Source organism: Capricornis sumatraensis, chromosome 13 (genome assembly GCF_032405125.1).
Source record: "Capricornis sumatraensis isolate serow.1 chromosome 13, serow.2, whole genome shotgun sequence".
NCBI lineage: Eukaryota > Metazoa > Chordata > Mammalia > Artiodactyla > Bovidae > Capricornis > Capricornis sumatraensis.
The window spans coordinates 10,585,235-10,829,894 of record NC_091081.1 but is presented as its reverse complement, the minus strand read 5'-3'; the positions used below and the strand labels follow the sequence as shown (position 1 = coordinate 10,829,894).

The 244,660-nt window shown below is 40.3% G+C and overlaps 1 protein-coding gene and 1 pseudogene across 2 annotated transcripts; both read left to right on the top strand.

Annotated features, from left to right (window-relative positions):
- Positions 1–3,089: 3,089 nt before the first annotated feature.
- On the top strand, positions 3,090–163,297 carry UBE3D (ubiquitin protein ligase E3D). Of its 2 annotated transcripts, XM_068985326.1 has the most exons (10): positions 3,090–3,166; positions 15,913–16,109; positions 19,558–19,648; positions 31,179–31,410; positions 36,621–36,690; positions 44,916–44,985; positions 46,295–46,403; positions 51,035–51,198; positions 96,421–96,559; positions 162,841–163,297. In XM_068985326.1, the coding sequence occupies exons 1-10, from the start codon at positions 3,090–3,092 to the stop codon at positions 162,859–162,861; spliced, it is 1,170 nt and encodes a 389-aa protein (XP_068841427.1). In that variant the 3' UTR covers positions 162,862–163,297. The 2 variants fall into 2 exon arrangements, with proteins under 2 accessions (XP_068841427.1, XP_068841428.1); XM_068985327.1 differs by lacking the exons at positions 96,421–96,559; positions 162,841–163,297 and having other exon boundaries at positions 46,295–46,377; positions 51,035–51,186.
- A 76,705-nt stretch (positions 163,298–240,002) lies between these two features.
- Positions 240,003–240,117, top strand: LOC138089999 (U2 spliceosomal RNA; annotated as a pseudogene).
- Positions 240,118–244,660: the final 4,543 nt, after the last annotated feature.

Below are 244,660 nucleotides of genomic sequence, written 5' to 3'. Positions count from 1 at the left end.
TACCTTGGCCTCACATTTTAATATTTTCCCATGATGAGTACTTATGTTTGGAGAAGGAAATGGCAACCCACTCCAGTGTTCTTGCCTGGAGAATCCCAGGGACGGGGGAGCCTGGTGGGCTTCTGTCTATGGGGTCGCACAGAGTTGGACAGGACTGAAGCCACTTAGCAGCAGCAAGTACTTCCATAGATCATTTACTGGGTCAAACGTTCCAAAATCACCTTCCAGTAGTGAGGCAGGCCTGGGACCTGGGATCCTTTGCTGCAGTGATGCAGTGTTTGCACCTGGGCATACCTCTCCTCCAGCAACAAAATACAAACAAGCTATATGGGACTAAAAGTAGCTGTGTGCATGTGCAGTTAGGGCAAATTCTGGACAAAAGATACAAAGAGACCAAAAAGTGGGAGACCACTCTCTCTTCCTGCAACAGGGGGCCCAGTACAGCCTTGCCTGTATTTCTTGTCTGGCCTCAGGTCAATTCCTATTCAGTAAGGAGGCCAAGAACCCTGGCCAGTAACAGTAACAATGAGATTACAGATTTCTCTGAGTCAGTTTTTACTTTTGCAAAAGTCAAGAGTAGGAATGTACATATAGAGTCATTCTCATCTTCCTCTTTTCAAAAGTTACAGGAATGCTTATGGAGAGAGTGTAGAGAAAAGAGAACTCTTGCATTCTTGGAGGGAATACAAATTGATACAATCACCACGGAGAACAGTATGAAAGTTCCTTAAAAAACTAAAAACCACCAAATGACCTAGCAATCCCACTACTGGGCATATATCCTAAGAAAACCATGTATCCTAATGTTCACTGCATCACTATTTACAAAAGCCAGAACACAGAAGCAATCTAAAAGTCCATCTACAGATGAATGGATAAAGAAGATGTACATGGCCCCCCACTCCAGTGCTCTTGCCTGGAAAATCCCATGGATGGAGGAGCCTGGTGGGCTGCCATCTATGGGGTCGCACAGAGTCGGACACGACTGAAGCAACTTAGCAGCAGCAGCAGTATACATATATGACGGAATATTGCTCAACCATACACAGGAATGAAAGTGGGTCATTTGTAGTGATCTGGATGAACCTAAAGTCTGTCAAATAGCATGGAGTCAGAAAGAGAAAAATACTGTGTATTAACGCATACATATGAAATCTAGAAAAATAGTTCTGATTAACCTATTTGTAGGGCAGGATAGAGAGGCAGACATAAGGAACAAACTTGTGGATATATACATATATATATATGTATGTATATATTATGTAAGGGCTTCCCTGGTAGCTCAGCTGGTAAAGAATCTGCCTGCAATGCAGGAGACCCTGGTTTGATTCCTGGGTTGGGAAGATCCCCTGGAGAAAGGATAGGCTACCTAACTCCAGTATTCTTGGGTTTCCCTGGTGGCTCAGATGGTAAAGAATCTGCCTGCAATGCGGGAGACCTGGGTTCGATCCCTGGGTTGGGAAGATCCCCTGGAGGAAGGCATGGCAACCTACTCCAGTGTTCTTGCCTGGAGAATCCCCATGGACAGTAGAGCCTAGTGGGCTACAGTCGATGGGGTCACAAAGAGTCGGACACGACTGAGCGACTAAGCACAGCACAGCATATATTATGTAAATGTGGCTCTCTCTCTATATATGTGTGTGTGTGTGTATATGTGTGTGTGTGTGTGTGTGTGTGTGTGTGTATGGGGCTTCCTGGATGGCTTAGTAATAAAGAATCCTCCTGCAATACAGAAGATGCAGGAGACACCACGGGTTTGATCCCTGGTTCAGGAAGATCCTTTGGAGGAGGGCACGGCAACCCACTCCAGTATTTTTGCCTGGAGAATCCCATGGACAGAGGAGCCTGGAGGGCTGCAGTCCATGGGGTTGCACAGAGTGGGACATGCCTGAAGCCACTGAGCGCGCATGCACACATGCATATATATTTCGTGGGGTTGCAAAGAGTTGGACACAACTGAGCGACTAACATACACACACACATATGCTATCTTGTTTTTGATGATACAGCAGATAACTAGTGGGAAGCAGCTGTATAACTGTATAGCTAGTGGGAGCTTGGCTCAGTTCTCTGTTATGACCTAGAGGGGTAGGATTGGGGGGAGACTCAAGAGGGAGGTGATATATATATATATATATATATATATATATATATATATATACACATTATATATATATATATACACATTATATATATATATATACACATTATATATATATATACACATTATATATATATATATATACACACACACACACATACACACATATAGCTGATTCAGGTTGTTGTTCAGCAGAAACGAACACAACATTATAAACCAATTATACTCCAATCAAGAAAATAAAACAGCAGAAACAAAAGAACACAGGTTATGGGAATGCTTAATCCTGAGCTTCATGACACTGGGCTTAACCACACTCTCTCTCTCTCGTGCATAGACAACAGAGAACTTCTCACAGTTTTGCAACCCTTTCCATTCTGGAGCCTTTTGGTCTAAATTGAGAAGCTGCAGCTAAGTCAGTCCTGGACATTTGTTGCCTCAAGACAGAGGAGAACTATCAAACACAGACCAGGACTTAGAAAAACAAAACCAAAAACCAAAGAGACTTTAGTTCATTAAAACAAAACCAAAATCAAGATAAAGTGCGCTCGGGGTGGGGAATTGGGCTCTAGACTGCTGCGGATAAACGCTTGCCTATACAGACCCCTTTCGTCCAGTCTCATCTCTCCCCAAGCTACCCAAAGCAGTGTTCTGGGGTCCGACTTTGAAGGTTATTTCCAGGGAGCCTGGTGCATCAGGTCGCGCCCTTTAGAAGCGGAGTGGGAGAACCGTTTGGCTTCCCCTTGCCCACCTTTCTCTGAGCTCTGACCCAAAGGCCGGCCTTGAAAGCGCTCACGCTCGCTGATGGAATCCTCGCGGCGGCGCGCTCTCCGCCCGGCAGGTGGCGCTGTGGGCGGGCGGGCACCCGAGCTCCGGCTCCTTGAGGCCCGCCGCCGCCGCCGCGGCCGCGGTTCCTGCTCGAGCCGCATGTGCAGCCGCTTTCCGGCCCCGGTGGCCGGGTCTCCAGAGCTCCCGGCTGAGCGACCGCATGGCGACGGTTGCAGCGGAGGCGCGCGTGTTCCTGGAGGTGCGGAGACGGCTGCAGAGCGCGCTGCTGATCCTGGGGTAAGGCGGGCGGTGGAGTCTGGCCTCCCAGGCGCAGCCGAGCTCGCTTTTCCGCCGCCCCGGCCGGCTCCGCCTCCCTCGGAAGGATAGGGTTTTGAATTTTCTTTTTTCCTTTTGCTTAGAGCGAGCCTCTGGGTTCCTCAAAGTGGAGTAGCCTCTCCACACCTGCACACCGCGCGCCCCCGGTTCCCCACCCCGCCTCACCGTCTTCCCGGCTAGCAATCTCGGCATCACCCGAGGGCTTTCTAGAAATGCGTGGTCTCAACCCCATAGCAGACCTGCTGAATAGGAACTTCACGATTCCCGGGATTCAGATGCACATTAAAGTTTGAGGATCCCTAATGTGCAACACTTTTGACAGTGCCCCATGCTTCCAACAAAACAGTGCAAAAAATACGTTGCCCCTTTGGGATCCTGGTTATCTGTTCTAATATGAGAATTTCCTGTTTTGTAAATACACTCCTTCTGTTGTTGTTGTTTTGGTTTCTGCACAAGCTGTTCTGTATGCAGAGGAACGCACGCACCCGTTCAATGAATGTATGTTCAGTGAACAGCTAGCAAAGGTTGCAGGCTTCTTATTGGAGCTCTTGGTTTCTTTCATATCTGTAGTTCCTCGGAGAAATCTGCAAAGGTTTAACTTGGTGTTCAATACACAGACAAAAAACTTTCAGGAAAAGTGTTCTCCTTTTTATGGTACCTCGACTGTTCCCTTGTAACCACTGTTTCAAGTAGAGGGAGTTAGATGTTAAAATCCTGAGAAGCTGATTACACAGAACCACTCTGAAGGTAGGCTTCACTCTGGTGTTTAGCCTTCTCTTTCCCTGAAACCAGCCAGGTACCCGGTGTAGTGGTTTTGGATTTGGCGTGAGAACTGGTTTCAATCCTAGCTTTACTTCACCAGAGTAGAATCCTTTAATTTGATTTTTTTCCGTTGTAAAATAGGGATTCTTTCTTTCTCTTTTTCTGCTGTGTCCTGCCTTTCCCTTTCTCAAATCATGAGTTCAAATAAGTGCTTCATATCCAATTCAAATTCACCTTGTAAAGTTATTCTGAGCCCAAAACCTTATTCAAAAGGAAACAAGACAACTTCCTTACTTCCCCTCATCAAAGGGACCCTTCCTGGTTCCCCTGGATAACTCTTCCTTCTTTAAGCTAGTTAAGAAACCTAACGTTGCTGGACTCCTGCATCGTCCCTAGTGTTCTCTGGCTGTTGAGATTTATCAGCAGACGATTGCCCCAACCCAAAAAGTAACTACTATTCTAATTTCATTCAGCAAAGATCAGTTTGCCATTTCTTGACTCATGCATAAATGGATTCATATAGTATGTACTTGTTTGTTTCTGCTTTCTCCTACTGTGTTTCTGAGATTCATACTCTGTTAATATGTTATCACATGGATCAATAGTCCGTTCATTTTTTTTCCCATGCCAAGTGGTTTTCCACTGTATGAATATATGACAGTTCATTATTCATTCTTCTTTTGCTGGATATTTTGTGTGATTCTCAAGCCAGCTTATTATGAATAAAACTTGTACATTGTTGTATTTGTGCTGGGTCATAGGGTATGTGCTCAGCCGTGTCTGACTTTGCAGCCCCATTGACTGTAGCCCACCAGCCCCCTCTGCCCGTGGAGCTTTCCAGGCAGAAATACTGGAGCGGGTTGCCACTTCCTACTCCAGGAGATCTTCTTGACCCAGGGGTCAAATCCATACCTCTTGTGTCTGCTGCATTGGCAGGCAGATTCTTTGTAACTGGTGCCATCTAGATGACTTGACTTAATGGGAAACTGCTGAAGGAAGTGTTCTCCAAAGCTGTTTATACCAGGTCATACTCTAGCCAGGAAAAAAAAGAGAAGAATTCCAACAAACTGACTTTCTTGTCTGCATTTAGTGTTGTCAGTTTGGGATTTTAGCTCTTCTAGTGGATTAAAGTAGTATCTCGTTGTCATTTCAATTTGTATTTCCTTGATTAATAATGTTGGGCACCTCTTCATTTGCCTTGTGGTCATTCATATATGTTCCTTTCTTAAGTGTCTTCTACTATCAGGTTGTCTTATTGTTGAATTTTAAAGAGTTCTTCGTATAGTCTGGAAATAAAATCTTTTTTGTTTGTGCCTGTGAGTATGAGAATATTCTCTCCTTATCTGTAGCTTACCTTTTAATTTTCTTAATAGTGCCTTTTGATGAACAGAAAGTCTTAAGTATAGTGAAGTCCAGTGTACTGCACCTTTTTTTCTTTAACAATTGGTGTTTTTTGTGTCTTAAGAAATCTTTGCCTACCTCCAAGTCATAAGACTTTTTCCTATGTCTATTTTCTAGGAATTGCATTGTTTCACTGTTTACATTTAGGTCTGTGATCATGTCAAATTACCTTTTGCATTTGGCATCAGGTAGGTGTCAAAGTTTTCTTTTTTTTTTTCTAGAATATCTCCATTTGTTCCATCACCATTAATTAAATGGCTGTCATTTCTTTCATTGAAATAACTCAGTATATTTGTCAGAAATCAGCTGACTACACTGTTTTCATGTTATGTCTTTTTTACCCTTTTACTCTCAACCTGTGTCTTTATGTGCAAAATTTTAAAAGCTTGTACTAAGTGGAGTTTAAAAAAAAATCCATTCTGACAATCTCTTTATTTTAATTGGAATTTTTAGTCTATTTACAGTTAGTGTAAATGATATGATTTTTATTATTTTCCTAAGCCTAAAAGAAATACCTAGTATCTCATCATTAAGTGTGATAATTTTGACTTTTTGGAAAAAGTCTGTTTGGTACATTGCATAGTCCCTTTCTGTTCCTAGCTTACTAAAGGTTTTTTATCCTGAATAGATACTGTATTTTCTGTAATGATTTCTGCACATATTGTGATGGTCCTGTTTTTTTCCCTTTATTCTTTACATTTGTGAATTGCATTAGGAAAATCTATTTATGTTAAACCATCTTATCATTCCTGGGATAGACCTTGGCCATTCATTCATTAAATCCACAGATGTTTACAGAGTTCCTGTTCTAGGGCCCAAACTAAGATTCTAGGTGCTAGGTATATAGCTAGATGAAAATAACAGCAAAGATGAAAGTATTTGCTCTCAATGAGCTTACAGTCTAATGGCGGCAAGAGGTGGGCCGAAAACACACAAATATAAACACACAAGGCTTTAGGAAAAGTAAAACAGAAAAAGGGATGGGGAAAAAAACTTCCATCCCTTTATTCCAAACGAAAAACTAACATTGGAGCAATAAACTGAAAGGAGTGATGTTTGGAAATGTGTGATACCCAGTGAAAGACTGTCATCCTCCGAGAGAACAGAAATAGGAAGGGGTGCATGGTTCAGAGAGATGTGGGTGGGCCAGTGGAGCACGCAGGAAAGGCTATTACAGGGATGTGCTCTCCAGGAAATGGAAATGACCACCAGGAAGTGACCTACTCCAGGAAAACCAATGACCTTCCTCCAGGAAAACCAACCAACCAAACAAAAATCCTTTCTGATCTGCAGCGTTTATTGATTCCTGAGGTGTGAATACTTTCACTGTAGATGATATCAAACCACCAAAGTGAGGTCAGTTGGTTTGCATAATACCTGGAATTTTAACAACTGGCTCTAGTATATCACTGGGTCTTAGAGACCATTGAAAGGACCCTAGCTTGGACTCAGTGAGAGGTGAAGTCATTAGATAGTTTCAAGCAGTTTCTGAAAAAATACAAGAGAATAGTGACAGAAGCCTCACAGGTAAAAAGTGTGGGCAATTAGGGTCTCAAGGACTTTGTTTTGAAACAGTCGTGAACTTGAGGGTAAGTTGCTGTCACTCTTGAATTTTTTTTTTTACTCTGAATTTTCCTACAAACGAGAACATTCTCCTACACAACCAGCATGCAACTCTCAAAACTGGGAAATGTGTTACTGCTGTCTTACAGTCTGACCTTATTCAGGTGTTTCCAGTTGTCTGCTTAATACCTGTAATAGCAAAGGAATCCAGTTCAGAGTGACGCCTGCATCCTCATGTTTTCTTCACCTCTTGCAGTCTAGAAGAGGTCCTCGGTTTCCCTTGACTTTAATGATATAACGTTGAAGATTCCCGCCCAATTATTTTGTAGAATATCCCTCCATTTGGTTTTGTCTTATGTTTCCTCAAGATTCAGTTCAGTTCAGTTGCTCAGTCGTGTCCAACTCTTTGCAACCCCATGAATGGCAACACGCCAGGCCTCCCTGTCCATCACCAACTCCCGGAGTTCACTCAGATTCACGTCCATCAAGTCAGTGATGCCGTCGAGCCATCTCATCTCCTGTTGTCCCCTTCTCCTCCTGCACCCAATCCCTCCCAGCATCAAAGTCTTTTCCAATGAGTCAACTCTTCGCATGAGAGATTCAGGTTATACATCTTTGGCAGGAATATCACAAAATCAATGCTATGTTCTCATTGCATCCTGTTAGGGGGCACATGATTTTGATTTGTTCAATTACAGTTCATGTTAACTTTGAAAACTTAAATAAGGTGGTATCTGCCAGGCTTGTTCACCATAAATTACCCTTTTTCTTTTCATTATCAGTAAGTGTTAATTGGAGAGCTTCTTTGAGAGTATGGAAATGCTCTATTCCTCCTCATACTTTTATTTTATTCCCTGATTCATTTATTACTGTTTTTAGTTGAGGTACAGTCACTCATTTATTTATACCCACATCACTATGTACCCATAGTTGTGTTTCATTCAGTGGGTTACTTTTTTTTTTTCTCAGATTACAACCAGATGTGGCCAGGGAAGTCCCTTCAAGATGATGTCTGTTTCTTTGCTTGCGTTTTGTTAATATTCTTTGATTTCCTCTTTACTTAGTTGCACAGTAAGATATTCCAGACTCAGGCTCATCTCATTCTTTTCTCGTCCCAACCCTGGATGTAGTTATTTTTTCCAAGAAACTGTTTTGTTTCATTTTTTTTTTCATTTGTTTTTAAGTAGAAAATGACCTTTAGAAACCAAGATCTGGGTATAGAGTGTGCTCATTATTATTGGAGTGTCACTTCTCCCAGTCCCTCTACTAGACAGAACTAGTCTGTGTATGACATTGTATTATGCTTATGTATTCATGTATAGGTGTATTTGTAAATATATCAGGTCCATGAATCAAGGCAAATTGAAAGTGGTCAAACAGGAGATGGCAAGAGTGAACGTCGACATTCTAGGAATCGGCGAACTAAAATGGACTGGAATGGGTGAATTTAACTCAGATGACCATTATATCTACTACTGCGGGCAGGAATCCCTTAGAAGAAATGGAGTAGCCATCATGGTCAACAAAAGAGTCCGAAATGCAGTACTTGGATGCAATCTCAAAACTGTTCATTTCCAAGGCAAACCATTCAATATCACAGTAATCCAAGTCTATGCCCCAACCAGTAACACTGAAGAAGCTGAAGTTGAACGGTTCTATGAAGACCTCCAAGACCTTTTAGAACTAACACCCAAAAAAGATGTCCTTTTCATTATAGGGGACTGGAATGCAAAAGTAGGAAGTCAAGAAACACCTGGAGTAACAGGCAAATTTGGCCTTGGAATACGGAATGAAGCAGGACAAAGACTAATAGAGTTTTGCCAAGAAAATGCACTGGTCATAGCAAACACCCTCTTCCAACAACACAAGAGAAGACTCTACACATGGACATCACCAGATGGTCAACACTGAAATCAGATTGATTATATTCTTTGCAGCCAAAGATGGAGAAGCTCTATACAGTCAACAAAAACAAGGAGCTGACTGTGGCTCAGATCATGAACTCCTTATTGCCAAATTCAGACTTAAATTGAAGAAAATAGGGAAAACCACTAGACCATTCAGGGATGACCTAACTCAAATCCCTTATGACTATACAGTGGAAGTGAGAAATAGATTTAAAGGACTAGATCTGATAGATAGAGTGCCTGATGATGGAGGTTAGTGACATTGTATAGGAGACAGGGATCAAGACCATCCCCATGGAAAAGAAATGCAAAATAGCAAAATGGCTGTCCAGATAGCTATGAAAACAAGAAGCGAAAAGCAAAGGAGAAAAGGAAAGATATAAGCATCTGAATGCAGAGTTTCAAAGAATAGCAAGAAGAGATAAGAAAGCCTTCCTCAGCGATCAGTGCAAAGAAATAGAGGAAAACAACAGAATGGGAAAGACTAGAGATTTCTTCAAGAACATTAGAGACACCAAGGGAACATTTCATGCAAAGATAGGCTTGATAAAGGACAGAAATGGTTTGGACCTAACAGAAGCAGAAGATATTAAGAAGAGGTGGCAAGAATACACAGAAGAACTGTACAAAAAAGATCTTCATGACCAAGATAATCACGATGGTGTGATCACTGACCTAGAGCCAGACATCCTGGAATGTGAAGTTAAATGGGCCTTAGAAAGCATCACTACGAACAAAGCTAGTGGAGGTGATGGAATTCCAGTGGAGCTATTCCAAATCCTGAAAGATGATGCTGTGAAAGTGCTGCACTCAATATGCCAACAAATGTGGAAAACTCAGCAGTGGCCACAGGACTGGGAAAGGTCAGTTTTCATTCCAATCCCAAAGGCAATGGAAAAGAATGCTCAAACTACTGCACAATTGCGCTTATCTCACATGCTAGTAAAATAATGCTCAAAATTCTCCAAGCTAGGCTTCAGCAATACGTGAACCATGAACTTCCAGATGTTCAAACTGGTTTTTGGAAAGGCAAAGGAACCAGAGATCAAATTGCCAACATCTGCTGGATCATGGAAAAATCAAAAGAGTTCCAGAAAAACATCTATTTCTGCTTTATTGACTATGCCAAAGCCTTTGACTGTGTGGATCACAAGAAACTGTGGAAAATTCTGAGAGAGATGGGAATACCAGACCACCTGACCTGCCTCTTGAGAAACCTGTATGCAGGTCAGAAAGCAACAGTTAGAACTGGACATGGAACAACAGACTGGTTCCAAATAGGAAAAGGAGTATTGTCACCCTGCTTATTTAACTTCTATGCAGAGTACATCATGAGAAACTCTGGGCTGGAAGAAGCACAAGCTGGAATCAAGATTGCAGGGAGAAATAATAACTTCAGATATGCAGATGACACCACCCTTATGGCAGAAAGTGAAGAGGAACTAAAAAGCCTCTTGATGAAAGTGAAAGTGGAGAGTGAGAAAGTTGGCTTAAAGCTCAACATTGAGAAAACAAAGATCATGGCATCTGGTCCCATCACTTCCTGGGAAATAAATTGGGAAACAGTGGAAATACTGTCAGACTTTATTTTGGGGGGCTCCAAAATCACTGTAGATGGTGACTGCAGCCATGAAATTAAAGGATGCTTACTCCTTGGAAGAAAAATTATGACAAACCTAGATAGCATATTGAAAAGCAGAGACATTACTTTGCCAACTAAGGTCCGTCTAGTCAAGGCTATGGTTTTTCCAGTGGTCATGTATGGATGTGAGAGTTGGACTGTGAAGAAAGCTGAGTGCTGAAGAATTGATGGTTTTGAACTGTGGTGTTGGAGAAGACTCTTGAGAGTCCCTTGGACTGCAAGGAGATCCAACCAGTCCATTCTGAAGGAGATCCGCCCTGGGATTTCTTTGGAAGGACTGATGCTGAAGCTGAAACTCCAGTACTTTGGCCACCTCATGCGAAGAGTTGACTCATTGGAAAAGACTCTGATGCTGGGAGGGATTGGGGGCAGGAGGAGAAGGGGATGACAGAGGATGAGATGGCTGGATGGCATCACTGACTCGATGGACATGAGTCTGAGTGAACTCCAGGAGTTGGTGATGGACAGGGAGGCCTGGTGTGCTGGGATTCATGGGCTAGTGAAGAGTCGGACACGACTTCGCGATTGAATTGAATTCAAATATAACACACCTATATTTATTAACTTTATTTATTACTTTGATGCAAACATAATTATGGTTTTAGATTATGAATTTTATATCAAGTTGCTCAATAGTGTCTGACTTTGTGACCCCATGTACTATACAGTCCATGGAATTCTCCAGGCTAGAATACTGGAGTGGTTGGCCTTTCCCTACTCCAGGGGATCTTCTCAACCAAGGGATCAATGCCAGGTCTCCTGCCTTGCAGGTGGATTCTTTACCACCTGAGCCACCAGGGAAGTCCTAAGAATACTGGGGTGGGTAGCCTATCCCTTCTCCAGCGGATTTTCCCAACCCAGGAATCAAACCAGGGTCTCCTGCCTTGCAGGTGAAATCTTACCAGCGGAGATACCAGGGAAGCCCTAGGAACCATTACAATCAATACATTTTTGCCAATGAGAAATAAGTTTGTTTATATCTATAGCATAACAGTCTGTGCTTAGGGATTGGACAAACTCTTGGAAAGCATTTTCTGCCTCCTGCTGGTTGTGGAAGCATTTTCCCTGCAAAAAGCTTGTTGGCAAGAGTTTGTGGGAATATGGCAGATGAGGCAAAACTTCGAAGACCAGTCTGTTCAACTTTTGAAGCATTGATTGTGTGATGGGCAGTCAGGCCTGTTGTGGAGAAGAATAGTGCCCTTTCTGCTGACTGCTCCCTTTTGCAGGCATTACATCAGTTTGCTAAGCATAGTTCTCAGATGTAGTGGTTTCACCAGGATTCAGAAAGCTGTAGTGGATCAAATGGGCAGCAGACCACCAAACAGTGGTGCCCACTACCTTTTTTTTAGTGCAAGTTTGGCTTCGGGAAGTGCTTTGTAGCTTCTTCTCTGTCCACCCATTGCTGGTCGTCACCAGTTGTCACATAAAATCCATTTTTTGTTGCATGTCACAGTCCGATAAAGAGATGGTTCATTGCTGCGTAGAATAAGAGAAGACGGCACTTCAAAACAATGATTTCTTTGATGTTCAGTCAGCTTGTGAGACACTCACCGAGCTTTTTTTTCACCTTTCCACTTTGCTTCAAATGCTGAACGACTGTAGAATGGTTGATGTCGAGTTGTTCAGCAACTTCTCCTGAGGTTGTAAGAGGATCAGTTTGGATGACGCTCTCAGTTGGTTGTTGTAAACTTCTGATGCCCAGCCACTGCGCTGCTCATCTTCAAGGCTCGTCTCCTTTGCAAAATTTCCTGAACCACCAGTACACGGCACGATCATGAGCCGTTCCTGGGCCAAATGTGTTGTTGGTGTTGCAACTTGTTTCCACTGCTTTACAACCCATTTTGAATTCAAATAAGAAAATCGCTGGAATTTGCTTTTTCTGTAGCATCATTTCCATAGTATAAAATAAATATAAAATAAATAGCAAGTAATAAATCATTGACAAAACATTGGGAATGTACATTAAAATGATATATAATGTAATCACATTTATTTAGAATATAATCCAATATCAAATAGCAAATTTCAGCACTGCGAAAGTGCAGGTACTTTTGTGCTAACCTAAATGGCATCCCACTCCAGTACTCTTGCCTGGAAAATCCCATGGATGGAGGAGCTTGGTGGGCTACAGTCCATGGAGTCCTGAAGAGTCGGACACAACTGAGCGACTTCACTTTCACTTTTCACTTTCATGCACTGGAGAAGGGAATGGCAACCCACTCCGGTGTTCTTGCCTGGAGAATCCAAAGGATGAGGGAGCCTGGTGGGCTGCCGTCTATGAGGTCGCACAGAGTCGGACACGACTGAAGTAACTTAGCAATATATGCGCTGGAAATTGTGATTTCACCCAAGTATTTCAGATTCTGGTCTACTACCACAGGAGCCGTTGTGGTTTTCTCCCTTGCCCTCTTTGTAACTGTTCTCCCACCGTGCGAATCCTGGCTTCCACTGTCCTCATGCCATGTATTAGCATGCTTGGTAAGTTTCACTCTGCACAGTGCGTTTTCCACTGGCATTCTTTCCTGCTTCCCTTCCCTCCACTCTTTGTTGACACCCACCTCATCTGCTTGGCTCTGTTACGGACTGAATGTTTCGCTTCCCTGAGAATTCATATGCTGAAGCCCTAAATCCCAGTGCCAGGGTATTAGGAGATGGGGCCTGTGGGAGATAATTAGTTTTCAATGAGGTCATGAGGGTGGAGCCACTATGAGGGGGTTCCTACCCTTAGAGGAAGACACACCAGAGCTTCCTATCCCTGCCAGATGAGGAGACAGAAGGCCAAGACGGAGGCCCTGTCCAAGAGCGGAGTCTGTCAGCTTCTTGATCTTGAACTTCCCAGACTCTGGAACTGTAAGAAATCAATGTTGTTTAAGCCATCCATTCTGTGGTGTGTTGTTATGGCCACTTGAGCAGACCAAGGCGGGCCCAGAAACTCCATGGTGAGACAGGGCATCCTCGCTGGGCGGCCCCCCTGGCCGCCGCTCTCCTCCCCCTGAGGGGTTTCTTACGTCTACCCCAGGCCGCGGTGGTGCTCCCGCCCTTGGGAAGGTGCCTACCTTTCTCTTCCCTGTGTAACTGAGTTTTTCAGGAAGGGGATGGCGGGGAAAGAGTGGTAAGCCAGGGATGGGGGTGCCGGAGACCTGGGAACCTGGTGGTTTCCTTTGAGACACTTCCAAGTGCCAACTGCACGGCTCAGCTTGAAAGTCACTGAAGTAGCCAGCTGGACAAATTGTGCCTGTAGAGCGATGGTTGGCAAACATAGCCCATGAGCCAGATCTAATCGTGGCCTGTTTTGGAACAGCCTGTGAGCTAAGAATGGATTTTATATTTTTTAAAGGGTTGTTAAGAAAAAAAAAAGTAGACTGTGCCTTGGAGACCATATATGATCTATAAAACCTAAATATTCACCATCTGGCCTTTAATATAGAAAGTTTTCTGACATCTGCTTTAGAGGATTATTTCTTCAACATCATTTCTGAAGACTAGACTTGTGACTAAGTTTGATATTGTCTTCCTTGGAAACGACTCAGGTTTTTTTTGCTGTTGTTTTTTGTTTCTTAAATAATTTCTGTTTTATTTTTAAAATTCTTGACCTCGCTGAGCACTGTGCGGGATCTGACTAGGGAACAGACCCTTGCCCTTGGCAGCAAAAGCTCAGAGTCCTAACCACTGGACTGCCAGGGAATTCCCAAGACTCTGGTTCTTGACTCTGCGTTGCCAGTTAAGTGCAGGTCCGCATGCTTCAAAAAGGAACTAGCCATAAAAAACCTTACACTTTCCTAAGGTAAACAGGAAGCCTGGCCAAGATTCACACCTGAACGCAGAGTGTGACCCCTCTACTTGGATGACGTTCAGGCGGGTGGCCCACCTTCTGCACATCAGTGACACTGAGCAGATGGCCTGCTGCTGTGCTTTGCTCCTCTGGTGCAATGCTAAGCATGTTCCAGCTTCACAGGGGGATCATTTCTAGATGTCTTCATCCCCTTGTACACTTTTGGTGCCTGGTAGACAGCAGCTGTGTTTTACTCTGTTACTGCACCAAGCGATCTGTGTTTGTGGTGGATTGGATCCTCTCTTGCCTGGTATTCATACATCACTAGATTGTTCTCTTCTTTTTTTTTAATTCTTAAAATTGACAGAGTTTTTTTCTCCTATGCCTTTTGTTTTACGTACTCCTGTCCTCCTTATCGGAGAAGGCAATGGCACCCCACTCCAGTACTCTTGCCTGGAAAATCCCATGGACGGAGGAGCCTGGTAGGCTGCAGTCCATGGGGTCGCTAAGAGTCAGACACGACTGAGCGACTTCGCTTTCACTTTTCACTTTCATGCACTGAAGAAGGAAATGGCAACCCACTCCAGTGTTCTTGCCTGGAGAATCCCAGGGGCGGGGGAGCCTGATGGGCTGCCGTCTATGGGGTCTCACAGAGTCGGACACGACTGAAGCGACTTAGCAGCAGCAGCAGGCCTCCTTATCAAAATCCTGTATATCAAATACCAACGCTTTACCCTAATGTACTATAAATAACATAAAACATCATTGAAATGCTGGTCTCAGAAACAATAAGCCACTGACTCATCCGTTCATTATTCACATAACCTTTATTTAGTGCTTAGGCCTGGGATAGTCCCAGCCCCTCTCCGCTGCTTCCATAGTCCCCTGTGTTTGTCATGAATAAGTGCAACATCATTTTAATGCTGTCTTGATCATTCCTGTTTTTCTTGCCTGTCCCCTACTTGGGGTGGGGGCAGGGTTCAGAGAAAATGCCCTGTTAGTCGTTGTCCTGTTCCCAGTACCTAGCACATTGTAGAACCAAAAAAAGGGGTGTTGAGTGAGTGAATAAATGTCCAAACCACACTAGGGTCAAGGGAAGCAAAGGTGAATAAGCCAGTGTCTTAGGCAGCCTTGTTGAGTTTTCTGGCCAGAAGTACTTTGATGAACTAGGGAGTGATGTCTGACCGACCAGCATTCCCTTGTGCTGGTTCACAGAGTGGTGAGACAGAAGAGGGGGTGTCAGGAAAGGAAGTGGCCTGCTGTGCAACAGAATGGCTGGGGGCGGCGAGGAGGTGTTGTCCTGGCTTCAGTTCCGGGAGGAAGCCCAGGACTAGAGGAGAGATTGGCACTCAGGATCATTAGCAAGGGGAAAAAAGTGCACGCTTTAAATGCATGGTTAACATTAAAAAAAAAAAAGAAGCGAAAAGAATGAAAAATATGTCTGTGAACTTTAATGTTACATTGACAGAAGAAAGTACTCTGACCTCATTTAACAGATCCGTTTCTTTTATGACAGCTTCACTGCTGTTTTTTTATCCTGGGACAGTGACTAGACTCAGGGCCCTGATTGAAGAACAGAGGGCTCCTTGGCCATTTTAGTTTCTTTCATCATCTGGTTTTCATCCATGTGAAATCATCTCTCGCCTCTTCTAATTCCCAGGGATTCCAAGGAAGGAGGTCTGCCCATGGCTGTTTCGGTAACGCCATCCTCGCTCCGGATGCAGAGCCCCGGCGGCTGCACGGAGCTCCGGCTGCCGGCAGGGGTCAGGCTCGCGCCGTCCTCCTGCCGCGGGCTGCAGCACGTGCCCGGGGACGGGCTGCACCTGCGGCTGCACGCGCGGGCCGAGTGCCTCCCAGGTGAGTAGCGCTGGCCTTTCTGTCTCTGCATTTGCTTTTTCATTATAAATGAAAGGTGATTTTTTTTTTTTTAAGTTGAACTTTTCCCAAGGGATCAGACTCATCACCTGCAGGAAAGAGCTGAGGGTCCAAAAGATCTGTTTTTTTTTTTTTTTTTTTTGCCAACACTGCTCATTATTAAGTGCATGCAGTTGAACAGGTCATTTTGTTTCTTTCAGGCTTTTTAAAGAGTCTTTTGTTTTTTTCTTTTCTTTTTCCTAAGAAACTGCATTTTTAAAAGAGCAATTTCAGGTTCACAGCACAATGGAGCAGAACGTACAGAGGTTTTTCCATGCCCTCCCTGCTTTGTTTCTTTAACTGTAAAATAACCTGGCTCACAGAATTGATGGGAAGATGAAATCAGAGGGCGAGTGTGCCAGACCTGGTTGATTTTAAAGCCTTATACAAAGGCATTCAGACCAGAGAACGCAATGATGGAAAGGATCCCATTCATGTAGGGACATTTCTAACTAGAGCGAGTAGGACATTGGGTTGGCCAAAGAGTTCTTTTGGATTTTTCCAGAAGATGTTAAAACCCAAGTGAAATTTTTGGCCAGCCCAATAGAAAGATTCAGAAATGAAGTTTGATGTGTCATTTGACTTTGATTGTTGTTATGCCTGTTAGACTTCCGTATGGCGTATGGATTCAGTAAGACCATAGAATCGTTTCTGAAAATAATTAAATGACCTTATTGGTACATTTCCTTTCTTGCCATGTGAGTGTTGTGCTTCGGAGGATTGAAAATGCTGTTAAAGGGGGAAACAGAGGCTGTAGTAAATAGCTGTGATGTTCATTCTCTGAGAAGGATTAAAGTTCTTAACAGCTGCATTTGGGATTTCTCTGTTGCTGCATGGATATGAAGCCTTTTATCTGAGCTGCAAGGAGCCCTGAGGTGGAGTCAGCAAGATTGTAACCAAGAGCTCTTGGGGAGATGTCAGGCTTTCCTAGAGCCTCTGTCCTGGCGATTGAAAGGAAAGAGAAGTAGAGGGAGTTTCACTTCTTTTTTGCTGGAGAGTGATTTTTGCTCAAGTACTGGATGAGTGAAAAATCAGTCTGAGTTGAGCAGGGTTGGTTATAGGACAGAAATGTCCTGGAGCTGAAGTGGCATAGGATAACCGTGGAAGGAGGGATGGGCCTTTGAGATGGGACATAGACTAACAGACGCTCTGAGAGTACCTGATGATGGGCGGGGGGCGGGTGGTTTCAGAAAAGAGGCCTTGGGAGCCTGAGAGGCCTTGGAAGTCTGACTCCTGTGGCATCCTTGCCTTTCTTTAGCGATGATGAACAGTAACCACTGCAGGAATTGGGGGTCACATCTGGAAACTGGGGACAAGCAGGCGTGAAAGCCACAGTGGAATGTTTTCAAATCTGCTGCTGGTTTTCTGGGACAATGATTTTAGGTCCCATAGCGAGTAGGCATGGAAACCTTCCAGAGACAGAATTAGTTTGTTGCCTACGCATATTCTGTAACAGTTATTAGACAAATAGCAAAACTTCAACTATTTTTTAAAATTTAAATAAACAAACATTATTGTTTGATTTTAACTGTCAGACACAATAAACTGACTGCTGTGTGTGGGTGTGCATATTGTTTGGATCTCCAGTTTCTTTACATTTTTCACACATATTTTGCTTAACCATCTGAAAAGGAAAACCATTCAGAGTCCTGTTCTGCAGTGCATGAAGGGGTATGCAAAATAGATTCCTCAGTGGTTAATTGCTTTAGTGCTTTCCACATAATAGTGGTGAATAAACCTTTGCTGAAGGGATAAATATCAGATAGGTACAAAATATCAGATAGGCGCATACTATTGTAAACGTAAATCAAAATCTGTGGTAGGAAGCAAACAGTTTTAGCATTCAATCTTATGTTTCGAAATTTTTGCAAAGTAAACTTTTCAACTATAAAAATACCCTTTTAAGGACTACAGTAGACATATTGTTACACTGTTCTGAACACATAGGTCAGATGTGACCCTTGATCCAGAACTGGCTGCAGTAGAATTTGATGTAGCATCAGCATTGAATTCATCCCCAGGCAGCAGTACTTCCCAGGATGCCTCTATCAAAAGGTTCTGACTTGAACCTGAGCCTGCATCCTGCTGGGTGAGCAGCAGAGGGCAGTGTGTCATTGAAAATGTGTTTATCCGTCCTGAAAAGAAAATCAGGGTTGTCTTATTTTCTGCTCAGAGTTAAAGAATACTGTTGGCTTCACCTTAGTGCTACAGGGCAGTCTTAGAAATTAAACAGAAGAATTTTTAACTCTCAAGGCTTAAACTTTCTAGCATGGTTGTTTTTAAAAAGATCTTAAGATACAAAGTAACATAACAAAGTTCAAATGGCTTGATTCTAATGGATATAACCTCATTTCTTCAGACTTTTTTGTATCTAATTTTTTTTAATTTATTTTTTATTTTATTTATTCTTGGCTGCGCAGAGTCTTCGTTGCTGCATGCAGACTTTCTCTAGTTGCAGTGAGCTGGGTCTCCTCTCTAGTTGTGGTGTGTGGGTTTCGCACTGTGGTGTTGCACAGCACGGGATCTAGGCACATGAGCGCAGTTGCCCCGTGGCATGTGGAATCTTCCCAGACTAGGGATTGAACCCGTGTCCCCTGCGATGGCAGGGGGATTCTTAACCATTGGACTACCAGGGATGCCTCAGACTTTTTTAATAGATATTTTTGTGGATTGGGTTTTTTGTTCTTTGGGGTTTTTTGTAAATTAAAGTTTCTTTTCTTTGTGAATGAAATAACAGAAACTAAGGGAACATTCTATCTTACATTGCTCTTTCATATACTATGGGAAACATTTGTTTTCCCACAGCTTTAATCAGAAATTGAGTTTTGCTCTTGCAAGATGGAACTGTTCTTAGGAGCTATTTCATTCCCAGAGACCTGCCCAATAAAGACCAATTTCAAGATTGATATTGTTTGTACAGACTGATACGATCCAGACCGGACATCAGCTTTGTTTAAATCGAATTAAATTTAAGAACTCTGTTTACCAGCAGTCTCAGTGATGAAAAACTGTCCCTAAGTCTAGCAGAAGAAAGCTGAGGAAGGAGAAGCTGTGTGTAGGTAGCTCGATGTGGAAGAAATAGTTCTTTCTCTCTCATCTTTAGTGTTGGTATTTCTAGAATGAGGGAGATAACTCGGTGGTATGTTACATACATAATTTTTAGGGCAATACCTAGCTGTGAAACATGTAGCAGAATCTGGTGTTTTTTAAAAAACATTCCCAATATTTGCTTGGTGTTGAGTCATCAGATAATACTAATTAAGTGTGTACTTCTGGGTAGAACATAAACAGTTTATTGGTGATAATTTATTGCAGCTATTAAACTCTCTAAGTGTGTCAATATATTTACCCCAAACCTCTTAAGATGTGCTGTTTCCTTGATTTCCTCTAGAACTGATTTCAGTGTTTAATCAAAGCTCACAAGCCCAAGAACGTTGCACGTTTTATTGCCAGTCCTGTGGTGAAGTCGTCATAAGGGACAGGTAAGGAGCACGTTTAGCACTGACTCATTCTGCGCCTGGCAGTGGCTGTTCTCTTTTTCCATCAGAATTTTTGAAGGAACTGCCAAGAGGGCAGTCTGCAGCCTTCAGATGAGAGCCAGCTCAATGTCACTTTTTTGAACCCGAGCAGCCCACAGACTCCAGCAGTCACGGGGCAGCTAGGTCTCCTGCAGCTGACAAAGGCTGCTGGCTTTGAGGGAGGGGGGCTTGTCTTGGGCGCAGGAGCCGGTGTAGACCAGCCCCTCTCCTCTGAAATCAGACACGACAGCTATCACACGTTATAGGCATCATCCTGGTGAATGAGCTTTCCCACATGAAGTGCGTTTTCTAAATAACAGAAGCTTTTTCAGCCTGTTTTTTTTTTTTACTTGAGCTATTTCTATTAGTGCCTTTCTAAAATCTGTTTCCTATTTCCCTGCTTATTAAAACAGCGTGTAGAGCACAAATTAACCTTTTCTTGCTGCTTAGGTTAATCTTGTAGCCTGTTCTCGCGGTGTGCAGTGATTTCCCCATTGTGATGGGGAGGGCCCTTTGCTGTACTCTTTGGATTCCCCCGTTGTCTCTTTTAATTATTTTTCCTTCTTCTCCTCCTCCTGTCGGCCTCCTTGTTGCCTGGGCATGAACCATTCTCCCTGAATTTTCTAGTCACTCATAGCCTAGAAAGATGGAGCAACCCTTATTACTGTTAACAGTAATATGAAGGAAAAGTTCAGAGCTCTTTGTTAGTGTTTCCTTAGAAACTTAGATGGAAGTGGACACTTGTCCATACCTGAGACCCGCTCCGGCTTTCGGGGTCTTGGTGGAGGGAAGACACCACTTCTCTCTCTCCCTGGGTCCCGGGAGGTAGCCAGTCACTGGGTACTGATATTCCTTCATTCTCCATACCCCTCCATTTCTTCCACCTCTTAGTCGAGGCCACAGTCCTCTCACCAAAGAGCACTTCCCAAAGGCAGCTGGGTTCCCCATTCAGGGCCTCCCCAAGCCTCCCATTTCTTCCAGGATAGATTCTGCCAGCCCTCAGCATGCCACGCTGGGTGCTGGAGGAGCTGAACTGTGTTCACTGCCACACCCTCCTGTTTCAGTCTCCTTCCTGCACCCCCTTCCTCCCTCACCCCCAAAACCACACACCGTTATTTCCATATGTTCTGTGCACAGCTCTGGTGATGGGCTTGCAGTCCCACAGTCTTTTCACAGGCAGCCCCACCGCAGTCCTTAGTGAAATGTATCTCCTCTCTGGGAACATGCCCATCTTCCTCTGGTTAGCTTCTCTCTAGAGTCAGCATATTCATTAGATTGAATATTCATTGGAAGGACTGATGCTGAAGCTGAAACTCCAATACTTTGGGCCACCTGATGCGAAGAACTGACTCTTTTGAAAAGACTCTGAAGCTGGGAAAGATTGAAGGTGGAGGAGAAGGGGACGACAGAGGATGAGATGGTTGGATGGCATCACCGACTCAATGGACATGAGTTTGAGTGAACTCCGGGAGTTGGTGATGGACAGGGAGGCCTGGCATGCTGCAGTCCATAGGGTCGCAAAGAGTCAGACACCACTGAGCGACTGAACGGAACTGAACTCAGCAGACTCAGCGTCTCCTGCCGGGAGCCTCCCCTGAACCCTAGGTTGGTTTGTGTACCCCTTGGAGGTTTGTCTGTTGTCTTCCCAATTAAGCTGTAGGCTTTGGGTGCAGGGACAGTCTTACTCACATCCCTCCCCACTCCTGTTGAGAGTGCAGTGTGGTGTAGCAGAGATGCGGAAGCCAGACCAACTGGGTTTGTGCCCACTGTTTACTAGCTCTGACCCTGGGGAAATTACTTGACCACTCTGTGCGTTCATATTTTTTTTTTTTGGTATTATTATTACAAAAATGTAGATAACAATAAGAGCTACCTCTTTAGGGTTTTGGGGAGGATCGAGTGAGTTTAACTGGGAAGCTTTCAGGATGTGACAGCTACTGCTGTGATTCTTACCCTCACCACCGTCTTCATCGTCATCACTGGCGGCAGCCGGCTCAGTGCATTCTCTGTAAATTCTTACCGGTTTGATTGAGATAAATGTAGGGTGCTTATCCTGGCCTTCCATCAGTCTCTCTCACTTGCTCTCTGATTCCTTGGTAGATTAGATCGCAGAAGGTCATGCTCCTGTAAGTACCGGGTCCTGAGCAGAGCACAGTCCGAGTGTTGATCATAGGGAAGCCAGGGGCTTGCTCTGAATCTGCAGAGGAGGGAGATGTCCTCACTCAGATTTTCCAAAGCTGAGGTGGCTGTGGAGCGTGCTGTTGAGGACAGGCCCGCTTGGCCCTGGAACGTTCAGAGGATTCCAGGTTGCCCTGGTATTTAACCAGGAAAGTTTTCCTCCTCTCAGTCTTTCTCAGGCTTCGGTTTAACTATCATTCAGTCTCTGACACACGCACGCCTCTACAATGAGAGACCTGGGAGTTACAGAGGAGCTTCCCTGGTGGCTTAGAGGGTAAAGCATCTGCCTGCAATGCAGGAGACCTGGGTTCGATCCCTGGGTCAGGAAGATCCCCTGGAGAAGGAAATGCTAACCCACTCCAGTATTCTTGCCTGGAGAATCCCATGGACAGAGGAGCCTGGTAGGCTGTAGTCTGTGGGGTCTCAAAGAGTCGGACACGACTGAGCAGCTTCAGAAAAGTTCACTGGAGGATTAGCGTTTCCTGGTGTGCCCGTCTTACAGAACTAAGCTTGCTCGTTGTCGGCTGATACCGCATCTTGTCTTGTGTCAGTCCTGTTCACGACCTTGAGACCGTGGAACTGGGTGCAAGGGCTGAGGGGCTGATGCTGTGAACCATACTCACTGCCCCAGTCCTGACCTTTGGAAGCTGTGGGCTGAGGAGCAGAGGGGAGAACGGGACCTGGGCTTGAACTCCAGCTCTACCCTCAGAGGCTGGGGAACCGTGTCCACATTGCCTCACCTCAGCTCATGTAGTTGTAAGATGGCCTATTTTCCTAACTGGTGAAGAGCGTTTAAGGCCGTAACATGAATTTTAGTGAATATTTGACAAGCTCTTTTGAATCGTCTTTACAGACTCATTCTACCCCCTTTTCCATAATTGGCCTTATCAAAACCAGCAAATTAACCTAGTATAGTGTTTCAAACCTTTTTGATTCAGGACTCCAGATTTTTTAGGCATGCCAGGGAAATGACCCCCTCTTTCCCCTTTTCTCTCTGAGAAGACCCACAGCGGATGTGACTTGCCCTTGCTTAACAGCAAGGCTTCCCTGGATGCCTTTGAGTGTCACAACTGTGGGTCTGACATGTGGAGGCCTCTTGAGCAATGTGGAGAGACCCTCAATAGGCAACTGAAAGCTTTGCTTCCATCTCAGTTGTAGGCAGCCGGCTCTTTGATGGAAAACCACACTTCCTCCTGTGTCTGCACAAGAACATCATGCCGACCAATTGCATTAAGCCCCGTGGTCTTCTCATTTCTCCCTCAGTTATCTGTTCTATGCAGGTGGTAAAGACAGCTGTGCTTGTTAAGTAGAAAGTGAAGCCAAAGGTATTTCAAAGCAGGCTTGTAATCACAGTCAACTCATTGTTGGCATCCTTTTCAGGAAGGCATCTTGGAATATGGTGGTTTATCTTGACAGGAGCTCTCATGTTGGGAGCAGTGGAGCCGAGTTAAAGATCTGCTTGCTGGCTAATCTTTCTGTCTGGGAACAAGTCACTTTGATTCCCAGTTTCCTCATCTGAAACATTGGGAGGTTCAGTTAGATAGACAGGGAAGAATCCTGCCAGCATGAAAATTCTGTGGTTAGTGAACCTCAAAAAAATTGCACCTTGGCTTCTGTGAATTATGATTATTTGGCTAGTACAAAACTAATGCTTGTTCTTTTTTTTAATGTAAAAGATTCTCATCAAGCAAATTATAGATGCAGAAGACTGTTTAACCTATTAAGACTCATTATGGCTTTTAATCTTATTAGCACCGGGGTGCACAAAATCTGCTAATTACAGCCATCTTTTTTTCTTCATTCAGAGTCACACATTCCTAGCTGTTTGTTTTGGTTATTTACAAACAAAGAATGTCTTGTTTCTTTACAGTGAAATTCTCCAATTTGCATTCTTATCAGTTCAGCAGAGTTGTTTTGTAAAAATGATCCAACATACACAATTTTTGATTACACTCTTGTTGAGAGTGAAAGTCCCTAATACCAGGCAAGAGAAATAATAAAATTTACTTCATTGTGATTAGTCTCAGAACCAGCTAAATGATCATTGTGTTTGGAATTTGGTATGTCTTTTAGAAATAAATGCATGTCAGACTTGAGTTATGTTGGTTGGCTAAGCAGACTTTGAAACCTAAGCCTGCTTTTCAGTCATTTCTGAGGTCTCCTGAGGTCTCTGGAAAGGCCTCCCTGTTCTATCTGCACCACCAGAGCTGGATGTCAGCCCAGCAGCTCTGAGGGCATGGAAACTCTAGCAGGTAACAAGCAGAATAGACTTAGTGCAACATAAGAGATGTCAGAATATGCACCTAGTTGATTGGTCACCTTGACAGACAAGCTATTATTGCAGTCTGAAAATAACTACTCCTATGAATAGTCACATTTCAATGAAGGAGAACAAAGAAGTGAAAAGAGAGTACAGGCACACACTGAATTATTGGTTCAGTTCAGTTCAGTTCAGTCATTCAGTCACGTCTGACTCTTTGTGACCCCATGGACTGCAGCACGCCAGGCTTCCCTGTCCATCACCAACTCCTGGAGCTTACTCAACTCATGTCCATCGAGTCGGTGATGCCATCCAACCATCTCATCCTCTATCCTTCTCTTCTCTTCCTGCCTTAATCTTTCCCAGCATCAGAGTCTTTTCCAGGGGCAGTTCTTCACATCAGATGGCCGAAGTATTGGAGTTTCAGCTTCAGCATCAGTCCTTCCAATGAATATTCAGGACTGAGAATACATTAAGTATGTACATAATGATAATAAAATGCAAAGCTAGTTTCATAGTATTTGTAGGCCATCAGTTAGATAATGCCAGCCAAATTTATCTAAATTCCAGCAGCTATGTTTCGAGCTTTAGATACTTGATGGCTTCCTTAAAATTTTTATCATCCACTTGATTCTAATCCAGTGTGAAAGCTCTGTATTATTACCGTTGTTATTATCAGTGATTAATGGTCACTTTTAAAGCTAAGGCATTTCATTTTCTTCTTTAAGTTTTAAATAAGTACCATCAGTCAATAACATTTATTAAAATTGTGCATTTTAAGTTCTTTTTCCCAAAAGCTTATGCTTAAGATGCATTAAAAATAACTAGCACATTTATTTTTATTTTTAATGGGAGGAAAATTGCTTTATAATGTTGCATTGGTTTCTATCATACAACATTGTGAATGAGCCATAAGTATACATATGTCCCCTCCCTCTTGAACCTTCCTCCCACCGCTCACTCCCCCCATCCCACCCCTCTAGGTCATCACAGAGCGCTGGGTTGAGCTTCCTGTGTTATACAGTAACTTCCCACCAGCTATCTGTTTTATATATGGTAATGTATATATTTCAATATAACAAGCACATTTTAATTAATTATAATTATGTGTTGCTGTTCATCCTAGAATCTTAAACTGAGAGAAAGTTTAAGAAATTATTTCACTCTTTTTCTGAGCTTCAGCAGGTTTTTACCTAAAAAGTACCTTGAAAAAAAATACGATATCTATTTTCTTCAGAAAGTTCTCTTGGGAAGTAAATCCTATCAAAGTTTCAGGGGTTTTGGTAGATATACTTTCAGGAGAGCTGTGATTTAAATATATCTTTTGTTCTTAAAGGATTTATGATTTTTCCAAACATCAGAAAATTTGCTTCTGCTGTAAAAACACTTTTATCTTTGCCATGACTTGTGAATTAGGTGTTTTCTTGCTCTATGTCTTACATAGGTAGCTATGGGATTATGTAGAGCTTTTATTCCCTGTGATTCCGGGTCAAGTTAAGTTAGAAATACCACGTTTTGGGTGAATGTGCGTGAAGTCCCCCAGATCTCTGTAAATCTCAGTGCAGTTTCATTTCTGATGACTTGTGAGGTTTTGACATCGTTGCCTTGAACACTGTACTGAGGATCTTGTTTATGGGCACTGTGTGCAGAATGTCTGGGGACAGAGAATCTTAGCGAGCTTGTCCAGAGCTAGGAGCCTGTCTAGGACCCCCTGTTATTCTAAGCGGGCACCTTTGTTTGTCTTCCTCCTCATCTTTGTTAAAATTCAAATCTGACCTGTCACTTCCCCACCTTAAATTCTGTGATGCTCCCCAACTGTCTGGAGAAGCAGGTCCCCAACCCTTAGACTGTTGTGTCACACCCCATGTGGTCTGTGCCATCCCACCTTCCCTGTCCCCTTTACTGAAATGTGTGACCAGGAGAGGGAGTATATTCCAAGGGAAAGAGTTTGGTGCCTGGAAAAAAAGTGAAAGTGTTAGTCACTCAGTCCTGTCCAACTCTTTGCGACCCCATGGACTGTAGCCCGCCAGGCTCCTGTGTCCTAGGGATTGGTGCCTGGAAGACCTGGGGTAAGATCTGGCCTTCATTTATCATCTTTGACTCTGTGAACTTGTACAGATTAGTTAACGTTTCTGAGCCTCCCTTTCCTTCTTTATAACAAGGAAATGGAAGTGTTATCTCACGAAGTTGTGGTGGGCATCACATGCAGTAAAGTGTGAGCAGTGCCTACCTGAGGTTTTCTTGAGTTCAGCTGACCTTGTGGACTCACAACACTACCATGGACCGTGTTTCTTGCCTGCAGACCGGGCAGTTGTCTGCAGCAGTTCAAGCAAATGGCAAGTCATGTACCTTCCGGGGACCCTTGTCTCCCCATACGACACAGTTCCAGGTATGAAGTATAAGATTTATATCAGCAGGTGCAGGAGCTATCCTGAGAAGAAGCCTCATACCCTAAGCAAGGATCTTAGGATTCAAAGGGATCTTACAACGATTCTTTTCCATTGTTTTTAATTTTTAAAATTTATTTATTTTTATTTGACTGCACTGGGTCTTAGTTGTGGCATGCAGGGTCTAGTTCCCTGACCAGGAATTGAACCTGGACTCCTTGCATTGGGAATGCAGAGTCTTAGCCACTGAACCCCCAGGGAAGTTGCACCTTATGACAGTTCTTTGGCATAGTTTCTAGGGTTCTCTACGAAGGCCTGCATTCAGAGAAGTCCAAAGCATGACATCCTCATTGGATATTTACAGATCATTCAGACTTGCTCCTGGTCCAGATGCGATATGCCAAGCAATGATCGTTTTTATTGCAGTTGGTCTTGACTAGCAATATAATCAATGCCTACCATCTACCTGGTTTCCAAGGTGACAGGTCTAGGTGATTAAACCAAAGGTCACATTCTCAAGCAAGGAAAAGGTTTGGTAACGCTTTCATTTGAGTATGCTGCAGACTGCCTCACATGTTATAGTTATCAACATGTGCTATTAATATGTTTGCACCAACCTCCTAGTTCATTCCTTTGACAAGTGAGAGCTTACACAGTGAGTCAACCACTGTGCCCGGCGCTAGGACTACAGTGGCAAGTTAAGCATACATGGTACCTCTCTTCATATTGTGTCCTGTGCCTGTTATGTGCTTGCTTAGTTCCTTTCATTGTCTAGAGAACTCCTATTCAAAGGTCAGCTCACATCTTACTTCTTCTGTGAAGCCTGTGTGTACTCGACTCCCCTAACACTTGGTACATATTTCCCTGAGTTCATTGATTGGTTTTGCGAATGCGCAGATCCCCTAAAGTAGTATACACATTTTATGTGCAGGTGGGAATGTACGATTGAAGAAAGAGGTGAAAAAAGGGATCTGAGCCATCCCCTACCTTTCTCCCCTCAACTCCTGAGAATTTAGAACTACGACTCTGTTATGAGCACTTATTATATTCTGGCTCTGTTATTCCTTTCTAGATATATATTTGCTACTAGAATGTGAATACCTTGACAATGGGACTATATGTATTGCTGCTGATATTTTGTGTCAGCAGAATGTCTGACTCCTAGTAGGCTTTTAGAAAGTATATGTTGAAAGAATTGCTTCTTAATCTCCTTAACAGACTTGGCAATTTGAATGATGCTAGTGCTGAAGTATTGCTTAATTTGAAAGGGAATGTTCTTGCTTCTGTTAAACTAAAATCAGCCTTTCTTGTTCCTACTTCTGTCCTCTGGAATTATAAGTTAAATGTCTGCCCTTCTCCACGGTATGATTGCCCTTTTATGAGACTCAGAATTGATTGGGAAAATCAAAGAAAAAGAATTCACACAAGGGAATCATTTAAAAATGATGCATTTTAAATATTTTCATTTAACACATGCAAATGTACTTTAACTTAACTAGTCTTTAATTATGAAACTAATATCATTATGTTGAATGTGAGTCTGCTGCTGTGGACTCTTTTAGCTTTTTTCACTTACGCTATCCTAAATTCATTATCCAGAGTTTCCAGTTTAGGTTCTTTAAAGTCGAATGAGAAGTTATACACTGAAGCAGTCTGACTGCAGAATTCTAGGTTTTTACTCTTCTTCCCTCACCTCAGTTTTTTATAGTTGTGTTTCCCACATTTCACCAGTGATGTTGTTTTTTAATAACTGACTTTCCTTTACTCTGAAATGTGTCGTTTTTAGAGGAATAGCAACTCATAGTTGGTGTATGTGTTTGATTAAATTATGTAAGTAAAATAACATATATAAGTGGCATAAAAAGGTCTGTGATCAAATACAGTTGATCCTTAGCGGGTGAATGGTCTAGCTGATTGGAGCAGAAGTGAGCAAGTATTCAGGGTGCTTTAAGCTTTCACAGTATTCAAAAGCATTAGGAAGACCGGGAGCATGTTTGTTTTCTCTTTTTTTCAGGATAAGTTATTTTGAAATGTCCTCATTATCTTGCCACATTTCTTCTCCCCTTAGACTCTTCCCAATTTAGATTAGAATAGAGGTAAACCAGGCAAAAGTCTCATATGTCTATATTTGTACAAGAAAAAAAATAAAACAAAAATAGTAGCAAATATAAGGGGCTTCTTAACTGTAAGGATGTTCTAAGTGTAAAAATAATGCCAGAGTGGAGCTTTGTTTCTCTCCCCTTGAGAGGGGCCTAGACTTCATGACTCACTTCCAAACAACAGAGTGTGCCAAGGCAGAAATAGGAGCTTTCCTAGTGGAGGAGCCTAGCAGATGCCACCTTAACCCAGTGATGGAGGTTGACATCCCCAGGGATAAATCGTATTGATAGAGGGTCCCCTCTCGTGTGGTGTGATAAGAGTGCTTTACCTCAGGGGTAGACTTCCCCCAAACCTGTAGTCCCAGTCTAATCTCGAGAAAATATCAGACAAACTCAAATGAGGGGTATTCTGTAAAATACCCAATGGGTACTGGTGCTAGTGGTGAAGAGCCCACCTGCCAGTGCAGATAGAGATAAGAGACACAGCTTCCATCTCTGGATTGGGAAGATCCCCTGGAGGAGGGCACAGCAACCCACTCCAGTGTTTTTGCCTGGAGAATCCCATGGACAGGGGAGCCCGGCAGGCTGTAGTCCATAGGGTTGCACAGAGTTGGACATGACTGAAGTGACTTAGCAGGCATTACTCTTCAGAAATCTCAAGGTCCTGAAAATCAAGGAAGAGGAGATGAGAGCAACATGATGTTTCAATACAATGGGTTAGAGACTTCCCTGGCAGTCCAGTGGTTAAAACTTTGCCTTCCAGTGCAGGGAGCACAGGTTTGATCCCTGGTTGGGGAACTAAGATCCCACATGCCATGTGGCACTGTCAAAAAAATTTTTTTTTAATTTGTTTAAATAAATACAAATGAATCGGATTCTGAAACAGAAAAAGGCGACATTAGTAGAAAAACTGGGGAAATCCAGATAAAAATAGTAGTTTTGGCAAATCTTCCCTAGTTAGTGAAGTCGCTCAGTTGTGTCCGTCTCTTTGCGACCCTGTGGACTAAAGCCTACCAGGCTCCTCCGTCCATGGGATTTTCCAGGCAAGAGTACTGGAGTGGGTTGCCATTTCCTTCTCCAGGGGATCTTCCTGACCCAGGGATTGAACCTGGGTCCCCGGCATTATAGGTAGACGCTTTTACCATCTGAGCCACCAGGGAAGTCCTCCCTAGTTAAGTAAGCTGTTAACATTAGAGAAAGCTGGGTGAGGTATATGAGAACTATGTGTACTGTCTTTGTAACTTTTTTGTAAATTATGCTAAAATAGAAAGTTTATTAAAAAATAGTAATGAGAGAACTCACAGAAGAAAGCGTTGGGTGATTTGAAATTTAAGGCATGATGACGAAATAAAAGTCAACAACCCTGAAACAATATTTGTCACAGAATTTAGACCAAGGACTTATATTCTTAATGCAGAATATACTTGTACAGATTATTAAGAACATAGTAATACCTCACCGGAAAACAGCCATTGATCGTAATTTACAGAAAAGACACAGTGGTGAATAAATATAAAAAAGCTGGTTCAATCTCACCAGTAATTAAAGAATTGCCGATTATAGCAGTTTCGAAAATATTTTTATTTTCACCCATTACATAGAAAAATGATAATATTCAATTCTGGAAAAGGTAAGTGGAAGAATTATAAATTGGTATAGCCTTTCTCGGAGAAGGCAATGGCACCCCATTCCAGTACTTTTGCCTGGAAAATCCCATGGATGGAGGAGCCTGGTAGGCTGTAGTCCATGGGGTCGCTAAGAGTCGGACATGCCTGAGCAACTTCCCTTTCACTTTTCACTTTCATGCATTGGAGAAGGAAATGGCAACCCAGTCCAGTGTTCTTGCCTGGAGGATCCCAGGGACCAGGGAGCCTGGTGGGCTTCTGTCTATGGGGTCGCACAGAGTTGGACATGACTGAAGCGACTTAGCAGCAGCAGCAGCAGCACCATAGCCTTTCTGGAGAGCAGTTTGTCCGTAGAGCAATTGGATTTAAAAATATGTGTATCATTTTGCTTATACTCTCCCACTTAAAAGATTTCTTTCCCAAGGAAGTAATCAGATGTGTATACAGATTTTCTAAAAAGACTGTTCATTATAAGGTTGTTAATAATGCAACACTCAAAACCCAAATATCTTAACAGTGAGGGAATGACCTAAAAAATTTTGGCATACCTGTGGAATAGAATAGAGTCATTAGGTAGCCTGATATAGTTTAAAAAAAAAAAAAGCAATGCAAGCAAGATACAATTTGTGTATTTCCTTTGATCTCAGACGGTGTGCATATATGTACAGCTGTCTCTCTTGAAAGGCTGGCAAGGAGATAAACAATCATGTAAAAAAGCAGTTACCTGTCCTTGAGTGGTAAGGAAAAGATGGATTTTATTTGCTTTCTACCTCTCTGTATTTTCACAATTGTCTATATTGAGTATATATTACTGTTGTCATCAGGGGAAAAATAACACTGCAAGCAATATGGTTAATGAGTTTCTTTCATCGTTTATGCTGATTTAATTTTGAGATCACAGTTCTGTTTTGTTCTATAAACCATCATTTTTCCTCTTTCCATTAGGATGCTCCTGAGAGTGCTCCCCCTGCCAGGCGATAACTGGGGTGCTCTGGTTGACGAGTGGTGTTGTCATCCTAACCCCTTTGCTAATAAGCCACTTCATCCACAAGAGAATGACTGTTTCACCGGAGACTGTTTTTACCTGGTGAATTTAAAGAGTGATTTGTGGCAGCCAAGACCTGAAGGAGCCCCAGTGGAGACACACCATCCTTCTTCTGAGAACCATCTAAAATTGGTAAAATACCTTTTAAAATAAATGCTTATTTAGAGGAGGGTTTAGAAGCTGGTTTCTCCAGTCTTTTCTTCATTCAGGGCATGTGAAACTGGCAGTCCTAAAGGCCAAAATCTTTGATTTTTCAACTGCTTCTGTCATCAAGCCCTGCTCTTTTGATACAGAAAGGGCTTGTACAGGCCTTAAACCAAAATAGTCACAGGGGCTGGAGGAGGAAGGGAAAGAGGCTTCTTTGTGCATAGATTTGGGAATGTTAGTGTTTTACGCCCTATTTCCTTGCTTTTAGGACAGTATTCCATAATCCATGTGCATTTTATCCTCAGAGTCTGATTTAAATGGAAATTGTTCTTTGGCTGTAGGATACCTACTGTCCTGTGAGGTCCAGGTCTTTCCCTGTGTCTTTCCGTAGTCTAGACTTCTGCGGGTGTCGTACGAGCGAATGCCATCAAGCAACAGACGAGGTGGAGGAGCCCAAGCGTGGAAAGTAAGCTCAGGCCACAGGCTCCATGTTGGTGCCTGACAAGTGAGATCAGGCACTCCTGCTCTCAAAGGTGCTTGAGGGAGAAGGCTATTTCCTCTCACTGCAGAGAGCAAGTGGTTTACCTTATTTTAAAAGAAAATCAATGACATTGACTCCGTCCTTGTGAGAAATCGTTCCCTGGATGGCAGGTCAATACAGATGTGATTTAAAACGTTAAGAAAATCATTGCCAGAGAACCTTCCTTTTAACATCTGATTATTGGTGGGAACCAAGGCTTTGTGTGTTAAATTTTATTTAGAGCTCCTGTAAGTTTTGTCGTAAGAACTGGACCACTCTAGAATATATGCAGTAGTCCAGAAGATCTTAGTTTGTCAGCTAGTTTATAGAACTGTTTCATAATTCGAGGGAGATTAAGGAAGTTTGACAAATGTCGAGGTTATCAGTTTAAATTATGTAAGTGTTTCAACTTTCACCATAAACACAACTCCGTTTAACTTTAGGTTCCATTTAAAATTATAATACTTGACTCTCTCCTCTCTTACCCCAACTCTCTGTAACTATCTTGAGCTTTTATAAAGTCATAACCACTCATATTTCCTTTGATCTCCACTGCTTTTCAGTGTATGTATGTGTGTCTATTATACAATATATATTAGATGAAGTATATGTATACTAATACATCCATATATTAGAATACCTCCATAATTATAGTGCTTTAGCCATCTATAGTTTTCAAAGATAAATGGTAAGCACTTAATGTAAATCTGTTATATTTAATATGGTTGCAGTAAAATTATATTTTAATCTAAATATACTAATGCTTTACTCTTTTACATATTTTGACTTTCATCTTTATGATTAAGCTATACATTTTAAAAAAATATTTGGAAGATGTGAGTAGAAGATAATTGGGGAAAGATTAAATAAACAAAACCATGAGTTTCCCTTTTTAGATGAATTCTGTATTCCATATGAAAACAAGTTCCTCACATTTGCGTCTTTATCCGTTATGATGCCACTTGCAAGAATTTCTCTTAATGGTGAACAGCCATCCTATGTGTTGTGTCATAGTCAGATATTACGTTTTTTAAGTAACAAGGAGAGGATGGCAAATTACTGTCATGACAAGCTACTGTTGACAAGACTGTTTTCAAGTCAGCCTCGATGGAAGTTCCACTTTAGTTGCATATTGCAGCAGTTGAAAGAATATGCCTGTGACCAAAATAGTAACATAAATTTGGAGGGACCACTTCCACCGTGTTCTCATGGCTCCTGTGGGAACAGGCTTCTCTGTGCTGTTGAAAGCCTATTTCTCACATCACCCAGTCTAGCCATCTAGCAGGGTTTTGAAATGTCGCATGGTGACGCAGCATCCTAATGGTGTCTCTTGGGAAACATTTTTTTGGTGAGACAATATCAGGGGTCCTTAGAATGGAAGCCACACAAAGGAACATAAAAACGAGGACAGAAGGCTAATCCACCTCTCGTAGCAGCAGTGCCACTGTGCAGATATATTGATTTAATTAGTCCACAACAATGTCTGTCCTTGATGTTTGCTCTGTAGAGTTCCTACACTGCTAGGCTGCTTTTCTGCACAACTCGCTTGATTATTTCCATGAAGCATAGGTCAAGAAAAATGCAGTGCAAGGCAGAGTTTCTCTTTCAAAAAAATGAAAGCATTATAATATGTTAATTTCAAAGATCAAGACTAGTTGAGCTTATCAGACATGAATGATGCATTCTGCGTGTTTTCTGAGTATTTGGTAGAAGTAATTTTTTTTTATCTCTACTTGTAGGAGATTATAAAAACGTATTTTATGAGGAGCCCACGTGGAATAGGAACTTTTATTTTTAAAATAAATGCTACTGGGACTGGGAACAAGTGAACCTTTATTTTTAAAAAATGTACTTTAACTGTGGAAAAAAATTTTAAGAGATAACTCACCTCAGCGTGAGGAATGTATATTTTAATTCTGTTTAAGGCAGCCTCGACAATGAATTACTCCAAAGCATATCTCTTGAATTATAATATTCATAAATGGCCGAAAAAAGAGCATAAACAAATGTAATGTTCAACTCTTATTCCTTTCCTTCAATACCCCTGTGTGTGTACATCATGTTTTTTGTGCCTCTGTGAATGTGGCAGTATACCTTTTCTTTTCAAAAGACATCTACTGATGATTTCCCTATTCTTAGATCTATTATCTCTTGTGATATTTTTTATGCCTGCCAATGAAATGAAAATTTTGCATCTGATAAGCAGATTGATAAAGGTGGCATCTCAACTTTCGATAAGATTCATAATATTGTTCTAGACTTAGAAAGTAGCCACACGTATGACTTCATCCTGTATTTTAAAGAACAAATGAAATCGAACATTGCTGTTTTTGTCAGTAAGCATGGCTAACAATTTTACCTTGTTGTTGTTGTTGTTGTTGTTTGTTTTGTTAAGTTCATGAGGATTTCTTTTTTCTTAAAATGGGTTGAACTTTGTAAACATTTGCAAATGTAAAAAAATAGAATTATGAACTTCATCAGTCATCTTGATTCATACAGTATGCTTCATCTACCCCTTTTTTTTTAGTTTTTTGCTCAAGTGCTTTAAAGCAAATTCTAAACATTATGTCGATTCACTCCTATATAGGCTTCTTATTTGCATGACCACAGTGTCATTTTCACACCAGACAAAATAAACAATTATTACCCAGTGACACAATAGCAGGCCTTTAGCATCTGGTGGACATACGGTCCCATCACTTTGTGGCAAATAAAAGGGAAAGAAGGGGAAACAGTGACAGATTTTATTTTCTTGGGCTCCAAGATCACTGAGGACAGTGACTGCAACCGTGAAATTAAAAAACACTTGCTCCTTGAAAGGAAAGCTATGACAAACCTATACAGTGCATTAAAAAGCAGAGACATCACTTTGCTGGCAAAGGTCCATATAGTCAAAGCTTGGTTTTTCCAGTAGTCATGTACAGATGTGAGAGTTAGATCATAAAGAAGGCTGAGCACCAAAGAATTGATGTTTTTGAACTGTGGTGCTGGAGAAGACTCTTGAGAGTCTCTTGGACAGCACAGAGATCCAACTAGTCAATTCTATAGAGAATCAACCCTGAATATTTATTGGAGGGACTGTTGCTGAAGCTGAAGGTCCAATATTTTGGCCACCAGATGTGAAGAGCCAACTGATTAGAAAAGGCCCTAATGCTGGGGAACATTGAAGGCAAAAGGAGAAGCGGGCAGCAGAGGATAAGATGGTTAGGTAGCAAAATTGACTCAATGAACACGAACTTGAGCAAACTCAGGGAGATAGTGAAGGACAGGGAAGCCTGGCATGTTGCAGTTTGGGGGGTTGCAGAGTCGGACACGACTTAGCAGCTGAACAACAACAACCAGAATTCCCTGGCGGTCCAGTGGTTAAGAATCCACCTGGCAATGCAGGGGACACAGGTTCAGTCCCTGGTCCAGGCAGATTCCAGATGCTGTGAGGTGGCTAAGCCTGTCCACCTAGAGCCTGTGCTCTACCAAGAGAAGCCACCACAATGAGAAGCTCACACACCACAAGCAGAGAAAGCCCATGCGTAGCCGCAAAGATTCAGCACAGCCAAAATAAACAGATAAATGAGTTTTAAACAAACTATTAAAAAAAACAGTACCTCATACAATCAAATGTGTGAATTTTGATTCAAAAAAAATAACACTAGATGACGCTTCTAACAGAATTGGTAAAATCTGTAGAATGGAGGACGAAGGAGCCTGGTGTGCTGCCGTCCATGGGGTCGCAAAGACTCGGACATGAGTCAGCAACTGAGCAACAACACCTTTTGACCACCTTCACCCATTTTTGCCCATCCCTGCAACCTCTAATAACCAGAGATCTGTTCTCTGTGTTTAAAAGTTTAGTCTTTTGTTTTCTTAATAATTAGAAAAGAATTATTCTAGAACAACTGCTAGCTGTTTTAATCTGTATCCCTATGGATAAAGTTGGATTTTTTAAGTATAACAATGTTCCAGGAATTTTTCTAGAACACTGTCTCTGTCTTTTCAGGTATAGTACATATATTAAATGGAAAAATAGAATTATATGAGTGGGTTAAGTATTTTTAATTTCTGATGATGATTATGAATTATAGATTACTTTTACATAAATTGCCCTGGACTGGGAGTCAGAATAATATGAGTTCAAGTTCTCATTCTTCTGTTTTCTAAACATATGAGTTCGGGCAAGCCACCTACCTTTCTACCTTTGTTGCCTGCCTATTTTATTCTAAATCCCCTGGAGGAGGGCACAGCAACCCACTCCAGTTTTCTTGCCTGGAGATTCCCTTGGACAGAGGAGCCTGACAGGCTATAGTTCATAGGGTCACAAAGAGTCGGACACAACTGAAGTGACTTAGCACACACCCATGCACATTCTAATCAAGAATGTTGGGAGGTGCTTTTTAGAATTTTTAAGATGCTTCTTGTTCAAATTACTTGGCACATGTAGATTATAAGGAAGTGACTTGGTTTGGAATAATCGTTCTGTTCCTTGTTTTGTCTTTAGACTTGAAAAAGAAAGATCTCTGTGCATATGGTTTATGCATACAAGCTAAGTGTATTCCCAGTATTTAGTAGCTGGCAAAATAAAATGTAAAGTTCAGTGCATACTCGAGAGATCATGTTAAAATTATATATTCCTTTTAAGAAAAGCTGAATGACATTTAAATGACATTTTTCTATTCTACAGACACCAAAGGCAAATACCAAAGTAATTTGTAAGCGTTGCAAGGTAATGTTGGGAGAGACTGTGTCATCAGGTAAGAATTTCGTAATACAAAAAAAGCCCAAATGACTGCCTTCTTGTTATATGTTAAAAAAAAACAACAACAGGAGATTTTATGGGACATATATAAAAGAGAGATGACTAATGCATGTTATAGAATTGAGAATTGATGCTTTTAAAAATAGAAATCAACTACTATATCATCCAATATGCAAGAAGTTTGTGTATTTTGACCTTTATAAGTACATCGTATCAAGTCTTAAGCATTCAGAATTTGGGTCGTTTCGGCATTGTATATCTTCTTTGTAGATATAAACTAGTATAAAGTTTGTTTCTTAAAGAAGATGGAAGCCTTTTTTTAAATACAGCTCCTCAGTCAGAGGAATTGGTTACCAGGAACGGTGGAGGAGATGCTGTTCTTGGTTGTTGTCTGCCTTAGGGCTGTGTTTTGAGGCTTGGGAATTGGGGGCGGGGGGCGGGGGGCGCAGTACACAGAAGTTGTTGAAATGGAAGAAAACACATTCTGAGTTGTATACTCTGTTCCTTGTTCTTTTTCCCAGTAGTGTTAATTATATTTTGTGTAAAATCTGTGTTATGCCACTATAAAGTTTAATAATGAAAATCCTGATAATTAAAATTCATCACTCTTTATAGAAGTGGTTTAAAAATGTCTAGAGAGCTCCAGAACATGTTAGCTTCATGGATGAAGAATAATTGTTTTTAATATAATTAATTAGAAGATGTGATTTAAGTGAAACTGCCATCCTCAAGGGAAAGCAGATGGTGGCATTTTTTGTTTGTTTTTTAAGATCATCAGACTCTCATAAGTAGTTACTTGCTCAGAGTGAACAGAAAAGGAATCATGAGTAGCAGTATAGCATGCCACCCTCAATGTCATTTTTGGAGAATGAAAGCAAGTCCCTTAGCAACAGTTTAGAAAATCTTAAGGCTTCCAGCTAAATAAGGTGAACTGACTTTTTTCATGCCTTTCTCTCCTCCCTGAAGCCCAGTTAAAAAGTCAGTTAAGGAATTAAAAAAAAAAAAAAAAAAGACATCCACGGAGACAAACGAGAAGTGGAGAGGAGATAACAGTGAAGTGAACCGGAGGTGTAGGCAGACTGCTTTGGAAGCTGTAAAGCTGAGAGAGGGGTGGGAACACACTTGGCTGTGTGGAGGAGGCTGCAGCCGTGATTTCTGCAGAAGATTGATCATCTTATCACAAGGGAGCCAGAACTCAGCTGTGGAATCCCAGAAATGGACAGAATTGAGAGGTAGCAGTTATCAAGGACAGGGGGCTGAAAGCAGGAAGTTTTAATGCAAAGTTTGTATAGGAGCCGTAAGATTCCTGAGACTCTTTCTCTCCTTGCAACTTGCTTGTACATTCAAGGTAGGAGATTGGAGCAGCCCTTCTTGGAATAATGGAAGTGGACTAACCAGAGAAAAGATCTGTAGACACTGATTCTTAGGGGTCATTCAGCAACAACCAAAAAAATGAGCTTATATTCAGCCATTCTACTGTCAACAAGCCTTATAACTATACTCAAGAGCTTTCTCTTAGCATTTTATTACTTTACATTTAAATATGAACAGATTGCTGAGAATCAATAGGTGTTAAAGAGAGTCCAAAGCAAGTAAATAATCAAGTTGCACAGGGCAGGGGCATTGAAAAGAAACAAATTATGTATAAAACAGAAAAAAATCTCTTAAAAAACCATAATAAATGTCCTTGGAGAAATGAAATAATACTGCCTCTACAATTCAAAGAGTGTCACACTAAAGATGTAATAGCTTAAAAAAAAAAAAACTAACCAAAAGAAGATAAAATTAAGGAATTATTTTAGAAATCAGGATCAAAAGACAGAGATTGAAAATTGGAACGGAAATTAAAAAAAAAAAAGATCGTGTAAGTTTCCTAAGGATAGGAATATTGTCTATCTCATTTATCACAATGAGTTTAGCCCTTAGAACGATATTTGACATCTAGTGGGTACCCAGTAAATATTTGTTGAATGAGTAAATGAAATGAGCCTTTTAGGACATCCAGCATCTAGCTTAAAATTCTAGAAAGAGAATAGAGACAACAGGGTGTGGGAAATCCATCAAAGAACAAAAATACTAAAAACACACTAAAAAGATATTTCCTAGAACGAGGACTTATGGGCCCCAGCTGAAAACTGAAAGGGTTCACTAACTGTCTTAAACAATTAATGAAAGATGATGAGGAAGCTGCTCAAAGTCACATTGCAGAGTAATCTCCGAACACCAAGGACGAAGTTCTAGAGAGCAAAAAGCAGGGAATGTACAAAGGATTAGGAATTAGAATGGCACTGAACTTCTTAACAGCGACATTGAAAGCTAGACGATGATGAAAAATGCCCTCATAATTTAGAAGGAAAAAGATTTTCAACCCAAAATTCAACAGAGAGTCAAGTGTGAAGATTATAAATACATTTTTGGAGCTACAGGGTCTCCAAACATGGACCTCAAAGTTATATTTTCCTTAGGGACTCTACCATAGTGTTACGCATCAGCAAAAGTAGGTACTGAACCTCAAAAGAAAAAAATGTGGGTTTTGGGAGGCAGATTATACAACACAGGAGAATGAGATAAGGAATCCCATGGGGAGGGGTGTACAGCAGGCCCAGAGAAGAACAGTCTGGATTGAAGCAAGCACAGAGAAGATTGTAATAGAAAGACTTTTTTAGTTATACACCGAAACAGATAGTCATTGAATTGTTTGACCACATATAACAAATAATCTGGAGATAAGCCATTTTGTCATATGGGCAAAATTAGCTAAATGTGTTTGGAAAACTAAACACGTGAAAAAGCAAGCAATTATGCACTGTGGGAAACAGAAGATGGAACAAAAATGGAGCAATCCCATGGTATGATTACGGTTACAATCATGTGAACACTGAATATCAATTTAACCAAAAATCTTTATGATGTGATACCTAAGTATATTAGGAGGTCATTGTAGGTGAGCGTGTGTGTGTGTGTGTGTGGGGGGGGGGTAATGTAAGAGAACGTTATCCACACCTACTCTAAAAGCAAATTAGTGGATCCCCAGTGGGGTTTCCCAGGTGGCACAGTGGTAAAGAACCTGCCTGCCAATGCAGGAGACACAAGAGACTCGAGTTTGATCCCTGGGTCAGGAAGATCCCCTGGAGTAAGAAATGGCAACCTGCTCCAGTGTTCTTGCCTGGAAAATTCCATTGATGGAGGAGCCTGGCAGACTACAGTCCATGGGGTCCCAAAGAGTTGGACATGACTGAGAGACTGAGCACACACAGTTTCAAAAATGGTGGCATAAAGAGAATGCCTAGTTCTCCTCTGAAGGAATCAAGTGCAGAACTGTACAAGTTCAGAAGAACAGCTAGTAGAAAATAACTGAAATGAAGCAACGATTTGAGAGATGTTCAGTTACCAAAAACTGCTACTGCTTTGGGCTAAAATGGCAAATTTGTGGCTTTTTTGCTTGAGGTCATTGCCATATTCCCCCTAGCCCCCGAACTTGGGTAGGAAAAAAACCCCACAGCTTTATTATTTATAGGTGGTTAAAGACTTGGTTCAGGGTAGGCAAAGCAGAAAGTAGAAATTTAAGAGGGGATATTTTGAAAGCAAGAGTGTCCTGGAAGGGCTGAGCTAATAACTTCTTAGCATAGCTCTGACTGATTGCTAAACTCTACATACATACAATAGATGACAGGGAGTCCGTTAGGAACTGAAAGCTTGGAGAGACCTGAAAATTTGTTGTGCCTTTGGTTCATTCCTCAGCCCATATACAATTTGGGTAGCAGAAGGTGGAAGCCTTAGTGGTTTGAAGTATTTGAGAAGAACCTTGCCCTAGATTTGCTGATAGCCAAACTATGCAGAGATAGCAAATATTCTCTAGGGAGTCAGGCTAAGCAAAAGATGACTGCGCATAGATACAGTGACTGCATACTGTGGGAAGGCATATTTCCTGTGTTTTTTAGTCCAAGCTTATTAATTGACCTATAAACCAACAACCCTTCAAAGAATAAAAGAAAATCCAGAATTACTAGAGTGTATTACAATAATATCCTACTTCCTTCTAGAAATTATTAGCCATGCAAAGAAAGAGACAGGAGTGGTTCATACTCAAAGGAAAAAGCAGGACTCAGCGGATGCTGAGGAAGCACAAATATTAAATTAGCAGACAAAGATGTCGAAGTGATTAATTATAAATATGGCGAAGAATTAAAAAGACAAATTAATAGCAAATCTCAACAAATTAGAAACTTCAGAGAAACACCCAGTTGGTAATTACAGAGCTGAAAAGTATAGTAACTAAAGAAAAATTCACTGGATTAACTAAAACCTCATATTTGAGATGATAGAAACAAACAAACAAAAATTGTTGAAGATAGTGAAAGTGTTAGTCGCTCAGTTGCGTCCGACTCTTTGTGAACCCATGAACTGTAGCCCGCCAGGCTCCTCTGTACATGGAATTCCCCAGCTAAGAATACTGGAGTGGGGTGCCATTCCCTTTTCCAGCGGATCTTCCCGACCCAGGGATCGAACCCAGGTCTCCTGCACTGCAGGCAGACTCTTTACTATCTGAGCTACCAGGGAAGATAGGTGAATAGAAATTAATCAATCCAAAGAACAGACAGGAATAAAGTCTCAAAATGAAGAGAATGTCAGATTTATGGAACGATGTTAAGTGTCTGAGTAAATGTGTAAGCGGAACTTTAGAAGGTGGGGAGAAAAAACATCAGGGAAAGAATGGGTGAACTGTTGTCAAATCTGGTGAAATATTTTAACTTTTGGATCCAACAACTGCAGTGAATCTCAAGTAGGATAAACATGAAGAACATTTCACCCAGGCGTATTGTAGTCAAACTGATAAAAGCAAGAGATGAAGAGAGAATCTTGAAAGGAACAAGAGAAAACAAAACATCACACTGTAGGGATTTCATTAAGAATTAAGGCCAACTTCTTCAAGAAGTAATGATAGCCAAAAAGACACTAGAAGACAGCCAAAGGACCCTGTGAGATATTCAAAATACTGGGGGAGAAAATAGTAACACCTCTCAATTAGTAATTCTATATCCAGTAAAACACTACCTCAAAACTGAAGGCAAAACAAGGACATTTTTTATGAATAGGTGGAAATAATGCATTACTAGCAGACAAGTAAGGAAGGTTCTTCAGGCTGAAGTGAAAGATAAGCGGATACTAATTGGAATCCACAGGAAGGAATGAAGAGCAAGATAAATGGAAAAGATGTAGGTTAATTACCAAAGAAGCATACTCAACAGGGGTTAGCATAAAATTAAAAACCATCTTTTCCTTGCATTTGCCAGTGCCCTAAAATTAGAACTTTTGATATCGAAGACTACACAAGGTGAGAATCTAACAGGGGACTGCACAAAAATAGGAGACCCTGAATGACTATATGGCACAATGGAGGCAAATCACAAGTGAATACAAGCCTGTGAAATTACCCACAAATATCAATCCTTTGAAACTTTAGGAATTTCAGACCTTGAACGTGGTTAGTCTGCTTTGAACTAGACATAATGCCATGGGCCTGGGAAAATCAATTGCAAGTCATCTCTGGAGGAAAATACCTCATTGTGAAACTTATATTATTCCCACAAAGAATTTGTCAAGTACAGTGTTTACCATACAACCAAACATAAATAGGCACGTAAGTAAACGAGACTTGTATCAGTGAGAACTAACAAAAACAGCCAACAATAGAAACAGACACCTGTTACTGGAATTATCAGATATAAACTGTAAAACGACCATGCTTCCTGTATTTAACAGCATAAAAGACAGGTTTGAAATCATCAAAGGGTAAAGGCAGCTAAAACAGTAAGCATATTTGGAGAAGATCTGCAACAGAATTTCTTAAAAATATAATTGAAACTTAAAACTCAGCGGGTAGCTTAACAGCAGAATAGGCATAGCATGGAGGAAGAATTAATGAACAGAAGATGGATGAGAAGAATAATCTGTAATTCAGCATAGAGAGACAAGAAGGTAAAAAATACAGAAAAAAAGGGTAAGAGATAAAACGCAGAGGAGATCTAATGCATGTTTGATCGTGCTTCTAGAAGGAAGAAATAGACTAGAGCATAGTATCTGCAGAGAGAATTGCTGAAAATTTTGCAAAAGTGACTAACTACAATTTGTAGTCTGAAGTCCAGTGAATTCTAAGTGTATGAGGCCCAAGTGAGAGAAATACATAGAAGCATGTGGTTAGATACATCACAGTGATACTGAGGGAAAATTAAAAAAAAAAAAAAGGAAAATGAAAAATTTCAAAGTAACCAGGGAAAAAGACATTATCTTCAAAGGAACAGCAGAAATAGAGATCTGAAGACAGGCGAATGATAGTGTGCACAAAGGTTAAAAACTGTTAACCTGGGATTTTATATCAGGAGAACATGTCCTGATACGGAAGAGTCCAGACAAAGATAAATATATTCTCTGTCAAGCAAAAACTAGGATAATTCAATTCTAGTGATTTGGTTTCTTATGAAAAGAAATTTTACCAGTATATTAAGTAAAAGAAATGATTCCAGAAAGAGGGTCTAAGTTCATGAAGGGTTGGTAAAGAAGGTGGTCGATATGTTGGTGACACTAAGTGAATGTTAATTGTGTAAATTAGTACTACCTTGTGGGATTAAAATTGTGGAATTAAACTATAGTTTTAACAACAACTGGGATAAAAAGATCACTTTAGAATGTTAAAAAGTTCAATTCTGCATCTAATAGCATGATTTTAAATAGTAAAGTGAAAAATTGAACTTCAAGGGGAAATACATAAAGTCATCATAATGATTCAAAAACAATACTTTTTCTTTTGCCTTTTTTCTGTGTGTTGCATTGAGCAGTTGTAAATGTTTACAGAAGATCTACAAGGAACAGTTTTTCATCTTATTAAAACAATTAAAAATTTGTTGGCACACCACTTTTAATGACTATAAAATTCTCTTACTGAAATACATAGATGTCTATTTAATTCAACCATCCTCAATTTTTAGAAATTTAATTTTGCAATATTTTCTATTAATATTATAGTAAGCACCTTAATCAGAGAAGGCAATGGCACCCCACTCCAGTACTCTTGCCTGGAAAATCCCATGGATGGAGGAGCCTAGAAGGCTGCAGTCCATGGGGTTGGGAAGAGTCGGATACGACTGAGCGACTTCACTTTCACTTTTCACTTGCATGCACTGGAGAAGGAAATGGCAACTTACTCCAGCATTCTTGCCTGGAGAATCCCAGGGACGGGGGAGCCTAGTGTGCTGCCATCTATGGGGTCGCACAGAGTCGGACACGACTGAAGCAACTTAGCAGCAGCAGCAGCAAGCACCTTAATAGATAAACATTTACAGATATCTATGAGTATTTCTTTGAGATAAGGCATTTAATTATGGTGTCAAAATGTATGTATATTTTTTTTTCACTTTGATTTTCTCAACCAATTCTCAGCCAAAATGTATATATATTTTTAATGCCTTCACCAAGTGGCTTTCCAAAAATCTGTTATTTGCAATCCTGACAGCAGAAGGAGAATAAGTGTAACCGTTTCTCCATATCATCATTGCTGCTACAATTTACCTTTCAAAAATATTTTTTATTGATACTAAAAATATTTCATTTTAATTTCCATTTCATTACTAGTGAGTGAACATTTTTCATGGATTTTTTTAAAAAAATCAAAAATGGTTATGTTTATGTTCATTTCTGTTAAACATTTAGTTTAAATTTTTCTGTAAACGAAGTAATCCGATAACCAGATTTGGTAAAAATTGGGTATTAATACACTCATTGAGATTCTGGGTAAGTATTAACGTGAGGTTCACAGCTTCTGTGCTTGGGCTTTAGAATACTATGATTAAAGAGGCTTTTTCAGTGGCTACTCTACAGAAATGAGGAAATCAAAAGACTGAGTTTCAGATGAGTGGGCTGTGGTTGTGATGTGCCTAGTTTTCATAACCATGCATATTTGTGAACAGTCTGGCTGCACCAGACTCATCCAGGGTGTGCTCTTCTGAAACAACACTGAGCTATCTGAAGTCTCAGCGCTGTCATTTTATAGTTTCATCAGTCTTTGTCTTCCGAAGCTAAGTAGCTTTTAGAAAAGTTTTACTGAATACTCGTTGTACCAGTATATCAGATATTTAGTTTGAAATGTCATAATTTGAGACCAACATGCCCACAATAGAAATACTAATTGTGGAGCTTTTTAATATTCTTCTTTTTTGTTTCTAGAAACCACTAAGTTTTATATGACGGAGATAATTATTCTGCCATCTGAAAGAAAATTTCCCATCATACCAAGGTACAAATAGCAAATTGTTTGTTCTGTAATTTCACATGTAAAGAAAGATGGGAACGATTGATTATTTAGGAATTCATTTTTATTTATACGCCTGTTTGCTTGGAAAGGAAAATTGAAAGCCTTTGGAAGGGCTTTTAGGTAGGAGAATGAAACCACAGATATGAAAGATTTGAAGATTTATTTATGGTTTGCTTACAAAATGATTTAAGCAACTGTGCTCTTATAAATCTAGTTCTGAAATTTTTTTGTGCTTTTTTTCTATGTGCTAGATCTCCAAGGTCTTATAATCATCCATTGGTTTTTGAGTAATTATTTCTGGTTTTAATTTAACTTATTTGCAACGTGAGTTAGTTTTCAAATGACTTATGTGTTTTTAAAAAGAATATTGCCTATCCACTGAATTCATTAGTATTTCTTTTCTTTGAATCTTTTTAGTTTTGCAAACAAAAGTTAACTGTAGTGTGTCTTTCAGCTCATTTATTGATGTCTAAAAATTATGGCCCTCTGACTATAACCTTGAACTGCATCTTCTTATAAATACTTTGATTATGCGTCTCAGATCTGACACTCTGAGGGGAAGCAAGTAGAAAACATTGGAGATAATACTGTCTAATGTTTGGAAGGAAATTTCTCGTCTTCTTTTTATAACTTAGTTATTCACTGTTTAATTTACCACAGCTCAAATGGAATATTGACTAAACTAACAGTGTATTTTTTTAATTTCATGGAGGAAATACTTAGGTTAGGCTTCCCTGGCAACTCAGATGGTAAGGAATCTGCCTGCAATGCAGGAGACCTGGGTTCAATCCTTGGGTCAGGAAGATCCCCTGGAAAAGGGAATGGCTATCCACTCCAGTATTCTTGCCTAGAGAATCCCATGGACAGAGTAGCCTGGCAGGCTACAGTCCATGGGGTCACAAAGAGTCAGACACGACTGAGCAAGTAATACTTTTTACTTTTCACGTAGATAGGTTGGGGTGGAAAATGTATTAATGATTGAAGAATAGGTTATAGAAAGACTGGCTCAGGAACTTCGCTGGTAGTTCAGTGATTAGGACTCCATGCTTCTACTGCAGGGAACATGGGTTCAATCCCTGTTTGGGGAACTAAGATCTCACCAAGACTGGCACAAACACCAAATACATTAAAAATAGACTAAAATTAGCACAGGTTGTGAGGGAATGGGCAGCATACAGAAAAATCTGGTATGCAGCCACCTCTGCCTCTTGGGTACCCTGTGGGTATTTGGGGGTCTTCTTGTTAGTTATTATGAGAGCCTCATTGTGAAAACTGGTTTCTCTTCAAACAGGTCTCAGTTTGTACAGAGCATTATCGCCCAGTGTATGGTGGAACTGTCCTCTGCTAGAAGCACTTTTAGATTCACTATTCAAGGTCACGATGACAAAGTATACATTCTGGTAAGAAGTGATTTTAGCCCAGTTTGTTGTAGCCTAGCAGTTCAGGGTCTCAGAAATTCTTTGGTTTTTGTTATTCTTAATTCCCAGGTTTAGAAAGTAAGTGCTCAAAAATTAAAATTTTAATGTCAGCTTAATTCACAAATCAAGCGCCTTTAACCCGCCACTGTGTAGAAATCCCATGGACAGAGGAGCCTGGTGGGCTGTGGTCATGGGGTCGCAAAAAAAGTTGGACATAACTTAGCGACTAAACAACAGTAATGTGCTAGTACTAGGAATTCACAGAGAAATAAAACCTAATTCCTGTTCTGGAGAAGCTCATGCCACAAAGTAAAGTTTTTCTGCTTTCAGGTTTTAATGGCTTTGTCAGTGTAATACCATTCTCATTTTCACTTTTTACCTCTTTATTTGATGCTGTAATGTTTAAAATATGTTCTATTGATCCTGCTTTTGTTTTATCATTTCGTGTGTGTGTGTGTGTGTGTGTGTGTGTGGTAAGAACACCTAACATAATCTACCCTCTTTACAGATTTTTATATTATAAAAATATTATTTGATATGTTGATTATAGGCACAATGTTGTACAGCAAGTCTCTGGAACTTAGTCATCTTTCCCAACTAAAACCTTATACCCTTTGATTAGCCACTTCCTGTTTCTCCCTCCCTCCAGCACCTGGCCACCAGCATTCTACTCTCTACCTCTGTGAGTTAGGCTGTTTTAAATTCTTCATGTAAATGGAATCATGCAGTATTATCCTGCTGTGTCTTATTTTATTTATCATGACGTCCTCAAGCTTCATCTGTACTGTCACATATTACAAGATTTCCTTCTTGTTAAAGGCTAATATTCCGTTGGGTGTGCATACCGCATTTTCTCAATCCATACACTGTTGGTGGGCATTTACACTGCTTCTGCATCTTGGCTGTTCTCAACAGTGCTGCAGTGAAGATGGATGTGCAGAGGTCTCTTCACGATCCTGATTGCAACACTCTGATGTTTCAGAAGTAGTGGCAAATTTTGGAGAAGAAGCTCCACAGATAGCAGAATCATCCTCTACATAAACCACAGGCGTCTAATACTAAACTGCAGAAAAGAGGTTAGGACATTATGTAAAAATCCAAGTCCGAGGGCCCAAGTCTCTTGTCTGCCTCCACATCAGATTTATTCAACCAGTAAACATATACTGAGCACTTCTTCTTTGAAAGACATTGTCCTAGGTGCTCAGGATAGAACAAAAATGCCTTCAAGGACCTCACACGCTAATACGGGAGCATGGTAGCTAAAAGGAGGAAGGGAATTGAAGTTGTTACTTGATACTGCTTTGTGACTGACGGTCCATCACAGGGACTTCACGCTTCTCTAATTCCAGATAATTTTTATTCAAAGTTAAAGTATTTTCTAAGTAAGAGTGACACTAAGTGTACCTCTTAGTCATAGTCTGAAATCACCTTTAATTTTCTTTTTTTTTTTTTTTTCCACCATTTTTTTTCCTTTGGCCTCACCTCGAGTCTTGCAGGATCTTAGTCCCCCAACCAGGGATCGTGCCCCTGCAGTGGAAGCACAGAGTCCTAAGCACTGGACCGCCAGGGAATTCCCTCAATTTTCTTTTCATCTTTTCAAGTTGAAAATCAGGAGTCGAATTTTTTTTTAACTTACTACTAGTGTATATTTAAGTTAAAATTTTTTTCACTCTTATAAAAGTAATACATTCTTGAAATACATTCTCACAACATGAAGAACATAAAAGAAGCGCTCCTTCCTTCCATTTTGTCCCCTCTTCTGCCCTGCTGTGTCATACCATCCAGAGGTAATCATTAACAGTCCATTTCCCCATGTTTATATGTAATACACCCACAAGTATTTATAAAAATAACACAGTGGTGTGATTAGCATCATTCTTCAACGTGTGTACTTCACTCAACCATGTATCATGAGTTTTGTTTCTTGTTAGTGTAAATATGGACTCTTATTAATGATTAGAATTCCACTGTATGGCTGGTAAAGACAGTGCTTCAGGGAAAATCATCTTTGCATGTGTAGTTTAGTCCATTAGAAACAGATTTTTCTCATCACTCTTGGAACTTGTGTATTTTAAACTCTGATAATTATGGCCTCCAAAAAGTTGGACTAATTTATCTTTTACAAACCTCCTTTACCTGCCTCTTGAGAAATCTGTATGCAGGTCAGGAAGCAACAGTTAGAACTGGACATGGAACAACAGACTGGTTCCAAATAGGAAAAGGAGTACCTCAAGACTGTATATTGTCACCCTGCTTATTTAACTTATATGCAGAGTACATCGTGAGAAACGCTGGGATGGAAGAAACACAAGCTGGAATCAAGATTGCCGGGAGAAAGATCAATAACCTCAGATATGCAGATGACACCACCCTTATGCCAGAAAGTGAAGAGGAACTCAAAAGCCTCTTGATGAAAGTGAAAGAGGAGAGTCAGAAAGTTGGCTTAAAGCTCAACATTCAGAAAACGAAGATCATGGCATCTGGTCCCATCACTTCATGGGAAATAGATGGGGAAACAGTGTCAGACTTTATTTTGGGGGGCTCCAAAATCACTGTAGATGGTGACTGCAGCCATGATATTAAAAGACACTTACTCCTTGGAAGAAAAGTTATGATTAACCTAGATAGCATATTGAAAAGCAGAGACATTACTTTGGCAACAAAGGTCCGTCTAGTGAAGGCTATGGTTTTTCCAGTGGTCATGTATGGGATGTGAGAGTTGGACTGTGAAGAAAGCCGAGTGCCATAGAATTGATGCTTTTGAACTGTGGTGCTGGAGAAGACTCTTGAGAGTCCCTTGGACTGCAAGGAGATCCAACCAGTCCATTCTGAAGGAGATCCGCCCAGTCCATTCTGAAGGAGATCCGCCCTGGGATTTCTTTGGAGGGAATGATGCTAAAGCTGAAACTCCAGTACTTTGGCTACCTCATGTGAAGAGTTGACTCATTGAAAAAGACTGATGCTGGGAGGGATTGGGGGCAGGAGGAGAAGGGGATGACAGAGGATGAGATGGCTGGATGGCATCACTGACTCGATGGACATGAGTCTGAGTGAACTCCGGGAGTTGGTGATGGATAGGGAGGCCTAGAGTGCTGCGATTCATGGAGTCACGAAGAGTTGGACACGACTGAGTGACTGAACTGAACTTACCCTCTATAGACACTCTTGATACCCCACCCAGGTCCCCTCTCTTTGGCTGGTCCCCCATTTCCCAGGGATGAGAGTTGCCTGCTCACAGCTCACAGCCGCCCTCGTTCAGAGACATGTCCTGTCTGGACAGATGTAGCCTGGCCTGGGGAGTTTCTTGTCCTCTCTCAGCACCACCCCTGCCCTGCTCAGCCTACTGCCTATGACTTGAACCTGGGCTACAAAACCTGCCATCTCCTGTCTCAAAATGGGACTGATTCTGTAGGTGGGATTCAGGTTCCAGGGGCTCCCTGTGAGATTAGGTTGAGTCCACATTACTGGCCAACTCCTTCCCTTGCCTTCTCTTTCCCTCCGACCCTTTTTCCTGAGAGTAAATCCTCAACTAATCAACTGAATCCAAATCCAGAAGCATTCTCCCACAAGCAGTGTGTGGGAAGACCTGCTCCAAACCCTTCTTCTGAGCTCAGTGCTATCAGTCTTTTTGTATTTGCCAATCTGATAAGTGCAAAGGAGTGGCACAAATTTTTGTATTTCCTTACTACTAGTTAGAGTGACATTTTAATATATTTATCACTTATTTCTTACTTTTGATTCTTTTCTTATTCCTCACCTATATCTCTCTTGGTCTGTTTTTCCCACTTACTGATTGCTGCTGCTGCTGCTGCTAAGTTGCTTCAGTCGTGTCCGATTCTGTGCGACCCCATAGACGGCAGCCCACCAGGCTCCCCCGTCCCTGGGATTCTCCAGGCAAGAACGCTGGAGTGGGTTGCCATGCCCTTCTCCAATGCCGGAAAGTGAAAAGTGAAAGTGAAGTTGCTCAGTCGTGTCCGACTCTTAGCGACCCTATGGACTGCAGCCTTACCAGGCTCTTCCATCCATGGGATTTTCCAGGCAAGAGTACTGGAGTGGGGTGCCATTGCCTTCTGATTGCTAGGAGCTCTGTAAATTGTGGATAAGAACTTTGTGTTACATATTTTCTCCTAATCAATTGTCTTTAGAAACTATGTTATCAGCAACTCTATAAACATTGTACTTTGAAAGACTTACCCTACTTCAAAGTTGCATACATGATTTTTCAATTTTTTTTTGGTGTTTTGTAGTTTTATCTTCTTTTAAAATAGTTTTTTGCTTTTTTCTCTTTTGAGTGGTGATATGAGATACGGATAGGATTTCCCTGGTGGCTCAGACAGTAAAGCATCTGCCTACGATGTGGGAGACCCAGGTTTGATCCCTGGGTCGAGAAGGTCCTCTGGTGAAGGAAATGGCAACCTACTCCAGTATTCTTGCCTGGAAAATCCCATGGACAAAGGAGCCTGGTAGGCTACAGTCCATGGGGTCGCAAAGAGTCGGACACGACTAAGCGACTTCACTTACTCACGAGATATGGATGGGGTGGGGATAATTCTTTCTTTCTTTTTTTTTTTTTAATACGCTTATGCTTAAGACTTTTCTCTTCGTTTCTTTAGCTATGGCTTTTAAACTCAGACAGTTTGGTGATTGAATCTTTGGGACAGTCCACAAGTATCCAGAAATTCCCTGTGTTGGAAGATGTATTGAAGGCCGATGCCAGTTCCGCCTGGAATGCAGTCAAGGTCCTCTACCAGCCATGCATCAAAAGCCAGAACGCAGAGTAAGTGATGCTTTTGCATGCTCCCTCCATATTGTGTTTTCCTTTCTGCTGCCACGTTCGTATTAAGAAATTAAGGAATTCAGTGGGACTGTGCCACTTCCCTACTGGATGCTGCTAGCAATCATATTGCTACATATTGTGCTTTCAAAATAGATTGAATCATTATAGATTATTTATGCTAATGTGCAGAAAGCTTACTTTTACTGAAAATAATTGGCCCCCCTTTTTTTGGTAATCTCAGCTGTCTGTGCATATGGCTGCGGCACTCAATCAGGCTTCGACAGCTATGAATATTTCCTGATAAACGCTTTCCAGGCATTTGGGATACAGTCGTGAGCAAAACGCAGTGCCTGTTTCCTAAGGTTGTCATTCTCACAGGGGGAAGGCAGACCGTAAACAAAACAGACAAAACATCAAAGACTGATACAGCTCTTACTGTAAGTCAGGTGCTCATCTGAGGGCTCCTAGCTCATTCGAAGCCTAACAGTAATCCTGTGGGGTAGGTGCATGTATCAGTTCAGTCCAGTCGCTCAGTCATGTCCGACTCTTTGTGGCTCAGTGGACTGCAGCACGCCAGGCTTCCTTGTCCATCACTAACTCCTGGAGCTTGCTCAAACTCAGGTCCATTGAGTCGGTGATGCCATCCAACCATCTCATCCTCTGCTGTCCCCTTCTCCTCCTGCCTTCATCTTCCCCAGCATCCGGGTCTTTGCCAGTGAGTACACGTATCACCCCGTGTTAAAGACAAGGACACTGAGACACAGGCATTAAGTTACTCTAGTGAACCATAAAGCAAGTTAAGATAGATGGGGAGAGGAGGTGTGGGTGTAGGAGGTTGGCATTTTATACTGAAAAGTCTTCCTCAGATAAAATGACATTTAAGTGGAAAACGTGAAGGCAGTGAGGGGAGTGAACCATCTCTGAGGAAGAGCATTCCTGGCAGAGGGAACAGAAAAGGTTCTTATTTGAACAGATTGGAAGCTTATACTTGTCCTGTACTCGCTGATGGGTTTGATCAAATTTGTACCAAGAACAGAAAGATCCCAGTCTTCTGGGAAGTAAGTAAGAAATTCTTAAAAATTATTGCTTGTCTGTTCTTTGAATTATACAAGCAGTACAAGTCATAAAATATTCAAACAGTAGAGGCTTACATAAAGTGAAATATGAAGGTTCCCCATCATGTCCCTCTTTAGAAGAAGAAAGTATGTTCTGTATTTTTCCACTTTGTTTTTCCTTTTTTGCATCTTGAATGATACATGTGTATTTTTTCACACTTACAACAACACTGGGTCTTGGAGATTCTTTCCGTGTCAATGCTTGCCACTTTATGAAATGAATGTACTGTAAGTATTTAACCATATTTCTGTTGATAATATAACATTTTTCCTGCTTTACGTAGTATTGCACTGGGTGTGGTGTACATTTGTTTCGTGATTATGTATAGTTTTTGTGAGGTATTTCTAAAAGTAGAATTACCAAGTCAAAGAGTATGACTTTTAAAATTTTGATGGTAATATCAAATTATTTTGCAAAAAGACATTGCAAGCTTGTCCTCCCACATAAAGTTTCTATAAATATCCTTTTCTCTATACCCACACCCAAGCTGCCACATAGATTTTATTTTTGCCCATCTGATGCCAGTCTAACTGGAACAGACAGTTGACTATCCTTGTGTTTTATTGAGGCATGATCAGAGAATATGGCTAATGTATTTGATGCCTTGGGGACGTTGTTGAGGAATGTGTGTGTGTGTATTTTTGTTGTTATTTAGTACTTCAGTTGTGTCCGACTCTTTTGCGACCCCATGGATTGTAGTGGGCTCCTCTGTCCATAGGATTTCCCAGGCAGGAATACTGGAGTGGGTTGTCATTTCGTTTTCCAGAGGACTTTCCTGCCCCAGGGATGGAACCAGAGTTTCCTGCATTGCAAGCGGATTCTTTACCACTGAGCTAGCAGGGGAGCCGCACGCATGTGTGGGCGCCCATGTGTGTGTGTACCTTTCTATGTTTAGGTTTATATAGTCAAGTGTATTACAACTTTTTAACTCACCCTTTTTATTTATTTGAAACATGGCTCTTTTGAGAAGGGCATGTTAAATCTCACTATGGTTATGGAAAAGTCATTTTCTTCTGGCTTTGATGCCTTTTTCTGCGTTACATGTTTTGAAGCTACGTAATTATGTACATAAAAGGTTTGTGCCGTAACAACTTGACTGATTGCATGTTTTATCAGTAAGGTTTTTCTCTCCTTTCACTTCATACTCTTTTTCTTTAATTCTGGTTTGCCTGATGTTATTGTCGCTATATTTACTTTCTTTTTTAAAAAATTATTGATTTGTTATCTTGTTTTTCATTTCTTTTCAGCTGTCCCATGTTATCTTAGGTCTATATCTTCTTAACATATACCTGGTAAGCAGCATGTAGCTGGATATTTCAAAACTGCAGCGTGACAATCTGTTTATTTTAATAGTGAACTTAATTCTTGTTTATTGTGATCACTGATGTAGTTGAACTTAGTCTGCTTTTACATTGGTGGCCTTCTCTGTGCCATTGCTTTCCTTTGATGATTTGAAAGTAAAAAAATGTCTATTTACAAATGTTTTTTAGTGGTTAACATTAAATTTTTATTACATATCCTTAAACTTATTTTTAACATTGGCTATCAATACCTATATCTATTTAGTATTCACTCTCTTTACCAAAATAAGAAACTACTCATAAAAAAAAAGTTTTTTTGTATATTCTTATCCATTAGGTTTATCACAGTGTATTGAATATAGTTCTCTGTGCTGTACAGTAGGACTTTGTTACCTGCTAATTACAAGCTCCCAGTTCTCCCCTCCCCCACTCTCTTTCTTAACAAGGCTTCCCGTTCAGTCTCTCCCTCCTAAGACACTTTCTCTCCTTTGTTGAGATCATTTATGATTCTGGATTCTGATGATGAAGGTTTCTGCTTCTTTTTTTAAAAAATATTTAATTAATTAATTAATTAATTTGGCTGCATCAGGTCTTCATCGTGGTGCTTAATTGCTCCATGCCATGTGGGATCTTAGTTCCTCAACCAGGGATGGAACCCATGTCCCTAGGGCAAGGCAGACTCTTAAGCACTGGACCGCCAGGGAAGTGCCATGGTTGTTTCTTCTTAGGGAAGTTTCAAGCCAAAGCTCTACACCATTTGCTTACTTCTTACTTGTACTCCTGCATAATGACTATAAATGGCTTAATATTTTTATTGTATAAGTTTGTTACCATAAAGGAGAAGGCAATGGCACCCCACTCTAGTACTCTTGCCTGGAAAATCCCATGGACAGAGGAGCTTGGTAGGCTGCAGTCCATGGGGTCACTAAGAGTCGGACATGAAACGTGCAGGATTGTTTGATGGTTTTAAAAATACTTATAAATAGTACTATATTGTATGTATATTTTTGCAGTGTTTTTAAAGTCATGCTTCTTTGTTCCAGTTGTTTGATTGGATAAGTCTAATAGTTCTTTTAAACTTGGAATATTGTCAGTCCTTGAATATCTGAAAATGGCTTATACCTCTTTTTGTCTCTTGGAAAACCTTAGGATTTTTCTCTGTATCTTTGGTTTCTAAGATTTCATTCAAAGGTCTAAGTGTAAGCGTTTATTCAGAATTTTCTCTAATGTCATAAACTATTCTTGCCTTACGGATGCAGTGTTCCCTCAGTCTCTGTGCGAATAATAATTAAAGTCTTATGTTTTTTTATTAACTCTTTTTCCTTGAATATTATTAACTTTTCTCTTTTTCAAAAGAGACCTTGTGTTTGGTAGGGGCTTCCCTGATAGCTCAGTTGGTAAAGAATCTGCCTGCAATGCAGGAGACCCCGGTTTGATTCCTGGGTCGAGAAGATCCACTGGAGAAGGGATAGGCTACCCACTGCAGTATTCTTGGGTTTCCCTTGTGGCTCAGCTGGTAAAGAATCCACCTGCAATGTGGGAGACCTGAGTTCGATCCCTGGGTTGTGACAATCCCCTGGAGAAGGAAAAGGCTACCCACTCCAGTATTCTGGCCTGGAGAATTCCATGGACTGTATACGTATAGTCCATGGGGTCGAAAAGAGTAGGACACAACTGAGCGACTTTCGATTGTGTTTGGTACTACCTTTCAGGGTGTTGCTTTTCCCAAATGTTTGATAATTTTACTGAAATTCCTGCAGTAGGATGTAAACTCCAGGAGAGCCAGGACCTTGATTGTCTCACTCTTCACCCCATCTAGATGAGTGCTCACAAAAGTGCTCCAAACATGCAGTCTATGTTTACATCTAATGCAACCCATGTGAAGTGAATCACACGTGGTTTTCTGTTCACCCTCGTGTTTCATAATCACTCTTTAGCTATTGATGACTGTCGGTTTTCGTTACCTTAGCCTGCCTTTTTGGACTAGGGAATGAGAACTCAAAGGAGATCCTAGTCCAGATATGCCCATTTTTGGACAACTTTTGACTATTACGAAGAAGGAAGCAGTTCAGATTTGTGTTATGGTGGTACACCTTGACTTCATCATGATGAAGGCTTTTTGTGCTGCCTTTCTTCGGGATGGTTAACAAGGACTCAGTGCACCTGTCTCATCATTTCATGTATTCTAACTGGAAATATAGTGACTGTAGTCCATTGTATTCTGTGTATTTATTAGTGGACTTAAAACTTCAATCTTGGGGATAAGTTGATATCCAGTAAATGAGCTTATTCCTTTAGTTTGCCTATTCCGTAGAAGTATGTTTGTTGTGCTTTTCCTCTGGCCAGTTTGCCTCAATGCTAAAGGTGGGGAGGAAATTTTGCAGGTTGTAAGCATCCTGTGAATTATTTACTTTTATCTTTTAAGGATATTAGTATCTCTGTTGGGGCATGACTGAGTAAATTGTAGACTCCCTGGCATATTTTTGGCACTTGGGGTGGTATATTAACTATTTTAGTCAAATTGGCTAGAAGTTTTTTCTAGTGGAAGTGTGGATTGCCAGATGGCAGTCTAAAAGAGGAAAATAGCAAATGTAACTATGGTTTTATTTCCTTGAGTACATATAAAAAAGTAGCATGTAATATTTTTAGAATGTTCTTTCTAGCAATAGACACACATGTCTCTTAACATTTTGAAATCTATTTTTTTTTTTTAATCTCTTTCCCCCTGCCCACTCTCAGCCAGAGTTATCTTACAACTCACACTCCTTAGTTTGCATGTCAAAGTTTAGGTCTGCAATACTAACTTTTTAGCTTTGGACTCTGAAGTTCACTTCTGCAGTTTAATTTTGTTAATTCATTATTTCACCTGTTACCCCTGTTCTCTAGATTGGGGGTAATTTTGTCCCTCAAGGGACATTTGGTAATGTCTGGGGATATTTTTGGTTGTCACAACTGGAAGGACTAATGGCATCTAGAAGTATGTGGCAGTAGGGTTGCTCTTAAATGTTCTGGAGCCCTTAAAGAATTATTTGGTCCCAAAATGCCAGTTGTGCCAAATTGAGAAATCTTGTTCTTGATGATTCCTGAAACCAGGCTGTGTCTACCTTTCCACTCTGGGTGTCAGAGCCAGAACTTTTCTTGAAATGGTGTTTAGTCCAGTGAATACAAGAAATTTTACTGTGGCGTTCTAATAGAGCCAGGCGAGAGAAGAAGCCCTTAGCATGTGATTGTTGCTGTTACTGTGGGCCATTACCCTGGAGCACGTTACTAGGTAACAGTTACCACGGGGACCATTAGTGGTCCTGTTCAGCCATTGGTTGGTGCCATAGTGGGCCCCTCCCCAAAATAAGCCACTGTCAGTGAGTGACCATTAGTGGTCCTGCTCAGCCATTGGTTGGTGCTACAGTTGGCCCCTCCCCAAAGCAACCGATGGTCACTGATTGACCCTTAGTGGGGCTTTTAGCCAATGGCTGGCGGAATGGTGTTCCTCAGGTGGAAAGTGAGGTAAGAGGTGGATCCTGGCTTTCTCCACAGGGCCCTCTTGCTTACCCGGCCTCTGGGCAGTCGGTGAGCTGGCGTGCCCAGGGAACAGGCTGGGAGCTGTGTCTTGCAGGACTCCAGAGCCCTCGCCAAGGCCGCCCAGTGGCCTTGGCCCAGCAGTGAACCTTTCCCCCGTCCCTGTCTCTGCAGCATAACGGCGGCGGCCGTCTGCATGGAACACAGTCTTTCTCCTTCTCCCCTCCCCAGTTTGGGCAACCTGAGGGCCAGCTGGGTTGGGCCAGGCCAGTTGGCCTGGCTCCCTCAGCCATGAAAATGGGCGAGGTCTAGGGCCCTGGCCCTGAGGGAGCCGCCCGCCACTGAGATCTCCGTCCCCTTAGCCAGGCCTGGACCTCCAAGGGTGAGTTATTCCCTTGGTATAGATTTACAGGAACATTGTTACCTGACTGTGATCTGACCACAAGAACAAAGGACCTGACAAGAACTTTGCAACAACTAACCACACCCCTCCCTCACCTTTCCTCGAAAAGGGCTTTGCTGAAAGCTTTTGGGGAGTTTAGATATTTTAAGGTAGAAGCCACCCATCTCGTTGCATGGCCCTCAATAAACCCTTCCGTTTGCTCTAAACTCTGACGTTTTGTTGTTGTTTGGCCTCACTGTGCAAAGGGCACACAGACTTGCATTTCAGTAACATCATGAGTCCAAAATCTCTGTAATCCCACGTTTATTTTATTTTTCCGCAGGTTAACTTTGTTAGAATAAATAGGCTAAATGGTAAAATAGTGTAACTATTGTTATACTGCCTTCTGTTTCTTTGGGGCAGACATAAAGAATAGATATATTTTTGTTAAACAGTAAGGAAGGATTTCATAGGTATCAGGTTCTTTGTTCTCATATTTGTAAGAGAAGAGATCTTAGGGGAATGTAATCATTAAGAGAAAATAAAGACTGTTTTTAAAGCTAAATTGGATTCTCTTTTGTATAAGTTATATGAGTCCTACTGTTGGTAGTGGTTCTTTCCACCTTTTCAAAAGATACAATGTCTGACTTAGGCATCTGGAAAATTTGAACTGAGAACTGTTCTATTTTCTCCTGTTAATAGCATTTTCTTGCAAAAGATATTGAGGGTTGAAATGTTGATGTGTTATATTCACCCCTAATGTTAGTAGAGTTTAGAGATTAAATTTTACAGACTAAGATTTCTCTCTGTTGGCTAAATTGGTAAATATTGGTTCTAAATTAGAAGTGTTATTTTTACCTTAAGATAGTTATCGTTATAGGTTTTCCTAATGAAATAAAGACACATATAAATCACACCCATATACATTTCATATACATAAAATAGTATTACTAGTTGTTTCTATTCGTGAAGTGTGTTTTTCTTCTCGTTTTCTCCTTTATTTCAGAAGGAAATTTGAAATTATGCTTAATTTTTCTTTCTTGAGGTAAAAATCACATAACATAAAATTTACCATCTTAATCCCTTTTAATTGTACAGTTTAGAAATGTTAAGTGCAGTTGCCCTTTGAACAACATAGGGGTTTAGGGACACAAACTGTGCAGTCAAAAATCCACTTGTAATTTATCATCAGGTATCTGTGTTTTAGGTTCCTCTGTATCTGCAGTCATGAATTCAACCAACCACGGATTGCATAGTACTGTAGTACTTAACTATTGAAAAAATCTGCATGTGGGTGGACCCACACAGTTCAAACTCTCATTGTTCAGGGGTCAGCTGTATATTCACATCATTGTAAAACCCATCTCCAGGACTTTATTGTCTTACAAATCTGAAACTATAATATTTTTCTGCTTCCCCTAGCCTGTAGTAATCACCATTCAATTTTCTGTTTTTATGGGTTTGACTGCATTAGTGTCCTAGGGCTGGCATAACAAAATGCCACAGACTGTACGGTTTAAACAACAGAAATGGCTTTCCTCATAATTCTGGAGGCTAGACGTCCAAGATCAAAGTGCCATTAGGATCAGTTTCTCTTCCTGGTTTCCAAGTGAATGGTCATCATCTTGCCTGTGTCCTCATATGTAGAGAGAGAGATGGAGAGAGGGAGAGGGAAGGATGGATCTTGTGTCACTTCCTTCTCTGATGAGTCCTCATTCTTTTGACCTCCTTTAATTTTAAGTACTTCCTTAAAGGCCCTATCTCCAGACACAGTCACATTGAGGGTTAGAGTTCTAACTGTTCATGTTCAGCATACCAATTTGGGGGAAGCCACAGTTCAGTTGATCACACTGGCTACTTCAGATGCTTCATGTAAGTGGAATCATAATAGTATTTATCTTTTTGTAACTGGCTTAATTCACTTAGCGTTCCTCAAGCTTCATCCATGTTGTAGCATATAACAAGATTGCTCTTCTTTGTAAGGCTCAATACTATTCCCTTGTATGCATAGACTACTTTTTGTTTATCTATTCATTCCTTAATGGACATTTGGGTTGCTTCCACCTCTTGGATATTATGAATAGTTCTGCTTTGAACTTGGGTGTGTAAATAACTGAGACCCTGCTTTCAGTTTTACCCAGAAATGAGATTGTTGGATCATATAGTAGTTCTAATTCTTTGAGGAACCTCCGTGGTATTTTCCATGATAGTTGCAGCGTTTTATGCTCCCACCGGCAGTGTACAAGGGTTTCGATGTCTCCATATCCTCATCAGTATTGTCAATCTTGTTATCTTTTTTTTTTTTTAAATAGTAGCCTTTCTAGTGGATATGAGGTATTATCTTATTGTGGTTTTGATTTTCATGCCTCTGATGGTTGACCTTCTTTTTATATACTTGTTGGCCATTTGTATATCTTTTTTGGAGAAATGTTCAAGTTCTTTGCCCATTTTTTTTTAATATTTTGGTGTTGAATTGTAGAGTTCTTCATATATTTTGATATTAACCCCTCTTCAGACATATGACCTGAAAATATTTTTTTTATTCTGTAGGTTGCCTTTTTACTCTATTGATTGTATCTTCTGATGTGCAAAAATTTTAAGTTTGATATAGTTTCATTTATCTAATTTTGGTTTTGGTGTCGTATCTGACAAATCATTGCCAAATTCTTCTTAACTTTGAAGCTCTGTACCTAATGTGGTAGAGACTATCATTGCCTGAAATACTTTCGAGTTAAAATTAAGTGATTTAGTGATTTAACTGAATTTGTCGTTTATACTGATAAAAACAGATATTAGTTTTTGCTAATTTTATGTTCAACAGAACATCCAAGTTTGTTACTTATTAATTGTATAGCTTGCTAAAACACTACACATGAACTTATTTGGATAGTATGTGAATACAGTGCTGGAATGAATAAATAAATGAGCAAGTGAATGAATGAGTTGATATGTGTCACCAGCCCCTTAAGAGCACTTTATCATACCATCTCAAGTGGGCATCTTCTGCTTCCCCACATAGGAGTCATGTGATCATGTCACTGCACCCCAGTTAGGGACAGACTCTGCAGAGTAGGTGAAGCTTACACTTCAGAAATGAATGTCAAGTCTTACCTTTTATAAGTAAGGAAATTGAGGAGCAGTAAGAGAAAGGAGTACAATTAGTTTGTTAGGCAGTGAGAAACCCATAGTTAGAGCCACATTATGATTCCAAATTCAGTGCTTTGTCATTACATTCTATAGTCCATCACCATAACATTTTAGGAGATGCGAAAATGTCACTCTGAATGTGTTCTCTTTCTCAAGAACTGTTTTGTCCTTTGGTAGTTTAGAATAATTCAGCATTTTGATTACTCCTCAAAATACGCTGCTTTCCCTACTATACTCAGTGAATATTTATGCATGTTAATATATAACTTCGGTAGCAAAAACTTCTGATTTATAACGTGTTCATATCTGATCTTATAGGTCAAAATTTAAAGTTACGGATATAACTTTTTCAGATGTCCCTTTCCTTACCTTCTTAGGACAGGAAATCAATGGAAAGAAAGTTAATCCAAAAATATAGAAATATAATCAGGTACCTCCAGGAAACATAAATGCTTCTCTGGAAAGGACTTTTCACACATTTTATCTTACCGTATTATCACCAGGGCTTACCCATCTAGAGACCACTCTTCATTATGAAGCAAATTAAACACTCACTTTTTTGATCTATAATTGGAAAAATTCCTCTTCTGAGTGGACAGTGTTTTGTAAGGCGGCCTAAATTCAGGCTTGTTTTATTTGGAATTCCTGTACTATCCATGAATTCATTTATAATCATTAAAGAAGATACAGGAATACAGGAAATAAGATAATAATTTATAATAAAAATGAACTTTTTTTCCCCTGGAGATTCTAACCAAGCAGGTTTCCTATGAAAAGTAGTTCATCTCTTGGGATTTCTTTCTTAGGGGAAAATCTGGTTTCCTTCTTCTGGTATAAGAACATGAGCCAGGTATTGTTCTGACCTGTGGAGCTAAGCAGGGGGCGGGGGGTGACTGGGACTGGATAAAGGAAGGAAGGGGAATGTGTATATGAAATTGTTTCTTAGCTTTTCTGTATTTTCTCATCATGTGTTGGGTATTTTTGGGGGGCAGGATCAAATCCGAGATAGTTATCTTAAACTTTCACATCTGAAGAGTTTTGAGTTTTTCTTTTTCCTCTTTTTTATTACCTCCTACTCTGTGTTCCACGGTAAGAACACAGTGATTTCTGCCATCGAGGAACTTGCAGTAAAGATATGGCAACATGGTGGATGTATCCCATGCCTCAAATTCTTAAAAAAAAAACATAAAACAAAACTGCATATATGTTGAGGAACAGGAAACAGTATTCACTAGCTGTATTAAAGAAAAATGGGGAGAAGTTAGGAAATGTTTTCCTCCATTCCACCCCATCCCAGTAAAAGCTGAAAAGGGCTGGCTGGCAACTGTGGTGAGTCCTCAGGAGCTCAGTGGCTACTGCTGCTGGGGGTCCTTTGCTCACAGAGGGGCTGGGGTGGAGGGGTGGTCATCTACCCCCAGAGATGCTCCCATTTCCTTGCTTAGCCTGTTAGAGTCTCCTCAGAAGTTCTCACTTGAAGAAAAGATTCCACAGCTGATACAGAAACGTTTGAGAACAGCTGTTCTTCGGGCTATGCATTTCTCCAGACCCTGCTTCACTAGATTGTGCCTTAGAAAAGGGACCCCATTTTAATCGTTAGAATGGCCTTCCTTTTTGGGGACTGAAACCTCCTTCCCAGAAACTCTCATCCAGAACTACCAAAAATTAACCTGCTAATTTTTGAACACCACAGCCGTTCTAATATTTTAGATCGTCTGACCCTCATTCCTACCTTTTCTCTCCTCCAAGCTAGACCTGCTCAGATGGAATGGTTTGAAGCTTTCCTTTCCTCTTGCAGTCTCTCTTTTCACTTGGTCCCATTTCCTGTTACCATCTTGATTGCCCCTGAGATGTTGCCACAGCATCTTATCAGATTTACATAGACTGGGTGAAATGGGGAAAAGCTAGAGCTGGGCGTTTATCCTCTGTGGCTGTTTTAGGTAATTTTAGGTACAAAGAGAAACTAGACAGGAAAGACTGAATTTCAAGAATCCATTTGGATTTGGACATTAAAAGTTTCCAACGCGAGGTATTGAAAATGGTCATTTATTCAAGAAATACTACTGTGTTATGTACTGAGAGGGCAATATTGAGCTAAAAGAGATCTGATGCCTTGCATAGTAGGCTTATTAGAGTCTAGTGGAAAATGCAAAGGTATAACCTGATCAGTGCTATGAAAAAGATAAATGGTGCTCTAAGAGCAAACTATAGGGAGACCATCCAGGTTCAGATTCCATGAAGAATTCCATGAAGAATTGATGCTTACCTGCTGTCTTTGTGAAGAGTCTCTGGGCAGTGGGGAAAAGTCCATGAAAAAGGACCTGTGATGGGAAAGAGCCCAGTGAGTCCAGGGGATGGGAAGAAGGCAGAGGTGGCTCTGCTGAAGAGAGTGAGAAACAGGGACAGGTAGGGAGGAGCCAGATCAACCCAGGATCCTGAAGGGCATTGTATAGAGTTTTATCTTTGTGTTAATCCTGATATCAATAAGAATTTTATCCACAGAGAAAGTGGTTTTAAGTTACCCTTTGGAGAGTTTTCTGACAACCATCTAGAGAACAGTTGGATATGATAGATCAGATAGAAAGCTATGGCAGAAACTCAAAAGATATGATGATAGTGGGTGGTAGTAGGTAAGATAGAGTTGAGATAGTAATGCTGCAGCACCTGGTGATTGATTGAATGTGGGAGATGAAATTTACTGAGATAGGTAACACTGGGAGAAGATTGTGACATTCAGTTTTACACATGTTGAATTTGAGGTACACTTGGTATTGGAGAAGACTCTTGAGAGTCCCTTGGACTGCAAGGAGATCCAACCAGTCCATTCTGAAGGAGATCAGTCATGGGTGTTCTTTGGAAGGAATGATGCTAAAGCTGAAACTCCAGTACTTTGGCCATCTCATGTGAAGAGTTGACTAATTGAAAAAGACTCTGATGCTGGGAGGGATTGGGGGCAGGAGGAGAAGGGGACAACAGAGGATGAGATGGCTGGATGGCATCACGGACTCGATGGACATGAGTTTGAGTGAACTCCGGGAGTTGGTGATGGACAGGGAGGCCTGGCGTGCTGCAATTCATGGGGTCACAAAGAGTCAGACGCGACTGAGCGACTGAACTGAACTGAACTGAACTGAGTCACCATAGAGGAAATAGTTAATATATAGTTAATATACAGACCTGGAGTTCAGATGAAAGGTTTGAGCTGGATTTGTAAATGGGTGAGTCATCTGCATATTGGTCATAATTGAAGCCAAGGGCATGGATGAGAATGTTTAGGAAGAGAAAATAGAAGGACTGAGCTATGAAAGACTACTGCGTTTCTGGGCCAGATAAAGGAGAATGAGCCTGGAAAGGAGACAGAGGAGTGGCCAGAGAAGGAGAAAAGCTGGAAAGTGTTGTTTCATAGACACTTAGGGTGGAAAGGACTTTAAGAAGCTGAGTGGTCAGATGCTGTTCAGACACCAGGTAAGATGCTGAATCGTAGATACACATCTGGGAGCTGGGTTGGAATGTGTGAGCAGTGAGTGCGAGGTGATGAAACAAAGACTACACGTGTGAGCAACCATTTCAAGGAGTGGGCTTTGAAGGGAAGGAGGAATAAGAAGGGGATAGGAAGCTGACTGAAAGCAGGCAGAGTGAGGTCAGGCCCTCTTGAGCCTGTTTAAAAGCCAACAGATAGGATCCTGTTGAGAAGAAGAAATTGACTAGATAAGAGAAAGACGTTATGCCTGCTGTGCTAAAATTCTGACAAGATGGGGATGGTGCCCCAGGCTCAGATGTAGCCACCAGCCTTAGAGGCAGGAATGGTTCTCTTTCTGTGATAGGAAGGAAGATGAAAACTGTGGAGGGTAGAACAGATTTGCATATTGGGCTTTGGAAAAATGAGAGAGACTCTTCTTCTGATGGCCTCTGTTTTATTTGTAACATAGGAGTGATGCGGAATGGGCATGAGGGAAAGAGGTGGGGTCACAGACAGTGTAGGTAGGAGGAGAATGTTGTCGTTTAGTCACTAAGTCATATCCGACTCTTTGTGACCCTTTGGACTGTTGCCCACCAGGCTCTTCTGTCCATAGGATTTCCCAGACAAGAATGCTGGAGTGGGTTGCCATTTCCTTCTCCAACGGAGGAGAACGGAGAAGATTAAAAATGGTCCTTTGGAGCAGATGAGGGTTTGGTAGGCATTGTTCATTGCCCATTTGAATTTTGGGACCATGAATTCCTGGTGATATGAATCTTCCCCTCTGTGTGACTTTCTTCAACTTATCTACTCGAGAGTAAATTCCAAACACAGAGTTAGGTTCATCAGCATTAAAGTCTATGCTAAGAGTATTGTGTTATTAGCAAAATATTAATATGATGGACCACAGAATCTACATGACCTGTTTTAACAAAAATCAAGTGTTGGAAGGTGGCTGTAGTTTCCAATCATTTACAGAGACTTAGTTGTTGTAAAGAAAAAATTTACTTTAAATTATATATTTAAAGCTTCTAAATTTTTATGTTAAAGACCACCAGATTATTGATGGGAAAAGAACTCTTAAAATATATTAAGGAAAACTGTATACTTTTAAATAGAGCTCTCACACTATTTAAGTATGTACTCTGAGTTAAATTGTCCTCAAGATTTTCCATAGGATTTTTGTAATCCTACTTTGTGAGGAAATGTATTGGCCTTAGGATGAGAATAAGGGAAGAGGTATAGTCTTTCGGATCTGCCAAAGTTTTAGTTTGACATTTGTCATGTAAAGTGACAGCAGTGGTCCTGGTTGGTTCTGCTCTTATTCTAGGCATCTGGGGTGAAAAATGAACCTTGGATTCTAAAATCATCTGGAGTAGAGGCTAAATGTCAGTTTCAGGATCACTTGGGGCCTTTTTTTTTTTTTTTCTAATCCAGATGGCTGCAGGAGCCCTCTGGGTGCTTGCACCTATGTTGAAAACCAAGATAAATTGCACATTCCATTGTTGGCCTCCCTGTTGTTAAGGCCTGCTGCTTCTGTGACATCCACCTGACAGTGAGTGCTTGTCTCAGGACCCAGGCAGGGTTTCAGGCCGCGGGCCTCAGGCAGTACTGCTGGTCATGGGATGCCTTCCCACCACTGCACCAGGTTAACTGCCAGAACCCTCTAGCCATTTTCTGTCCTGTCTTCGCACCTTATAGATCATTACTGATTCCCCAGGTAAATGATGGAGAAGGCAATGGCACCCATTCCAGTACTCTTGCCTGGAAACTCCCATGGACGGAGGAGCCTGGTGGGCTGAAGTCCTTGGGGTCGCTAAGAGTTGGACACTAATGAGGGACTTCACTTTCACTTTTTACTTTCATGCATTGGAGAAGGAAATGGCAACCCACTGTAGTGTTTTTGCCTGGAGAATCCCAGGAACGGGGGAGCCTGGTGGGCTGCCATCTATGGGGTTGCACAGAGTCAGGCGCGACTGAAGCCACTTAGCAGCAGCAGCAGCAGGTAAATGAGGAAACCATCATCCTTGTGAAATAAATTTCAACATCGTAGAATAAAACTCACATCTCCTCCACCACCATCTCCAATTCCAGCCCCCTGACCCCACAATGAGTCACCAGTGTAACCAGGTTGCTGTGTATCTTGCCAGACTTTATCTAAACATAGACATGTATGTATGTATGCCCTAGAAATACACGTGGAAATATTTTGTCTTCTCTTTTTTCTTATCATATATTATCCTTCTGCAATTTATTTTTTCTCCTGACAGTATATATTCTCAGTGCATGTAGATACATATCATTTTTTTAGACTGCAGTCTGATATTCCATCTTGCAGATATTTTATGATTTCTTAAGCATTTATTACAATTATTTAAAATCTTTCCCTGATACTAACAGTTCTGTAGTGAAGACTGTATTCATGCATCCTTATGTACTTCTGTAAGGACTTCTTTTAAGTGAATAGAAAGAACTGCAGTTGCTGCTCCTGGAATATATTTATTTTACATTTTTAAAAATAAACTTTTTATTGGAGTAGCCTTAGATTTATATGAAAGTTGCAAAGATAGTACAGATGGTTCTTGTGTACATAGCTTTCACCCATTTTCAGTTTCCCCTGATGTTATCTTACGTTTCCATGGCACCTTTGTCAAAACTAGGAAACCAACATTGGTACATTGCTGTTAACTAAACTTTAGGCTTTATTTGGATTTCACCAGGTCTTCTACTAACATCTTCTTTCTATTCCAGGATCCAGTCCATGCTATCACATTGCATTGATTTGTTGCATTTCCTTTGCCTCCTCTGGTCTGTAGCAGCTCTGCAGACTTTCCCTGTCTTTCATGACCATGACTGTTTAAAGAAGTACTGGTTAAGCATTTTCTAGAATGTCTCTTAGTTTGGGTTGTCTGGTTTTTTTTTTCTCTTGCTTAGATTGAGGTTATAGGTTTTAAAAAGAATACAGTTGTATCACATCATATCAGGGGATACATGGAATCCACAGGCATCACTGACAGTGTTCACCTTGGTTGCCTGGCTAAGGTAAGGCTGCCCAGTCTTCCTCACTGTGAATTGACTGTTTTTCCTTTTCTATGTTCTTTTCTTTGGGATTGAGTCACTAAATCCAGCCCACACTGAAAGAGGAGGGGGGATGATAAGCTTCATCCCCAGGAAGGGTGTACTATCTACATATATTATTTGAAATTTTCACTTAAGGGAGATTTGGGGTTTTTTCTTCTGTTTATTTATTCAGTTATTTTTATCTGGTGGACTCATAATTTTATTTCATACCTTAGGTTATAAACCAACATTATGTTGTTTCTTTATTTGTATTTTAATATTCATAGCAGTTTTATTTTTAATAGCCCCAAACTGGGAATAACCCAAATATCAATAGATAAGTGAACAAACATATTGTAGTGCCACACAGTGGAATACTACTGAGCAATTAAAAATGAATGACTTCCCAGTCTGTACAACAACATGAATACTTCTTTTTCCTTGTGAATTATTTGTTTTTAATTGAATTAAAGTTGATTTATAATGTTGTTAGTTTCAGGTGTACAACATATTGATTCAGTATTTTCACGTATTATACTCCATTTAAAGTTATTATAAAATTGGTTCCATTCCCTGTGTTATATAGTACGGTATTTATTTATTTGCTGTTTATTTATTTTGTTGCTGAGGTTGTTCCAGCTTTGGCCACTGGGAGTCCTTTTCAGCTGGCTCCCGTGTACTTTGACATGTCCTCATACTTTTTCTACTCCAGCACTCTTGCCTGGAGAATCCCATGGACAGAGGAGCCTGGTGGGCTGCAGTCCATGGGGTCGCTAGGAGTTGGACACAACTGAGCGACTTCACTTTGACTTTTTACTTTCATGCATTGGAGAAGGAAATGGCAACCCACTCCAGTATTCTTGCCTGGAGAATCCCAGGGACGGGGAGAGCCTGGTGGGCTACCATCTATGGGGTCACACAGAGTCGGACACAACTGAAGCGACTTAGCAGCAGCAGCAGCATACTTTTTAATTTTTGATCACTTTCTTACTTTATGATACTGCAAAGTGCTGCAGACTCATCTCATATTTTCCCTGCTGCAACCCTTGGATTAGCTGTAAAAGAAGCCCTGGTTCTTTTTATTGGAAAATGGAATTGATCCTTACTGCTGGTATTTTACATTTTAATAGCTAGTGCTCAATTGTTCTCCCAGGGACTATTCTTTTTGTCACTTTTACTTCTCATACCTGTTCCAATACTTTATAATATCAGGTTTATTAGTTTTGGCCAATCTGATAGAATTGTATCTTTTTTAAGTGAATGTTTCCCTGATTCTGTGGTTGAACATGTTTATGTTTAAACAGTATGTTTAGCCATTTGAGTTTTTTCCATCAATAGCCTGTTCATCTTCCTTTGCCTGCCTAAGCTGATGTCTATGAGTCTGGGTGGTTTTGTGTGTGTCTTTGGTATTAGGAGTTCTTATAGATTGTGGATATTAATTATTTATCTGTTGAAAATATTTTTCCACCCTGTAACTTAATTTTAAACTTGATTTATGATGCCTTGTGAAACAGAAGTTTACATTTTGATCATATCTAAATTAAATTATAATTGGAAGTCTTTCAGTATCACCCTTAAGGGGATCTTCTTTTGTGTAACATAGCCAATCATGCTTTTACTCAAATCATCTACTGAAACTGCTGATCTAAAGATCTCAAGTGGTCACCTGCGGAGCAAAAATCATTTGCTTTTTCTCAATCCTTAGCACTGAACAGTGTTCACCATTTCTTATCGGAAATGGTTGCCTTGGCATCCTCTTGTTTTCATTCTGACCTCTTTGACCTCTTCCCTGTACTCCTTTGACCTCTTCTCATCTTCTCCTGCCACATCTGCTTTGTCTTATACTTTACTGACAGTGATCTCCCTAACTCCATCTTCCCCTTTGCGGAGCTCATCTGCTCTCATGGTAGAAGCTAATTTCAGCGGAGTAGAACCTTTCATGTCTACATTCTCAGTCCTCCCTTTCATTTAAGTTCAGTGCTTACATCTCCTCTTGTCTAGGTTGTCTCTGCCAGAGATCCCTCTGATCTCATATCTCAGATTGAATATGGCCAAGGTTAACTCATTAGCACTAGCGTTCCTGGGGAATATATGCTCCCTCTTGTTTGTGCCTCTGTCAGTGGCCACATGACTGTCCTAGTCAGCCAGGCTCAAATCCTAAAGTTGGCCTTTGATAGTGTCCTGCTCCCCCAACACCCAACCAGTTATGAAGTCACATCCATTCTACCTTCAAAACCTCCTTCATATCTGTCCTTTCTTTTCTCTTTATAGTTACTATCAACCTGATTCAAGACCGTCACTCTTCATGTGAAGTTTACAAATGTTTCTTCAACCTATTTAAACTCTCTATATCAGTCTATATGCTGCAGCCAGAGCTGGTCATGCCAATCACACCACTCCCTTGTTCTCTTTCATGTACCCAGTCTTCATCTCTTTGGATTAGTGTATGAGGTCTGCTACAGCCATCTCTTCTCTCAAACTAAATGGCTCAGATGGTAAAGTGTCTGTCTGCAATGCAAGAAACCTGGGTTCAATCCCTGGGTGGGGAAGATCCCCTGGAGAAAGAAATGGCAGCCTACTCCAGTACTGTTGCCTGGAAAATCCCATGGACGGAGAAGCCTGGTAGTCTACCGCGTATGGGGTCGCAAAGAGTCAGACACGACTGAGCGACTTCACTTCCACAGCCAACTCTAACCACCTCAGCCCTGGCTTCTCCTTGCCTGTTACATGTTCTGTTATGTCCAGTTATAATGGAATCTACGGCTTCTCCAATATTTATTCATCTGTGCAGATCGTATAAAGCTCAGTGTGTTTTTTGTTGTGTAGTCACTAAGTTGTATGTGGGCTCAGTCACTCAGTCGGGTCTGACTCTCTTGCGACCCCATGGACTGTAGTCCTCCAGGCTCCTCTGTCTATGGGATTCTCCAGGCAAGAATAGTGGAGTGGGTTGCCATTTCCTTCTTCAGGGGATCTTCCCGACCCAGGGATGGAACCTGTATTTCCTGCATTGGCAGGCAAATTCTTTACCAGTGAGCCACTTGGGAAGCCAAGTATGTTTGTTAAGATATGTAATTACCCATAGGACTCTAAGCTTTCCATTTCAACCAATATACATATTATTTTTGTAATATTCCTATAAGAAAGACATTTATAAGGAAATTGATATCTTATTTATAAGTATCATTGCATGGGTAAGGTCTTCATTTACAAACCTGTAAATATTGTTTCTCTTAGTATCCATGGCTCATAAACTATTTTTTACATCTTAGGAAATTATATAAAGAATAAATAGAAACTTGTTCTAGGTCCTGTGAATTTGGGGATTTTTTAAAAAGTTTTATTTCCTTAGATTCTTTTTTTTTTCCCCATCCTTTTTTCTCATTTTAGTAGCATACAGTCATAATTCCTTGACTGGTGAAGTGGCTTAACCTTACTAATTTTATCACAGAGTTTGTTTCTAAATCAATAAGGCCAAAAGGGGAAGATTGGGAGGTATAGCTGACATTTTATAGGCTATGTTGTTCCAGTTAACTCTGAAAAGGGTTTTGGGTATAGTTAAGTTTTCCGAATAGAATGCCTCTAAGTTCAAGTAAGATTTATATAGATTCTGTACATTACATTCCGACTTTTCCTTGGGGTTAATATTTTTGTGGTTTCTGTGCATTAGGTACTCTTATTTTTTGCAAACTTGATATAAATCCCTTCCTATTTAAAGTGTTTAAGGATAAATGTAGTTTTAATGATCTAATAATACTCTCACTGATTGAAATTTTATTTTTTTAAATATAAATTTATTTATTTTAATTGGAGGTTAATTACTTTACAATATTGTATTGGTTTTGCCATACATCAACATGAATCCACCACAAGTATACACGTGTTCCCCATCTTGAACTCCCCTCCCTCCTCCCTCCCCGTACCATCCCTCTGGGTCATCCCAGTGCACCAGCCCCTGGTCCTAAGTTTTTCAATACATTGTATCATTGAATCTTCATATCATCTCTGTATAGAAGTGCTATGCGTGCATGCTAAGTTGCTTCAGTTGTGACCAACTCTTTATCAGTCTGTGGACTGGAGCCCGCCAGGCTCCTCCCTCCATGGGATTCTCCAGGCAGGAATACTGGAGTGGGTTGCCATTTCCTCCTCCAGGAGATCTTTCTTTCCAACCCAGGGATTGAACCCATGTCTCTTATCTCTTATGTCTCCTGCATTGGCAGGCAGGTTCTTTACCTCTGGCGCCACCTGGGAAGTCCTGAAGTACTATGGATATCATTATTTATAGAAACCAAGGTTACTTGCCCAATGAGGCACAGCCAAGATGTATTAGACTTAAGATTCAAAAACAGGGCTGTCTTCAAAACCTCTGACTGTGCCTGCCATGTATCCTTCTTGTATCAGTATTAACAGACCAGCATCTAAAAAAAAAAAAAAAAATAGTGGTGGAAATGGATTTATTTACTTAGCACTGCTTTTGGATTCTTTAGATTTATACCCTCAAGCCTTGTTTAAGCCCATATGTAAGAGTAACTAATCCACTCTTTTTATCTACCTAATAAAGCCTAAACCTGGCTACTGTCTTTAAACCTGATTTCAATACATACTCTTTTTTTTCCCTCCTGGTTCCAAAGAGCAGCTTTAATTGGCTGCCCCTGAGCCCATCCAAGTTTTTTTCTGCATTACCGTTGACTCACTAATGGCTTCAGACTGTCTTGGTGATTTGGGGGCTGACCTCCTTCCTGTTCCTTTCCATATTTTGACTCACAGGCAGGACTTCTCAGCAGATACTTTGTTTTTCCAGTATTCTCCACAGTGAGTCCTCACAATGGCACCCCACTCCAGTACTCTTGCCTGGAAAATCCCATGGACGGAGGAGCCTGGTAGGCCGCAGTCCATGGGGTCACTAAGAGTCGGACACGACTGAGCGACTTCACTCTCACTTTTCACTTTCCTGCATTGGAGAAGGCAATGGCAACCCACTCCAGTGTTCTTGCCTGGAGAATCCTAGGGACAGGGGAGCCTGGTGGGCTGCCGTCTATGGGATCGCACAGGGTCGGACACGACTGAAGCGACTTAGCAGCGGCAGCAGCAGCAGCTATATTTCCTTACCCTGGCCTTTGAACCTAATTCCAATAGCTACTTGTATATTCACCGCACTCTTTTCTCATCAAGGTAACTGACTTATTAGGCACTGTAACACCTGTAGATCCACCTTGGTCTACCAGCTACTTTTTACCTCTTTGATGAAACCATTCAGTCTGTGTTTAAAAACAACTGCAACAAAAGCAGAACTTTAGGGTAGGAGATAGTTTAGAAATGCTTTGTTTTTATCAAAACTCTTACCTAAATAATTCTTTAGATGCTTATGGATATATTCAGGTAATTAGTTAAACTTACATATAACCCTGCCAATGTGTTCTTAAAGAGTAGTATGAACAGAGTAAAGTAGTGATCAGTTCAGTTCAGTCGCTCAGTCATGTCCGACTCTTTGCGACCCCATGGACTGCAGCATGCCAGGCCTCCCTGTCCATCACCAACTCCCGCCAACTCAAATTTATGTCCATCGAGTCAGTGATGCCATCCAACCATCTCATCCTCTGTCATCCTCTTCTCCTCCTGCCTTCAATCTTTCCCAGCATCAGGGTCTTTTCCAGTGAGTCAGTTCTTTGAGTCAGGTGGCTAACGTATTATAGTTTCAGCTTCAGCATCAGTCCTTTCAGTGAATATTCAGGACTGATTTCCTGTTCTAATTTAAAAAGTCGGGCCTGGGGCTTCCTGATGCAGTTGTAGACATGTGTTTCTTTCTTCTTTTTAGGTTTGTAGATATTGTAGATTTTACTTAAAATTTTTAGCCGTGTGTCAAGTGCAGTAATACAAAACTCAAAAGATTATAGCTGATTCAAAATTGTGGTGCTAGGAGACAGACTAAGTTAATGTTACTTGTTTAGATGGCTAAAGCTTTCTGTTAAGTTTTTTTCCACTTAAAAATTCTTTTAATGAAGCTATTTTTGGAATCATTTTGTCTTTTAGAAGCTTCTGCATGCAAATTAAACAATGAATTCTGCTGCCTCCAGAGTTTCTGGAATTCTCTGTTTTTCTGGGCATTTTTCAGTTTAATCTTATCTGGTATGAGACTTCAGCATTCTGAAGTAGGACAGCCTACTTCACAGGAGTGATTCCCCCACCTATAGTTGGGGATGCTTGTTAGCATGTTTGATATTGAGATGACCTGAAACATTTGGGGTACTCAGGAGTTGTAGGAGGAGGCATTTGACATTTTACAATGCGAAAAATATGGGATTGTAGTCAGACATGAAATCTAGTCCCAGATTTTCCAGTGACTAGCTACAGTGACAGGACAAGTGACAGTCTCCTCCATAGCCCTTTGTTTCCTCATCTTTTGGGGTGGGTATACTTTAACATTCTGCAATACCACGACTTTTGGACACACACAAACACTTTAATGAGTGTGATCTCAAACTCTTTATTGTGTGTCCTTTTTTTAATAAACTGAACACTTAGTTTTTTTCCCTTGCTTATGAATGCAGTGTGTAGTCTCAGATTCATTTCAATAGGCATTCATTTAGGTTTCCTGTGTGTAAAACTTTCTGCTTAGAGGCATAGAAAATAAACATATAAATAAGACAATTTTAACTTCCAGAGTCTCAGTGTTTAATCTCGGAAAGTAACAAATTTCATAGAAGATACACATGCTATGTCCTATGATAGGCAAACAAGGGGCTTTCCGATTGCTTCTAATTAAGGAAAATTTCATGGAGAAGGTAGCATCCGATCTGAAAATGAAGAAATAGAAGGATAATGGGAACAAGAGGTTGAAGAGGAAAGAGCCTGAGCAAAATTGGGAAATGACAGGATGTATTTCTCAAAATATATTTCAAAAGATATTAATAGGTATTTTGGGGAGAGAAAATGATGCCAAAGTCCAATAATAACACTAAATGAGAGTGTTTCTGTGCAGTCATTGTTACCTATTAAACAAATTTGTTAATCAGTGACTAAGTGAAACTGTGTATATAGATAGTTTTAACTGCTATCCTGCTCAGCACCTTAATATTCTAAAGGTAAATATGAGTTACTAAGAGTAACTTAGAGTACTTACTATTTATGAATCTTATATGTTCCATGGGAACACTGGGTCCAAAGAATATATTTTTGAGATACTGTGTAAGAAGATCCTATATATCAATGGAGCAAAGTAAATATAGAAAGCAAGATTTCCTGATATAAACTGAACCAAAGTTTGAAAATAGGAGTTTAAGGAATTAAGAGATTAAAACTGAAGAATGTATATATGCACACTGATGCCATTTTCTTGTCAGCCAGTTGGTGTCAGTGTGTGCCAAGGATAGCTTGGTTACAGGGGAAGAGATGGGAGGGCAGTCACAGGTCTGTAATTTCCAGCAATGCCTGTTTACCAAAGGGAGACAATTCATAAAAGAATTTATATCTGTTTACACTTTTAAAATGAGTATATTTTAAACCACTTAAATAATGAGTTGTACTTTGCTAACACACACTTGCAAGAACCCTCCCCCCTCTGTACACACAGGAAAGATGTTTGTTTATTCATGAATTCATCTAATAGAGGGTATGTCAGGTGATAGGTACACAGTAGCAAATAAAAACTACAAAACTGTTGCTCCTGTACAATATGCAGTCTAGGAGTGGAACTAACCTGTATCTAGTTTTATGTATTTTGAAGAGTATCGCTACTTATCTCTTGACTGCATGGAAGAGACCCAGAAGACTAAGTTAGTTCTTAGTAAAGGACTCAAATAGAAGTAATCTCAAGAATGGTTTACAAGACAAAATAGGTCCAATGGTACCTCTGTGCCCACTAACCTCTTGAATTGGACTCTGCCCAGTGTGCTGGGTTCCCAGGATTATAGCTACAGGTAAACTAGCCTGTGCAGAATTAAAACCACTGGGTTTGTTATGCAGGTATACACACACAGCTAGTGTTATTCACTCTAGTGCCCATGGCCCACAGAATGGACAGATAACCAGCTGGCCCAAAACTGTCATCCCACTTCCAGCTCTCACTTCCGTTGGAAAACCTAGTTTCTCCCACTTTATCTTCTCTTCCCTGAAGAATGCAGGTGTTTTTACAGAGACAAACTACAGATCCCATTTCTTTACCTTGGGGACACGACCTATAAATGTCAGAGGGCTTATTTGACATCTTAGCATATTTATATAGACTCTCTGTGTGTGTTTGCACTGAAATCTATGGCAACAAAAGAAAATTTAATAAAATTTTTTAATTTACTTGTTTTTTAGCATCTTGACTTCTTTTTAATTGATGCACTTAAAACTTTTGCAGGTGACACTAATTAATGCTACTGTGACTTGTATATTTAATTCTCTGGAACCATAGTGATTGTGCCTGGTAGCTCTGTTTCCTGAGGCTGTGCGCTTGGCAGATTTATGGCTAATCACAACTTTAATAGTTTTTTTAAAAAAAAAAAAAACCTTAAGAGAAAATTCCAAAAGTTGGGAATTCAGGAAATACTCAGGGGAAGATAGTTTTTGTTCAGCTGGTTTAGCAGGTAAATGTTAATCGATTATGGATTGCTCTGCTTGTATTTTTAATCTTTAATTTTAATCTTTAATTTTAATCTTTAAAATGACAACTCTTTTTATGAGTAGAATTTATCCTTTTTACTGTCTTACATAAGATCATCCTCAGCAAAAATTTGGGGGAAGGCAGATTCACTTGTAAGCACTGAGGGCATAGTTTAGAACCATCATCCATTTTTCACTATATACTTTAACTCATTGTGAAAGCTAAGTAACTAAAGGGTCTGTTTAGATACTTGTAGAAATGGCTTGTTATCCAGTTCACAAGATTGTTATGAAAAAACTACCTAATCCTTACCTAACTCAATATATTAATAAACCAGTGCCATGTATTCATTTAATAACCATGGTGCTAGGAAAAATGAGTTATTGCTGACAAGTTAAATATAAAACACTACCTTCTTGGTATCATTTGGATTACTTGATGGTGTGTGATTATTTAAAAATATGTCTACCAGTTCTTTATCCCTCCTTTTAAGAGATGGAGCTTAATTTTCTTGTCTCTTGGATGTAAGCTGGTCCTAGGGACTCATTTCTAATAAGGAGAACAAAGTGGATGTGCCCGAGGACCTCCCTGGTGGTCCAGTGGTTGAGAATCTGCCTGCCAGTGCAGAGGACTCAGGTTTGATCCCTGGTCCGGGAAGATCTCGCATGCTCAGAGCAGCTAAGCCTCTGCACCACAACCGCTGAGCCCACATGCCGCAGTGCCCTAATGGCTGGAGCCTAGGCCTCACAAGAGAAGCCACCTCAATGAGAAACCTGCCCACCGTGAGAAAAGAGTAGCCCCTGCTACTAGAAAGCCTGCACTCCCCAATGAAGACCCAGCTTAGCCAGAGTAAATAAGTAAATAAGTGAAATAAAAAGAAATAAAGAAACTGAGTTGCAGGGAGACCAAATTCCATTAAAAAAATTAAAAAAAAAAAAAGTGGATGTACCCAAGAGTGGATTCTGAGAGTAGTTTATAAAAGGCACAGAGGATTCCTCCTTGCTCTGGGTCTCAAATGACTGGCTCTGGGGGAATCCAGCTGCCGGCCGTCAGATGACTGTCTCCCCTGCTGGTATCTTGGCTACCAGCTCGTGAGAGATCCTGAATCGGAGCCACTCAGCTCAGCCCTTCCCAGACTGCTGTCCCACAGAAACCATCAGATATTCGTTTTAGCTGCCAAGTTTTGGAGTGGTTATCATGCAGCAACAGATGACTAACTGCAGGGATAAGACAGAAACCTGGAGTCCCAGGACATCCTGCCCTCACCTCCAGCAAATTTCAGGGTCTATGAATCCCATGAAATTGGAAAAAAAAAAAGTGTGTGTATTATGCATGGGTATTTCTCTTGGCAAGTATTCAAAGCTTTCATCCGTTTCTAAGAGGAGACTTTAATCTCCGAAAGGCTCCAAGTCTGTTTTCATTCAGAGGAAATAGAGCAGTGGGACCCAGAGAAAGATAGAAAGATTTCCTTGTGGGAAACATCTCTTACATGTAAGTAATTGATTCGTATTTGCTGACGAAAACTGGACTGAATCAGGCTTTAAAAAAATGAAAAGAGCTTACACAGCCACGTGGGATGGTTCTCTTTCAAAATGTGCTTGGTTTTTAGATCAGGGTGGGCAGCCTCCAGCTAGCAGGAGAAGTTCAAGATCCCCCCAACTCTCTTGCTTTGGTAAATAAAATTTTATTGATACACAGCCATGTGCATCTGTATAAACATTGTCCATGGCTTCTTTTGCCATATAAGTTGTGACATATCCCACAAGCTTAATATATTTATGATCTGACCCTTTTCGATAACGTTTATTGACCTTTACTTTTTAATGCTGCGATGAGACTGCCATTCCTGGCATAAAAGAAACTAAGATGCATGTTTCCAGTTGGTGAGTGAGTACACTCCTTGCCATGAAGCAGACTGCTACAGATAAATAATCTATTAACAGTTATTCTCCAGGCCCCAGAGGAGTAATTACCATCCTGATGTAAGGAAGAAGTGGCTGTCCGGACAGCCTCCTGGAGAAATGAGGTTTGTAGAACAGAGGGCTGGGGTTAATGATGCTGGATCAGAGGTGAGTACCCCAGAGGCCTTGACTGCTCACAATGGCTCTTTCGCCCTGAGGGATATAAATAGGAGAGCTTGCCGTAACTTGTTACCCATAAAGGAACTCTTGTTTCCTCTGTGTGTGTGTCAATAACTTGACATCGTTTTTTTTCCCCCCTCAAAGAATTTTCATAAACCTTACCTGTGTATGATGCGTTCTTTTGAAATAAGAGGCTTGAGGGCTAGATTCTAGTCAATTTCCATTTTAGTTCTGTTTTGTATAGTATTGTGAACTCATCACTAAGTTATTGATTGATTCTTTCATATAAAAGTGATATTCAGGATACTGGATTTCATTCTGGAACTTAAGGTTAGAGTCTGTTTCCTTGAAGTTAACCTTTTGGAAACAGCTGGTTTTGCTTTGTACTTTTGGTTTCACTGTGCAAAATGTTTATTTTTTAACGTCTACGACACTTCTCAAGCTTTAACAGTAATCCAGTTTGGGATAAGTCTCAAAAGGAAGTGGTGCATAGTCCGTGGGAGTGTCTTGTACAGTCTTGTCTCCTTACTTCTGCTGTTACTGCCCAGATGCTCTACCTCCAGCTTCATACCTGCTATACTGTTACATGTGCTCACATCAGCCTCATGTGAACACTGTCTAATGTCCTCAGCAGAGAAGAGCAAAGACTCATGCATCTGTATTCAAGCCAACTGTTTAAAGGTTCTGTCTTTGTGGCTGGTTAGGTCAGTGAAAGAGTATTTGTTTTCTCACATCTTATATTTAATGAGGGCTTCTCTGGTGGCTCAGCAGTTAAGAGGATGGGTGCAGTTAAGGAGATGGGAGAGATGCAGGTTCAATCCCTGGATCAGGAAGATCCCCTGGAGGAGGAAACGCCAACCTGCTCCAGTATTCTTGCCTGGAAAATCTGATGGACAGAGGAGCTTGGCGGGCTACAGTCCATGGGATCACAAAGAGTCGGACACGACTGTGCGATAACTTTCACTTTCTTTCAGTTTTTAATAAACCTTATCATTTGCCATATTTGTTATAGTTATATAGACTCTACATCTGCAACAAGATCTAGAATCTACCCTACTACTTTATTCCTCTTATAAAATTAGAATACAACAATATTTTAAAATAATTCTAACATGGCTTAGAAAATCTTTAATGGGCTTTAGCCAAAAAAAAAAAGTGAAGACAGACTCTTCTCACCTATAAATGGGTATATACCAAAAGTTTCTTTCTGAGGCAGTTCCTTAGAACTAGAAGGATATTTCTCATAGAATTAATATTATAAATATCGAATAGATTTCCAGTCAAGTCCACAAAAATCTATTAATCTATAATATAGTGTAGTCTACAAACTGACAAGATATCAAGGGTCAGTACAGGCAAAACTAACATAATTTTTCTGGGAAAACTCTTTTTCTTCTCATGTTTGAAGTATGTTGATTTATAATATATATTGCTTTCAAGTGTACAGCACACTGATCCAGTATTTTTGTAGATTGTATTCTAAGTTATTATAAGATAATGGCTATAATTCCCTGTGCTGTACAATAAATCCTTGTTGCTCATCGGCTTTAGGCATAGTAGTCGTATCTGTTGATCCCTGCCCCTAACTTGCTCCTTCTTCTACCTTCTGCCCTTTGGTAGGCACAAGTTTGTTTTCTATATCTGTGAGTCTGCTTCTGTTTTGCATATACGCTCACTTGTATTATTTTTTAGATTGCACATGTAAGTGATGTCATACAGTATTTGTCTTTCTCTGACTTATTTCACTAAGGATAATATTCCCTAAGTCCATCCATGTTGCTGCAAATGGTAGAATTTCCTTCTTTTATTATGGCTGAGTAATACTCTACTGTGCACATAGATATACACACAAACACACATATACATACACATATACCATATCCTGGAGCTTCCCCGGTAGCTCAGTGGTAAAGAATCCACCTGCAGTGCAGGAGGCATAAGAGATGTGGGTTCGATCCCTAGATCAGGAAAATCCCCTGGATTAGGGCATGGCAACTCACTCCAGTATTCTTGCCTGGAGAATCCCATGGACAGAGGAGTCTGGCATGCTATGATCCATAGGATTGCAAAGAGTTGGACATGACTGAAGTGACTTAGCATGCATGCATGCATACAACATCTTTATCCATTTAGCTGTTGAGGGGCTCTTGAGTTGCTTCCATGTCCTTGTTATTGTAAATAGTGCTGTTGTGAACATTGGGGTGCCTGTATCTTTTTGAATTAATATTTTTGGTTTTTTTCCAGATATATACCCAGGAGTAGAATTGCTGGATCATTATGATAGTTCTATTTTTGGTTTCTTTGGGAAACCAACTACACTGTTTTCCATTGTGTCTGGACCAAGTTGCATTCCCACCAATAGTGTAGGAAGATTCCCTTTTCTCTGCATCCTCTCCAACATTTGTTACTTGTAGAGTTTTTGATAATAGCCTTTCTGACAGGTGTGAGGTCATATCTCTTTGTTTTTTTGATTTGCATTTCTCTAATAATTAGCAATCTTGAGGATCTTTTCATCTGTATGTCTTTTGGAGAAATATCTTGGGTCTTCTGCTCATTTTTTGATTGGGTTGTTTTTTGTTTTGATATTTAATGGTCAGGAAAATGCTTTCTTTTTGAATTCAGAACTCCAAAAGATGAGTGACTTTCCTACATCTTTACAGGACTGAGTCTCATAATACTCCTGGATCATTTAGTTGCCATATGCTTCAAATTCTGAAAACAAAAGCAGTAACGTTTATATCATTAGTGACTTGAACTTTTCTTACTCATAAATTAAGTACTTGAAAGAGTGGAGTTTATCTACATATGAATGATTTCAGTGATAAAAGCCTACCTTTTATGCTTTTTTTCATATATTATCTTATTTGATATTTACAAGAAACCTTTGATGTTTAAAGGCCAAAGATTATTACCCCTATTTTATAGCTGAGAAGACTGAGGTTCAAAAGAGTAATGGAAACACTCAGGGACTGGAGGAACTGGAGATGAGTCTTGGTTGTTTTGTGAGGTCATGTGCATGTCATTTAAACTCTTGAACTTCAGCCTACTTGTCTGTAAAGCGCATGTAATGAAACCAATTTTGGAACGTTATTATGAAGATTGAATGAACTGATATACATGAAATATTTTGATAACATAAGATATATTATGCAGACTTTCATTCTGCTCTGAAGATGAAGATCATGGTGGTGATATATTAATAAATGGTCACCAAGTTGAAAAACTAGAATGGTAATGAGACTCATCTGTATGATACAAGGAAATGGGGAATGTTTAGCTTAGAGAAAAATCAGGAGAAAGAGGGCTCTGGTTGTTAAGCATAGATTTCACTCAATTTAAAGAATTGGGGAGATATTCAAGCCCAGACCATACAGTCACATGTTAGGAATATTGCAGGGGGGTTTAATCTTCTCAGGTTTCTAATTTTGAGGTTCTGTTGTTGAAATCTAACAAACATTTAGAGTTAGGCTGAAATTCTTGATCACTGATTCCAAGGTCTGAGAAGTATCAGTACTAGTGAGGATAGTCCTATGATGGAATAAAAATGGCAAAAAATGATTTTTAAAATTGGTTTAGCAAATATTTATTAAGCATTTACCATGTTGCAGGATGATGAGCTGAGCTAGGTGCCAGGGCATTACTAAACAGCCATTTCTGGTGTTTCATTGTTTGAACATATGAGATTCTGTTCTGTTTCCAATCATTCTCTCACCTTTTAAATATATCCCATGTCAGTCTTGATCATTCTAGGTCTTGGAAGGGAGGTGATAAAATGTTAACATTGCCCACTGCTTATGTTCTTGTTATTCCAACTGATTTATTTTCCAGTTTGATAGGAACTTTCTTGCCTAGATTTTAATTCTCCAGGGTAGAGTCAGAATGTGTTGAGATGACCTCCTAAAGAAAAAGGGAAAATAGATCACCTCATACAAAATGTGTTTTTGCATCATAGGCTCTGAGGATAAAATATGTGGTTGGATGAGTACCGTACCAGAACCCTAATGCTATTTAAATACATGGATGAGTGCATTGTGTGTATTTTATGTATTTAAAATTGAGATTTTTGTTTGAACAGTGTCTTTCATTTGGTGTATTTCATGGTGATTTATCGTAATAGACTGCTTTAAATCATCTGAAATAGCAAGACATATGAATTTCAACAATAACTTCCCCAAGGCTAGAGAAGTCAGCAGGAGCTCAAACCGCTAGGTAGACAGGTTTTTTTTCCCCCCAAACTCATATGCAAGTGTAAAACTTTTATGAGGCTGCTTTAACGAGGCCCTTTGGGATTTAGGGTTATTTATCTAAGCTCTTATTAAAAATGAAAACTTTTCTATGTTTAGCCCTGGAAAGCAAAACTGATCCTAACAATACTGTGAGTTGGGAGAATGAATCCTGTTCTGCAGACTGATTCAAAAATAAAGTACAGAAACTTTGGGGCTAATGTCTTCAGCACTGATATGATAGGAAGGGGATAATAACATCAGAGCCAGTGTTTCAAGGTCTCCTTTAATTAAAACAAAAATTTAACTCTATTATGCTGGTAACTTAGGGTGTGCATGACTTACTGAAAGGACTTTCAGCCCGAGAGTCCTGTTTCCCAGAGCACTCTGGTGCCTCGTTGGAGTTGAGTTGCCCCAGGACAGTATCACCTGATACAAGGTCTGTGGGCACTTTTTCACTTATGGCTTCTGTACATGTTGAAGTCTTTGACTTCCCTCTTCCCTGCTGAGAAGAGGGCCATGAAAAGGAGACTGTAAGATTAATGTGCCCAAATCGCTCTGTACATAACCCAGCAGAAGAGCTGAAGCTGCCGCAGGAAAAATTTTGCAGTCTTAAAAACATGTTCAGCTTCTTTGTAGGTATGTTCTGGTTTGATGAGTCTGGGTCCTGCAGTGAATCTATTTTTAGACCCTGAGAGTTAAGATTTTAAATTATCTGTGATGCGGTACAATTATGGGGAGTAAGGACCTTGTGAGGGTAGAGAGCAAATGTTAACAAAATCAGGGACAAGATCTTTTGCAGCCTTTAAGAACTTAGCACAGTCAGTTTAGCTTGGGTGTGTTCAGCCCAGCTGGCAGAAATTTTAAGAGGAGAAGGTGAGCGGATAAATGGATGAATGTGTGGATAAAAAGGTGAAGTTGAGAGATGGATCGACAGATAAAACTAATTGTTGATAATGATCGTTGGTGAATAGGTTTCAGTGTTACAAGGTGAGAATAAAGAATTGGACAAACAGACACGTCTAAGTGAAATCATGGCGACAAATGTGGAGTTTTAAAGACATATGAGATAAAAAATGAGAACTTCTTGCCAGTGAGCATTTGTGGATTGTTTCTTAAGGGTCTTACCTCAACAATTAACCTTAAGAGTACCAATGTAAGTCATTGGAAGTAGTATTTCACTTAGTGGAATCTGGGAACTTCTGAGTTTCCACCTCTGATTCTGAGACAGTGCAGAGATAAGGGTGTGAAGCACACAGATAATATTTCTAATGAGGAAAGCGCCAAACTACCAGCTGGTAATTATGATGCAGAGCATAGAGGAGACAGAGGGCAAACACTAAGAGAGATGCCGATGGCAGGAATGTTGGCTGAAGGCCAAAGGTAGATACAGTACAAGCATAAAACTTTAAACAGGTTGGGAAAATGTCAAAATCGACTTCAGTTTAGAAACTTCTATTCTGGAAGAATCTCAAAGCAGTTGCAAATGGGAAGAAGACTGTATGTACACTTGGTTTTAACTCTTCAATTTGAGCAGCTGTTGTAACAGTTGAGTTGCTAGGCACTGTCAGGAATAGAATATTTTAATTTTGGAGAAATCCAACTGTTAAAACAGCTGTTTGGTCTGATTAGACTTAGGCTGGCTCTACTTTGGTTACATGACCTAATGGGATCATAGCACCAGGCAGATTGGCTGTTAATATAATTGGATTGGAAGTAACTAAAAGACGAATGGATGGTGGGTTGAACACTGACTTTCCAAAGAAACCACACTCCCTTGTTTATTCTGGCAAAGTACAAAAGCAAATAAATACAGACGTTTACCTTATTCTGAAATAATTTTGCCTTATATTCCTTGCATACAACCTTTTTTCCTGTGGTACTTAAAAGAAGTCTCCCTAGTTTTATTAACATCTCTTTATTGTCTCCTAATAATATATCTATTCAGGTCACCTCAAGTAGTATCACTTGTTTGCTGTTGTTGTTGTTGTTGTTGTTGTTATCTAAACAAAGTGCTATTGACAGCAACCACTAAATATGTCAGTTGGTAAACATCACAATTTTTTATATCTAGGATAACTTGAGTGACGCTGACAATGACGAACATCTTGGATTCGAAATTTACCATCTCAGGTCCTTTTTTTCACGGAAAAGACCACTGATTAAGTTAGTTTCAGTAAATTTTTAAAGATTTAAAGTAGTTGTAAGATGATTTGATTGATTTCTTGCATGAAAAACTAATCTTACTTCATATAATGCTTACGTCTATTGTAAACATTCAAAGATAAGTTTCATATATTTTCAAAGTGAAAATAGCTTTAACTTTTTATAAGATCATCAAAATAGTCATTTTCATTGTAAACATTTAAAACAATATAGGAAAATACAGTTTAAAAAAGCAAGCAGAATTATAATTTCAGTCTGCATAGGAAACTAATAACATTTTTGGCACCTTCCTTGTATATATCTCTTTATGTATATATACACAAAAAGATATGGTTAAAAGGTTTTATTTTACATAAATTAATTTTAACTATATGAATTTTTCTCTATTTTACTCTGTGTGTGTGTGTGTGTGTTTTAACTTGTGAAAATATTGTGACTATCTTTCCATGTCAGTGTAGATTAGCAGTCATCACTTAGGTCCTGATTTTGGAGGGTTTCATATTTTGAAGTAGTGACTTATTTCTGCTAGTTTCTAAAACTGAGTGTTATAAATATTAGAAAGCAGAATTGAAGATGATGCCTGGGATGTTAATAGGAGATGAACTTAGGTATCAAAAGTATACTTCCACTGAAAATACATGTTTCTTTCACTAACTAAAGCAAGTTTATAGGTTTTGAATGTTTATATCAATAACTTAACCAAGAAACCCAACAATAAACAAATGGGACCTAATTAAACCTAAAAGCTTTTGCACAATAAAGGAAGCCATAAACAAAATGAAAAGATGGCCCACAAAATGAGAGAAAATGTTTGCAAACAAAGCAATTGACAAGGGATTATAATGTCTTCAAAATGTACAAGAGCTCATGCAGCTCAATATCCAAAAAACAACCCAATCAAAAAATGGGCTGAAGACCTAAATAGCCACTTCTCCAGAGAAGACATACAGATGGTCAAAAAGCACGTGAAGAGATGTTCAGCATTGCTCATTATTCACTTCAGTTCAGTTACTCAGTCATGTCCAACTTTGTGACCCCATGGACTGCAGCACGCCAGGCTTCCCTGTCCATCACAAACTCCCAGAGGCTACTCAAACTCATGTCCATTGAGTCGTGATGCCATCCACCCATCTCATCCTCTGTCATCCCCTTCTCCTCCTGCCTTCAGTCTTTCCCAGCATCAGGGTCTTTCCCAGTGCTCATTATTAGAGAAAGGTAAATCAAAACTACAAGGAAGTATCACCTCACACCAGTCAAAGTGACCATCATCAAAAAGTCTGCAAGCAATAAATGCTGAGAATGGTGTGGAGAAGAGGGAGCCCTACTACTCTGCTGATGGGAATGTAAATTGGTACAGCAATTATGGAGAACAGTATGGAGGTTCCTTAAAAAACTAAAAATAGAACTACTTTATGACCCAGCCATCCTACTTCTGGGCATATATCCAGAGAAGACCTTAATTTGAAAGGATACATGCACCCCAGTGTTCATTGCAACACTGACATGGAAGCAATCTACATGGCCATTGACAGGGAATTGGATAGAGAAGATGTGATACATATGTATTAATACAATGGAATATTACTCAGACATAAAAAATAAGGAAATAATGCTACTTGCAGCAAAATGGATGGACTTAGAGATTATCATACTAAGCGAAGTCAGAAAAAGTCACATCATATAATATCACATGTATATGGAATCTAAAAAGATGATAGAAATGAATTTATTTACAAAATAAAAACAGATTCACAGACTTTGAAAACAACTTATGGTCACCAAAGGGGAAAGGTGTGGGGTAGGGGGGATAAATATGAGTTTGAATTTAACATTAACAAACTACAATTTGAAACAGAGAATCAACAAGGACCTACTGTGTAGCACAGGGCACTCTACTCAATATTCTATAATAATCTAAGTAGGAAGAGAATTTGAAAAAGAATGAATATATGTATATGTATAATTGAACCACTTTGCTGTACACCTGAAACTAATACATTATCAATAAACTATACCCCAATAGAAAATAAAAATTAAATTAAAAACTATAATAAAAAATACTTTAGTTATAAATGAAATATTTTTGTTATTTTAAAACAAAGAATTAAATATAAGCTTTTTTGGTTTGACTGTTAAGAAACATTGTATTGCTATCTTTCTACTTTCTAGGCTTAAAAATGCAATCTTCCCTCATTTTAACATTCACAAATAATTTCTCATTATAATATAAATTTGTTCAGAGGATGGCAATATTTTTATATTCACCATATATTTGTATTGCTATTAAAATTTTTTTCTAAATGGTTATACTCATTAAGATATGCTAACACAAATATTATGATATATAATTACTTCAAGTGAAACTTTTAAAGTATTTTATCAAAAATGGTAAATTAGAAATCAGACTTTAACCTAAAAAAATGGTGATTCTTAGTCTCAGGTCCATGAATCTTAAAAACATGCTAAGTGAAAGAAGCCAGGAAAAAAAAAAAAAAAAGGCCATCATGTGTTGTATGATTTCGTGATTATGAAAGGAGGTCATTGGACTTGGGAAATTAGGTGGTCTGAGAAACATTCAAAATTCTGTGCAATGTTCTCTTTGTATAAGTGAACACTGTTGTAGAAAGAGAGTCCGTAGTTTTAATCATATTGTGTAGACCTGTGACTTTAAATGGTTTAGAAATCACTACTTGAAAGCATTTTAAAAAATGAGTTTGCATTTTTTGTTCTCCTTTTATAAATATATAATAGGGTTCTATCACAACAGTTTAAGCCTTCTGCCTGTTAACTTTTAAAGATTTTTTTTTGTTCATTAACAATACCACTTTAAAAAATATAAATCCCTATGGTTTATGAGTTTGGTTTAATTTCTTTAGATTTTTCTGGAAAGATTCTTTTTTATTGATTTGTTTTTTACTCCTACGCCGTTAGTATATCTTGACTTTAATTTTGAGTATGGCATAAGATTTTTTAATTTGTTTTCTTACAGATATCCTTTTGTATACTTGACATTTTCTACAACAGAAAGTTTAAAAAAAATAAAAACAGAAGAAAGAGCTGGCCTCTTTAGATGAACTTCTTCAAATTAAGACATCTTTAATGATATTACTTTTAATTATGACATTTCTGGCAGGCATGTTTATAGAGTCAGTTCTCTTCTTCAGTGATAAGGATAAAGCCAGTTCTGTGTTCTCAACAACTGGTATCTTGCAGTATTCCAGGCATTTATAAAAAAGCAAAATCTCTTGACATGAATTAATACACTTAATTTTGAGATTGCTTTGTTGGTATCTTGTTTAAGCAGGACCATTTCTCCACATGTAAGAAGTCTGTATCTCTCTCTTGACAAGGTTGTAGGTCTTAGGAGCAAAGTTTGAAAGCCATAGCTTTTAGGAATTGTGTACCAAAACCTCTTCTCTCTGGAGCCCTTTAATTAAAAGAAAATTGAAGAATTGTGTTGACATTTGTGACTTTTAAAAGCTCATTTTTTTCCTGTGATTTTTGAAGAAAACACTGTAATTTTGAAGAAATACTGTTCATTACTTAATGAAACTTATTTTAAAATTTGTAAGCAGTTGTTGGTATGTGCATTTTTCAGGTTCTATTTTTAGAAATTAGTACTTTTAAAATATTTAAATATGGTGGAGCTAATATATGACATCATAAATATGCCAGCATATTTCATTGTTTCAGAATTTTGTGTTCTTGATAATATATAAGAATTTTTAAAATTTTTATTTTTTGTTCAAATCATGTTTTAAATGGTAGCATTTTTTTTGATGATTCTAGCACCAAGGTTTTATCATTTGCCTGATTTAATATCTTGAGTGCTTAAATTAATGAGACTATCATTGTTATAGCTTTGAAATTGAACTTAATCTACAGATATAAACAATGTTATATTTCAACTTCATTAATTGTCTGTTGTTAAATCTTTTTTAGGACTGAAGTGTCCAAATCAACTACTAAAATATGAGAAAAATGAGTTTAAATATTTTCAAGTTGAGCTCTTTTATACCATACAGTATGTTGGGCTCTTGAGATAATGGTAATTTTTGGTAGAGGTGTTCAGTTCAGTTCAGCCGCTCAGTTGTGTCTGACTCTTTGCGACCCCATGAATCACAGCACGCCAGGCCTCCCTGTCCATCACCAACTCCTGGATCTCACTCAAACTCATGTCCATCGAGTCAGTGATGCCATCCAGCCATCTCATCCTCTGTCATCCCCTTCTCCTCCTGCCCCCAATCCCTCCCAGCATCAGGGTCTTTTATAATGAGTCAACTCTTTGCAGGAGGTAGCCAAAGTATTGGAGTTTCAGCTTCACCATCATTCCTTCCAATGAACACCCAGGACTGATCTCCTTTAGGATGGACTGGTTGGATAACCTTGCAGTCCAAGAGACTCGCAAGAGTCTTCTCCAACAGCACAGTTCAAAAGCATCAATTCTTCGGTGCTCAGCTTTCTTCACAGTCTAACTCTCACATCCATACATGACCACTAGAAAACCCATACCCTTGACTAGACAGACCTTTGTTGGCAAAGTAATATCTCTGCTTTTCAATATGCTATCTAGGTTCGTCATAACTTTCCTTCCAAGGAGTAAGGGTCTTTTAATTTCATGGCTGCAATCACTATCTGCAGTGATTTTGGAGCCCCCAAAAATAAAGTGTGACACTGTTTCCACTATATCATCTCTATTTTGTCGTTTTTGCCTTTGTTACATTAAATGACCTATGTTTCCTAGAAGACTATATATCACCTTTCTATTTTCTCAGGTTCTTTACTTAATATTGATTGGTGTCTGATTCAGTCTCAATTTCACCATTTTTATTAGAGGTGACTTTTTTCTCCCTTCTCATTGCCTCTTTAAAAATAGATAGGCCACCATTGCTTCTCTGGGGAATTTTGGCAAGGCGAAAGTTCGGAAATAAGGATGGTGTGTCCTCTGCTTGCATTTGATCTCTTAGACTAAGGTCACCTGGTTGACAGCTCTGGTCTCCTAGGAAAACTCGTTCTCTCCCAGTACTTTAAAAATCACAAGAAGTATCTTGTTGATTTTATAGGTCTAACGTGATTGAGGTTTATGATATCTTTGTAGGAAATACCAGAAATAATTCTGGATTATTATAATCCTGTTTCTTAAATGTTGCTATCATTAAGAGAATTTGTATTGCTGTTTGAGCTCAAGTATCACCTTTGGCTTAATCAATGCATACCCTAAATAACACATAATGAATTTGATAGTTAGTTTAAGACAAACTGAATTTTCTTCCTCTTTCCTTCTTGCTCTCTTTTCTTCCTAAATTTAAAAAAAAAAAAAGTGAAAACATTAACTCAAGTTTTGGAGAAAAGTTACCTGTAGTTCTAACTTTCCAAAACAACTATTTTCATTTTTCATGTAGTACTTTCTCTCTTTATCCACGGATGTAATGTTTCATGTGATTAAAGGAATAGTTTATGCAATTAAAATTATGAAGAAAATATGTAAATTTTGACATTAAAAAAATAAGTCCTGGGCCAATAAAGTGTATAATGCAGAGTGGAGGTAGGAGGAGAAGGACAGGATGAATATTAGGAATTTGAGCCATATTAGTTCCAGCTGGATTGTCTGATTAAAAAAATAAGACGGTTGAAATTATTAAAAAATGACATGTTCTAAGATATCTAAAATTTATCCTGTTATATGCCTTTGGATTTCTCAGTTTTGTGTGTGTGTGTAGAATTTTTTAAAAAATCTAGTATGCTTTTGACTTGTTTAAGATATAAAAGAAGAATGAGATTTAGACAGAGAGAAATATGCTTGAGTTTCTTTTCCATCACTGACTGTGTCATCAGGACAACATTCTTCACCTTTCTGAGCTTCAGTAGGGATAAAAATTGTTGAATCACAGAATAATTTAAGATCAGACTCAAAAGGTAAATTTTGGATTTACATACCACACAAATATTTGTAATTGTGTAGAAACATGAATAACTATGAAGTTGGTACAAAAGTATTTGAGGTTTCTGACTGTGAATTTTAAATCATTGTAACTTGCCTCAAACACATCTTTATTAATCAAAAGAGGAACCATTGCAGTCAACACATTTTTGCCATTGAGAAATAAGTTTATTTTTGTAGCATAAAAATTCGTGCTTCAGGATTCAGCAAACTCTAGGAAAGCGTTTCTTTTGCCTCCTGGTTGTGGAAGCATTTTCTCTGCAAAAAGTTGTTGAGTTGCTTGAAGGAAGTAGTAGTCAGTTGGCAAGAAGTCAGGTGAATATGGCAGATGAGGCAAAACTTCATAGCCCAATTCATTTAACCTTTGAAGTGTTGATTGTGCAACCTGAGGTCAAGTATCGTCATGCAGAAGAATTGGTCCCATTCTTGATCAATAACAGCTGCAGACATTGCAGTTTTTGACGCATCTCATCGATCTGTTGACCATACTTTTCAGATGTAATGGTTTTGGCAGGATTCAGAAAGCTGTAGTGGATCAGACAGGCAGCAGACCACCAGTGGCCGTGACCTTTTTTCGGTGCAAGTTTGGCTTTGGAAAGTGGTTTGGAGCTTCTTCTTGGTCCAATCACTGAGCTGGTCGTTGCTGGTTGTTGTATAAAATCCACTTTTCTCCACATCTCACAATCTGATTGAGAAATGGTTCGTTATTATTGCATAGGATAAGAGAAGACGATACTTAAAAACTTTTTTTTTTTGATTTGCACTCAGCTCATGCGGCACCTACTTATCAAGCTTTTTCACCTGTCCAATTTGTTTCAAATGCTAAACGACCATAGAATGATCAACGTTGAGTTTTTCAGCAACTTCTCATGTATTTGTAAGAGGATCAGCTTCAGTGATAGCTCTCAAGTGGTCATTGTCAACTTCCAATGACTGGCCACTATACTTCTTATCTTCAAGGCTCTCATTTCCTTTGCAAAACTTCTTGAACCACTGTATGTTCATTAGCAGTTCATGGGCCAAATGTATTGTTGATGTTGCGAGTTGTCTCTGCTGCTTTATGACCCATTTTGAACTGGATTAAAAAAAAAAATCACTCGTGTCTGCTTTTTGTCTAACACCATTTCTATAGTCTAAAATAAATATAAAATAAACAATGGCAAACAATGCCATTAGCAAAAAAAAAACCATAAAGCAAGAAATGTTCATTAAAATGATGTATAACATAGCCACATTTATTTAAGAATGTATTCCAATATCAAATGGCAAAATTCAACAATACAAAACCACAATGACTTTCTGTTGGTATTCAGTCGTTTAGCCATGTCCAGGTCTTCAAGTCCAGACTGCAACACGCCAGGCTTCCCTGTCCTTCAGCATCTCCCAGAGCTTACTCAAACTTGTGTCTGTTGAGTCAGTGATGCCATCTAACCATCTCATCCTCTGTTGTCCCCTTCTCCTCCTGCCTTCAGTCTTTCCCAGCATCAGCCTCTTTTTTCTAATGAGTCAGCTCTTCCCATCAGGTGGCCAAAGTATTGGAGCTTTAGGTTCAGCATCAGTCCCTCCTATGAATATTCAGAATTGATTTCCTTTAGACTTGACTGGTTTGATCTCCTTGTAGTCCAAGGGACTCTCAAAAGTCTTCTCCAGCACCACAGTTCAAAAGCATCAGTCCTTTCATGCTCAGCCATCTTTATGGTCCAACTCTCACATCCATACATGATTGTTGCTGTTTAGTGGCTCAGTCGTGTCCAACTCTTCGCAGCTTCATGGACTGTAGCCTGCCAGGCTCCCCCATCCATGGGACTCCCCAGGCAAGAACACTGGAGTGGGTTACCATTATATCCATACATGACTGCTAGAAAAACCATAGCTTTGACTAGATGGACCTTTGTCAGCAAAGTAATTTCTCTGCTTTTCAATATGCTGTCTATGTTTGTCATAGCTTTTCTTCCAAGGAGCAAGCCTCTTTTAATTTCATGGCTGCAATCACCATCTGCAGTGATTTTGGAGCCCCCCAAAATAAAGTCTCTCACTGTTTCCATTGTTTCCCCATCTATTTGCCATGAAGTGATGGGACTGGATGCATGATCTTCATTTCTTGAATGTTGAGTTTTAAGCCAGCTTTTTCATGCTCCTCTTTCACTTTCTTCAAGAGGCTCTTTAGTTCCTCTTTGCTTTCTGCCATAAGGGTGATGTTATCTGCATATCTGAGGTTGTTAATATTTCTTCTGTCAGTCTTGATTCCAGCTTGTGCTTCATCCAGTACAGCATTTTGCATGTTGTACTCTGCATATAAGTTAAATAAGCAGGGTGACAGCATATAGCCTTGACGTTCTCCTTTACCAATTTGGAACCAGTCTGTTGTTCCATGTCCAGTTCTAACTGTTGCTTCTTGTCCTGCATACAGATTTCTCAGGAAGAAGGAAGGTAATCTGGTACTCCCATCTCATGAAGAAGTTTCCACAGTTTGTTATGATCCATACAAATCAAAGACTTTAGCATAGTCAATGAAACAGAAGTAGACGTTTTTCTGGAATTCTTTTGCTTTTTCTGTGTTCCAACAAATGTTGGCAATTTGATCTTTGTTTCTGTGTTTTGCATCAGCCTAACAACATGTATAACTTACTGTCTTTTTCCACTATGATTATCATTTGTGAGATTGAATGTGTCCTTTTGTATAAATTTTGATGACTGGATACATTGGATAGATTATGTGTAAACTCTAAGATCTCATGAGGAAACTTGGCTTGTCCAAGGTCACATGCTACTGGGTAACAAGGTAGTACTAATGTATTTTGTTTTCTGTTTGAGTGTCCTCTTTGATAGATCACAGCATAGCCATCTGTCAGTATGTTGACACCTTAACAGCATTAATACATATCTTTTTCCTGTACCACAGATCACATCAACATCATAACATAACTTGTTTCTGATTATAAAAAATAACACTTGGAAAATAAGAAAGAAGAAAATGTAAAACACAGGTTATTATATTCCTCTCATGGAAATAACCACTTATATTTATTGTGTTACCTCTTAATTTCTTTTTTCTCACCGTAGAACTCTTTTCACTTACCATGGGGTGCAGCTATTTTCCCTGTGCCCATCTTACCACTTTTCTTATGTTTTAGAATATATGTATAATAAAGCAGCAGCTTAAGAATGATAAACTAACTTCCTACAGAAAAATGAAGTTGCTTTTAACTGTATATTTTACAACTAAAGAGTTCACATACAAAAGAAACAGGCGTTGATCCTACTCCTGATTTTCTTAGAGAGGATACAATGCTTATGGTGTCCTCAGTGTAACAAGCGGGGAGAGAGCAGGCTCTGAACTCAGGCCTGCATGAGTGAATCCTGGTCCCATCACCCACTAGCTGTGTGACGTTGGACCATCACTTAAACTCTCTGACCTTTGGTTTCCTCAACTTTAATCGGTCTGCCTTTCAGGGCTGTTATAGGTTAGAGACCGGAGAAGGCAATGGCACCCCACTCCAGTACTCTTGCCTGGAAAATCCCATGGACGGAGGAGCCTGGTAGGCTGTAGTCCATGGGGTTGCTAAGGGTCGGGCACAACTGAGCAACTTCACTTTCGCTTTTCACTTTCATGCATTGGAGAAGGAAATGGCAACCCACTCCAGTATTTTTGCCTAGAGAATCCCAGAGACAGAGGAGCCTAGTGGGCTGCCGTCTATGGGGTCGCACAGAGTCAGACACGACTGAGCGACTTAGCAGCAGCAGCATAGGTTAGAGACAGCCAACAAGAGAGTGCCTGGCCCTCTGAATGGGTAGCACAGGTGAGACGGCACTCAGAAGCAATCTAAGGCTTAAAACCTGTCCAAATTAAGCATAAATATAGAGAGCATGCTCTCACCATAAGCTAACTCTGTTCTGTTCTAAAACAATTTATTTGTGTAATTCACCATTTCCCTTTACTCCTGCAAATATAATTACTGGCAAAAGAGGAGTGGAAAATGATGAAAAGTGAAAGTGGCGTGAAGATGTTCTCTGATTGGCAGGAGCCTTAACTCTGAGCTACAGCAGCCCCGGTCCATGTGGCGGTGTTCCCTTCATCTTGGGACACCCTTACAGGATGAGCCGGGTTAAGTTTTGCAGATTAGTCCCCAAGGGACATTCCTGCTCCAAGGCAGTTACTTGTTGAGGCAAGAGATCCAATTTAGAAAAAGCAAAGACCCTTTCAAGAAACTTAAAAAAATTTCAGGATAAAAATAGCTGTAGTAACGACCTATTGTGGGTGATGGGCCAGGGGGTATAGATTCTGAAAACTTAAGTTGTTTATTGAAGATACAATAAAAGTGAAAAATTGCTATTGCTTTTAGCCAGCAAAAAGTCAATACCTGGGTGTGTCTGAGGAAAAATAACACTAATCTTTATTTCCACACTAGCTGCAGAATTAGAGAAATCCACAGGCCGTGGTTTCCGTGTCTGATTTAGGATCAATCCAAGATGTAGACACATCCCAGATAAGAATGCAAGGAAGGTGCTGGTGAAGTGTTGTAATAGGTACAAGTATGGAGTGAAGCAAGTAGTTAATTCTCATAAGGGAAAAAGGAGGACGTCCCCAAGGAAGTGATACCTAAGTGGATCTTGCAGGATGGACAGAAGTTCACCAGGAAAGATAGCAACCTTCCAGGTTCAGAAGACTGTATGAGCAAGACACGGGGTGTGTAGTATAAATCAGTTCAGGGAATGAAAAGGAACAGTGTGGTCTGTGGGCCTAAGGAGGGTGGAGGAGAGGTTGAGCTGCAAGCCACTGCACTAGTATGACATCGGGCTTTTACCTGAGACAGCAAGATTTTTATTTCCCGTGAAATATTGGGAATGTTATATGATTAGTAAAAGTGGAAAGAATAACACAGCCGTTAAATATAAAACAGTAATTTTTAAAACACAGAAAAGGCACTCAGCTTGCTGAAACTAAGCCATTTTTTAGGAAAGTGGACAGTGTCATATTCCAGTCCTGCTAGTAGACAGATGCTTCAGAGAAGAGTTAACTCCCCACCACACATCAACAATGCATCAGCCTAATAACCTGTGGACTGTATAGCTAAACCATCTGCTGTGACTTGTCACATAGAGCATTAAACGCTGTATGCCCTCAGCCACGGATGCTCTTTCAAGTTCCAGAATTCACCATTGATTTCGTTAAAGGTACCATTACAGAGAGAGGTTCAGAGAAAGGCAATACGTAAAGAGTGTGTGTGTGTGTGTGTGTGTGTGTGTGTGTGTGTAAAGAGAAATATATTTATTTAATATACACATATGTTTCTCTTTAAAAATTAAGACAGTGGTAAGAGACACTTTGGTTAGGGGCTCAGGCAGGAAATACTTGAGTAAATAGAAGAGTTGATAAGAGTAAGACTCACACCGTTGTTGCTGTGTTTCTCCTAATGCTTTCCTGATTTTCCCTTTGCTTAAGCACTAGATGGGGGTCCCAGATTCAAGGACCATAGAGAACACCTTCTGATTCTGAAGTTAGGAAACCAGGATCCAGAGCCAGCCATAGCATTTTCTAAACATCTGCCTCATTTCAGACAAGTCTCTTTGCTTTTCTAGCCCTCAGTTCCCTCATGTCACGGTGGGAGGAATTTTGAGTAGGTTCCGAAGGAAGTGGCAAAGCTGCTCCATGGGCCTCTGTGGCAGATGAAGTGAGGCCTCCTGCCGACCTTTCCCCTTCCAACAGAGCAGCTTTGCTCTTGTTTGCATTACGAACAGGGCTTTTACAAGCTTTTTCAATAAAAGGATTCTGTCATGTTTTAAGTGTTTGAAAAAAGCAGAGCTAGATATTTCATAAGGCATATCCAGGTCAGAAACAATTTCTGCATCTGGAAGATGGGATAACAATTGTTCCACGTCATAGCATCTGGGGGTTGAACAAGATACTGCATGTGAGACAGGACATAGAACAAAGGAAGCATTCAGTGTGTTATCTATTAGCACCCCCTGCATAGATCCCTCACAAATAAGACTGCATTTCATATGACTCTTCACCTTTGAGTATGAGATGTTGACCTGAAAAATAATTGCCTTATTCATTTGTTTTATATCAGAAGCACTATAAGAATGCCTTGTACATCTTCTCTGAATTTTTAGTATAACCATTTTATTTCTGTTTCTTGTACATTGCTCTTTCTCTCCCACAGCAGAAAGTTTTCTCCTTATATCAGATTTTTGAAATACTTCTGGCCGAATGGAATGATGAAGTTGCACAAATCTGTGTGTTTCAGGCTCTCCAGCTTGTGGGAAAATGACATCAGTGTACACTCCCTCACCCTGCCCTCTACAACCTGCCTGGAGCTGCTGTTGATACTGTCGAAGAGTAATGCCACACTGCCTCCTTCCCTCCGCTGTATGAATTCTTTCCAGGTAAGGACTGCTTCCTTGAGGGTGTCATTTCTCAGTTTGACTTGTCATTGTGTTTTAAGGATCCTGACTTTCCTAAGGAGCAGCCCATGGAAAGCTATGTTTTCACATGATCTTAAACATAATGCAAGTATTGCCTTCTCTGACTCATTATAAGTAAATGGACAAATGGAGCCTCAAAACTGATAAGGTGATTGTCAAGTAGTGGCCTAACCCATATCTCCCAAACCCCAGGATTGGTTCTCTTTATCTCCATCTTTCCTGCCTCCAAGAGAAAAGGCAAGAACATTCAGCAAAGACACTTGTGAATGCTACTTCCCTTTTCCTAGCTTTGCCCTGAAAGTGAAAGTGAAAGTGAAGTCGCTCAGTCATGTCCGACTCTTTGCAACCCGTGGACTGTAGCCCACCAAGCTCCTCCGTCCATGGGATTCTCCAGGCAAGAATACTGGAGTGGGTTGCCATTTCCTTCTCCAGGGGATCTTCCCGACCCAGGGATCGAACCCAGGTCTCCCACATTGCAGGCAGACGCTTTAACCTCTGCACCCCCAGGGAAGCCCTAGAACAAGGATTTTCAGCCATCATTAGTGTCGTCTGCTTTTAGCTTGCAGTCACGTTGCTGAATGGAGGATTAGCAGTGATCGTGTTCTACCCACTCTCTTTCCCTCTGTCCCCAGTCCTTCCCTCCTCTGAGATTTATCTGTGCTCCTGGTATTGGATGTGGTCAAACAGAACATCACATGTAGACTGACCACTAGGAAGAACCCCTCCCTGGTAGGCAGCTAGTTGTCACCAAGGTGGCATATGAGAATTCAGATGTTGACTAGTCCCTTCAGGTGTGACCCTATAGCTACCAAATATTATCGAGCTTATCTCTAACTCTCAGCAATGGAAAAATATTCCCAAGCCCTCTGATGCTGGTGAGCAGGCCACATGCATTGCTGAGAAATGAGTGAATCTGGGTGGTTGTTTCTACTTGTGAAGAGTCGCTGATTGCCTAAGGTAACTTCCGAATCAGAGGATATTACTTGGTGCATCTCTGTGTTAAAACAAGATGTGGATGTTCCTGTGAATTACAGCTCAGGAATTTAGTTAAAAATAATAATAACTGTTCCATAATAATTTGCAACTGTATTCTCCTGGAATTGTTACATTGATTGTCCTTGTGATTGTCTTCCTGATAACACATTTCGGACTTTGGCTCTGGCATACCTGTTTGTATTTATCATTACCCAACTGTTAATTCCAAGTTTTTGGATTCAAGGACCATAGAGAACAGATTCCGATTTTGTAGGAGAGGGAACTGAGATATAGAGAGATGGAGTCAGTTGGTCAGAGAACAGCCAGCATGTTAGAGACAGAGCTGGACTTGCCAGGCTTGTGCTGTGATAACGGAGTGGTCTCATCTACCTTGGAATGTCCACTACACCCCTTGAAGTGTTAGTCACTCGGTCGTGTTCGACTCTTTGTGACCCCATGGACTGTAGCTGTGGACTGTAGCCAGGCTCCTCTGTCCGTGGGAATCTCCAGGCAAGAATACTGGAGTGGGTTGCTGTTCCCTTCTCTAGGGGATCTTCCCGACCCAGGGATCAAACTGGGGTTTCCCACATTGCAGGCAAATTCTTTACCGACTGAGCCACCAGGGAAGACCTAATTATGTACTCATTTATGTATAATTTATGTACACCCCTTTTATGTACTGATGTACTAATTTATAATTAATTAGTACTAATTTATAATTATTTATTAGTATACTTCCCTGCGGGGCTTCCCAGGTGGTGCTAGCAGTAAAGAATCTGCCTGCCAATGCAGGAGACTGAAGAGATATGGGTCCGATCCCTGGGTTGGGAAGATCCCCTGGAGAAGAAAATGACAACCCACACCAATATTCTCGCATAGAGAATCCCATGGACAGAGGAGCCTGGTGGGCTACAGTCCATGGGGTCACAGAGTCAGACATGACTGAAGCAGCTTAGCACACGTGCACATATACTGCCCTGAACCAGAACTGATTTGAAATTGTATGTATCAATCCATATTTCTTCTAAGTTTTGCTCCTTGGATTGAACACTGAATAACACAGAAGTTTGCCCACAAACTTTTATGGGAGATGCAGGGAACTTAATAGTGGTTATCTTTGGGGAGCGAGGCTGGAAGACAGTTATGTTTTATTTCACTCCCTCCTACACTGTTGGTTGTTTTTATATGACAGGTGAGTGGGGAGCAAAAGAGATGACTTGGACTTGAAGGATTTTACAGCCTATTGGGGAGATAGAACAGTCATCCATGGGTGATATAAATTGAGAATCGTTTTATTACAAAGTATACTCCACACAAGTCTTAAAGAGAATAAAGGTAAAAGAGTAATCTAAGCCAGGCATGGGGGTTTTGAGAGGAGGCCCAATTGTATATCTTCTGCAGGAGATGGAGGAAACCCAGCTCCCTTCGAGGATCTCACCTTGAGCACACATACACACACAGGCACAAAAGCCTAGCCCACCCTAGGTACCATCAGCGTTTGCTCCTGGCACCTTTCATCACGGGAGCTCTCGCCGTCAGGATGTTAATTACCGACTGTCCCCCTTGTTAGTGACTGATTTCAGGCCATTTGCCGAATACGATTGTCAGGGGCACACACGCTTTCCCAGTTTCAGTGGTACAGAGAAGCTGGGCACAGGTTCATGAACAGTGTCTGCTAAAGAGATGTTGTCCCTGCTGCTACCCCTGGAAAGACACACCAGGAACACTGCAGGAATCAACTTCCCCACGCAGGTCTTCACTCCAAGATACAGGATCAGTGAACAGGGTACGATGTCTGTCAAGATTACAAAGGGATGCTCTGCTTTTTCATCTTCAAAACACCTACCTCATCATTTATTACAATGGCAAGGAACAGGGCTGCTAATGTTGCCTGCACTGAGAGTTTATCTTTTCAATTGGAAACTCACTTTAGTACACTTTTTTTAGAGACCTGTGTTGGCAAGAGTGATAAAGTAGTAGGATGACTCTTGTTAAAGATACCATCACTACATTTTCAGTTCTCTATAACTTTCCAGGCCAAGTAAGTTACCGTGAGCAATCCTGCTTTTTCTGTAAAAATGTTATTCATTCAGTCTGCATTGCTGCCTGAGCTCTTATCGCTAGCAAATCCCAGAAGGACTGACTTATTAATTAGAGCTAATAATGTATCTGAAATTCTGACTTTTAAGTTCTTAAATTACAGTGTAATTCCCAGCCTTACAGGGATATCATTGGGTAGTTTTGTTATAATTTTCACTTCAGCCCTGGTCCAGTATCTTAATATCCCTGGTATGATGATGAGCAAACAGAATGTAGGATTTGGTTGAGAATCACTGATGTATTGCTAAGCACATATTACAGTTGTATTGTTTGGGAACACATGCCCCAAGAAGAAGGATAGATTTACCATGTCAGTCCTTGCTTACAGTTGATTCCTATCACAATGAGAACAAAATCCAGACCTCCATGGGCTGGCAACATCTGTCCTGGGTCTCATCTACTCACTCCCTCTTGCTCTGTTCTAGCCACACTGGCCTTATTTCCTACTCCCTTTCCTGATCTGGTCCTGGCCTCTCGGTCTGTGCACTGGCTGTTCTCTGTGCTTGCAGGAGAACACTCTGGACCAGACCTTTGCAACGCTGGGTCCCCTTGCTTTTCAGATCTCACTTCATCTGTCAGTCTCTCCCAACAGGAAGCTTCCATAAGCCTCTTTTCCTTCTCTGTCACAGGGCAGACAGAATGAAAACCACAATCACAGAAAACCATCCAAACTGATCACATGGACCACAGCCTTGTCTAACTCAGTGAAACTATGAGCCATGCCGTGTATGGCCACCCAAGACAGACAGGTAATGATGGAGAGTTCTCACAAAATGTGGTCCACTGGAGAAGGGAATGGCAAACCACTTCAGTATTCTTGCCTTGAGAACCCCATGAACAGTAAGAAAAGGCAAAAAGATAGAACACTGAAAGATGACCTCCCTAGGTCAGTAGGTACCCAATATGCTACTGGAAATCAGTGGAGAAATAACTCCAGAAAAAGAGACGGAGCCAAAGCAGAAACAACAACCAGTTGTGGATGTGACTGGTGATGGAAGTAAAGTCCGATGCTGTAAAGAGCAATATTGCTTAGGAACCTAGAATATTAGGTCCATGAATCAAGGTAAATTGGAAGTGGTCAAACAGGAGATGGCAAGAGTGAACATAGACATTTAAGGAATCAGTGAACTAAAATGGATTGGAATGGGAGAATTTAACTCAGGTGACCATTGTATCTACTACTGTGAGCAACAGTCCCTTAGAAGAAATGGAGTAGCCATCATGGTCAACAAGAGAGTCTGAAATGCAGTAGTTGAATGCAGTCTCAAAAACGACAGAATGATCTCTGTTCGTTTCCAAAGCAAACCATTCAATGTCACAATAATCCAAGTCTATGCCCCGACCAGTAATGTTGAAGAAGCTGAAGTTGAAGAGTTCTATGAAGACCTATGAACCTTCTAGAACTAACACCCCCAAAAGATGTCCTTTTCATTATAGGGGACTGGAATGCAAAAGTAGGAAGTCAAGAGCTACCTGGAGTAACAGGCAACTTTGGCCTTGGATTACAAAACAAAGCAGGGCAAAGGTTAACAGAGTTTTACCAAGAGAATGCACTGGTCACAGCAAACACCCTGTTCCAACAACACAAGAGAAGACTCTACACATGGACATCACCAGATGGTCAACACCAAAATCAGATTGATTATATTCTTTGCAGCCAAAGATGGAGAAACACTATATAGTCAGCAAAAACAAGACCAGGAGCAGACTTAGATCATGTGTGGCTCAGATCATGAACTCCTTGTTGCCAAATATTGGCAACAAGTCAATATAAGTCAAATATTGACTTAAATTGAAGAAAGTCAATAAATTGAAAGAACAAGTCAATTTAAGTCAAATATTGACTTAAATTGAAGAAAGTAAGGAAAACCACCAGATCATTCAGGTATGACCTAAATCAAATCCCTTATGATTATATGGTAGAAGTGACAAATAGATTCTAGAGATTAGATCTGATAGAGTGCTTGAAGAACTGTGGACAGAGGTTCATGACATTGTACAGGAGGCAGTGATCAAGGCCATCCCAAAGAAAAAAGAAATGCAAAAAGCAAAATGGTTGTCTGAGGAGGCCTTACAAATAGCTGAGAAGAGAAGAGAAACTAAAGACAAAGGAGAAAAGGAAAGATATACCCAACTGAATGCAGAGTTCCAAAGAATAGCAAGGAGAGATAAGAAAGCCTTCCTCAGATATCAGTGCAAAGAAATAGAGGAAAACAATAGAATGGGAAAGACTAGAGATCTCTTCAAGAAATTAGAGATACCAAGGGAACATTTCATGCAAAGATGGGCACAATAAAGGAGAGAAATGCTATGGACCTAACAGAAGCAGAGGATATTAAGATAGAGGTGGCAAGAATACACAGAAGAACTATACAAAATAGTGATTCATGACCAAGATAATCACAATGGTGTGATCACTGACCTAGAGCCACACATCCTGGAATGAGAAGTCCAGTGAGTCTTAGGAAATATCACTACGAACAAAGCTGGTGGAGGTTATGGAATTCCAGTTGAGCTATTTCAAGTCCTAAAAGACGATGCTGTGAAAGTGCTGCACTCAATATGCCAGCAAATTTGGGAAACTCAGCAGTGGCCACAGGACTGGAAAAGGTCAGTTTTCATTCTAATCCCAAAGAAAAGCAATGCTAAAGAATGCTCAAACTACCATACAGTTGCACTCATCTCACATGCTAGCAAAGTAATGCTCAGAGTTCTCCAAGCCAGACTTTAACAGTACATGAACCGTGACCTTCCAGAAGTTCAAACTGGATTTAGAAAAGGCAGAGGAACCAGAGATCAAATTGCCAACATCCGCTGGATCATGGAAAAAGCAAGATAGTTCCAGAAAAACATCCAGTCTGCTCTATTGACTATGCTAAAGCCTTTGACTGTGTGGATCACAAGAAACTGGGGGAAATTTTTCAAGAGATGGGAATACCAGACCACCTTACCTGCCTCCTGAGAAATCTGTGTGCAGGTGAAGAAGCAACAGGTAGAACTGGACATGAAACAACAGACTGCTTTAAAATCGGGAAAGGAGTAAGTCAAGGCTGCATTTTGTCACCCTACTTATTTAACTTATATGCAGAGTACATCATGCAAAATGCCGGGCTGGATGAAGCACAAGCTGGAATCGAGATTGCTGGGAAAAATATCAATAACCTCAGATTTGCAGGTGACAACACTCTTATGGCAGAATGTGAAGAAGAACTAAAGAACCTCTTGATGAAAGGCAAAGAGGAGAGTGAAAAAGTTGACTTAAAAGTCAACATTAAGAAAACAAAGAACATGACATCCGGTCCCATCACTTCAAAAAGATGAGGCAAATAGATGAGGAAACAATGGAAACAGTGGCTGACTTTATTTTTGGGGGCTCCAAAATCACTGCAGATGGTGACAGCACCCATGAAATTAAAAGATGCTAGCTCCTTGGAAGAAAAGCTATGATCCACCTAGATAGCATATTAAAAAGCAGAGACATTACTTTGTTGACAAAGGTCTATCTAGTCACTGCTATGCTATACCAGTAGTCATATATGGATGTGAGAGTTGGACCATAAGGAAAGCTGAGCGCCAAAGAATTAATGCTTTTGAATTGTGGTGTTGGAGAAGACTCTTGAGAGTCCCTTGGACTGCAAGGAGATCCAACCAGTCCATCCTAAAGGAAATCGGTCCTAAAGCTTCAGCATCAGTCCTTCCAATGAATATTAGGACCAATTTCCTTCAGGATGGACTGGTTGGATCTCATTCATTGGAAGGACTGATGCTGAAGCTGAAACTGTAATCCTTTGGCCAGCTAATATGAAGAACTGACTCACTGGAAAAGACCCTGATGCTGGGAAAGGTTGAAGGTGGGAGCAGAATGGGACAATGGACGGTGAGATGGTTGGATGGCATCACTGACTCAATGGGCATGAGTTTGAGTAAACTCTGGGAGTTGGTGATGAGCAGGAAAATCTGACATGCTGCAGTCCATGGGTTCGCAGAGTCGGACACAACTGAGTGACTGAACTGAACTGAACTCATCTGTCTCCTCCCACAAGAGACCCAACCTAACCCCACCCCATCCGCCCACTGAACTCCCATCTCCTCGTCACTTTTATTGTATAACCTCACTTTGTTTTATTTTCTTCATGGCCCTTTTCACTGTTTGGTGTGCTTTTTCAGTTTGTTTGCTTGTCTTTTCTCCTCTACTAAAATACGTGTCGAATGGGAATAGGGAGAATGTTTCGGCTCATTGTTCCATCAACAGAACTTAGAAGTTTGCTTGCATGTAGGAAGCATTCAATAAATTTTGGTTGGCTTGCTAGAGATGGGTGGATGGATTCACAAGCAAAATTCAAAGCGGTGTAGCCATCTGACATTCTAGAAAATTCCAAAAGACTGAACTAGGAGAAAGCAGAGGTGTGGACAGGACACCCTCGGGGCAGAAGCAGCAGCTTTTGCCCTGCTGGGACAGGGTGGACTCCAGAGGTAAGGTCCAAATTTGAGATAGGTCAACAAGATTGAGCACAGATGGGTATCTGAAATTACAGCCTGGAGCTCTGTACAAATGAGGAAGATGCGAAGAAAAGTTCAGCCCTTAGGAAGAGCATGCAATATCCGAGATAAGCAGAGTAGATGAGCAGTGGACAGGTCCAGGTGCCTCCTGGGCCCTGGAGACCACAAGAGGGGGAAAATTGGAGCAATACTTTGGTACAGAAACCGAGGCTAAGGGGGCTGAAGCGACTGTGGAGCAGGTAGGTGGCAGCTGCTGCTGCCACTGTAACTGCTGTCAGTTTGACTCCCTGCGGAGCGTTTCAGAGCTCTGGGGGGAGGTGACAAAATGCAGTTTCCACATTCATCTTGCAGAGCTGCAACTGGTTCGTTAACCTGAAGTCTTGCCATGGCAACTTAAAATCTGAACAAGGTCTCTGGAAGATAGAACCATAGAGTACCCAGGTTGGATCCAGGACTGGGTAGGGGCCTTTGGGTTTAATGATTCTGTGTCTCTGTTTTAGAATCTTGGACTACTGTAGCTGGAAGGATCAACTAGTCCAATGACCTTATTTTTATAAATAAAAAACAAGAAGGGGAAGTTGACATTGGAGACTGAAACTCTGATTCCTCTGCTAGACTTTTTGTGCTACAAGTGATTTTACCTAGTCTGTTTCCCTGTCCCATGGGACACAAGTTGCTTAGGATATAAGTAAGTGTCATAGAAAATGGATAGTTAATCATCAGATAATAAGCATGCAAATTATAATAGCTAATATTTATTCAGTGCTTTCTGTATTCTAGACCCTGTTCTCAGCGATCTGTACTTTTTAGCTCATTTCATTTTCATGAAAAACACCATGAGGGAGATATATTATTATTCCCATTTCACAGGCACAGAAACTGAGCCAGAGAGATTAACTTGCCCACGCTCATACAGCTGGTGAGTGGAAGAACATATGGTTCAAAGCCTGGCTGTAGACACCCATACCTCCCATTCTTAACTGCCAGATAATGTTGCGTGTTAAAAGAAGTTTGCTTAAATAAAGTTAGATTTTTTTTTTAACTTCAAGATTTTTCAGGACCTTTTCATATGTATAAGGGGCAATATGACCCTTCTAGCTGAAGAATGTAGTAAATATTTTTGAAATGTGATACCAGGAAGACTGTCCAGAGCATTTCATAGGATTAATGCTCTGAAAACACAAATGAGGAAACAGTGTCCTGCCCGATCTTGAAAGATTTGGATGACCATGACCCACACAGCACTCACATGCGCGTCATAGCCTTGTTTATCTCTGAAAGAAGTAGTGCTGCAGATTTAGCAATGGGTTGTAATAAGGCCAATGTCTCTCCCTTTAGTGACTAGGTGGCTCTCCTCCTGATCAGGGCCACCTTGCTCAGAAAGACAGAAATAAGATGTTCCTTCAGCACCTGACGGGGCACACAGGACCAGTCCAGAGCCCCAGCAGGCCCCTGGCTGAGCATTGCTTTCTGAGTCTGCACCTGCTGCCCACTCTATTCAGCATTGCTGGGTATTGACAGTAATGTGGCAAAGACTCCCAGTAATAGAGGGAGCCATCTGGCGGAAGCTTCCCAAGTAATTTGGTGGTGAAAGAACCTGCCTGCCAATGCAGGAGATGTGGGTTCAATCCTTGGGTCGGGAAGATCCCTTGGAGGAGGAAATGGCAACCCACTCCAGTATTCTTGCCTAAAAAGCCCCATGGAGAGAGGAGCCTGGCAGGCTACAGTCCGGGGGGTCACAAAGAGTCAGACATGACTGAGAGACTGAGCACACACATCTGGCTAAACTGCCTCTCTCCTAACTGATGGGTTGACTCTCACTGAGAATTCCCAAGGGAAGTCTATTGAAAGCTTATACCCAACTGAGAGGGTAGGAATGTTCCATGGCCTTGAGGACCAAGTTGAAGAAACCCCTTCTCTTAACTGTAGCACCTGACCTCTAACTCCAGCTCCACCCACTGCTCCAGACCATCTAATCTGTGTGAATGAGGTTTTCAAGGGTTTAGCTCTCCAGAATTGAGGCTTCTTTTTCTTCCTCAGATGAATTGCTATATTCTACAATCATGAAGTCACTCAGTCATGTCCGACTCTTTGTGAACCCATGGACTGTAGCCCACCAGGCTCTCCATCCATGAAATTTTCTAGGCAAGAGTACTGGAATAGGTTGCCATTGATTTCAAATATTTTCACAGACATTATCCTTTTTAAAATCCTCACAACAACTCCCATATCAAGGAGGCAGAAGGTAAGCAGGATAGGCAAGATCATGACAGCATGTAAATGCAGGGCTGTGTTTCACACCTAGGTCTTCTGGTTCTGAAGCTATTATGTATTCCATCCCATGGCAGTTACATCAGAGAAAGTAGCAAATGGTCCCGTTTAATGGTCCTGGGTCTCATACATCTTATTTTTACCATATGGCAGCAACAGTATCTTTTATTAATATCATCCTTTAGAGAACCACAGCCTTCAGCTATGGGAGTATTCTGAGCTGTATAGATCCTGGCAAATATGTTGAAATTCATCAAACTCTAATTTTATGTATATACTATGTGGTTGCATAAGGCGATGAAATTATGTAGAAGAGAAGAAACAAAATAGCTTTTAATAGAGTGTGTGTGTTACCACCTGATAGGCTTGGTCAAGGGTGTTTCCTCAGCTCTTGATGGGTTTGAAATCATACACTCTTCACTGGGGAAAGGTGAAGGTTATGAAGCACCTTAACCAAGGGTCTCCTATACTATTCCAGAGCAGGAAATTCTCAGTTCATTATATTACTTGCATGTAGTTTGGTTTTAACTTTAAGAAACCCAATGATACTTAAATGTCACCCTTTCCATAATATAAAAACCATATACAGTTGACCCTTGAAAAATGTGGGATTGATCCACACAATTTCTCTTATACACAGTATATTTCAGTGGTAAATACCACAGGACTGTGCAATCTGAGGTTGGTCAAATGCGCTGATGGGAGAGGAGCTGTGGATTCAGAGGGCCAGCTGTAAGTTATACACAAATTAACCCCCACATTGTTCAAGGGTCGACTTTATTCAGCTTCTCAACTGTTCAGAAATTAATAATTTTACATTACCATCCAGCTACTTTTTCAGTACCTGTTTTAATATCTATATCAGAACAGAGGATGAAAACAAAATAACACATAAAAATTTGGTTTAGTATGGACATTTGAAGTTGTGGTTTAAACTTAGGAACTTTTTTTTAGACATATGCAGTCTCCAAGGACTCCAACAAATGGGTAGGCAGAGGCTTGAGAACTTTACAGATGAGTTGCAACAAAGGGGCTACCAAGAAGAGAAAGAGAAGTTTCTGACTCTATAACGCTTTCTTCTTGTCTGCTTTAGACACCGCGCAGCATAAATGGCCTTGTCTGTCATATGCCATGTTCACATCTAGGTAAATTATAGCTATTAATGTCTTTTAAGGTAATGTTTTATTAAATGATTATAAAAAGATAATCACCTTGATGATTAAAAAAGAAATTGGAAAACGCCAAAAAATGTAAATGGAATTAAAATCACCAGGCATCACCAGTACTGATAAGGTAATTCTTGTTCATGTCTCTCTCTCTATATATATATCTTTATATACACAGAGAAAATATATTTTAGCATAAAGTTGCCCTCACTGGAGATGCTTGGACTCTGTTACTGGCAGTATCCTGCCTTTTCCTCTGTCATCACTGGCATGAAGACAGTCAAGGACTCTCAGGGGCTTTATAAACAAGGGTCCTGTCATTAGGTAGGAATGGAGGGGAGGGAGGCTGGAAGTCACCCCAGATATCCAAACGTTGCTGCAGATGGAGCCCAGGAGGCAGGCAGACCCTCATCAAGATAGCAGCCACTTGTTGGATGAAAAGTTCCTCTGGGGGTCCACGTGCATCTCCTAGAAATTCGAGAGGGTACAGCTTGAGACCCTCAGGTTCCGAGGTGTGACCATCTTTCTTTCCTGCTGACATTTTTCTCCTCAGTGGGCAGAGATAATCCCGAGTTGAGTGTCATTCGTTATATTTAGGGAATCCAGGCTCAAAGGTAGTGATTACTGCTCTGGCTATTTTCAATCTGTCTCCTTAAAACAGTCTTCTGAGAAGTGCCTCAGCAATTTGGATGTGGAAAGGATGTTGCCTTAGCCTTCCTTTATGCCCCTCAGGGCATGCTGTGGTTTGGGGAAATAAGCAGGAATCCTTAGACTGATACAGTTCTCTAATTTAAATGCTGCCTCCTCTGTCTCCTCTCATACTGGCTGTTTGGCCACATTCTAGGGAAAATGGACGGGCCCAGCAGCAGCCTGGAGGCTTCCCAGGGGTTCGGCCAGCCCACTGGTCTTCCAGCTGCTACAGTGAGTCTTTCAGGCAGCTGCTGCCTGCACCAGTATTTCCTACCATACACCCTGCTCCCTCCCTTCCAAAGATCTGGACTTGTAGGCAAAGTGGGACAGTGTTTGGTCCTCCCATAGTCTCACCTCATGGCCTTTACTCCAATTAACTGCCACTTGGTAGGGAAGCCTGGTGGGGCCGGGTACCCTGACTTGGGCCTTATTGAGAGAAGTGTATCCCAGAAAGTCAGTCACTCTGTCTCTTGTTTGCTTATTTTTAATAACTTTCCCCCATCCCTTGACTTTGATGGGAAAACTACATCCTGATGATAGAAATATTTGGTATGTTTTTCATTAGCAAAGCAATACTTGTTTGCAATTTTAGCATAAAAATATAGAAATTTCAAATTAAATCAGTTCAGTCCTTCAGGGCCTGGCTGGGGGATAAGACCTGGAAGGGCCTGGGAATCTCTGTGATTGGAGGGCACTCACTGTTTTGGGCTGAGTCTCTCTGAAGTGGGCCTGGGGAGTCCTGGAGGGCAGATGGAATTCAACTAATTCTCCAATGAAGGGATTATGAATGGTTTTTGTTCTAAAGAAGCTGGTTCCAGCTAAAGAAGCTGAAGTCGAATGCCTCTATGAAGACCTACATGACCTTCTAGAACGAACACCCCAAAAAGATGTCCTTTTCATTATAGGGGACTGGAATGCAAAAGTAGAAAGTCAAGAAATACCTGGAGTAACAGGCAGATTTGGCCTTGGAATACAGAATGAAGCAAGGCAAAGGCTAACAGTTTTGCCAAGAGAACACATGGGTCATAGCAAAAACCCTTTTCCAACAAGACAAGACTCTGCATATGAACATCACCAGATGGTCAAGACCGAAATCAGATTGATTATATTATTTGCAGCCAAAGATGGAGAAGCTCTATACAGTCAGCAAAAACAAGACTGGGAACTGACTGTGGCTCAGATCATGAACTCCTTATTGTCAAATTCAGACTTAAATTGAAGAAAGTAGGGAAAACCACCAGACCATTCAGGTATGACCTAAATCAAATCCCTTACGATTATATAGTGGAAGTGAGAAACAGATTTAAGAGACTACATCTGATAGAGTGCCTGATGAACTATGGATGAAGGTTCATGACATTGTACAGGAGGCGATGATCAAGACAATCTCCAAGAAAAAGAAATGCAAAAAGGCAAAATGGTTGTCTGAGGAGGCCTTACAAATAGCTGAGAAAAAAAGCTAAATGCAAAGGAGAAAAGGAAAGATATAGCCATTTGAATGCAGAGTTCCAAAAAATAGCAAGGAGAGATAAGAGAGCCTTCCTCAGAGATCAATGCAAAGAAGTAGAGGAAAACAATAAAATGGGAAAGACTAAAGATCTCTTCAAGATAATTAAAGATATCAAGAGAACATTTCATGCAAAGATTGGCCAAAAAAGGACAAAAATGGTATGGACCTAACAGAAGCAGAAGATATTAAGAAGAGGTGGCAAGAATACACAGAAGAACTATACAGAAAAGATCTTCATGATGGTGTGATCACTCACCTAGAGTCAGACATTCTGGAATGCAAAGTCAAGTGGGCCTTAGGAAGCATCACTATGAACAAAGCTAGTGGAGGTGATGGAATTCCAGTTGAGCTATTTCAAATCCTAAAAGGTGATGCTGTGAAAATGCTGCACTCAATATGCCAGCAAATGTGGAAAACTCAGCAGTGGCCACAGGACTGGCAAAGGTCAGTTTTCATTCCAGTCCCAAAGAAAGCCAGTGCCAAAGACTCATCTCACATGCTAGAAAAGTAATACTCAATATTCTCCAAGCCAGGCATCAACAGTACTTGAACTGTGAACTTCCAGATGTTCAAGCTGGATATAAAAAAGGTAAAGGAACCAGAGATCAAATTGCCAACATCCGTTGGATCATTGAAAAAACAAGAGAGTTCCAGAGAAATATCTACTTCTGCTTTATTGACTATGCCAAAGCCTTTCATTGTGTGGATCACAGTAAACTGTGGAAAATTCTTCAAGAGATGGGAATACCAGACCACCTGACCTGCCTCCTGAGAAATCTGTATGCAGGTCAAGAAGCAACAATTAGAACTGGACATGGAAAAACAGACTGGTTCCAAATCAGGAAAGGGGTACGTCAAGGCTGCATATTGTCACCCTGTTTATTTAACTTATATGCAGAGTACATCATGAGAAATGCTGGACTGGATGAAGCACAAGCTGAAATCAAGATTGCCAGGAGAAAGATCAATAACCTCAGATATGCAATGACACCACCCTTATGGCAGAAAGTGAAGAAGTAGTAAAGAGGCTCTTGATGAAAGTGAAAGAGGAGTGTGAAAAAGCTGGCTTAAAACTCAACGTTCAGAAAACTAACATCGTGGCATCTGGTCCCATCACTTCATGGCAAATAGATGGGAAAACAATGGAAACAGTGACAGACTATTTTGGGGGGCTCCAAAATCACTGGATGGTGACTGCAGCCATGAAATTAAAAGGCACTAGCTCTTTGGAAGAAAAGCTATGATCAACCTAGACAGCATATTAAAAAGCAGAGACATTACTTTGCCAACAAAGGTCTGTCTAGTCAAAGTCATGGTTTTTCCAGTAGTCATGTATGGGTGTGAGAGTCTGACTATAAAGAAAGCTGAGTGCCAAAGAACTGATGCTTTTGACCTGTGGTCTTGGAGAAGACTCTTGAGAGTCCCTTAGACATCAAGGAGATCCAACCAGTCCATACTAAAGGAAATCAACCCTGAATATTCATTGGAAGGACTGATGCTAAATCTCTAATACTTTGGCCACCTGATGTGAAGAACTGATTCATTTGAAAAGACCTTGATACTGGGAAAGATTGAAGGTGGGAGGAGAAGGGAACGACAGAGGATGAGATGGTTGGATGGCATCACCGAATCAATGGCCATGTGTTTGAGTAGACTCCACGAGTTGGTGATGGACAAGGAAGCCTGGTGTGCTGCAGTCCATGGGGTCGCAAAGAGTCAGACATGACTGAGTGACTGAACTGTACTGAAGTGAACTGGTTCTAAAATGTCAGTGTCCATAGGAAGCTTGTTCACAATTCAGATTTCTTAGTGAGAGCCTCAGAGGTTCTGGTTCAGTAACTTGAAGGAGATCCCGGCATCTGCATTGTAACAAACATCCAAAATATCTCTGAAAAAGGCTTTCAAGAACCAAGGTGAGAAACACTTGAGTATAGTGGAATATATTCCCACTGAAGTGAGAAATGTACCGGAAGAAAACCTTTCTTTTTGATGAACACCTAGCTCAAATAGCTTATTTTACTCTTTTCTTCACTGTTTCTTGTTAATCTGCACAAGCCCCTAATGAATGAAGTAAACTGAATCGTTGTCATACAATTTGTAGTTTTTTTCTTTTTCTGTCTTTTTCTTCTGCTTTGATAGTTCCCTTCTGCACTGAGATGCTTGGTAGAATCCAGGTTGTCAGTTATCTCTGTGAGTCCTTCTCTGCCGTTTGTAAACCTGGAATCTTCCCTCCGTCCGGGCCATGCAACCCTGGTAGCCTCTCCTGCTCATGGCAAGGCTGACTTCCTAGGACCCTGATGTTGGACACTCAGGGTCTAGTCTGAGATCTGCCACCACCTGGGTTTTGTGACCCTGACCTAGCCAGGTAACCTGATTTCTGGGTTTTGGTTCTTTGTACTGTGAGGGTGTTGGGTTAAAAGACTAAGCTCGATTGAAAGTAGATGCACATAGAGTCATTTTGTCTGTTCCCTGCTGTTCCTAATGTATCCACCCAGACTGAACAATATAACTTATTGTTTTATATATATATGTTATATATATATATGTGTGTGTTATATATATACATATGTTGTTCCTTAAAGGGACTAGGTTCTTATTTCTTTTGAACATATTGGAAATGTTTAACTGAAGGAAAGCACAGAGAAAGCCACATAATGTAGTTTTTTTTTTTTTCCCCTCCTCTCCAAGAGAATGGGATCTCTTGTCACAGGACCTTCCTACCAACCACAACGAAAGGTAAACAGTGGGGCTAGGGTGCTGTCTGGCCCCCAGTCTTCCTGCCTGAGACACCCCGACTTACCCCTTCATCTGAAGGTGGGCAAATGCAAAACCCCATCCGGTAGACTGAGCGTCAGAGAAGAGAAAGAGAGAGAAGCCTGCGATGTTCTCTGCACAGCCTTTGATCTCTCTGCCTCTCTCCTCTTTACCCTCCTTCAGGCGACTCCTCCTTTTGGTTTCAGCTTCCGTTTCTGACTCTGGATCCTGGTCCACACTGAAATGTTTGTGGCTTAGGAATTTTCCAGCGGTTTCGCCTTTGCATTATTTTACTTGTAAGTATGGTTACTCCAAGAAAATTTTCTGAAATGTGAGCTTCTCCCCTTGCCCAGAGCTATAAACAAAGGGTCTTGGTTCTTTGCCACCAAGCATGGCTGTGTTTAATCAGATGACTTCCTGGTCTTACTTCCTTGAAGAGAGGGCTAAAAGTGTGTGTCAGCTTTCAGAAGCAGAGTGATATCAAGAGGTAAATGAATACACTTGTTTCTTCTGTGGAGGAAGCCACTGTGTTGTTTGAAGGAGCTTTTCAGGCTTTAGGAGAAAACAGTAGTCTGGGAGGAAACCATGAATCTGAAGGGAAAGTCTTCTGAGCCTCTGTTGAGAACCTACCTAGTAACCACTGGTTGCTCAGTAGAGAGAAAATGGAGAACCACAGCGGGTGTAGGGGGCCAGGCCGGAGGAATTGTGAGGAAAAACAATGAAGTGACTTTAGGATTCTTCTGGTTCTCGCTCTTGATGACCTTACCTATGATGTAATGAGGATAATTTCTGATACAGAGGTGGAAGATGGGTCTAAGTTCTGTTCTTGTGTGCTGTACCTGCAACCGGTTACTTCCCTCTGAGACTCCAGGTTTCTCATCCCATCAGCTCAAAAATCCACTGATTCTAAGTGTCAGGAGTGGAAGGATTCACAGAAGTGTGAGAGCTTGTGGATGAAGTTGCTCTAAAGAACAGAGGCTACATCCAGCCCGAGACTGGCATCCCTCTAGAGATCAGGGCGTTGCTTCCTTCTAGTGACAAGTTGAGAATGACAGTCCCAGAGCAGTAATGACGCTGGGACAGCAGAGAGACTTTCTGTAGCATCAGCCTGGGCTTCACGCAGTGAGCATTAGCAGTTAGTCTGCGATAATTTAAGGCAGTTTGGTTAACATGTAACATACCAGAAGATGGCTGGTGTGTTGTCAGAAGCTGTAATAAGAGAACACAAAGTAAATTAAAGAATTAGCCAAGTAGTGTTTAAATGCTGCTGCCTCTTCTTGTCTCTTTAGAGCTGAATGAAGTTCTTTATAAGCAACTACATTTGTCTACAGTCCCAATATTTCTGACGCTGCCCCTATTGGTCTTATTGTCTCCTTCTCATTTACCTTCAATTTGACAACCATTTTCAAACTGGTTGTCATAAACATTTCAGAGATTGTCCATCTGAACCATCAGCTGCTTTTCAACACTTCAAATTCCCCCAAATATACTGATAATTTTAGCAGAAATCAGAGCACTGCAAACAGAAGACATGGTTCTCGGTGTTTTATTTTAAATAGAGTAGTTAAACCAACTTGCGTTACTGTGATTAATAATGCAGTTGGATGCACATCCACTGTCTTCGTGGAGGAAGTGTGGAGGGCGTGTTTTATGGCTGTCGCGCTTGATCGTTTCTTCTTTTTTTTGTTTCTTGATCTTTGTTGTCTTAAAAGTTTTCTCATCCATTTCTAAAAAATTTCCTTTGCTGGCCTGGAAGCAATAGCTTGCAGCTTTCCTCTTGTAGTGGTTGCTCTTAGAATTTTTAAACATATGAAGTGTTGTAGAGTAAAAACAAAGCTCTTCAGTATCTTTACCTTTTTCAAACAGGCAAGCACCTTATCATATGCTAACTACCTGTTAAGCACATTTCTTCCCCTTACCCCACATCTGCCCCATTGTTATTATCTACTGTTTCACTTAAAAACAAGTTAGTCATCAGTTTTAATTATTTTAATATTCATTGCATATATACACCTTAGTGACATTTTGTTTTTTCTTTCCCTGACATTCCATATCCTTCGGCATTCCTTTCACAGACCTGCTCTCTGAAATGTTTTCATTCTGTTCTTGAATGATGGTACAGAATTCTGTACACCTTTTCAGTGTGAAGGTCTGTCACTCCTTGCCTTCTGCCATCTCTTTCTGTTGATAAGACAGCCTTTGTAACATTATTGTCTGTTGCTCTGCGGATGGGGTCCATCTGTTTTCTCCTGCTTGGTCTGTAAGATTCTATCTTTATGCTTGATGTACTGTAACTTTACAGTGGTGTCTTGGTGTGCATTTTTAAGAAAGTATTCTACTCAGTATTCTGAGACTACTCCAAGTGAGGATTCCTGTCTTTACTTCTGGAAAATCACTAGCCATTATATAAAATCTCTATGGTCTCCCCCAGCCTATTTCCTTCTATTGACATCTTATTAGACCTATGTTAGAGTCTTTCAGTCTATGCTGCTTATCTCTTAAATGTTATTTCTTGTGTGTGCATTCAGGATAAATTCCTTCCTACTAGATTGTCCGGTTTACTCATTCTGGTGTCTTCCCAACTAGAGTTTCAGTTCAGTTGATATTTTTTTCATTTCCAGGCTGTCAAGGTTTTTAGAACTGAGGTATAACTGAATATGACATTATGTTTCAGGTATACAATATAGTGATTCAATATTTACATATACTGCAAAATGATCACCACAGTAAGTCTAGTTAACATCCATCACCATACATGGTTAACAAATTTCTTTTTTCTTGAGACAAAGACTTTTAAGGTCCACTCTCTAAGCAAGTCTCAAATATATAATACAGCATTGTTAGCTATAGTAACCATGCTGTACCTTATATCCTTGCTGTTGTTTAGTTGCTGAGTTGTATCCAACTCTTTTGTGACCCCATGGACTGTAACCCACTACTTTGGCCCACCTCATCCAGCATCGAGTCCAGAACGGTAGAGCTCTCTGCTGATCCTGGGTGCACATCCACCCGCTGACCCAGTAGGCAGCCTGGCCTCTCGCCGTTGCCGCAGAGGCAGAGTCCCTGTGAATCGTAACCACCGGCAGGTGACAGCAGCAGCTTTCTTGGGTCTCCTTTCGTGAACATCACTCCACCCTGGAGCCTGACCTTGACTTCTGCCTCATAAGGCCCCTCGCTTTGGCGCTGACTCCCCACTTTGTGCTTCTGGTCCAAGAAGATGCATAGCTTGTTGAGTGTAGCTATGATTTGGAACTTTCTCTTATATTTTATCCATCACTGCCACATATTTGAAGAATTCAAGACAAGGACTTTCAATGTCATCTTTGGCTCTCTGTGATATAACCTTGGTGTTTTACATCCGTGGTAGGAGAATAACAGTTACCCTTCCTGTGTGAAAGCTCTTTGTAAATAATAAAGGCAAGGTGTGGCCATTTTATAATTAATATAATTGGTATCACATTTTACCACTACTCTATTTCTGGAGTCCAATTTTCCTTTTTGTGGGTGAGCAGCATGGTGAGGAAATGAAGTACCTTAGGTCATAATAGAATTAAATATCCCCACTTTTTTAGTTTTCTACTAAATGTTGTCAGCAGTTCAGGTCACAAATTACACAGTGGTTTCTAGAGGCAAATGGATTGTGGCTTTGTTTTTACTTTTAGACTTGGGTGAAATGGAAAGGAAATTGTGTTTAAATACAGTAGAACTAGCTCAACCATTCACTGGATTTTCCATTTTTTCTCAACTTTACTATTTCTTTTTTAACCCAGTGATAGTATCCGAAACACAACTTGCAGTCATATTTAGGTGCTTTAAAAATTTGTGTCAACTAATCTTGCCCTGGTATTTAAGAGTTTTTAAATTTCATCTTTCAGTTGATGATTAGTTTCATCTCATCATGTAGAAGGCTTGGAGAGTCTCACTGTAAAGATGATGCTTTTAATCAGTTTTGTAAATTATTTTGTTTGTGTCTTTCCCTCCCCCCACCAAGAAAAAAACGAAACAAAACTCAAAATTGTGCACTGGCAGGTATTGAGAACCTGCCAGCGAAGTGCCAGCCTGAGTTTGACCCTGGATACAAAACTTAAAGGTTTCCTTCTCTCCTGTTGCCGTAGTCTTGGCAACAGTAAGCTAGAGCCCTGCTCTTCTCCTTTAACGGGACTTTCTTTTTAATCTTGTCTCCCTCTCTTTCTCCATTCTCTGATCATCCTGGGTCTAAAAATGCTCCCTGCACATTTCCATATCGTAGAAAACAGTGACAGCCACATAGTAATCAGTCTCCCAAAGTGAAAACAATAGGAAACAACTTCCAACCATGAAAATTCTACACAGAACCACACTTTTAGCATTAGCATTATTCTGGAGACAGAGAACGCCAGAACTGCAAAGTGACTGTGAGTAAATAGGGAAAAATAAATAAATAAATAAACAGGTTCCAGCACTTAGTTTCTTATACTTCTGCCCCATCTCCACTCTGCCACAAAGCTTTTGGTGAACCAACGCAGACTTAAAAATACTGCAGAGGAGATGGGAAAGACTAGCAAAGGTACCTACGAACTGTTTTAGAATGGCCACTATAAAGATTAAATGCAGCCTAAGTTTTAAAATACTAGAAAAATGTGCAAGAAATGTACAAGCAGATCAGAGCATGGAACTTAGCGGAGGGATTTAAAGGGCCAGATGCAATACAGGTGCAACATTTAGAGGCAGACACATTATAAAGGAGCAGGCATGATTTAAAAGAGACATCACTTAATGGACCAGTGTTCTAAAAGTATAGCTTCTGGAGGAGAAAAAGCAAAAACAAAATAAGTACTTTTTCGAAATTAGAGTAGAAGGAGAGTATTAAAGTATGAAGGAGAAAAAGGAAATTTAGGGTTGTGTAAAAACAAGAGAATCACACCTCTTTCCTACCACTGAAACACTGACAGAAAACCCCAGTAAAGCTCTGGGCCTTTCCTGGACTGACAGGAAAGGGCATCTTTTAAGGTGGGAACTTTATAAAACTTTCCAGTATCATAAAAATGAACAAAAGGAAATTCAGTAGAAGGAATTTTATAAAATCAGACAATGAAAAAATCCTAAGTATCATCTCAGGAAAATTATTCTCATAAAGCAAAACAAAAGTGTTCACACTCCACACAGAATTAAGAATTCTCAAACAAGCATTTGAGGATATGAAAAGCCACTCTAAATCAGAAATGCAAAATGGACAAAACCCTGGATAAATAAAGAAGAAGTTCATTGACCTCAGGAAAGAAACGAAAGAAAAATATAGCATTACTTCAGAAATGAAAAATTAATTTAAAAGTGCCCAAGTGAAAGTACTCTAATGAAAATTTAATAAGAGGTTTGAAGAAAGATAGGAAAATAACCAAAGAAAGGAAAAATGACGTAAAGAAGGGAGTTTAAAAGTACCTGAAGGAGGTAGATTTTTATCCCTACCGTCTTAGGTTTTTTTGGCTGTCTTTGAGAATTAAATGTGGATGGTAACTGCAGCCATGAAATTAAAAGACACTTGCTCCTTGAAAGAAAAACTATGACAAACCTAGACAGCATATTAAAAAGCAGAGACATGACTTTGCCAACAAAAGTCCATCTAGTCAAAACTATGGTAGTCATATCTGGATGTGAGAGTTGGACCATAAAGAAGGCTGAGTGCTGAAGAATTGATGCTTTTAAATTGTGGTGTTGGAGAAGACTCTTGAGAGTCCCCTGGACTGCAAGGAGACCAAACCAGTCGATCCTAAAGGAAATCAGTCCTGAATATTCATTGAAAGGACTGATGCTGAAACTGAAGCTCCAATACTTTGGCCACTTGATGTGAAGAGCTGACTCATTAGAAATGACCCTGATGCTGGGAAAGATAGAGGGCAGAAGGAGAAGGGGATGACAGAGGACGAGATGACTAGATGGCATCACTGACTCGATGGACATGAGTTTGAGCAAGGTCTGGGAGATGGTGAAGGACAGGGAAGCCTGGTGTGTTGCAGTCTGTGGGGTTGCAAAGAGTCAGACCGGACTGAGCGACTGAACAGCAACAACAAAGACAGATTGAGGGGAAATGTATACAAATTTATATACATTTTCCATGGCGTAAGAGCCCTCATAAGTAATGAAGAATAAAGAAATTGCAAACTCACATGCTTTAATAATCAATTGAACAGAGAGAAGCATTTGTGGAAAAGTAACTACTGAATATGTGGAAAAGCTATAGGAAAGTAATTATTTTAACTGGGTCTGTTGGCATATAGTTCTTTCAGTCTCAACTTTCCTTGATGATATGTCCCAAGTTGAATGCTGTAGAGTGATCCAATATGCCCCTAACTAGCTTCCCCTAATATTAGCATCTTTTCTCTAACTCTAAAATTATTTGAAGATAAAAAGTTTTAAAATAATGGGTGTCATATCAAAAAATGAAAATAAAGATATTCTATGCAAAGTGGGAGGCTAAACCAGGGCTTATCTTTTGAGCCCTAAGAAAGGGAATGTCTTGGTACCACCTCAGGAAGAGAGGTGTTAGAGGGCAGCCAGACTCCCATCTGAGGGTTCAGGCCAAGAAGTTTCAGGGATGCAATTCAGGAAGTCCTCACATATTGACATGGGCTTAGTTTCCCAAAAAAATGAGCACTCATATAACTCATGACGACAACAACAACAAAACCCAATCAAGAATATGAGCAGAAGATCTAAATAGACATTTCCCCAAAGAAGACATACAGATAGCCAATAAGCACATGAAAAGATGATTGACATCTCTACTTATTCAGTTCAGTTCAGTTCAGTCGCTCAGTCATGTCTGACTCTTTGCAACCCCATGAATCACAACACACCAGGCCTCCCTGTCCATCACCAACTCCCAGATCTCACTCAAACTCATGTCCATCGAGTTGGTGATGCCATCCAGCCATCTCATCCTTTGTCGTCCCCTTCTCCTCCTGCCCCTAGTCCCTCCCAGCATCAGGGTCTTTTCCAGTGAGTCAACTCTTTGCATGAGGTGGCCAAAGTACTGGAGTTTCAGCTTTAACATCAGTCCTTCCAATGAACACCTAGGACTGATCTCCTTCAGAATGGACTGGTCAGATCTTCTTGCAGTCCAAGGGACTCTCAAGAGTCTTCCCCAACACCACAATTCAAAAGCATCAATTCTTTGGCGCTCAGCCTTCTTCACAGTCCAACTCTCATGACCACTGGAAAAACCATAGCCTTGACTAGACGGACCTTAGTCAGCAAAGTAATGTCTCTGCTTTTGAATATGCTATCTAGGTTGGTCATAACTTTTCTTCCAAGGAGTAAGCGTCTTTTAATTTCATGGCTGCAATCACCATCTTCAGTGATTTTGGAGCCCCCCAAAATAAAGTCTGACACTGTTTCCACTGTTTCCCCATCTATTTCCCATGAAGTGATGGGACCAGATGCCATGTTCTTTGTTTTCTGAATGTTGAGCTTTAAGCCAACTTTCTCACTCTCCACTTTCACTTTCATCAAGAGGCTTTTGAGTTCCTCTTCACTTTCTGCCATAAGGGTGATGTCATCTGTATATCTGAGGTTATTGATATTTCTCCCGGCAATCTTGATTCCAGCTTGTGTTTCTTCCAGTCCAGCGTTTCTCATGATGTACTCTTCATAGAAGTTAAATAAGCAGGGTGACAATATACAGCCTTGACGTACTCCTTTTCCTATTTGGAACCAGTCTGTTGTTCCATGTCCAGTTCTAACTCTTGCTTCCTGACCTGCATACAGATTTCTCAAGAGGCAAGTCAGGTGGTCTGATATTCCCATCTCTTTCAGAATTTTCCACCTGAATCCCTTGCTATGAACCAGAAATTAACGTCACATTGTAAATTCACTATACATCTATGAAAAATAAAAAAATCACACTGATAGTAGGTTACTTTATTACTATGATATGTAAGATAATATATAAGACTTGAGGTTAAGATGGAAAGTTTTAATATATACGCAATAATTAATTGTTTTTAGTGTGGCCACTATTTATTTCAAAGATTTGAAGTTTGTTGATGGTATCAATTCACAGCTTGAGTGATTGGAGGATGGAGAGAAAATGCTAAAGAAGTAAATGTTGGTTATCTTCATCTTAAAGATATCTATTCATTAACAATAGGGCTCATAGTGTAGATGGTGGTGTTAAGGAACTGGGATCTTAAGAAAATCAGAAATCTTTTTTTTATAGTTACAGAAAGCCCTTTTATAGTCCTTTAATTATAAAAGAAGTTTAGCAAAAAATGGTGTTTTCTCAAAAAGCATAAAGGTGATCCTTTCCTCCAAAAAGTCTTAATTCCGTGATGCAGCAGACAATTCTAGTTGGTCAGAATTTATTCCATTGGATGGGATCAAGGCCCAGGGTTATGCAGGACAAACATGATTATTAAACAGCCATGCCTAAGAACTAAGAAAGTCGTTAAGAAAGGGTTCATGGGCTTGTGGGCTAAATGGATATCTTACCTTTACACAAAGAGAGATTTATTTCTTTGAGCTCTGATTTTTGTCACAAACCCAAGCAAGAATCATACTCGACATAGCTTTATTATTTTGGTTGCCATATTGGTTTTTTGGAATCATGTTTGAAATAATGCAGAAGAGTTGATTAAATAAGATGTTTGTAGTCATATATTTAAAGTTGGAATAGATTTAGTTACTCAAGCCTTTGTTATAATAGTATTTCCACAAGAAAATCAAATTCATATTACATCACCTAACATACAGCTTCCCCCACCCCAAGAACATAATTTACCATATGTACAAAGACTGCTGCTATTTGGATTCCCTTGGATATCTTTATCCAGCATTTGTCTGAGAGGAAATTGCCTTATGCATAATCTAAAATAATTGAAATAATTGGAAGTATAATGAGAGCCAACATTTAGAAGCTCCCTTGTGCTTCTTTCTGCTCCGCAAAATAAAATTATCACTGAATGTGTTCATGTTTTAAAATTTAAGCAGACTTGGTAGATTAATCTTGTTTCCTAAATGTGCAGAGGTAGTTATATACTGTGGTTGGTGTCCCTAAAACAGGTGTTAAAAGAGCTTTTTAAGCTTCCCGATATATTTGCATATTTACTATGATGAAGTGGTAATTTGCATTATAGAGCTGATTACAGAAATCAGTATATCATTGAGTATTTTTAAAAATTCATATTATTTCTTGTTTCTCTGCTTTTTATGATACATGTAGCACCATTAATAATGTTTTCAGACATCCCTGAGAGATTTGTAGGCTTGTTTTAGTTTTCGTGGTTGATAGCTATTGGCTTAAAAAAGAAGTCATTCCTGTGCGTGGCTCCCAGGATCCATTTTAGCATCTGGCCAAATGTTGCACTTTTTGCATGGATTCCACTCCATTTCTACATTCATGTTTAGAAGTCACAGTGAAATTAAATGAAAAGTCTGAGAAAGAGATTGGGTAAATACTTTGGCCACCTGATGGGAAGAGCCGACTCACTTGAAAAGACTGATGCTGGGAAGGATTGACAGCAAGAGGAGAAAGGGGCAACAGAGGATGAGATGGTTAGATAACATCACTGACTGAAGGGACATGAGTTTGAGCAAACTCAGGAAGGTAGTGAAGGACAGGAAAGCCTGGCGAGCTGCAGTCCATGGATTCACAGAGTCAGACACGACGTAGCTACTGAAGAACGAAAGCAAGCTGAGATTTCCTTCTTTAGGCTTCATAAAAGGCTGGGAAAGTGTTCTGTCTTCTGAACTAGGGAAGAAGGACCAATAAAGAAAGAATTTCCGTAAACATTGCAAGGATGTTCAAAAGGTGCTGGGCAGGCAGAAAATATGATAGCACTCCAGGGACATTTTTGTTAAAGTAGATTGATTCATAAAAAAGATATATCCAGATTAAAAGAAAGGTGAGTTCGATTTATTATTCTTTCTTCAAGTCATATATTTTATTTTTTGAAGGAGGCTTTGTTTTCAGACATACCTGTGTCACTTAACCTTATCATTCAAATTTCTGCCCAGATGTGCATAGCAAATCTTGACTTGGTAGGCCATAAACACAAAGCCTAAGCAAATTAAATCTGGGGGAGAAACTCATTTTCCTTATCCCCAACCTTGTGCTGACTTTTATCGTGAGTGTCTTCACTAGCTGACCCATTTCTCTACATGGAAAAATGGAAATTACTTTTCTCCTCCATGGTGTGGGAACCTGCCAATTTTTCCTGTCTTATACAGTCTCCTTTAGACATTGTTCTGATATTTCTGATATGTTTTTCTTTAGTCATCATTCTTTTATCTTACCAATAACCTGAAAATCATGTCCCTAAATTGGATCTCTTTGAAGGAGAAAAAAAAAAAAAAAATGAGAATGTAAGCTCTGAGGCAGTGTGCCATGGTTCAACTGAAAGAAACAAGAATCCTTTAAAAAAAAAAAAAAAGCATTTCTCTCTAATTTTAAAAGAAATATATAGTAACTGTTGGATATTTAAAAACAAAAATACCTAAAAAGGAAAAATAAAACTTCCAGAATCGTATCCTTCAGTATTAGCATTTAAGTGTATTTCCTTCTGAAGTTTTCTCTACGTGCATGGAGGGCAGAGCTCATGGTGCATGGCGGGAGCTCAAGAGAGAAGGTAGTTGGTTTTATAAAACTAGTATATTGTTCATAATGTTAAATCCTGCTTTCTGCTTTTGTGGCATTAAGTTTCTTGTATCACTTAATAATAACAATAGCTAATATTTATTGAGTGTTTACAATATAGTAGTCACTCCTGTAAGCACTTTATACATATTAACTCATTGAATCTTTTCTAGAGTCCCTAATATAATACTGTCATTGTCTACTTTTGTCACATGAGGAAACAGAATTACAGAAAGATTTTAAAAGTCACCCAGGTTCACAAAGCTTGTAAATGATAGAGGTGAGATTCAAACTCAGATCTCACTCTAGAGTCTGTCTGTGGCTTTTCACTTTAGCTGTTGATTTCACTTTAAAACATGATTTGCAATATCTATATGATATTCCGTCATGAATACTATTGATTTTTCTTCTTTTCCTTTAATGTTATATTTTTGTGAACAGTTTCTCTGGCCATTACTGTGATTTTCAAACATAATATGTAGTGACTGCATAATGTTCATTTGTATGAGTATTTGCATCAAGCCTGAGTCTGTTTCCAGTTTTTTTTTGATGTGTGTGTGATACCATTCACTTGAATATCTTTTTTTTTAATATAGATTTATTTTTTTAATTGGAGGCTGATTACTTTACTTTTTTTTTTTTTTTTTTTTTTAGCTATCTAATCATTTTATTCTGGCATTTCTGTGAGCAAAATAATATTTGCCATACATCAACATGAATCCACCACGGATAAACAGAGTCCCTCTCTGGGCCTGGGCATAAAGCATCTTTGGGGTTATGGTCTCCCCACCGTAGCCTTGACAAAGGGCCTTGTCTGAGGAGTCTGTGCCAAGGGAACAAAAGATGCTCCACAGTTTACACAGACAAGAGATAATTGTGATAAACCAATTTCTGGAACATCAAGAGAAATTTGATCATTCTGAACCACCTCCAAAAGCAGGCAAAACAAACCTTTTATGGCCTGTGTCCTGGCTTCCCTACCATCCTGTTATCGTAGGCAAAAAGGCAAATGGAACAAATGACCAGGAAAATCTGAATGTAGGCAAAGAAAATATCAGCGTTGCTTTCCCAGCAGAGTGCAGGCAGCTTCGTGACAAAGATAACTCATCTACAGAGGAGGGTCATGGCAATGCCTAGCAGTGGAAGGGGCGTGTCTTGATATTTATAAATGTGAAAAGCTGAAGCAGAAAGAGAAGACTCTTATTTGCCCAGATAAATGGAAGCAGGGATCAGGAGGCCTGGCAGAAAACAGTCCTGTTTGCTTCTGGGCAGAACTTGGCCTCCTGTTTGATGGGGACTCCAGCTTACCATATTTACAGAAATAATTGGAAAGAATCTCTGAAGTTCTAAAAATAAAGTTCAGGTCCAGATCACACTGAAGTCTTGGACTGAAGACTAAGGAATTGGGTCTTTTTAAAGCATGGCCAAAGGATATAATAAATCTCTGGTCATCTTATAAACTCACTGTAGGGCCAGTCTCAATGTAAGTAAAGCACCGCTCGTATTTTTGGGAAGGTGATGTCCTTTAACCCTAGTGGTAACCTTATCAGGATGTCCACGTTGTCTTCTTGAGGGCTAAGAAGGGAGACGGTGCTATACTTTTAGCCATTGTCACTGCCTCGAGCTTACATTGTGCTAAGTTGCTTCAGCTGTGTTCAACTCTTTGCGACCCTATGTACTGTAGCCCACCAGGCCCCTCTGTCCATGGGATTCTCCAAGCAAGAATACTGGGCTGGACAAGGAATTGTTTTTTTCCACAGTTGGTCCTTGTTGGTTATATGTGTGTGTGTCTGTGTGTGTGTATATATATATATATATTTTTTTTTTTTTTCCTTGTTTTAATTTTGGCCATACCCAGCAGTATGTGGGACCTTAGTTCCCATCCAGGGATCAAACCCAGGCTCTCTGTATTAGAAGGTAGAGTCTTAACCACTGGACCGTTGAGGAAGTCCTTGGGCAAGGATTTTTTTTAAACATACTCTATAACCAGTAATTAATTGTTTACAAATTGCCTAGTCACTTTTCAGGTTATATAATAGAATTGAGAAGCAAAATACAGTGTTTAGAATTTGTGCTACTAGAGACTGAACAAACTAAAGTTACTCAGCAGTTTTCAGAAACAAATTCAGCTTTTTGGAAAAAAAGTTAAGATTGCACTATAGGAATGTTTGTTAGATTATCTGTAAGCCTTAGCTGAATGTCTAATCATTTTTGAAGCCAAGGGTTATGAATATTTTTAGTGTTTTTTATTTTGCTACATTTTGCCAAATTACTCTCCAGAAAGTTAATATCAATTTACTTTTCCAACAAAGTATGTTGTTTTATCAGTTAGTAGTTGTAAGCTCTTGAAAGAAAAAGGCTGTACCTTTTTTGCTTTTATTACTGTGCATCTTGTCAGGTACAATGTCTCACTTTATAATAGAAACTCAGTAAATGTTTTTGAATAAAGAAAGAAATGTGCTTAACAATGGCTGTTTTAAGACTTTAAGTAGTTTTTTACCCCTCTGGCTTTTCTTTATATGCTGTTTTGCATATGCATGTTTCTACTTAAGAAAGAAATTACCCTCTTTTCATTGCTTTACCTATTTTGAATTACCAGGTATGCAGGGGAGGTATAATTAACCTACAAAGAGTATTACAGAGCTTAGTTTAAGGGGTTACAAAGAATCCGACATGACTAAGCAACTAGGCACAGTGTGGTACAGTACAACCATTGTGGTGTTTGGTTGCTCAGTTGTGTCCTACTCTTTGCAACCCCATGGACTGCAGCACAGCAGGCTTCCCTGTCCTTCACCATCTCCCAGAGCTTGCTCAAACTCATGTCCATCAAGTCGGTGATGCCATACAACCATCTCATCCTCTGTCGTCCCCTTCTCCTCCCGCCTTAAATCTTTCCCAGCATCAGGGTCTTATCTAATGAATCAGCTCTTTATATTAGGTGGCCATAGTATTGGAGTTTCAGCTTCAGCATATGCCTTCCAATGAATATTCAGGATTGATTTCCTTTAGGATTGACTAGTTGGATCTCCTTGCAGTCCAAGGGACTCTAAAGAATCATCTCCAACACCACAAATCGAAAGCAGCATTTCTTTGGTGCTCAGCCTTCTTTATGGTCCAGCTCTCACATCCGTACATGACTAATGGAAAAACCATAGCTTTGACTATATGGACCTTTGTCAGCAAAATGATGTTTCTGCTTTTTAATACGTTGTCTAGGTTTGTCATAGCTCTTCTTCCAAGGAGCAAGTGTCTTTGAATTTCATGGCTGCAGTCACCATCTGGAGTGATTTTGGAGCCCAAGAAAAATAAAGTTCGTCACTGTTTCCATTGTTTTCTCATCTGTATGCCATGAAATGATGGGACTGGATGCCTTGATCTTAGTTTTTTAAATGCTGAGTTTTAAGCCAGCTTTTTCACTCTCTTCTTTCACCTTCATCAAGAGGCTCTTTAGTTCCTCTCCACTTTCTGCCATAAGGGTGGTGTCATCTGCATATCTGAGGTTATTGGTATTTCTCCCATCAGTCTTGGGCTTCATCCAGCCCTGCATTTCACATAATGTACTCTGCATATAAGTTAAATAAATGTGAACTGAAAGTCACTCAGTCATGTCTGACTCTTTGCGACCCCATGGACTGTACAATCCTTGGAATTCTCTAGGCCAGAATACTGGAGTGGGTAGCCAAGGGATCCAGGGCATTGTCCCACCCCAGGGGTCAAACCCTGATCTCCTGCGCTGCAGACAGATTCTTTACCATCTGAGCCACCAGGGAAGCCCAAGTTAAAGAAACAGGGTGACAGTATACAACCTTGACGCACTCCTTTCCCAGGTTTGAACCATTCTATTGTTCCATGTTCAGTTCTGTTTTCTTGACTTGCATACAGGTTTCTCAGGAGGCAGGTAAGCTGGTCTGGTATTCCCATCTCTAAGAATTTTCCACAGTTTGTTGTGATCCACATAGTCAGTGTCTTTAACATAGTCAGTGAAGCAGAAGTAAATTTTTTTTTAAGTCTCTTGCTTTTTCTATGCAGGAACAAGGCATAGAATCAGACCTACAGAGTGGAAGGGATTTTAATTATGGACAAATAGATAATAAGTATGTATAAAGAAATAAAACAAGTATCAAATGTATGCCCAGGGAACATGAGACTTTCAAAACTTATAGGTAGATCTGAAGATGAACCTAATGGTATTTCTGAAAATGAAAAATATAAAAATTGACATCAGAAATATAATGGAGAAGGTTGTATACTATCACCCTGTTTCTTTAACTTGGGCTTCCCTGGTGGCTCAGATGGTAAAGAATCTGTCTGCAGCGCAGGAGATCAGGGTTTGACCCCTGGGGTGGGACAATGCCCTGGATCCCTTGGCTACCCACTCTAGTATTCTGGCCTAGAGAATTCCAAGGACTGTACAGTCCATGGGGTTGCAAAGAGTCAGACATGACTGAGTGACTTTCAGTTCACTTTCAGTTCCACTGCATGTTGGCAGCTTGATTTCTGGTTCCTCTGCCTTTTCTAAGTCCAGCTTATACACCTGGCAGTTCTCGGTTCATGTACTGTTGAAGCTTAGCTTGGAGGATTTTGAGCATGAACTTGCTAGCTAGTACAACTATTATTTCTTCTTAATCACTTCAGCGATGTCCCATCTTGTGTTTTGCCTTCTCCATTATATTTCTGATGTCAATTTTTATATTTTTCGTTTTCAGAAATACCATTAAGTTCTTCTTCAGATCTTCCTATAAGTTTTGAAAGTCTCATGTTCCCTGGGCATACGTTTGATACTTGTTTTATTTCTTTATACATACTTATTATCTATTTGTCCATAATTAAAATCCCTTCCGCTCTGTAGGTCTGATTCTATGCCTTGTTCCTGCTGAGCTGCTCATGTATTGGGTAACCATGCCAGCAAGCTCATGCCCTCCTTGAAACTTCATCTGTGGGAGTTCTTCGAGGCCTGAGTGGAAGGTATGATCCTGCAGAGAGGATTATTTGTGAGGCTCCATAAACATGGTGAATTCTAATTCCAAATGTGCACTAGTGTTGACCTGGGATTAGGAATTGTCAGGGGTGCCTTTCCCCTGCTCCCCATGCCAGGCTCTGAGTCAAGACCAAGGCAGGCAAGCAGGTTCACCCACCGTCTGCTTCTAGAACATGGGTTTTTTGTTTCCCCAAGTCGTTCATTGCAAGGGAGAGGCAGGGATTCTGATCCAACATCCTATTTTGCAGGGCCCCAGGCTTGTCCTCTGACTACCAAAATCCCACAGGTTAAAGTTCATACTCTAGACCTTCAAAATGGGTAGAGGCCTTAGGGAAACTCTTTCTTCAGCCCTGGCTTACTAGGAGGCACCAGATTCTTTTCCCGCCAGAGGATTCAGTTCTTCTTCTAACAGTTAAAATATGGGCTTTAAATTTTTTTTTAATGTTTATTCAGCATATTTAGTCTTTTATACTGAGAGGACTTCTTCTGACATCACGTCTACAGTATTGGAGTTAGACCTTTTGTTTTCTTAAAAGAGAGATCTTTCTAAGGTCTTTATGACCTACACTCATAGGTCAGTTTAATTTTCTAGGTCACAACCAAGAGCAGAGAAATATGTTAAATGTAGCAGTAGATACCATTTTGAGTATGTAAAAGTGCAGTGAGCTCTATGCCAAGTGTTATACAGGATTGATTTTATTTAATCAGCTATTACCATCACTACTCCATGGGGTCGCAAAGAGTCAGACACGACTGAGTGACCTCACTTTCACTTTCACTCTGTGAGAGAAGTACTGTCATTCATGTGGTAAAGATGACACCTAAGCTTAGCAAGTTTCTTATGAATTGCCCGGGACCACAGAACTAATTGAAGGCAGGAGGAGAAGGGGATGACTGAGGATGAGATGGTGATGGCATCACTGACTCAATGCACATGAGCTTGAGCAAGCTTCGGGAACTGGTGATGGACAGGGAAGCTTGGCGTGCTGCAGTCCGTGGGGTCGCAAAGAGTCGGACACAACTGAGCGACTGAACTGAACAGGACTAATGGGCTTCCCCAGTGGCTCCGTGGTAAAGAATCTGCCTGCAATGCAGAAGATTCAGAAACCCAAGTTTGATCCCTGGGTTAGGAAGGTCCCCTGGAGGAGGAAATGGCAACCCACTCCAGTATTCTTGCCCAGAAAATCCCATGGACAGAGGAGCTTGGCGGGCTACAGACCATGGGGTCACAAATGAGTCGGACAACAACAAACATAACTAATAAGAAATTTATAGTCTTGACCTTGGATCCTCATGAAAAGGTTAAATTATGCCTGATGAAATCTTTTTAGACTTGGTGCATTGCTATTTTTAAAGGCATCAAAATGTGTAATATATCTTAAATTTCCATTTAAATTGTGTTATTGCAGATCAGCATGCTGTTACCCTATTAAAAAGATAAGCATATCAAAGGAGTAGTGAAGGCAATTTAACTTCCTTTCTTTACTACTTTGCCTCCTCAGAGAAAAATTACTCCTAGAATACTTCCCAAGGATTTTCTGAATATCAAATCCCAAAGCGCGTTTATCAGCCTGGATGGTCCGGGAAACTTTGGTCAAGGATTTTAGAGATTAATTGCTAGCTGTGGATCCTTTTTGGTCCATAATTCATCCCAAAACACTTTCCTCCCACACCTTTAGCCAACTGTGTGGTATTTGGTTATAGTGTTAATATATAGTAGTTCTCTTTATGAACATGTGTTCTTTTAATTTATATACTTTTTTTTTTTCCCAGTTGAGCCTTAATGTTAGGAATCAGACTTGGAAACTGAGACTTTTCTTAGTAATTTCATATGGTGTTGTTTGAAGTACTGTCTTCTCAGGTAGTGAATGTTTATGTTGAACCTTTTTGTGTGTGTGTGACATTGTTTCTTGTTTGGCAGTTTGGGGGTAGATGTTGAAACTGCCATGTCTGTGTTTTTCTCAAGCAAGTTTTCTCTTTCCTAGTCAGTCAATTGTTTCTCCTAAAGTAACCGCTCTTTATCAGTCCAGGAAAATGAAGAAAAAGATTTCTGGGACGACACTCTGCCCAAATTCAGAAGAATGGTTTCCCTAGGGTTTTGATTTCCTCTGTGCCAGGCTAGTCATTGAGATCCATGCTGCTGCCTCTGGGACCTCCACTGATGACCTTGACCTTGTAGTCATCTGCCCTCCCAGATCTGGTTACTTTTATGGCCAGAAACTATAAAAAGAGCAGGAGTTGCCACCACTTTGGAACTTAACCGACCCCTCCCCTGACTTTCATCTCAGGAATTCTGTTTTTCCCTTGTGAGGCCGTCAACTTCCCTAGCCTTGCAAGCTCTCACCTCAAGAGTAAGGAAGGCCAGGAGTTATGCTCATTAAGGTCTTTTCTGCACCTTCTATGCATGAGGTAAGGCCAGGACAGCAAAAGCCATCTTATAAGTTCTTTTGTGAATGAAGCCATAGTAGCAAATAGAGACAGTGCACTGGTTTATATCTCATTATACCATAGTCCAGGAGACAATGGAGGACAAAGGAGCCTGGCGTGCTGCAGTCCGTGGAGTTGCAGAGAGTAGGGCATGACTTAGCAACTGAATAACAATACCAAACCTTATTCTTCTGTGGTACTTTATCTAAGCTAAACTTGGAATCTGTTATAGAAAATGCTTTGGTCTTCTTTTGAACTTTTTCATCAAGTAAACTCAGGTGTGTTTCTTAATGCTTGATACCGTCGTTTTCTCATTTGTAAAGTGACTTTTAAAAACCTCATAATAGTTACATCATGCATGTAAACAGCAGAAAAAGCTCAGATTTGTGAAGGGCTTGTGTGACAGTAAGCTTCAGTAGAAAAAAGATTTTGGCTTACCCTTTATTTCCCTGATAGAAGGGTAAATTTGTCTTGTCCCTTCAGAAACTAAAAGATGACTTGCAGAGAGATATAAAACTGTGGCAGAAACTAAGTCATTACCTTAGTTTTCTTCCTGGCATTCACTGCTGTCTGTACGCTGGTCCCACCTCCTCACTTTCTCCTCTTTTCCTTTTTCTTTCTTCCCGTTAGAGCCTCTGTGATCGATCAGGAGAAAGTGGACATTCATTTTCTTATAAGAATGCATTTCTTTCAATGCTAGGAAAAAGCATTATAAAAAAAAATTCTCATTTTGTACTGTCATGTTGTTCCACGTCCTTTAGAAAAGGAGGAGAAAGCAGGATCTTTGAGGCAGAATCTTAGCTTTTCTCTTGGTCTCTAAGCACCCCCTGTATCACTTCTCTACAGTCATCAGTGTTAGTTTTCAGGATCAGTGGGTAGAAGCCACTTCCGTGTCTGAAGTTGGTATGGAGGTGGGATAGCTGGACATGCACAGGTGTTACCTGTAACTCCCCCTAATTGATTGTCGCAACCAGATGTGCGCATTCCTTCAGCTCACTTTCTGCAAGCAGCAGATGGTGCCTGTGTAAGTGCCCTCTCCATATGCTGGCGGTAGATCCCATTGCATTTGTTTTCCCTGTTCTAAGGTTATAACTGGCAGTGTGTGCAGATGATACGTGTTTACAGTCATTTTCTTTTTTTTTTTTCTATTAATTTTACTTTACAATACTGTATCGGTTTTGCCATACATCGACATGAATCCGCCGCGGGTTAAAACGGTACCATTAAATCTTTATCAGATTTATATATTCTTTTACTCGTCAACATCATTTTATCCACCCCAATACTTATATAGCTCCCATTCATGTCAGCGTTCCATACATGGGAGCTAAGTAAAATACTAAGTAGTTTACCAGTTATTAATATATTCTGAATGTGCCAGCATTCTGTATGAGTTTATGGAAACGAAATGTATGCCCATGGTCTTCTCTGCTGTCATCTGAAGGATGCTCTAATAATGTTCTTTAAGGTATATTAATGTGAGGAGTAGAAAATTACTACATACTTAGATATTAGTAAACTTTCTACAGAAATGTCTGAATACTTTATGAACTTTGCTATACTTCATAATTTAATAAGACATCAAATACTGGATATTTAACACACAGCGTCTCAGAAATGATAGGTTCAGGAATCGGTCCTTTTTTAAGCATGGACTCAGAAATCAGACAGGTATGGTATGAAAGCTAAACCCTTCTCCATGTTGACTGTGAGACCCCTCTCTGAGCTTCTGTTTGTTCATCTGTATATTAATAGTATTAGTTACTTTATGAGAACTGTAATTATAAAGTCAGTGAGTATATGACAGGTGCTTAGAGAAAGATAAATGCTAAGTAAGTGGTTCTTTTCTTTTATCCTTGTGACTATTCCCTCTATTTCTGATTTTGATCATCAACTTCTATTACTCTTGGAGACCTAGTCTCTCATCTCTGCTGTCTATATACTATTCTAGTTCAACAAGCTATGTTATAAACCTGATATTAGGTTCTATAAAGGATCCCAAAAAAGACTAAAATTAATTCCTGTGTTTTATCACTTCCTGCTCAGGCTGCCATTGCCTGCTATGACTGTAACTGCCTAAGTGTAGTTCCAAAGTTTCCAATGAGGTCATAAATTCCTTGAAAACAGGAACATCAGCTTATACTTATATAATTCACAGTGTCCAGAACATTGCTGCATGTCGGCCCAACTATTCAAGGAGAGAATAGCTTTAAAAATTCTAATTCCAGGGGACAGACCATATGGACAAGTAGAAATGGTTAGACTTGTGGAGAACTGGAGAGAGAGAGAGAATGAGCCAGCTGATAGCTGAGTACCTCTTCAGCCGTGGGCTCTGTCAGCCTTCATTATGTGAAGTCAGAAGGTAAAAGCAGAGAAGAGAGATAGCAAGCTTCAAATATAAAAACATCTTTTGGGGTGGTCATTTTTCAGTACAGTGCTTATTTTTGAAATGATACATTTGCACTTGTGTGTGCGTGTATGTGTGTGAGCATGTGCTCGCACTCAGTTGTGTCTGACTCTGCAGCCCCATGGACTGTATCTCACCAGGTACTTGTTTTTGAAATCATCTAATTGTACTTGAATTTCGTGCAAACCCACGCAGGCCCAGACCGTGATCCTGATGTTTATAACTGAATCTGTAAGAGTGATTGCTTGCCAAAAATATTCCTGCTAGCTGCTGCTAAGGTTTTAGCTTTTTGTGTGTGATCTCTTATAATCTACTTTTGTCATATTATAGCTTTAGGTTAATGCAACAGAAACCACATTATTTAGGCTTGTATCTTAGGGGCACAAAGTTCTAATTTGGGGTGAAAATGACCAAATATATTGCTTTCTGAGCTTTATTGCTTTTTGCTAGTTCTCATTTTTTTCTCCATCTCAAGTTATCAAACATTATAAAAACTTTAAATGTCTTATTTGTAAATATATGCCCTCGACTCTTTATTGCCTGAGAAAAATGGAGGGGAGAGTATTTTGGGGGTGATTTTTAAAAAAAGAAAAAAATGTGGGCAACCCCTGGGGGTTTCTGATACATCAGTAAGCAGCACCTAGACCTTTGGGACGAAGATGAGCCTATGAGATGCCAGGCAAACAGAAAAGGTAATTTCCATTTCCTCTCAGAATGAGAAAGAATGGGCTCGGGCTGTTTTTTCCATGGCCACCTCCAAGGCCTGCTCCTTATTTTCTTGCCACCAGCAAGCAAACATGAAGATGTTGAGAAGGCACGATGTATCTGTCATTTTGATTGTTAAACATGAAAGTAATAGAATGGCAACAGAGACAGTGAGGCACAAGAGGGCTCTTGGCAGAATGCTATACATTATTATTATTTTTTTTAATGAACAGTTTCACACCTTTGTTGAGATTTTACAGGGTATATTCCAATGGTAGTTTCGGCCTCACTACTCTCAGCAGCGGAAGCCTTTCCTTCAGCAAAGTAAGCAAACCACAGACTGCAAAAGCAGGTAGAAAGTAAAGCCCACTGCTTGAGGCCAAGTTAGAAGGCAAAGCCCACTCTGCCGGCCAGCTTCTCCCGCACCCTCCTCGTCTGCCCTGGTGGTTCCTACCTGCAGCCCTACCTGCAGAGCGTGGAAACCCTGGGCTCGCCGCGCCTATCTCTGGCCCAGTTCTACTCGCTTCACTTGGTTTTGCTCACTGGCACCTTTGGGAGTATGTTAAAGTTTTGGAGCCTATCCCTAAAAAAATGTCTATCCACTTAGAATTCTGTCTGCAATGTCAGGGCATAAACCACTCCACCACCACCGTGGAACACATAAAGTAAAGCCCACCAGTCCAGACCCATTTATTCAGACGGCATCTTTCTCACGGTACACGAAGACCATGGCTGCAAACAAATGGAGACAAATATGATAACCTCAACCACCTAAACATACTACAGCCAAATCGTTTGAAATTCTTTTTGGAATGAAACTGTAAGGAACGTGAAGCCTGGTTGTAGGTCTGCAGCCATGAGCCGGGTTGCATCTAAGACTTCTCTGGGCCTCAGTTTCTCTAAAAAGATGGGATTAGTCCGAATGATTTTTGAGATCTTTCCCAGCTCTACAATACTCTCCAGTATTCTGCGATTCAGTGAGCCAGATTGAGATGAACAATGAAATCAGTAGTCCCCTCTGCAGCCAAGCATCAGCTCCTTTTGTTAAGTTTGGATTATTAAGTCTCTTTTTTTTTAGTCCACTTATCTCTGTGTCCTCCTTTTCCTCTTCCATCATCTCCATCCACAAACAAGAAGAAAATTGATTTTTATTTTCTTCCTTTTCTTTGACTCATTTAAAGTGGTCAGCTATTTCCCCGAGTTAAGCTATCTCTAAATAAGTTTGGGCTCGATAGAAGGAAATATCACTGTGACAGGGAAGGATCACTGACAGGGTGCTGATGTAGAAGGTCATTCATGGAGGTAATGAACAATTGGGGTACATAAGCGAAGGAAGTAGGCACACAACTCATAGAAGAGGAGGGAAGGCTAGGACCGAGGGATGCACTACAATTTTCAACCCAGGTCTCCTCTACCTCCTTGAAATTAGTCCTGCCATTCTCTGAGAAAAAAAAAAAAAAAAGAATGCCTGATTTGGATCCGTCCTATCTCCCAGGCTGTAAACTCCAGTCATGATAATGATGCTGCTAAAATTATAATTTATGGCGCATTGACTTGGCATCAGGCGTGGTAAAAGAAAGCCTGTCAATTGGATCTCATTCAGTCCTAAGAACCACTCTCTGGGAAATGCTAGTCCTTCTTTTTACAGGAGGAAACTGAGGCTCAGAGAGGCCAAGTGAAAGCCAAATGAGCAGCATACCACAGAGCAAGAATCCCAGCCTGGGCTGTTTTTTTTCCCCCCAGTGTAGTCCAAGCCCACTGGGGTGCCAGTTAATAACTAGCAAACAGTCGCGGATTTTACAGAGTGCTGTAAAACCACATCTGCCTTAGTGAATCTGCCTGCAGGCAGGTTTATTATTACTGCACCACCTCATTTTCTGCAAGTAAATACAATTTGTGAGATAATTTTTGAAGTGAGAGCCTCGCCTAGAATAGAGGATAATTATTGATGTGTTTTTCAGGATAAAAAGGGTTGCTTTCTCTTTTTTTTTCTTTTGGTTTTCTTTTAATTCATCACCCTGCCTGACATATTGGAGGAACCCAGTGAATGTAGGGAGTAGAGACTAAGTGGATGCATGCATGGAGGAAAAGGAGGTCATTCTCCAAAGTTTAAATGAGCTGATTTTGCAATAGCAAAACCAGAAGGCAAAACTTTGGCATTCCACACCAATATGGCTTTATTGTCTGTATTGCAGGAACAAAATATCACATAACTTTGCACATAACTCTCTAAAGCTCTTGATAGGTTTTTTTTATATTCCATTTCCTAAATCCCTTTGTGCAGTTACAAGTAAAGTATTGTGCCACTTTCGCTGGAAAAAGGACTAATTTCACATTGTAATGATTGCACCTGCTCTGTGACAAAACCTTGATGTTTTTTTAAAAAGCCATTTTCCAACTTAATAGCTCAAGGAAGAAGATTGTCCCTAGGGGAACTGGGACACAACTTTACAATTTACTCATTGTACAACTGTCCTTCAGTGCTGAAATGGGGGTGGGGGGTGGGAATAAGGATGAATGTGGAAGGAAAAAGCATAAAATAACTGACTAAGCTCGAAGGTCATTAATGACACTGAGAGGGGTAAAAATGATAAAGCGGACACAGAAAATCGTGTTCTGTGAAAAATCAAATAGGATTGCTCTGAGCTGAAAGAAAAGTAAGGGAGAAAAAAAGGACACTGGAAAGCTTTTAATGCGTTGGGGCTGGGGGGAGAGGGAGGACGGACTGCACTAAATGAGTATCTCTGAATTGGAGCCAGGGGACGGGTTCTAGCCCTTACCAGAACTTCAGAGCACATCCCTTTAAAAGTAGGTAGAAAACTAGTGAATATAACAAAAACAAATGGACTCACAGATACAGGGAACAAACTAGTGGTTACCAGTGGAGAGAGGGAAGAGGGGAGGGGCATTTAGAGGTCGGGGATTAAGCATGCATGCTCAGTCACATCCGTCTCTTTGCGACCCCATGGACTGTAGCCTGCCAGGCTCCCCTGTTCATGGGATTCTCTAGGCAAGAACACTGGAGTGGGTTGCCATTTTCTTCTCCAAGGGGATTAAGAGGTTCAAACTATTCCATATAAAATTAGCTACAAGGATATGTTATACAACCCAAGGAATATAGCTAGTATTTTATATTACCTGTATATGGGGTATAACCTTTAAAAATTGTGAATCACTGTATTGTGTACCTACAGCTTACATCCTATTGTACATCATCTATACTTTAATTAAAGAAATAAAAGTAGGTCTGAAAGGGCACAAATTAGGAGAGAAGCCGGGTGTCCTGGAGACAATTTGTCTGTTCCCTAGAAAGACAGTCCAGCATCAGTTGGTCTGAACACAAGTGCCTGACGGTCAGGAGACATAGCATTAGCCAGAGAAAGCTACAGGCATAGGATGTGGGTTGAGCCTTTCTGAGGAATAACAGGATAAAGCTCTTGGGCAGGTGGATTTCAGCCCCTCTGATCACACAATGAGATCACACAATGAGTGTGAAGTGTCAACAGTTCCACTTCTCGCTCCTGTCCACCTCTTGTCTCTGTCTTCTTCATCCTCATTGGGAAAAGCAGCCATTGTTTAGAAGGCAGTGGTGCTAGGGAAGACGGACGTCACTCATGTTGCAGAGTCTGACTGGTTGAGTTTAAATACTAAATGTCCCACATGGGGGCCGTATGCTGAGTTTAAAAGGCCGCCGTGAGAAATGCAGTAACCTTTAGCCTCTTTGCCTCTGTACTGCCTAGCTCAGATTCCTGATCAGTGTGCTTGTTTATGATGGTCGTTTTTATTTTCATATCACTGGAAATAAAATCAAAACCCAGTGGCTGCCTGAAGTGTTTGAGCCCTGATAATTCAGTGTAGCTGCAGTATTCTGGCAGTGGGGCTTTTTGCTTTGTCCCCTAATACGGTATTTCCAAGCCTCATTCTGGTCCTGTTACCAAGGAGGGAGATGATTAGCAAGTACAGTGACCCAGCGATTGTCTTGCATTGAGCTGAGAAATGAAAAGACTGTGTCACAAAACCCATTCATGTCCACTCTGGTTTTTCTTTGCCAGATGTTCTTGCTGTGACCTACTTCTGCAGGTAAGAAAAATGATTTTGCCAGCCTTCTGTGACACGACGATGGTTGAACTGTTCCCAAGTGCCTTGGTGTAGGTGGCCTTGTGAGGATAAGCATTAATTATTTTCAGACTGCTGATGCATCACCTCTGGTGTCTATATTTGTCTTCTAAGAATGCATCATCACTCTCTAATTATAGGTGATCTTGTGGGATTAGATCTTTTGAGTTAGACCAGGATGACACAAAATGTGCATGGAAAGCAAAGCCTGGAAAACTTGCTGAGCTGTGGTCGCTGTGTTTTGTGTGTGTGTGTGTGTGTGTGTTTATTGGAGTATAGTTGACTTACAATATTATGTTAGTTTCTGCTGTACAGCAAAGTGAGTCAGTTAAACATATACATATATCTGTTCTTCAGATTCTTTGCCCATGTAGGTTATGATGGAGCATTGAGAACAGTTCCCTGTGCTCGTGGTCATTGTTAAGACCCCAGATGATGCCTCGGTGTTCAGAATAACATTTGGATGATCTTCACACTGTCATTGTCACCACCCACCTAAATTTCTACGTGTTAGATCACTTGATGATTGTGCCTGTCTTTAAGTGTGCGTTTTCGTCATGAAAATGGTTATTACCCGATTCTTATTCTTGGACCCTTACATTACCCCAACTGGTAACCTTTGTAAAAAATCAAGATAACCATGGAATCCCCAGGACCCCACTTTGTCATAGTTACCTCCTCACAGGGCTGTGAAGGGCAGTGAGGGTCTCTGCCCCTCAGTCTCCGTTTTGAGGCCTGTGAAGCAGTGCTGGGCAAAGCTGTAAGCAGTATAGTCTAAACCAAGTTCCTTTTCTGCCTGGGTGCTTTGCCCAGTAGGATGGAAGTATTAGCAGTACTGGAGTTGAAAATATAAAAATTCCCAGTCTGTTTTTACCTCCATCCTATTAAACATTTTCTTTTTTTGATACCTACATAGAAAACTACTAAGCCTGGGTTCTAGTTTTACTCGTTAATTTAATCATTTTTTCATTCCAGCTCACAAATATTTATGGAAAGGCTGCTGTGTGCAAGACCCCATGAAGGGATAGACAGAAATTTAGATAAGACATTACCATCCCACAAGCAAGTTTGCTTTTTGTGGGGGTGGACAAGAATGCTTTTTTTCACTGAGAAAATGAAAACACCAAGTGTCAGCAGGAAGAGGCATGTTGAGGCAAGGGCTGTTGAACATTCCATGGGGCTGTTTTTGCAAAGTTTGGGAAATAAAAATCACTGGTGCTTTGTCTTTCTTGAATCCCACCCTACGAAGTATAGCTCCCTGGAATCAGCAGTTCAAGTGTTGAATGGATGATGAACAATGTTGAAGATGGTGGCCAAAGCATAACAGTGCTTTTCTTGCCTACCACCTACCACATCTAAAACTCTGTGCCGTTTAAACAGTAGAGTTGGGAAGGGGGGAAAGGACTGCATCCAATTTCACTCCCCTACTGGGCCTCAGGTGTGCCCACAGGAACCAGGGTGCAGTGTGAGACTGTCAGATTTCCAAAAGAATTTAGCTAATGGTCTTCATTGCTCAGAGAGCTTGCCTCCCAGAGAATCAACACTAAGGTTAGAGACAAGCATGGAACTTCAGGCTTCTGAGAGCCTGTGAGGGATGCGGGTTTTTGAAGGCAGTTTTTCTAACTTGGAGAGTTCTCATTTGTCCCTCCCAAAAGTTGAAGCAGCTACTTATTCCTGCACAAAGGGAGAGAAAACAGACATGCATGCTTGTGCTAAAAGTCGGCTAGTTCAAACCTCAGGGAGAAGTTCTTGGTTGGGGAGAAGGCCAGAATATTGAAGAAGCTCAGCAGCATCTCCTCCAGAGGCATTTCTGAATAATCTGTCTCTCGGATGGCTTAGGTGTACAGGTAATGGGAAAAGCTGACTCAGGGCTGCCTCCAGGCTTCGCATAAAATGTATTCTGGGTGCCACTGTAAGCATTAGGGAATGAAACTCACTGGCAGGAAGGCTAATAGTATACAGTTCAGATTCCCCCAAGGGAAAAATGTTTATGAAATTCAGCTTTAGTAACCTGAGTCATGAACTTGCTTTCTGCAAACATCAGAGTTAACAGCCCCTGTACCATAAACTAGTTCACGCCATTGCATTTCCAGATCCATTTTTCTTTCCACTTAACAGCTTTTTACTTTGTACCAGAAATTCTGAGATGCAGAGGGAACCATGGAAATCAGCTGCCAGCTTGTTATTGTGACCTATGAGACATAGGGAAATCCTCACCCAGCTGCATGCCCACCCCACCCCTTGGCTGCCTCGCATGAGACATTTTTGAGCTCAGAGTGATAGGCTGGAAAAAGGATGGTGTCCGGGGTGGGTGAGCAGATGCTTGGACTCCTGGGCCAGGCAGGCTCCCTGCCACCACAGCTTCTTCACCCAGTCTGTCTGTGCACTGACGGCTTCGACATTTCCCCGAGGCCAAAATATAATTCGTTCAAGAAATTTTAAGTAGAGTAGCCCATGGCTTAAATTATACCAGTAGAAGAAGTGGGAGATGGAAGGGTATGTTTGAAGGAAGAATAGTAAAGATGACTTCTGATACCCCATCCATCTTTCCCCAGTACAATTTTTTTGGACATTTTTATGACAAGTTTTAATTTGTCTCTCCCTTCATTCAGTGAGACACAACAGCTAGATTGGGCTGGAGTTGGTCATTTCCCTTTCCTCAGGTCAGTTCTGCTCAAATAATACCCAGCAGGTTAGATTCTAGTTACAGGCTTCCCTGATGGCTCAGATGGTAAAGAATCTGCCTGCAATGCAGGAGACTCAGGTTCAATCCCTGGGTTGGGAAGATGCCCTGGAGAAGAGAATGGTAACCCTCTCCAGTATTCTTCCTGGATAATTCCATGGACAGAAGAGCCTGGTGGGCTATAGTCCATGGGGTTGGAAAGAGTCAGACACGACTGAGTGACAAACACTTTTACGTTCACTAGATTCTGGTTAACTAGTGTTTCCTGAGTGGTCAGTTCATTTCAGTTGCTTCAGTTCAGTTCAGTTTAGTCACTCAGTCGTGTCCGACTCTTTGTGACCCCATGAATCACCGCACGCCAGGCCTCCCTGTCCATCACCAACTCCCGGAGTTCACTCAAACTCACATCCATCGAGTTGGTGATGCCATCCAGCATCTCATCCTCTGTCGTCCCCTTCTCCTCCTGCCCCTAGTCCCTCCCAGCATCAGAGTCTTTTCCAATGAGTCAACTCTTCCCATGAAGTGGCCAAAGTACTGGAGTTTCAGCTTTAGCATCATTCCTTCCAAAGAACACCCAGGGCTGATCTTCAGAATGGACTGGTTGGATCTCCTTGCAGTCCAAGGGACTCTCAGGAGTCTTCTCCAGCACCACAGTTCAAAAGCATCAATTCTTCGGTGCTCAGCTTTCTTCACAGTCCAACTCTTACATCCATACATGACCACTGGAAAAACCATAGCCTTGACTAGATGCACCTTTGTTGGCAAAGTAATGTCTCTGCTTTTCAATATGCTGTCTAGGTTAGTCATAACTTTTCTTCCAAGGAGTAAGCGTCTTTTAATTTCATGGCTGCAGTCACCATCTGCAGTGATCAGTCGCTTAGTCGTGTCCAACGCTTTGCGACCTCATGGACTGCAGCACGCCAGGCCTCCCTGTCCATCATAAAATCCTGGAATATACTCAAACTCATGTCCATTGAGTCAGTGATAACATCCAACCATCTGATCCTCTGTCGTCCCCTTCTCCTGCCTTCAAATTTCCCAGCATCAGGGTCTTTTCCAATGAGTCAGTTCTTCGCCTCAGGTGAGCGAAGTATTGGAACTTCAGCTTCAGGATCATCCTTCCAGTGAATGTTCAGGACTGATTTCCTTTAGGATTGACTGGTTTGATCTCCTTGAAGTCCAAGGGACTCTCAAGAATCTCCCAACACCACAGTTCAAAAGCCTCAATTCTTCGGCACTCAGCTTTCTTCACAGTCCAACGCTCACATCCATACATGACTACTGGAAAAACCATAGCCTTGACTAGACAGACCTTTGCCGGCAAAGTAGTGTCTCTGCTTTTTAATATGCTTTCTAGGTAGATCATACCTTTTCTTCCAAGCAGCAAGCGTCTTTTAATTTCATGGCTGCAGTCATCATCTGCAGTGATTTTGGAGCCCCCCAAAATAAAATCTCTCACTGTTTCCATTGTTTCCACATCTATTTGCCAGGAAGTGATGGGACTGTATGCCGTGATTTTAGTTTTTCGGATGTTGGGTTTTAAGTTAGCTTTTTCACTCTTCTCTTTCACTTTCATCAAGAGGCTCTTCAGTTCCTCTTTGCTTTCTGGCACAAGGGTGGTGTCATCTGCATATCTGAGGTTATTGATATTTCTCCCGGCAATCTTGATTCATCCAGCCTGGCATTGTGCATGATGTACTCTGCATGTAAGTTAAATAAACAGGGTGACAATATACAGCCTTGACATACTCCTTTCCCAATTTGGAACCAGTCTGTTGTTTCACATCCAGTTCTGACTGTTGCTTCTTGACCTGCATACAGGTTTCTTAGTAGGCAGGTAAGGTGGTCTGGTATTCCCATCTCTTTTCAGAATTTTCCACAGTTTGTTGTGATCCACACAGTCAAAGGCTTTGGCGTAGTCAGTAAAGCAGAAGTAGATGTTTTTCTGGAACTCTCTTGCTTTTTCGATGATCCAGTGGATGTTGACAGTTTGATCTCTGGTTCCTCTACCTTTTCTAAATCCAGCTTGAACATCTGGAAGTTCTCAGTTCAAGTACTGTTGAAGTCTGGCTTGGAGAATTTTGAGCATTACCTTGCTAGCGTGTGAGATGAGTACAGTTGTGTGATAGTTTGAACATTCTTTGGCATTGGCTTTCTTTGGGATTGGAATGAAAACTGACCTTTTCCAGTCCTGTGGCCACTGCTGAGTTTTCCAAATTTGCTGGCATATTGAGTGCAGCACTTTCACAGCATCATCTTTTAGTACTTGAAGTAGTTCAGCTGGAATTCGATCACGTCCACTAGCTTTGTTCATAGTAATGCTTCCTAAGGCCCACTTGACTTTGGACTCCAGGATGTTTGGCTCTAGGTGAGTGATCACACCATCATGGTCATCTGGATCATGAAGATCTTTTCCTATAGTTCTTCTGTGTATTCGTGCTACCTCTTCTTAATATTTTCTGCTTCTGTTAGGTTCATACTGCTTCTGTCCTTTATTGTGCCCATCGTGGCATGAAATGTTCCCTTGGTATCTCTAATTTTCTTGAAGAGATCTCTAGTCTTTCCTATTCTGTTATTTTCCTCTATTTCTTTGCATTGATCACTGAGGAAGGCTTGCTATTCTTTGGAGCTCTGCATTCACATGGGTATATCTTTCCTTTTTTCCTTTGCCTTTAGCTTCCCTGAGCGCAGACCTTGTTAAGAATAGAGTGCTCTGGTGTATTTCTGAATGGTTACAATTCCCCTTTCTTCTCTGGAGGTTCAAGGGGATTTTTTCCCATTTTTACTGTGAGAACATGGGTGGAGCCTCAGGAGGTAAATCTCATAAACCTGTGGGAATCATTATGACTGGATCTTTCCAGTCCTTAACTCTGAGACTTTTCCACACTCAGCCTCCAACCATTCCTCAATTGTGGCACAGGTTTCCTACCCCGGCTCTGGTTCCCTCTGGTGAACCTCTCCTCCAGTAAGCTGTGACTCCCTGCATTGTCCTGTCTCTCCAGCCTCAGTTTGCCCTGTTTCCTCTTCTTCCTTATGGATAGAAGAAAAGTTGCCAATTTTTCATTCTGTTCACTTTTTTGCTTGTTAGGATGGAGTAGTGACTTCCAAGCAGCTTATATGTACAACTGGAACTTCCCCCAAGATTTTAAAATGTTAGTCAACATTAACTGAGCATGATTTGGATATGAAATGTGTTTATTGAACAGTTTAACTCATAGAATTGAAATATGAACATTTTCCCCCAATCTTGCCCTTTAGCTCTCCTTTGGGGTAAGGAGAGAGATTATTGAGTTCTTTTTCTTTGTTTCTTTTGGTAATAATGAACATTCAGTAAGATGTTCAAATTTTATAATAGCTGTTATGTTTGAGTTTTGACAACTGTGTATACACTAGGTTTCTCAGCCTTGGCACTGTTGACGTTTTGGAATAGGGAGCTGTCCTATTAATCCATGACCTCTTGTCACTAGATGCCAATACCATCCCCTTCTGAGGGGTGACAATAGAAAGTGTCTCCTGGCATTACTACATGTTCCCTGGGCACCAAAGCTATCCCTGGATGAGAACCCCTGATGTACAAACACCCATTTAACTACCATCCAAAAAGAAGATAGAAATCATATCCATTCCTCCAAAAAGTTCCCTTCAGGCCTTTTCATTAATCCTCCTTCCCCTGAAACCACTGTCTCTCATTTCTATCATCACAGATTCATTTTGCCTATATTTGGACTTTTTAAATTAAATCATACAGTGTATACTCTTTTTTTGGGGGGGGGTCTAGTCTCTTTCAATTAACATAATGGGTTTGCAGTTATTCACATTATTGTGTTTATCAGTGGTTCACTCATTTCTTATTTTAGAATAGTGGTCCATTGTATGAATAAACCACGTTTTGTTAATACAGTCTGTTCTTGATGGACACTTGGGTTGTTTATAGTTAGGGGCTGTTTTGATAAAGTTGCTATGGCTCGTCTGGAAAAGTCTCTTTGTGGACATGTTTTCATTTTTCTCAGTAAATATCTAGGAATGGAATTGTTGGGTTGTAGGGTAAATGTATCTTTAACTTTTAATAAATTGCCAGACACTGCTGCAAAGTGGTTGTACCATTTTACACTCCCAGCAACTGTGTGTGAGCATTGCTGTTCCCTATTGTTACCCACACGATCATCATGTGTTGCCTGTTGGTGTTGCCAGTTGCTTTTTATTGTTGTTGTTTGCTTTTTTTAAAAGTGGAGTATAGTTGATTTACAATGTTGTGTTATTTTCAGGTGTACAGCAGAGTTAATCAGTTACACATATACATATATCATCCATATTCTTTTTTTTTTAGATTCTTTTCCATATAGGCTATTACAGAATATTGAGTAGCGTTCCCTGTGATATACAGTAGGTCTTTATTAATTATCTATTATATATATAGTAGTGTATATATGTCAATCTCAATCTCCTAATTTATCCCTCTTCCCTTTTCCCCTGGTAACCATGAGTTTGTTTTCTACGTCTGTGACTCTACTTCTGTTTTGTAGATAAGTTCATTTGTACCCTTTTTTAAAATATTCCACATAAAAACATCCTATGATATTTATCTAACTTACTTCACTCAGCATGACAATCTCTAGACCCATTCATGTTGCTGCAGATGGCATTTGTTCTTTTTTATGGCTGAGGAGTATTCCGTTGTATACGTATGTAACACATCTTTATCTGTTCTTCTACTGATGGACAGTTTTTAGGTTGCTTCCATGTCCTGGTTATTGTAAACAGTGCTGCAGTGGGGCGGGGGTGGGGCATGTGTCTTTTCAAATGGTGGTTTTCTCCGGGTATAAGCCCAGGAGTGGAATTGCTGGGTCATGTAGTTCCAGGTAGCATTAGTGGTAAAGAACCCACCTGCCAGTGCAGGAGGTGTAAGAGATGTGGGTTCGATCCCTGGGTCAGGAAAATCCCCTGGAGAAGGGTATGACAACCCACTGCAGTATTCTTACCTGGGGAAGCCCGTGGAGAGGGGAACCTGGGGGGCTACCGTCCATAGGGTCGCACAGAGTCAGACGCAACTGAAGCAAGTTCGCATGCAAACACACGGTAGTTCTGTTTTCAGTTTTCTAAGGCGCCTCCAAACTGTTCTCCATAGTAGCTGCACCAATTTACATTTCCGCCAACATTTCCCACCCTCTCCAGCATACTTGTAGATTTTTTTTATAATGGCCATTCTGACCAGTGTGAGGTCATTGTAGTTGTGCTTTACATTTCTCTAATAAGTAGTGATGTTGAGCATCTTTTCCCATGGTTTTTGGCTATCTGTATGTCTTCTTTGGAAAAATGTCTATTTAAATCCCTTGCCCATATTTTTGATTGGGTTGTTCTTTTAATTTTGAACTGCGTGAGCTATTTGTATATTTTGGAGATTAATCCCTCGTCAGTTACTTCATTTGCAGATATTTTCTCCCATTCTGAAGTCTTTATGTTCTATTTATGATTCAGTTGCTTTCGTTTTAGCTCTTCTGGTGGGTATTTCATTAGGATTTTTATTTGCATCTCCCTGATGACCAGTGATCTAAAGGAGATCAGCCCTGGGTGTTCTTTGGAAGGACTGATGCTGAAGCTGAAACTCCAGTACTTTGGCCACCTCATGCAGAAAGAGTTGACTCATTGGAAAAGACTCTGATGCTGGGAGGGGTTGGGGGCAGGAGGAAAAGGGGACGACAGAGGATGAGATGGCTGGATGGCATCACGGACTTGATGGATGTGAGTTTGAGTGAACTCTGGGAGTTGGTGATGGACAGGTGATGGACAGGGAGGTGCTGTGATTCATGGGGTTGCAGAGTCGGACACGACTGAGTGACTGAACTGAACTGAACTGATGATGACCATTGATACTGAACACCTTTTCATTTCTTTTTTGGTTACTTACGTGCTTTTGTGAAGTAAGACTTTTTATGGTTTGATTTGGAGGAGTCCCCGTTACACCTAGACTCCACTCCTGATAATACATTCAGGTTTTACAAGAACCTGCTGCTGCTCCTCAGTGGCTGGGAAAGGTTTTACATCTGAATAAGATTGCTCTAAATTACCATAAAACATGCCCTTCCATTTTTTGTTTTCTTTTCTCCAAAGATACTGTGAGGTTATAGGGTATTTTCCTTTAGTGATGTCAGAAATACTCCTCCTAATTAGCCAAACAAGTAACAAAACTACTTTTATTTTCTTTGATAGACTTCCAGTACCCACCTTTGCAACAACTGTCTCAACCTCATCCTTCCACAGCTGTGACAAAGAAGTTAATGCAGGGACCTGTCCCCACTCAAGGCAGTGAGTCACCTCTATCATTCCATGCCCAAGGGGGTTTCTTGGTGAGCCTTTTTCAGGAAGCATTTTTCTTTTACTTTTACAGGAAAGTCTTTACCTAGTTTTTTTAAAAAAGTAAGTTCTCTATCGAGAAAGATTCCTTTTTCCATTTAAGTTCTGGTAACATAGCTTAACTTTTTCGTTTTAGTTCCAATGGGAAAGGAAGGGACTTGTGAGACTTCTTTGGTTGGAGTTTCTCTCTCTGTTGCTGCTGCTGCTGCTGCTGCTAAGTCGCTTCAGTCGTGTCCGACTCTGTGCGACCCCATAGACGGCAGCCCACCTGGCTCCCCCGTCCCTGGGATTCTCCAGGCAAGAACACTGGAGTGGGTTGCCATTTCCTTCTCCAATACATGAAAGTGAAAGTGAAGTCAGTCAGTCGTGTCCAACTGTTCGTGACCCCATGGACGTATTTTTCTAACCTGTTTGCCTTATGTAACCAAACAGAAAGGTTCATCTCTGAGTGGTTGAGGACCTGGCTTCTAAATAAGATCTGAGTGCACTTTGAAAATGGAATATGGTAATACCCAGAGTTGGGTAGCAGGTATGTATGTGTACACATAAGGTAACATGTCCAAAGCACTTTGGAAGCAGTAAGACGATCTCTAGTTCTTATCTCCAAATTCCAGTCCTCACTGAAGGACCCACTTTCTGTGGGAGAATGTCTGAGATAAGACGAGTCTGAGTCCTGTCCTACCAGAGAGCAAACCAACCAACCAGCCCAACAGAGAAACAAAAAAAACAATGTAAATGACTGGGATCACGTCCTCAGGACATAAGCTCCGAGTTGAAGAGGTCCTCGCTGACAGAGATGGGACGATGTGAGCATAAATGCAAATAGTGACTGTAGTAGAGTTAAATAGTATTGGATGAATTTTACAGCCTTGAGTTTATAATCACACTAAAAACACAAAACATACTCTCCACATTCTAGTGTGTGGAAAACCAAGAGGATAAAAGATCTGATTTCTTCAAAACATAAAAATCAAAGGGAGAAAAAAGGAGAGAAGAGGAACTTATGATTTAAAAGAAACTTAAAAAACATATGAAACCATTGTAACACTACTTAGACATGTTTGGATTCTGATTTGAACAAACGGCAGCTGTTAAAAAATTTTATGAGCTAGTTGGGGAAACTTGGTCCCCGAATGGATATTTGACTCTGTTAAGGAATTATTATTAATGCTCTGGATGTGATCATGGCATTGTGGTTTTATTTTTATACCAATCCTCCTCTTTTAGAGACACATACTGAATTATATACAAAATATATATCTGCGATTTGCTTTGGCAGAGTTGTGTGGCAGAGCTTTGGATGAAATGAAATGACCATGAATTGGCAATTATTAGTTTCTGGATAACATCTAGAGATTTGTCATAATACTGTTCTCTTTACTAGAGAATATGTTGATATTTGAAATCTTTTCATAAATTGAAAATAAACAAAAAACAGCTAAGTGCCCTGCAGATTGGTCACTGGCCGAAGTCTGAACAGTGAGAGGTGACCATGGGGGATGCTAGGACTTTTGTGAGAAGCCCTGTCTTTTTTCTTATTATTATTGAAGTAAAATTGACTTAAAATACAAGTTTCAGGTGTACAGCATCATGATTTAATAGTTTTGTACATTACAACAAGGAGCCCTGTGTTGACAGGTTTGTTCATAAGTTTGTCAGAATGAAAAGATAATAATCCACTGATCTGACCTGTCTTCAGCATTTTTCTCTCCACATTTGTTCAGTTGGAATCATACTAATGTTACGAACCAAGCGTTCTTGAGAAAAGGAATGAGACCATGCACGCTTATCTCATACGGCATTCTTTGTCTCAAAACCCTTACTGAAAGACCCCCAACTGGGCCTACTTCCCTTTCCCATTTGTTTTTCATACCTTAGAAAGATGACCTCAAAGAAATTTGGGGGAATTTTAAAATATATATATATTATACACATACATATATATATATACACACATATATATATATACTTTTTTCTCAAAGAACATTTTTTTACCCCTAAACCATTGGAAAATAGAGAACATTTTCCAAAAATGTTTATAGGCCTCATCTTTAAATATACCAAGTGGAATGGTTCTGAGAACACAGCAGCCTCATTGGAATAGCTGTCTATGCTCATGGCCTTTTAGCAAGTTAGTTGCGTTAAAGACACCTGAACAATATATAAGTTTCAGATTTCTCTCTCCTTCCCACCAAAATATAGTGCATTTCTTTCACATGGCTTTCCAGTCCTTACTCTCCTCAGGTCAGAATTTACATTTCTGTGTCTTATCTCAGAACTTCCCTAATCCTGAAATAACTCTTTCACACTTTGTTGTGAATGACCAATAGGTATTTGATGTTAATCTTGTAGTTCATGAGGTTCAGACCCTACATAGGTAGGTGGAGGGAGGCTTTTGGCTGAATAAGCTTCTCTCCTCATCTGTGGGGAGAAGGAAGAGAGGGTCTTCCTGGGGCCGGTCACAGACACACAGTGTCTCAGCCAGTCCTTGACCAGCCAGAGGAAGAGGGAAGCCCCAGACTACAGATGCAGCAATCAGGCACGGAGGCTCAGTAACCTGACTGTGTTGCCTCTGGAAGACACTTAAACGCTCTTTCTCCTAAGTCAGGGAGCATTCCCAGGTGTAAATTTTGCCAGCTGTGACTTGATTGAAGCATGCAAGTTGCTCATTCATTCTGTGACGCCATCTCATAGAACATGCATTTCTTTGGAAACCTGGCACCATGAACTCATAGTGAACTCTGGAAGCCAGCATTTTAAGGCAGTTTGCTGATTTTAAATGTTTCTGATATTTCCTAACAAAATATAGTTGGAGACATTGGTCATCTCCCAGGTATTCAATAATCCAGAAGCCAGAAAGGACCAATCCACACTGTAATACACTAATGATTGAATGGTTATAGGTCGTATTTATGTCCATCCAGTCATTCCCACTGCTTTACAGAGTGCTTTGATGAATTATCAGTCATGCTTCTTTATAGTTAATGTTGTAAGTTGGATATATTGGGGAAAAGCTTATTTATTGGTGACTTCAGCCAGATAGTTTCATGTATTAAAGACTCATGGGTTAGTCAATAATACTGGATTCAGAATTGAATTTCTATGGAATGAATCATGTCTCTAACCAAGGATGTGCTGGTTTGAACCCCATGGAGTTGGAGTTACACACCTTCCTTACATAATCCCTATCAGTGGCCTCTGGGCTCAAAAGTTATTTTTCTAGCAGCTGGTCATTTTCAACTAAGCCATCTACATTCTTCTATTTGCAAACCCTGTAGGCTTGCAGTTTTTTCTTCAGATGCAGCATCTGCAGTTTCATTCCCTGCCACTGGTAGATAGCATTGTCCTAGGGTAGTATAAGTGAGAGAAAGCCTTATGTAAGCCTTGGAAATTTCATATACACAATCAGCCATTTGTGCTTCTTCCTTTAAAAGTAATTAAAGAAGCATGAATTTATTCATGAATAGCGGAGAAGATGCATTGGTAGCAATGTTTAAAATACATAAAACATTTATGTATAGTTATAATAAGGCTTCACCTGTCTGCACTTTCCTCTTCTCTACCTGATTTCTTCTGTCTTCTCATGGAGCTTAGATGGCAGGTGTAAAACTTGACCACTTTGAACCCTGGAAACCCTTGATGAGTATGTGCTCTTTTCTAATCTCATACGCTGAGCTGTTCTTAACTTGGAGACACTGCACCAACAACCCCTTTTTGCTTTCTGTGTGGCTTAAAGCAAAGGAAAAAAAAAAAAAAAAACCCTCAAAACATTGTCTTCTTCGATGTGCCGCTTTCCACAAGCACTTACTTTTGTTTCTTTGTGTAGTTGTAAAATCCTCATGCACCTCCTTTAAAATAAATAAATTACATTTTATGAGCCTCGTTTATTTCCAGCAACTCCAAATAATAGGCTTTGGAAATAAACGGTGTTTATTTTAAAATGAATATAGTAGCATGCTTTCCATTCTAAAGATTTGTGTATCTTCAATATCATATTTTCAAAGTAATGTCTAGGTAGTAAGTGGCTAAAGAAGATAACCATCTGATTATAATTTGATCCCTTCCTTTCTTGGCCCTAACTATTATTTGATTATTCCAAGTTATAATCTTTTCAACTGAACTGATTAAACTATGCCAGCGTAACTTATCCTGTTTGCTAAACTTTCAGACAAAAAATTCTTTCTGAGATTTCAGACCGATTTCTCAATTTACCCTGTTGGCTCACTTCACTTGCCAGAAGGTTTCTCTTCTAATCGAAGAGTTATTTTCTCTTTACAAGTAAGGCTTTAATTTGCCCTTCTATCTTTCTCTTTCTCCTCCTTATGTCTAACCTAAAAGAAATAATCTACTTTCTTCTTAAAACATAAGAGGGACTGCATCATTTCAAGTGCTACTAAGTGTGGCTTAAAAAGTTGGACTATGATGGATTCTTTCTTCAACTAAAGCTACTATAGCAATTATCTCTCACCATAATTAGATGGCAGGGAGCTTGGATGATGAAATGAATACTAGGCTCAAAAACAAAGGCCCAGCCTTTTGACTAGCTTGTAGCAGTGAGCAGAATTTACTCATCTTCTCCAGTAGGAACCAAGGGTTTCTCATTTATAATCTGGAGACAATTAAATTAGAAATTTAATTTGGTGGATTTTATAAAGATTTAGTGAGATGATACCTGGCACTTAATTTCTTCACTGCATTAAAAACATATTAACATTTACTAACGGGCTTGTGCTTGTGTGTTAGTTGCTCAGTCATATCCAACTCTGCGAGCCCATGGGCTGTAGCCTGCCAGGCTTCTCTGTCCGTGGAATTCTCCAGGCAAGAGTACTGCAGTGGTTTGCCATTCCCTTCTCCAGGGGATCTTCCTGACCCAGGGATTGAACCTCGGTCTCCCGCATTGTGGGCAGGTTCTTTACCGTCTGAGCCACCAGGGAAGCCCCAAAGGGCTTATACAAACAAAAAAATTAAGTCCCCTGTTGATAGGTTAAAAAAAAAAGGACATGAATTCATAATTAATCAATTTACAAGAAAAACAGTTATTAAACATCTGGGGAAATGTTTAAACTCATAGCAGTTAAATAAAATTCAAAAAGCATTGAGGTGTCCTTTCCTTTTACTAAATTAGCACTAATTAAAAAAAAAGTTCAGATGTTGGTGGCATTACCAGTTGGTACAGCTCATTGAAAAAAATATGCATCAAATTATATTAATATTCATACCTTTCAATCTAATAATACCATTTCTGAAACTCTATTCTGAGGAAATATTCTAAAATGTTGAAAAAAACTTATAAACATGATAGTGATTATCTCATCATTACTTTTGATCTTGACAAACCTGGGAAAAACTTAAGTTTGTAAAAGATTAAGTTATGATGGACTTCTGCAGCTATTAAAAGAAAGATTCATTGAGCAGCACCTAAAAATTAAAAGGGTTTATGAGGTAAAAAATATGCACACTGATAATCAACGTGAGGGACTTCCCAGGTCACTCAGTGGTAAACCCGCCTGCCAGTGTAGGAGACACAGGTTCGATCCTTGGGTGGGGAAGATTCCCTGGAGGAGGAAATGGCAATGCAATCCAGTATTCTTGCCTGTAAAATCTCTTGGAGCCTGGTGGGCTACAGTCCATGGGACTGTGGAGTCACACACAACTAGCAACTGAGCGTGCATGCACAGCGCAGTCAATATGAGAACAATTCATCTTAGAACCATGTGGGAATAGACCCAAGTGATGCTAGGGTATTATAGCATATTTTTTTCTTTTTTCCTGTTTCCCCAAATCTTATGTAAGATACTATTACTTTTAAGATTAAAATTAGAGTTTTAGTTTAATGTATTCACCCTGAAAAAATATTTGGCAAGTGCCTCTTATATGTCCAGAAAATTTGCTATAGCAATTTGGGCTTTAAAAAAATGCCAGAATCTTGTTTCATTATTTACTCCAGGGCAATACAAAAGCAAAGAAGTGTGCTTAGTGAACTGTTTACAGTAAGTACTTCATATACAACCTAAGATTTAAGGTTCTATTGTGTGTAACCTAAGCATTTAATGCCAGACCGTCAGCCCAACCCCTGTTAAACATAATGGTGTTGTGTCTCACTGTGGCCATCTGCTTCAGGACTCATTCCAAAATTAACTCACTAACTTACTCAGGTCATTCCACCAAGGAAAATGGGATCACAGTGATATATTAACCATAACATCAATGTGAACAAGACTTTGAATAATGCATCTCAGAGCAACACTCTAGGTAACTGAATTAGAATAAGCCAGACAAGGTCATTTGAAAAGTACTGTGGCATTATTTCAGCTGACATTTTTAGTGAAATAATTGCAGAGTCACTGAAAGCTGTAAGAAAGAGTGTGAAAGATGGCTTGTACACTTTGCCCAGTTTCCCCCAGTGGTAACATTTTACAGAACTGTGGTACTGGGCATTGACATGGTACAGTCCTCCCATCTTAGTCACATCTCCCTGGCTGTATTTGTACTCCTGTACGTCTGTGTGTGCAAATGTGTGAGGTTCTGTGTAATTACATCCCTTGGTATGTTTGTGCATCCACCAAAGCCAAGATGCTGAGCAGTTCCATCGGCACCAAATCCTTGCTCTTTCATAATCACAGCCTTCCTCCACTCCCCGCCATCCCCAGCCCCTGGAAACCACTGCCTTGTCCTCTAGTTGGGAAATTTTGTCATTTCAAAAATGTTACATAAATGAAACCATACAGTAGGGAAAGCTCAATCCTTTGAGCTTGGCTTAACTCCCTTGTGAATCTTCCAAGTTGTTGCATGTATCAATAGCTCGCTGGTTGTCAGTGCCGCCAAGTAAGTATTCATGGTGGATATACCATCATTAACCATGTGTCTGGGCTGATTCCAGGTTTTGGCTATTAAAATAATACTGCCATGAACATTAACATACAAGTGTTTATGTAAACATAAAGTTTTCATTTCTCTGGGATAAATGTCTGAGACTGGAACTGCTGGGTCATACAGTGATTACACGTTTAGTTTTTCAAAGACACTGCCAAACTGTTTTCTAGAATGCCTATACTGTTTTGTAGACATAGTCCAAGCAAAGTACGGAAGGCTTTTTCTTTTTCTTTGCCAAATTATTCTGAAGTCCTATTTGTGACAGTTTTCATTACCTGAACTAACCAAATAATTTTGCTAAAGATAGCTATGTTGAGTAAGTAGATGTAGAAAAGAGAACTTTAAATCAGGGCATATCAGAAGCTCCTCCCTCCAACCCCCCCCCCCCAAAAAAAAAATCACTTAATCTTCATAGATGAGCTTTACACAGTAGGTCAAATTGAAATATTTGACCCCTTTAGTGTTGCTCAGATGGTAAAGAATATGTCAGCCATGGGAGAAACATGGATTTGGTCATTGCATCAGGAAGATGCCCTGGAGAAGAAAATGGCAAGCCACTCCAGTATTCTTGCCTGGAGAATCCCATGGATAGAGGAACCTGGTGGGCTACAGTCCATGGCATGGTAGAGTCAGACACAACTAAGTGACTTAAACTTGGACTTTTCAGTCTCTAGGCAGCTAGCAAAACAGACTCAACCCTCATTTCATAGCTGTTGGGCTCAATCTCCTATACCCATAACAGAATATTGGCCTGGACATAATTTGTTTCTCCCTTGTGTGACAATCTTTCTGTCTTCTATAAGGGGAAAAAATGTTTTTTTAAAGGATTTTTGGATACCGTAGATCAGCATCTTCACTTTGCACTGGCCAGAAACAAAGGCCCTGGACTAGGAGTTAGAAGACCTGTGTTTGAGTCCCTCCTCTAATAAGCTGTGTCACTGTAAACACATCCCTTAAGTTTGCTCAGCTGGATAAGCTGGATGGAATTCCCAGTGGAACCACCTGGAGGACCTGCAGGACCCCAGTTGCTGGCCTGCCCCTGGAGGCTCTGGTTGAGCAGTTCTAGAATGGAATAGGAGAATCTGCCTGATATACAAGTTCCAGGAGATACCAATGAGAACCCAGGCCAGATTATGCTAAAGTGCCTTCTGGCTCAACAGTTAGTACTATCCCCTCAGCCATCCCCCTCCAAAGGACCCCTTAGGTTTGCTTTCCAGAATGAGTTGTTTGTTGGACCTTTTTTTAAGTGACCGGATATATAGTGGAGTATAATGCAGCCATTTAACATGTCATAGAAGAATATTCACTGTCATGAGAAGCTGCTATAATATATCGTTAGGTTATAAAGAAGCTACACATTACAAAACAGCATATGCAGAAATGTCCAGTTATACATAGAAAATAAATCTTAAAAGATATATCTAAAATGTCAATAATAGTTATCTCTAAATCATAAAGTTGTAAAAATTTTATTTTCTTCTTTCTGTGCATTTCTGTGTTTTCTAATTTTGTCTATAACTCATATTTATTGATCATTTATTAGAATAAAGAATTCCCATGAGCAGAACAACTCCTGATTTCTCTAAGTTTTAATAATTATGGTTAAATACCAACCAGCACAAACTAAGACTCTTCAAGTATGAGATAAAATTGTCTAGGAGGCTTTAGAGAGGTAGCTATGACCTTCCTTAGCCCTTTCCCTAAAAAGTATGGGCAGTCACTTTGTGCTGTTCTTCTTACTCAACAGAATTCTGTACACATGCACCTAAGTAGTCCTGCCCCAGGATCACTTGTTACAGCATCTCATTATTGCCTGGGTGATTGTTTCCATAGAGCTTTTCCACAGCTAACTAGTAGGATCAACAGCTATAGTCTCCCAAGCTGGTCCCTCCTTCGTCCTTGACAATGGGTTGAAGTGATTTAGGTGAAGCTAGTTCTTCCTTTGGGACTAGGAGGGACTAGCTAGTATCTCTGTTAGAAAAATTAATATTTACTCCTAAAATAGGAATGTTAAATTATCACTGACATAAATTTATATAGATGCCAGAAACCAGTTACCTGCTGTGGAAAGCTGTTTTGTTCCCCATGTGGGTTCGTGTCCCCTCCTGGAATTTCTAACTATACTGATGTCCCCAAAACTTTGTTTTCTTCAACACCCACACCTCTCAAGGTGAGAATGAGCATGACTTCCTTGAAATAATATTTATTAAAATGGTTTTGCTGCTAAAAATTTTAAGGAATTAATACTATAGAAAAATGTTCCATTTCTGAACCCTAGTAACTCCATTTCTGAATAAACTTGTTTGATTGGAGGCATGGTGTCGAAAGGGCAGTGCAGTGGTGATTTCAAAACACCAGTCTCTCCAGAGCTGCAGCACACCACTGTTCTTTCTGCATATACGCACAGTTCCCTCCTGTGCATATCCCTTAAGCATGAGAAATTCAAAGGACTTTTTGATTTATGAGTGATAGTGTGTTTATTGAGGTAGCACTATTTACCATTTACATTTTAACACCCACCCATATTGGTATCTATCATAGAATTTTTTCCTTTAAATGAATGTGTTTTGTGCTTGAGAAAATACATTTTTATGTACGACCTCAAGACTGTTGCCGTCTACATGTCTGCACCATGTGTTTGCTATCATGGGTGAAGTTGCTGGGTTTGCCTTATATAACTGAGAGCTTCAGCAGTTGCATCCAGATGGCTTGTTCACCGCAGTGCTGTTGCAATAGCACCATCCAACACCAGCAATGCCTCCACAATCCCCTTGCTGTGAAAGAGGTGATGGGAAGGTTACGTCTAGAAGTTTCTTGCTTTGTTGAAAAACAGGCTCAAGACCCGGGAATTGCTGCATTTGATCATGTGTCCTGCCTCATTGGGAAAGGAAAGGGCCTCTCTTTATCTCACTCACATCTCCGTCTTCTGGTACTTCACACACTGCCTTTAACTAGAAAACATAGCTGTGCTGTGCTTTACTGGTTCTGGTAGGTGAAAAACACAAGCTTTCGATTGATCTGTAAATTTTCCAACTGTGTTGTTATTGTTGTTCAGTTGCCAAGTCATGTCCAATTTTTGTGAATTGTGTGACTGCAGCACGCAAGGCTTCCCTGTCCTTCACAATCTCCTGGAGTTTGCTCAAATTCATGTTTGTTGAGTTGGTATGATCCTTTGTCGCCCTGTTTCCCTCCTGTCCTCAGTCTTTGCCAGCATCAAGGTCTTTTCCAGTGAGTTGGCTCTTCGCATCAGGTAGACAAAGTATTGGAACTTCAGCTTTAGCATCAGTCCTTCCAAAGAATATTCAAGGTTTAGGACTGACAGTTTGATCTCCCTGCAGTTCAAGGGACTCTCAAGAGTCTTCTCCTGCACTACAGTTCAAAAGCATCAATTCTTTGGCGCTCAGCCTTCCTTCTGATTCAGCTGTCACATCCATACATGACTACTGGAAAAATCATATCTTTGACTATACAGACCTTGTCAGCAAAGCGATGTCTTTGCTTTTTAATATGCTGTCTAAGTTCGTCATAGCTTTCCTTTCAAGGAGCAAGCACCTTTTAATTTTATGGCTGCAGTCACCGTCCACAGTGATTTGAAGCCCAAGAAAGTAAAATCTGTCACTACTTCAACTTTTTCCCCTTCTATTTGCCATGAAGTGATGGGACCAGGTGCCATGATCTTCTTTTTTTGAATGTTGAGTTCTAAGCCAGCCTTTTCACTTTCCTCTTTCACCCTCATCAAGAGGCTATTTAGTTCCTCTTCATTTTCTGCCACAAGAGTGGTATCATCTGCATATCTGAGGTTATTTATATTTCTCCAGGCAATCCTAGTTTCAGCTTGTGCGTTTCACATGATGTGCTCTGCATATAAGTTAAATAAACAGGGTGATGACATGCAACCTTGTCATACTCCTTTCCCAGTTTGGAACCAGTCAGCTATTCCTTGTCCAGTTCTAACTATTCTAATTGACCCGCATGCAGGTTTCTCAGGAGGCAGGTAAGGTGGTCTCGGATTCTCATCTCTTTAAGAATTTTCCAGTTTGTTGTGATCCACACAGTCAAAGGCGTTAGTGTAGTCAGTGAAAAGCAGATGTTTTTCTGGAATTCTCTTGCTTTTTCTGTGATCCAACAGATGTTGGCAATGTGATCTCTGGTTCTTCTACCTTTTCTAAATGCAGCTGGTACATCTGAGAGTTCTTCATTCATGTACCATTGAAGCCTAGCTTGAAGGATTTTGAACATTACCATGCTAGCATGTGAGATGAGTGCAACTGTGTGGTAGTTTGAGCATTCTTTGGCATTGCCCTTCTTTGGGATTCAAATGAAAATTGACCTTTTCTAGTCCTATGGCCGCTGCTGAGTTTTCCAAATTTACTAGCATATTGAGTACAGCACTTTAACAACATCATCTTTTAGGATTTGAAATAGCTCTGCTGAAATTCCATCACCTCCACTAGCTTAGTTCATAGTGATGCTTCCTAAGGCCTGCTTGACTTCGCACTCCAGGATGTCTGGCTCTAGGTTGGTGATCACACCATTGTGGTTATCCTGGTCATTAAGAGCTTTTTTGTACAGTTCTTCTGTGTATTCTTGCCACTCTTCTTACTCTTTTCTGCTTCTGTTAGGTCCTTACCATTTCTGTCCTTTATTGTGCCCATTCTTACATGAAAGTTGCCCTTGATATCTCTAATTTTCTTGAAGAGATCTTTAGTCTTTCTCATTCTACTGTTTTCCTAGTGTACCGTGGACTAAATAAAATACAATTTTATTTAAAATACAAGGTAAAGGTTTAAGTGACATTAAAGACAGTGATTTTACTTGCTTTTTTCCTACTTTCTAAAGGCTCTTACAGAATTTGAGTTGGAAGGCTTCACTGATGTTTCCTTGGTCTAGTATTTCTGTCCACATTCAACGTACACATACTTATTGTCATTTTAGAGGGATAGGATCTTCTTCCTTATTGTATTGCTTCTCACATCTTTGGTCCTTTATTCCATCCTTCCTGTTTGTTCATTTAGCAAAGCCAGCTTCTTTTAATGGGAAAAAAGGTATATCCCACTCTGCGCCATGCCAGGCTTTATTACCACACAAGTTTTCCTAATTAGAGTAATAACTACCTCATTCAGGCTACTTCTTGAGAAATCTGACTTCCTTTCATAACCCAAGAATGGTCTTTTTTCTGTGATCAGGTGTTAGGCGTCCATCCTAGACTTATCCCAACCTATTAGAATCATCTCATTACTTGACTGTCTCCCCCACTCACATATTAGTGCCACGAGGGAGTACCTTCTCAGTGTGTTCTCTGACTGGACAGTCACAGACTTACAGATGGTATTTAATCATTTAATGAATTGAGTGAATGAAGCCAGCTTGCCAGCCCAGTAGAGGAAAATCTCATATTATTTATTCAGTGCAAAGAGTGGAGTCCACATTGTCATCAACACAGGCCTGATTGATGCTAAATTAGCAAGTTAGGAAGCATTTTGTACCCTGTTGTCATTTAAGACTCAATGTGATTGAAAAAGTAATTTTCTTTCATTATTTTTATATTTACATTAATATTGTATATTTTATTTTGTAAATGAAGCTTGAGCCTAGAAACTGGATTTTATAATATTAAAATAAAATTTGTTTCCATGTCATAACATTTATTTCAGAACATAACTTTGAACATGAACCATACCTAAACAAAAAATATGTTTAAGGCATAGTTTTTTATATTTACTTATTAAGTCTACAGTACCCTTTCAAAGGAACATTTGTGTGTAGCTGTGCAACTTTCTCTGAAGAGTCTTTTCTAAAGCTCAGTTTTACTATGAAACACATTTTTCAGTATTTTACAGTTTTATCTGTCTTGTTTTGTGCACCTCAAAGCATTTATGTAGCATTTTTTTAAATGTTAATTTTATCTTGTGCAGGCTGCCTTGACAGCATGTCTTTCTATTGATTGAAATTCCAACTCTATGCTGAGGAATAGAATTCATAGTATAATTTTGTTAACTAAGACAAAAAGAGCATTCAGAAGTGTTTAGCATATTTACGCAATTGTACAGAAGCATTATAAACTGAACATTTGGTCAACTATTACTGCAGCCTGGCCCTGCTTATGGTGGCTTAAGATTGTTTTTAGATGGTGACTCAAAGCAGAGACAGTATTTTTAGACAGTTTCACTCTCCCTCCCCTTTTTCATTCCCAAGCGTCCACTTTCAGGAGAGAACAAAGAGGGTGAAACCTTACAGCGAACTCCAAAGAGCCCTATCTCCCTCATTTCTAATAATTATTTATACTTTTGTAACTAGATACTCCAGAAATACAACAATGGAGCCTGAAGCTGTAGCTGTACTCATAGACTCTGCAAAGCTTTAAAACTTTTTACTTTGGGGAATAAAACTAAAAAGATGAAATACGGAGATTTTTCTCAGTGTAATGGAACAAAATAAAATTATCCTCTCTTAAAATAAATGGCAGGTAGGGAAAGCAATTTTTCCTGTCACGGATAAAAGCTAGGGAAAACAAAATCTGCATTTGAAATATGTTATCTCAAAATGTTTTAAATAAAAAGAAGCTAAACTACATTGTACAGTACCTGTTCCCAAGGATGATTGCAGTTTCTTGTTATTAAGTCCTGAGAAACACATAGTGTCCTTGGCAGAAAAAAAAAGACATAGTAGGTCAAATTAATTTTTTTTTTCTTTTTTGACTGAGGGGCTGCATTTTGCATTGTTTGTTTTAATGAGCGCAGACTCTTAGGTAGTTTTCTCCATCTTGCATCCATGTTCACAAGCATGCAAAAGAAAGTAACTCTTTGATATATGAGGCAATATGAAGATCGAAAGTCCCCCAACCTGTGCAATTTTATCTTGATCATCTATCTGTAAACTTACAGGGGGGAAAGCATGGATTAGAAATAAAAATTTCTTCCTAAACCCATCACTGCTACTTACTAGCTTTGTATCCTGAGCAAGTCACTTAGGTTTTCTGAGCTGCTGTTTCTTCATTTGTAAAACAAAGTTTCAGATGCCTGCTTTACCTAAATCATAAGACTGCTGAGGATGAAAAGAATCAAAATAGGAAAGTGTTTTACAAGTTTCTGGTAGGTCCTGTTATAGAGTTTAATGAGCTTGTTGAAGGTCACAGAGACATCTAACTAAACCTCTTGTTGAAGGTCATGGAGAGATTTAACTCTAAACTGCAGCATTTTTCAGCACTGGCACTGTTAATGCTTTTAGGCTGATTATTCTTTCTTATGGGGGGTTGTCCTGTGCATTATCAGAATATCCCTCCCTCTCTACCCACTAGATGGCTTTAGCATCCCCCAAATTGTGCCAGCCAAAAATATCTCCAGGGACTTTCCTGGTGGTCCAGCAGTTGGGACTCGGTGCTTCCACTGCAGGGTGCACGGGTTCTATCTCTGGTCCCAGAACTAAGATTCTGCATGCCGTGACAAAAAAAAAGAAATCCTCAGACACTACCACATGTACCCTGGTGGGCAAAATTGTCCCAAGTAGAGGACCACTGATCCGTGTGGTTCTAGGGCAAAAGTTCTTAAAACCATTTTTATGACAACATTTGTCACCATCAGTTATTCTAAGTAGTTCCTGGTTGGAATACTCCATGACATTGCGGCTCTCAGAATTCAAAAAGGGATGACTGGTTTTCAGCCACCATCTTTCTGTCTCTGAGTATCAGCAGTGGCATTGGCTTCTTGGGAAGGTCCCTGTGAACTGTTGTTGAAGAAGCAGAGTCTCCCAACAGAGATACTGACCACAGTGAGCCAGAAGTCAGACTCAGTAACCCCTGAAACTCCTTCCTGGGATTCTGTGATCATCCCCTAAAGGGCCCATCTGGTCTCTCTTCAACAGCCCCTTCTCATCTGAACATTCATGGGCTTCTAATATCTGTCACCAGCTGAGAGGCCAGGGAGAGAAACACAAGTGTCTTCATAACTATTATCACAGACTCTTGACTTTAAGCCCTTGACGTTTGCACCAGTTGTCCAAGTTTACATTTTCTGTAAGAAGAGGTGAGCTCATGTCCTTCTACTCTGCTATCTATCTCCTCCCCACCCCATGTTTATATTTTATTTAGGAATCTTAACCTTTCTTCTTTGCCTGCTCCTTCAACTTTGTTCTCACTGCAGAACTTGATAGAAAAACTCAGCTGGAAGTTGATACGGAAACACAGCAGGGGCTTTTCTCACCAGCATCGTATGAAGAGTAACATCCTTCTGAATCACTTGACGAAAAGCAGATGCCTTCTGCCCTTGCACGACTCTTTGCTTTTCCTTTCCCCTTAACAGGGCTCATTAAATACACACCTCCTTTGACTGCGTTTGGGGACTTAAGTACCAGCTGTCCAAGAGTGGAATATTTTCGCTTCTGTTGCTCACTCCTTCCCCCCAAAAATGGCCCAGGACAAACTTCCACATCTTTATCTCCGACTGCGTGCTGCTCTCTTCCAGATGCTGTCACTGTCCGCAATTTATTATCACCCCTGAACTAGAACTTTCAGAGCATTTATGGTTGACTTTATTATATTTGTTTCATAATTATCCAAAACTATTGAGAAATTTGATGCATTTGATCTGGGCCTTATTAAATAGTCTGAAATAATTTTTTATCTATATGAATTAAATTTTTTGAAACAACTGAATTTTAAGATAACTTGTACTAACAAGCCCATGTATAGAGTTGAATGTGGTTAAAAGCATTGGCATGACTGGAAGAGAGATTAGTGTAATTAACAATCATGACAAGAACCTGGAATTGCCCAGGAGTCTTCAGGATTTGGAAGTCTGTTCACAGAAGATCCAAAGCAGCTGTTTGAACCAATGGGAACAAGAACTGGATTACTTCATGGCAGTACAATGTTAGTGTCAATTTAAACTTAATTTTTTTTTCCCTTTAAAGTGCATGTGAATTATTTTAATTACTGTATGGTTTATTTATGAAAGAACTAATTGGCTCCCTCTGTAAAATAGCAGTATCTGGCGCAACCAGGAGTCATTTTTCTTTGTAGACCAGCTAGCATCCTTACTGACCAGACTTACCTGATCCAGGTTTGATGTGCACTCAGCCATTTTATCACATTATATAAGGAAAGCGCTGTGGGTTTTTCTTCCTTTTCCAGGTGGCCTTTTTGAAGATGTAGCCAAGGGAGTCGACACATTCCTCTCCACAGCACGGGGTGCACCGGCAGCCAGCAGTCAGCACAGTGGGCAGCAGTTACAGAGACAAGAACCCGGCTACAGAAAGAACAGGGCGTTGCAGTTCTGAGTTTCCTTGCTTGCATCTGTTCTCTAAGAGAAGAGTTAACTTTAAATCTCTGAAACACCGAGGCTGTGCAGAAAGTCATAGTAGCAGGTTGAGAGATAAGTATAGAATTTTCATCTCTGTTTCCCGCCGAGAGGAACATTCAGATATGTGCTGTGTCAGCACCACCTGGAGAGAGAGAGCTGGCGGAGACCCATCTGTCCTGTGTGGAGGCAGCGAGGGGCTTCGCTGGTGGAATTGAATGTTAGCTGCTGTAAATCTTAGAACATAAACTTCCAGAGAACTTCTCAGATTTGTTTTAAAAAATTTTTTTTAAGAAAATATGGAACTTCTGTATACCTTATTCAGAGGAGATGCTCAGTAAATAAATGTCTGTTGAATGCCTGATTGTCAAATTAAAGGGTTTCCCATTTATGAAAAACTGCTTGTGTTCCTTTTCTTCTTTAATTCCTTTACCATTACCAAGTACGCTGCAGATGAAGAAATATACCTCACTGGCCTCCTGTTAGAGTTGTCTGAGTCCTCGTGCTGGAGCATGTGGTAAGGGAGCCGCTGAGAATGACAGAGCTGGAGGGGGTCCTACAGGGCGCAGGACCACCCCTCCTCTTAGGGAGAAGGTTTGAGACTTGCCTGTCTTCTCACAGAAGGAGCCACCTCGGGGCTGGAGGTAGGCAGATTCTTCCTGCCCACTTCTTACTTAGGAGGACAGTCTCTGGATCTGCAGCTATACCTGCTTCTCTCACCAAGCCTGTTTGCTACCAAACTCACCTTAGGCTGCTCACTACTTGAAAGTCAACACTCCAGAGACAAGTGTTGATTGGAACGGAAAACCTCCTTTATTCATGAGGCTGGCAACCTGAGGAGGTGGCGGACTCATGTCCAAAAACCAACTCCAAAGATGCCGCTCGACCATTGAAGTTTTTAGAATCGTTTGGGGAGGAGGTCAGAGTCTTCTTTATCTTCCCACACATGCAGACTTTCTTCTGACTGGCCGTTGGTGAGGTAACAAGGCTGTGCTCCAAGAATCTTGTGCTCGCTCTGGGGTTCCCATCCCCCACCAGGATGGGGCCTTTAGTTTCTGCGTGTGTGCGTGCTTAGCCACTCAGTCATGTCCAACTATGTGTGACCCTATGAACTGTAGCCTGCCAGGCTCCTCTGTCCTTGGGATTCTCTAGGCAAGAATACTGGTATGGGTTGGCAGTGCCCTTCTCCAGGAGATCTTCCTGACCCAGGGATCGAACCCACGTCTCTTTTGTCTCCTGCATTGGCAGACGGGTTCTTGACCACTCATGCCACCTGGGAAGCCCTTTGTTCCTGCAGAAGAACTTAAGCATATTGTTATGTATGTCCCTTCAGAAGGAACTAGGATCCTGCTCTAATCACTGCACTGTATCTTCTTGATGGGTCCTCCTTAGTTTCTGCATTCCTTCTCTTCTCTGAAGAGAAATTGAATCTGCCCTTTGGAGTTCAGGGAAGGTCAAAGAGGCTGAATGAAGCCTATACCCTATGAACAAGAAACTGGAGACAAGGACAGAAGTTGTATCCAGGAAGGCCCCACAGAGCCCTCCTCTGATTCATACTGGCACTAATTCTACCCTGTGGACTATCTAATACCTTTTTACTCAAAAATTTCCCTGTCTCCTAATTTCCTAACACCCTTAACACAGGGGTCACTGGCACGATAATTTAGTGAACCTTTCATAGCTGCTTCTTCCTTGTAGTTTAACCAAAACAGGGGTCCTACTAGCAGAGCAGTGGTGTAGCACTCTTAATGGTGCAGCTGGTGGACATAGGAATAAAAACCCCATTTTTGATCCTGCAGAGTCATTTTATTAAGCACAGTTTGAAGCACTGTAGTTCTCAGTATTTTTTCCAAGACTCACGGTCATAAAGGAAAATTGGTTTGACTTCACTTACACTACTCAGCTGCCACACACCTCAGTGACTTTCAGTTATTTAGATTTCTACCTGTCAGTATAGAACAGAGTTTCTCAACCTTAGTACTATTTACATTTGAAGCTGAATAAGTTTTTGTTGTGGAAGACTGTCCTCTTCTGTAGGGAGGAGAAACTTTTTTTCCATACACTTCTAAGTTCAGTGGTTAGGGCTTGCAAATCAAGCTGAGAAAAGACAGATTAATGACAGAAATAAAACCAATTTAATTACATACATCTGAACAGAAGTTTCACAAAGAAATGAGACTTTAGGAAGTGACCAGATGATTGAGATTTATATACCATCTTAGACAAAGAGAAGGGAGTTTAAGTCTTCTGGGCAGGGGGCATTAAGTTCTAGGAAGGTGAGGGGAGGAAATATACCATAAACAAGGGTTGTCTTGTGCAGATAATGACAATAAGAGTTGTCCAGCTGTGGCTCTTTTCCTGGTTCAGAGACACCTTTACAAATGGAAATTTCCTTTCGTGAATGTAAATTTCCTTTACAAATGGGGAAATTTATATTTTTACTCAGTTAAGGAGAGATTAAAAAGCTTTTCTTGCCTCTGCCGGTTCTCAGTTGTCTTTAGCTCAAAATAATCCTGATGCCGTAGTGGGATATTTGGGGTAACATATTCTGGTGCCCTTCAGTGGACTGGAGAATGTTTAGCAGCATTCCTGGCCTCCACATGCCAGTTGCCCCCTACCCTAGCTGTGACAACAAAAAACGTCTGCAAACATTGCCTTAGTGGCTGAAAAAAAAATGTGAAAGTGAAGTTGCTCAGTCATGTCTTGACTCTTTGCGACCCCATGGACTGTATACCACGCTCCTCCATCTGTGGGATTTTCCAGGCAAGAATACTGGAGTGGGTTGCCATTTCCTTCTCCAGGAGATATTCCCGACCCAGGGATTAAATTTAGAGGCTGAAGTTGACCTCAGTTTAGAGCCACTGCTCTTGAGGCTGTGTCATGAAAATGAGATGTGGTGGTTCCCTATAGCGGTGCATCATCAGTGACACAGTCATTACAAAACCTGAGTCCTTTTCTGGCACCTGACCTGGTTTTAGTATACTATTGTTTATGCAGATAAACGCTGCTGCTGAATACCTTTGTGTGACTATTTCTTAAGAGTTCAGTTTATTTTTACCTAATTGTTGGAGATTGGAATAAATTTGATGACGCAATGGAATAAATTAGATGTGCCTGGAGCAGAATTCCCTTGAGATAGTTTTTCTTCCTCTGGAAATGAAAGGAACTGTTTCCATACTGATACTTGTTTACAGTTTAGATGGTGAAGGTGATCATGATTTCAAAGATAACTTTGAGAAACATACCCCATAGAAAGAGTGTAAGCCTTCTCTCTGAAGGCGAGAAGGAGAGCCTTGAAATAAGGCATGGCTCGTTTCTATAGGCTGAATAATTTCATAGTCTAGTGAATGGGGAGATTTTTCCAATTATTTTGGGGAAGGGGCAGAGATTTCCGGAAATGGCAGAAATGGAGCCACCACCCATTTGGGGCCTTGTACGGTCAGCCTCAAGCTTCCCTGGTGGCTGATCCTTTTCTTCAGTGGTAAAGAATCTGCCTGCAATGCAAGATATGTGGGTTCGATCCCTGTGTCAGGAAGTTCTCCGGGAGAGGGAAATGGCAACCCTCTCCAGTATTCTTGCCTGGGGAAATTCCATGATCAGAGGAGCCTGGCGGGCTACAGTCCTTGAGCTTTCAAAAGAGTTGGACACAATTAGGGACTAAACAACAATAACCATGGTCAGCCTCAAAACTGTCATGGTGCTGGTAAGTGTGTTGTTTGGCATATGCTAATATATTATAATGAGCATTTTAATGAGGCTCCAGGTCTACTAGAAGTCAAATCTTCTGCCATCTTGGACCCAGTTGGTTCTAACCAGTTTTTGCCAAGTTCTGTAGCCATGTCATTCTTCTAAAGGTTGTGACCTGCTCCCTTCCCTCCTGTTTTGGAGTGGCTTTGAGAGGCAGGAGCAAGAGGAGGGGCCACACACACACACAGGGACGATTTCTGTCCACACACTACACTTACATGGGTGAAGGTGCATCTGTCATGTCACCTGCAATCTTGAGATGATGAAGCTCTCAACTGAAGCTCAGTCGGTCTCCATCGGTTCTCCCAACGGAGGGAAAGGTCCGCACAACTATGCCAGTGTCCAGAGTGAGCTATTCTCGTCTAGTCACTGGGTAGGTCTGAGAATGACATGTCTAAACCTGGGAGAGTCTGTTTTGGGGAGCCAAGGAGGGTGGGGAAAGAAGGGAAGTGGGACCTTTTCTGTCTTTCTTTTATACAGGGAAAATTGGAGGTCGGTGTGTGAGAGAGAGAGAAAGAAAAATATCCAGCATCAGAGATCTACATTTGGTAAACCACATTAAGAAGACTAGGAGAATCGAAACACGCTGTACAGCCTTAATGTTGGCCCTTAAGGATTCATTCCACATTAGCCTCCTGTGTCTTGTGAATACAATTCCAGACCTTATACTGTAGTATTCCTAGATAATGGTACAGAGAATTTTGTGACACTAATTAGAGGCTACCAAGGACCAGAAGCATAGTGCAATATCAATTCCCAGCCCATCTTTTATACCTCTAAAAACTTAAACCTAAGTTGTGAATGAAGATCAAAAAGCATCGCTCACCTACTAAGGTTAAGTGGTAACACACTGCAGTCACACCCTGAGAGGAATTCAGGGTGAAAACCAAAATGAGGTACTTTGAGCTTTGGACGAGCAGGTCCCTTAGAAACTTAGATGTATATCTCAGGAAGGAATTTTTTTTTTTTTCCTGGCTGTGCAACGTGTGGGGACTTAGTTCCCCAACCAGGAATCAAACCTGTGTCCCCTGCATTGGAAGCATGGAGTTTTAGCCACTGGGCCACCTGGGAAGTCCCAGGAAGAACTTTAACAAACCAGATGCTTTCATCTTTCCATACATAGTTCAGTTCAGTTCAGTTCAGTCGCTCCGTCATGTCCAACTCTTTGCGACCCCATGAATCGCAGCACGCCAGGCCTCCCTGTCCATCACCAACTTCCAGAGTTCACTCAGACTCATGTCCATCGAGTTGGTGATGCCATGCAGCCATCTCATCCTCTGTCGTCCCCTTCTCCTCCTGCCCCCAATCCCTCCAGCATCAGAGTCTTTTCCAGTGAGTCAACTCTTTGTGCATGAGGTGGCCAAAGTACTGGAGTTTCAGCTTTAGCATCAGTCCTTCCAAAGAACACCCAGCACTGATCTCCTTTAGGATGGACTGGTTGGATCTCCTTGCAGTCCAAGGGACTCTCAAGAGTCTTCTCCAACACCACAGTTCAAACGCATCAATTCTTTGGCACTCAGCCTTCTTCACAGTCCAACTCTCACATCCATGCATGACCACAGTCCAACTCTCACATCCACACATGACCACAGGAAAAACCATAGGGAAGCAGTAAATCATGAACCCAAGATGCCTGTTCTTTGCAATTAGCAGTAATCTTTTACTAAGATGTGTGCTTGACTACGTGTATTCCCTCACCATAAGTCACATATAAACAGTACTTTCCCCTACCCCTCTGAAGCAGTTTCCTCGGAAGTAACTGAGTAGCTGTCTTCTGGACTATAGTCCTCAATAAGACCCTGAGTAAAACTTCAGCAAACAACCCTTATGGTCTGTGTTTTTCTTTAAGTTAACAAAGTGGTTATCTGTTAACTTAAATAAGTGGCTTTGTGAACCTATCCTCACCTAGTGTAATTACAGTTCATATACCCTGTTGAACATTTCTATTGGCCACTCATTTTGCAAACCAGCTTCTGAACTTTGTTCATTTAACATGCATTTATGCAACGCCTTCTGTTGATACATGCAGAACACAGTTATGGATATAACAGAATCAATAAAACAAAGTCCCTGCTCTCATAGAGCTCTCATGGGGGAGCAGACCAAAAAAAGTACTGCTGCTGCTGCTGCTAAGTCACTTCAGTCGTGTCTGACTCTGTGTGACCCCATAGACGGCAGCCCACCAGGCTCCCCCATCCCTGGGATTCTCCAGGCAAGAATACTGTCTCCAATGCATGAAAGTGAAAAGTGAAAGGGAAGTCGCTCACTTGTGTCTGACTCCCAGTGACCCCATGGACTGCAGCCTACCAGGCTCCTCCGTCCATGGGATTTTCCAAGCAAGAGTACTGGAGTGGGTTGCCATTGCCTTCTCTGAAAAAAAAGTACTATATGTTATTATAAAATACTGTATTAAGTTATGTTATGGCACTTCCCAGGTGGTGCTAGTGGTAAAGAACCCACCTGTCAATGCAGGAGATGTAAGAGACTCAGGTTTGATCCTTGGGTCAGGAAGATCCGCTGGAGAAGGAAATGGCAACCCATTCCAGTATTCTTGCCTGGGAAATCCCATGGATAGAGGAACCTGGTGGGCCACAGTGCATAGGATCACAGAGTCAGAGAGGACTGAAGCGACTTAGCACGTATGCACACGTTATATTGTACAGCAGTACAATTTTTAAAAATAATAAGTACAATAAGAAAAAACTGGATAAAGGGAGAGTGAAGGGAGGTGCAAGTTGAGCCTAAAATGTACAAAATGTTTCAACTTTATTAGGACTGACTGTGGAGATACATTGTTAAATGCCAGCAAATGGAGTAGAAACCACAACCATATATCTGTTGCCAAAAGTGGCTTGGCTAAACAAGGATACACCTGGATATTAGCAAAGCTTGTTTGATTCCATTGATTACAGAAAAGCTGACTAGAACCCAGATGTAATTGGGTTTGTAGTAACCACTTTGGTAATTAAACCCATCAGTAAGCCCTTGTAGTAAAAAGTGCTGACAAGGTTAAATGGTTTTGCCTGATAGATAAAGCCAGGCTAGTTGCTGACCCTGAAACATTTGTTTTTGTTCTTAGTGTATAACAAAGATTAATTGGGTTCGTGTTTTGTTGGAATTCAGGATGTGGGGATGAGTGGTACATCTTATTCTGCAGTTAGAAAAACTTTAACATTTATCTTACAAATCAGAGGCAGGGGTACATTGCTTATCTAAACCATTATCAGTTCAGTTCAGTTCAGTTCAGTTCAGTCGCTCCGTCGTGTCCAATTTTGCGACCCCATGAATTGCAGCACACCAGGCCTCCCTGTCCATTACCAACTCCCAGAGTTCACTCAAACTTATGACCATCGAGTTGGTGATGCCATCCAGCCATCTTATCCTCTGTCATCCCCTTCTCCTCCTGCCCCGGATCCCTCCCAGCATCAGGGTCTTTTCCAGTGAGTCAACTCTTCACATGAGGTGGCCAAAATATTGGAGTTTCAGCTTCAGCATCAATCCTTCCAGTGAACACCCAGGACTGATTTCCTTTAGGATGGACTGGTTGGATCTCCTTGTAGTCCAAGGGACTCTCAAGAGTCTTCTCCAACACCACAGTTCAAAAGCATCAATTCTTTGGCGCTCAGCTTTCTTCACAGTCCAACTCTCACATCCATACATGACCACTGGAAAAACCATAGCCTTGACTAGACGGACCTTTGTTGGCAAAGTAATGTCTCTGCTTTTCAATATGCTATGTAGGTTGGTCATAACTTTCCTTCCAAGGAGTAAGTGTCTTTTAATTTCATGGCTGCAGTCACTATCTGCAGTGATTTTGGAGCCCCCCAAAATAAAGTCCGACATTGTTTCCACTTTTTCCCCATCTATTTCCCATGAAGTAATGGGACCAGATGCCATGATCTTCGTTTTCTGAATGTTGAGCTTTAAGCCAACTTTTCCACTCTCCTCTTTCACTTTCATCAAGAGGCCCTTTAATTCCTCTTCACTTTCTGCCATAAGGGTGGTGTCATCTGCATATCTGAGGTTATTGATATTTCTCCCAGCAATCTTGATTCCAGCTTGTGCTTCTTCCAGCCCAGCGTTTCTCATGATGTACTCTGCATAGAAGTTAAATAAGCAGGGTGACAATATACAGCCTTGACTTATTCCTTTTCCTATTTGGAACCAGTCTGTTGTTCCATGTCCAGTTCTAACTGTTGCTTCCTGACCTGCATATAGGTTTCTCAAGAGGCAGGTCAGGTGGTCTGGTATTCCCATCTCTTTCCGAATTTTCCACAGTTTATTGTGATCCACACAGTCAAAGGCTTTGGCATAGTCAATAAAGCAGAAATAGATGTTTTTCTGGAACTCTCTTGCTTTTTCCTAAACCGTTATATGCATTCTTAAATATAATCTTAATTCTCAACAACAGTCAGTGTGACTTTATATAAAAATTTCTCTTTGTTTGCCTCTTGAGATACTTCAAGCTTTTATCTGTTGCCTGGAGCTCACCATTCCTTAATCTGGGAAAAAAGTTGCGGGGACTTAGATGGAAATAAGTTATTTTAAGAGATAATTTCTCTAGTTTTAAGAAGAATAAGAGAAACACTTGATCAAAACATGTTTAAAAGCATCCAAACTGTACTCTTTTCTTTATTTAAAAAATGAGTCCATTTTTATTGATAAATAGACAAAATGAATTTGTTCTCAATCCTGTTATGGATAAATTAAGAAACCCATTTTCAAGACTTCGCATTTGTTCTAGGGTCCTTGGACTACAAGGTACAATTAGAGTGCAGGATTTGTGTCCCCTTTCTGCCTTGTGAGGTAAGGTAACTTATCTGTGACCTTCCACAGCCTTTCTTTAATATTTGTATTTGATCTCTTAACATTTCATAGATTAAAACTTTTTCCTGCTATTTTATTACTTGTTTTGTAGGCCAAAAAAAAAAAAGATAAGAATCTTTATGGCCAAAATTTGTTTATATACATTCTATCAGTATATTGAATGCAGATTTCAATACATCTACTAAAAAGACCCAAATCGGGAATACCATAAATGAGTAACCTAATTGAAAACCATTGCAGCTGTAAACTACCTATTGCAGTTTCTGGCTGAACCTTTTCTAAAGGTTTTTCAAAAAAAGCACGACTTGTTACCCTTTGCCCAGAACCCTCCCAGGCTTCAGGAGGCCATGGCAGGCTTTCTGCAGACTTAAGCTGGGAAAGGAATTATAGAAACAAAGCATTCTGTAAGTGCTGATATAATAATGGAATCTCTATTTCTCCATTGAGTCTTAGGAAACCAGCGTTTGGAAACAGGACACAGATCTCTGACCTGTATTTCCCTTTACACTTCCCACCACCACCACCCTCTCCTTTCTCCCTAAGGAGTACTGTTTCCAGGAAAATGAGCCAAAAGCACCTGCCTTGGTTACCCTTACATATACTCCCTTCCAGAATCAAGACTTAGGGTTGGAAACTGGTGTGGCCTCTTCACATGAAGCTTTCTCTTCATAGGATGGTGAGAGTACAAAATCAGTCACCATATTTTTATGTTCCATAATAAAGGCCATATTGAGCTTCCCCAGTAGCTCAGAGGTAAAGATTTCCACTAAAGCCCATACTGGGCTTCCCTGGTGGCTCAGCAGTAAAGATTTGCCTACAATACAGGAGCCACAGGAGACGCAGGGTCGATCCCCGGGTTGGGAAGATCCCCTGGAGGAGGGCATGACAACCCATTCCAGTATTCTTGCCTAGAAAATCCCTTAGACAAGAGGAGCTTGGTAGGCTACAGTCCATAGGGTCACAAAGAGTCAGACATGCCTGAAGCGACTTAGCATGCACACGTACACAGTAGTACATATTGTACTCAGAAAGTATACCATCTACTTCAAATTTTGGGAAAAAGTTACTCATTTGCAGCTCCTCCCCGACCCCTACAAATATTCTGAATAATAAACTTGACAAAGGGCACTATAAATCCTCTCACTTGTTCATATGATTACAAAGTTTAGTGCAAATGTTAAGAAAGATTTCTTGAAATAATGTACCTAAAGTAACAAAGGGATTGAATTAAATTTCCACATTTTAATTCAATTAAATCTGAGAAGCAGTGTCAAGAAAAAAGGAAAACTGGCCAAGGTTCTTTCTCATCTAGCATAGCAGAGTATGCTGTTTTATTTTAACAAAAATAAGTTGAAACATATTTCTAAATTTTTGTAAAGAAATCACAAGCAAATTGAAAATATATGTGTTAGAAATCACTAGAGGAAAAAAAGAGACTTAATCAATAAAACACATTCCCTGTGTATCTTCTCAACCCTGTGATAATTGTTCAAGGCAATTTTAGAAAACACTTGTATTTATGTGTTCCTTTGCTTTGTTCTGTCAAACCAAGGATTTCTTCTCCATAACGTCTGCTGCCTGGGGCACATTTGATGGTTGTATTTCTTTCACAATCAACAGAGTCTCTTTGAGTGCATACTGTCCCGAGACCTTCTTTTAAAAGGATTAACATTTAGAATGGGAGGTGAGAAAAAGCACCTGAGAAGAGAGCCCCACAAAGTGGCAAGTGATGATACCAAACCACTGGTACAGACCACAGTGGCTGTAGGAGTCCAGAGAGCCCCCTCCCGATGCACATGGCTAAGGGAGATGAGCTTGTTGGATGAGGCAGGCTTTGATGGGGGCTTTAAGTGATCATTAAGAGTTGTAAGGACAGGAAGATGAAGACACCCAAGAAGAAGAGCACTTCAGGGTGGTAAGAACATCTGGCTAGACTGCAGGAGTTGAGATGGGGAGTGAATGATAAGACAGAAAAAGAGTTCTTGTTAGTTAGTATTAGTAGAAAGCACTGAAGGCCATCACGAAACCAGAGAATCTTCCCCCTGACTTTTCAGGACTGAGCACAGCACGATTAAGGGACGCATTTGTCTTTTGTGCCTCTGAAGGCCTTTTGAGCCCTGGGGTTCAGCGGCAGTGTTTAACAGTGAACGGGCACTCGAGTCTGACTGCCTGGTTGAAATGCCCCCTGTGAAATCATGAGAAAGTTACTAACTTCATCTTTATTTTTTGTTTTGTTTCAAATTTGGAATATAGTTGATTTACAATGTTGTGTTAGTTTCAGGTGTACAAGAAAGTGAGTCAGTTATACATATACATATATCCACTCTTTTTTCGATTCTTTTCCCATATAAGCCATTATGGAGTATTGAGTAGAGTTACTTGTACTATACGGTAGGTCCTTGATTATTCAATTTTATTTATTTATTTATTTATTTTTTATTATCTATTGTATATATAGCAGTATGTATGCATCAGCCCCAGTTCCAGTTTATCCCTCCCCTTGTTCCACTCGGTAACCGTAAGTGTGTTTTCTTCATCTGTAACTCTCTTTCTGTTTGGTAGGTTATGTTCATTTGTAGCCTTTGAAGATTCAGCATATAACCAATGTCATATGACATTTTTCTTTCTCTGTCTTTCTTCACTTAGTTTGGCACTCTCTAGGAACCTCCACGTCGCTGCAGATGACATTATTGTGTTCTTTTTAAGGCTGAGTACTCTTCTGTTTTATATGTGTATCACATCCTCCTTATCCATCCCCCTGTTGATGGACATTCAGATTGCTTCCGTGTCCTGGCTATTGTAAATAGCGCTGCAGTGAACACTGGTGTGTGTATTTCTTTTTAATTTTTGTTTTCTCCAAATATATGCCCAGGAATGGGATTGCTGGGTCATTTGGTAGTTCTATTTTTAGTGTTTTAAGGAACCTCCACAATGCTTTCTGTAGTGGCTTCACCCATTTACATTCCCACCAACAGTGTAGGAGGGTTCCCATTTCTCCACATCCTTTCCAGCATTTATTGTTTGTAGCCATTTTGATGATGGCCATTCTGACTGGTATGAGGTGATACTATAGTTTTGATTTGCATTTCTCTAAAAATTAGCTATGTTGAACATCTTTTCATGTGATATTTTGGCCATCTTTAGCCTCATATTCTTTTTTTTTTTTTTTTTCCTGTGCCACATGGGAAATCTTAGATCCCCTACCAGAGATGGCACTCGTGCCGCCTGCATTGGGAGCTTGGAGTCTTAAGCACTGGACTCCCAGGAAGTCCCTGCAACCTCATCTTTAAAATGAGGTACAAAAATTAGTATCTATGTCAGGAATTTTTGAGTATTACATGGGTTAACACATTCATAGTGTTTAGAATATTGCCTTGTGAACCATACATTTTAGCTGTAATTATTATTTCATGAGTTAGCTATTCTTTGCCACTCCTCCTTCCCATTGCCTATGAAATTTATTTTCTGAAATTTTAAGCAGGAGAATGATATGATGAAGGTGATACATTAGGAAAATTAATCTGGTAGCAAAGCACCCAGTAGATTGAGAAGCAAAGGATGATCTATTGTTACAAAACAAGAAGTGGCTTTCCAATTCCCAAAAAACTGTCAAAGGACATCTTGACCATAGCAATTTTGTCAGTGCTTTTTCCTCTTCTACTCTTAATCATTTTTGAAGGCCATTAAAAATACAGTAGGATACATCCTTTTCCATGTGCAGTCAGCTCTGATCTACCACGGTACAGGATAACCTATTCTCGGCACTTTCACATAGGCCTTTTACAATGAGTTCTTTTTCAATATTCTCTTGCAAGCAGAAAAACTTTTGCAATAATCTTTGAGAGGAAAGGAAGCCAACCCAGAAGTTTCTAACTAGTCCAATGTGCCTTTTATATAATTTCCAGAAGTACCAGGAGTTCTTTTTTGCTGTTCAGTGTCACTGGTTCTCAGGAGAACAAGGTGAAGTCTTCATGGTGAGCAAGCCATTCTGTTATATTCTTAATTCTCTTGGGTATTTTTCTCCCTCCCTTATGTTCAGCATCAAGCTATAGGGCTCCAGCAGTGTAAAATACTTAACCAGAAGTTAAGATGGGAAAGAAGTTGTTGAATATGTTACTTAATTTCAGATAAGTGAGCCCTTTTCTTCTTAGAAAATAATTCAAGGTATTCTTGAAATGAAGTAAGACCTAATTAAGACCTAATGTTTGAGTCATGTAACCCTGGTGGCTCAGATGACAAAGAATCTGCCTGCAATGCAGGAGACCTGGGTTTAGTTCCTGGGTCAGGAAGAGCCTCTGGAGAAGAGAATGGCTATCCACTCCAGTTTTCTTGCCTGGAGAGTTCTATGGATGGAGGAGCCTGGCAGGCTACAATCCATGGGGTTGCAAAGAGTTGGATATGACTGAGTGACAAACACACACACCTTCATATCTGTATAGTCTACTGTAGTCAGCTTCAGCATAGGGAAGTAGACAAATGGGCTTAGATGAGTACGAGTGAACCATAATTCTCTGGTTCTTATCCTCACCTGCTACTGAAAATTCTGCAGCTCCCTGGAGACTTCTATCTAAGGGGTGTTCATATGTATCACCTACAGTCTGTAACCTTCCCTGTGGCATCTCCATTTTCATTTTGTTTTATCCAGCATCGTTTGGATAATCTCCATTGCCAAGCTATCCATGGTGGGGCTGTTGAGTGTGAGTATAGTGTCTTTTTCTCCTGGATGTCCCCCATTGCAACAAAAGGGTGCAGTTGTCTTGGAAACTTGGATAAGCCATTCTCCTAAAGAAAGAGGAAAAAGTTGAATCTCTCTATTTTGTGTTACAGTTTGTGACATAAATCCCAAAGCAGTGTTTCCCTGCACCCCAGTGTCTATAGTTTGTACTTAGTGAAAATTGATTAGCAATTTTAAACATTTGAAGTCCCCATGCCATTGGCTAGACTTAAATGTTGAGTACCACACACTAAAATGCCGCTTTTGAACCAAGCCCATGTGCAGAATTTTGTTTTTGAAATGAATTTCTTCCAGGAAGTTTCTTGGCACTCTTTGAAGCTGGGACTCCAATACAGTTACATATTTTTGAGTATTCTACCCTCACTGAATTGTTATAGGCATTAACCAATTTTTTTTTTCTAGTTTAAGTTTCAAGCAGTTATATAGAATCACTAAATTTGTGGATATGGCTATGACTATGGTGAAAATTGATTGAATTCAGCTGATTTTTGCAGTTATATTCTATCCTAGGAAAGCTGTCTTCAAGAAAGAAGCACTGTGTGATATCACTTATATGTGAAATGTAAAAATGTCAAACCTGTAAAACACAGAGTGATCAATGGTGGTCACTAGGGACTGGGCACTGGGGTAATAGGATTGTTGTTGTTTAAGGGTGCAAACTTATAAACAAGTAGTAAATAAGCCATGGAGAGCACAGTATAATGAATAGAGATAACACTATTGTACTAATTGTGCAAGGTGATATTACTTCATTGGCGATAGTAGATATAAGTGTATCAGAGTAACATATTGCACACCTTCATCATATCTGATGTTACACAGGTTTATTAATGTACTTTTTTAAATTAAAAGAGTATGAAAATTTAAAAAGAAGAGCCATCTTCTTTCAATCTTAGGTCATTTGATTTTGTTTTCAGAGAAAATTGCTGTGAAGCAAAAAAATCTCATGTAGAGCTTCCAACTGAATGTCAAAATCAATTTATAACGATTTTTCTGTTTTATTTTGTGTAATAAAGTTAAACTGGAGTTCGAACCTTTTGAAGGCTACAAGTCCCTTGAGGGCAGGCTGAATGTTTCCTTCATCTCCTCAACCCTGTGCTCAGCATGGTATCTCGTACAGAGAGGGCATTTATTAAGTGTTGTCATCATTAATTATGCTCTTGAGGACATTAAGATGGAAAACTGGAAAAGCTGAATCAATTGGACACAATCCTGTAATCTGAGTCAGTCCATTTTCACAAAATGTGCATCTCTGTTGAAAGCCCTTACATCCTTCAGGGCTGTTTTCGATATCAATTTCTCTTAGAAACATTTTCCTTACCAGCTCAAAAATATTCCTCTTTTGAAAATATAATTTTCAGAAGTACAGTGATTAAATCTTTGGTTCTATCATAGATGCATTTGAAGACATTAACCCATGGCTGTGAAATGCAGATGAAAATCCAGTCTTGATTGAATCATATGCTCCTCGATGACTATAATGACCAGGTTTGCAAATCCATTCTATGTCCCGACTCTTTCCTGACCTGGTTTGGAAACTTTGTGTAAAGTGGCACTTTATCTCTTATTAATTGCAAAGATGACAGACACAGGATTTCATTGTCTAGTTAGTGGAAGCTGCGTTCTCTGATTAGCTGCCTTGCCCTTTTTGAAGCTTTGATTTATTGGGGCAGAGCAAGCACTGGCTTTTGTGTGTATTGAAAGGAAACTAGGGTAAGGAATAATTTATGGTTCTCTCTTTGCAGCTGGAAAAAAAATAAAGGTTATTTTCATTATATCGCTACAGGAACTGTTCGAAAACAAAAGAAAGATACTGTAATAAGTAGAAACCCAAAGAATGACATTGAGCTACTGTTTCAGTTGACTTAAAAAATTTGTTAAAATCATATTTGGAAGTAGATTGGCTCTTCTGAACGCTTATCTTAATTTTACAGAGAATAGTGTCTCTTCCAATTTGGCATGAGGGCTGTGCAGAGGAGCATTTCTGAAGCTCCCAGGCAAGTTATATTTGCCAAAACAAAGTGTGGATGGAAGGGAGCAGGAAAGAACTGGCTGGTAGCACTTTCTACCTGGGAAAATGCTGCCAAAGAGGAATCCACAACAGAAGTGCCAAAGAAAAAGCACTCAACTCTCCACAAAGATTAAAGCATAGCAAATGTTAGACAACACCAAACTTGTTTGGGCTTCCCAAGATTTCATTTTTGTCCTTTTTATGCTCAATAAAGCCTGTGTTTGGTGAGATGCTTGCTACATAATCCTTCTAGTAACACATATTAGGAAAGCCTCACAGAGTCAGAGTGTTTTCTGTAAGAGAACAAAGTCTGCATTGCCTCTTGTGAGCCAGCCAAGATTCTTTAGTCGTCACAGTGAGTGTGCAAGCTTCCAGTCAAGTTTATTCCAAATTTCAACTCCAGCTCTTATAGTCATGGAGAAATAAGATTTCAAAATCTTGAGTAGGAAGCAAAGTGAACAGGTAGAGTGACATCTGTTGGTGGATGGATTAGGGTCAGGTAGAAGAACATTCTAAGCAGAGCACAGCAGCAGGGACCGATAACCAGAAGTAGGAGAGTTGAGGTGTGTTTGTGGAATGGTAAGCCATCTGGTTCAATAACAGGTAACATTTTTAGGCATTTGCAATATGCCAGGTAGTCACTCATTTATTTGTTGAAGGATTACATTGAAGATACCTTTTTTTAGCACCATTTGTTGATGAGGAAGCTAAGACTTGGAGAAATCCACTGACTCACCCAACGTCATACAACCAGAGAGAGGCAGAACGAGTATTGGACTCTAACTCAGTCATATCCAGAGCATGAGTTCTTATCCATGGTGCTACGTTCAGTAACCATGGTAACCTTTCAGTCCTGACAGAGGAGAGGTTCTTGGAGGAGGAGAGGGCAGTAGAGATATGACGGATAATCTGGAAAATTTTGAGCACTCCAGCCCTTTCCTCTAATTGCTTGCTGGACATCCCCATGTGCATACGGTACCTGTCTTTCAAATCCAGTTGGTCTGAAAACCAAGCTCATTATTGCCTCTGTCTTCCTGGGCAGCCCTCCCCTGGTGATTGGCATCTAGGCTATAGTGTTGTCACCTTACTCAGGCATTCAGGCAGAGCCCTTCCTCACCATCCTCCTCCTCTGTCTCTCTTTGCCCTCTTCATCCAGCCCAGCTGCCGCTCCGTATCCCAGCCTCACGTGGGTGCCTCACCCGGAAGTCTCATCTGGGCTGGTATAACCACCTACGAGCAGAAGTGTCTTTCTCTCTACCTGTGCATCCAGCAGAGGTCAGCTAGAATGTTTTCAGAAACCAGGGCTCCGATTGTGTGACTCTCCTCAAATTACTGACTCAATGCATATGAATTTGAGCAAACTCTGGGAGACAGTGAAGGACGGGAAAGCCTGGTGTGCTACAGTTCATGGGGTCACAAAGAATTGGACACAACTTGGTGATTGAACAGCAAAACTTCATGGCTTGCTGCAGAATTGCCTCACAATCCTGTCAGGACTTCTCAGCCTGACTTTCAAGGTCCTCCATGATCGGGTACCAAGCTCCCCTTCCAGCCTCACCTTGTCCGCTTCGCTTCACTGATGTGAAATTTCTGAAACCACGGGCCAGACTTTCCCATGGTCAGCCTTACACTTTCTAGCTTCCACTTTGTCCCTGCTGATTCAGTGCCTGAAACACCCTCTCCCACTTCTCAAAACCTTTCCTCTTCTCCCAGGTCAAATGAGCTCTCCCCACAGAAGCTCTCCACAGCATTTTGCTTGTACCTCACCCTTCAGATTCTTCCATTCCCTGCACAATGTCACAGTCTTTTAAGTTTAAAACATTCTCCCCATTTAGATAACAAGTCCTTTTTGATGAAGGACCCTCATCAACTGATCATCACTCATCCATGTGATTCTACCGCTTAGAAGTAAGCTCACTGAAGTGAATTACTCTGAAATGAAGACATGCTCACTTGGTCCTAAGCAGAGGCTACCTCGGAGAATGGACTTGACAGGTTCCTTTCTTCTTCTCAGAACCAGACGATGATCCTTGGTTATAGACCACGCCTTAAAGGAACAAGTGATTATGAAGCCATATAGAAATACTTCCAAAGTGTTTCATCACATAGAGTCCAAACCAAGCTAATTTGTGGAATGAGGAAAGAAGAGTTTAGACAATTCTTTTCCTTGGCATATTCTTAATGTGGAATATCTTTTTTTAAAAAAGGGGGATCCCAGTCATTCCCCATATGTGTGTGCATGTGTGTATGTGTGTGTGTGTGTGTGAGTATGTATACAAGTGGCCTGGAGAATATTTGACAGGCAGACCAGGACACCACAAAGAAATGAAATCTGTAGATATATATATATATATATGTAGGTTATATAATGTTTATATAATTTTAAATAACCATAATGTACTAACTTCAACACAATGAAGAAATGAAAGAAGTAATTTATCATAATAACAACCTCCGCTTCAACAGGCAAATACTCAGTTTAGGGCCACTCTGAGGGCCTGATGAAGCCATCTGTGCTGACACCATGGCATTCCAACTCTGCAGGTGGTGGGTGAGGTGTCTCAGGGACTCAAACACATAAGCAACATTGCTGGGAAAGTGCCAGGCAAGACAGTGTGCAGTCTTCTCTCAACTACATAGCAGTTGTATATCTGGAAAATTCCACATGTATTAAAATCATGCAAAACATATGTTGTTTTCATGTATAAAATAGAGTTTGTGTCTAGGCTCAGTTAATCATAAACAGGTGTTTCACCTAAATGAATGTCTGGTAAAAGATCCAGAAATTGCATACAGGATATGGAACAGTTCTTCTCTGAGCAGTTCTGTGCCATGGCTTGTGGGACATTTAAAATCCCAGACTCTACCTGAATGTCAATACTCTCAAAAGTTATGACAACAAACAATCATGCACTCCGTTTCCAAAATGGCCTCTCACAGGCAACGTCATCCCCGCTGAGAACCCCTGACCTATGTCACTGGATTTGTGAGGAAGCAGTTTCAAGGAAATGAAAGAGTCACCAAAGTCGTCTTTCTAGAAAGCAGTCAAATCAATTACACAGGTATTACCCACATCTCTTCAGTCCTAAGCTAGTACTCGTTTGATAATCAGGTATATTTATAAATATATACCTATATATACATATGTTACATTTATTCATATTTATACATTCTCACATATAATGACATTTCTTTCATTCAAAAATCATGGAGTCAGCATTTGACTGTCTGATTCATAAAAGCCTGTTCCAATATTTTGATTAAAGTTAATTCAGTCATGTTATTTAACTCGTCAATAGTTTTATATGAAAATATGGATTAAAGGCAGGTGAATGCATTTCTCATTATTTCAGACTTTTTCATTTCCAGTCATATGGCTGGCTAGGTAATATGACTACTTTTCTATTGAATGCAACAACTTTCCGCTGAAAACAACTGCAGAGGTAGGGAATTCCCCGAGACTGCCCTTACTTCTAACACCAGTTGAAAATCTGGGGCTTCCAAGATATGCACAGGTTTGATCATTTGCTAGAAGGATTCACAGTACTCAATGGAAGCTATTGGTTTATTATAGCAAAAATACTCAGATTAGAATCCACCATGAGCAGAGACATAGGGTCAGAGTCCAGGGAGGAAGCTTGTATGAAGCTTGAAGCTCTACCAGTTGAGTAGAAGCATGTGAAGCTTCCCTTGCTGTACCAGTTGAGTCACATGTAGGACTAACTTCTCCCAGACCAATGTATAGCAATATGCACATGGAGTATTGCCAAGCAAGAAAGCTCACCCGAGCCTTGGTGTCCAGAATTTCTATAAGAGCTTGGTTACTTAAACATGGCAGACAGTCTGTTGGTTGATACCTGGGGACTTGCATCCCCTACCATGGACTGTTGGTGTGACCCAAGGCCCTTAGATAACCAAGACACACTTGTATCAGGCAGAACATTTCAAGAGTTTAGAGATTACCTCCCAGGAGCCAAGACCAAAGGTCAGACCCTCCTTTGAGTAAGGTTAATTATTTGCTATACAACTATAGGAAAATACTAGAGAAAAAAGTACTATAAAATATAAGAGCCCTCTTTTTAAGACCATCAAAGACCTAACAAGGTAATAGAAATATCTGGACAAAATTAAGTGAAGGTGGGGTGCAGAGAGGCAGAACAATTCCTGAAGCCACACCTGCTTTAAGGAAAATTGCTAGTCCCAATGGGCTGATCCAGCTGACCTAAGGGGTGTGGGCAACAAGACCAAGCCCACTATGGGAAATATAATAGCAGACCTTTCACTCATCAGGCTGGGACCTCAAAGGAAAAGGGTGAACCACAATTATTCAATTCATATCCTCCTCCAAGTGAACACAAGGATATTTATATTGACATCAAGCAGTGATGGAAAGAGGGAGACACAAGACATAATGACAAATTGATCTGAACACAGATTTGCAGCCCAAACTCCCTGATTTGCAGTCTAATAAAATGCAGGCTGTGGATTTTGTTTATTTTGACCTTAAAACTGGTGGTCCTTCCAACCACTTAGCAGAAGGAACTTCCATTGCTCTTCAGAGCACTGCACCTTCATCCTAGGCCTCAAAGGATTCTTACAAACAATTTTCTGAAGGAAATAAGCATCTTAGACTAAAAGATATCTAAGCAGATAAGGAGGTCAGACACAAGAGGAAGAACCCACCGAATAAAAAACAAACCCACAAATATTTCAGATATTGGAAGTATGAGAGAAAGGACTAAGCAACTCTGTTTCCTGTTTAAAGAAAATAAAACCCTAATTACTACCAAAGATATTAGGAGAGCTTAGAAAAATGAACCTACATCTTAAGACTATTCCAAGATTTGAGGCTTTTCACACAATACAGAGAAGGCAATGGCACCCCACTCCAGTACTCTTGCCTGGAAAATCCTATGAACGAAGGAGCCTGGTAGGCTGCAGTCCATGGGGTCGCTAAGAGTCGGATACGACTGAGCGACTTCCCTTTCACTTTTCACTTTCATGCATTGGAGAAGGAAATGGCAACCCACTCCAGTGTTCTTGCCTGGAGAATCCCAGGGACGGGGGAGCCTTGTGGGCTGCCGTCTATGGGGTCACACAGAGTCGGACACGACTGAAGCGACTTAGCAGCAGCAGTAGCACACAATACATACACATAGACAATAAATAAAAATCATTGATCTTCTGGAAATGTTTACAGAGTTGTGGGTGAGCTAAGTTAGTCAAAAATACATTCTCTTAACCTTTGATGCTTCAAACAAAAAAAGGTGGAAATTTTATGATTTATATCACTCAGTGCTATTTACAAAAGAACTGTAAATACAGCTATTCCTCAAACGGCCTCACTTTAAAAGTAAAACAACTGGAGCCTACCATTTACTAGTTCTTGGGCACTGAGAAAGTTATTTACTACCTTCAAGTCTAGATTTTCTGTGAAATGAGGACAGTGATAGCAAGGACTCAAGTTTTAGTAAAATGAGGAAAAGAATAATGTTGATTCATAGAAGTATCATGCGAGGTGAATGAGAAAATCCATGTAAGTACTTATCACATCCGGCATAGAATGATCGATCAACCCGTGCCGGCTTCTTTTTGAAAAAGGAAGATGCAGTGTCTAAAAGAGGAAAAAAGTTATGGGCCAACTACTCACTTGGCAAGTATACATATGGCATCCTTTTTTATTGGAGTATGGTTGATTTACAGTGTCGCCCTAGTTTCAGGCATACAGCTCAGTGATTCGCTTATACGCATGCATATACATCTCTTTCCGATTCTTTTCTGTGTTGTTACAAGCTACTGAGTATGGTTCCCTGTGATGGCATTCCTTTAAATAGTGGTATACCTAAGACACACGGACGAAAATATTCCCTGAAAATATGCTCCTGAATAGACATGAGTGCCACAAAAACAGGGAGGAAAGCCAGCGGGGGCCATGTTTACAATTTTTTATGTCGTCGGGCCATTCTATTCCTCGAGTTCCATTTCCTCCTCACATCTCACTTTTCCTGTCTCTTTGTTTCCATGTCTCTCCACTCAGTGAGCCGGAAAAATAGCTGGACACATCCTCAGCAAAAGTGACACTTCAGATACATGAAAACTATTTTATTACCTTTTCTCTGTTGTGTTGAATAAGTCAACTCGTTTAAACTCTTCACTTGGTCAGAGTTATCCAAAGCTATAATCATCACTAGTTTAGAACCTTTATGCATATGTGATACTGCACTTCAGTGTGGAGCCCAAGGAAAATGTGGTATCAAGTGATAGTCTGACTAGTGCTGACTCATTTAGAAAATGAGTTTCCTGAGTCATTCAGATGATGAATTTCCTGCTCCTGCTTATGTTTTCTAGTCCAATCTTATTCCTGCTTTTAGTCTTTCAGGGGTTGGCAACTGAAAGAATTTGGACCACCGGCTAAGTCCATCCAGTGCCTGTTTTTATAAATAAAGTTTTATTGGAACACAGCCACGTGCATCATTTGAGTATAGTCTGTGACTGCTTTCTTGCTACATCTGTAGAGTTGAGATCTTGGGACAAAGACCTTATGGTCCACAAAATTCTAAGCTGTTTAATATCTGGCCCTTTGTGGGGAAAGTTTGCTGACCCCCTGCTTTTTAAAAAAAAATTTGGCCATGCCCCATGGCTTGTGGTAACTTCCTTCCCCAACCAGGGATGGGATCCACAGCCTCTGGATTGGAAGGCGGAGTCTCAGCCGCTGGACCGCCAGGAAAGTCCCTGATTCCCCCGCTTTAAAATGTTACTGTGTTGCTGATGCATGTTTACCTGGATGCTTCCCCACTCCTCATCTCTCGCTACCTCTCTCTTGTTTGCTGTGTTCAGACCACACTGATCTTGTCTCAGTTCCTAGACCTTTACTGCCCAGGCAGTAACCACAGGATGTTCGCTTGGGCTGGAACCGTCCTCGTCTGGAATAGCCTCCTCCCCGCAGCTAACTGCTTTTCATCATTTATGTTCCAGCTCATAAATGTCACCTCCTCAGAGAAGCTTCCCTGACCATTCTACCTAAATAATCCCTCTTCTCTCAAGCCAAGGTGTTCTTTTTCATATTCCTCTGCTCTTTTCCTTCAAAGCACATATAAAAATTAGAAATTCAGGTTTTATTTGTTTGCTTACTTGTTTAAGGGCTCTCTCCCTCTCTCTCGTCTCTCTCTGAGCTCCGTGAGTGAGAAACAGTGTCTGTTTTACGTAGCGCTCTATCCCAGAACCTGGCAGATAGTAGGTGTTCAATAATTAATTACTGAATAAATGAATGAATAAATGGCAAACTTGCTTATGTACTGACCTTTCTTTTATTTTGCAATCTGTAGTTTCTCTTTCAGTGTAGTGCCTTGCTAGGATAGTGTTGCTATATTTTCTCTCCTTTACTCCAAATTACCAAGGTCGTGCTGTTGTTTTTTTTTTTCTCCTTTGGAGTAATTCTCACTTCACTTGATGCCACCTGCAAACTTAATGATTGCTATTTGGTTATTCATGTGCTTTGGAATATAGGCTGTACTGATGACTCTTGTCTTTGGGTCATTTCAGGAATAGGAACAGTGAGTCTTCACAGAGAAAGTATCAACTCATTCCTGAATGAGATGCTGGAAATAGTATATTTGAATATTGATGAATACCTTGTCAATTGCATAATGTTTGTTTCTGCAGTATTTGTATTTTTATGCCACTGTGCATTTTGATTTCTAGAAAAGCCTTCCCATCAGCCAAAATTGATTACACTTATAAGGCCTTCTCTAATTATAAAAATTTTCCTCTAAAAACTATCTGCAATAAATGTCTCTTCAGAGTAAAATGAGATGTAGCAGAGTAAATGAAAATCCTGGTGCAATGTACCAATTATGGCTCTGATTAAACTGTGTTTCTGTTTTGCAGTGATGGCTTTATACAAATGAAAGCTTTGCTACTGCCAGTTCCGCTGCACACATCCCCTCACCAACCACTCCATCAGGCCAGCCTGAGGATAAAATCCAACAGCTCCTTAACAATCCAAGAACAGGATCCAGAGGGGAAGAGAGCTTAGAGCATGTATGCACAGCCAGTATTCTCAGAGTGCGGAGTGTGGTTCTCGGTGCAACGGCTTCAGCATCACAAGTGCAAATAGGTGGGCCTAGTGAATCTGGAACTGGGTGGGTATGGGGACAGCAGTCAGCAATATGCATTTTAACAAGCCCTTTGGAAGAATCTGAAACAGGTCAACTACTGAGAAAAGCAGAAAAAAATTACCCCCAAGTAAACCCAGGCAGTGTTAGTGCTAGCCACTCACTCAGTTGTGTCTGACTCTGCAACCCCATGGAGGGGTTGCCCGCCAGACTCCTCTGTCCGTGGGATTCTCCAGGCAAGAATACTAGGGAAGGTTGCCATTCCCTTCTCCAGGGGATCTTCCCAACCAAGGGATTAGACCCGGGTCTCCCACATTTCGGCCAGATTCTTTACCGTCTGAGCCACCAGGGAAGCCGAAGACACCCAGCTTGAATTTAGGTAGGAAGCTTATTTTAACTCACTTAGGTGAAGAGCAGAGCTCCCTCAGCTGAACACCCAAGAGTGAGGCTTTCCAGCTGGATCTATCTCATTGCTTCTGGGATGAATCTCAAAAAGTCAGTGAGCTGCTTCTCTGTTTTAGAGAGACTGTCTGCAGACAGGTTTCACAATCACTTCTTGTGACTCAAACATGTGAGCAGTAATCAGGTAAGAGGTAAACAAAAGAGACCTTTCTTCTCTACAGTGTGCATTACCTACTTACTAGACCCATGACCATTTCCTGCCTTTTTTTCCCCATTAAAATTGACACTGGCATCCTCTCATAAGATTAGCTTTGTCTACCTTGATTTCTCTACCTTCACAGTGCTGAAATGGAAGAGAGATTTTGAAATTAGAAACAGAATCACCTAGAGTCTCATCAAAACACTGATGAAGGCAATGATTGCTGACCTCACTCCCACAACGACCACCATCTTTCTGATTCAGTAAGTCTGGGGTGGGGCCCAGAATTTGCATTTGTAACAAGTTCCCAGGTGATGCTGAAGTTGTTGGCCTGGGGACCACATTGTGACAACCCACTGATCTGGATGAACAAAAAAATAAGTTTAATTCATCAAACAGTGTGTGAGTGTTTAAAACAGATATGTTTCCTAGTTATTCCTCCAAAGTTGATCCAAGAAGGAGGATTGTTTTAGTTTATTTTTCCGCTTGCACTAGTCAGTATGGGAGTATGCTAAGCATCCTGCACCAGACATAGAAAGTGAGCCGAACACATCTCTTTCCAGCTGTGTTCAGTGGCCTCATCTCGGTGGCTTGAAATTACCCATGGTAGCAGAATTTATGCCTTGGAAATCAGACAAACACCACAAATCAGGGCTCATCTCCCAACCTCTACTCCCAAAGTTGATTGTTAAATATTTACCAGCACACCCCTGGGAAGAACCATAAATAATGGGCATGCGGAGGTAATAAGATCTGACATTTGTTTTGCAGGGGTATAGATCTAAATGGGAGGGGAGTTGGGGACGGAAATCAGTAAATATTTGTATCTTGCAAGGAAATGTGAAAGGAAACGGTGAGGTTAAAAGGGTACTCAGCAGCTTTGGGGATTTCCCTGGTGGTCCAATGGTTCAGACTTCACGCTTCTGGTGTGGGGGGTGTGGGTTCAGTCCTTGATCAGAAAACTAAGATCCTGCTTGTCGCAGAGCACACCTCTCACCAAAAAGTTATTCAGTTGCTTTTAAGGAAAGTTGAAAAGGTAGTGAGGTGATAGTATTAGAATTTGCATGGTAGGCTTTGGAAACAGATAACCCCTTGGGACAGAATCTGGCTCTCTCATTTACTGGATGTGTGATCTTGGGAATGGCACACTTAACCTTTACAAAGTTTAATCTCCCCATTGGTTAAGGAGAAATAATGTGTTGCTATGAGATTCACATGAGAGAAGTAATTTAAAACCTAGCACAATGCCAAACAGAGAGTGAATTATTACTTTCCCTCTGGAAATGTTCATTATTATTTCTATTATTGTTGCTGTTATTAAGCCCAGAGGTAGTCAAAATTCTGTAAGTAAATATTTACTAAAAGGAACATAGTGCATGCACCCAATACTTTGCCACACACCATTAATAAGTTGTTTTAAACTCAAGGAGTTTACACTTTTAGTGTGCCATCACATTTTCTAATCAGACTGAAAGAAAAAAGAACTGAAAGATATTTATTTAGGTGAGCATACTAACACTTGGAGTATAAATATTTACAAAAAAGAAAGTAGATCAAAAGGATTCCTCGAATCACAAACTAAAAAGAACTTTGACTTTAAAATGTAATGTGAAATGGTTGCTCTTTCTGATCGTGATTTAGGATAGCTGAAATAATTTCTGAGACCTAAAACACTTTGCAAAGAAGACACAGAGAATAAAAAACTCTCTTGTTTAAACAAGAGAAAGTGTTCGTGTATAATTTTAAATGATTAAAGACAAGGACTGGGCTTCCCTGGTGGTCCACTGGTTAAGACTCTGCCTTGCAATGCAGGGAATACCAGTTCAATCCCTGGTCTGGAAAGATCCCACATGCCACTGGGCGTGCGCGTGTGTGTGTATGCTAAGTCACTTCAGTCATGTCTGACTCTTTGTGATCCTATGGACTGCCAGGCTCCTCTGTCCTTGGAATTCTCCAGGCAAGAATATTAGAGTGGGTTGCCACACACTCCTCCAGGGGATCTTCCTGACCCAGGGATCAAACCCAGGTCTCCTGAGGCTCCTGCATTGCAGACGGATTCTGTACCACTGAGCCACCAGGAAAGCCCATAGGTTTGTCATATATGGCTCTTATTATGTCAATGTATTTCCCCTTTATACTGCTTGAGAGTTTTTAATTATAAATGGACATTGGATTTTGTTGGAAGCATTTCCTGCATCTGTTGAGAAGAATATATAATTTTTATTCTTTATTTGTTAATGTGGTATATAATATTTATTGATTTGAATATATTGAACCATCCTTGCATCCCTCTGATAAATCCCAGTTGATCATGGTGTATGATCCCTTTAATGTATTGTTGAATTTGCTAATTTGCTAATGTATTGTAGGGTTTGCTAATATTTTGTTGAGAAATTTTTTCATTTATGTCCATCAGTGATATTGGCCTGTGATTTTGTGTGTGTGTGAGTGTGTGAAATCTTTGTCTGGTTTTAGTATCAGAGTGATGTTGACCTTGTAGAATGAGCTTGGAAGCATTTCTTCCTCTTCAATTTTTTGAATTGAAGCTGTCTAGTCCTGGACTTTAGTTTTGGGGAATTTTAAAAATCGTTGATGCAATATCATTACTGGTTATAGGTCTGCTTATATTTTCTGTTTCTTCTGGATTCATTCTTGGGAAGGAATATTTCCAGGAATTTATTATGTATTCTAGGTTGTCAATTTATTGGTATGTAACTGTTTACAGAAATTTCTTAGGATTCTTTATATTTCTGTGGTGTTGGTTCAAGCTTCTCCCTTTTCATTTCTGTTTTATTTATTTGAGCTCTCTTTTTGATGAGTCTGGCTAAAGGTATATCAATTTTATTTACTTTTTCAATGAACTGGATCTTAGTTTACTAATCTTTTCTATTTTTTAACCTGTATTTTATTTGTATATGTTCTGTTCTTTATTTCTCTCCATCTACTAATTTTGGGTTTTGCTGGTTCTTCTTTTTCTAGTTCCCTTAGATATAAGGTTAGGTTGTTTATTTGAGATTTTTATTATCCTAAGGTAGGCTTGTATATAAACTTCCCTCTTAGAATTACTTTTTCTGTGTCCTATAGATTTTTAGATCATAGATCATTTTCATTTGCCTTCAGATTTTTTTTAAATTTTATTTGATTACTTTATTGATCCATTGGTTGTTTAGTATCATATCTTTAGCCTCCATGTATTTACTGTTTTTTTTTTTTCTTTTCTAGTTGATTTCTAGTCGCATACTTTGGTGGTTTGAAAAATTGTGTGATATAATTTCAGTCTTCTTAAATGTATTGAGACATTTTGTGGCCTAACATGTGATCTGTCCTGGAGAATGTTCCATGTGCACTTGAAAATAATGTTTATTCTGCTGCTTTTGGATAGGCATCCTTTATCAATTAACTCAATCTGGCCTAATGTGTTATTTAAGGCCAGTTTTTCCTATTGATTTTCAATCTGAATGATCTATGCATTGATGTAAATGAGGTGTCAAAGTTCCCTACTTTTATGTGTTATTGTCAGTTTCTCCCTTTATGTTTGTTAAAGTTTGTTTCATATATTTACGTGCTCCTATTTGTGGTATATACATATTCACAATTTTTATATATTCTTACTGTATTTCTCCCTTAATCATTATAAAATATCCTTCTTTGTCACTTATGACAGTCTTTTTTTCAAAGTTTTCTTTGTCTGATAAAAGTGTTGCTATCCCAGCTTTCTTTTCATTTCTATTTACATTGAATATCTTTTCCCATCCCCTCACTTTCTGTGAGTGATTTTATAGATTTGAATTGTGTCTCTTGTGATTTTGTTTTTGTATCCATTCAGCCTCTCTGTGCCTTTTTATTGAAGCATTAATCTATTTACATTGAAAATAATTACTGATAAGTATGTACAAACTTACTGGTAAACACCTGGAGTAACAGGCAAATTTGGACTTGGAATACAGAATGAAGCAGGGCAAAGACTAATAGAGTTTTGCCAAGAAAACACACTAGTCATAGCAAACACCCTCTTCCAACAACACAAGAGAAGACTCTACACATGGACATCACCAGATGGTCAACACCGAAGTCAGATTGATTATATTCTTTGCAGCCAAAGATGGAGAAGCTCTATACAGTCAACAAAAACAAGACCAGGAGCTGACTGTGGCTCAGATCATGAACTCCTTATTGCCAAATTCAGACTTAAATTGAAGAAAGTAGGGAAAACCACTAGACCATTCAAGTATGACCTAAATTAAATCCCTTATGATTATACAGTGGAAGTGAGAAATAGATTTAAGGGCCTAGATCTGATAGATAGAGTGCCTGATGAACTATGGAATGAGGTTCGTGACATTGTACAGGAGGCAGGGATCAAGACCATCCCCATGGAAAAGAAATGCAGAAAAGCAAAATGGCTGTCTGGGGAGGTCTTACAAATAGCTGTGAAAAGAAGAGAAGCAAAAAGCCAAGGAGAAAAGGAAAGATATAAGCATCTGAATGCAGAGTTCCAACGAATAGCAAGGAGAGATAAGAAAGCCTTCCTCAGTGATCGATGCAAAGAAAGAGAGGAAAACAACAGAGTGGGAAAGACTAGAGATCTCTTCAAGAAAATCAGAGATACCAAGGGAACATTTCATGCAAAGATGGGCTCGATAAAGGACAGAAATGGTATGGACCTAACAGAAGCAGAAGATATTAAGAATAGGTGGCAAGAATACACAGAAGAACTGTACAAAAAAGATCTTCACAACCAAGATAATCACGATGGTGTGATCACTGACCTAGAGCCAGACATCCTGGAATGTGAAGTCAAGTGGGCCTTAGAAAGCATCACTACAAACAAAGCTAGCGGAGTGATGGAATTCCAGTTGAGCTATTTTAAATCCTGAAAGATGATACTGTGAAAGTGTTGCACTCAATATGCCAGCAAATTTGGAAAACTCAGCAGTGGCCACAGGACTGGAAAAGGTCAGTTTTCATTTCAACCCAAAGAAAGGCAGAGCCAAAGAATGCTCAATCTACCGCACGATTGCACTCATCTCACGTGCTAGTAAAGTAATGCTCAAATTTCTCCAAGCCAGGCTTCAGCAATACATGAACCGTGATCTCCCAGATGTTCAAGCTCATTTTAGAAAAGGCAGAGGAACCAGAGATCAAATTGCCAACATCCGCTGGATCATGGAAAAAGCAAGAGAGTTCCAGAAAAACATCTATTTCTGCTTTATTGACTATGCCAAAGCCTTTGACTGTGTAGATCACAATAAACTGTGGAAAATTCTGAAAGAGATGGGAAAAACAGACCACCTGACCTGACTCTTGAGAAACCTGTATGCAGGTCAGGAAGCAACAGTTAGAACTGGACATGGAACAACAGACAGGTTCCAAATAGGAAAAGGAGTACGTCAAGGCTGTATATTGTCACCCTGCTTATTTAACTTATATGCAGAGTACATCATGAGAAATGCTGGGCTGGAAGAGGCACAAGCTGGAATCAAGATTGCCAAGAGAAAGATCAATATGGAGAAAGCAATGGCACCCCACTCCAGTACTCTTGCCTGGAAAATTCCATGGACAGAGGAGCCTGGTAGGCTCCAGTCTATGAGGTCGCTAAGAGTCGGACTTTAACTTTTCACTTTCATGCATTGGAGAAGGAAATGGCAACCCACTACAGTGTTCTTGCCTGAAGAATCCCAGGAACAGAGGAACCTGGTGGGAGGCCATCTATGGGGTCGCAGAGTCGGACACAATAGAAGTGACTTAGCAGCAGCAGCAGCAGCATGCTAGGAAGGTGTGAAATTCAGGATAAAATATTGTCAGGAAATGTCACCAGCCAGAGTTCCTGAAGTGGGTTAGTTAGACACTGGCTTTCCAAGTGTTTTTTGTGTCCTCATTTTGCAAAATTGTGTATATGAAGAGGCCAGTAATTTCTTTTTATGCATCTTATGAAAACTCTTAGGACTCTCAATGTAATTCCTTTTCCCTTTCTTAAAGAAAACTAAAAGTGTTCAGTGGAAAAAAAAAAAAAAAGAAAGATCAATAACCTCAGATATGCAGATGACACCACTGTTATGGCAGAAAGTGAAGAGGAACTAAAAAGCCTCTTGAGGAAAGTGAAAGTGGAGAGTGAAAAAGTTGGCTTAAAGCTCAACATTCAGAAAACGAAGATCATGGCATCTGGTCCCATCACTTCTTGGGAAATAGATGGGGAAACAGTGGAAACAGTGTCAGACTTTATTTCGGGGGGCTCAAAAATCAGATGATGACTGCAGCCATGAAATGAAAAGACACTTACTCCTTGGAAGAAAAGTTATGACCAACCTAGACAGCATATTGAAAAGCAGAGACATTACTTTGCCGAGTAAGGTGCATCTAGTCAAGGCTATGGTTTTTCCAGTGGTCATGTATGGATGCAAGAGTTGGACTGTGAAGAAAGCTGAGTGCCAAAGAATTGATGCTTTTGAACTGTGGTGTTGGAGAAGACTCCTGAGAGTCCCTTGGACTGCAAGGAGATCCAACAAGTCCATTCTGAAGATCAGCCCTGGCATTTCTTTGGAAGGAATGATGCTAAAGCTGAAACTCCAGCACTTTGGCCACCTCATGCGAAGAGTTGACTCATTGGAAAAGACCCTGATGCTGGGAGGGATCCAGGGCAGGAGGAGAAGGGGACGACAGAGGATGAGATGGCTGGATGGCATCACCGACTCAATGGACATGAGTTTGGGTGAACCCCAGGAGTTGGTAATGGACAGGGAGCTGCAATTCTGGGGTCGCAAAGAGTCAGACACGACTGTGCGACTGAACTGAACTGCTGTACTAACTGCCATTTTGTTCATTTTTTGGGGATTGTTTTTGCAGTTCTCTTTTGTTCCTGTCTTCTTCTGTTGCTCTCTTCCCTTAAGATGACTATTTCTAGTGTTATGTTTGGACCTGTTTCTCTCTCTCTCTCTCTTTTTTTGGTTTGTATCTAGCATGGATTTTTGGTTGTGGTTACCAAGAAGTTCTCAGTATAACAGCTTACATATGTGTATGTGGTTATTTCAAGTTGATGATCTTTTAAGTTTGAATTCATTCAAACAACCCTGCATTCCATCTCCCATATTTAATGGTTTTGATATTATCTTTTAAATCTTTTCGGTCTTTTTGGTTTTCATTTGTTTGTCCCAGAGGTCTCTTAAACTATGTTTGTTTTTTTCATATCCAAAATGGTGCTTGCCAGTGTCTGTGTCCTGGCAAAATGAGATCCTCCAAGTGGCTGCCACTAGTGTCTAAACCCCAGGAAGAGTTCACCACTCTGGAAGGCTTTCTAAGAGCAGCAACTGGGACTGATCAGGCTTCTTTCAAATTGCTGACTCTTTTTGGAACTTGAACCATGTGAGATTTTACCTGTGCTTTTAAGAGTGGAGTCTCTGTCTACTACAGCCCTCCTGTTCTCCCATAGGCAAGCCTTCAGTTCAGTCGTGTCCAACTCTTTGTGACCCCATGGACTGCAGCACACCAGCTTCCCTGTCCATCATCATGTCCTGGAGTCCACCTAAATCCATGTCCATTGAGTTGATGGTGCCATCCAACCATCTCATCCTCTGTCGTCCCCTTCTCCTCCTGCCTTCAATCTTTTCCAGCATCAGAGTCTTTCCCAATGAGTCAGTTCTTCACATCAGGTGGCCAGATTATAGGAGTTTCAGTTTCAGCATCAGTCCTTCAGGTGAATATTCAGGACTGATCTCCTTTAGGATGAACTTGTTGGATCTCCTTGCAGTCCAAGGGACTCTCAAGAGTCTTCTCCAACACCACAGTTCAAAAGCATCAATTCTTTGGTGCTCAGCTTTCTTTATATTCCAACTCTCACATCCACACATGACTACTGGAAAAGCCATAGCTTTGACTAGATGGACATTTTTTGGTAAAGTAATATCTCTGCTTTTTAATATGCTGTCTAGGTTGATCATAGCTTTTCTTCCAAGGAGGAAGCATCTTTTAATTTCATGGCTGCACTTACCATCTGCAGTGATTTTGGAGCCCAGAAAAATAAAGTCTCTCACTGTTTCCATTGTTTCCCTATCTATTTGCCATGAAGTGATGGGACCAGATGCCATGATCTTAGTTTTCTGAATGTTGAGCTTTAAGTCAACATTTTCACTCCCCTCTTTCACTTTCATCAAGAGACTCTTTTGTTCTTCACTTCATGCCATAAGGGTGGTGTCATCTGCAAATCTGAGGTTATATTTCTCCTGGCAGTCTTGATTCCAGCTTCTGCTTCATCCAGCCTGGCATTTTGCACGATGTCCTCTGCATCATATAAGTTAAATAAGCAGGGTGACAATATACAGCCTTGACGTACTCCTTTCCCGATTTGGAACCAGTCTGTTGTTCCATGTCCAGTTCTAACTTTTGCTTCTTGACCTGCATATAGATTTCTCAGGAGGCAGGTCAGGTGATCTGGTATTCCTATCTCTTTCAGAATTTTCCAGTTTGTTGTGATCCACCTAGTCAAAGGCTTTGGCATAGTCAATAAAGCAAAAGTAGATGTTTTTCTGGAACTCTCTTGCTTTTTCAATGATCCATTGGATGTTGGCAGTTTGATCTCTGCTTCCTCTGCCTTTTCTAAATATAGCTTGAACATCTGGAAGTTCACGGTTCACGTATTGCTGAAGCCTGGCTTGGAGAATTTTGAGCGTTACTTTACTAGTGTGTGAGGTGAATGCAATTATGTGGTAGTTTGAACATTCTTTGGCATTGCCTATCTTTGGAATTGGAATGAAAAGTGACCTTTTCCAGTCTTGTGGCCACTGCTGAGTTTTCCAGAGTTGCTGGCGTATTGAGTGCAACACTTTCACAGCATCATCTTTCAGGATTTGAAACAGCTCAACTGGAATTCCATCACCTCCACTAGCTTTGTTCGTACTGATGCTTCCTAAGGTCCACTTGACTTCACATTCCAGGATATCTGGCTCTAGGTAAATGAGCACACCATCATGGGCATCTTGGTCATGAAGATCTTTTTTGTACAGTTCTTCTGTGTATTCTTGCCACCTTTTCTTAATATCTTCTACTTCTGTTAAGTCCATACCATTTCTGTCCTTTATCGAGCCCATCTTTGCATGAAATGTTCCCTTGGTATCTCTAATTTTCTTGAAGAGATCTCTAGTCTTTGCCATTCTATTGTTTTCCTCTATTTCTTTGCATTGATCATTGAGGAAGTCTTTCTTATCTGTCTTTGCTATTCTTTGGAACTCTGCATTCAAATGGGTATATCTTTCCTTTTCTCCTTTGCCTTTAGCTTCTCTTCTTTTCTCAGCTATTTGTAAGGTCTTGTCAGACAACCATTTTGCCTTTCTTTTCTTGGGGATGGTCTTGATCACTGCCTCCCTGTATAATGTCATGAACCTCTGTCCATAGTTTTTCAGACACTCTATCCAATCTAATGCCTTGAATTTATTTGTCATTTCCACTGTATAATCGTAAGGGATTTGGTTTAGGTCTTACCTGAATGGTCTAGTGGTTTCCCCTACTTTCTTCAATTTAAGTCTGAATCTGGCAATAAGGAGTTCATGATCTGGGTCACAGTCAGCTCCCGGTCTTGTTTTCGCTGACTGTATAGAGCTTCTCCATCTTTGGCTGCAAAGAATATAATCAGTCTGATTTCGGTGTTGACCATCTGGTGATGTCCATGTGTAGCATCTTCTCTTGTGTTGTTGGAAGAGGGTGTTTGCTATGACCAGTGCGTTCTCTTAGCAAAACTCTGTTAGACTTTGACCTGCTTCGTTGTCAGTGTTAGATATTCTGGGTGCTCATCTTCCCAGTCAGGACCTCCAGAGTGGGGATCCTGGTTTGGGGCTCAAAACCCTTAGTCCTTGGGGAGAGCCTCTGCCTGGTGATCACCTTCCCATTTATATTCATCTCTGCCATGGTCTTGACTACCCATGTCTCTGTGCCATTTCCCCATTTTGCTTCAATTCCTTCTTTTATCTTTCGTTGTGAAAAATCTTTTCTGCTAGACTTCTTTTTTAACTTTACTTTCTGTTTGTTTTGCCAAACTTTTCTGCTCGTCTTCTGGTTGTTCTCATTAATAGCTGGTCTGTAGATAGTTGTAATTTTGGTGTGCTTATGGAGGAAGTGAGCTCATGGTTTCCCTGCTCTGTTATTAACCTTATTATACATTTTTAGAGCTCAAGTGTATACATTGGCTGTATATATTTACTATTGAGTGGGGTTCTGATGTCAATGTCAATATCATGTTCTTTTTCCCTTAAATATTGGATGTTCATCCTTATCTAGGTGTCCAAGAAGGATCTCTGTCTTGAATTACTCCTCTCCTTTTGTTACCCAAATCACCTGATGTCATCTACTTGTCTCACGTGAATCTAAACCAAGAATGTAGCTTTGTGTTAAAATTATCTGGATTCTGTCACATGTGTACTGTGTGACTTTTGGCAATTCACTTAACTTCTCTGATCGTTAGTTTCTTCTTCTGTGAGATTGTCAAAATAAGAATTCAATTTCATATGATTGGTGTGAAAATCAGTTAAACAATGCATGTAAAATATTTTGCATTTTGCCCAACATATTGGATAAACACTCAAAGAACAGTGTTGAGGTTTGGTTTTTCTTTTCTTTCAGAGTTCTTATTATTAATTACAAATTGCCTCTGGTCAATGTATATGCAAATGGTAACTGTTCACTTTAAGTGCTGTCTTTATAGAGATTTTTCTTTCACTGTGCTATGCAAAATGCCTGCCTTGTTGGAAAACTGTAACGTGAAAAATTGCCTCTTGCTGTTGTCAGATCCTGTTGTACCTCTTTCTCACCTGAATGTTTCTTAGCTGGGTACTAAGGACAGTGCTGGGTCCCCCATTTTGATGGCTGGGATTTTTTCTTGCTAAGGGATTTTTCTTTTGGGGGCCTTTAGATAAAAATGTATGTCCATACATAGGTTCTGAGACTTCCTGGATCACAGCCTTAAATATCCCTGCTGTGTTCCATAAGCAGTTGAGGGAAGAACAATCTGAAGTCTTTGAAAATTAAAATGTATATTCCCAGCTATAGAAGCACTTCTGAAGATGGTGGGTGGGGTGGATGGAGGTGATGAAATTTAAGTCAAAATAGTAAAAATTAAAATAGAAGTTAGAAGTTTGGTTAGAGTCCAAGAGAGAAGAAGAAAGAGAAGTTCCGGCAACAATAAAGACTCTATCTCCACTGTGTAAGGGGCAGAGAAAAGAGGGCAGAGATTTAATAGGAGAAAGAGGGAAAATGAAGATGGTGCCCGGAATGATTTCAAGGGAAAGAAGCACAGAGTGTATGACTCACGCCATTAGGTGGACCTGAGAAGAACAGAGCAGTGAGCTGCAGCTGTCAGGCAGCTTAACTGAGTTGCAGATAGGGTGGGTGCTTGTGAGGGGAATATAAAAACTATGCATGTATGTATAAGTTCTCTTTGTCTTCCCTCCCCCAACCCCGACCCCCTACTCTTCCGGAGAGCATACTTTGTGTTGGGGAGGTTGGAGATTATACTAGCAGGCAGACAAAAGAGGACAGAGGTGTGTCGAGGTGACAGTGGAGGGGTAGGATAGTGGGAGGGTGAAGCTAGATGGGGGAGAACAAGTTAAAAAGAAAAACAAGAAAAATTTAAATTAGCTCCTGACATCTGAAGTAGTGTTTTGCAAGAAGATACTTTCCAGCTAGTTTTAGAAAAGGTAGAGGAACCAGAGATCAAATTGCCAACATCTGCTGGATCATGGAAAAAAGAAGAGAGTTCCAGAAAAACATCTATTTCTGCTTTATTGACTATGCCAAAGCCTTTGACTGTGTGGATCACAATAAACTGTGGAAAATTCTGAAAGAGATGGGAATACCAGATCACCTGACCTGCCTCTTGAGAAACCTGTATGCAGGTCAGAAAGCAACAGTTAGAACTGGACATGAAACAACAGACTGGTTCCAAATAGGAAAAGAAGTGCGTCAAGGCTGTATACTGTCACCCTGCTTATTTAGCTTATATGCAGAGTACATCATGAGAAACGCTGGGCTGGAAGAAGCACAAGCTGGAATCAGGATTGCCGGGAGAAAGATCAATAACCTCAGATATGCAGATGACACCACCCTTATGGCAGAAAGTGAAGAGGAATTAAAAAGCCTCTTGATGAAAGTGAAAGTGGAGAGTGAAAAAGTTGGCTTAAAGCTCAACATTCAGAAAACAAAGATCATGGCATCTGGTCCCACCACTTCATGGGAAATAGATGGGGAAACAGTGGAAACAGTGTCAGACTTTATGTTTTTTGGCTCCAAAATCACTGCAGATGGTGATTGCAGCCATGAAATTAAAAGACCCTTACTCCTTGGAAGGAAAGTTATGACCAACCTACATAGCATATTGAAAAGCAGAGACATTACTTTGCCAACAAAGGTCCATCTAGTCAAGGCTATGGTTTTTCCAGTGGTCATGTATGAATGTGAGAGTTGGACTGTGAAGAAAGCTGAGCGCCAAAGAATTGATGCTTTTGAACTGTGGTGTTGGATAAAACTCTTGAGAGTCCCTTGGACTGCAAGGAGATCCAACCAGTCCATTCTGAAGATCAGTCCTGGGTGTTCATTGGAAGGGCTGATGCTAAAGCGGAAACTCCAGTACTTTGGCCACCTCATGCAAAGAGTTAACTCATTGGAAAAGACTGTGATGCTGAGAGGGATTGGAGGCAGGAGAAGGGGAAGACAGAGGATGAGATGGCTGGATGGCATCACTGACTCAATGGACATGAGTTTGGGTGAACTCTGGGAGCTGGTGCTGGACAGAGGGGCCTGGCGTGCTGCAATTCATGGGGTCACAAAGAGTTGGACACGACTGAGTGACTGAACTGAACTGAACACCCTTAAAAGCCAGACATTTTAAGATAAGGACAATTTCTAATTCCTAATGGATCAAGACTTAGTGAACTTACCCACAGAGGTGCATTCAACAGAAGTCCCTGCAGACAGGAAGAAAGGCCTGAGGTTGAGCTCCTTTGTAAAACCCTGGATCGTTGTGTGACCTGGCAGAGATAGAAAAATTCCTGCCTGCTCCCGAGAAGGGGTAGAAGAGTGTGGGATATAGCCAGGTGGCACCTCTTGGGTAGGAGAAATCATCTGCCTGACAGTTCTGGTGGGACAGTCTGGCTAGGAATTGGATGGGCACTATAAGTAGACCTCCAAGGTTGTACAGGCTGGTAAGGGCTGGGGTGGAGCTGACTCAGCGGCAGAGCCCCTGCCCTTGGTGGCCTGCTAAACGGCATGCAGAATAACAGTGAGATGGCAAAGATGGCAGAGCAAGACTCTCTGTCATGGTGTTTTCTTAATGATGAGAGATTATGTTGGGACTGATGGATATTGGTTTTAGTAAATCAGTTTTCCAGATTTTTATTGAAATTGTGCTTCAAAGATAAATAGCTAAAAATACAGAGGACAGGATACATGAGATTCAGCCAGTGCAGCAGGAAAAAGGAGTTAAGAGAAAGTTCAAGGTACATCCTAAGAGTGAGGCTCACAGTTTATTTATAAGCTGCAGATCAAGAAGAGGCATAGACTATTCGAAAGGAGAGAGGTATTTTTCTTCGTAACCAGGCAAATTGTGATGCCAGATCAGATGTATGAATGTCATCAATACCTGCTGCACCTCCCACCCCCACCAAGCAGTACCCCTGGGATGAGCTAGTTGCTGGGGAAAAATGTAAGTGACTGGGGGAGAGCTGCTGAGCAAGGCCACTCATGAAACATATACTGTGGACCCTTCTGTAAAAGGGCTTGCCAGGTGGCCCAGTGGTAAAGAATCTGCCTGCCAATGCAGGAGACACAGGAGATCACTGGGTGGGGAATATCCCCTGGAGGAGGAAATTAGCAACCCACTCCAGTATTCATGGCTGGAGAATCCCATGGACACAGGAACCTGGAGGGCTTCAGTCCAGGAGGTCGCAAAGAGTCAGTCACAACTGAGCACCCACACCCTTTTCCCTTCTGTGAAAATGTTGACACTGAATCAGAAGGTGACTAGAGGAAGAAGGAAAGGGGAAAGCAGTTTGAAGGTAGAATAAGTCATAGCTTATGCAAGCATCGTCACTGATAAAAGCCAGAGAAGGGTTGACTTAACAACCTTCCTACTCCGTCAACAGTTTTATTTGGTGACAAAAACACGGGCATCAGTGAAGGAGAGATTTATTCATACACTGAGTCTAATAGGACTCTCCTTTCAGGGGCACATGGGCTCTGGGTCTTTGATGAATCCATCTGCTAGAACTGCCAGCAAAGGGAAAAAAGGAGAAAAAAGCACAGCAAGTACAGGACTACCGCAGCAGCCTCCTCTGTGAATCACTTGACCCCCTGGGCAGAGATGAGCACCTTGCTGCTTCCAGTCACTGCAGGGCTATTGGCTTTCAATAATCATTAGCCATTTCCTGTTCACTGGATTGCATACAGAACAGATTCAGGAAAGGGTTAGCTGCCTACCCACTCTAAGATTCTCAGGAGTTAACACTCATCTGGGCAGTAACTTTCCATAAGGGCAGCTGGAGGATTTTTTTTTTTTTTTTTGCTAAGTAAATTGTGTGGCTCATGTTTGTAAGGGGGATGGGGTTTGGTGGATACCCAAGTGTGACAGGTGTTTATTTTGTATTAAGCTAGGATAATTTGTTATATGAAATGGCCCTGGAATATAAAAATGGCCTCAATTCAACTTTTGAACCAAATATTTGCAATTTGAAGTAATTAGCAGCTAGGACAATAACATCTGGGACATTTGTAGCCTATTTCAAGGAAATTTATAGTCATGGGCTCAATGACATTTATTGCACTCTGTTAGCCCAGTTGGAAATAGTCGCCCACTCTCACTCTGCTGATTGAAAAACAGTTAGAAAGAGGGTAAATGACTGATCTGGATGAGTGGCTTAATGGCAGTGAGGATTAGAACTCAGAGAAGCTGATCAGGTCCCAGGGATCTGACCTTTGAGGCATAGCAGAGGTTACATTGCCAATGCCAGCCCCTGTTTACCGTGATTGATACCTGGAGAAATCTGTTGACTTCAAGGACATAATGTTGCTTCCATCAATAATACTTACCAGGTTCTTTATTCAGGGGTTATGGATTATTCACAGGTCATCACTGTGAGTGAAGCCATTGTGCTGATCATATGGTAGTGATTAATATTACATTAATACCTAGGATGATAGAATAAATACATTTTGGCCAGAGAAGTTGCCCAAACTGAATGGATGGTGCATGCAGCTTCCAGAAAGCAGCAGATTTGCCAGTCTTCTCCTCTAGGCCTTGCAGTGAATGTGTTAGGAAAGCCTGAGGACACAGATAGGGAAGAGCATAAAATAGAGCTGCCTGTCAAGAGAACCGAGTTCTCATTTGGAACAGGAATAACTGACTCTATTATGAGCTGGAGGACTTGAGAAAGAAGCTTGCAAGGTGATAATCTTCATAATCCAATGCATTACTGTGCATGGGTCCTATCACAGGCCTTTACTATGGAGAAAATCTGCATGCATTAGCAACTCAATGTAACTTCATCTTACCGCAACACATAAAGATATTTATTGGCAAAACACCTCACTGGGGTGTTTTTCTTAGAAAAATGAAGGCCATCTGTGCGGGCGTCTCCGGGTAGCACTTCTTTCTTCTCTTTTGTTCTGCAGAATTGCACCACTTTGTACTTGCTCACTTTCGGCACAGAAGCAATTTTGTAAACGGTGCACTCAAATGCTCTGATGAAGTTATAACTGATACAGGCACTGAGACAAAGACGCTGCAGTGAAAAATGGGGCACGTCAAAGGAAACTGATTCGTAATCATAAAATGTGGGTGAGGAGGCAGGAAGTGGTGAGTGTACTGCAAGCTGTCAGTTACCCACTTCCAGGATTGTCCACGGTCCGAGGGAACCCTATCTCGTCAGAAGCGCGTGCGGATGCTAATATGGCAACACTTGTTCAATGTCAGATTGGATCGGAGGGTTCAGTCTCCTTTTGGACTTCAGCAGTCACCTCCTGGCTCTGTTAGATCTCCTTTGGTCAAATGAGCTTTCGTTTAAACGCTGTCAGGCTCTGCTGTCTCTTTCCCCACGGAACTGGAACTGTGGGCATGTACTGTTTACCTCTTTTAGCTGTGACCTGATAGACCTTTGATATGAAATTCCAGTCACCTCCCAGAAAACACACAATCCTCCACACGCCATCTTTTTTGGGCCCCTCTGTCTAACAACCTTTCCTGCCTGGGTCAATGATTTTCCTTCTGGTCGTGGGATACAATTGCTTTACCTTTTCCTGTTGTAGATTTTTCTTATAAGTGCCACTCTCCTCCCTGGGTACTTTTTCCTCTTTACTTCCATGCATATCCCTTCTCTTTTTCTCAGCAAATCAAATCCTGCTCTACAATGAATCATCTCACAGATCTTTCAGTTTCTTACTACCTGAGACTTTCTTTTTAGACGTTATTTTATAGGAAATAACCTACAAATCCTACCATGACAAAATACGGAATGGACAATTTTTTTTTAACCTCTCCTATAAATGCATAGATGAGTTCACAAGACATAATCCCTAGGGAGCAAGTGAATTAAATTAAAAAGCCCTATCTGACACTCTGATTGGTGTGTGTGTGTGTGTGTGTGTGTGTGTGTGTGTGAAGGAGGGGTGGTTTCCAGAAGTCATGATAACCTGGGAATTTAGATGATAGCACCATGGGGGGACCAATGACAAGTTTTGGGCCCTCTATGAGGTAGCAACTGGTACTGAGACCTTTATGGTGGGACTCTTAAAGGCAACACCCTTCATAAAAGAGTGACTAAAAAATGAATCTGCTCACCCTCACAAGGAGTCTTCTAAAACTAAGCATGTTTGCTGCAGGTCAGTCTCTTATGAATAATTTTATAGTCATTGCCTTGTTATCTCATAGATTGATGGTTCAAATGTATACTGCATTGCATGATTTATGAACCCACAAGTTGAAAACCAACATGTCAGCGAAACCCAGAACTCATGAACACCTGGGAAAAGCCAACACTCAACCCAGGTCACAGAGGTTTCCCACAAAAATGGACACTCTAAAGATGAGCTCATGATTGAAAAGTATAAAACATTTAAGGAAATAATTCACCCTGAACTAGAATTGGCAAAGATAGTAAGCAAACATCAGGATTATAACCTGAAGAAATTCAGATGTTACATTCATCTATTAGACTTTTAAAAAGTAAATTAAAATTACTAAAAGAAAAAGTATAGAAGAACAAGATATGGATCGTATCAAAGAGACAGAACCTCTAGAAATTTACCTGTAATCATTTAAATAAAAATACAGTGAATATATTAAACCAAATGTTAGACACAGCTGAAAAGTGAATTAATGAACTGAAAAAATATATCTGAAGAAAACTACTTATAATGTAACTCAATTTAAATTATGGATAATGTGCCCTTATGTGTGGAATCTAAAATAGGACACAAATGAACCTGTCTATCTATAAAACAGAAACAAAATCATTGACATAGAGAATAGATTGGTGGCTGCAAAGAGGGGAGTGGGGTGAGAGAGGGTAGGAGTGGGCGTTTGGAATTAGCAGATGTGAATCGGTATATATAGAGAATGAATAAACAACAAGGTCCTTCTGTAGAGCACAGGGAACTATGTTCAATATCCTGTGATAACCCAGAATAGAAAAGAATATGAAAAAGAATATATATTTATTTGGAATCTGTCCACAATGTGGGAGACCTGAGTTCAGTCCCTGGGTTGGGAAGATCTCCTGGAGAAGGGAATGGCAACCCACTCCAGTATTCTTGCCTGGAGAATTCCATGGACAGAGGAGCCTGGAGGGCTTACAGTCTAAGGGGTCGCAAAGAGTCAGACATGACTGAGCGACTAACACACACACACACATACACATGTACACACATATATACATACACACACCATGAGTTACTTTGCTGTATAGAAGTAATTAACACAACATTTTAATTCAACTATATTTCCATAAAAAATAAATATAAAGGAATTATAGATGATACAAACTAGCAATAAACAAAGAATCGACTGAGATACTTTAACATATATGTCTAATACAAGTTCCAAATGGAAGAAATAGAGAGTAGAATTCTCCTTAAAAAAATGATTACATACGTTTCTTCTTCGCTGTAACTACATATCACATACATATCACTACGTATCATAGCTACCCATCCATTTAGCCATCCATTCATCTATCTACCTTTTCATTAATCCTTCCTTTCTATATATTCACTCAATAAACATTTATTCAGGTATATACTTGCCTTTTATGTTGTGTTATGTGCTTTGTGCACAGAAATAAAAATCTAATCCCATACTTACACTTCCAAAAATTGCTTAATGTTGTGTAATCATCCTTAGAATGATCAGAAACTCTCAAAGGGAGGAAACTAAAGTTTAATTAGGATCTCAGTCAGGTTACCACTCAAATGCTACATTATAGTACAAGTACAAAAGAGTAAAATTATCCTGAGGGAAAATGAAAAGAGAGAAGGACATTTCTGTAGGTATATAAACGTGCATAAACACAGCAAGAAGAGAATATGCAAGGGCCATGAGCCATGGTTGGTGTTGCCTTCGGGAAGTACCTCTGATTGTTGGGTTTCTTACTGAAGCCTTCATTGCTGAGGAATCTGAGTTCTTGATGTCCAATCTGTCTTGTAAGACTCTTCCATTAATCTTTATTCTTGACTTAATAGAGGCACCTTAGGATCAGCTGAGTTCTAGCCACACTCCTTCATGCCCCCATTTTGTAGCAGGATCAAACATCTTTTTTTTTTTCACTGTTTTATCTAGTGTCTCTAATAGGATTAAATGAACATATGATAGTTGCCACCTCTATTATGTGGGATTATTGTTAAACCCTTTGATAAAATAACTTCTCCTTTGGATATTGAAAACTCTGAGTCAACAGAGTAAAAAATCATGGAAACTGGGAGTAAATATTTTGTGAGTAAGTCTTTGGATATAATTGTAAGGGATGCCAATCTCATTCATACCTGGATGCTGGGACTCATGTCATCTAGCCAGTCCTCTTCAGAGCATTTACCATACCCTATAGGACAGCATTTCAAGCTTGAAAACTGTTATGTACCAGTTGACATGATAATTGAGTATTTAGTAATCAATCCCAGCTACATCTGGGTGATGGGGAAACAGATATGATTAGTGAATTTATTAATGCATTGATTTATTTCTATTTATAATAAAAGGACTTTCTTGGCCAGAAGCAATGTTGTGTGGCATTCCATGAGAGCGAAAAAGCCATCCAGTGAGTCCACGGCTGGTGTTACTTGAAAAAGACTCTCCAATATCGAAGTCATATCCAAGTTCAGAACAAGTGTTTGTTCCAGAGGATGTAGCAGGATTCAGTATAATCAGTCTTCCACAAGATAACTTCATGGTTCAATTAAGTATTCTACCATATTGAAAGGTGTGGGCTGTTTTTAGCAGATTTGGTGGGACACTAGCCAGAAAACCATAGTGAGAATAGGTCCTTCTTGATGAGTCTGTGTATTACCTCTGTCCCTGCCAATATGGATGACTGTGCAGAACCTCAATGAACAAGGATGGCAAACTGGATAAAAGGCTAACATACCACAGGGTAGTTAGGCCCCACCTAATTACCAAACCTCTTCTATGCAGTAAAGGCATTATAATCAGCATCAGTATGAGAGACAGATACTCTTTTTGTCATCAATCCTCTGATCCTGTCTCTTCTAAGAACTTGACAACCCACCCAGTCAAACCAATCAGGACCTTCTGGGCAACATGGACAAAAAATTGTACTTGAAACTCTGCCGACTGGAAATATTTATTTCCCTTAACTTCCTTTCTCTTCAGGGCCACCCCAGAGTGGACTCTAATATCCAGGTGGTGGACCTCTGCCACAGATCTCTCTTCCATATCACCTAGTCGTAGGAAACTTCCCATGAAGCAGTATGAACCCATGAAGTGAGCTGAAGGAGAGACACCAGCTTGGGAGGTGTAGCCCTGCTAGAAAAGTGGGCAGTGTTCTTTTTCAGTTTCTTCCTTGAGGATCATCCTAAGGCTGGTCTCTAAATACACCAGCTTCTCCTTGATTGTGTAGTACATTGCTTACACTTTTAGAGCTAGATCTATCTGAAACCTCCAAGTTTATGACAGGCAACTTAGGAAAGAACCTTTGTATTCTATTACAAGTTAATTGCTAAAGGGATGTTGCCTATAAGCTTAAATTATATTTAATGGCCTATTTCTAGATATCCTGCTTCCCAGGTAATGAACGTTAAGCTAAAGTACCTTTGTTTAGCTCACGGAAAACATCCTGACCAGGCCCATCTGTAGGCCCAATGACTGTAGGAAGGAAGAAATCAGCACATCCTTTCTTGAGTCTGACCGGAACCAGGAAATGTTTGACTTTAACCCTCCTCCTTTAAGTATAAAAGAAGCCTAAATTCTAACTCAGGCTAGATGTTTCTTTGGGACATGAGTCCACCATCTTTTCAGTCTGCTGGGTTTCTGATTAAAGTTTCTATTCCTTGCCACAACAGCTCATATCTTGATTTATTGCCCTGTTGTTCAGTGAGCAGTATGAATTTGGGCTCAGTAACAAACTGAGGTTGCTGATCACCAGATGTGCTATGTTAAGCAGGACTCAGTGACAGGCGAAGAGTCATTTTCCAAAAAAGTAGTTGCACCCTTAAGAGGACATGGCTTTCTTCAAAATTCTTGGGAGCCTTCACTGTGACTCTTTTGCTGGGATTTTGCCACAAGCTTAATACATTATCTTAATCTGCACAGGGCATTTAAACTGCCATACCATTAAATTGGATGAGTCACAGGGACCAAAGGACAGAGCTTTTGCAGTATAGCTGGGACAAGACAAAAGCTTTTCTCTTGCTCTAGGCCTTATTCAAATTAAGTAGAGTTTCAGGTCATCATATAAACTTGTTACCTTGTAAATATAGTGTATATATAGCTTCCAAAATGTAAAAATCCCACCAAAAATTATATGTACATGAAACTGCAACTTATTTGGGGGATATATAAGAGGATATCCTGTCTTGTACCAGATTGCCTACCTGCCAAAAACTTCACTGAACTATCAGATCCTTCTAATTTTGTGACACCTACCTCCCATCTATGGAACCTATGTCTAACTTGGGCCTCCAGGCAACTTGCTATTTCATGCTCTTCAGATTGTATTATTGTTATCATCAATATGGTGGACCAGTGAGATGTTGCAGAATGGGAAAAAGTCAAGATCCTTGAGTACTAAATTGTGGCACAGAGCTGGGGAGATGATATATCCTAGGGCAGATAACAAAGACATACGACTGTCTCTTCCAGGGGATTCTAATGATTTCTGGTATTTTTTTCTGCTTATGGAGATTTTAAAAAATTACTGGATCAGTAGCTGGTTACCAGGTACCATTGGCTATATTAATTTAGTCCATTAAAAAGATTATATCTGGAACAGCAGCATCTGTTGGTATCTTCAACTAACTCATGTTATGAAAATTCACTCTTACTTTCTAGAATCAATGTATTTTGCATAGCTAAACTAGAGAATTACACTGGGCATGTTAAAATTACCACTCTGCATTTTCTAGCTTTCGATGGTAGCAATAATCTCTATGCTCCTAGGGGTGTAGTATTGGTTTTGACTTACTATTCTGTACAAAAAGAGAGATACACAGGCTCCAGGTGGACTTATTTTTCTCTAGCTCTTACTGTATGAATTGGAAATCTACTGTGATTATTTTTCCAACTTCTGAAATGTATTCAGACATTATGTTCAGGACCTGGGGAAATAACCATTGTAATGGGCTCTGGGTTACACATACCCAACTGTGAGAGAGTCTTGGGTGAAAAAAGTTCTGGAAGTATAATGCACTGAATATTTATGTCTGTGTATATTATGGAGGGGATTTTCTCATTGGGGAAAAAGCCTAAATACTTCATGAGATATTTGGGGACTTGAAAGAGTCCAAGGAAATCTCAAAAGATATAGGGTAAAAAAACAAAACAAAACAAAACTACTAAAAAAGCAAAAATTGTGAGGAGTCAGCAAACAGCAAACACACATGAAAGCAGGATGAAAGTAGGGATTTCTCCAACATCAGGAATTGAACTATCACCACTTCCAAAAAACTGTGCATTGGCCTAGAGTAAGCTGGGGATGGGAATTCCCTAAACCTAAGTGTCTAGATTAAGCCTGGGAGGCTTGAAGCTGGCCTAAATGGTTACAGGTTGGTAGCCTATTCTGGATCAAGGCTGAAGGAAAGCAAATCCTTGGTAAAATACCTTCATTGTTGTTGCTTAGTCTTTTGTGACGCCATGGATGGAAGCCCACCAGCCTCCTCTGTCCATGGGATTTCCCAGTCAAGAATACTGAAGTGGGTTGCCATTTCCTTTTCCAGGGAATCTTCCTGACCACGGACTGAACCCGCGTCCCCTTCCTCAACAGGCAGATTCTTTACCACTGAATCAGCAGGGGAACCCTTCCACTCAATAAGATCAATCAAATATAACCCTACAATCAAAGATTTGCCGAAATGCAAAGGAACAAGCTACATGAGTGAGACAGCCTAGATAATCTATGATATATTAGACCCTGCAGACTTTCGACATGGGAACAATAAAATAGACTTCTGTTAAGATGTGGAGCATAAAATAATATTCTATAAAGTTTAAAAAAATAGAAGATGGAATAACCTAAATGTGCAAGCTCTAAGGCACTGTTTGAAATGTCTGGGCAAGGAGGTGGGGATGAATTGGGAGATTGGAATTGGCATATATTCACTTCTATATAGAATAGGTAACTAACGAGAACTAGTGTATTGCACAGGGAAGTCTGCTCAATACTCTGTGGTGACATAGAGGTGGTATTGTGTGTACATATAGCTGATTCACTTGGCTGTACAGCAGAAACTAACAACATTGTAAAGCAACTGAACTCCAATAAAATACATTCACACATATAGCATTCTTTTGTTCTCTGAATCAAAAAATAAAATGTCTGGACACATATACAAGATTATGAAATACAATTTTTAGAAATGAAAAGTGTAATTGTTGAAAAATGAACAGATGGGTTAAGGAACAGATTTAATATAAGGTAAGAGAAATAGTTACTTGGGAGGCAAACCTGAGGGAATTAGCTAGAATGCAACACAGAGAAGTAAAGAGGTGTAAAATCTGAAAGAAATGTTAAGAGATGTGGAGGTTAGAAAGAGGAGGTGTAACATCATATTACTTGAAGTATAATATATGGAACAATAGCAAGAGCTCCACTTGGAAAGCTCAGTAGTGGCCACAGGACTGGAAAAGGTCAGTTTTCATTCCAATCCCAAAGAAAAGCAATGCCAAGGAATGTTCAAATTACTGTACAATTGCACTCATTTCACATGAGAGCAAGATTATGCTCCAATTCCTTCAAGCTAGGCTGGTAAAGCATCTGCCTGCAATGCGGGAGACCTGGGTTCGATTCCTGGGTTGGGAATCTCCCTTGAAGAAGGAAATGGCAACCCACTCCAGTACTCTTACTTGGAAAATCCCATGGAAGGAGGAGCCTGATTGCAAAGAGTTGGACATGACTGAGCAACTTCACTTCATTTCACTTCTTCAGGCTTCCGCTGTACATGAACTGAAAACTTTCAGATGTACAAGCTGGATTTAGGAAATGCAGAGAAAGCAGAGATCAAGTTGCAAACATACACTGGATGATAGAAAAAACAAGGGAATTCCAGAAAAACATCTACTTCTACTTCATTGACTACACTAAAGCCTTTGTCTGTGTGGATCACAACAAACTGTAATATTCTTAATGAGTTGGGAATACCAGACTACCTGACCTGCCTCCTAAGAAACCTGTATGCAGGACAAGAAGCAACAGTTAGAATTGGACATGGAACAAGAGGCTGATTCAAAATTGGCAAGGGAGTATGTCAAGGCTGTATATTGCCACCCTGCTTATTTAACTTATATGCAGAGTACATCATGCAAATTGCCAGGCTGGATGAATCTACAGCTTGAGATATGCAGATGATACCACTTTAATGGCAGAAAGTGAAGAGGAAATAAAGAGCCTCTTGATGAAGGTGAAAGAGGAGAGTGAAAAAGTTGGCTTAAAATTCAACATTCAGAAAACTAAGATCATGGCATCTGGTCCCATCACTTCATGGCAAACAAATGGGGAAAATGTGGAGACAGTGTCAGATTTCATTTTCTTGAGCTCCAAAATCACTGCAGATGGTGACTGCAGCCATGACATTGAAAAAATGCTTGCTCCTTGGAAGAATAGTTATGACAAACCTAGACAGTTTATTAAAAAGCAGAGACATAACTTTGCTGACAAAGGTCCATAGAGTCAAAACTATGATTTTTCCAGTAGTCATATATGGATGTGAGAGTTCAACCATAAAGAAGGCTGAGCGCTGAAGAATTGATGCTCTTGAACTGTGGTGTTGGAGAAGACTTTCAAGAGTCCCTTGGACAGCAAGGAGATCCAACCAGTTGATCCTAAAGGAAATCAGTCCTGAATATTCATTGGAAGGACTGATGCTGAAGCTAAAACTCCAATACTTTGGCCACCTGATGCAAAGAGCCAACTCACTGGAAAAGACCCTGAAGCTGGGAAAGATTGAGGGCAAGAGAAGGGGATGACAGAGGATGAGATGGTTGGATGGCATCACTGACTCAATGGACATGAAGTTGAGCAAACTCAGGGAGACAGTGAAGGATAGGGAAGACTGGCATGCTGCTGTTCATGAGGTGGCAAAGAGTAGAACACAATTCAGTGATTGAACAACAACAACCACCACTTAGAAGATTGTCAGGAATTCGCACTCAGCATCCCTAATGAATTCTTGAATTCGAATGTACATTAGTTAATAAACTCCCCAGGTGGTTCATATGCACCCAAAGGTTTGAGAAACTGTGTGAACAAATGCATAATTTGAATCTCAGAGAGAGACTATAAACAGAATGGAGAAGCAATGTTCTGATAGATAGTGAATTGATGGATGACATGAAATTACTTACACCAAGAAGTTTAAATCAGAGGAAATTTACACCTAGAAAGATTGTGATCAAACTAGAACACCAAAACCCAAAAATAAATCCTAGAGAGAAAAGACAATTAGACATTTGATGTCTATAGTGACTTCAATAGCAACAGTAGAAGTAGAAAAATGTGGAATGATATCTTCAAAGTTCCGGGGGCGGGGGGGGGTGGGGAGATACCTTTCTTGTATCCATTAAAACTAGCTTTTAAGAATAAAGGCAAAATAAAGACATTGTCAGATAACCAAAAATGAAGAGAATTTATCAACAGATCTATACTTAGGAACTTTTGAGGGAAGCATTGAAGGAAGAAGAAAGATTATTCTAGAAGGGATGCAAGGAGTAGTGAGCAAAGACACTGATAAACTTGTAAATAAGTCTAAACAAACATGATCTGTATAAAATTGTATCTAATTTGTTAGAATTAAAGAAAGAACAGAATTAAAATACTTGACAACTAATATTATGCAAATTGGGTGGAATAGTTAAAGTATTTTTAAATCTTTGTATCATGTGGGTAAGGTCAATATATTATCTATGGACTGCGCTCTGCTAGGTATTCACTATAATGTTCCAAGGAAAATCTATAAAAGGATAGAAATAAATGGTATACATTTTCAAAAGAAAGTACAATCACCTGAAGAGTGCATAACTTCCAGTTTGACTTTAAAATAAAATTGTTTACATTGATTTTAAATGTATCTAGTATGGAATCAAAGTAAGATAGCATTTGAGAGACATCACCACTTGTTTAAAAGGTATAAGAATAATAGCCAGAAATTTTATATTGTTCTAGTTTTCATTTTAGGCTAGGTTTGCATTTCCTCTTCCTGAGATATATATATATAATTTTACTGAAGAATAGTTGATTTACAAGGTTGTATTAATTTGTTCCGTCAAGTGATTCAGTTATATGTGCATATATATGTGTATATATTCTTTTTTATATTCTTTTCCATTATGGTTTGTCATAAGATATTGAGTATAGTTCCCTGTGCTATAGAGTAGGACCTTGTTGTTTACCAATACTCTATATAATACTTTGCCTCTGCTAATCCCAAACTCCCATTCCTTCTCTTCCCTACCACACCCCCTCAGCAAGCACAAGTCTATTCTCTATATCTGTACATTTCTCTCTTCCTTCAAAATTTATAGTAATATATAGCTGACCCTCTGTATCTGCCATTTTCTGCATCCTCAGATTCAGCCAACCGTGGATCAAAAGTGGTTTTAGTCCACGGATGTGAAACCCGCAGATATGGAGAGCTGGCTGTATTCGTTGTATTTCAAGGGACTTGAGCAACTGTGGATATCAAGTATCCACAGAGAAACCTAGAACAAGTCACCCTCAGATACTGAGGGACAATGGTATTTCCTGGTGTGAGGGTTTTAACTGGTCTATTGCAACTCTTTCCATAATTAAAAGTGCTACACTCAATATGTCAGCAAATTTGGAAAACTCAGCAGTGGCCACAGTTCTGGAAAAGTCAGTTTTCATTCCAATCCCAAAGAAAGGCAATGCCAAAGAATGTTCAAACTACTGTACAATTGTGTTTATTTCACATACTAGCAAGGTGCTACTCAAAATCCTTCAAGCTAGGCTTCAACAGTATGTGAACTAATAACTTCCAGATGTACAAACTAGGTTTAGAAAAGGCAGAGGAACTAGAGATCAAATTGCCAACATTTGTTGGATAATGGAGAAAGTAAAGGAATTCCAGCAAAACATCTATGTCTGCTTCATTGACTATGGTAAACCTTTGACTGTGTGGGTCACAAGAAACCATAGAAAATTCTTAAACAGATGGGAATACCAGATCACTGTGCCTGTTTCCTGAGAAACCTGCATGCAGGACAAGAAGCAACAGTTAGAACCGGACATGGAACAGCAGACTGGTTCATAATTGGGAATGGTGTACATGAAGGCTGTATATTGTCACCCTGCTTGTTTAACTTCTATGCAGAGTACATCATGTGGGATGGAATCAAGATTGTCAGGAGAAATATCAACAACCTCAGATAATGCAGATGATACCACTCTAATGCCAAAAAGTGAAGAGGCCCTACAGAGCCTCTGATGAGGGTGAAAGAGGAGAGTGAAAAAGACAGCTTGAAATTTAACGTTAAAAAACTAAGATCATGGCATATGGCCCATCACTTAATGGCAAGTAGAAGGGGAATATGTGGAAGCAGTGACAGATTTTATTTTATTGGGCTCCAAAATCCCTGCAGATAGTGACTGCAGCCATGAAATTAAAAGACACTTGCTTCTTGGAAGGGAAAGCTATGACAAACTTAGCATATTAGAAAACAGAGACATCACTTTTCTGACAAAGGTCCCTATAGTCAGAGCTGTGTGTGGATTTGAGAGTTGGAGTGAATAAGCACCAAAGAATTGATCCTTTCAAACTGTGGTGGTGGAGAAGAGTCTTGAGAGTCCTTTGAGCTGCAAGGAGATCAAACCAGTCAATCCTAAAGAAAATCAACCCTGAATATTCATTGGAAGGACTGATGTTTGAAGCTGAAGCCCCAATACTTTGGCTACCTGATGCAAAGAACTGATCGGAAAAGACCCTGATCCTGGGAAAGATTGAAGGCAAAAAGATAAGGGGGTGGCAGAGGATAAGGTGGTTAGATAGCATCACCAACTCAATGGACGTGAATTTGAACAATCTCTGGAAGATAGTGGAGGACAGAGGAGCCTGGAGTGCTACAGTCAATGAGGGGGAGGGGTCACAGAGTCATGTGACTTAGCCACTGAACAACAACAACAATTTTTATTTCCTATGCCACTTTATTTTACTAAAATTTAAAATCTCATTTCCATTACACTTATTAGTGCACAGTTGATCAAAATAAGACATGTATTCCATATTTTGACCAATATAGTTAAACACACAAGTAAAATTTTATTGCAGATGCACCCTTTATTGGGACAGTACTGCTCAGTTTCAATGAATTTATGTATTCAGGAGTTGCTGGAAAGACACAAGATTTAGCAGTTATTGTATTCCTGTTTTGTGTTTTCTAAAATATAATCCTCGGACTTCCCTGGTGGCCCAGGGGTTAGGACTCCATGCTTCCACTGCAACAGATCCCAGGTCAATCCCTGGTTGAGGAACTTAAGATCCAAAGGAGCCGAAAAAACAAAATTTCTACTTCCATTTCCTTCCCTTGTCGAATGTTTGTAAATTATCTGTGAGGAATAAAATTAACTGGTCATGCTTTTGAGGTGCCAGACTATAGGAACACCAGTGACAGTTGCAAGTCCAAGACACTCCAAGTGAAGGAGGGATTTTACGTAGCTGAGAAATCTCCTGCCCAGCAGTGCTTGCTTTTCCAAGTGTCTCTAGTGTATTCTGCAATGGCTCAGGGTATAGAATCCAACTGCAATGCAGGAGACACAGGATTCATGGGTTTGATCCCTGGGTTGGGAAGATCCGCTGGAGGAGGAAATGGCAACCCACTCCAGTGTTCTTGCCTGGAGAGTTCCAGGGACAGAGAAGCCTGGCATGCTACTACAGTCAATGGTGTCACAAAGAGTTGGACACAACTGAGCAACTAAGTACACACCAATGTATTCCAAGCATAATACATTCCTTACTACACCCCACTCTTGAAGAATGCACTGACTTCCTCTGCTTCTGTGAATGAATTTTATCAGTCCTTGTCTAAAGGCTTAAAACAACATTCACTGTTGAGTGCACAGTTCTGTAGATCAGAAGTCTGGGTGGGTTCAACTACATTCTATGTAAAGATCTCACAAGGCTGAAATCAGGATGATAGCTAGGCTGGCCTGGATTTTTATCTGGAGTCTGTGAGAAATAATCTGCCTCCAGACTCATTCATATTGTTGGCAGAATCTAGCTCCTTGAGGCTGTGAGTCAGAAGTTCCCTGTTTCCATGCTGGTTGTTAGTAAGAGATGGGTCTCTGCTCCCAAAGGCTATTTGCTTTCCTTTTCATGAGGGCCATTTCATTTTTAATTCAGCAATGGCACGCTGAGTTTTTCTCATTCTCTAAATTTCTCTGACTTCTCTTGTACTTTTGGTTGGAGACATGGTTTTAAGGGCTCGTGATTAGTTCGGGCCTGCCTTGATTATCTTCCTTTCTTAAGATTAACTATGCCAAAGAGTTTGACCATAAAGAAGGCTGAGCACTGAAGAATTGATGCTTTTGAACTGTGGTGTTGGAGAAGACTCTTGAGAGTCCCTTGAACTGCAAGATCAACCCAGTCAATCATACAGGAAATCAATCCTGAATATTCTTTAGAAGGACTGATGCTGAAGCTGAAGCTCCAATACTTCGGCCACATGATGTGAAGAGCCAACTCGTTATAAAAGACCCTGATGCTGGGAAAGATTGAGGGCAGGAGGAGAAGGGGATGACAGAGGATGGGATGGTCGGATGGCATCACTGACTCAATGGGCATGAGTTTGAGCAAGCTCCAGGAGATGGTGAAGGACAGGGGACTGATGTGCTGCAGTCCATGGAGTCACAAAGAGCCAGACATGACTGAGCTACTGGCAACAGCGATGCCAAAGGACATAACATAATCACAGAAATGAAACATCATCATATTAATAGGTTCTGGAGATTAAAGCAGAAAAGTTCTGCCTACCATAGCCTCCCTTCTTACTTCCTCCCCAGTTTCATACTCTTTCCAAGTGTAGAATACATCCATTTGTGACAGCCCACCTATTAAAAAAAACACACCTAACCTCATACTAAATGGTGAAAGTCTGGAGGCTTTCTCCCTAAAATCAGAAACAAAATAGGCATGTCTGTGCTTACCACTTCTATTGAACATTGTACTGGGGTCTAGAGAAGACAAGAAAAAGAAGTAAAAGATAATCCTTGAAAAGAAAGAAGTAAAGCCATCTTTATTTGAAGATAACATGATTTTTTTGTATGTAGACTTTTTTCCTAAGGAATCCTGAAACTGTTAGAAATTATAAATGAGTTCAGGAAGGTTTCAGGATACAAGTTCAATATACAAAATTTAGTTGTATTTTTATACTCTAGCAAGAAACAATTCAAACATGGAGTTAAAACAATTCTGTTTACAATAGCATCAAAAAGAATAAATTACCTAGGAATAAATTTAACACAAAGAGTGTAAAACTTGTACTCTGAAAATTATAAAACATTGTTGGAGGAAATTTAAGAAACTTAACAAATGGAAAGATATTCCATGTTCATGAATTTGAATATGCAATGTTAAAATGGCAATACTCTTAAAACTGACCTACAGATTCAAAGCAATCTCTGTCAAAATCCCAGCCAGCTTTTTTTTTTTTTTTTTACATAAATTGACAAGTTGAGGATTCTCTGATATTCCAGTGATTGGGACTTTGCCCTCTCACTGTTGAGAGCCTGGGTTTAATTCCTGGAGCTAATATTTGACATGGTTCAGCCAGAAAAAGAGAAAGGAAGAAAGAAGAAATTGACAAGCTGATCCTAAACTTCATATGGAAGTGCAAAGGACCCAGAATAGACAAAATAATCTTGAAAAAGAAGAAAAATGGAGAATTCATACTTCCTCATTTCAAAACTTGCCACACAGCTCTGTGATACTGGCATAAAGATAGACATGTAATGGAATATGGAATATAGTTGAAAGTCCAGAGACAAATCTTTACCTTAATTGTCAATAGGTTTTCAATAAAGGTACGAAGACAATTCAGAATTGGGAAAGAATAGTATTTTCAATAAATGGTGTCGACATCTAGATATCCACATGCAAAAGAATGAAGCTAGGGTATTACTTCTTATACAAAAATGAACTCAAAATAGATCATAGACCCAAAAATGAGAGGTATAAAATTCTAAGAAGATAACATAGAAGTAAGTCTTCATGACTTAGGTAGTCATGTGGTTTCTTAGAGATGAAACAAAAAGTGTAAGCAACAAAAGAGAAAATCAGATACATTAGAATGGCATGTAAAAAATGAAATGAAAAAAACACTGTATTTCAAAGGACATGAAGAACTTGAAAACACAGCCCAGAGAATGGGAGAAAATATTTGTGAAACATATATCCGATAAGAGACTTATATTCAGAATATATAATAAACCCCTACAACTCAACAATAAAAAGTCAAATAACCCAATGAAAAAATTTGAATAGACATTTCTCTAAAGACTTGTTTTTGTTGTTTTAGTCGCTAAGTTGTGTCCGACTCTTTTGTGACCCTGTGGACTGTAGCCCATCCAGGCTCCTCTGTCCATGGGATTTTCCAGATAAGAATACTGGAGTGTATTGCCATTTCACTCTCCAGGGAATCTTCCTGACCCAGGGATTGAACCTGCACCTCCTGCATTGACAGGTGGATTCTTTACCAGCAAGCCACCAGGGAAGCCACTCTCTGGAAACTACATACAAACAATATATACAAGTGGTTAGTAAAGCATGTGAAATTAGGCATCAGGAAAATATTAGTCAAAACCGTGAAATAAAACTTCATGCCCACTAAAATGACTTTAATTAAAAAGATGGATAATGATAAGTGTTGATGAGGATGTGGGAGTAGGCAAGTGTGTAGAGACAGAACGTAGGTTAAGGGTTGTCTGTGGCTATGGTGCGGAGATACAGGTGACTGCGGATGGGTATGAGATTTTCGGGGGGATGATGAAAACACTTTGTAATTAGGTGATGGTGATAGTTGCATAGGTCTGAATATACTAAAAATCACTGAGGTAGTATACTTTTTTTGTAATTAGATGATAGTTGTAATTAGATGATGGTGATAGGTCTGAATATACTAAAAATCACTGAGGTAGTCTACTTTTTCATTTTCATTTTATTGATTTCTTTTTGGCTGTGCTGCATGAGCTTTCCGTCTAGTCGTGGCGAGTGGGGGCTACTCTCCACTTGCTCAGGCTTCTTATTGTAACTGCTTCTCTTGTGGTGACTTGGGCTTCAGTATTGTGGCTCCCAGGCTCTGGAGCACAGGCTCAAAAGTTGTGGCGCATGGGCTTAGTTGCTCTGAGGCATTTGAGATTCTCCTGGACCAGGGATTGAACCCATCTCCTGCATTGACAGGTGGATTCTTTACCACTGAGCTACAAGGGAAGCCCAAGGTAGTATCCTGAGCATGCATGCTCAATCATGTCTGACTCTGTGTGACCCCATGGACTGTAGCCCACCAGGCTCCCGTGTCCATGAAATTTTCCAGGCAAGAATACCGGAGTGGGTTGCTATTCCCTTCTCCAGTATGGTAGTATACTTTGATTAAAAGTGTGAGCTTTATGGAATGTAAATTATATCTCAACAAGTTGTTATGAAGATAAAAAAAAATTTAACCTGGTATCAAGGTGTGGCTGATTGGGGTTGATGAGGGAAGTAGAATAACAGGTTAAAAGATTATTGATTTCAGTGTTAGTGCAAGGAGATCAACCAGTCAATTCTAAAATATATCAACCCTGAATATTCATTGGAAGGACTGATGCTGATGCTGAAGCTCCAGTACTTTGGCCACCTGAGGCGAAGAGCTGACTTACTGGAAAAGACCCTGAAGCTGGAAAGGATTGAAGACAAAAGGAGAAAAGGACATCAGAGGATGAGATGGGTAGATAGCATCAGTGGACATGAATTTGAGCCAATCCTGGGAGATGGTGAGGGACAGGAAGGCCTGGCATGCTGCGGTCGATGGGCTCACAAAGAGTCGGACACAACTGAGCAACTAAACTACAACAACAGACTGTTGATTTCAGGGTTAGTGATGGCAATAGGGAGAAAAATGCAAGACCCATAACTAAAGGGAGACTTACAGAATGTAGCAATTCCAACGACAAAAGAAAGAAAGGAAAGAAAAAGCTTTGTTACTGAGTAACTCAGAAAATGGTTCGACCATGAAGAAGCGAGGAACAAGAGACAGGGGCAAACTGATGTTGAGTTTGGAGAGAGGAGTGGAATGTGAAAGAGTAAAAGAAAGACGGTCAAAAGTTGCTGAGGGGCTTCCCTGGCGGTCCAGTGGATAAGACTCTGCTCCCAATGTAGGCGGCCCCAGTTCAATTGCTGATCAGGGAACGAGATTTCACATGCCACAACTCAGAGTTTGCACGCCACAGACAGATCCCACAGGCTGCCACTAAGATCCACACAGCCAAATAAATAAATAAATACTTTTTTCAAAAAGCCACTGAGTGCCCTTCCTTAAATCGACAGCCAACATTTATTTAAAACTTGCTACGTGCCAGGTACTATTTTAAGCACTTGACACATATTGATTCAATTGAAACCTTGCAGCAACTAGAGGTAGGGACTACAAATATCTCTATTTTACAGATGAAGACACTGAAGCACTGGCAAGTTAAATAATTGCTCGAGGTAGAATCTGAATGTATGCTCTGAACTTCTGCACTTCTATATAGCCTTTCTAGAGTTTAACAGACAGCAGCCATTTTATAAGTAATGTTCATCCTTCAATTCACGATTATTCTTCACTAACCTATCGCCTACAGACAACAAACAAATCATCGTAGAGATTTCTAGTCTTAATTTATGTAATTTGGTTTTGAAATCTACCTGGAAATGAAGCAAGCCACCTTGATGGCAAAATGAACTTGCTGCCACTGGAGTTTGGCACTTGAGGCAGATGTGAAGGGCAAGTTTAGAGGGATTCCTTTACCAGCCCGGGATAGGATCCTCATCTACTCATATCCCCTCTGAGATCCTGCTGTCCCCTGTGAGAGAAATTCTGCTCTGTTGGTCTCCCTCTGGCTTCTGTGACATATGTAGGGGATTGTCTGTCTGGAGAGCTTGAGATTTTGCTTCTAGGCATTATTAGTTTTGCAGCTATGTTTCTGGCACAATTCCTAAAATTTAATTTGCAGAAGTAATTATTTCTCTACAAATGAGGGCTCACAGTATTCCCTTGATATTTAAAATAGCTTACCCCTATCACCCACTATGAGATAATTATGTTTCCTTTATTTTCATTTTTCAAAAGGAAGCTACACTCTCTGGGGTGTATTTCTATAAATGGGGAAAGGCAGTCATACACAACCTGCTGACCCAGGCAGGGGTGCATAAGAGTGTGCCTCCTTACCTGGAGATAAAGAGCCCTCATAGCCTGTGCTCAGCCATCCTGCCTCGTTTGTGAAGCTTTTCCCATTCTGGGTTTGATGTGTGATTCTTCGTTCTGCTTCAAGCATGTGCAGATGGCACCATGACAACCCCACTGCTATGTTTCTTCCTGGCAGGAAGGGAAGAGGATCCTTTGCCTGCATCACAAGAGGGGTGCCTGCAGACCTATGTCTGCTGTGAGACAACATGCGCTGGCCATGGGGGACCAGCGCTCACTGTTGAGGATGATCTTGTTCTGTCTCTTTCCTGTGTGAGTGAAGTGTTGTTCTGTCCAGTGCTCACGAGGCTCTCGTCTTTCTTAGCAACCTTAATACCTGCAAACCATGCAGAGGCTTGACATCCTGGGACCACTGCTTCTGGTAATGGAAGCCTCAATGCAGTAAGACTCCCTCCCTGGAGGGAGTAACAGCTGTCACTTGCTTAACAATGGCCAGTACCCTACTGAAGAAGCAAGGAGACCAAATGTTAAACCTATTAGGCTAATATCAAGCCTTCAAGAGCTAAATGTCAAAATCCAATAGTATTTTTTTAAAATACAGATAGCCAAAAGAAAAGCCATTTGTCATCCCATCATTAAAGCACTGCTGCTGCTGCTAAGTCGCTGCAGTTGTGTCCAACTCTGTGCGATCCCATAGATGGAAGCCAACCAGGCTCCCCCGTCTCTGGGATTCTCCAGGCAAGAGTACTGGAGTGGGTTGCCATTTCCTTCTCCAATGCATGAAAGTGAAAAGTGAAAGTGAAGTCGCTCAGTCGTGTCCGACTCCTAGCGACCCCATGGACTGCAGCCTACCAGGCTCCTCCATCCATGGGATTTTCCAGGCAGGAGTACTGGAGTGGGGTGCCATTGCCTTCTCTGCATTAAAGCACAATCACTGATAAAGTTTAGGGGCTTATCTTTCCATTTCTTTTCTTCCTCTGTAAATATACATTAAAAAAAAAAGTATTAGGTTTACAGACAAGCTGTCAGGAGAGTACAGTATAGAGGTTTCCACATACCCATTTTCTCTCTTATTAACATCTCATATTAGTATTTGTTAAAATTAATAGAATAGTAATATATTATAGTCAACTAAGCTATGTACTTTGTTCAGATTTCCATAGTTTTTACCCAGGATCCTGTCTCTATTTCAGGATCTCATCTAGGATACCATATTACATTAGTCATCATTTCTCCTTAGGTCTTTCTTGGCTACCACAGTTTCTCACACTTTGCTTGTTTTTGATGACCTTTACAGTTCAGATCAGGAGTACTGAGCAGGTATTTTGTAGAATGTCCCTTAGCTGGAACTCCTATGACGTTTTCTCATGATTAGATTGGAATCATGAGTTGTTGAAAAGGAGACCAATCTGATTCCATCAAATCAAGGATACAAACTATACACATGACTTTTCACTGTTGAAGTTGACCTTGATCACCTGGATAAAGTAGTGGTTGTCAGGTTTCTCTGCTGTAAAGTGACTGTTCTCTCCCCATCCCCATCCTGTCCTCTTTGGGAGGAAGTCACTAAGTGTAACCCAAACTAATGGAGTGGGGAGCTGTACTCCATTTCCTTGAGGGCTGAGTGTCAGTATGGATTATTTGGGATTCTTCTGCATGGGAGATTTTTTTCCTCTTATCTATCTTTATTTATTTATCAATGTGAACTTATGAATATACTTTGAATATATATAAATATACTTTGAATATATATGAATATACTTTCATATACTTTGGGTTATAATTCAATACGGCTTTATTTTCTTGGTTAATTTTCTCCGGCTTTAGCTTTTGGGAGCTCTTTCAGTTGGCTCTTGTGTCCTTGCCTTTTGACATACCCTCCCTAATTTTAAGTGTGTTTGTTTATTTGTTTGAGTACTTCCTTACTTTCTGGTCCTGTAAGATGGTGTAGGCTCACCTTCAGGGTTCGATCCCTGGATTGGGAAGATTCCCTGTAGAAGAGAAAGACTACTCATTCCAGTATTCTGGTCTAGAGAATTCCATGGACTGTATAGTCCATGGAGTCGCAAAGAGTGAGACATGACTGAGCAGCTTTCACTTTCACTCCACTTTCATGGCCTGGGTCCTAGTCAGTCATTTCTCCAAGGAGCCCTGGTCCTCTTATTAGAGAAACAGTATTAAGAAGCAAGATCTGGGTGTTAGTTGTGCTTATCATTACTGGGCTGTCACTGCGTTCAGGCCCTTTCAGCTGACGGAGCAAGTGCATAATGGCTCAATTTTAGAACATGTATAGCACAATTAGAATTGTTAACTGGTACTCATATGGGAGGGAGAAGGCAATGGCTCCCCACTCCAGTACTCTTGCCTGGAAAATCCCATGGGCGGAGGAGCCTGGTGGGCTGCCTATGGGGTCGCACAGAGTCAGACACGACTGAAGCAACTTAGCAGCAGCAGCAGCAGCATATGGGAGCTAGTTTTACAAACTATACCACAGTTTTTCTATGCAGTTTCTCTTGCTTTTACTCTTATTGTTTCACTCATTTCTAAAGTTACTTAGCCAACACCTCTCCCTCTACTTCTTTCAGTGAAGTTGTTTCAAACGTTTATAATACAATTGGATTCTTTTATCACATTCTGCATTCCATGCTAGAATCGATCTCCTAAGTGATTTTTTTTTAATTGCATCAGTTGAGTTTTATTCTTTGTGCTGTTAAGTTCGATGAGTTTTGACAAGGGTAGGGGCTTCCTAAACTGCACTGGGAGGTGGGAAAGAATCCACTTGCCAATGCAGTAGACCTAAGAAACTCAGGTGTGATTCCTGAATAGGGAAGACCCCTAGGTTGGGAAGAATGGTAACCCACTCCAGTATTCTCGCCTATAAAATCCCATGGACAAAGGAGCCTGGTGGGCTACTGTCCATGGGGTCGCGAAGAGTTAGACACGACTGAGCAACTGAGTGCACACACACACACACACACACACACACACACACACACACACACATTATATATCCACCATTACAGTTTCATTTAGAATAGTTTTACTGCTCTAACCACCTCTCTCAAATCTCTGCCAATAACTGGTCTTTTGTTATGCCTTTTTCAGAATGTTATAATTGAAATCATATAGTATGTAGCCTGTTCAGACTGACTTTTTTCCCTTAACAAAGTGCAGGGAATTCCCTGGTGGCCCATGGTTGAGACTCCATGCTTTCATTGCTGAGGGCATGTGTTCTATCCCTGGTTGGGGAACTAAGATCCTGGAAGCCATGTGGAGCAACAAGAAAAGTGCATTTAAAATACATTCATATATGTTTTATGGCTTGATAGCTCATTTCTTTTTATCACTGAATAGTATTTCACATTTTTGTCACTGAATAAATATTGTTGTTTATCCATTTATCTACTGAAGGACAAGTTGATTGCTTTTGATTTTCTCTTCAAAGCTGATGTAAATCTTTACATAAAGGTTTTTGTGTGGATATAAGTTTTTGGATTTTTTGAATGTGCACCAAGGCCCAGGTGGCACCAGTGGTAAAGAATCCGCCTGACAATGCAGGAGATGCAAGAGTTGTGGGTTTGATTCCTAGGTCGGGAAGATCCCCTGGAGCAGGAAATGGAAACCCACTCCAGTGTTCTTGCTTGGAAAATTCCATGGGCAGAGGAGCCTGGCAGGCTACAGCATGGGGTCACAGAGTTGGACATGACTGAGCAACTGGACATATTAGGAATGCAATTGTTAGGCTTGAAAGAAACTGCCTAACTCTCCCAAATTGCTATACCATTTTGCATTCTCACCAGGAATTAACGAGAGTTCTTGCTGCTCCACATCTTGAACAGCAATTGTGATGGTTAGTTTTTTGGATTTTAGCCATTATAACATCTGTGGAGGGATATCTCATTTTTGTTTTAATTTCTACAGCTGTTGAGCATCTTTACATGTGCTTATTTGCCATTTGTATACCTTCTTTGATAAGGTGTCTGTTCAGACTTTTTGCTCATTTTTTATTGGGTTGTTTGTTTTCTTATTGTTGAGTTTTAAGAGATCTTTGTATATTTTGGGTGTAAGTCCTTTATCATATATGTGAAAATATTTTATAGATATTTTCTTCCTCTCTGTGGCTTTTATTTTGATTTTCTTGACAGTGTGTTTGACAGAGCAGAGTTTTAAAATTTTAGTAAAGTCAAACTATTTTTTTTATGAATGATGATTTTTGTCATTGTTTCTAAAAAGTCATAACCAAATCCGGGGCCACATAGGTTTTTCTCTTTAGTCTTTTTTTATTCCTATTTATTTTATCACATGAGATTGTAGTCTATACAGTACTATAATTGATTTTTATACTTATCAATATATGTGAAATTTTTCATGTTAGGTGTTCTTCTAACGCATTTAGTATTGACCTCCCAGTATTCTTATATAGAAGTATCAGTAAGCCTTAAATCAACCTTCTAATGTTGAGTAAGATTGCTGTTGTTCAGTCACCCAGTTGTGTCCATCTTTTTGCGACTCCTTGGACTGCAGCATACCAGGCGTCCCTCTCCCTCACCATCTCCCAGAATTTTCCCAAGTTCATGTTCATTGCACTGGCTATCTCATCCTCTGATGCCCTCTTCTCCTTCTGCCCTCAATCCTTCCCAGCATCAGGGGCTTTTCCAATGAGTCAGCTGTTCACATCAGATGACAAAAATACTGGAGCTTCAGCTTAAGCATCAATCCTTCCAGTGAATATTTAGGGTTGATCACCCTTAAGATTGACTGGTTTGATCTCTTTGCTGTCCAAGGGACCTTCAGGAGTTTTCTCCAGCACCACAGTTCGAAGACATCAGTTCTTTGGTGAAGATATTCTTAGGTTTATAGAATCATTTTAATAGATGCATTTCTAAAAAGCTGTTTCAGGTTTAAATTTGTTAGACTAAATAAGGAACTTTTAGAAAAATTTTAGAAAAATCTATATTATTTTTCTTCTCTCTATAATTATTTAATGCATCTATGCTATGTGTGAGGTTCATTAGTAGTTTGCACCATTAGACTTTGGAGATGCTTCAGTGAACTGGAGTCCCTGCACTTCAGGAGGCTAGTGGAAAAGTCAAAACAAAAGATAGCTAATACGATTTCTGATAGTAATAATTATAGCAAAGGATAATATAAAAGAGAGTAAAGGAGTAATGACAGACCATGGGTACTGGGACCCAAGACAAGGAGGAGAGTGAACACATTAAAAACTAATGCATTGGAAGAGGGTGATGTTAAGGAAAACAAAAATCTTGCTGAGGTTTCTGAACTGCTATAGTGGCATTAAAGGAAGAGGGACAGGAGGTTAGAAAAAATATAGAGTTTGAATTCAAAAGAGAAGCAGTTCTGAGAGTTGGTGATGTCCTCAATGTGATGTGGGAAGGAGTAAATGGAATGACAAAGGCTATGATCAGTGGAACACTGAGGAACCGCAGTCTAGGGCCCAGGAGGGTGATCCACGTGAAGACACACTGGCTGCTGGCTGTATATGGAGAGCTGAGGAGTAATTTGAGCCCTACACTCTGCAGAATAGAGTGGAGTGAATGGAGATCAGAGCTGACAGAGATGAGGAAGGGCCGCAGTGATACAGCCAAATGGCAAGGTTCTAAACTAAGCAGGGCTTATTATTAAGTAGGATAAAATAATGATCTGGAAGTGGAATGCATGATTTAAGAAAATGCTAACCCTACTTCAAGACCCTTGGGTATAAAGTAAGGTAGAAAGTGAGCTAGAATGATCTCCTGAAGGCTGATAATCTTTGGGAACAGCAGTCTTAGTGGGGATAGGTTTTAAGACAGGCCAAAGGGATAGCAGATGCTTTTTGTGAATAGTTAACAGATGAGGGGAGCTTGTTTTAGTGAAAAATTGGGGCAGGGGAGAGGAAGCACAGAGAAATATTGAGACATGAGTGGAGAACATAGAAAGTAAGATTTGTTTCTGTTTGGGGCCAGGTCCCAGGAAAACAACAGGCCTCAAGGTTTTAACAGAACTCTTGGTGTCAGTGCAGTGGGAGGCTCAAGGTGAAGCTCTTCATTGACACCTTATTGTGGCAGAGCTCATGTCAGGTCAAGTGGAGGTCATTGTTGGGAGAAGCTATAAACAAAGCTGTACGGCTAAAATAAATGGCATAAACAAAACTGTAGGCAGTTGGTGATATTTGAAGGAGAACAAAACATTTTGTGCACATTTCAAGACCTTCAGAAATACCCATTTATCCTCAAATAATTGATTCATTGCAAGTCATTCAGATTTTATTCAAAATAATTCCTTCAAGAAACTATAATTCCTTCCCTACTTCCTGATAGTGTATACCTGAAAACAATGAAACTATATTTATTTAAATATGTTTGTTGTGGAATGAGTGTCTATGTTCCCCTCAGTTTCACATGTTGAAATACTATCCCCCTAGTTAGGGAATTTGGGATTGACGTGTACCCACTGCTATATTTAAAATCGATTAAAAAAAAAATAAGATAACCAAGAAAAACCTACAGAGAACTCTGCCCACTGTTAAGTGGCAGCCTGGATGAATTGGGGAGAAAATGGATACATATAAACATATAGCTGAGTTTCTTTGCTGTTCACCAGAATCTATCTCAACATTGTTAATCGACTATATTCCAATACAGAGTAAATAGTTTAATAAAATGTTTAAAAAGAAAGTTACCATATTTAAAATAGAATTTATAATCTTATCCCTCTTAAAAAAAAAAAAAGAAATCTTATCCTCCAATGTGATGATATAAGGAGGGGAGCCTTTGGGCGGTGATAAGGTTGTGAGAGTAGAACTCTCCTGGATGAGATTAGTGCCCTGCTCAAAGAGACTCCACAGAATTCCCTCACTTCTTCCATTGTGTGAGGACACAGTGAGAAGATGACTGTGACTGAACCAAAAAATGGGCTCTTACTGAACACCAGATATGCAGATGGCTTGACTTCAGACTTGGCAGCCATTTCTCCAGTGAGAAATAGAAGTTGTTGTTTAAACCATCCCTTCTATGATGCTTTTGTTATGGCAGCCTGAATGGACTAAGATAATGCTTAATAACTTCAAGATTACCCTGAACTACCCTCTCCTAACATCATTACCTGCTGTTCCCCTCCCCTAATGGCTGTTTTCCTTGGCCTTGGTGCAAAAACAAAAAAAAACTGTTTCTAACACCATACACAAAAATAAACTCAAAATGGATTAAAGATCTAAATGTAAGACCAGAAACGATAAAACTCCTAGTGGAGAACACAGGCAAAACACTCTCCGACATACATCACAGCAGGGTCCTCTATGACCTACCTCCCAGAATATTGGAAATAAAAGCAAAAATAAACAAATGGGAAATAATTAAACTTAAAAGCTTCTGCACAACAAAGGAAACTATAAGCAAGGTGAAAAGACAGCCTTTAGAATGGGAGAAAATAATAGCAAATGAAGCAACTGACAAACAACTAATCTCAAAAATATACAAGCAACTCCTGCAGCTCAATTCCAGAAAAATAAATGACCCAGTCAAAAAGTGGGCCAAAGATGAGTGGATAAGAAAGCTGTGGTACATATACACAATGGAGTATTACTCAGCCATTAAAAAGAATACATTTGAATCAGTTCTAATGAGGTGGATGAAACTGGAACCTATTATGCAGAGTGAAGTAAGCCAGAAAGAAAAACACCAATGCAGTATACTAATGCCTATATATGGAATTTAGAAAAATGATAACGATAACCCTGTATGCGAGACAGCAAAAGAGACACAGATGTATAGAACAGTCTTTTGGACTCTGTGGGAGAGGGTGAGGGTGGGATGATTTGGGAGAATGGCACTGAAACATGTATAATATCATATATGAAACGAATCACCAGTCCAGGTTAGATGCATGATACAGGATCCTTGGGGCTGGTGCACTGAGATGACCCAGAGGGATGGTACGGGGAGGGAGGAGGGAGGGGGGTTCAGGATGGGGAACACGTGTATACCTGTGGCAGATTCATGTTGATGTATGGCAAAACCAATACAATATTTTAAAGTAATTAACCTCCAATTAAAATAAATAAATTTATATTAAAAAATGAAAAAAGATTTATTTATTTACTGAATTTTTGGCCACCACCAGTCTTGGTTGCTGCACTGGCTCTCTCTAGAAAGCATGGGCTCTAGGTGTGTGGGCTTCAGTAGTTGTGTTTCACGGGCTCTAGCACAGGTGTTGTGGTACACGGGCTTACTTGCCCATGGCATGTGGGATCTTCCCAGATCAGGGATTAAACTTATGTCCTTAAATTGGCATGTGGATTCTTTACCAGCAGACCACCAGGGAAGCCCAAGAGGTAACTCATCCTCTGTGTTCTCCAGTCACGTCCCAGTATTTCTCTGTGCTTTCTCTCTGCTTCTCCAATGTGGCTGGCAATTTAGGCTAGAGGAGGACTCTGGGGCCTGAAGAAAAGCAGAGTTGGCCAACTCACTTCCACAGGAAAAGGGGTATCAGTGCCCAAGGGAAGGGTATGTCATCCTTTTCCCAAAACTGGAAGTGGGAAGTTATTTTTTTTTAACCCATAGAAGCTTTTTAAACTATAGAAGTCCTCTTCGTCCTATAGGAATGGCAGTTATTAAGCCATTTCCCAGTGCCTGAAACATTGTTTGGGTTCACTAAATGCTACTCCAGTGTTTGAGAAGTAATAACTTCCAAACAGATTTGTCCCATGATGTGGAAATAGTTTTGGACTTGAAAGAAGTTGAATCTAAATGTATAGTTGTTGCTAATAAGGTTGCTATGTGAGAAAAAGTTACATCAAAGATCTGTGTTTTGTGGAGCTGTTTGTCTTAAAAGAGAGTATAGCAGTAAATACAGTTTGATTATGTGTAATAATAGATAAAATAATTTTTTAAAATATTTATGAAGTTATTATTACATGTGTGACTACAACACAGGTAAAATCATTAAGGAATTCCTGTTATATTTAGCACAATAATATTTTATAAAAAAATTTTAGGAGCAACATATTATTGCCAAAGTATTAAGATATCATTTAGTAATTATTTGCAGTTTTTTTTAAGTCAATCAACTATATTTAAATTATTTGTCAAGAATTTTGTCTAAGTGTTGTAAATGCATTATTTTTTCCAGTTAGAATTTTCAGCTCAAAAGCTGGTGGTCTTTTCAGTAATAGAAACCTTGAAAGAGTCTGGCCATTGCCTTGGATAAGAGAAGGAAGCCTTTAAACAAAGACAGTAGCTTCACATGTGAATGAAAACTTGAGATCTAGGAAGAAAAGTTCAGGTTCAAGTGGCCAGGAGAGAAAATCTTCAGGTTCCACGAGGGTAGTAAAAAATTAGTGTTGTTTAGAAAAAGGTGAATTGTTAAGGTGGACACCCTGTGCTAACAGGAGAAAGGAGAAATTGAAATGTGACTATGCTAAAGCTTACAGGTGCCAATTGGCTTCACTGATACTGTCTTTTGATCTGAAAGATATAAGTACATTGGTGTGAGTGGGAATGCCCCAGGGTGGAAAAAAACAAAAAACAAAAACAGTGAACTTGTGGTTGTGTGGTATGATGTCCAGTATGCCCAAATAATATTCTACAAAGTGACTCAGGTTCTTGATGCTGTTGGTCAAGGAAGTAGTCAGCCTATCCAAGCATCTCAGTATAACACTTTTGTTAAGAATAACGGAACCTGTACACAGAAATGAAAATCGTATACATATAAAGAGTCATAAATGGTCTGGAACTGAAACTTGTCTGAACGCTATGAGTGAAATGTGTAATTCCCTCAAGTGATTGTTTGTACCCAGTAATATATATAGGGACCAAAGACTCTGGAAACAACAATAATGGTAGCCTCTTTTGAACGGTTTAGGTCTTCCCTGGTGGCTCAGATGGTAATGCAGGAGACCCAGCTTCGATCCCTGGGTAGAGAAGATCCCCCGGAGAAGGGAATGGCTACCCACTCCAGTATTCTTGCCTGGAGAATTCCATGGACAGCCTGGCAGGCTACAGCCCATGGGGTCACAAAGAGTCGAACAGGACTGAGTCACTAACACTTTCACTTTCTTTTTTTTTTTTTTTTTTAAATTTTCACTCTTGAACTGTGACTTCCAGAGAAGTTCAGAAATTTAGATATATCTTATGGGTAATGGGAATGGAAGACAATGGAATTCAGGTTTCATGAAGCAGCACTGAAGATGCTTAGGGTATGATGAAGTCGTGATTTCATGATTGCAGGCATAATACAGAAGATGTTACACACACTTGAATCTGTCCCTCTGCAGCCAATAAGAGGGCTCCTTGGAGGAAGCATTTGTGTTCTCAGTTCAAAAGAGTCTATGGAACTCTCAGGACACCAGATGAGAGAGCTTTAAAAATCTGTACTTAGCATAGCAGAAGGCCACCTGGCATACTTAGGACAGAAAGGGTGACAGTTCTGAAACACAGAAGCCAGCAGAGATGAAGATTGCAATCAGTTGAGGTTATTGGTTCTCTGATTGCTAATCACAGATCATATGATTGTCTAGTAACCAGAGGAATGGCTTTGTGATATGTGTGGTAGATGTCAGTATCTCTGATCCTTGTGCTCTCCAACTATGCTCTTCCTCTCAGATCATCATTCTGTACACTAGAGAACTGAGGCTGGGAGTTAGGTGTAATAGCAAAGGGTGTGAGTCTCCTTTGGTTGGAAGAACAACTTGCAAATTGCAATGAAAGTTGAAAATGAATTCACCCTTTGTGTAGTCCAATGAAACTTCCCATGTGACACCAATAGCTTCCTACTTGCAGTGCCTCAGGAATAATTTAGGAGCATTTCTATATAACCATTTCATGCCTGATATCATGTGGAATATCGCTTGCTCCAAATTGTGTCTCTACCAACTAGGATATCTTTGGTCACATAGTCTGAATTCTCTGGGGACCTGAGACAGTTTTGAGGATTGGCTCTACCCTGCTGACCATCCTGTAGTATTTACACAGATTTAATCTTTCAGTACACCCAGAGAATTATTAGTTCCCAGGGATTCTATAGTGTGCTCCCTATAATTTTGTAAATCACTTGGTTAAACGATGTTAAGCAGGTTCCTTTCCTTCTGAGTCTTAGTATGCTAATATCAGATGGAACAGAAGATGATATGGTATTCAGAATATATTTGAATATTTCTCATGGAATGTTCATTAACATTCCTTTCTCACAGAATTCTTATTAATAGTTTGTGGGACAATACTGTTTCAAGGAGTACAGTTTGAGAAATACTGTTTTATAGGAAAAAAAGAAAACCTTAGCCTGACGTTTTGAATTAAAAAAAAAAATCCTATCAATCCCTGGCAGAGCTGAGCTATTATTTCTGGGTGAAATTCCAACTTCATTAATACAATTATATTAGCCAAATTACCTCTCTGAGCCGGTGGGGACAATCTGTCACCTCCTGTTTTAAATTTCCAAATGATTCCCTTGGGAATTAACATCTAGTCCACTGTAAGAAAAACAAATTCTTCTCCATGGAAGAACTCCAACTGCTTTATTATATATTCATGGTCACATATTTTTCCTACTTTAATGAGTTTTGTTTATGAAAAAAATCACTAACCGAATTGAAAAATGACATTGCCTAGGTCTCACTGTTAAGTTTTTGAAATGTATTTTATTATAATTTGGTATAGTAGAACAGTCATTTTCCAGGAGGATAATTGTCTGAATCAGATCTTTATTCTAGTTAAATATAGGAGCAAGCAACCAAGAACCAATGTCCCTGTGGCTTGTAACTGTATGATTTACCTTCTCAGACGGTGGCTAGAAATGTGAACTTTCTGGTGCTTTGTTTGGGAACACATGTAAGAATTAAAGATTTTAAAATTAAAAAAAAAAAGAAAGAAACATATCTGGAGCTCTGGAGAAAATAAAAATAAAATAAAATAAAAAAAAGAAGTGCACTAGGATAGGGAGATAGCTGGGCTTGTGGGTCTCTCTAAGGAAAATAGAATCTTATGACCTTCAGGTATTTGTGATTGGGGACAGTTGTTTCCAAAGATGTGGATAATGTAATGTGTGATATAAAGAAGGGCAAAAAGTGGCCCATTTTTTTGATTGGGTGGTTTATTTTTCTGGAATTAAGCTGCAGGAGTTGCTTGTATATTTTTGAGATTAGTTGTTTGTCAGTTGCTTCATTTGCTATTATTTTCTCCCATTCTGAAGGTTGTCTTTTCACTTTGCTAATAGTTTCCTTTGTTGTGCAGAAGCTTTTAAGTTTAATTATTTCCCATTTGTTTATTTTTCTTTTATTTCCAATATTCTGGGAGGTGGGTCATAGAGGATCCTGCTGTGATGTATGTTGGAGAGTGTTTTGCCTATGTCCTCTAGGAGTTTTATAGTTTCTGGTCTTATGTTTAGATCTTTAATCCATTTTGAATTTATTTTTGTGTGTGGTGTTAGAAAGTGTTCTAGTTTCATTCTTTTACAAGTGGTTGACCAGTTTTCCCAGCACCATTTGTTAAAGAGATTGTCTTTAATCCATTGTATATTCTTCCCTCCTTTGTCAAAGATAAGGTGTCCATAGATGCGTGGATTTATCTCTGGGCTTTCTATTTTGTTCCATTGATCTATATTTCTGTCTTTGTGCCAGTACCATACTGTCTTGATGACTGTGGCTTTGTAGTAGAGCCTGAAGTCAGGCAGGTTGATTCCTCTAGTTCCATTCTTCTTTCTCAAGATTGCTTTGGCTATTCGAGGTTTTTTGTATTTCCATACAAATCTTGAAATTATTTGTTCTAGCTCTGTGAAAAATACCGTTGGTAGCTTGATAGTGTTTGCATTGAATCTATAGATTGCTTTGGGTAGTATACTCATTTTCACTATATTGATTCTTCCAATCCATGAACATGGTATATTTCTCCATCTATTAGTGTCCTCTTTGATTTCATCAGTGTTTTATAGTTTTCTATATATAGGTCTTTAGTTTCTTTAGGTAGATAAATTCCTAAGTATTTTATTCTTTTCGTTGCAATGGTGAATGGAATTGTTTCCTTAATTTCTCTTTCTATTTTCTCATTATTCGTGTATAGGAATGCAAGGGATTACTGTGTGTTTATTTTATACCCTGCAACTTTACTATATTCATTGATTATCTCTAGTAATTTTCTTGTGAAGTCTTTAGGGTTTTCTATGTAGAGGATCATGTCATCTGCAAACAGTGAGAGTTTTACTTCTTCTTTTCCAATTTGGATTCCTTTTATTTCTTTTTCTGCTCTGATTGCTGTGGCCAAAGCTTCCAAAACTATGTTGAATAGTAGTAGTGAAATTGGGCATCCTTGTCTTGTTCCTGACTTTAGGGGAAATGCTTTCAATTTTTTACCATTGAGGATAATGTTTGCTGTGAGTTTGTCATATATAGCTTTTATTATGTTGAGGTATGTTCCTTCTATTCCTGCTTTCTGGAGCGTTTTTATCATAAATGGATGTTCAATTTTGTCAGAGGCTTTCTCTGCATCTATTGAGATAATCATATGGTTTTTATTTTTCAATTTGTTAATGTGGTATATTACATTCATTTGTGGATATTGAAGAATCCTTGCATCCCTGGGTTAGAGCCCACTTGGTCATGGTGTAAGATCTTTTTAATGTGTTGTTGGATTCTGATTGCTAGAATTTTGTTAAGGATTTTTGCATCTATGTTCATCAGTGATATTGGCCTGTAGTTTTCTTTTTTTGTGGCATCATTGTCAGGTTTTGGTCTTAGGGTGATGGTGGCCTCATAGAATGAGTTTGGAAGTTTTCCTTCCTCTGCAATTTTCTGGAAGAGTTTGAGTAGGATAGGTGTTAGCTCTTCTCTAAATTTTTGGTAGACTTCAGCTGTGAAGCCGTTTGGACCTGGGCTTTTGTTTGCTGGAAGATTTCTGATTACAGTTTCAATTTCCGTGCTTGTGATGGGTCTGTTAAGATTTTCTATTTCTTCCTGGTTCAATTTTGGAAAGTTGTAGTTTTCTAAGAATTTGTTCATTTCTTCCACATTGTCCATTTTATTGGCATATAATTGCTGATAGTAGTCTCTTATGATCCTTTGTATTTCTGTGTTGTCTGTTGTGAGCTCTCCATTTTCATAATGGTTTGTCAATTTTATGTATCCTTTCAAAGAACCAGCTTTTGGCTTTGTTGATTTTTGCTATGGTCTCTCGTTTCTTTTGCATTTATTTCTGCCCTAATTTTTAAGATTTCTTTCCTTTTACTAACCCTGGGGTTCTTCATTCCTTCCTTTTCTAGTTGCTTTAGGTGTAGAGTTAGGTTATTTATTTGACTTTTTTCTTGTTTCTTGAGGTATGCCTGTATTGCTATGAACTTTCCCCTTAGCACTGCTTTTACAGTGTCCCACAGATTTTGGGTTGTTGTGTTTTCATTTTTATTCATTTCTATGCATATTTTGATTTCTTTTTTGATTTCTCCTGTGATTCGTTAAGTCATTTCTCCAAAGAAGACATACAGATGTCTAACAAACACATGAAAAGATGCTCAACATCACTTATTATCAGAGAAATGCAAATCAAAACCACAATGAGGTACCATTTCACACCAGTCAGAATGGCTGTGATCCAAAAGTCTACAAGCAATAAATGCTGGAGAGGGTGTGGAAAAAAGGGAACCCTCTGACACTTTTGGTGGGAATGCAAACTAGTACAGCCACTATGGAGAACAATGTGGAGATTCCTTAAAAAACTGGAAATAGAACTGCCTTATGACCCAGCAATCCCACTGCTGGGCATACACACCGAGGAAGCCAGAATTGAAAGAGACACGTGTACCCCAATGTTCATTGCAGCACTGTTTATAATAGCCAGGACATGGAAGCAACCTAGATGTCCATCAGCAGATGAATGGATAAGAAAGCTGTGGTTCATATACACAATGGAGTATTACTCAGCCATTAAAAATAATACATTTGAATCAGTTCTAATGAGATGGATGAAACTGGAGCCTATTATACAGAGTGAAGTAAGCCAGAAAGAAAAACACCAATACAGTATACTAATGCATATATATGGAATTTAGAAAGATGATAACGATAACCCTGTGCATGCGAGATAGCAAAAGAGACACAGATGTATAGAGCAGGCTTTTGGACTCTGTGGGAGAGGGCGAGGGTGGGATGATTTGGGAGAATGGCATTGAAACATGTATAATATCACATATGAAATGAATCGCTAGTCCAGGTCATGATACTGGATGCTTGGGGCTGGTGCACTGAGACGACCCAGAGGGATGGTACGGGGAGGGAGGAGGGAGGGGTGGTTCAGGATGGGGAACACGTGTATACCTGTGGCAGATTCATGTTGATGTATGGCAAAACCAATACAATATTTTAAAGTAATTAACCTCCAATTAAAATAAATAAATTTATATTTTTAAAAAAGGGCAAAAAATTAGCATGTGTTTTTTGACTGGAAGGTTGACAGCAAGCCCTGTTTGGATGTCTACTTTTTGACTGGATGTTTGTGACCCCAAACTAGGGGTCTCCAAACCTGTTACTTTTAGCTGTCTAACAAATGATTACTTCATTGACCAAAGCAATCTAACAACATTTTTAAAAAAAAATCAGGATCTCTTTTAAAATGCCAGACTAAATACGTGCTATTCAATCTAAATATTTTCAAAAGACTTTTAAAGCAACAAACTCTTTGCTTTTATGAAATGATACTAGGTAGTTGGATATTGTGTTAGTTAATAAGAGCCAGGTTTGCTGTGTTAACAAACAACTCCAAAATCCAATGACCTACACCCGAAAGATTTATTTTTCATCCACACCACATTAACATCATGGGTAACCTACAATTCTCTCCCCATCATCTTTGTGATCATGTTGGTGCAGTAGGGTCAGTCTGGAGTACTGCCAGATTTATTATGGAGGGAAAGGAGACAGTAACTCATGTGTTGGCTCTTAAAGCTTCTGGCCAGAAGTGACATTTATCACTTTGAATATTTTAACAGCCAAGAATAAATCACAAGATCAACCCTGCCATCAATGGGATAGAAAAGTATCGTCCTTCCCCAGATAGGAGCAGTGAATACTTTTGAATAAGAACGCAGTCCACCATGGAGCCCCTGGGGTTGTTTTAGAAGGACATGGGTTATAGAGCATGAAAGACTCAAGGATCATTGCTATCATAGATGCCATCTGGGTGCAACTCCAGTCTAGAGCCTCTTGAGTTGGGCAGTTCAGGTCTTTGCTTCTCCTACATGCCCCATTCCTGTCTTGCTCCAGAATGCCCTTGCTCCCCAAGATAGGCTTAGAAGTATTCTGGTTGGGTCCAGACAAATGGTACAACATCATCTTTGCTTTAGAGGTTTTCTGGGCCACCAGGACAACTGTGTAGCCTGGGAGGGATTGAAGGCTGGCTTTCAAGGGCCAGCAACATCCAGGTGTCAGTGCCACCTTCTTGTCATCATGGTACCAACCTTTGGCCATGGATACTCCCTGACCCATACCTATCTCATAAAATCCTGGGTGTGTGTATTGATAAAGACCTAAAATCTGCACAGCTGTTTCTAAAGAGCCAAAGGAGCCCTTTGTAAGAACGGGCCTCAAAAACTTTGTGGACATCCTAGAATTTCTGAGCTCAGGGTGCGGCAGGGGGAGGAAGAGGTAGGCTGAGTGAAGATGACTTTATTTCATCAAGAACCATTATTTTATCCAGAGTGACTTCATTTTTACCTGTTTCCATAATTGAGAACTCTCACAAGAGTGAGTTTGAAACCACAGCTAGGAGAAGATGAAGTCAAGTGCCTGAATCAGTTAAGGAGAATAATAAAATTTAAGGAATTTTCCATTTATAGAGATCTACAGAGCCTCTTTCATTCCAAGAAGATTTTATACATTTCCATTCATATATTCAGCCTTTCCATTTAAACCCATTTTCTTTATATCTATCATTCACAGTCATCTGGAACAGAAAAGCAGCACTTTATGTGTGTCAAAAAACCTTTCTGTTCCTCTTCTGAAAGCATTTCTTTGGGGACTTTTTAAGTTTTGTTGCTATTCAGTCGCTAAATTGGTGCCCAGCTCTTTATGACCCTGTGGACTACAGCTCGCCAGGCTCCTCTGTCCTCCGCAGTTCTCCTGGAGTTTCCTCAGATTCATGTTGATTGAGTCAGATGCTATCTAACCAGCTCATCCTGTGCTGCCCCCTTCTCTAAAAGTTAATATATAAACGTTTAATGGACGTGAGTTTGAGTGAACTCCGGGAGTTGGTGATGGACAGGGAGGTCTGGCATGCTGCGATTCATGGGGTGGCAAAGAGTTGGACACGACTGAGCAACTGAACTGAACTGAACTGAAGTTTATATTTATATATAAAATATATAAACAAGTATTTTAATATATAGATTTATTTTTATTTGTTTTGAAACAGTCACAAACTTACAGAACATCTAAAGGTCAATTTCAAAGAATTGTTTTTGACCCATTTGAAAGTAAGCATCCTGTTACTTGAGTTAATTTTTTACAAACAAGGACATTTCCCTACATAAGCACAATACAACCATGGTTATTAGTTTGCTAGGGTTGCCATGACAAAATATCCCAAACTGGGTGGCTTAAACAGCAGCAGCTTATTTTGCTGTCAGTTCTGGAGGCTAAAAGTCCAAGATCAAGGTGTTGGCAGGTTTGGTTTCCTCTAGGTCTCATTTTTTGGCTGGCAGGTGGCCTTCATCTCTGTATGTCTTGACATGACCTTTCCTCTGTGCACGCACATTGCTGGTGTCTCTCCAAAGGTCCTAATCTCATCTTCTTAATAAGCACACCAGTCAAATTGGAACACCAAGCAAGTCCCATACCAACAACCTCATTTTCACTTAATCACCTCTTTAAAGGTCCTATTTCCAAATATAGTCACTCTCATAGGTACTGGGAGTTAGAGCTTCAACATTGAATCTGAGAAGGTTTGAATTTGAGAAGGGACATAATTCAGCTCATAACAACCATCAGAGTCTGGAAATTAACATGAATAAAGTACTATCTAATCTTCAGACTCCATTTGCCAAATGCCCTAATAATGTCCTTTATAACAAAAGAACCCAGCTCAGAATCATGGGCTGCATTTAGTAATCAGGTCTCTTTAGTCTCATTCCATCTAGACGGGTTTCTTGGTTTTTCCTTGACTCCCATGGCCTTGATACTTTTGAAGTTATAGGTCAGTATTTTTGTAGAATATCCATAAGTTTGTTTTGTCTCATATATCTTCATGGTTTGATTCAGATTAAATCTTAGCAGGAGCATCGCAGAAGTGATGCTGGCTTCTTCTCATTGCATTCTGAGAGGTGGTACCAATCCTAATTTGTCCCATCATCGATGATGTTCGCTTTCCCTTGATTAAGGTGATGTCTGCAAGGCTTCCCAAGAAGCTTATTTTTTTTCCTTCCGTTTGTGTGGGGATGTGCCCTGAAACTATGTAAATGCCAGTTCCTCATCAGATGTTCAGTTTATTTGTTTATAACTGTATTGTCTCAGGTTTTCCTAGTTCAGTGAGTTAAAATCTAGTAGCACTATTATTTATTTTGATGATCTAATTGTCTCCAGTTTGGCCAGTGGGAGCCCCTTCAAGATAATTTCTCTGTCCTCTAAAAATATCTCATTTATTCTCCGAGCATTTTCTGGCATAAGTTGTTCTAGGCTCATCTGAACATTTTGCCTGTTTCAGCCCTGGAATAAGAACCCTAGTTCCTTTCAGTGAATAATTGTATTTAGATGTGTTTTAACAACAGTATGCCTAAATCCATCTGTTTGAATAGTATTCTATTGTAACAATAGGATATTATTAATAGTATTGACAATAAATATTATTTCCTCTTCATTCTTGACTTCTACAGAAACGTGTGGTCTGAAGAGGTTACCACTAATCTTTTCTGTGTCTTGGCATTTTGGCTAAGATCAAGTATAGTATCTGTTCTCATCAGCTTAATGTCTGATATGTCCTCTATCCAGGCTTCCCAGGTGGCAATAGTGGTAAAGAACCCATCTGCTGATGCAGGAGACATAAGAGACACAGGTTCAATCCTGTGGAGGGCATGGCAGCCCATTCCAGGTTCTTGCCTGGAGGATCCCATGGACCAGGAGCCTGGTGGGGTCTATAGCATCGCAAAGAATCAGACACGACTGAAGTGACTTAGCACACACATGCACACACACACATGTCCTCTATCCTGGGCTTCCCAGGTGGCTCAGTGGTAAAGAATCCACCTGCAACGCAGGCGACCCAGGTTTAATCCCTGTGTCAGGAAGATTCCTCTGGAGGAGGAAATGGCAACGCACTCCAGTATTCTTGCCTGGGAAATCCCATGGATAGAGGAGCCTGCAGTCCTTGGGGTCACAAAAGAGTTGGACATTCTTGAGCAACTGAGCACACACACATATAAGGGATTATACAGATGTAGTAATGTGTGTAAAGGAAAGAACACAACCAGATATCTATAAATAAATTAGCATAGATGAGTCCTAGTTCTGGAATTTACTTCTGGGAAAGAAATGAATCTCATTTATTTCCAACAGAAAATTAGATAAGAAATCCAATTAGTTTCCCAAATCCCACTTTCATTCTTCAAATCAGTCCATTAGAGAGGTCACATTGTTCCTTTCAGAAACCACGGCTTGAATTTCATAGCAGAGCCAATATATGGCCACTCCTAAAACTAAAGTATGAAATGTCATCTATTCAGAATGTGATTTTAAATCATTGGCCTTAGGGGTCTCTTCCTACATAAGGACAATTGCATCTAAGTTAAAAACACTTGACCTGAAAGGGTGCTTCCTTTTGTTTATTTTTCACTTCTTACTGAGAAAATAATTCTGATTTTCTTGAATTCTCTTTGAGGCAATTGGAAAAATAACGTGATTATTTCTATTCTTGGTTTCAAAACTGTTCTTTTTCTCTTTCCTTCATTATGCTTCTCACTTCCGTTTGTCCTTCTCCTTCCTTGCCTGGCTCAGCTTTTTCAGTTCACATCCTCTCTGGATACAGTCAGAGTCATCAGTGGTGGAAAAATGTGACTGCCAGGAAGTCTCCATTCATTTTTAAAAGTAAATAGCTTGACAGCCTTTAAATTTACACCCTTGTCAGAGATGGCATGGAACATTTAAGCTTTGTTACTGATTACTGACATTTAACTCTGTCGAACCGTGTGGAAGATCAAATCCAAAACTTCATATTGGTAAAGAGACATATTCATTTCTTTACAATATGTGTCTTTTTTTTTTTAATTTTTAAATTTTTTTTTAAATTTTAAAATCTTTAATTCTTACATGTGTTCCCAAACATGAACTCCCCTCCCCTCCCTCCCCATAACATCTCAGTGGGTCATCCCCATGCACCAACCCCAAGCAAGCTGTATCCTGCATCAGACATGGACTGGCGATTCAATTCTTACATGATAATATACATGATAGAATGTCATTCTCCAAAATCATCCCACCCTCTCCCTCTCCCTCTGAGTCCAAAAGTCCGTTATACACAGCTGTGTCTTTTTCTCCTGTCTTAGATACAGGGTTGTCATTGCCATCTTTCTAAATTCCATATATATGTGTTAGTATACTATATGTGTCTTTTAAAATTCTTCTTTCAGAATAAACTCTGTGGCCATAAAAATTATATGCTAACATTAAGTAGATCATGATTTTCCAAAAAATGAAGTATTCTTGTTTCTTAAACTAGCAAATAAATGATGCTTACTCCAAGAAATGTCATAAGTAATTTGCAAAAGAACATATAAAATGTAAGATGTATTAAAATCCATATTTAATACAATTTAGTTTTCCCTGATGATTTAGGTTTGTTGTAATCAACAAATACTTTAGTTAAGAAGGAAAGCAAATATTGTGGGCAATAATTGAGGTATGTCTTGATGAAAGTGAAAGTGGAGAGTGAAAAAGTTGGCCTAAAGCTCAACATTCAGAAAATGAACATCATGGCATCCGGTCCCATCACTTCATGGGAAATAGATGGGGAAACAGGGGAAACAGTGCCAGACTTTATTTTTTGGGGCTCCAAAATCACTGAAGATGGTGATTGCAGCCATGAAATTAAAAGACACTTCCTTCTTGGAGGAAAAGTTATGACCAACCTAGATAGCATATTCAAAAGCAGAGACATGACTTTGCCGACTAAGGTCCATCTAGTCAAGGCTATGGTTTTTCCTGTGGTCATGTATGGATGTGAGAGTTGGACTGTGAAGAAGGCTGAGTGCCGAAGAATTGATGCTTTTGAACTGTGGTGTTGGAGAATACTCTTGAGAGTCCCTTGGACTGCAAGGAGATCCAACCAGTCCACTCTGAAGCAGATCAGCCGTGGGATTTCTTTGAAAGGAATGATGCTAAAGCTGAAACTCCAATACTTTGGCCACCTCATGGAAAGAGTTGACTCTTTGGAAAAGACTTTGATGCTGGAAGGGATTGGAGGCAGGAGGAGAAGGGGACGACCGAGGATGAAATGGCTGGATGGCATCACTGACTCGATGGGCGTGAGTTTGAGTGAACTCCGGGAGATAGTGATGGACAGGGAGGCCTGGAGTGCTGCGATTCATGGGGTCACAAAGAGTCGGATACAACTGAGTGACTGAACTGAACTGAACTGAAACCTTTTTTATTCCATTAAGATGATGACAGGCTTCTAAAAAGAAAAAGTCCTTCTTTCGGAAGCTGTGACCATGGCCTTCTAGAAATGGAATTTTTTGAGAACTCTAAAAATGCAAAAGAAAATAAACTACTTTTGGACAATGGGCTTGTTAGCAAAAACCTGCTGCTGTTACTACTGCTAAGTTGCTTCAGTCGTGTCCAACTCTGTGCAACCCCATAGACTGCAGCCCACCAGGCTCCACAACCCCCCCACCCCCCACCCCCGTCCCTGGGATTCTCCAGGCAAAAACACTGGAGCGGGTTGCCATTTCCTTCTCCAGTGCATGAAAGTGAAAAGTGAAAGTGAAGTCGTTGCTCAGTCATGTCCTACTCTTAGCAACCCCATGGACTGTAGCCTACCAGGCTCCTCTGCCCATGGGATTTTCTAGGCAAGAGTACTGGAGTGGGGTGCCATTGCCTTCTCCGAGCAAAAACCTAGCAGGTATATTATCTATAAATGCAATCTTCAGCTCTGGTGTTTGTGAACAGGTCTCTCATACTATGATGAATGATGTCATAGACATTACTTAAAAATGGGCAGATTTTAGAATAATTTCACTTTTGCAATTTTTGGCTTCTGTGACTCAGGAATCATATTTCTGTCATATGGTGCTTGATAAATTTCAGTGTATACACTGTAGTGCATATCCAGCCTTAGCCTGGTTCTTTTAAATTGTCTAGGGACTTGTCTAAAAGAATGTTTAGAATATACTCTGTGATGCATAAACCATTTAATTTAAAGGTCAATGGAAATGTAAAAATCCAAATACACATTGGAAAGTATAATCAAATAGCAAGTCAGAATTCATTTCCTCTTATTTTTCATCCTCATTTCTTTTGAAATATAAATCAGTTCTTTAGATTAACAAGCATTTACAAACTAGCATATATTTGATGTTAGCAGTTATGCAAACTTATTATCATGCATTTAGATTCTTCTAAAATTTTTACAAAGGAAGGTTTTTCATCTTCATCCCTTTGGGCTATTGTAACAGAATCCCACAGACTGGCTCCTAAACAACAGAAACTTATTTCTCACAGTTCTAGAAGCTGGGAAGTCTAAGATCAAAGCATTGGTAGATTCGGTGTCTGGTGAGGACTCACTTGCAGTTTCATAAATGGCCATCTTCTTACTGTGTCCTCAGATAAAAGAAGGGGCAAGGCAATTCTCTAGAGTCTCACTTATTTATAAGGGCGCTAACCCCGCTCGTGAGGGCTTCACTCTCATGACCTCATTACCTCTTTAAGGCCCAACCTTCAAATATTACCATCACACTGATGATTGGATTTTAACATATGTATTTTGGGAGGGATACAGACATTCAGAAGTCATATTCTTTCTGATAAATAACATTTAATATAGTCACCTGTTCTCAGAAGGCTGAATAATAACTATAGCTCAATTATGACTCCTATTTTTTGAGCGTGCATGCTAAGTTGCTTCAGTCGTGTCCGCCTCTTTGAGACCCTATGAACTGACAATATAGCCTGCCAAGCTCCTCTGTTCATGGGATTCTCCAGGCAAAAATACTGGAGTGGGTTGTCATGCCCTCCTCCAGGGGATCTTCCCAGTCCAGGGATCAAAACTGTGTCTTTATTTCTCCTGTGTTGGCATGCAGGTTCTTTACCACTAGTGCCACCTGGGAAGCATAATTGGCTTTTTCATATATCTCTCAATTAATTATTATGGCAGGTCTGCAAAGTAAATAATATTATGTCTCTTTTACAGGTGAGGAAACTGAGGCTCACTGGACCTTAAGTAGCTTTCCCATTATCTCACAGAAAATGATGAGATGATGGAGAAACCCAAGTCTTACTAATTAAAAAATTCATAAGAACACTTTTCATTACATCAACAGTCTCTGAACAAGCCTTCCAATGCAATTTGACATATT

Bases quoted from the DNA above. Each gene is read 5' to 3' on its own strand.
- UBE3D (XM_068985326.1), top strand. From the start codon at position 3,090: ATGGCGACGGTTGCAGCGGAGGCGCGCGTGTTCCTGGAGGTGCGGAGA. The intron at 36,691-44,915 runs GTAAGAATTTCG...TTTTGTTTCTAG, and splicing joins GGGAGAGACTGTGTCATCAG to AAACCACTAAGTTTTATATG. The intron at 44,986-46,294 runs GTACAAATAGCA...CTCTTCAAACAG, and splicing joins AAATTTCCCATCATACCAAG to GTCTCAGTTTGTACAGAGCA.